The sequence below is a fragment of the Mytilus trossulus genome, chromosome 1 (assembly GCF_036588685.1).
Source record: "Mytilus trossulus isolate FHL-02 chromosome 1, PNRI_Mtr1.1.1.hap1, whole genome shotgun sequence".
Lineage (NCBI taxonomy): Eukaryota > Metazoa > Mollusca > Bivalvia > Mytilida > Mytilidae > Mytilus > Mytilus trossulus.
Genome location: NC_086373.1, coordinates 85,232,927 through 85,455,943, shown reverse-complemented (window position 1 = coordinate 85,455,943; position 223,017 = coordinate 85,232,927). Strand labels below are relative to the sequence as shown.

Below are 223,017 nucleotides of genomic sequence, written 5' to 3'. Positions count from 1 at the left end.
CAGCAAAAATTTTAAAAGTTATGCCTCATACTGAAAATAGCATTGTTTCATCTATTTTTGACAGTTTTTCATGTCACAAAAGGTGTATTAAAGTTAAAAAAGACAACTTCATTAAAAATAAAATTGTGTACTGAGATAACCTGCATTCCATGACAGTGTTTGTTTACATCAGCCCTGACATTACATTACACACACTGTACTTAAAGGTGATGCTGGTGCTGGATGAAAATTTAGGCTAATAATAGATTTGGTGCCTATATCTCTGAGTCAGCCTCCCAGTGATGACAATATTTATATTTAGATATTTTTTGGTGTTTCACAATAAAATCACTATTTCAATTTATTTAGAAAGTCAAGTTAAATTATTCTGCACGTGTATATTTTTTTGCTATGCCTGTGACAAAATTCAAAAAAGGAAATAAATATTCCTTCAATATAGGACACAATCCATATAATAAAGACCAGAAAAGTTCTGAGGAAACATTGACTGGAAAAGTTTTAAGAAATGGAACCAATACTCACTATAAAAATGCAACTCTAAGAAATCTGGAGCTGGCCGCCTGAAAACTGTTGGCAAAGATGATAGGTCTTCCTCGGACTATTCTCTCCGCAAAAGGGAACCAAAACAAAATCAGGAAAAATCTGTCCAGACTCCTATCAAAACAACAAAGTAAGAATAAATTATTATTTAAAATGTCTCTTGAAATTATAAATTAACAAGTTATGAATAAATGTCAATTAAATATCCTTTCTTTATGCAAGTTAAGAGGCAAAAACTTCTGAATGTCTATTGAAACATTCAATTCTGTTGAATACAAGATATCAATTGAAATAAAATATATATCAGGTAAAAAATACATTAAAAATATAAAATCATCATTAGATTTACACAAAAGTAGGCAAAATTCATTTTTCAAGATAGTAAAAGTAGTACAAGAGCACAATTAAAAATATGATATAAGGGAGGTAATTCACATTTATATGGAAAATATTCTCACAATACATTTTGGCAATGCTGTTAAGTACATCAGCGACCTATTCTCACTTTCAGGGACACAAGAGAAAAAAGAACAAGTGCCACCTGGGAAAGAGAAAGCAGATCAAACCGGTATGTCCATATTAACCAAAATGCAGTAATGTGGAATACAGCTTTCAAAGAACACGCCAGTATGTCCCCAGTGTGTAATGGATTTCTCCACTGGGATATGAAAAAAGAAAAAATAAGAGGATTAGGCTGTAGAGAACAAATGAAATGCACACATTGCACATATCATTCAAAATATTTTTCCTTGTACGAAGAAATTACTACCAACAAACCAGGCAGGAGATCAGCCAAAGTTAACGTTGGACTTGCTGTTGGACTGAGTAAAACACCAATGGCTGCAGCAGGTTACATCCGACTCTGCTTAAGTACAAATCTGCCACCACCATCAGCTCGAGGTATCCAGGATGCGTGTAACAAAATACTCCCTGAAATAGAAGAAATAAACAAAAATGATATGAAAATGAGGCGTGAAAAAATTAAAGATATGCAACGACAGAATGGGAAGTCAAATCCAAACGTCATAAATGCGCAATCCGATGGGATGTACAACAACAATTTGTATTCTGGCGTGGGAAAAACACCTTTTCAACCTGCCACTCAAGTTATATACAGCTTGGCAGAAAATGTCACACAGCAGCATGACATTATTGGATTAGTTGTGCACAATAAACTTTGCTCAAAGGTAAACATCTCAAACCATCAGATGAGCACCAATGTTTGGGTAAGGACTGTTCTGCCACAATCCCATTTGAAAAAAGTATTGGCGATGAAAAAACATGGGCCAAAGAGTTACTTCAAGAGCTGAAAGAGTCAAATGACATGGAAGTCGAATATCTCACAACCGATCCAGACAGTGGTGCATATCAGGCAGCAACTGATTTACATGATGAAGGCGTAACAAAAACCAAACCAACGCACCAGCTGGATACACGGCACATTTCAAAAAATCATCGTCTTTTCATAAAGAAAAACAGGCAGGTTATGTGAGATCTTGAAAGGGAATACTGTTAAATTAAGGACTCAGATTCAAAACAAACTGGCGATCGATCTATCTGAAAGGTGTCACGGGGAAATATGTAAAGCCTTTGACAAATATGGAACGATATAGACCTGATAAGAAATAAATTAACATTTGCGGCCGATGCAATTGTTGACTGCTATCAAGACTGGCACCTGAAATGTGCTAAGCACTCTTTACTTTGCAAAGGTTTAAGAAATAACAACTGGTTAGGAAAGAGAGCTTTACTGGGGAAAAAATTTGGAATCAAGCATACAAAAAAATCATCAGAGATTCTGCGTGAATGTGTGAACTACAGAATGTGCCCAGCAATGATGGAAAAAACTAAACTAAATTCCAACACGCAGAAAGTTGAAGCCTTCAATCGCGCTTTACGAACATCTATACCTAAAAATGTCACCTTTACAAGGAACACCTCTGGACGGGCACATTCTGCAGCACACTCTGTCAATGTAGGGATGGCTAACTCAATATTTACCCTGTGTGACAAACTTGGCTGTTCCATAACTGCAAACAGTAAAGTTCACCAAGCTGGTAAAACAAGTTCAGAAAACAACAAATATGTTAAAAAAACTATAAGAAAACAATCGATGCTGTGTTACACGTTCAGAAAGGCGTGCAATATTATTCGACCTATATGAAAGACACCAGGAGGAAATAGCGTACCAAAAAAATATGCTTTTGCCGCCCCCAAAAGAGAAGGCCAAATATGAGGACCACCCCTACAGCAAGTCAGCAAAAAAGAAGAAATCCAAATAAAAACTATAATAACCTTTATACAGTGCAAAAGGGTTGATGTGATTTACAACAAATTCCCTGATTCTGACAGTGTATGCGCTCTTGATTTACATCATGTTTTTCAAATACGAGATGATGTGCATTAATACAACATTTATTGCCGCATAAATGACTGCATTCCAACTCCTCAGGACCTTTAAATTTTGGAATTTCATCTCTTGTTTTCTGAAATTCAACCATGTAAGCAAATCTATGGATTCTCTCTCTACTTTCCTCACCAGATGGCCATTTAACATTAGTATAACCATAGCCAGATGCATACGTTGCACCAGTCCATACTATACAACCCTTTTCATTGTGTGATTTATCAGATTTATAAAACAATTTCAATTTCTGCTTGTGCCAAAATTCGTCATTATGTTTCTCTTACAGATTCATCAACAAAAAGGTTAATATAAAAAAGGATTTTCAGAAAAAGGAACTTAACTTAAAATTTTGGAAATCCACCTTTAGGTTAAAATGAAGTAATTATTTGCATTGCCGACAATGTTAACATTTCTCCCTCTCACTCACTTACCCTAGCATTAAGGAGGATTTTGTCTTTTGAATCACAGAGTATCATACCTTTGGGTGTTGTTCAGTACCAAAAAACCATATGGTGCCGCAGCTTTTTTTACTTTAAATTTTGGTTCTTAACAACTACCGTCTGGCTTGAACCTAATTTTTGTGTCAAAAATTGGGACGTTCACCTCTACAACAGATAGATTAAGAAAATTATTGCTGATTCAATAAAATTATTTAAATGCATACATCATGTTGCATAAATACATACCTTTCTTCCACCAAAGTCATTTCTTTAAATATCATACATATTCATAAAAAAAAAATTATATTTACTTCTTGGCTTTATGTTGGATGTAAAAACCAGGTGGCGCACAGAGCTGTATTTACTTCCTTGTAACCTATACCGATTCCAATTCTGGTCGAATAATATAAGTCGGGTTTTTTTTTAGTACGGATACATGAATGTAATAAAATAAAGCCAATCTGAATTTAGTGTTTGTCATATTTCCTGAGAAATTACATGAAAAGGGGAGTAACCCCAATTTGACGGAATATGCAAAATTTACTGAGATTTTTCCACTCATCAACTTTAAGAAACATTCTGACAACTTCACTCTGACTTTCAATCAATATTTCAATATATCATAAGATACATACATGTCATTGCTTATTAAAAATACATATAAAGAAATAATTGCATAAAGCACACAGCAAAAATTTTAAAAGTTATGCCTCATACTGAAAATAGCATTGTTTCATCTATTTTTGACAGTTTTCATGTCACAAAAGGTGTATTAAAGTTAAAAAAGACAACTTCATTAAAAATAAAATGTGTACTGAGATAACCTGCATTCCATGACAGTGTTTGTTTACATCAGCCCTGACATTACATTACACACACTGTACTTAAAGGTGATGCTGGTGCTGGATGAAAATTTAGGCTAATAATAGATTTGGTGCCTATATCTCTGAGTCAGCCTCCCAGTGATGACAATATTTATATTTAGATATTTTTTGGTGTTTCACAATAAAATCACTATTTCAATTTATTTAGAAAGTCAAGTTAAATTATTCTGCACGTGTATATTTTTTTGCTATGCCTGTGACAAAATTCAAAAAAGGAAATAAATATTCCTTCAATATAGGACACAATCCATATAATAAAGACCAGAAAAGTTCTGAGGAAACATTGACTGGAAAAGTTTTAAGAAATGGAACCAATACTCACTATAAAAATGCAAACTCTAAGAAATCTGGAGCTGGCCGCCTGAAAACTGTTGGCAAAGATGATAGGTCTTCTCGGACTATTCTCTCCGCAAAAGGGAACCAAACAAAATCAGGAAAAATCTGTCCAGACTCCTATCAAAACAACAAAGTAAGAATAAATTATTATTTAAAATGTCTCTTGAAATTATAAATTAACAAGTTATGAATAAATGTCAATTAAATATCCTTTCTTTATGCAAGTTAAGAGGCAAAAACTTCTGAATGTCTATTGAAACATTCAATTCTGTTTGAATACAAGATATCAATGAAATAAAATATATATCAGGTAAAAAATACATTAAAAATATAAAATCATCATTAGATTTACACAAAAGTAGGCAAAATTCATTTTTCAAGATAGTAAAAGTAGTACAAGAGCACAATTAAAAATATGATATAAGGGAGGTAATTCACATTTATATGGAAAATATTCTCACAATACATTTTGGCAATGCTGTTAAGTACATCAGCGACCTATTCTCACTTTCAGGGACACAAGAGAAAAAAGAACAAGTGCCACCTGGGAAAGAGAAAGCAGATCAAACGGTATGTCCATATTAACCAAATGCAGTAATGTGGAATACAGCTTTCAAAGAACACGCCAGTATGTCCCCAGTGTGTAATGGATTTCTCCACTGGGATATGAAAAAAGAAAAAATAAGAGGATTAGGCTGTAGAGAACAAATGAAATGCACACATTGCACATATCATTCAAAATATTTTTCCTTGTACGAAGAAATTACTACCAACAAACCAGGCAGGAGATCAGCCAAAGTTAACGTTGGACTTGCTGTTGGACTGAGTAAAACACCAATGGCTGCAGCAGGTTACATCCGACTCTGCTTAAGTACAAATCTGCCACCACCATCAGCTCGAGGTATCCAGGATGCGTGTAACAAAATACTCCCTGAAATAGAAGAAATAAACAAAAATGATATGAAAATGAGGCGTGAAAAAAATTAAGATATGCAACGACAGAATGGGAAGTCAAAATCCAAACGTCATAAATGCGCAATCCGATGGGATGTACAACAACAATTTTGTATTCTGGCGTGGGAAAAACACCTTTCAACCTGCCACTCAAGTTATATACAGCTTGGCAGAAAATGTCACACAGCAGCATGACATTATTGGATTAGTTGTGCACAATAAACTTTGCTCAAAAGGTAAACATCTCAACCATCAGATGAGCACCAATGTTTGGGTAAGGACTGTTCTGCCACAATCCCATTTGAAAAAAGTATTGGCGATGAAAAAACATGGGCCAAAGAGTTACTTCAAGAGCTGAAAGAGTCAAATGACATGGAAGTCGAATATCTCACAACCGATCCAGACAGTGGTGCATATCAGGCAGCAACTGATTTACATGATGAAGGCGTAACAAAAACCAAACCAACGCACCAGCTGGATACACGGCACATTTCAAAAAATCATCGTCTTTTCATAAAGAAAAACAGCAGGTTATGTGAGATCTTGAAAGGGAATACTGTTAAATTAAGGACTCAGATTCAAAACAAACTGGCGATCGATCTATCTGAAAGGTGTCACGGGGAAATATGTAAAGCCTTTGACAAATATGGAACGATATAGACCTGATAAGAAATAAATTAACATTTGCGGCCGATGCAATTGTTGACTGCTATCAAGACTGGCACCTGAAATGTGCTAAGCACTCTTTACTTTGCAAAGGTTTAAGAAATAACAACTGGTTAGGAAAGAGAGCTTTACTGGGGAAAAAATTTGGAATCAAGCATACAAAAAAATCATCAGAGATTCTGCGTGAATGTGTGAACTACAGAATGTGCCCAGCAATGATGGAAAAAACTAAACTAAATTCCAACACGCAGAAAGTTGAAGCCTTCAATCGCGCTTTACGAACATCTATACCTAAAAATGTCACCTTTACAAGGAACACCTCTGGACGGGCACATTCTGCAGCACACTCTGTCAATGTAGGGATGGCTAACTCAATATTTACCCTGTGTGTGACAAACTTGCTGTTCCATAACTGCAAACAGTAAAGTTCACCAAGCTGTAAAACAAGTTCAGAAAACAACAAATATGTTAAAAAACTATAAGAAAACAATCGATGCCTGTGTTACACGTTCAGAAAGGCGTGCAATATTATTCGACCTATATGAAAGACACCAGGAGGAAATAGCGTACCAAAAAAATATGCTTTTGCCGCCCCCAAAAGAGAAGGCCAAATATGAGGACCACCCCTACAGCAAGTCAGCAAAAAAGAAGAAATCCAAATAAAACTATAATAACCTTTATACAGTGCAAAAGGGTTGATGTGATTTACAACAAATTCCCTGATTCTGACAGTGTATGCGCTCTTGATTTACATCATGTTTTTCAAATACGAGATGATGTGCATTAATACAACATTTATTGCCGCATAAATGACTGCATTCCAACTCCTCAGGACCTTTAAATTTTGGAATTTCATCTCTTGTTTCTGAAATTCAACCATGTAAGCAAATCTATGGATTCTCTCTCTACTTTCCTCACCAGATGGCCATTTAACATTAGTATAACCATAGCCAGATGCATACGTTGCACCAGTCCATACTATACAACCCCTTTTCATTGTGTGATTTATCAGATTTATAAAACAATTTCAATTTCTGCTTGTGCCAAAATTCGTCCATTATGTTTCTCTTACAGATTCATCAACAAAAAGGTTAATATAAAAAAGGATTTTCAGAAAAAAGGAACTTAACTTAAAATTTTGGAAATCCACCTTTAGGTTAAAATGAAGTAATTATTTGCATTGCCGACAATGTTAACATTTCTCCCTCTCACTCACTTACCCTAGCATTAAGGAGGATTTTGTCTTTTGAATCACAGAGTATCATACCTTTGGGTGTTGTTCAGTACCAAAAAACCATATGGTGCCGCAGCTTTTTTACTTTAAATTTTGGTTCTTAACAACTACCGTCTGGCTTGAACCTAATTTTGTGTCAAAAATTGGGACGTTCACCTCTACAACAGATAGATTAAGAAAATTATTGCTGATTCAATAAAATTATTTAAATGCATACATCAGTTGCATAAATACATACCTTTCTTCCACCAAAGTCATTTCTTTAAATATCATACATATTCATAAAAAAAAAATTATATTTACTTCTTGGCTTTATGTTGGATGTAAAAACCAGGTGGCGCACAGAGCTGTATTTACTTCCTTGTAACCTATACCGATTCCAATTCTGGTCGAATAATATAAGTCGGGTTTTTTTTTTAGTACGGATACATGAATGTAATAAATAAAGCCAATCTGAATTAGTGTTTGTCATATTTCCTGAGAAATTACATGAAAAGGGGAGTAACCCCAATTTGACGGAATATGCAAAATTTACTGAGATTTTTCCACTCATCAACTTTAAGAAACATTCTGACAACTTCACTCTGACTTTCAATCAATATTTCAATATATCATAAGATACATACATGTCATTGCTTATTAAAAATACATATAAAGAAATAATTGCATAAAGCACACAGCAAAAATTTTAAAAGTTATGCCTCATACTGAAAATAGCATTGTTTCATCTATTTTTGACAGTTTTCATGTCACAAAAGGTGTATTAAAGTTAAAAAAGACAACTTCATTAAAAATAAAATGTGTACTGAGGATAACCTGCATTCCATGACAGTGTTTGTTTACATCAGCCCTGACATTACATTACACACACTGTACTTAAAGGTGATGCTGGTGCTGGATGAAAATTTAGGCTAATAATAGATTTGGTGCCTATATCTCTGAGTCAGCCTCCAGTGATGACAATATTTATATTTAGATATTTTTTGGTGTTTCACAATAAAATCACTATTTCAATTTATTTAGAAAGTCAAGTTAAATTATTCTGCACGTGTATATTTTTTTGCTATGCCTGTGACAAAATTCAAAAAGGAAATAAATATTCCTTCAATATAGGACACAATCCATATAATAAAGACCAGAAAAGTTCTGAGGAAACATTGACTGGAAAAGTTTTAAGAAATGGAACCAATACTCACTATAAAAATGCAAACTCTAAGAAATCTGGAGCTGGCCGCCTGAAAACTGTTGGCAAAGATGATAGGTCTTCCTCGGACTATTCTCTCCGCAAAAGGGAACCAAAACAAAATCAGGAAAAATCTGTCCAGACTCCTATCAAAACAACAAAGTAAGAATAAATTATTATTTAAAATGTCTCTTGAAATTATAACATTAACAAGTTATGAATAAATGTCAATAAATATCCTTTCTTTATGCAAGTTAAGAGGCAAAAACTTCTAATGTCTATTGAAACATTCAATTCTGTTTGAATACAAGATATCAATTGAAATAAAATATATATCAGGTAAAAAATACATTAAAAATATAAAATCATCATTAGATTTACACAAAAGTAGGCAAAATTCATTTTTCAAGATAGTAAAAGTAGTACAAGAGCACAATTAAAAATATGATATAAGGGAGGTAATTCACATTTATATGGAAAATATTCTCACAATACATTTTGGCAATGCTGTTAAGTACATCAGCGACCTATTCTCACTTTCAGGGACACAAGAGAAAAAAGAACAAGTGCCACCTGGGAAAGAGAAAGCAGATCAAACCGGTATGTCCATATTAACCAAAATGCAGTAATGTGGAATACAGCTTTCAAAGAACACGCCAGTATGTCCCCAGTGTGTAATGGATTTCTCCACTGGGATATGAAAAAAAGAAAAAATAAGAGGATTAGGCTGTAGAGAACAAATGAAATGCACACATTGCACATATCATTCAAAATATTTTTCCTTGTACGAAGAAATTACTACCAACAAACCAGGCAGGAGATCAGCCAAAGTTAACGTTGGACTTGCTGTTGGACTGAGTAAAACACCAATGGCTGCAGCAGGTTACATCCGACTCTGCTTAAGTACAAATCTGCCACCACCATCAGCTCGAGGTATCCAGGATGCGTGTAACAAAATACTCCCTGAAATAGAAGAAATAAACAAAAATGATATGAAAATGAGGCGTGAAAAAATTAAAGATATGCAACGACAGAATGGGAAGTCAAATCCAAACGTCATAAATGCGCAATCCGATGGGATGTACAACAACAATTTGTATTCTGGCGTGGGAAAAACACCTTTTCAACCTGCCACTCAAGTTATATACAGCTTGGCAGAAAATGTCACACAGCAGCATGACATTATTGGATTAGTTGTGCACAATAAACTTTGCTCAAAAGGTAAACATCTCAAACCATCAGATGAGCACCAATGTTTGGGTAAGGACTGTTCTGCCACAATCCCATTTGAAAAAAGTATTGGCGATGAAAAAACATGGGCCAAAGAGTTACTTCAAGAGCTGAAAGAGTCAAATGACATGGAAGTCGAATATCTCACAACCGATCCAGACAGTGGTGCATATCAGGCAGCAACTGATTTACATGATGAAGGCGTAACAAAAACCAAACCAACGCACCAGCTGGATACACGGCACATTTCAAAAAATCATCGTCTTTTCATAAAGAAAAACAGCAGGTTATGTGAGATCTTGAAAGGGAATACTGTTAAATTAAGGACTCAGATTCAAAACAAACTGGCGATCGATCTATCTGAAAGGTGTCACGGGGAAATATGTAAAGCCTTTGACAAATATGGGAACGATATAGACCTGATAAGAAATAAATTAACATTTGCGGCCGATGCAATTGTTGACTGCTATCAAGACTGGCACCTGAAATGTGCTAAGCACTCTTTACTTTGCAAAGGTTTAAGAAATAACAACTGGTTAGGAAAGAGAGCTTTACTGGGGAAAAAATTTGGAATCAAGCATACAAAAAAATCATCAGAGATTCTGCGTGAATGTGTGAACTACAGAATGTGCCCAGCAATGATGGAAAAAACTAAACTAAATTCCAACACGCAGAAAGTTGAAGCCTTCAATCGCGCTTTACGAACATCTATACCTAAAAATGTCACCTTTACAAGGAACACCTCTGGACGGGCACATTCTGCAGCACACTCTGTCAATGTAGGGATGGCTAACTCAATATTTACCCTGTGTGACAAACTTGGCTGTTCCATAACTGCAAACAGTAAAGTTCACCAAGCTGTAAAACAAGTTCAGAAAACAACAAATATGTTAAAAAACTATAAGAAAACAATCGATGCCTGTGTTACACGTTCAGAAAGGCGTGCAATATTATTCGACCTATATGAAAGACACCAGGAGGAAATAGCGTACCAAAAAAATATGCTTTTGCCGCCCCCAAAAGAGAAGGCCAAATATGAGGACCACCCCTACAGCAAGTCAGCAAAAAAGAAGAAATCCAAATAAAACTATAATAACCTTTATACAGTGCAAAAGGGTTGATGTGATTTACAACAAATTCCCTGATTCTGACAGTGTATGCGCTCTTGATTTACATCATGTTTTTCAAATACGAGATGATGTGCATTAATACAACATTTATTGCCGCATAAATGACTGCATTCCAACTCCTCAGGACCTTTAAATTTTGGAATTTCATCTCTTGTTTTCTGAAATTCAACCATGTAAGCAAATCTATGGATTCTCTCTCTACTTTCCTCACCAGATGGCCATTTAACATTAGTATAACCATAGCCAGATGCATACGTTGCACCAGTCCATACTATACAACCCTTTTCATTGTGTGATTTATCAGATTTATAAAACAATTTCAATTTCTGCTTGTGCCAAAATTCGTCCATTATGTTTCTCTTACAGATTCATCAACAAAAAGGTTAATATAAAAAAGGATTTTCAGAAAAAAGGAACTTAACTTAAAATTTTGGAAATCCACCTTTAGGTTAAAATGAAGTAATTATTTGCATTGCCGACAATGTTAACATTTCTCCCTCTCACTCACTTACCCTAGCATTAAGGAGGATTTTGTCTTTTGAATCACAGAGTATCATACCTTTGGGTGTTGTTCAGTACCAAAAAACCATATGGTGCCGCAGCTTTTTTTACTTTAAATTTTGGTTCTTAACAACTACCGTCTGGCTTGAACCTAATTTTTGTGTCAAAAATTGGGACGTTCACCTCTACAACAGATAGATTAAGAAAATTATTGCTGATTCAATAAAATTATTTAAATGCATACATCATGTTGCATAAATACATACCTTTCTTCCACCAAAGTCATTTCTTTAAATATCATACATATTCATAAAAAAAAAATTATATTTACTTCTTGGCTTTATGTTGGATGTAAAAACCAGGTGGCGCACAGAGCTGTATTTACTTCCTTGTAACCTATACCGATTCCAATTCTGGTCGAATAATATAAGTCGGGTTTTTTTTTAGTACGGATACATGAATGTAATAAAATAAAGCCAATCTGAATTTAGTGTTTGTCATATTTCCTGAGAAATTACATGAAAAGGGGAGTAACCCCAATTTGACGGAATATGCAAAATTTACTGAGATTTTTCCACTCATCAACTTTAAGAAACATTCTGACAACTTCACTCTGACTTTCAATCAATATTTCAATATATCATAAGATACATACATGTCATTGCTTATTAAAAATACATATAAAGAAATAATTGCATAAAGCACACAGCAAAAATTTTAAAAGTTATGCCTCATACTGAAAATAGCATTGTTTCATCTATTTTTGACAGTTTTCATGTCACAAAAGGTGTATTAAAGTTAAAAAAGACAACTTCATTAAAAATAAAATGTGTACTGAGATAACCTGCATTCCATGACAGTGTTTGTTTACATCAGCCCTGACATTACATTACACACACTGTACTTAAAGGTGATGCTGGTGCTGGATGAAAATTTAGGCTAATAATAGATTTGGTGCCTATATCTCTGAGTCAGCCTCCCAGTGATGACAATATTTATATTTAGATATTTTTTGGTGTTTCACAATAAAATCACTATTTCAATTTATTTAGAAAGTCAAGTTAAATTATTCTGCACGTGTATATTTTTTTGCTATGCCTGTGACAAAATTCAAAAAAGGAAATAAATATTCCTTCAATATAGGACACAATCCATATAATAAAGACCAGAAAAGTTCTGAGGAAACATTGACTGGAAAAGTTTTAAGAAATGGAACCAATACTCACTATAAAAATGCAAACTCTAAGAAATCTGGAGCTGGCCGCCTGAAAACTGTTGGCAAAGATGATAGGTCTTCCTCGGACTATTCTCTCCGCAAAAGGGAACCAAAACAAAATCAGGAAAAATCTGTCCAGACTCCTATCAAAACAACAAAGTAAGAATAAATTATTATTTAAAATGTCTCTTGAAATTATAAATTAACAAGTTATGAATAAATGTCAATTAAATATCCTTTCTTTATGCAAGTTAAGAGGCAAAAACTTCTGAATGTCTATTGAAACATTCAATTCTGTTTGAATACAAGATATCAATTGAAATAAAATATATATCAGGTAAAAAATACATTAAAAATATAAAATCATCATTAGATTTACACAAAAGTAGGCAAAATTCATTTTTCAAGATAGTAAAAGTAGTACAAGAGCACAATTAAAAATATGATATAAGGGAGGTAATTCACATTTATATGGAAAATATTCTCACAATACATTTTGGCAATGCTGTTAAGTACATCAGCGACCTATTCTCACTTTCAGGGACACAAGAGAAAAAAGAACAAGTGCCACCTGGGAAAGAGAAAGCAGATCAAACCGGTATGTCCATATTAACCAAAATGCAGTAATGTGGAATACAGCTTTCAAAGAACACGCCAGTATGTCCCCAGTGTGTAATGGATTTCTCCACTGGGATATGAAAAAAGAAAAAATAAGAGGATTAGGCTGTAGAGAACAAATGAAATGCACACATTGCACATATCATTCAAAATATTTTTCCTTGTACGAAGAAATTACTACCAACAAACCAGGCAGGAGATCAGCCAAAGTTAACGTTGGACTTGCTGTTGGACTGAGTAAAACACCAATGGCTGCAGCAGGTTACATCCGACTCTGCTTAAGTACAAATCTGCCACCACCATCAGCTCGAGGTATCCAGGATGCGTGTAACAAAATACTCCCTGAAATAGAAGAAATAAACAAAAATGATATGAAAATGAGGCGTGAAAAAATTAAAGATATGCAACGACAGAATGGGAAGTCAAATCCAAACGTCATAAATGCGCAATCCGATGGGATGTACAACAACAATTTGTATTCTGGCGTGGGAAAAACACCTTTTCAACCTGCCACTCAAGTTATATACAGCTTGGCAGAAAATGTCACACAGCAGCATGACATTATTGGATTAGTTGTGCACAATAAACTTTGCTCAAAAGGTAAACATCTCAAACCATCAGATGAGCACCAATGTTTGGGTAAGGACTGTTCTGCCACAATCCCATTTGAAAAAAGTATTGGCGATGAAAAAACATGGGCCAAAGAGTTACTTCAAGAGCTGAAAGAGTCAAATGACATGGAAGTCGAATATCTCACAACCGATCCAGACAGTGGTGCATATCAGGCAGCAACTGATTTACATGATGAAGGCGTAACAAAAACCAAACCAACGCACCAGCTGGATACACGGCACATTTCAAAAAATCATCGTCTTTTCATAAAGAAAAACAGCAGGTTATGTGAGATCTTGAAAGGGAATACTGTTAAATTAAGGACTCAGATTCAAAACAAACTGGCGATCGATCTATCTGAAAGGTGTCACGGGGAAATATGTAAAGCCTTTGACAAATATGGGAACGATATAGACCTGATAAGAAATAAATTAACATTTGCGGCCGATGCAATTGTTGACTGCTATCAAGACTGGCACCTGAAATGTGCTAAGCACTCTTTACTTTGCAAAGGTTTAAGAAATAACAACTGGTTAGGAAAGAGAGCTTTACTGGGGAAAAAATTTGGAATCAAGCATACAAAAAAATCATCAGAGATTCTGCGTGAATGTGTGAACTACAGAATGTGCCCAGCAATGATGGAAAAAACTAAACTAAATTCCAACACGCAGAAAGTTGAAGCCTTCAATCGCGCTTTACGAACATCTATACCTAAAAATGTCACCTTTACAAGGAACACCTCTGGACGGGCACATTCTGCAGCACACTCTGTCAATGTAGGGATGGCTAACTCAATATTTACCCTGTGTGACAAACTTGGCTGTTCCATAACTGCAAACAGTAAAGTTCACCAAGCTGTAAAACAAGTTCAGAAAACAACAAATATGTTAAAAAACTATAAGAAAACAATCGATGCCTGTGTTACACGTTCAGAAAGGCGTGCAATATTATTCGACCTATATGAAAGACACCAGGAGGAAATAGCGTACCAAAAAAATATGCTTTTGCCGCCCCCAAAAGAGAAGGCCAAATATGAGGACCACCCCTACAGCAAGTCAGCAAAAAAGAAGAAATCCAAATAAAACTATAATAACCTTTATACAGTGCAAAAGGGTTGATGTGATTTACAACAAATTCCCTGATTCTGACAGTGTATGCGCTCTTGATTTACATCATGTTTTTCAAATACGAGATGATGTGCATTAATACAACATTTATTGCCGCATAAATGACTGCATTCCAACTCCTCAGGACCTTTAAATTTTGGAATTTCATCTCTTGTTTTCTGAAATTCAACCATGTAAGCAAATCTATGGATTCTCTCTCTACTTTCCTCACCAGATGGCCATTTAACATTAGTATAACCATAGCCAGATGCATACGTTGCACCAGTCCATACTATACAACCCTTTTCATTGTGTGATTTATCAGATTTATAAAACAATTTCAATTTCTGCTTGTGCCAAAATTCGTCCATTATGTTTCTCTTACAGATTCATCAACAAAAAGGTTAATATAAAAAAGGATTTTCAGAAAAAAGGAACTTAACTTAAAATTTTGGAAATCCACCTTTAGGTTAAAATGAAGTAATTATTTGCATTGCCGACAATGTTAACATTTCTCCCTCTCACTCACTTACCCTAGCATTAAGGAGGATTTTGTCTTTTGAATCACAGAGTATCATACCTTTGGGTGTTGTTCAGTACCAAAAAACCATATGGTGCCGCAGCTTTTTTTACTTTAAATTTTGGTTCTTAACAACTACCGTCTGGCTTGAACCTAATTTTTGTGTCAAAAATTGGGACGTTCACCTCTACAACAGATAGATTAAGAAAATTATTGCTGATTCAATAAAATTATTTAAATGCATACATCATGTTGCATAAATACATACCTTTCTTCCACCAAAGTCATTTCTTTAAATATCATACATATTCATAAAAAAAAAATTATATTTACTTCTTGGCTTTATGTTGGATGTAAAAACCAGGTGGCGCACAGAGCTGTATTTACTTCCTTGTAACCTATACCGATTCCAATTCTGGTCGAATAATATAAGTCGGGTTTTTTTTTAGTACGGATACATGAATGTAATAAAATAAAGCCAATCTGAATTTAGTGTTTGTCATATTTCCTGAGAAATTACATGAAAAGGGGAGTAACCCCAATTTGACGGAATATGCAAAATTTACTGAGATTTTTCCACTCATCAACTTTAAGAAACATTCTGACAACTTCACTCTGACTTTCAATCAATATTTCAATATATCATAAGATACATACATGTCATTGCTTATTAAAAATACATATAAAGAAATAATTGCATAAAGCACACAGCAAAAATTTTAAAAGTTATGCCTCATACTGAAAATAGCATTGTTTCATCTATTTTTGACAGTTTTCATGTCACAAAAGGTGTATTAAAGTTAAAAAAGACAACTTCATTAAAAATAAAATGTGTACTGAGATAACCTGCATTCCATGACAGTGTTTGTTTACATCAGCCCTGACATTACATTACACACACTGTACTTAAAGGTGATGCTGGTGCTGGATGAAAATTTAGGCTAATAATAGATTTGGTGCCTATATCTCTGAGTCAGCCTCCCAGTGATGACAATATTTATATTTAGATATTTTTTGGTGTTTCACAATAAAATCACTATTTCAATTTATTTAGAAAGTCAAGTTAAATTATTCTGCACGTGTATATTTTTTTGCTATGCCTGTGACAAAATTCAAAAAAGGAAATAAATATTCCTTCAATATAGGACACAATCCATATAATAAAGACCAGAAAAGTTCTGAGGAAACATTGACTGGAAAAGTTTTAAGAAATGGAACCAATACTCACTATAAAAATGCAAACTCTAAGAAATCTGGAGCTGGCCGCCTGAAAACTGTTGGCAAAGATGATAGGTCTTCCTCGGACTATTCTCTCCGCAAAAGGGAACCAAAACAAAATCAGGAAAAATCTGTCCAGACTCCTATCAAAACAACAAAGTAAGAATAAATTATTATTTAAAATGTCTCTTGAAATTATAAATTAACAAGTTATGAATAAATGTCAATTAAATATCCTTTCTTTATGCAAGTTAAGAGGCAAAAACTTCTGAATGTCTATTGAAACATTCAATTCTGTTTGAATACAAGATATCAATTGAAATAAAATATATATCAGGTAAAAAATACATTAAAAATATAAAATCATCATTAGATTTACACAAAAGTAGGCAAAATTCATTTTTCAAGATAGTAAAAGTAGTACAAGAGCACAATTAAAAATATGATATAAGGGAGGTAATTCACATTTATATGGAAAATATTCTCACAATACATTTTGGCAATGCTGTTAAGTACATCAGCGACCTATTCTCACTTTCAGGGACACAAGAGAAAAAAGAACAAGTGCCACCTGGGAAAGAGAAAGCAGATCAAACCGGTATGTCCATATTAACCAAAATGCAGTAATGTGGAATACAGCTTTCAAAGAACACGCCAGTATGTCCCCAGTGTGTAATGGATTTCTCCACTGGGATATGAAAAAAGAAAAAATAAGAGGATTAGGCTGTAGAGAACAAATGAAATGCACACATTGCACATATCATTCAAAATATTTTTCCTTGTACGAAGAAATTACTACCAACAAACCAGGCAGGAGATCAGCCAAAGTTAACGTTGGACTTGCTGTTGGACTGAGTAAAACACCAATGGCTGCAGCAGGTTACATCCGACTCTGCTTAAGTACAAATCTGCCACCACCATCAGCTCGAGGTATCCAGGATGCGTGTAACAAAATACTCCCTGAAATAGAAGAAATAAACAAAAATGATATGAAAATGAGGCGTGAAAAAATTAAAGATATGCAACGACAGAATGGGAAGTCAAATCCAAACGTCATAAATGCGCAATCCGATGGGATGTACAACAACAATTTGTATTCTGGCGTGGGAAAAACACCTTTTCAACCTGCCACTCAAGTTATATACAGCTTGGCAGAAAATGTCACACAGCAGCATGACATTATTGGATTAGTTGTGCACAATAAACTTTGCTCAAAAGGTAAACATCTCAAACCATCAGATGAGCACCAATGTTTGGGTAAGGACTGTTCTGCCACAATCCCATTTGAAAAAAGTATTGGCGATGAAAAAACATGGGCCAAAGAGTTACTTCAAGAGCTGAAAGAGTCAAATGACATGGAAGTCGAATATCTCACAACCGATCCAGACAGTGGTGCATATCAGGCAGCAACTGATTTACATGATGAAGGCGTAACAAAAACCAAACCAACGCACCAGCTGGATACACGGCACATTTCAAAAAATCATCGTCTTTTCATAAAGAAAAACAGCAGGTTATGTGAGATCTTGAAAGGGAATACTGTTAAATTAAGGACTCAGATTCAAAACAAACTGGCGATCGATCTATCTGAAAGGTGTCACGGGGAAATATGTAAAGCCTTTGACAAATATGGGAACGATATAGACCTGATAAGAAATAAATTAACATTTGCGGCCGATGCAATTGTTGACTGCTATCAAGACTGGCACCTGAAATGTGCTAAGCACTCTTTACTTTGCAAAGGTTTAAGAAATAACAACTGGTTAGGAAAGAGAGCTTTACTGGGGAAAAAATTTGGAATCAAGCATACAAAAAAATCATCAGAGATTCTGCGTGAATGTGTGAACTACAGAATGTGCCCAGCAATGATGGAAAAAACTAAACTAAATTCCAACACGCAGAAAGTTGAAGCCTTCAATCGCGCTTTACGAACATCTATACCTAAAAATGTCACCTTTACAAGGAACACCTCTGGACGGGCACATTCTGCAGCACACTCTGTCAATGTAGGGATGGCTAACTCAATATTTACCCTGTGTGACAAACTTGGCTGTTCCATAACTGCAAACAGTAAAGTTCACCAAGCTGTAAAACAAGTTCAGAAAACAACAAATATGTTAAAAAACTATAAGAAAACAATCGATGCCTGTGTTACACGTTCAGAAAGGCGTGCAATATTATTCGACCTATATGAAAGACACCAGGAGGAAATAGCGTACCAAAAAAATATGCTTTTGCCGCCCCCAAAAGAGAAGGCCAAATATGAGGACCACCCCTACAGCAAGTCAGCAAAAAAGAAGAAATCCAAATAAAACTATAATAACCTTTATACAGTGCAAAAGGGTTGATGTGATTTACAACAAATTCCCTGATTCTGACAGTGTATGCGCTCTTGATTTACATCATGTTTTTCAAATACGAGATGATGTGCATTAATACAACATTTATTGCCGCATAAATGACTGCATTCCAACTCCTCAGGACCTTTAAATTTTGGAATTTCATCTCTTGTTTTCTGAAATTCAACCATGTAAGCAAATCTATGGATTCTCTCTCTACTTTCCTCACCAGATGGCCATTTAACATTAGTATAACCATAGCCAGATGCATACGTTGCACCAGTCCATACTATACAACCCTTTTCATTGTGTGATTTATCAGATTTATAAAACAATTTCAATTTCTGCTTGTGCCAAAATTCGTCCATTATGTTTCTCTTACAGATTCATCAACAAAAAGGTTAATATAAAAAAGGATTTTCAGAAAAAAGGAACTTAACTTAAAATTTTGGAAATCCACCTTTAGGTTAAAATGAAGTAATTATTTGCATTGCCGACAATGTTAACATTTCTCCCTCTCACTCACTTACCCTAGCATTAAGGAGGATTTTGTCTTTTGAATCACAGAGTATCATACCTTTGGGTGTTGTTCAGTACCAAAAAACCATATGGTGCCGCAGCTTTTTTTACTTTAAATTTTGGTTCTTAACAACTACCGTCTGGCTTGAACCTAATTTTTGTGTCAAAAATTGGGACGTTCACCTCTACAACAGATAGATTAAGAAAATTATTGCTGATTCAATAAAATTATTTAAATGCATACATCATGTTGCATAAATACATACCTTTCTTCCACCAAAGTCATTTCTTTAAATATCATACATATTCATAAAAAAAAAATTATATTTACTTCTTGGCTTTATGTTGGATGTAAAAACCAGGTGGCGCACAGAGCTGTATTTACTTCCTTGTAACCAGCAGTGACCGTAATGTAATGAATATAAGTGGCAGCATGCCTAATGTACAAATAAAATGTTTACAAATTTATTCATATACTAGTAATTGATAAAAATGAATTTACTTCAACTCAAGTCTTTTTAAAAATTGATAAGAATTGAAGGAATAACAAGGACTATTTGTCGGCTTTTTTTTGTAACAACATGAGCAACACGGCGGTGCCATTTATGTTGAGCAGGATCTGCTTACCCTTCCTGCTCGCACCTGAGATCACTCCCAGTTTTTGGTGGGTTTTGTGTTGCTTAGTCTTTAGTTTTCTATGTTATGTCTGTGGTGCTACTATTTGTCAGTTTGTCTTTATGGTGTTTATAAATCTCAACTTGTACGATTCGCTCGTGTATGTAACAACGTATTAAATTTTAGCAAGACAAATGTATGTATTATTAAAAAATTGTTACACCAGGGTTTTCAATATTACAAACTTGTCAAAACATTTACTAAATTTTATCATCGGTATAAGGAAGTAATTCGTAAATAGAACTCAACATGCAGGCATCTTATACGTTCAGGTATTTTAAATCCAATCTTTTATGGTCAGTAAAATGTCAGTATTCACCTCAGAAGCTAACAAAACCTTTGAACAGACTTATTAAGAAGGGATATAGTTATGATACTGTTGTCCGGTCATTAAAGATTGCATATTTTGGCTTTAATATTGATGCTCTTATAGGGTCTTTGCATCGGAACTAAACACATTTATTTAACAACAAATAAAACAGTTGTTGGCATGACACGGGTTATGTTCTTCTCATATATTTTATGATAGTATGATACTAAACCCCTAACGGGAGAGATTGTGCCTGATATTCATATGATGAAGACATAATAATTCAATCAGTCTAATTGAGGTCTGGAGCTGGCATGTCCACATTTGTAGCTGAACTTAATATATTGTTTTAGTACCAATTTTCTTGCACCAGATGCGCATTTCGACAATACATGTCTCTTCAGTGATGCTCATGGCCAAATATTTGAAATCCAAAGCTTATATAAAAGATGAAGAGCTATAGTCCACAAGGTCCAAACAGTATAGCCAAATCCGTGAAAGGAATCAGAGCTTTGCAAGAGGGAGATACATTCCTTAATTTATAATAATAATAATTTCTAATATTTTGTAACAGCAAATTTTAATAACACAAAAAATCCGTATTTTCATGCCAGTACCGAAGTACTGGCTACTGGGCTGGTGATACCCTCGGGGACTAATAGTCCACCAGCAGAGGCATCGACCCAGTGGTAGTAATAAAATAACGGTACCAATTTTCTTGCACCAGATGCGCATTTCGACAATACAGGTCTCTTCAAATCGCTTCAAATCAGTGTCAATGGCAGGGACATATAATTCGTTTTATTCAAAATCAGTACGATAATAATTCATACATAGATATCTTAAAATTCAACAAAACGGCTTTAATCATGTTAATGAAATATTTTGCGCAATATTTAAAAAGGTATGCAAACTAAAAACAACACACTACAAGCGGAAACGAAACAATTAGTAAACAGACACAATATATTTCTCATTTGTTACTATATTGGTCAAATTACACAACATGCATGTCATTTCATTATTCAAATCAGTTTACACTAACATATTTTTGTAAAATTCGAGTGAAAATAACATAAAATGTTTTACGTGTGATTCATTTGAATTACTGAGTTTTTAACTCCATCTTTTATGACAATGGTGTTGTCATTGCTTCATCCATGTAGAAAAATAGTACTTTAAAAATTCGATTCAGTTGACAGTGATATAATTGCTCTGTTTTGGATGGTTGTTAAACGTTCAGTGGCAAATAGTTCATGCATGATAAATAAAATAACAAAACTCAAAGAAAAATTCAAAACTTTTATTCTTGACTTGCTACGTACATTTGTATAGTGTACTTTGGGTTGTGTAAATGTGCGAGTTGCTTGCTAAGCAAGTCGGACAAACATTGCAAACTGTATGCAAAATTTCACTATTAGTTCAACAGTCTGGCATTTGTGGAAAATTATTTTATAAAACAAATCTTGAGATCATTATATGCATTCTTTATAAGTAAAACAAACTGCGAAACATAAAAGCTCAAGCTTGAAATTCCACATGCAGGAGATGTTATCCGGAGTCTGTAATGGGCGGGCCTTTATAATCTATCAAAATGCCTAATCAGGCAACCTGTCATGAACAAAAAAAAATTAAGAAAATCCAGACGGTATGCGTACCTTTAAAAAACAGGTGCACAATTTAAACCTGAAGCAAAAAGACTATCAAGTGTGGGATTGACGGTCGAATTTACACGGGTGAAACATTATGATGTTGCGTGCTCTATTAGTATCAAGTGGCGATTTTGAATTGTAGGATTGATTGCTGGTAACTTTACGTCCAGTGGCAAATATTTTATGCATGTTCAAGACGCAGTTTACAATAAATAATACATCCCGCACAGCCAAATGGACGCCTCACTTTGGAAGCATTTTACTGCCGGTCGGAAGAAGACCATATTTTTATCCCTATTCACCCTAGGCCTTGGGGTGTAAATTGTAGGATATAAACAAAATATAAAATTGTGTGCAATATACATTGTCAGAATTATAAAAGGTTTTTACACTCGCTACGAAACAAGTGGAAAGCTCGGCGAGTCTCGCTTTCCATCGTGTTTCTAAAACTCATGCTAATAAATTTTATACTAGTATTACAATATACATACATGTATATGATTTTTTTTTTATATAAAATTGAGAATGGAAATGGGGAATGTGTCAAAGAGACAACAACCCGACCAAATAAAAAAACCAACAGCAGAAGGTCACCAACAGGTCTTCAATGTAGCGAGAAATTCCCGCACCCGGAGGCGTCCTTCAGCTGGTCCCTAAACAAATATATACTAGTTCAGTGATAATGAACGCCATACTAATTTCCAAATTGTACACAAGTTACTAAAATTAAAATAATGCAAGACTAACAAAGGCCAGAGGCTCCTGACTTGGGACAGGCGCAAAAATGCGTCGGGGTTAAACATGTTTGTGAGATCTCAACCCTAATAAATATACATATATTTGTGCATGCTTGCTTGTTCTAAAAACTTGTTCTTCTTTTGCATGCTTGTTCTAAAAACTCCTTTCAATACTATGAAACTCCTCTGGCTTTTCCAGAAGATAAGACAGCAACCATTTGATTTGGGGGGGGGGGGGGGGGGGGGGGTTGACCCTGAGAAAAAAAATTTGTTTGTTTCACCCTCAGCTGCAACTATATGTAATGCTAAAATTGAAAGAAAAAAATTGTTTTCGACTTGTCGCCAAAAAAATAGATTGTCTTTCGCCCAAGCCGATAAAAGAAGTTTGTTTAGAAAAAAATCCATAGCAACCCCCCCCTCCCCCCCCTCAAATGGTTGCTACCTAAGTATGTGAGCAATATGTCCCTCAGGGCCTAAAAAGGCAACTATGTTAATTCTCTTTCAGTCGCGTTGTCTACAAACTTGTACATGTACATTATTTCCATCTCAAATCACACACAAAAAAAACACACAACCACCAAATACCCATGCAAGCGTAATTAACACGAAAATGAAATCTAAAGGATTTCAAGATCTAGCTATTTCAGTCTCTTTTTTCCGTTTGAATAATAATTAGTCAGTCGTTTAATTGTAAATTTGGAGAGAAAAAAATTGTAACGAAACCAGTCTGACTATAGCCAGTCCCGACTATCAACTTGCGTTTATTGGCGCAAGTAGCAACTTGGGGATGGCTTTAATCATACTGTAACGGGACCTGCTTTTTTCATTTTATTTTTTCCGAATCAAGTTCCCATGTATTTCTCAGCCTACGTTAACTTTTTCAGGCTTCATTCCGATGTTGCTGTATATCCCGTGTAGACTTGGTCTATAGCAATTACAAATCTAGCACTTTATTTTCAAAATAATTCCGAAACGATATTGGATCTACTCTGTACAGAATAATGAATTTCAGAGACCTTTTATACTGGGACATAGAGAAAGATATATATTCGGCAAAATAACCAAGTAAACCCCTTTCTTAACAATCCATACAAACAAACTATTTTTGTATGAGTTGCAAAGTCTGCTTGTATTGTGCATTATCGCCTAATTCTATCCGTATTGTCATTCAGATAAAATTTCCTTTTTCCATTTTTCCAGAGCGGTGTTTTAGACGACCATTTTAACAAGAATTAACAGATGTACCAACAATTCCCCGTGTTTTTTTTACACATCATCCTAAGTTTCTATAGATTAGATTTCTACTTTCAAAACAAAATTTCATGGTTCATCATGATCAAGAAAAAGTATTTACTAGTATTGCAAACATATACCAAGAATAAAGACTTGTGATAAAACTCAGTCTATTATATGTAGATAATCGTTCAGATGCTTAAATTTTAAAGAAACAGAATATTTAAAAGTAAAGTAATACATTTTTTAAGATTTTAAAACAATGAGCAATAATAAAAAAAGTTATTAACATTTTCTTCATCGGTCAGGCCATAAGTCTTTGCTCCATCAAGTATCCAGAACAAGTTACCATTAAAAATGTCACATAAATACCCAATATTTTTTTTTTAAATTTTATCACTTTGTGATTGCAAATACTGATGCATTGGCTTGAATGTGTGAACGTTATTCGATAACGTCAGGAACGATAACTCGTGGCGTAACGTCATTCGGTATTGTGTTACCTTAAGGCCAAATGGTATACTGTTTATAGTTTAAAGATTTTATACTATATGTATTATCTATGCTGTATAATTTCAAGATAGTTTCATTTGGATTTAAAACCTAATTTCCAGAATGAAGGGTACAGTAATTTGAAATTCAATTATAAAGATTTAAAACAATATAAGGGAATTAACTCTTACATGCATATGATGTGCATCATATCCATGAGAATGTCAGATCACATATGGGTCAAAAATGCCCATATAACAATGACATATAATATATTAAAATTATCATTTATCATTACTTTTCAATTGAATCATCAAACTTGATTTAATAACAATTTTTTTTTTTTATTTTCAGTACACTGTCAGCATGGTCAGAAGAAAATTTTTACTAGAGGATGAAAATTTTGATACCTGGATTCAGCAATGTATATGAAAATGAAAATAAGATATATTCATGTCTGCATGTACAGAATGGTAAACATGTGGTTCAATTGTTTATTAGCAGACATTTTTGTTGGACTTATGCAGGATTGAACAAATGAAACTTAAGCTGACTATGGGCTCAATGTCTAGTAAAAAGAGAATTTAGAAATATGCAAGATTCATCAACGTTAAAATGTGCACAAGTGAAATGTCACCATATTTAGTAAAAAAAAAAATCAGATTATTGACTCAGTTTTTTTCATGAAAAATAAAGTTTCAAAGCAATATCACTGTTGTATAAATAATTATTATATAATTAATAAGATTCCTCATTTTTGTCGAGCCTGCAACTTTTATTGCAGAAAGCTCTACAAAGGGATAGTGATCCAGCCGCTATGGAAGTGGGGTTAGGTAACTACTGAAAAGGATTATAATTTTGAAGACCTAGACGCTTCATCCTTGGTATATAGATGCCTCATGTTAAGAAGTTTCTGTCAGTCACATGTCCAATGTCCTTGACCTCATTTTCATGGAACAGTGACTTCTTGAAAAGATAAGATTTTTTGTAATGTTAAATTCTCTCTCATTATAAGTAATAGGATACATTGTAACTATATTTGGTATGTCATACCTTGCAAGGTCCTCATGCCCGTCAGACAGTTTTCACTTGTCCTCATTTCATGGATCAGTGAACAAGGTTAAGTTTTGGTGGTCAAGTACATATATCAGATACTACATTTATAAGCAATAGGTCTAGGATATTTGGTGTATGGAAGGACTGTAAGGTGTACATGTCCAACTTGCAGGTGTCATCTGACCTTGATCTTATTTTCTTTGTTCAGTGGTTATACATGTACATGTACATGTAGTTTAGTTTTTCTGTTTTGGTCTGTTTTTCTTATACTGTATACAATAGGTCTACTGTATTTGGTGTACGGAATGATTGTAAGGTGTTCATGTCTAGCTGGCAGGTGCCATCTAACCTTGACCTCATTTTCATGGTTCAGTGGTAAAAGTTTGATTTTTGGTCTTTTTTCTAATACTATATGCAATTGGTCAACTATATTTGGTGTATGGAAATATTTTATGATCTATATGTCAGTCACACAGGTTTTATTTGAACTTGACGTCATCTTCACAGTTCATTGCCCAATGTTGAGTTTTTGTTTTGTTTTGGTCTGTTTTCTTAAACTAAGAGACTGAGTATGAGCAATAGGTCAACTATATTTGTTGTATATGGAAGATGTGTTTCTGTACATGACTGCCTGTAACAGTTCGTTTGACCTCGACCTCATTTGCATGGTTCATTGGTCAATGTTTAGTTTACTTGGTTAATGTTAAGTTTGTGTGACAGTTGTAATAAAGCTTTATATTTAGGTCTATCAACATAATATCATTGATAGGTAAAGAAAAAGCGAGACATTTCAGTGTGTGCACTCTTGTATTGTATACTTCTGAAAAACGAATATATCATCCCCCTGGACTCAAGTGTTTCACTTTTATTTTGCATGCATGTAATTTAAAGAAATCTCACTTTTACTTTTTGGCTAATTCAAGTTTTACCATTCCAGAATTATTTGACTTTTTTCATGGTAAATAAGACTTTTACCTTTTACCCATGTGTTGTAAATCTCTATTTTTAAGAACTGAATCACAAGGATGAATTTGAACAAATAAGCTCACTTTTGGATATTTATCACATATCGCATACTTAAATTATCTATTACATTGAAAATGGAAATGGGCAAGGTGTTAAAGAGACAACCCAATCAAAGAGCAGAAAACATGTCTGACAGAGCAGAACCAATTAGTGTGCTTAGATTGATTTCCTTCACTTTGCCCTATTATTGAGATTTAGTGAAAGAATTTTAATTATTTTATCTCTATCAATTTAGGGAGAGGGGAATCAGTTTTCAACACTGCATTACTACATGTATTAATCCTACCACCAGTTACAAATGTATGATATAAACAACCATGCAACATAGCCCCTGTGACAAAGGAGAAAAGAGATGCACAACATACAAAACATATTCGATATAGGTAGCTACATTGTATCATTTGAAATACTTCATTGTTTTTTTTAAAGTGGAACAATTTTTTGTAATAAGCTATTTACTATAGGTACTACAGTTCCCTTTCAGTTTGCCTACTTAAGGCTTGATTACAGTTCTTATATGAAAATCAGAAGTTTGGGTATAATTGCCAATGAGACAACTACTCACCAGATACTAAAAGACTAGATATAGATCTCGGACAGCCTTCAACATTTATTTTAGCAGAACCAATAAGGTAGAGTAAGCTGCATGTATATAAAAGACCCCTAAATAACATGACACAAAACGACCTGAAAAGGAATAGTCTGTGTGCAAAAGTGAAATATGTTTAAAAATAAAAGCATATGATGCAATGGATGCAGATAAATAAATAGTCAATCCAGAAAAAAATCCTACTATAGGTCTCCAATGTTATGGTTTATGCGGTTTATCAAAAAAAGTTGGCAACAAACTTTTACATACTTCATTCAAATAATTTACATTAAACAAAATAACAAAAAAAAGGATGAACAGCTGAATGGATATAAAGGTAAAGTACCTAGGACAGACAAGTACTAGTACAAACAGTTACACACGAGGACTCTCTTCGAATTCCCACCACCTGGAAAAGCAAATGGTCACCCCCTTATGGCTTTTCCCCCATTGCATAGATACATGTATATTACTATATATATACAACTCGTCTAAACATCAACCCAACAATGTTAGATCGAAAGCAAATTTTTGGTTCTTCCCTCGCCGGGATTCGAACCCATGCTACTGTGATATCGTGACACCAAATCGCCTGTACTGCAGCCGTCCCGCTAGACCTGGGCTCTCATAAAAAGAGCTTTCGCTGGCCATGTGTTACCTTTCCACTTCAGTTTTAATCTAGCGGCGTACTACAGTACATGATTATATATACATATGTAATGCTGATATAGTAATTATAAATAATCATTTTCCTAAGAAACTGCAGATTTGAAATATGTAAAGTCATGAAGTTTGTTTCCAGTTTTTGGAGAAAAAAAATAATTTGTTTTTGACCCTGAGAAAAAAAAATGTTTGTTTCACCCTTAGCTGCCACTATATGTTATGCTAAAATTGGGAGAAAAAATTGTTTTCATCTTGTCGCCAAAAAAATAGATTGTTTTTCCCCGAAGGCGAAAAAAAACCCATAGCCCCCCCCCCCCCCCCCCCCCGAAAATCAAATGGTTGCTGCCTAAGCCCTAAAAATTAAGCATGCCTTTGATAAAATTAAAAGACTTAAAAGAGCCCCCCCCTTGACCAAAAAAAGAAACAAAACAAAACACATAACGATAACTGTATGAATGAACGAACAAACGATCGAAAGGAAAATTATGAAAGAAATCGATACGACCAAACAGATAAGTTGTTCATTTTAAAAATTCAGCGGCTGGTAACAATATGCACGAAATGGATCTTTTCTCAACTTTATTAAGGTTTATGTACCCTTCTGTAGCATATTATGTACGAAATTTTCAAATTTCAATTGTATCAAAACTACAGATATAATGAATAATAGAGATAGGCCATTTTGTGCATATTCTAAGGGGAAACCTGATGCAAAACATTATTTTTTATTGTTCCATTGCATTTAATAGAAAAAGAGGACTTTGTGGCAAATAAATCAAGATTTTTATAGAAAATCCACAGCTTTTATCCTTGTACTCTCATATTTGGCAATTTGATAACTGATAGATATAGGATTATTGCATGCAGTGCTAGCATTGATTTCCTTAAAACAAGTTTATAAATGTAGTTATTGGTTAAAACAAATATAAAAATGGCAAAAATCAAGTACACCTTTAAGGGTGCGCTCGACTTTAGTGACTCAGCACGAGGTGTTTTGGGATTTACAGGTTGCTTAGAACTTTTTGTAAAAAATAAACACTAGCACATTATACAAAATCAAGTGAGTAATTTATGTTTCAAATTTTATAACAAAAATCTCTGTATTAAAGGCTGTGGATTTTCTATAAAAATCTTGATTTATTTGCCACAAAGTCCTCGTTTTCTATCAAATGCAATGAAACAGTAAAAAACAATGCTTTGCATCAAGTTTCCCCTTGGAATATGTACTAAATGGCCTATCTCTTTTATTCATTATATCTGTAGTTTTGATACAATTGTGGTTTGAAAAATTCGTACAAAAATGGCTACAGAAGGGTACATAAACCTTAAAGTACGATGTCAACAAGTCAATCTCATGATGGCGATGTAGGCCTTAAACTGTTAGTTTACCAAGTAAAGCCTGTTTTGGTATAACGTTGATATGGATTCAACATACTGCCTGACTTTCTTGACATTAAGATAAACAAAATTGATACAAAGAAGAAAATATTGCAACTTTTACTGACATTTTACGTTCACATTTTCGGCGCCGGAAATTGACAACGTTGATCTTTGTATTAACACAACATCGGTTGGGGTCGATTCCGGCATATTTTGTTAAAAGAATCAGTAGCACTTAAAATTTATTGATGTTTTAAGATATATTCATTTTGTTTCAATTATATTTAGTTGATAATTAATTTCGAGAGATGGATAGCTATCGTGTACTTCAGAAACAAGGGAAAAGGAGGATCACGCCCCCATAGTGGGGACATACAAAATAAAGATGACCGTTCTCCATTTCTACTCGATAGAAGTGCCTAATTTTTTCATAACATCTGCATTATGTACCAAAGATTATAAAATGTAAGTATAAAAAAAATCGAGGCGGAGATTTTTTAGAATCAGCTAATAATTATAGCAGACCAATAAACGTAATAGACAAATAGGCGAAAATGGCGCTTTCTTCAATTTCGAAAAAAATCAATATTTTTACAATTTATTGACATATACTGATATTTTTATAGAGGTTACATATATAGGGATTCAGCTATTATTGATAGTTTAATGAATATTTACTTTAAAAACAGAATATTTTCCAATTTCTAATTCTACCGGCCATGCAAGGAAAAACCTATAAAAAATTGAGACCCCTACTTTAAAATGGGTACAATTTTTTGCCCTAATTTGGACACCCCTTTTCTTTACGGATTTCGATGTGAAAAACTAGCGAAATTACGATGTAAAAATTTTAGGGTAATTGGAGGATAGGCTTTTTTTTGTACCCCTTTTTAATATCGCTATTTAATTCTACAGTGCAGAAAATCGAAATCCGAAATTCTATGTTCAGATGTGAAAAAATAAGATTTTCTTTTATTTTTTTGTTCAAACATGAAAATAATAAGTAAACTCATATATTTTTCTCTTATAAATGGGCTTACAATCAACAGCATTGACCGCCGGTACTTTGCTATAAACGAATAATTTTTTTTTACAAAAGCGCGCCATTTTTCAGCTGACGTCGGCCGACGCAAAATAGTCCAATTTTCGGCGTAGGACTACTGAGCGCCGCCGAATCACATTTTGGCCAAAAAGGCACATCCGGTTGTCCTACTGTAAATATTTATTCTGACTTCTTGATTAGTTTATAGGTTTACGTAGTTATTATGGTATGTTACTGCTGTCTTTTGACAATCAAGTATCAACAAGCTCACATTTCATTCTAATATTATGGAATCGTCTAAATATGATTGTCCAGTCGTAATGGCAAGGAGCGAGAAGGTAAGGGAAGTATATCGACAGTTTCACTCAAATAAAAAGCTGTCCTAGTAAATTTCATTCTATGGTTGGTTCAAAAATGGTAAGAAGATTTCGATTTTTAAGGTTAAAGGCATTGTAGCAAGTATGCCTGATCTGTTCAAAAAGGGAAATTACCTTTTATATCTATTATGTCTGTTTGCTTTGACCACACATTGTTGTTAATATAAATATAATGGAATTATATGCGCCTGTCATACAAGTAAGAGGTTTAACTGGTTATAAAATAGAGGCAATGCATGCATTAAATTAGGAATACGACACTTGTTTTCAAATCGTTTGTCGTGTTTGTGCAATGAGTTTGACATTTGAAAAGGGGCTTTCTGTTTTGAATTTGTCTTAGATTTCGGTATTTCTGTGTTTTTACTTGTTTTTACCATTAAAGTATGAAAAGAGTCGAAAGACTTTACAGTTGTAAAGGAAAAGAAATAAGAGAATTGAAGAAACTGCCAAACAAAATTGCGAATATGACAAACATTAATTTCAAAAATCGAAAAAAAAGGAAATAAAAACTGATGATTTTTTTGCGAACCTCACAAACACATTTTCTACAAATTCTGCTCTAGATTATCTACTATCCAAAGGTGATGTGTCACAAGATAACAGCATTGTCGAATTGTGTGCTGCACGAGTAATAAACAGGAATCCATTTAAAATTTATCTTAAAAATCCTTTTGAAGCTGGGATCATCATAATTGTGTATTGATAGATAAGATGAATTCTGAAAACTAATCAATAGTAATCAGGAAGTCTTTTGGTGGTCATAATTTTCGCCGAACTAAACAAAGAGTGAAAAGGCGGCAACGGAATATACACATTCTTATTCTGTCAAGAAATTTAGGTGAGTCGTTTGAATGGAGAAGACGAAAATGTGAAACGTTGATTGACAACAATGAAGGCCATTTTGGCCACATTAACTGAAAATATTTTTGTAAGTAGATAATTCAATCAAGGACAATGACAATGTTAATCTAGACTTCAGAATGAAATTAATGCAACTTATTTTCTTAATTCAAAGAAGTACATGAATATTGCAGAAAAAGGGAATTGTTTATTGATCATTATCATAAACAAATATTACTTATTGATTTAAATAATTTTTTTAGGTTACCGGCGTTTAACAATTATACATTATACTTAATCAGTAGTGTGTCTTAATACTAACACATGACCACAATACATGTATTAAAAAAAAAAAGAGAAACAAAACAAAGTCCTGTCAATTTTTTGTGTCAGTAGTTCTTACAAGAAACCACACAAATAGTACGTTGAGTGTGGCACTTGATTAATTAATGTCATAGAATAAATAGGCGAATCGAACTATGCTCATAAGTTATGTCAGTATGCTTAACAGAGGGGAAAAAATAATAAAAGATATTAAAAAACGACACTAAAACAACAAAAGATTTTTTCCTCTTCATTAAACAAATGGAGTAATCAAGTACGAAGATCAAAGATTAACCGAGAACTATATTTTGACTCATAACAAAACTAGTGCCAATTTTTGAAAATAACTTTGAGGAGATAGCTCGTATGGTAAGTTCTTCCTTTCCTGTTTGCGTTTTTAATGAAACTTGATTTAATAACATCCTGATTTAAAAGTTATTTTGATTTTCCAAAAACAAAAAAGATAAATACTTTCGACAATATGAGATGACGATTTTTTTTCAGGTTTCCACGTTAAGTCTTCACTAGTCTGTTGCAATTATCAGTAAGAAAGTATTGGATGGCTAAAAAGCTCCCTCTAACGGCAATCATTGAAGTTTTTCGTAAGTCTTTAATCATAATGTTAAGCAAATATTACCGATTGATATTTCATAAAATAACATCGATATAAATTTAAGAAGACGTCTTATGATTGCCAATGGAGTAACTTTACAAAAATTCATAAAAGAACAATCAAATTATGTAATTCAACTTCTATGCAACATGTGACCTTCCACAATGAAGAAAAAAGCCCACTGAAATCATAGCTTTAAAATCCTCTGAAAAAAGTTAATAAAACAAACAAAGAAAAATAATGGAATGATTAAAGCGAATGATAATAAACCAAAAACCGCCAACAAACACCAATCATTGGAGTATGGGCACCTGGTTTGAATATGCAAAATAATGTGGCGCGGTTTCATATGTTTGTGAGCGCCTAATATATTCCTTAACCTTGGACAGTTGTGTAATAGTATAACATCAGAACGAACTATACATATTGTCTTATGGCATTATCACACAATGACATTCAAGGGAAGATTTTGACCCTTATTACAAAAGACTAACAAAAAGTAAAATCACAAAAATACTGAACTCAGATGAAGCTCAAAGCACAACAACTGTCATATTCCTGACTTGATACAGGCATTTTTTATGTTGAAAAGGTGAATTAACCCTTGTGTTATGGCTAGCTAAATCTCTCACTTGTATGACAGTCGCTTAAAATCCGTAAGAAATAGTGGAATTGGAACGCTTGCACTTATGATGTGACGATTCTCATAATTGTTATACATGTAGTACTATCCTATCATCAAACGAAAAATAATATGAAAACAATATTTCATTTGATGGTATTCTACAGATCAACAATGAAAACCAGCAATATAGGTTTCGTTCCTTAGGGAACCATCTTATAATAAATATCTAATGTGATTGAAAAAGAGATAACGGTAACTTGTAGAGTGCTTGTATAGTGCATGTCATTTGAATACAAAATTACAATTCAATTTGTTTTATCAAGCACTTAAGATATTGATAAGCCTTTTCACCTTGTAATATGCTTTGGTCTCCATCAAAAGTTATAAGGAAACATTTGCAGGTAATGCTGATATTATACTTTACAAATAATAAATAGTGGATGACTTGAGAAAATATACATATAGAAGCTGAAAGATGTGATATGTTTACAGCTAATCCAGACACAGAAACCATGAAGAAAATAAATCATCGACCAAAGGAACAGGACATTCTTACAAAACACTGGGGACTTGTAAAGCAATCTGTAGTTCTCAATCATATCGTAGATCCATTGATTGAAAATCATGTGATCTCGGTAGACCAATGGATGGACCTGAAAAACAGACGAATGACAGAACCAGAACGCATGGAAGAACTTCTGTATATAATACTCAAGTCTAAACAAGATTCTGTATTCATATTTCTGAAAGCTCTAAGAAAACGAGGATACAAACACGTTGCAGATGAGCTGGAAGGGAAAATTTCAGTACAAGCTCCACCAACAACATACGTTGGTAAGTTCCCGTTAGGAAAACCATTATAAGGAAAACTTTAAATGTTCTCTTTGAAGAAATGAGATATGTTCCATATCTTAATTCAACAGCAACCAGGAGACTTATAAAATAAAACCCAAATACGTATCTGTTCACTTTCAATTATTGTAATCCAGTTTATTAAGACCAAAACAAAAAGGGCTTGAAATGATTGTACTTAAGAACAAGTACTTACTTACTTTGCAATCATATCACATTTCCTTATTTTCATAAGAAAGGGTGGAGCAGACTTGTCAGCGTAGCTCAGATATAACATAAGAACTACAATGCTTTACTATACTTTTCAAAACATAAACATCATCAAATGTGAAATAAACACATACTTTGTAAATCTCAGAAACTGCCTATCCAATCGTTGTTTATTAAAATTTGGCAACAATAATTAACTTGCCGATGTTCAAATCTAATAAATCGATTAAGAAGTTACGAATCAAGGTAACACACAAAAATTGAGATAAATTTCAAAAAGGAAGGAGACCGGATAACGAAACAATAAGCGTCTGCTGCTATGTATGTATCACCCGCCAAAAATCCAAAACGGAGTGAAGTAGAACAGCTGAAAAATATATTCATAACAAAATGAGTCTGTTTATAGTCTGCCTCAAGCTTTGCTGTCCATACAAAAATCGCGATCATTGTTTTTATTTGTGCAAACATTTTTTTTTTAAACAGCGAATTTCTTAAAGAATAGAAAATTACAGAGTATATGTCAAAGGGAACAAGAAATGTCCTACATTCAGGAAAGACAAAACTTGCACACAGTCCTTGATATCTTGCAACCTTGAATAACATAATTTCAACGGCATACTAGTATTTCTTTTCAAAACAAAAATAGAATTAAAACACTATGACATGCACAAATGTTTTGTCAACGTTCCAAAGTAATAGCTGGCTGGATTGTAAAGAGTAGAATGAAAATCAGTATAAAATTACTAGTTAAAAAGGGTAATTTTTTAACGTATATCGAATGTTTTGATCTTACATTCTGACACAATAAGATATCAAACACCTTCCTGACATATTCAATAGGCTCTTTTAAACTAACAAAACCGTTGAAATCATAGCCAAAGCCAATGCGGTTGTTTTGAATGTTCTTGTCTATCTTTTCTCTTTTGTTGCAAATTTTAACGTTTTATCTCTTTAATTAAGGTATAGCCGATAAACGAGGAACAATTACAAGATTTAAGCAAGTTCCAGTGGTCGTAAGTATCAAGTTACATCATATGTTTTGAAGAAGAAATAAACATGTTTTGAAATACAAGTATTATCAACCGATGTTATAGTATAGGCCTTTTTTAATATTACTTCTCAGATATGTTCATGAAAAAGATTCCATTAAAAACAGTTATCTACTTGAAAAACTCTTTGAACTGACATCAAACCAACCCCTGGTAAATCTTTGTCTTTAGGTTAACTTAAACTGAAATGTAAGTCATTGAACCAAAAACAATATTCATTTATTTCTGATCTCTTTTAGAACTCTACTAACTACTATTAACTGTTAATAAAACTTTGAAATTTTGAAGAAAAAAATAAGGTTTTCTACATCAGGAATACATTACCTTAGCTGTATTTGGCAAAACTTTTAGGAATTGTTGGTCCTCAATGCTTTTCAACTTTGTACTTTATTTGTCCCTATACATTTTTTGATTCGAGCGTCACTGATGAGTCTTTTGGAGACGAAATGCGCGTCTGGCGTAAACATAAAATTTTAATCCTGGTATCTATGATGAGTTTATTTTCTAAGTATTCAGTACTTTTGTGTTGACGTAAATTATCATTAATATGGTCATAATTATAAACTATCTGTTATAACATTGTTTGAATAATAAGGCTTTTCTCCCTCAGTAAAAGATTGCCTCAGCTGTATTTCGCAAAACTTTTAGGTATTTTTTGTCTTCAATGCTCTTCAACTTCTATTCTTTTTTGGGTTCGAACATCACTGATGAGTCTACGTGCGTCTGGCGCAAATACAAAATTCTAATCCTGGTATCTATGATGAGTTGATTTTGAACTTACGATATTTTAAAATAAAATATTTAGTCGGCACAATCAAAAATATTATTGACATAACAATTCAAACGTATAATCCAAGCAGACCATTCTATCATATTGTATAAAATTAAAATCAATTTTTAATAGTCTGTAGAAATTACAGGGTATCAGGTTTGATAAAATTTAAGTGAAATAAAACTTTTATTATTTTCATATTCATCACATAACTGGGTGATCTACTCAGCTAAAAAATAGTTAAATGTTCCTGTATGCCTTAACTAAGAACCAAAAATGCGAACTGAAAAGTAGAAAAGCACAAACCTGGTTCGACAAAACATTTATCCAATGACCTCAATTAAAAGAGTATGCAACTATGGTTACATACGGCTATAATTAGTTATCAAAGGTACCAGGATTATAATTTAGTACGCCAGACGCGCGTTTCGTCTACATAAGACTCATCAGTGACGCTCATATCAAAATATTTATAAAGCCAAACAAGTACGAAGTTGAAGAGCATTGAGAATCCAAAATTCCAAAAAAGTTGTGCCAAATACAGCTAAGGTTATCTATTCCTTGGATAAGAAAATCCTTAGTTTTACGAAAAATTTGAAGTTTTGTAACCAGTAAATTTATAAAAATGACCACATAATTGATATTCATGTCAACACCGAAGTGCTGACTACTGGGCTGGTGATACCCTCGGGGACGAAGCGTCCACCAGCAGGAAGCTATTAGGACAGCGAAGCTACATTGAATCCGATTCGTGTCGATGTTGAATTTGTGGTAGAATGAATTTAAATGAAAGAATTGTTTAGGCTACGAGCAAGATAGAAAAAAAACGTGATAAAGTTGTATAAATGTCTAAAAACTCCAATGGTACACTCAATAAAGTGATGGGTAAATAAAAAGAAATGAATAAAAACTTTTATTCCTCATAAAAGCAAAACTGAAATAAACGCACATTCAAGAGACAAGCAGTCAATCAATATTGTCAAGAATAATATGTATAATAAAAGACAGTCATAATCAACGTGAATATGTATAGGTCATCCCAATGCACCGACCACGGACAAAAAGTATGCCTTATAGATATATACATAGAAATGGTATCGGAATGACAAAATGTACAAAACCTGAAACTGTAAACCAACGCTCTGGTCGGATAGGTACTAAAGAAAACCACAAGTATGACAGACTGAAGCTAATGATAAATAAAGGCAACAGTATTATACCGCTGTTCGAAATTCATAAATCTATTGAGAAAAAAAGCCAAATCCGGGTAACAAACTAAAACTGTAGGGAAACACATCAAATATAAGAGAACAACGACACAACAGAAACACTAAAATACAACACACAACAGAAACACTAAAATACAACACACAGAGAAACGACCTAAAGATAACCACTGCCATTTTCCTGAATTTGATAATCACTGAATTACATGCTTCTGGTTTGTTACAGGCACCCAATGAGTGTTTTAGTGTACTGATATTTTATTTATCCATGTATTTTTTCTGTCCAGAGTGTTTTTATACTAGTAGGCAGGAGGTTTGGCTAGCCCCAAAACCAGGTTCAATCCATCACTTTTTTCTTAAAATATCCTATTCCAAGTCAGGCATATTGCGGGTGTTATCAAATAGTACGCATCTATGTATGTTGGCGTTTGTATTTGTTGCAAATCAGTGTTTCTGTTGTTCCGTTGTTTCCTCTTATAATTGATTTGTTTCCCTCGGTTTTAGTTTGTATCCCGGATTAGATTTCGCTAATATAAGTTATATTGTCCGCTACTGACCCCATATGGATCCATAGAGGGTTAGTAAAATCCATAGGGGGTGAGGCCGGAGGCCGAGTCCCGTATGAATTTTATTCACCCTCTATGGATCCGAAGGGGGCCAGTAGTTAACCGTATAACGAATTTATCGGACGGTGGACTTTTTCTGCGGCGTTTTGTTGAAAAATAAACAATGAAACACAACAACATTAATAGATGACGTCGCCATAAACGCGTCATGAACCCCATATGAAACTTACTAACCCCCATACGGTCTCATAGGGGGCACAACGTGGCGGCGTTTAAGCAATCACAACGTGATAATTCATCTGTGGTCCGATAAGTTAGTTTATGACTATTGAACAGCAGTATATACTGTTGCATTTCTATAGACATACAAAAAAGTAAAAAATGTTAGAAAAGGCTTACTCGTCAGATTGGTACTATGCAAAATCTGTTACAGAAAGATAAAAGACACAAAATACCGATTACGGAGTACTCGCAAGACAATAACAATCAAAACCAATGAGTAAACAAAGACTCTCAAAACCAAGGAGTAAACATAGACTCACAAAACCAAGGAGTAAACAAAGACTCACAAAACCAAGGGACATGTACATCAACAGTTATAAATAATAATTAAGAAACAACACGAACTTCACTAAAAACCGGGAGTGAAATCAGGTGCTCCGGAAGGGTAAGCATTTCCTGTACCATATACGGCACCCGTCGTGTCATTTATTTGTTCAGTCCGGTAATGATGAAGGTTATTATGACTGAGGAAGAATATCTGAAATGATTTCTGACACACTTTTGTCATAATGGCCAATCAGCTCATGATGGCGACTGTAAAATTTCTTAAGTGATGACCTTAATTTGATTGATTCATATCCCTGTCTTAGCAACTTTTGAGAAAGCAGTATTCCTCGTTCAACAAAATCAACGTACTTTGAGCTAGCTCTAGAGGGTAACGTATCAATTGAGACACATATACTCCATATACTGGTGCCGCTGGGATGTTGCTACACAGAAATGGAAAGTTGACTATAGGAAAATTAAAATCAACGCGTTTGTCATAAATTTTGGTATTTAAACTACCATCAGTAGTCATTTCGAGAAAACGGTCTAGATATGAGGCAGATTTATCTGTGTCGGTAATATCTTTAATTTCAAGTTCACTTGGATATTTTAAATGTAAGTGATCACTGAATCTATTATTATTAAGATACCGTACATTATCAATATACCGAAAGGTGAAATTAAAAGACTGAGCTACTTTCTATTCTCCTTTCTGTACAAGCCCTTGAATGAATTCTGCTTCATATGAATATAAAAACACATCAAGTAGAGGATCGCAATTGGTACCCATTATTGAAAGCCAATTAAAAGTTCAATTTCATCTAAACCTAAATCCTGTTTTTCAACCAGACTTAAATGTTAATTAGTTGCGTTTCACTCGTTCCGTTACTAATTAATTTTGTCGGGTTTGTTTGGACTTCACACCTTTTTTAATTTTTCTTTGGAGTTCGATAATTTACGTATACTTTGTATCACACCGTACGCATGTCTATATGTACAAAAACTCAATAATCGAACTTCAGTGTGCTTCTTTTTTCTTTTCATGTATTTTTCTTATTGCATTAATAAATATTATATTATTCACCTCAAAAACTTACAAAACCTTTAAACAGACTAATTAAGATGGGATATAGTTACGATACTATTGTCAGATCATTAAAAATTGCATATTTTGGCTTAAATATTGATTCACTTATAGGGTTTTTTGCATCGGAACTAAAACATTTATTTAAAAAAAAAAACAGTTGTTGGCATGACACGGGTTATGTTCTCCTCATATAGTTTATAATAGTATGATACTGAACCCCTAACGGGAGGGATTGTGTATGATATGCATATGATGAAGACATAATCTTTCAATCAGTTTAATTGAGGTCTGGAGCTGGCATGTCAGTTAACTGCCAGTAGTCTGTTGGTATTTATGTAGTATTGTCATTTTATTTATTAGCTCACCGGGCCCACAACTAATGTAAGTTTTTAACGACCTTGACTGGCTATACAGCCCTTGCACGGTCGGAAACTTTTATCGGAGTTTTTATCATCACTTGGTGTCCGTCGTCCGGCGTTAACTTTTACAAAAATCTTCTCCTCTGAAACCACTGGGCCAAATTAATCCAAACTTGGCCACAATCATCATTGATGTATCTAGTTTAAAGTTTGTGTTTTTTTACCCGGTCAACAATCCAAGATGGCCGCCATGGCTAAAAATAGAACATAGGGGTAAAATGCAGTTTTAGGCTTATAACTCAAAAACCAAAGCATTTAGAGCAAATCTGACATGGGTAAAATTGTTTATCAGGTCAAGATCTATCTGCCCTGAAATTTTCAGATGAATGGGACAACTCTTTGTTAGGGTGCTGCCCCTAAATTGGTAATTTTAAGGAAATTTTGCTGTTTTGGTTTATTATCTTGAATATTATTATAGATAGAGATAAACTGTAAACAGCAATAACGTACAGCAATTTTAAAAGACTCAAAAATAAGTCAAAATGACCAAAATGGTCAATTGACCCCCTAAGAAGTTATTGTCCTTTATAATCAATTTTTAACAATTTTCATAAAAATTTGTAAATTTTTACTAACATTTTCCACTGAAACTACACGGACAAGTTCAATATAGATAGAGATAATTGTAAGCAGCAAGAATGTTCAGTAAAGTTAGATGTAGAAACATATCACAATCACCTAAACACAATTTTGCCATGAACTGTCTGCTTCCTTTGTTTAATTCACATACACCAAGGTGAGCGACACAGGCTCTTTAGAGCCTCTAGTTTTCTTATGTTACATCTTCTGACATCGAACTCGGACTTCTCTTGAACTGAATTTTAATGTGCGGATTGTTATGCGTATACTTTTCTACATTGGCTAGAGGTATGGGGGAGAGTTGAGATATGTAAACATGTTTAAACCCGCCGCAGTTTTGCACCTGTCCCAAGTCAGGAGCCTCTGGCCTTTGTTAGTCTTGTATTATTTTAATTTTAGTGTCTTGTGTATAATTCGGAGTTTAGTATTACGTCCATTATCACTGAACTAGTATAAATCTTTTTTAAGGGGCCAGCTGAAGGACGCCTCCGGGTGCGGGAGTTTCTCGCTACATTGAAGACCCATTGGTTGCCTTCGGCTGTTGTCTGCTCTATGGTCGGTTTGTTGTCGCTTTGACACATTCACCATTTGCTTTCTCAATTTTATTAGACTTCTTATTCAATCTTTTCATATTGCAGAAAGACGATATCGTAGACTCATACAATAATCCATCACTGTCATCTTCGGCGTCATCAGATGCTAGAAATGATGATTCTGTTAAGCAAACTGACCTCGAAAAGATGAAAGATGAAATTAAAGGAGAATTAAGGCAGCTTCGTGCAAATCTAGAAACAGAACGGAAAGAAGACAGGCAAGAAATGAAAGATCTCAAAAGACAACATACTGACTTAAGGACAAACTTTGAAAAAATACAAGCTGAGCGCACAGAACTAAAACGGAAAATAAACGATCTATCAAATAACGTCGACCAGTTAAAGACTAATTTGGCATCTAAGGAAAAGGAATATGCAGATATCAAACGGAAGAACAATTTCTTGCTTGAAGAATTGAGTAAAAAATCGGATGCAATTAGCAAAGCTGTCCAAGAGAAAGAAAAAGAGAAAACTGACATTGAAAAGAAACTGGAAACCAAAAATGTCGAATATAAAGAACTGCAAGGGATATTGAACACCCTAAAAGAGGACCACGAAGAAAGGTTGGCAAGGTTGAAATCAATAAATAAAGAAAAGATCAGATTAGAGCAGCATGCGAAAACATCAGAGAAACAGAAGAAAGACCTCGAAATGCAGATAAAAGCACTAGAGGACCAAATTGCACGTTGCAAGATAGATCATGATAAAGAAACAAGCTTACTTCAGGAAGATTTAGACAATCAAACTGACGTTATATCTTCCCTTGAAAAAGATAAAGTGAAACTAGAACATAAATTGATAGAAATTGAAGAGAATAATGAAGATTTGCGTGATCGGAATGTTGTTTTACAAGAAAAACTTCAAAGCAGCGAGGAAGAAAACGCTATAATGAGAGCAAGACTGCAAGCTTTTGATATGAAGAAATATGCGGTGCCTCCGTACAATGCTGTTGTACGAGGGAAAAATTACAGGTCCTCAACACAGAGATCATCCTGGTCGTATGTTTATATTTATTTTTACATTTTTTTATTACTATAGGGTTAATGTATAGGTATTGAGAAGCTTTGCATAATGTTTTTGTCTATATATAGCGGAAATCTAGGCCCATATAGGAGGGGGGAAAACGAAGTAATTTAAACTGACAGCAGCGATGCATTATAATTTTTGAACGCGCACTAACATACAACAGTTTTTTCAGGTTGCACAAGAGCGTTCTTTCGTTTCATTTTTTTTATCCAATTGTTTTAACTATGCACTTGAATTCAAACAATAAATTGTCCCAAGTCGTCGTCCTATGAAATAGATGTCCACTTAGTAAACGAGGGGAGGGAACTGCGTGAAACGAAAGTAAGATCTGAAAATCTCAAAACCATTCTCTGAAATTGGTTTGTTCTATTGTTCATCATTTTGAGGACAAATGATAGTAGCGCTTCATTAAAAATTGTACTTTTAAATATTTTATGTTGCTTTTTTGTTTACATTTCTTTATTCGTTTGTTTTTACAGGTTATTTGAAAAGAAATGATGTTTACAGGATGTAGTTCGTGAGTTGTCACCTCCAGCTGGAGTAGAATGTGTCAAATAAAGAATTTTGTTATTACAAACATGCATTTGTTTCGACATCAGACATAAATCAACTTCTATATATATTTGTGTCTAAGTAGTAATAATTAAGTTTTCAAACATCATTGGATGCTTAAAATATTGGTCTTATTTTGAAATCCTCATATTTAATTAATGTTTTTCTAGGAAAAACCATGAGTAACTGTTCATCATATAGGTGAAATGTTGATGCGTATAGATGTATAACCTGTTTAAATTTGTAAAAGTATATTTATATCTATATTTTGCAAAAAATTCCCAACCTTTCATACAGTTTTCAAATGTATTATATCAATATATTTTTTTAAAACTTTTATGCATATACACTATATGAATCTTGAATTGTTGATTGAATTTTGTAATAATGTATATAAATATGTATGTGTTAATATGTCTTTTGACTTGAGTTACTTTGAATGGTTTTACACTAGTAATTTTTGGAGCCCGTTATAGGTTGCTGTGCGCTGTGAGCCAAGGATCTGTGCTGAAGACCGTACTTTGCCCTATAATGATTTACTTTTATAATTTGTGACTTGGATGGAGAGTTGTCACATTGACACTCATGCCACATCTTCTTATATCTATTAAACATCTGCGCGGATTTCAGAGAAAACACGAAACAAATTTAGCCCGTACATTTTGGAACAACCCAGGATCATCTTACTACGTAATGGAATGCACATGATGTAACGACAATACACTATGATCCGCACATCGGCTGTTCTGACAAAAGAATTGTTAACTTAATTAGATATAGGAAGATGTGGTGTGAGTGCCAATGAGACAACTCTCCATCCAAATAACAATTTATAAAAGCAAACCATAATAGGTCAATGTACGGCCTTCAACACGGAGCCTTGGTTCACATCGAACAACAAGCTATATAGGGCAAAAAAATTACTAGTGCAAAACCATTCAAACGGGAAAACCAACGGTCTAATCTAAAAACGAGAAACACGTATAAATTACATAAACAAACGACAACTTCCAGACTTAGGACAGGTGCAAACATATGTCGGTTAAGAGCTCATAAGAGCTTATGTTTGTCTATGTTTTATATACCTTGCCGACTCTAAATATATTTATTTATTTGCAGCAGGATTAAACGGTTTTAATATATTTAAGTGACACTTGTAAGTGCAAACATTTGCTGCGGGATTAAACGTTTTAATGGATTTAAGTAACACTTGTAAGTGTTTTGACTTTTTCAAACAAATACATGTTGAAGCATTAGTTATCTTTTTTGTTTTAAATCTACATAATAGAAAAGTTCCTAGAAATACATTGCTTCAAATGCAATCATTCGGCAGAACTTATAGTAATTTTGGGTCGTCAATGCTCTCCAACTTCTTATTTCATTCGGCCTTCGTTTTTTGTTTAGCTTACGTGACCTTTCTTTTCTCATCACTTGGCATCCGTCGTCGTCGTCTATCAACTTTTATTTACATGTATTTTTCATTATAATACATGATTCTGATTAGCTACTCTGCAATCTCGCGTTATTACAATGAAGTTGCTTTTGAATGAAAGTATTTAATGAGGGAACTGTTCAACTGTAATGTTTCTCTGTTCTGTCATGATAATTATCTTGTGTCCACAATTCTCTATTCCTTATATTGTAAAGTCTTACCAAATTATTATCTATTCCGTTTATTGTTCTACATCTCTGTACTGTAGACCTTAAGAATGTCTTGGATTCGAGACTGAAAACTTTTAGAAGTTTCAAGACGCGTTTTTTTTGCGGCGATTTTTTTTTTTTACAAGAAACTGGTTTTGTTACAAAAAAAACCTGGCGGCATGATAATATTTAAACTTGATAACACACAAATTAAAGACACTTCAACATTCAATTGTTTCAGTGGTATTGATAAGCCAATTTCAGTTCTGTCTTCTTTGTGATTGTTAGATGTAGCATATTAATCTATTGCAATAAAAATTCATAATTTCTAATAAAATTTGTAGATTTAGCTAACAATGTCCTTATATTTGTATATAGTAACATTCATTTATAGTGGAAAATTTTTCAAACAATGAATTAGCTACAATTAAAATTTGCTTGTCAGTCCCTCTCTGTGATCACAAATTACAAATAGATAACTCTGGCTCATTTCCCAATCAATCTATCATGAAGGGAAGTATATTGAAGCAATATATATGGAAGTGTTTAACGACCTTGACTGGCTTTTCAGCCCTCGCACGGTCGGCTCGGTGCCCGAAGGCGTTTGGTGAGCTTTAAATGATTTGATGCCATGGGTCAGGAACAAGTAGTGGAGGTCGCAATATGGAGGCCGCCATCTTGGTTTTGGTGAGTAGATTTTGGTTTTTTACTATTTTGGTCTTTATTCTTCACAACGGCTGCTTTCAGGGCCAGTTTGGTCAGCTTGGCAGCCCGCTAACCTCGATGATGGAGTACTGGTAGATGATCTCGGACGTAGTTCAAAAGATGACAGGAAGCGTTATCAGGACCAAAGCCGTAAGGCAGTGAAATGAAGGTCGTATCACCCAACAGCCTAGGATACAGCCCTCGTACGTTAATCGGCATCTGTATCTGTATCTGTATTTCCCACTTCTGTTATTAGGATGGGTACGTCACAGATTCCTTTCGGCTATTATGTGACGGGTTGGTCTGCGCACAATTAGTCGCGCTTGCTGAGGAGTGCTGATTTAAACTCCTCGGTAGTAGTGGCGCACACTACTGAGTCCTCCAGATGGTTCCAGTTTATTGCAGTGCGCACAAAAAGAGAGTTCTTGTACTGTTCTGTCTTACTAGTTGGAACTATGACCGCACGTTTGTTGTTACGGACTTGGTGGTCTATAATGTTTTTTGTTACAAAGTTATTATATGTTGTTGCTTTGATTTGTCTCTTTGGTCTATGAAATTGGATCAAATCGTCGGGAGGAAGCGCTGGTATCTTCCCCTCAACCACTTTGAAAAAGAAGATCAGTCGTTGTTGTTGGCGTCTTGATTGTAATGACGGGAGCTGAAGTTCTATTAGCATTTTTGTCATACATCCTTCCTCTCTTGATTTGTAGTCTTTGGTAATGAATCTAGCACCTCTCTTTTGTATGGATTCTAGTTTGTCAATGTCTTTTTGGGTATATGGGTCCCAAATAATTGATCCATTGATTGATGACACTCCCCATAATAGACAATGGTTTTGGAGGCATGTTAACGCGGGTACGCCAACTACTACGTCTCTCTGTACGGCATGGATTGGTTTCTGTCATCTTAAGTAGTAAGTCGTTGAACATCTAACTGTAAACAGGTTGGGAACAAACCCTCTCTATGGTGATTATACCTGTATAGAGGGATAAACCTTCTATAGAGGGATAAAATTATCCCTCTATAGAGGGGTATTTTTGTTTAGACTGGATTTAAATCAAAACACGGCAGAATGGCATTCTCTACTTATTATGGCAGTACCCTGCAACAGTTGATGCACCAATTGATGTACTTAGTTTAATATGCACATGCCCAGTTTGCTGCTTATCTGACTAAATATAAAATCTATTGTTCACCATGATTGAAAGATGTGATGATCAGGTAAATTCTACTCACTTATGCCTCACTGAACAGAATTTCTATTGTTAGATTTAACATGAAATTTAAAGGTCAACTATTCTTTTTGATGTTGATCAGGTGTTCAGATAGGTATACAATAGATTTCAAGTTTTGTCACTTTAGCAGAAAACGGGTTATCCCAATTTTTAGTAAAGTGCATCTGTTGATGCACCTACTGCTAGAGATTATAGCCAATATAATTAGAAAATGCCATTCTGCCCTGATTTGCTTTAAATCCAGTGCAAACACAAATACCCCTCTATAGAGGGATAATTTTATCCCTCTTAAGAAGGTTTATCCCTCTATACAGGTATAATCACCATCCAGGGGGTTTGTTCCCAACCTGGTAAACCCTCATCGAAGATAGCGGGTAAAGGAGAGCTGGCCCAGCACGTCCGTTCAGCTGTAATGACTGAGACGTGACTGAATGGTGATGTAATGTATTGAAGCAATTTACATTCATAGTCTATTTCAAAAATGATCAACAGTTCTTTATATTGGTATGTAAAAATTTTAAACGTTTCAAATTTATGAAATTATATTCGTACATCAATTGTTTTGATACATCAATAACAAAATCTGAAATATATTGCATTGATTCATTTGTAATTATTCAAAATTATATCAGAAACCTAAACATAATTATAAAAAAAATGAACCTGTTAAGGGGAGACAATTATCGTATAACTTTTTCAAATTGGCACATACTACCACGGAATGTCACTAATCATACAAATGGCACATCCATATAATTAATTAACTGCGCAATCGTGCTCCACCTTCAATGATGATTCTGAATTATAAATATAACCAAAAGTTGTTAATCTATAGATAGTGAAGACTAATGAAAGCTAACCGACTGTAAAAATATTTCTTTGCACTTTTTTAAAACTTCCTCAGAAAAATTCTCGAGCCACTTGACTTTCATAGCTCAAAATTAACGTTTTTACAGAATATTTGAATAAAGTAGTTACAGATTATTCGCTTCTCAAAGTGTAAGACGCAATAAAAATCGTATGCTTGCACAATCTTACCGAAAAACGGATTTAATTAAGTCCTAAACATTTTGACATTTCTTCGTATATTTTTTTTTTTTTATCGAAAACCGGTTTAAACAAATCACAAGTACGTGTTAAGATCCGACTAAATACCTATTTCCCGATATGGTCAGGTAAAATTGCTATTAGATGAGACAGAGTTCAAACTGGGAATTCGAAAACAATAACGGTCAGTATATTCCTCTTGTTGCATTTTTAAAAGACCGTTGTGGTGTTTGTAAATTACAATATTTGGAGTGGTAAGATGTGATACTTCAATGGATTCTTAGAGGATACAATCTTCCGAGAGCTACTTTTTATCTTGTAATCATCTAAGCGTTTGAAAAACAACCATAATTGTATCTAACGTAAAACTGAAGATTGACATTGAAGGAAAATTGTCTTCTTTTCTAAAATGGAAAAGCCGACACACACCGCAGTCTCACTTGGTTTATTGGCGAACGTGTGTTCATCTATTGCAATTATATTGATAAACAAATGGATATACACACAATACGGATTCCCAAATGTCACATTGACATGCATTCACTTATTTGTTACTTCACTCGGTTTATTTGCTTGTGAACGAGCTGATGTTTTTCAGTCAAAACACTTACCTCTTAAGAAGATGTTGCCTCTCGCGTTGACGTTTTGTGGATTTGTAGCATTTACTAATCTCTCTTTAGAAACAAATACAGTTGGAACATATCAAATAATGAAGACAATGACTACACCATGTATAATAATAATTCAGGAGCGGTTTTATGCCAGATCCTTTTCTACGCAAGTGAAATTAACAATGGTAATATAGTTTTTCATGTGTAATATATTTTACATTTGTTAGTTACAAGTATTTATCTTATGCAGATGAGTTTAAAAGTAAGGAAATGTGGTGCAAATTTATGAGTGTCATTGAGACAGCTGTGTACCAGAGCGACAGGAATCTGGCATGCCAACCTGATCCATTGTCAAATCCCCTCACTTATGAACTTTACTTTACATCTGCATAATTTGGGCCTAACAAATCACCCGTACCTATGGTTATTTTATGTCTACCTAACTGCACTCGCCTCTCTTTAAAAATCCCGATGAATCTTCAATCTTAAGGCCTCTTGGCACGAATTGTCCCAATGTGCTGTTTTCCTCGACATATTTTCTTCTCTGTGCTTTAAATTGGTATGGGCTGGTTAAGATTGGGATTACGGAACAGCAGTATTAAATCTGCCTGTTCTGTCAATGTAATGTGCCACTGTTTGTAGTTTGGCTTTTGTCTCTTCTGTTTTCTCGCCATCCAGTCTGGTTAATGAATTTGATCTAACAATATTACTGCCCCCACAACTAATTTTCCAATAAAAAACAGTAAAATCCCAATGAATATATACCAATAGTCTTGCTAACTCTCCAACAGCAATGAGCAGGCATACTCTGCAATATACAATTTTTTTTTACATTTTATTTTTAACTAACATGCTCAAAAAGGAATAAAGAAAGACATGAAAGATTCCCATAAAAATATAATGAAAATCATCAACTGACTTCAAAGTTGAAATATTTTCAGAGATTTTTAGTTTACCAATATAATTTTCATATGTACGTACTGTATGCTAATTGATAATTACAATCTTTAAATCTACATGTACATGATGTATAATGCATAATAATGATAGTCATAGACACAAGCAAAACTTATGTACAGAAAATAAACAGTATTTCATACATGCTTTTATATTAATAATAATAATAATAATGAAAATTTATATATATATAAATTTATATAATATTCCTTAAAAAAAGAGTTGAGGCCCTTTAAAAGACTTACAACAATGTATATGTAGATACATGTATAAACAGAAACTGTGAAAATGGTGAACAGTTCAATACCTAAAATTATAATCAGTAATTTGGTAATTTGGTAACCATTATATAAACATGATAGATTTGCAGGTTTTTAAGAGTGTATGGAATTCTATACTTTAACATGTTAATACAAAGATTTGATGTACCAATGTATATTGTACATGATATACAACATGTACATGTACAATGTAAATATGTAAATGATTGATTTTATGTACATTTTATACATTCATAAAGTAATTGAACAAATGTCACCTAAGCACATGAAGAAAAAAACATATTGTTGGCCTTCATTTCACTTTATCATGTCTATTTGAAAAGTGGTTAACCTGTACATGTACTGTATTTGAAAATACATAAGAGAGGAAATATTTTATTTATATGAAAAAATGAAGAGATATATATAATCTAAATTGATAGTATTTTCCAGGTAATTTTATGCCTGCTCTTGTGATTTGGAGTCTCTAGTTAAAGTAATTTAATTAAATGACACTCTTGTCACCTTTTGTATTAAAAAAAAAATAAAAAAAATTAGATTAAAAATATATATTTAGGACTCAAATCTATGACGGGTTCCAAATCTATGGCAGGTTCCTAATCTATGGTAAATATGACATTACAAACGCCAAACAAATCAAATCTATGGCAGAATTTTGTTTTCTCCAAATCTACATTGTATATGGCAGCTTTAGGAACTGCGTAATATTCCGTGAAAAAAAAGTATAATATAACGTCACAATAAAAATAACGCCATATAAGTCGTTGCTGACTTCAGCAAAGTTGTTGGCTCTAAAGTTATTCATGATGTCCTGTGTTTAAAATACTCAGGAAAACATTATCCCTCTCAATATTTTGGGAATGGAGTTATAGTAAATATTTTAGCTTTTACTGCTGGCAAAGTATTTACAGTGAGAAAATGAAATTAAAGGGACTCAAATCGTCACCAGTTAAAAAAAGATTGATTAACGGTAAAATAAATATCATATGAAAATTGTACAATTTCTTGTTTGTTAGGACTGTTAATGGACTTCTGTTTTTTTCTAGTTGTTTTATGTTTTTTAATGGATTAAACAGGTACATGCACAGATTAAGAAGTGGCTATTTTTTTCAGAGATGATCGTTTTAATCCTGATTTCTGTATTATAGTATATCACTCCTACACTTTTGTATGGTTGACATTACCATTTGGTTGACCATTATGGAATTTAAATTTCACAAATGTTTATAGACATGCTCCCGTTGTCTTACATTTCAACTCATTTAAGACAAGTCAGCGATTGACATTTTGTTTATACATGTATGAACTGCCTTGTTATACATTTGCAAAAAATCTGCCATAGATTTGAAAACAAAAAAAATCCTCCAAAGATTAGGAAATTACCAAACTTGCATAGATTAGGGTTTAAATAGATCTACCATAGATTTTGAATTGCATGACGTCATATTTACTATACATTTTTGTACATTGTAGATTAGGTATCTGCCATAGATTTGGAACCCACCATACATTTGAGTCCTACATATATATTATGTTTTTGTGATCTTCTACAGTTCTAACCAGTGATACATATTTACCATGTAACTTGGGTTTTCTTAATCATACCGAGTAGTTTGTTTTGATAATTTGTTTGTCGTTGGGCATTTAACAAACCTAACGTAAATATAGAAATGCAAAAGATCTGATTGTAAACAAGATACCATATAACTTATAGTATTAATATAGATATGTACATGTGCATGGATTTAAATTTAAAAAAAAATCATAGATTCTGTATAAAAAAAAATCTAAATTGTCTGTTACATACAGATGCACATGCTTATAAAACAGTACATTAAAAACATTCTAAAATCTAGGATACATTTACTAAATTGGTTTCTGTTTTTGTAGCTTTTTTCTAATTTAAATAAATTTGTGAGTGTTAGTACAACACAAGTTAAAAAAGAAAATATGGCCACCTGTTTGGTTGTATGTTTATTCCAGCAATTGATTTTATGAAATTGAAAATTAAAATCTTCTAAGTTGAAATAAAGAAAAGAGAGTTTTACCATGTTTTGTTGTTTAAACTGCTATTTAAATATTTAAAATTGCCTTAATAATTAAGGTAGCAATACACAGTTAGAAGTTTAGTTTCGCATTATGGCCCCTGTGAATTTTTTAAATATGAAAGTTTTTGTACAATAAAATTGATTTTTAGGTAATTGAAGAATAATATAGCCTTCTTAGTGGGTTTATATGAACATTTAGATTGATTTTAACATGTTTTATAGGCCATTTCAATGATTGACAGTCCGTATTTTCCTATCCGTACCGTTCATAGGTCCATAAATTATTGTAGTGTTTATCAACAAAGATTTTGCGCTCGATCTTTTCAATTCAATTTTATGGAAAAACGAGCAGGAAGACATATGATTTTTTTTGGACCACTTGATAGATATAAACCTATGGATTCAGGAAAGGTATCACTGTAATGCATTGAAATTTTCCTTTAGACCAAATTTTGGAGACTTTTGTGACATGTTCACCCCCCTTTTTTGCTATATTTTGTATCTAAGAAATGCAGATTGTTGCCATGGTTACACCCAAAAGGGATTATATTTCACCCTTATGACCATTAGAAATCAAATCTATGGAAGATTTTCTTTCTACAAGTATATACATGCATAACACACATATAAAGCCTTCTTTGTTAGACAGGAGGGGAAAGGGGGTGTTTAAAAATTATGAGTGTCAATTTTAAGTTTTTTTCCTAACTGTGTATTGCTACCTTATGGCATTTGACAAAGCAAATAATTGCCTTTTTTTCAGACAAACATACCACAAAACTATTGATATTTAGGTTATAGATACAATTCTAAGGAAGAAACAACCTTTAGTATGACAATGTATGTTAGTTTTGTTGTTTATTGTCCTTAGCAACCAATATAGACATTTTGACACATAGACTTGGTTCCGTTATTAATTGATACTTTATTGGCTACCCCTTGGAAAAGAAGATTGCGCGTTATGTAGAAACCTTAGAAGGGAACGCTTTATATTTTTTCATGCGACTAAATCAAATTTATTATTTTAGCAAGTATAAAGTCACAATTTAGCATGAATTAAGCCCAATTTTTTCCCCGCTGTTATAAATAAATTCAGTATTGACTAAATTTTAACCAAGGCCTTGGTATGGTAATACACAACAAAATTGACATTCTAGAGCTTTAAAATAGCTTTAACTTGTAAAAGTTGTCTACTGTTAAGGTTAATTTAGGTTTTTAAACAAGGAAAGACAGGCTTAAAAGGTATAGTTTTAGAAAATTGACTAAAAAAGGAGAAAATGCACTTTGACATGGCATGTTTCATAAAATCACTTTTTTGTTGCATTTCAGTGTCAACTGCTAACCTTCATAAAATATTTATTTCTGAACCGATTTTCAAAACTAGCAGGCGAAAATGCTCGTTTTCACTAGTAGAAAACAGAAATCCATTTAAAGTGGAATTGGGAAAAAAAATGTTAATCCTTAAGGTAGCAATACACAGTTAGAAGTTTAGTTTCGCATTATGGCCCCTGTGAATTTTTTAAATATGAAAGTTTTTGTACAATAAAATTGATTTTTAGGTAATTGAAGAATAATATAGCCTTCTTAGTGGGTTTATATGAACATTTAGATTGATTTTAACATGTTTTATAGGCCATTTCAATGATTGACAGTCCGTATTTTCCTATCCGTACCGTTCATAGGTCCATAAATTATTGTAGTGTTTATCAACAAAGATTTTGCGCTCGATCTTTTCAATTCAATTTTATGGAAAAACGAGCAGGAAGACATATGATTTTTTTTGGACCACTTGATAGATATAAACCTATGGATTCAGGAAAGGTATCACTGTAATGCATTGAAATTTTCCTTTAGACCAAATTTTGGAGACTTTTGTGACATGTTCACCCCCCTTTTTTGCTATATTTTGTATCTAAGAAATGCAGATTGTTGCCATGGTTACACCCAAAAGGGATTATATTTCACCCTTATGACCATTAGAAATCAAATCTATGGAAGATTTTCTTTCTACAAGTATATACATGCATAACACACATATAAAGCCTTCTTTGTTAGACAGGAGGGGAAAGGGGGTGTTTAAAAATTATGAGTGTCAATTTTAAGTTTTTTTCCTAACTGTGTATTGCTACCTAATTCTAACTCTTGGTTTGAAAATGTTCTTTCTGTAAATACTACAAACAAACAAAACCACACAAATACATTTTTTTTTATTATAACAGGAAACTTTACTATGCACTATGTGATATTTTGTCATCACTTTGTATCTGTCATTGACTTATTTCCTTGAAGAATAAACTTCAGCCAGATGCAGACAAGTTGAGACAACATAAACAACTCTTTGTTTATTTGTGTATAGTTTCAAAACTTTAATTTATCCTTTACAAACAGTTTGTTATTTCCACCTGAACATTTATTTTTTTCAAGTTGATTTTTATATATTTTAAATCTCCAAAAAAGACCATACACCATTTTTTAAGCTCACCTGGCCTGAAAGGCCAAGTGAGCTTTTCTCATCACTTGTCGTCCTTGGTTGTCAGGGTAAACTTTTTACATTTTGAACTTCTTCTAGAGAACCACTAAATGTAATGAAACCAAACATGGCATGAATGTTCCGTATGAGGTGCTGACCAAGTGTTGTTACTTTGTAGATGATCCATCATCCTTAGATGGCTGCCAGCGGGGGACTTAGTTTTACTTAGGACCCTACAGGAAATTATACATACAAATATCTTCTTTTAGAGAACCACAAAATGGAATGAAACCAAACATGGCATGAATGATCCTTATGAGGTGCTGACCATGTGTTGTTACTTTGTAGCTGATCCATCATCCAAGATGGCCACCAGGCAGTGGGGGACTTAGTTTTACATAGGACCTTATAGAAAATACATACAAATGTCTTCTTTTAGAGAACCACTAAAAAGATGAAACCAAAAATGGCATGAATGTTCCTTATGAGGTGCTGACCAAGTGTTGTTACTTTGTAGCCGATCCATCATCTAAGATGGCCGCCAGCGGGGGACTTAGTTTTACATAGGACCCTATGGGAAATACATACAAATTTCATCTTTAAGAGAACCACTAAATGGAGTGAAACCAAAAATAGCATGAATGTTCTCTCTGAAATTATACCACAAATGGATAGTTAGGATTGGCTTTTGGTGGTTATGGCTCAAACCATTTAGGAGTTAGGGGGCAAAAAAGGGTGAAAAACAAGGGTTTCCTGGTTAATGGGCAATTACTTTAAATGTACAACATTGTGTTTGAATTACCTTCCTTACACTGCTTTTAAATTATGCATAAAGAATTTATTTTTAGAACTTATTGTTTAAAATATATACTTATATGTTAATTATAGCCATGCTTATGTCATTTTCTAGTTTAAGACTTTTATGATGTATTTAAATAGGTTATATGATTGCCAACTCCATTCAGATTATGACTAAATTTTGAGGGAAAGATTTTTTTTTAGGGGGATATAAAAGAAATTGTGTGTGGCAATTTTTTCTCAAGATTTCAGAAATTAGAAAGAAAATTTCTCTACATATTATTATTTTTTGCAAGTAAAAAAAGGGGGGGAGATTAATTTGCAACAGCTTAGGGTTTTGCACAAAAGCTAAATTTAGGGGGTTTTCAATTCACAACAGCTGATCCAAAATATTGTTAATATAACCAATTCTAAGTTCTTAGACTACATTTATTCTGTATCAGAAACCTATTATATGTCAAATATTTATATACAATCCAAATTCAGACCTGTATAAAGTGCAATAATTGTGTTAATTTTTGCCCAAACTGTTCAGGGTTGGACCTCTGCGGTCATATCCAGCTGCGCTCTTCAAAGCATTTTATTATGTCTTTAATTTAATATACATTTGAAATTTCATTTTGTTATTCATAAAAAGATTGCCTTTTTACAAAGAAGAATGTTAGATCTTATCTTATAATATAATGTAAGCTTTCATGGAGACAAGATTTATCTATATACATACAACTAGCATGACAACTAGCATGACTACCGGTATATAGCTAGTGTAAATTACATTATTATGCAGTAATTACTAAAAAAGGAGAATTTACCATAGCAACCATGCATGGCCACCAAATATTTTTTGGCAAAAATTACACAAAATGTACTTGTGACATTCATTTGAAATTTGAATCTTATTTTAAAGCTATTGATAATAATCCCCTGGCAATGAAGTATGTTTGTACTTATAAATAAATGTGTATGTAATTCAAAATTTTGCAATCAACCTTGAAAATGCTGAAATAATAATCAAGATTTTTTTTTGATAATCTTAATGACAGTACTTTTTTGTTTTAATTTATTTTTAGCTCACCTGGCCTTAAAGGCCATGTGAGCTTTTCTCATCACTTGGCGTCCGTCGTCGTTGTCTGTCGTCGTTAACAACTTTTCAAACATCTTCTCTGAAACTACTGAATGGATTTGGATGAAACTTATCATGATTGTTCCTTAGATTATCCTGCACAAAGTGTATGCTTTGATTTTTGATCCGTCAAAAAACATGGCCGCCGTTACTTAAAATAGAACATAGGGGTCAAATGCAGTTTTTGGCTTATATCTCAAAAACGAAAGCATTTAGAGCAAATCTGACATGGGTAAAATTGTTCATTAGGGTAATATCTAATAGCCCTGAAATTTTCAGATGAATTAAACAACCCATTCTTTGTTTGCTGCCACTTAATTGGTAATTTTAAGGAAATTTTGCAGTTTTTGGTCATTATCTTGAATATTATTATAGATAAAGATAAACTGTAAACAGCAAACATGATCAACAAAGTAAGATCTACAAATAAGTCAATATGACCAAAATTGTCAATTGACCCCTTAAGGGGTTATTGTCCTTTAATGACAATTTTTCACAATTTGTTCATCATATTTGCTTACTTTAAAAAATCTTCTCCTCTAAAACTACTCAACCAAATTCAACCAAACTTCAACTGAATCATTAGTAGGGTGTATAAAATAAAGTTTGTGCTTTATTTTTTATTTCGTAAAAAAACATGGCCGTCATGGCTAAAAATAGAACACAGGGTAAAATGCAGTTTTTGGCTTACATCTCAAAAACTCCAGCATTTAGAGCAAATAAGACAAGAAGTTAAAGTATTTATTAGGTCAAGGTCTACCTGAACTGAAATTTTCAGCCGAATTGGGTAACTGGTTTTTCAGGTATAATGCCCCTGAATTGATGATTTTAAAGAAATTTTGCAGTTTTTGGTTATTATCTTGAATATTATTATAGATACAGATAAACTGTTAATAGCAAAAATGTTAAGCAAAGTAAGATCTACAAATAAGTCAATTTGACCAAAATTGTCAATTGACCCCTTAAGGAGTTATTGCCCTTTAAAGACTTTTTTCAGAATTTGTTCATCATGTTGACTTACTTTTAAAAATCTTCTCCTTTGAAACTGCTGTATCAATTTCAGCCAAACTTTTGCTAAATGAGTTTCAGAGTATCTAGTATAAATTTTATATTTCATTTTCTTGTATGTCAAGAAACATAGCTCCTATGGCTATAAAATAGAACATAGGAGAAAATTATTTTTTTTTGCTTTTGAAGAAAATAGGACGATTCAAAGAACATTTAAATAAATTGAAAAGCCAAAATAATCATTGATGAGAGATTTAACCAAAAAAATTAAGGTGAGCGATTCAGGCTCTTGAAAGCCTCTTGTTTTATATTCTGAACACTATTATGTCCTTGTTTATATGTGCAGGATTTTTTTTCTTTGTCATGAACATTATACAGATTGTTTAATTTAATGTTCAAAGGAGGAAGATGTTATACTTTAGCCTTTGGCTAAAAATTGCAGACAATTTTTATATCTGGACATACTGATATATATGTAAGCTTATAAGGAATACCTTTAGGCAATTTTGGACATAAATCCAAAGGAGCTAGAGGATCAACTAGAGAATAGAAATATAAACATTGATGCCCTTCATTTTTACATTTAAAATTAGTCTATACCAATTTTTTAAAAATTTGTGTATACCGACATGTTCAAAATTTAACAAGACTCAAAATTTTTAAGATTTTTTTAAGACAGATTATAGTTGATTATTTTATTTTTAAAGACATAATCTAACCAATTGGAATATTGAGTAATCTCCCCTGTTGACAAAATCTATTTTTAAACAACAATTTTTACCTGTTCTTATATTTAGTACACATGGGCATGTTAGATAGGTGAAGGTTGTCTTATTCAATGGTCATTACTTGAAAGTTTATTTGTTATATTGGTGCAGGTTTTGTGTAAAAGACTACAGCTTTGATGAGAGCATACATTTATTCAGAGGAATACATTGTATATACATGTTAGCTATATAAGGATCAACATAAAAAGACATTGGTTAAGCTCTTTGTGGAATTTTATCATACTGATAAGAAGTTGGAGCAAGAAATTATTATTTACTTATTTAGTGAGGGAATAGGTACCTCATAAATTTAGCAGAAATAGAATAAAGTCAATACTAGCTATATTGAAGAGGAAAAACCTGAATGAGATCTGAATATTATCTACCGGTACATTAAAGAGGAAATACCTGATTGAGGTCTAATTACTCTAGCTATATTTAAGAAGAAATACCTAACTGAAGTCTTAATATTAGCTTTATTTAAGATATTACCTGAATGAGGACTGAACCATAGCTATATTTAAGAGAAAATATCTGAATGAAGTCTGAATATTAGCTACATTTATGAGGAAATACCTGAATAAGGTCTGAATATATGCTGGAAATATCTGAGCATCTACCAAGACATATCTTCATTTTCATAGAAGATAAAAAATCTCTTATACTGAATTTCGAATGTAGAAGTATTTATTGATTATTTGTAAAATGATCACAGATAAATTGCAGTCACAGATTTTTAATAGAGGCAGCTGTTAATAAATTGCAGTGACAGGTCTTGTTGTGTAAAGACATTAAATATTAATATCTTTAAAGATATTTTCAATTCTGAGGAACATTTTGCTGATCGAGTGTGCACAATATCATAGCAGCAATGGAAAACTTGGCGCCAGCCCCTCCATCCAATATGATGATTGGTTTTGGTCTATCTATGAATGTGTGTTTTTCTATAACAATTATCATGATCAACAAATGGGTTTATGTATACGGAAAGTTTCCAAACCTTACGCTGACATTTATTCATTTTGTGATAACATTCCTTGGACTTTTTGTATGCCGACTTTTCAAAGTGTTCAAACCAGCTAGTCTTTCAATATTACAAGTACTTCCATTAGCAATGACTTTTTGTGGATTTGTGGTATTTACCAACCTGTCTTTAGGAACCAACAGCGTGGGGACATACCAAATTATAAAGACCATGACAATGCCTTGTATTATGATCATCCAGACTCAGTTTTATAAAAAATCATTTTCTTTAGCCATAAAACTGACCATGGTAATGAACATTATAATTCTGTTTCTATTATAAGCTGGGTTTTTAACATTTATTTTTATTTATTTCAAGTTGTTCTTTTACAAACTTGTATGTGTTTTATCCTTTAAATCATTACTGTGTTATATTATTGATACATTTTCTGGATAAGAACTTATAAGATAGAGAGTTTTAATTTTAAGGGGACACAATACACAATCATATGTTAGAAAACAAGTAGAAATATTATTTCCAAATTCAAACCATTAAGATAAATTGTGGTTTTCAATTCTTAATTACATGATAATCATTTATATTTCAAAATAATAAAAGTAAACATGGTATATTTGCCATTTTTGGGATATTTTTAATGACAATATTATATCAATATTGTCATGATTGTCTACTTAAAAATATATATTCCAGATTTTGCATATTTACATGTAACATGTTCAATTTCGATTTATAGTCCTAAGGTATTAAGTTAAAAGCATAATATACATGATATAGGAAAAATCACAAAAATAATCAAATTATAAAATGGAGTGTAATAAATTAAAAAGAAACAAAAACAAATGGCGAACTTAAACTTAATTTTACAAGTGCAATACTTGTATTGGCAATGCCTATTGTTGTGTACCAGTAATAGTTAAAGTGTTATGTAGTTCACCATTAGTTTTGTGATAAGGACTGATACCATTATATTTATGACATGATATAGATAAGATCAGATAAGATATCTATTGAGAAAGCTTATTTAGAACAAATTAAATCCTCTTATCATGCTTATTGTTAAGTTATGTTTAATAGATGTACATGAGTAAATTACAACCTTCAATATTAGCTCGTTTAATCCATGCGTTGTTCGGTCACGCGTTGTCTTATTTTTTATATTCAAATACGGCGATTAGTTATACTATAAATAATAATTCCAAATCAATGTACAAGATTTGTATTTGTTAAAATATATTGAGCAAGGTAGAAAAAGACTTGAAATAAAAATTAATCAATAATACAACATGTATTGAACTTTTAATGATACTGATATACAATGTATTACAAAAAAATGTCTAACTTCTGAAGTTTTTTGTTCTTTGCTACATTATTTGAAGTAAGAAGCATACCTGCCAACTGTCACTATTTGCGGGGGATTTCCCCCATGGAGGCTCCTAAATTGAAATATTGATAGAGCAATTTTGTCCACAATTAACCTTTCAATGAATTAAGGCTTATAAAAGTATGAAGTTCTAAGGAAAAAAACAACATTAAAATGTATTTGCAGTTCCCCTTGAAGGTATTTTAGGACTGTGACAAACATTTTAAACCCCAAACCCTCATGGCCATTTTGAAAAGTTGGCAGGTATGAAGAAGTGATTATTTAAAAAAAAATGGTTGATGTTTGACAAAATCTTTGTAACACGTGTTAAATTGTTTTCTAGAAAGTCTACATAGTCATGATGTACATGGCATTGAATTTTGACATCTGACCTGTTAAAAAATTTTTCAAACTCTCTCTTTCTTTTACCATGTTTACAGTGGATATATATTTTTTTTTGACATTGAATGCCAACCTATGGACCTAAGACTGCATGTCGTGTAATTGGATGAAAATGTTTTGGTGTATCCTCCATAACTATCAAAGAATAAGTGAATTTAATATAAATAAGGTCCTAAATGATCTTATTTTAATGACTGCAGTTTAAGAGAATGTCAAATAACAGTAAAATAGTGTTGCAAACATACATATATATATACATATGTCTTCTTAAAATGCAGAACATCAAATATGACAATACTTCATTGTAAAAGGCCAAAAAATTTAATCTTACTTATGTTGTTAATTTCAGTGTTTTTAAACTTCGCTGTCTTTTTCAGATTCCTATAGCTATAGGTGTATTCCTGAATTCCTTCTATGATGTCAAGTTCAACTTACTTGGAATTATATATGCATCTCTTGGTGTGTTTGTTACTTCACTGTATCAGGTGGTAAGTAATAAAGGAAAGAATGCAGAACAAATGTACTGTAAATCATAAAGTCAAAAACAAGTAGACTACAAATGTACTTTAAATTCAGAGCTTAAAAGTGGGTCATAGTGGCAGAATAAATGATTTTTTTTTTTAACAAATAGAGAAAAAAAATCAAATATGATGAACAATTATAAAGGAGCCCAGTAAAAGAAATATTTTCTTCAGATGGTAGTTTAAAATGTATTTATAGGAATACTTTTTGCATTCTGCCATTCAGTTGTAAGACAATATTAGTGAAATGAAAAAAATATATTGAATAACTTTTTCCTGTAAATATTGTTTGAATATTTTCTTGAAATAAAAGATTTTTCAATTATCCAGTATTGAACAAAATGAAATATTTTTATTTCAGTGGGTTGGAGAAAAGCAGCATGAATTCCAGGTGAACTCAATGCAGTTGTTATATTACCAAGCGCCCCTATCATCAGCCATGTTGTTTGTTGTCATTCCTTTTGTGGAACCTGATGTGTGGAGTTTCCATGGAGCACTGGGAGAATGGCCAATTCATGTTATTGTATGACTTTATTTTATGAGATTGGTATCATTAGTGTTTAAGAAAGAATTATAGTGTTTTCCAAATGCACAAAACAACTGAAGAAAGAGAAATTTTGAGATTGTATAGTTTTATGTTTATTCTATTATGGACCAAGAATAAGATCTATCAAACAATTAAAAAAATATGATGTCTATTGTTTGAAAATAAGTAATTTAGGATCTGCAGAATACATGCATGCTTGATTTATAAAAATAACATAACTTTAAAAAAAGAAGGGAAACAACTCCTGTTTGAATGGTTATCATTCTCACATCAGTAAAGTATAGTAAACAGAAAAATAATATGATATCTAGATTAAAATAATATATTCTATATCATAATATTCGCCTTCAAAATATAATAACATTACATTAATTTCACAAGATTGTGTATGTATGTTTGCTTGAATTTATTATTTTAAATCATTTGTTTCATTTTTTTAGGGAATGGTGCTTCTGTCAGGAGTGGTAGCATTTATGGTCAATCTGTCCATATTTTGGGTTATAGGAAATACTTCAGCTGTTACGTATCCTTTGTTTAAAAGATCAGAACAAAAGTTGTAAAATAAAAGACAAGAAATCAATACTTATTACCACAATTTGGTCAAAACTCAGATCAATATTATATTATACATTATACCTATATATTGGCTTTACTTTACACAATGTACTCATCTTGTATTGTTGTGAAAAGGCACTTGGTCTTAAAATTTTCATTATTTCTATATGGCACTTGTCTATCCCAGTAAAATAATTAGGCAGAAAACTATAATAGTGTTTCTATAAATAAACAATTGGGTATAACACTCAAACCTTTGTTGTCTAAAATAGTTTGTGACAGGGCTTCCAAGTAGGCCAACTGTAAGTCCAGTCCTCTTTTCACATAGAATTGAATATATATTTAATACAACCAAAAATTACAAATATAAATAATGTTGAGTTTTGTTTTGGTCGCATTTTTAACCAGATTTTTGTGACAAAAATGTCGGTTATTGATTTGGGGATGCTCGGCGGTCGGGCAGGCGGCAATCAAATGTTGTCCGTGCATTTACGCATGAACCGTTCAACCAAAGCTTTTAAAATTTTAATATGTTGTATTTGACAACTAAATGAAGGTCAAGTTTTAATAATGGCGATTTTGACTTTTACTGTTCAGGAGTTGAGTTGAACTGACCTACCAAAGCTTCCCAAATTTTAATATGTTGTTACTGGTGACAAAATGGAGGTCAAGTTCAATAATGACGATTTTGTCTTTTACCGTTCAGGAGTTATGTTTCTTGAAAGATCTTAAAATGGGGTTTCCAGTTGTGTCCGTACATTTACGCATGAACTGTTCTACCAAAGCTTCCCAAATTTTAATATGTTGTTACTGGTGACAAAATGGAGGTCAAGTTCAATAATGACGATTTTGACTTTTACCGTTCAGGAGTTATAGTTCTAGAAAGATTGAAAAATGGTGTTTCCAGTTGTGTCTGTGCATTTTCTCATGAACCATTCAACCAAAGCTTTTCAAATTCTAATATGTTGTTACTGATGACAAAATAGAGGTCAAGTTCAATAATGATGATTTTGACTTTTACCGTTCAGTAGTTGTGGTTCTTGAAAGATCTTAAAATGGCGTTTCCAGTTGTGTCCGTACATTTACGCATGAACTGTTCTACCAAAGCTTCCCAAATTTTAATATGTTGTTTCTGATGACTAAATGGAGGTTAAGTTCAATAATGACGATTCTTACTTTTACCGTTCAGGAGTTATGGTTCTTGAAAGATTGAAAAATGGTGTTTCCAGTCGTGTCCGTGCATTTTCTCATGAACCATTCAACCAAAGCTTTTCAAATTTTAATATGTTGTTACTGATGACAAAATAGAGGTCAAGTTCAATAATGAAAATGGTGTTTCCATTCACGTTGTTGCATTTACTCACAAACCATTCAATCTTAGCTTTTAAAATTTTAATATGTTGATACTGATGACAAAATAGAAGTCAAATTTGATATTGACGATTTTCACTTTTACCAATCATCAGTAATGGTTCTTGTGATATTGCCAGGACACAAATAAATGTTAATAAATTGGGTTTGCTGTCACAACGACAGCCTCTTGTTGGACTTTTTATGACATCTCAGAAAAGTCACAAATAGCATTTCTGAACAATAATAATCAATTCAATTATCAAAAGTTTTGACATTTCTGTAAAAGGATTTAAGAGTTTTACTTTTCTTTGATTCCAGTAGCCAAACAGTGGCTCCTTAAAGTTTTGATATATATATTTTGATTGCTCTCTATGTACTGTTGCTTTAATGTCTTTTTAATGATATTTATTAAATTTGTTTTTTCAAATGAACATTTATATATTCCTTAACCTTTACATAGATATAATATGGTTGGTCATCTAAAATTCTGTTTAACAGTAGTTCTTGGATTCCTTTTATTCCATGATCCAATTAGTATGTTACAATTGCTTGGAATTTTACTTACATTATCAGGTGAGATATTAATATATATATAAATCACTTTTATTTCACAATATTTCAGAATTAATTATTTTCAAAAAGAGAAAAATGCAATTAGTGCTTTGATATGAACTGCATCTGTGGTTTGTTATGTTTATGAAATTGAGAAATACATTCTTTGAGAAGCGTCTTCAAAAATACATTTGATATAAAACTACTGTAAATTCAGAAATTATTGTGTGCATATATTATTGTGATTTTGTCATTTTAGACGAAAATGCGAGATTTATTATTGCGATTTCAGAAAATTGTGCTTACAGTTTTATGTATCAGATATATGATTGTGAGTTCTTATTAATGCAATACTCTTTCAGTCGCATTATTCCCATTAATAAAAACCTTGCATTAATTTCTGAATTTACAGTATTCATCTTTGCTAGCTATGGATTACTATCCACTTTGCCCCTCCACCTTCTAATGTGGGAAGGAGGGAAGTGGATCTAACCCTTTGCTAGTGAAGATGCATACTATTGTACACTTCAAAATTTTGTTCAACAATTTGGTCTTGGATAAAGCAGGGCATTTTTGTATTTCCTTTAAAATGCAGTTGTCCTGATGTATAAAATGAGGAGATATGGTATGTATGCTTTTATGAGAACCACCCACAAAGTCAAATGACCATGATATAAATGGGTATAGATCATTATACAGCCTTCTAAAATAAGAAATACCCTTACCATATATTCAAGCTACATAAAAAACGTAAAACAAATCAAAAGGAGAAAACATACGGCCTAATTTAGTAAAAATTTACAAAAAACAAATATGACCAACATAAATCAACGACAACCCCTGAATTACAGTTGAACAAATAAAACTATCCTAGGTATAAACATACCCATCTAATTGTGCAAAGATGGTAAAACATTGAACATTTCTTTTTGTGTTGATATTTAAAAGATAATCACTACAGCAGTCATTTTTTTTTTAAAAGCTGTGTTTTTATGTTCTAGAATTTACATGATTATAACATCAAAATATCAATGTATTTTTTTTTTATTATGTGTGTTTGAATTTTTATGATATAAATATATAACATTACCAGTTAAACATTATATTTTAATTGATATAATTCAAATGAAACTATAAATGATAAATGAAAAAAACATGTGAAAAAAAAATATGTTATGTCCAACTTCTTTGTACATAAGTACATGTAGTAGTAAACCTAATCAAATTGTTATCCTTTTGCAGTTACAAAGGATTTCATTTCTCTTCAGAGAAAAACACATATTTTTCCTTCTCCATTAAATTCTTATATAGTCCAGCTGTTCATGTATTTAAATTTCACATATTTCATTACACATACACAGATGGTTTTATATAACACATGCACATATTATTTTAAGCTGTTGCACATTTGAGAAAGTAACATTTTGTTTTATATTTTTCAGGTGTTATATTATACACACATATAAAGCTCAAAGAACAGAAAACAATGGCAGTCAAATTACCAATGTCAACAAAGGAGTGACATCTTATCAGATGGATTCATATTATTTCAAACAATATTTATGATTTTTCAAGAGTAATTGTTTCAGATTAGTTAAGACTTGCCGGTTATTTTAGTGATAAGCTATTTAAAATGTTGTTTTTACTTTAGACAGATATATAAGCTCACCTGGTGGAAAGGACCTCTAGTGTGAGCCAATGCCATTGCTTGGCATCTGTGTTTTGTTGCTAGTCTTTATTCTGCTTGTGTAATAGTAGGAGGTTTGACGAGGCTGATTTTTTGGTCCCTTGAGTTTAGAAATATATTATAAGTTGATGAAGTAACATATGTCAGATGACCAAAGGAGTGTCAGATATCTCTTAAATTGTATTTTTGTATGTTTTTTACAAATTTATTTTAAGACTTCCAACTTTTTACATTTAAGGCAAAGTATCAACACTACCAAAAAGCCTCTTTTTCATCAATTTTAGATATTTTTCAATTACATTTATATATTTTATTTCAAGGAGTCTTATTTAAAGATTTTTAATGGTATGTGGGTCCAGCACCTTTGTATGTAAGGCATTGAATTGTATCTAATATTGCCATACACTATCTGAAAAATGGCAATTCTTTATTTAAAATGGAAGTCCTATCCCTTGAAAATGAAAATTGATTTGAAAACCATCTCAAGCATACATGTCTTGGTAGGTTTTTTAAATATTTAGTCTTAATCAAATGCCTATGAAAATCAGTGCAATTAATTAACAAATTAGGTCCTTTTGAAATGTACAATATATGGGTAATAGACCACTTTCGAGTTCATCCGTCACCGGCAAAAACTCGTCAATTATACACGCCTTTATGACGTCATTTACCAGATAGAGGGGCTCGCCTGTATCCCTGCACTATTTACGTTCATCAAGCATCTTAATGATCGTCTTTGTGCAGGATAAACTAGAAATAATGGTTGCTCTGTAGGTACTTACTGACATTTCCCTAATGACAGCAGTGTTGATTGTCAATTTTGAGAATTCAATTTGCCGAATAATTCGTACAATATAGAATTATAGTTTTTCAACCACTTGCTCAACATTGGAAGGAAGTGACGACGCCCCTAAACGCACAAATGACGATGATAAAGGCGCGTATAATTGACGAGTTTTTTCCGGTGACGGATGAACTCGAAAGTGGTCTATTGCATTCTAAGCAATGCTAAGGAAGCACATATTGCCAGATTAAAAAAATTAATTCCAACGTTTACAAAAGATTTATTTACAAGGTCTTGGACAAGTTCCCTTATCAGCTCTAGTTAACACGTTTCACTGGAGTTATGCCCCTTGGAAATAGTTATTATATGGAGAACTGTTAAGGAGTATTTTCCGAAAAAATTTGAAAACTACGCAAAAATCTTTATTTTAGTTATTGCAATTAAACAGATGTATATTTACATGTGAGGGAACATTAAATTGCAGTTCTTTTTATTATATTTTAAATTGAGTGATAAGGGCAATATGTATAATTATTTCCCATTTAATTCAGTGATGGTTGTAGAAGAAAACCCTTTTCATTTGATCTTTGTAACATTCATGTTCAAGTTAGTATTGTAATATTCAGTGTCTGTCCGAAAGTTATTGCAATTAGAAACAAACACTTTTTATCATACTGTCTGCTTATTGACTTTCTTTTTTCACCACCTTCAATTATGTTAGTTAACAATTAGTTTAGTTTGAGTCATAAGTTCTGTTTGTAAATTACTAATATGTCAAGTTGGGGCCAGATTTGTGTAAGTCAAGTTATGAAAGGTTAACTACAAGTCATGTTTTGGGTCTGTCTATTATAAATTAGAATAAGGAGTATATCATTCTTTTATGTTCACATTTGAATCATTCAGAAAGACAATATTCATTGTTAGAGTCCTATCATGATGTAGACTTTACTATTCAGCCATCATAATTTTGAAATACAAAAATAATTAATTGATCAGTTACGATTTATAATTTCTTTAAATGACTTTCAAGTGATAAAGTATCCCTAGTTCCAGTCTAACTAGTCCCCAGTAGAGCCAAGTGGAATATAAGGATATCTATTCATGATTGGGTGCAATAATGATGTATGTTGGGTGCTATCTGGTAAGGTCTATAAAAGCTTTATTCATTGTTATTATAGAAAGTTATAAGGATATCTATTCATGATTTGGTGCAATAATGATGTATGTTGGGTGCTATCTGGTAAGGTCTATAAAAGCTTTATTCATTGTTATTATAGAAAGTTATTGTAATTTGAAGTGGATTTTGCATGTTTGTTTTACTTGTCAATTACGATGTCATGTGACTAGTTATGTGCTCATTCCCTGCTACAATCCAATTGATATGGTCCCATAAATGTACCAATCAAGCTATGTGTGATTTCAGAACAGTATATCTCAAAATAATGATCTTAGTATTTGATTTCTTATTTTTTATTGTATTACAATAAAAAATAAGAAATCAAATAGATCATTATTTTAAAAGGTTTTATTTTTTTATATTTTTTTTTTTTTTTTGCATTCTCATTCAAGATTGTATAAGAGGATGCATTATTGCCTCTGTCTTTTTGATGGTTTTTCAGGGCCATTGTTAAATCCCCAAATGGACCCTTCCACGGTCCACCACTTATATTACATAGTTGGAAATATAAAAATAAATACAAATTGAAAACTCTATTAAATTATAAAAGTTGTAGACTATTAAAACTTCATTTAGAATAACTGTATAATCCTATTTTTATGCCCCACCTACGATAGAAAAGGGGCATTATGTTTTCTGGTCTGTACCTCCGTTTGTCTGTTCCTTCGTCCGTTTGTCCAACTTCAGGTTAAAGTCTTTGGTCAAGGTAGTTTTTGATGAAGTTGAAGTCCAATCAACTTGAAACTTAGTACAGATGTGCCCTATGATATGATCTTTCTAATTCTAATGCCAAATTATAGTTTTGACCTCAATTTCACGGTCCACTAAACATAGAAAATGATAGTGCAAGTTGGGCATCTGTGTATTATGGACACATTCTTGTTTTAAAAAGAATTGTAATTATCAATATGTCATCTATAATTCATAAGAAAAACAGACTTCACCACCAAATTTTGTGCAATACAATATTTATCCACTTGCGACAGTTAAATTTTCAATGTTAAAAACACTGCAAGCCGCACATTTTAAATTTGAATATTTAACTGTCATAAGTGGATAAAAATTGTATCACACTTGAGGCAGTAGTAGAATCTATATATATACATAGGAAAATATAGATCTAGTGATCTTATAAATGCTAGTTTGTCTTAATACTGAGGATTCATTTTTTGGGGGATGAGGAAAATTATGTTTCATGTCAAGGAGGTAGGGTAAAAGAATGCAGATAAATATATATTGCATCCTTTTAATGATGCTACATGTTAGAATCCTCTGTGCAATATGATTTTGTGTTGAACAAAAATGTATTTTCATTGTATATTGTTGATTTTCTTTTTCTTTAGAGGCATGTTTATTAGTCTGTTATACATGTAGTATATTATATTGTTTGTATATAATATATGTATTAAACTTTTAAATGGTTTTATATTTTTTTGTTTTTTAAGGGACAATTTAAATTCTTTTAATTAACATTAGGATGGAGTACTTTAGTTTTCACTTTGTTCATCCTTCAGTTTGACAACAATTTTAATAAACAATTAAAAACCAATTGTTCAGAGAACAATTGAAGGTATTTCCACTAGTAAAGATCTATTTTGATATTGATATAGGAAAAATCAGTTTATAATTTTAGTTCCTATGGCTTTATGATGTATTTATATGAATTTAAAGCAAAGGTCAACATCTAGAACATTCTATTAACCTATGACCTTGACCTCAATTTCAAGGTCAAAAACCAAGGACCTCAAATCAAGAGACTATAGGTCTTATTTATATTTGGTTAATGAGTTATGTCACCATACACGTATTTTTAAATACAAGAGGGGAGAAAACTCCCTTTAAAGTTCAACGTACCCTTGCAATCAACATTTACGTGTAATGACATGTCACAACAAACAATTTAGTGAAAATAATTTGTCGTTATCTTATACAGTCTCTGGAAATAAGAGAAAATAAACCAAATTCAAAAATTAGAATATGACCTTGACCTTTGACCTTGACCTAATTTTCATTTTTTTGGGCCATGGACCTCAAATCAAAAGATCCTTGGTCTCTAGCACTTATGGTTTACAAGATAGAAATGCATATCACTTATATCAAATACATAAGGGGAAATAACTCTCATATGGAGCGTTCATATCACTTCTGTCAAAATAGGACAAATCATGCGAAGGATATAATGAGCAATTTTGTAAAATAAATTTGTTGTAATATTTGAGATAACTCCTACAAAGAAAAGTATTCCGTTACGCAGGGTAAATTTTAAAAGGGCATTTAGTGTTCGATATCATATACCAAATATCTAAGCGACATATTGCGAAACAAATATTTATCGCAAGAACAAAATTAGGCGGAAGAAAAAAAAAAAAATAATAATCAGAAGAAAAGTGGAAAGACCTAATAAACACAAACAATCCCAAGGAAGGGGATAGACACTCTTGAAATTTTGTATTGGTGTTGTGTGTATGTTTAAAGTATAAAAAGAAGGACAACTACAATATTTTGTACAGTTGTTGAACATACTATGGAAATGTGAAAAAGAAAGGAACCAGTAGTATACCACTGTTCCAAAGTCATAGATCTATTGAGAGAAAACAAATTTGGTAACAAACTAAAACTGACGAAAACACATCATTTATAAGAGCACAACAAAACAACAGAAACACTGAAGTGAACAAAAAAACAGACAACAATCCCCCCACAGAGAAATGAACTATAGGATCTGATTTGGTATAGGACATTCAAAAATAAATGGTGGGTTGAACCTGGTTTTATGGCTAGCCTAACCTTGCACTTTAATGGCAATGTTAAATATAACACTAAAATGACATGATTACATGACAGGAATACAGTACAGATAAATGCAAGAACATTTCAGGAAAGAGACATACACAAATAAACAATACAATACCAATCATAAAACTCCAAAAGTTATTGTCAAAAGTAGAATTTAAAAAAAAACAACAACATATAAACAAGAATGCACACACTGAAATGCCTTTCCTGTTTAAATGATAGTTTTTTGGTCATAAATCAGACTATTTGCTTTTGGTTTCAATGGTAATTGTCATGTCTAGGCCTATTAGAGCTGATTTATATACTTAACGTTTTTTTCTCAATGTTGAGGGTTATGCAGTAAGCTATATCTGCTTAAAACGTTCATTTGTACTCTTTTAGATAGGTGTCTCATTGGCATTCAATTCCACATCTCCTTATTTCATATTACTGAATACATAGAAAATATTATGGATAAAAATTGAAAATATTTTGGATTTGTACTTTCTATTAGAAAACTCCCAAGTTTAATCAATAAACAACAAGTGTGGTCAATATCAGGTTACTTCTTTTAGCCAGACATGTACAACTGAATTCTGTAAATCAAATACAGTTGACCTAAGGTAGCAATAAACAGTTAGGAAAAAATAATAAAATTAGCCCTTATGAATTTTACCATTCCCTTTTCATTGCTTTCTTGCAATATCAGGCTTACTGTTTGTGTCATATATGGGCATATGTATGTAATCAGAATCTTTCATAGATTTTATTTCCAGTATATAAAATGGTAAAATATAATTTCTTTTTGGTGTATCCATGGCAACAATCTGCATTTATTTGTTATAAAATATTGCAAAAAAGGGGGGGAAAGATGTCACAGATTTCCCCAAAATTTGACTAAAAGTAGAATTTCAATTGCTTGAAGTAATACCTTTTCTGAAACTGTGTACATATATCATTCAGCAAATCCAATGAAAATCATATGTCTTTCATCTAATTTTTTTGTAAAATTGCGTCAAAAACTTCGTGTAGAAAAAGAGTGTTTGTAAACAGTACATTAATTTCTGGACCGATGGCCGGTCTAGCTATGAAAATACGGACTGTCAAACAGAAAACAGCCCATAAAACATGTAAAAAATAATCTTGATGCTCTTATAAACTACCTTTGAAGGCTAAATTAACACCCATCTGTCTAAAAATGAATTTTATTTCACAATAAGTTTCCTATTTGAAAAATCCACAGGGGCCATAATGCGAAACTAAACTCCTAACTGTGTATTGCTACCTAATACTCATTGTTACTGAGAAACAAGAAAACTGAACAATGAAAATGATGTAAAGGTCAGATAACCTTTACAAAAACTCATTTAAACCTAACAGCATATAATTGTGTTTCCATAAATATAGGAAGATGTGGTGTGAGTGCCAATGAGACAAATAATGAACCATCCAAATAACAATTTATTAAAGTAAACCAGTATAGGTCAATGTATGGCCTTCAACATGGAGCCTTGGCAAACACCAAACAACAAGCTATATATAAATATGATGATCTTATACTCAGAATGAATGAGAAGCACACTTAAAACACGCTTAAAAATGTTATATTTAATTGTAAACAAATGTCAAGGTCAAATGACTCCTGTCCCTTTTATGATTGATTGATTGGTGTTTAACATCACTTCCAACACTATTACGCTATTTAGTGGCAGTCAGTCTATATTGGTTGGATGAAGCCTGCTGATATTCTGTAGGAAAACTGACAGTTCTAGTCCATTAAGAATGGAGTCAAGTGCACCCATCCACAGAGGCCTCTCGGTCTCCTTACCAACATTCTATTTAGACCTAATATAACTAGCTATGTAGTTGGTAGCTTCTACACCATTAAGTCTCATTGGCAATGATGCCACATCTTATTTTTGTATTAACCTCTTTATAACATGTCATTAACATGTCATTAAACTAGGATTAGGGATCAAAGTCTACTGTCATATGTCAAATAGATAAGAAAAATTTATACAGAATATTGCAAGTCTTAGTATACTACCTTATGAAGTATAAAGCTTATTCAATTAGATATTATTATTACAGATACAGGCAAGCAATAAACATACATTTCTAAATCTATTACTTTATGGCAACAAGAAAAAGAAAAATACTTTAGATTTCAATATTTCATATTTTTTATTTTTTTATAACCTTCAACATTGATATCACAATCACTAACAAATACATGCATATGAATAATGTGAGAAATAAGTCATTAGTACTGATAAGGTAATAAGCTTTAAAGCCTAGTAGGGGTCAATGTCCGAATGACTTAATTTTGGTATTTGACAAATCTGGATTTCACAATTTCTGCATACAAAGTTTTATCGATCGTAAGTGCTATGTAACAAAAGTTGTGCACCTACACAGTGACAACATTTTACTATCATTGATGGTCAATAATATCTACATACATAGTTTAGTTGATTTTAAAGCTAGTGTATTACCAAACACATATCAGGAAATGTTAAAATATCATAAGGATTAAATGTAAAAGTAATAGAATGCTGGAACCATCAAAATAGTTGACAGTCATACTGAGGCAACATTGCTTCAAAATATGTGACACAGTATGCTTTTGGTTGTTATCTGCTCTTTGATGGGTTGTTGTCTCATTCTAAATTTTATCAAATTTTCCATAATATAGCAATAAGTATGAACAACATTTCTTTGATACAGTTACACTTCTAGTAATAAAAAAAATTGAAACAGATATTGTGGTGTATATAACAAATATCATACATGTATTTTTTTTCATAAACAAGAAAACAATTAAATGAAATTTGGTCAGTACTTTTGCAAGTGGCTATCACATCTTTTTCAGTCTGGGGACTAGACTTAAGCTCATCACAAGAAGAGCTGGTGTTATGGAAACAGTTAGTAATTCATGTATCATCCTCTATTTCCTCTTCATCACTAAAGTAGGCATCCTTTTTGTATTTCTTCTTCTTTGGTTCCTCCTCAACATCAGCAAAATACATACTACTCTCCCCATACCTCATTGACGTCTTTTCCATCTGTTCTCTCTACAAAATAGGTTTTATAAAGGAAAAGATGTAGTCTACAATTGTAAAAAAATATATACTAATACTTTCAGTAAATTACATTCAAATTCTACTTACACATCACAGCAGCAAATGACATTTTTTTTATTATTACTCAAACTCTTTCAGATCAGGGATAAAGATGTCATACAGGGAGTAAAATTATTTAAAAATTAAATTTCATCTCAATAAATGGGGAATCTGTTTAGGCTGGGACATAGAAGCATATCGGCATATCATGCAAAGTGTTATAAAGGGACATAACTGTAGAAAGGCAAAAGTGACGCTTCCAAAATTTGTACTTGATCTGAGTTTTGTGGTATACAGTTTTGTGTATAAGTTACATAAAATTGGTTGAGGCAAACTTAAGTAAGAGAACAGAAACGAAAAATTCATCAATTTGTCCATTTGTAAAGGGGTTTAACTCTAGATTGGTTAAAGTAAAGCCACCAAAATTCAAACTTGATCTGTGTTTTGTGGTAATAGGGTAATAAGCATTGTGTATAAGTTTCATAACATTTCATTGAGACAAACTTAAGTTATAGAAAAGAGACACCACCAGATCTGCTCTGAATAATCAGGAGACATTTCTCTAGATTGAGAAAAGGGAAATTTTCCACTGCCCTTGAAATCAAGTCACAGTGTCAAATTGCTCCTAGTCTTTAAAAAAAATGCCCCTCTGTCCTTAAATCTGGCTAGAATTCTTTTGTATTTTTAAAATAAGGCTGGTATTAAAATGAGAAGCACTGAGTAGCCTGTACCTGATATTTGATGGCAGCAGCCAGACTGTCTAACGCTGGGTTTTCTGTGTTATCATCACTGTCTTCTTCCTCTTCCTCTGTATCATCCCTGGAAAATAATTATAAGTCATAAACAAATAAATTGGTATTAACTGCATGATCAAATCAAGCTCTGAATAAAGATCATTAAAATAAAAATGTTTATTGAATAAAAGCAAGAGAGTATTTTCTATTCTGTATTCCACACATATTTTGATTGGACAAAAGCAATTTGAAAATTCGAAAAAAACCTTCATGCCTTATTCAGCAAGTCAATTTTTTAATTGTGAAAGTACTTTTATTCATAGGGTACCAATTTTCATGGTATTTGTGGAAATCTGGCTATATCCACAAACTTTAGTGGCCAACAAACTGCTGTTCAAATGTAGATATTGAAAGATCCCCAAGTAGGTTTGACTACATGGATACAGGTAAGCAATCTAGAGAATACATTGAATAGACATATCAGCAAAAGCATTATGAACTGTATATCAAACTTTGAATAGAATTTTACTCACTTAATCTAAACTGGAAAACTTTTAACATTTTAATTCTCATGAATTTTTTTTTTAATTGATGAAAGTCAGACATGCGGTTCTGATATGCAATGATAATGTGTTCATTTGATCTCCTTATAATCATCCTATGACAAACCTAGTAGCTTCATATTTTTTTTTTTGTATTTCATAAACTAAATACTGCCATTCAAGTACTTTTGTAGCATTTTTTAAGTACCAGTAAATGTTTTCTTTAAGCAACATGTGTATAGCCCACTTAACACCTTTGATGATCATTAGATGATGTGTAAGGAGAAGTTATAAGCAATGTCAGAATATGGTCGGATAAACTATTTAGCTTACATTCATTTAGACAACCAAGTGATTAACTGCTTCAGGGAGGGTAGAAACCAGTAATGGTAAGATAAAAGGATTTGAGTTCTGGTGTATAGATATTGTAGTATAACAACTACTTAAAAACTGTGAACCTCAACTGATATTGTATGATATCAAATATGCAGAAAATGATAATCTTTACACTTGGATACAATATGTTTAATGTGTTAGTTTTCCAAAATATCCATTTTACTTACTCTCCTTCAAACTTTTTCCTTTTTCTTTCTTTCTTTGGAGGAGGTTCTCTTTCCCCTAGTAGATTTTTGGGGCATTTATAACTCAGATGTCCTTCTTCCTTAAATTAATAAATAGAATTTGAAGGAATTAATATATCAGCAAAATACTGCATATAATTAAAAGTTATATACATCACCAAAAATACTAGGCCTAAAATATCAGTTTATTTCCTCATTTTACTTTCAAGTTTTAGGAGTAACATCACCTTTATTTTTCACTATAAGTCTTTGTTATATTTTCATTTCTTAAATAAATTCTTTAATTGTGCAGAATTTAACATTGTTTCAAATAAAGAATTACTTGGCATGAATAAAGAATTATCCTGTCCAGTACAAGATTGATAAGTTCACATAACATTTCATTGCATATAAGATAATAACCATCATCAGAAGTAAACCAATCAAATTTTCACCCATTTTTTCCTGCTAACATACTGAAGTAACCATGTCATCTCAAGTTTCCAAAACATTTTCACACCAATTTAATTTCTTGTTCTACATATTTTTGGACTCCAAAATATGGGGCCAGTGAGCGATTTGAAAATTTTAATAAAAAAATATTTAATTTCCAATTTTTGAGGCGAAGCTTGAAAGGTAAAGGCGAGCGATTATAATATTTTTTTGTAAACATTAAAAAGTAAATTTTGACAATATTAAAACTTGATTTATCACTTGTACGTTGACATTTCTTTAATTTCTGATGTATTTTTTCCCTGTTCACCAAGAAATAGGTAAATCTGGTCTATGTTTGTGTGACTGACTCTTTTTGAGTACAAAATTCTAAGTTTTCAAAGGTTTTGTATAGAAGAACTATACAAATCCTTGGTATTTCTATTTTCTTTTCTACATCAATAAAATGACCCCTTATCTGAAGGAGGGTTGTTCTCAATCTGATTATAACAAACACAGGTCAAAGTACGGCCTTTTACATAGGGCTTTGATAAAGACCAAACAGCAAGCTATAAAGGACCCCAAAAATATTAGCGTACACAATTCGAACAGGAAAACCAACGGTCTAATTTATAATAATTTATAAGGACGTATAACTAACATAATATACGTCCTTGATACATGTATATCCAAACAGGAAAATACCAAATTATGAACAATATCAACAAACGATAACTGCTGAACGACAGGCCCCTGAATCAATCACAGGGTTGGCAAAGTATTACCTGCCCGGGAATTCCCAGGTGGGAAAATCTGGGTTTTCCCAAGCTGGGCAATACTCCCAGAAATGGGTAATACTGGGCATTCCTGGCCAATATGATTTTTTAAGCTTATTTGAACACAAAATAGTTAAGACTTGCTGTAGTGTCATAGTATTACAGCTAAATAAATACTTTTTAGACAGATAACCATTGGCAGTCATTCTAGAACAAAGAAAAATCCAATTTCATTCACTTCTGTGTAGACAGAATACAAGATTTGCATATTTAAGGATACCTTGTTAATTACCAAGCATTGTTTTAATAATTAATTATAATCCAAACTTGCAAAATGCATTTTTATTGCAGTGTTTAAGTGAATTGTTAACTTTAAATGTTATACACATTTATATTGCTATATACATGTAAACACCCTAAGGGGTCATTTCATTAACACTTATAGATTGAATGGACTGATTATTGTTACATTTAAAACAAATTTGCATACTAGTCTGAATAATTACTTATTAATTAGTGATAGTACATACACATAATTTAAAAGTATTTTTTTCTTCCATGCAATTGTTAATTCTTAATCATGTTAAAAGGAGTTACATTTATTTAAGAAAAAAAAATGATTTTTTTGGGTTTATATTTACAGTTTACCAATCCAGACTTTAGAACAGGTTATAAATATCCTGAATGTATTACATTTGTATGAAATCACTGAATCCTCTATAAAATATAGACCAGTATTTTATATTACCCAGTATTACCCACTAAAACCCAGTAAAACCTGGGTTTTCCCAGTATTTCCCACTGGGCTGGGCAATACTCATAAAACCTGGTTTTTTGCCAACCCTGATCAATCATGACAGGTGCATAAACATGCAGTGGCTATAGATGGTTTTGTTTCGCCAGCATACAATATAATTGCAGTTGAAGGCAAATCAGGTATTTCCGCGCTGTTATAAATTTATATTGGAGTACTCCCTCTTTGGATAAATAGGTTTCATGCCGAAACAAATATTCTCACAGATATTTACACCTTGTGGTGGGGTAATTTTATGTTTAAAGTCCTTATATACAGGTTAGACTGTGATTTAAAAACAAATGTTGATATCTTTTTATAACATTTACAAAAACAACGGTGCGGGAAATGGACATGATTACATTTCCGGATGCGGGAAGCGGGAATATAAAAAAAATCAAAAAATTCTGTTTTGAAAAAAATAGGTGCGGGCAGGTCTGTCGAACAAGGAATCAAATTGGTGTGGCCTAAACACCAAATAAAAAAAGAATGGTGATTTAAAAAAGCTTATGAATGTTTATGACTCTGACTTTTTTTTCCAAACTGAAATTAAATTCCTACAACTTTCAAGTTTAAGGGACTATTTTAGATCACCCCTTTTTCATATAAAACTGAATGTGATATACAATGATTGGTGTTACTACGCCTTTTGCAAGTGACTTACACCACATTCATAACATCTAGATTTATCTGGGTAATCTTTCCTCTTGATGAATTCTTTAGCTCTTCCATTGTCTTTAGCTACTGTACATGTAATGGTTCTATCAAACATCTAAAAATACATGAACATATAATCTAACATGATAAATTGAAGTGATCATTTATATTATACATGATATAGCATATTTAACAATTGGTGTTATATATACGTCTCTATATATGCAGAGGTTTATTTTGTAAAACTCATCTTTTAATTTCTCAACCTTAATTAGTATAACTTTATTCTGCAATTTTTAGAATTTAAACATTAATTTTTTCATCTTTTCATAGAAAGAAAAATATGATGTACATGTAGTATAATTGCCAATGAGACAACTCGCAATCTTTCTATAATTTCTATAGTATCTTCACATTTCTTGATCTGTGTAAGAAAAATATTTCTCATCTCTAGAGAAAACTGTGTTCTCAGCAAATAATTGATCAATATTCATTTATGATTTCAAATTTTCTTGATTTTTTCTGAAAGTTCAAATTGTGATGCCATACCTGATAGCATCATAAACCTGTACATTTACAAAGAACTAAGTGAAGAAATATTGTAACACGCTTGATGCAGTGCATGCAGTAAGGGAATCTAAATATGTATATATAATGAGTGAATGTATTACATTTGTATAGCTCCAACAAATGAAAATCTTATATTGTGAGATTAATACAATTTATTATTATCCATGCTGCAGTACATCATGTGTACATGTACATGATAAATTAAAATTTTTAAAATGTGAGTGATAATTATTGTGATTGTATTCAGCATGTTCAAATGCAATTTGAAACAACATCAAATTAATTTCTCATTGACACATGTAGTCTCTTTGGTACAATTATCATCATCCTCTTTTTAACAACACTTTTTTTATTGTCATTGATTGTTGCTTCATTGAAAAATATTACATTCCACCAACATTTTCAGTAACAAAATCAAGCATTTACCAATACCACTTGATGACTACAGATAAAAATTAAATAATGATCTGGCATAATGTCATGAATGTGCAATACCTTTGTTCTGTTCAAAGCTCGGACAGCTTTGAAGGCTGAATCTTTTTCAACAAACATCACAAAAGCCACACCTTTACTTTTCCTTGTTGCATGATCCTTCAAGATAGTTACCCTGCAACATACAAGTAATAAACATTGTACAATGTACGTCATGTATGTGTTTTATTGTAAAATTGTAAAAAATATTGGCCCTTGATACCAGTAAGAAACTGATTCATGGCAGCCTAATCTGTGTTAAATAAATTGGGAATGTGTCCATGGGAAACAGGTAAAGCCACTGTTTGCATAACATTTTGTATAATGCTGCAAAGGGACCTCAAGAATCTTAAAAGTGACTACCTAAATTTGTACTGGATCTGAGTTTTGTGGTAATAAGCATTGTGTATAAGTTTCACAAAATTTGATTAAGGCAAAGTTAAGTAAGAAAACAGAAATAAAAAAAAGCAGCAATTTTTCCATTTGTAAATGGGCATTAACTCCAGAACAGGAAAAAAGATCCCACCCAAATTGAAGCTTGATCTGTATTTTGTGGTGATAAGCACTGTGTGCAAGCTTAATCACATTTGGCAAAATAAAGTTTGAGAACAAACATTGCCATTTGTACATCGTTACCACTGTAGTTGAAGGAATTTAATGTGTTTTTAAATGCAAGTGAAGAATGGAAAAAATTTGGTAATAAAAGAACTACATGTCACTAGGTTACTTCACTTGTAATCATTCAAATTGGTATTTATGTAGATTTTATTGGCACAGTTCAAAATATACAGACAAGCGGTATGGAAACTTTTCCCCAATCTGCATGAACTGTGCAAATAAAAAAATATTTTTATAATACCAATGAGAATGATACCAAGTGAAGTAACCCCATGCCTTGCTCATGAACATATATGTGAGACTTTAATAAAATATTGAATCTGAATCTGATTGAATCTATATATTGACGGGACTTTACACTACCTATTAATTGAAGCAAATTTTGTCGTGAGGTCATATATTATAAAGACAGGTTACGGAAACGTACATCATGGACATGTGTTAAAAACATAATTGATATTTACACATTTTAATTATACTAATAATTTCTGATAATATCAATAAAATGTCATTCAAACTAAGTTTTAAAGTGATGCCAGTGTATTGAAATTGTAATCTGTCGCATCACATTTATTATAATTGCATTCATTTTGTCACAGAAAATGCAAAAGGCAAAATGAAAGGGTAGAGAATATTGCAAACATGGTAATAGAAAAAATGCATTGATTACATTCACAAATTCACAAACCATTATAAAACACTTTACATCTAATAAATCACAATTATTTTGGTCATTTCATATGACAAAATATATCTTTTTATGATAAAACCTACATATTTATTTACATTTAGAATTATGCATTAATTTTTTGCACAGCTCGGATAGTTTTTCAGTCAGATGCTACCAAAATCCATAAATCTTGTGAAGTTTTGCAAAGTCAGAGATTTTATCTTCTACTACTACCAATACGTGGCCACCATCAATAAGTTGATTATTCTTCCACTTTTGATGTGCATTAAAAATTTATACAAAAATAAGTAATTAATTAATTTGAAATTATCAATTTAGTACTGAAAAGCCTATCAGATTAGCATAATTAACTTGTCTTCCCATTAAATATACTGTTCCCAAATAAGGTCAAGATATAGACATTGTAACAATTTCAGCTAGGCATACTGGGGTTGATAACACCAGAAAACTGGGGTGTTCACTAAACACTTTTCCTAACTGGCGCCCTGTTTGCTGTTCCTGAGATACTTTTTTTACAGTTAAAACCTGCACTTTTGTAAATGTCATGCCATAAATTGAAATAGAAAAGGAAGTCCATGTCAACCTTTGTTTTTAAACCAGAAAACTGGGGCGGTACCACGATTTCCTGAGAAATACGAGAAAAACGTAATATTCCGAAAACAAGATTACATATCCCGAGAACAAGATTTTTAATCATGTTATAGGTGTTTTTATTGTGTTTTTACTACTTTTTACAATACAATGTAATAAAGAATACTAATAAGAGATATTACTCGTTTTTATTCAATAAAAATGCAATTTTAGGTCAAAAATTCGATTTGTATGTCTTGTATGCAAAATCATTGTTGAACACAATATGGCGGACATTCTAAAGGTAGACAACTTAAGAAAATCAAGGATTTGTATAGTAAGACAATCTAACTATACAAATCCTTGAGAAAATCAAAGTATTAAAAGAACTGACAGAAAAGAAACGTATCAAATGTACTGAAAGAATAGCTTCTATTAAAAAAAAATAATTAAACATTCATATAAAAACTGATTGTTGTTAATACATATTGTTATTGTTAATAAAATGAAATGAATTATGATTCATCAAAGTTTTTAACTAAAATAACATGATTCCAAAATCTTAGTAATTATATTGTTTTCTTATGATATAATCATGATAATTAAATGCTGTAATTACTGTACAATTTTCTCCAAATATCTCCTTTTAAACTAAAGCTTGGTGTTGTTTAAATACAAAATACCAAAATTTCAATTTTCTCAAATTTTGTTAATCAAAGAAATATGAAGACAACGGCTTGGTATTATTTTAGTAACATTTGCATATAAAAAGTAATTTAAGATTTTGGTGCTTATTCTTCCAAAATGTCAGAGGAAATGAAATATCTATGTATTAAATGTACTAAATGTACTGATGATTGTGTCATTGATGCAATTCAGTGCACTGGCTGTGAGAAATGGGTCCATACCAAATGTGTACCCATAATGAGTGATGAATTGTTACAGAAATGGTCTGATGCTAATCTGTCTTTTCTATGTGAGAATTGTTGTTTCACTGATGGAGAGTTCGACCGGGTGAAATCATTGAAAAGGTAGGCATTTTTTTTTACATATATTTCGATAATGGCATTTAATGTGTCCTTTTTGTTATTGGTGCTGATTTGTATCCATTTAGGTGCAATATTTTATTAGAGGTAACATTATGCAATATCTGATTTAAACATTATATAATATGTACAAAAATGTATAAGTAGTCTGTGATATATTTATTATGACCTATGATCTTTCCAATTAACAATGATAACAGGCACGTGTCCACCAACTTTTACAATAACTTATAAATTATGTTACTTTGATTGAAAAGACAATATTGTAATTATATGTTGTACCACTTTTTTTTAAAATATAAAATTTCTTGTATTTTATACCATTGCATACATTGGATTTGTACTTGAAATAAATAATCTGATCTCTGTATTTCTTATTTTATGTATCCAAAGAGAAACATACGTTATTGTGGTACGTACTATGTCAATGAGTCAATCATAAATTCATTCATTAGAATTAATGAAATAGCATCAACACAGTTCAAATGCAGAATGATCACAATTAGATAATGCAAATGCACCAGATCACAAATAACGAAATTCTACAACACAAAATCCTCAGTGAGCAAACAGTACTACAGTACTTTGCTTTCAAGTCAAGTTATCTACCTTACAAAATATAACGTCCGCCATATTGTTTTCAACAAGGAATTTGCATATACATGTAGGTAACAAGACATAAAAATCGATTTTCTGAAGATTGCATGTACTTTTATTAATTATGAACGCCATAAACCTATAATCATTGTATGCTGTTACACTAATTTAAACAAAAAAACACATATACCACCATTAAAAATCTTGTTTTCGGGATATTACGTTTTTCTCGTATTTCTCGGGAAATCCTGGTACCCAATTTGGGGTGTTCCCTTACATTAGAAAACAGAAAATACACATCTGTACCCAAATTTGACAAAACGTTTTTTTTAACTGTTTACCATGTTTACCCACAGGCACTTGTTTCTATCCATAGGAAGGTCGACTATCCATATAAATAGAAGATGTATAGTCGACCTTCCTCTGGATAGAAACAAGTGTAGTGTTTACCAGGTTGGTCACAAGCAAGCTAAACAGTTAAAAAAAAGTCTTGACAATGAAGGGATACCTAGTTTTGATCTAGTTAGGCGTCGTAGCAAATCGTCAATTATTTAGACTAGTGCACACCTTGAACCAGATTTTTAGTTCTGACATACCAAAACTAAAGTTTCTAAACTCACTTTGCAACCTTTCCATATTTTTCAAATATTTTGTGAATATCGTTGTTTGTCAGTGAAAAGGGAAGATTGCCAACATATATCGTGCTTTTACTGGGCACCAAACCCCCGCTCATTGTTGCTACCACCTTCCAAACTTCGCTAAATACAGTAGGGAAATATAAAAATAAAAAAACAAAAACTTGCTAGAATACCGGAAGTAATGAAACTAGCATAAAACCAACACCGGGTGGTACTTGTTATTTTTCCGAGTTTATTCCAATGGTTCCAATGGTTGGCGAAAATAAGAGGATGGTACAGAGTGGTTAGGCAGCAACCATTTGATTTTCGGGGGGGGGGGGGGGGGGGGGGGGGGGAGGCTATGGTTTTTTTTGGAAAAAAACAGTTTGTTTCCAGTTTTTGTTTTGGAACCTGAGAAAAAAAAATTGTTTGTTTCACCCTCAGCTGCCACTATAATTTATATGCAATGCTAAAATTAAAAGAAAAAATTCGGTTTGTCGTTAAAAAAAATAAATTGTTCTTTGCCGAAGGCGAAAAAAAAAATTTGTGCAGAAAAAAACCCATAGCCCCCCTCCCCCCCCCCCCCTCTTCCCCCGAAAATCATTAGGTTGCGGCCTTAAAGAAGCAGCTTGCAGGTCACTATTTCAAGCTTCATGATAGATGATTAATGTTATATTTGATATATATGAAACTGTTGTTGATCTTAGCATAACTTCAGACATTGATATGTATAGTAATTTTCTTCTTCCTTTTTTAAGCGGTTCAGAAAACCATCAACATTTTGAGGATTTCTTTCCGTTCAGTTCAGACCGGACAGAGCCACATCATCAGTACTTTTATGCGTATATATGTCTCTGCTTCAGACAATTTATAAACCAATGTATTTGCGGTTTTGTAGACTCTCTTTCGAACTTTTGAATCAATGGCTCGATTTTAACGCATCACAGTCATATTTATTGTAATAGTTTTAAATTTAAGTAATTTTGAAATACTTTTTTAAAAGGGTATCTAGCTTTTTCCCTCTTGTATTTTTTGTAATTGTCACATGAATTAGTTTTTCTTTATTCTTATTCTTCATGGCATACTGTACAAAATCTTTCCGATAGTTCTACTGAACATTTTTATTGTAAGTCCATTGTATAAGACACGACTGAAGCAGTTTCAACAACTTAAAGTTTCTTTCCAACCATGGCATTTCATAACAATCTCACTTGAGCGATCAAGTCTTGAATTTGAATGAGGGATATGCAAAAAGATAATTAGTGAATTTACCAATAACTTGTGATATTTTAAAATGAATTTTCTCACTTTAGCAAGTGCAGAGGGGCCAGTGTAATCCTTATTAATTAATTCGTATGGCATCTATAAAAACTTTTAAATGCATTTAGACGAGAGCTAGTAGATTTTCGCTTGGTGTAGATAAATAAACACTTAGCTTAGCTGTCATGTGAGACATGAAGTGGGTTCAAAATTACCATACAGTGGAAGGATTTTGCAGGGCACTAACATAGACTGATAACATTTGAGCCAGATCATATTACAAGCAAATATTTGTTAATAATTTAAATTTTATTGTTAAAAAACAGTTCACCGAACTTCAGTTGGTTGACTTTGCAATACACGTGACAATCACTACTATATACTACTGATAATAAACTTAATTTTGTTGATACAGTCATGTCAAGAAATTGATCATAATGGGAAAGGTTTTTTATAATTCATCCTCTTTCAGCGGTGATAATAGGCGGAGGAACTTGAGAACTTGTTTAATATGTTTAAACACGATAATGTTGCTTAAACTTCTGTTAACTGCTGATGCCTTTTCATGATACAAGTGCCGTTCCATAATAACTTGGAGATTTTATAGACAGTATTTAAACTGGCTATCTTCTTTTTTGACCTCATGTTGTTCCAAAATTCCGTATTAACGAATTATGTATATCATGAAACGTGTGAAGCTATCTTCATAATTAGTTGGTCTAACTAATTGTTTAATTATTTCCAATAATTGCACTATAAATGATAGACTTCAAATTTTACTTTTATGGAAATGTTACTATTCACTATATATATAATTACTTCCAAAGGTAACTAATATGTTTATACTGTTTTAAAATATCAACGACGTCAGGAATAAAACCGTATCGTTTCCCATAGAAACCTTTAAAACATTATAACAAAAATAACACATTCAAAGGAAAGTTCAAAAAGAGGAGATCCATAAAAACTAAAAAAAACTAGAGATTAACTAGTAGGTATATAATCTAGTGGAAAAAGTAAAATCATTATGTACTGAACTCTTAGGAAAATTCAAAACGAAAAGTCCCTGATAAAATGACAAAATCAAAAGCTCAAACACATCGAACGAATGGATAACAACTGTTATATTCCTGACTTGGTACATGCATTTTCTTATGTTAAAATGGTGAATTAAACCTGGTTTTATAGCTCGCTTAACCTCTCACTTGTATGACAGTTGCATCAAATTCCATTATATTCACAACGATGCGTGAACAAAACAAAAAGACATAATAGGTGAAAAAGTCAAAAAAAGAGGTACATCAATCAACATTGTGTCATAAACTTAATTACCAAAAAAACAAACAAATATGTCAATTGAACAAAGAAGCACAAAATGGCAAACAAACCAAGCATCTTGCTTGTTTATGTGTAGATCAAATAGAATCGGTGCCTTTTCGGATGAAAAGTTTTCTCACCGGACATCCCTGAATGCATTTCGCTCTGCTCGTTAAAAGAAACTACGATACCAAATTGTCGTGCTTTTAAGAATCATTGGTCGAATCAATAAGGTTTGGAATAGAGTAATCTCACGAGATATGCTGGTCAAATAAGGTTTTACGTTCTTGATTTGGTACTTAAGTGACTAACTTGGAGTTCTTATTTTCTAGGTATTTACCAATATCGTCATTGTTGTTAACACTCTTTGAGTGTTTATCTTGATCAGTATGTAGACAATTAGGTTGTTCTTTGGTAAATACTCATTGAAAGTACCAATACGTACTTCTGGTTTACCGTCTGTTTCAATTCAAAGCTACTGTTAAGTTACATCACCATTCGAAACAAAACGACCTAAAAATGGCAATAGTTCTCAAAGGTACCAGGATTATAATTTAGTACGCCAGACGCGCGTTCCGTCTACTTAAAACTCATCAGTGACGCTCAAATCAAAATATTTATCTAAGCTAAACAAGAACAAAGTTGAAGAGCATTGAGGATCCAAAATTCCCAAAAATTGTGTCAAATACAGCTAAGGTAATCTATGCCTGGGATGACAAAATCCTTAGTTTTTCGAAAAAAATCAAAGTTTTGTAAACCGGAAATTTATAAAAAAAAAATGACCACATTATTGATATTCATGTCAACACCGAAGTGTTGACTACTGGGGTGGTGATACCCTCGGGGACGTCTACCAGCAGTGGCATCAACCCAGTGGTGTAAATAGTTATCAAAAGTACCAGGATTATAATTTAGTACGCCAGACGCGCGTTTCGTCTACATAAGACTCATCAGTGACGCTAACATCAAAATATTTATAATGCCAAACAAGTACAAAGTTGAAAAGCATTGAGCATTGAGGATCCAAAATTCCAAAAAGTTGTGCCAAATACGGCTTAGGTAATCTATGCCTGGGATAAGAAAATCCTTAGATTTTCGAAAAATTCAAAGTTTTGTAAACAGGAAATTTATATAAAAAAAATGACCACATTATCGATATTCATGTCAACCCCGAAGTGTTGACTACTGGGCTGATGATACCCTCGGAGACGAAACGTCCCCCAGCAGTGGCATCGACCCAGTGCTGTAAATAGTTGATTTTTTTTAAAATTAGCAATGGTATGCATAAATGAAGATACCTTATCCTATTCAGTAGCAGTCCAAATTGGTAACGTTTTAATTTTGGGCAGCTTTTTGTGGACTTATCCTTTTTATCAAGTTTACTTTGTACTTCGGTATTATTTATACGTCTTTTTTACTCCTTGACCTCCGTGTAGATGGGCTAATGCCAGAACCGATCATTTCCTCCGTGTATACAGCGAAACAAGTTTGTTTATAATTTTTGTCTCAAAGGCACATGATACATGTTCATGGGGCATACTATTGTCTAATTAAGTTACAAAACCACTTTTATGGCATTATGCCTACTTTTTATTTAAAAAATTTGTTATCCACCGGCTACATGTATCTGTGAATAAAAATGATGAATAATATAGTTTATGTAAATATATCCCTGTGTTAAGTCAACGCCTTAGTGTTTTATATAATCATAATATAACAATATTATCTTCTTTTTTAATGTATACTTTGCAATCATTTATTATTTTATGTATCTTTAATCAATTTGAACACTTGTGTATACAATCCTTATTATTTATTCTTTTCACGATCAGAGATAAGATGCAAGTGGTATTTTTTCCATGTACTATATGATCCGTCACATTATGAACTGTAGCAACCTGTGAATACTGCTATACAGTGTTTAACGACATTGACTACTCAGTAGGGTCCTGAATGGTCAGATATACTAGGGTATTAACCTTTTGAATTCATCTCAGGTGACACTTCTTTTTATGACACCACAATAACAAAACAAAATGAATAATCATTATCCTTGAACTTACTTATATTTCATTATGATATCCCGCTATATTAGACTTTTACAAGGGACTCTCCATAATAACAAATTCTCTTCGGATCCCTATTATCATGTATTTAGTATAAAGCTTTTGAACTTCATACACATCGTTGGTTTTCTAAACATCATCCTAACACTGATACATGTTGAAATTTAATTTAGTTCAGTTACACATATTTTAGCACTCAGTACATGAACACTATTTACCTACAATGTTTTATCATTTGTTTGTCTTTTTGAATATTATACTTTTACTGTTTAGTCTAATTTTGGTGATATCCATTTGACGTGGCTCGGTACTTATACATTTCGTTATTGTGCTATGGTAATTTTTTGTATTCTTGTCTTTCATTTTTGCTTATGTACTTTGTCTATAGGTGTTTCCTTGTTACATATTTATTGATTTTTTTAGTGATTAAGATTATAACACAATGTTATTTCCTTATTTTTACATGTTTACCTATTATGTTCTCACATCGTTGTCAATATAATGGAATTTTGCTACTGCCGTACAAGTGAAATGTTAAGCTAGCTATAAAACCAGGTTCAATCCACCATTTACTACGTGAGATAATACCTGTACCAAAAGTTGTTATTCATTCGTTTGATGTGTTTAAGCTTTTGATTTTGCCGTTTGATTAGGGTCTTTTCATTTTGAATTATCCTAGGAGTTCGGTATTTCTATGAGTTTACTTTTTATCAGTGATTTTGTGCGGCATTTTACTGATTTATTTGGGACATTACCATCTAATAATTCAGAATAAAAAGACGATACCAAGGGATAGCAACTACAATAAGTTGAAAGAATACATACCGATCAACAGAAAAAAAGACAGATTGCAAAACGAATCCACAAAAAATTACACGGAAACTTCAAGCCTCATGAACAATCTCCACAAAAAACACAAGGGTTTAAGTCATGTGACCTGAAATGATTAATTTCAGTTCAATCTGTTGCAAATTGGCATGTTATGGCAGTGATGGGTTTAGTGATTGTGTAAGAGAGAGAGAGAGGCGAAATTATACCAAAGGCCAAACGACATACACATATATACAAAACACAACATAAAAATAATAAAGACAGAGCAACACAAACGCCACCACAAACCATGGTCAATCACAAGTGATCCTTATGGAACAAGTGTTATTATTCGTTATTCTTTAAGTAACAAAAAGTAGAGTTAAGATTTCATTATAGTTTTTACCCATTTAGAAATAATGGTATAAATGATTTATTCCATGACAAAAAACTTGAGGATAAATCTTATTCTCTTACGTCGCTTTCGAGGAAGAAGGTCGGGATTGTGGTTTAACAGTAGACATGTTCACCATAAGCCGATATCGAAACCGAAACCAAAATAATAGTTAGGTAAATGGTAAAATTTTATAATATTTACCTAACTCAACCATTTTACTCCATTATATATTTTGATATTTGAATACACCAGATGGAATATCACTCCAATTCAACAATTTACACGAATGTATTAAAATCGCAAAGTTAAATACAACTCATGCATGTTACAAATTTATTTATGATGTGCATATTAATCATGAAGCAAGTTTTGTCTAAGGGAAAGAACTGTACATAGTTCTAAAATATATGTAATATCGTTCCGATCATATACATAAAATTATAAAGATAACCTTTAATTATCAAATCAAAACAAAACGAGTAATTATAAAGGCAATCATGATTTCAGTTTGATTGTGTAACTACTGTGCATACAATCTGTATCATTAGAGGAGGTCCAAAAAGCTTGTATGCTTTTGGCAAAACTTCTCTCTATTTCTTGTTCTTCTTTTCCTTTTTGGAAGCACGTTTAAAGGTCCGTCTTGGTGTGCAGGGTTGATTTCTTTCATCTTCATCTTCATACTCCATCTCCTTTTCTTTTCTTTTAATTTATGTCACCTCCCATTAAATAAATCGCCCAACCAAATGAATGGATGCAGGAAAGAAAATAAGATACATCAAATCTTGTTTCCTATGTCATAACAATAACACGATAAATTACAGATTTATGGATACATCGGCGATACCATATATCAATTTGAACACCATGTTGCAACACCATATACTGTAAGGCAACTACGGTATCGAAATGCAATAATCTGCGATCAACACAGATTTGTCAATGAAGAGGCATATGCAAGAAAATTTTATTTAGAACATTCGTTAAGACGAACGAAAACCTATAACATAATAGGTTTTCTTTAAGACATTGTCGAAACGATACTGTTCCTATTGTATACTATGGGCAGCTTTTTTCTGTACGACGACACTTGCTTCATGATTAATGTATATCAAAGATAAAGACTATCATCATCTTTTAAATTGTATATTACTCACGTGATATTACTTGCATTAGTGTATTCAATAATGGTTGAATATAATTATATAAAAATAAAGATGTGGTAGTATTGCCAATGAGACAACTATCCACAAACGACCAAAATGACACAAACAGTAACAACTATAGGTCACTGTACGGCCTTCAACAATGAGCAAAGCCCAAAATCGCATAATCAGCTATAAAAGGCCCCGATAAGAAGCTTTTTCTGGTAGATTTAAGTTAATTGATTAATTGAAGTAATACTCCGTCTAGTGTATTTTAAATTTCAAACAATGTTATTGAGTAAAGAGCTGAGTAAATTAACATTTACCTCACTACTACTTTTGGTTTCGGTTTCGGTTTCGGTATCGGCTTATGGTGAACATGTTTAGTAGGAAACATATCCGTCGTAATCTGTGAAAGAAATATTCTAGAACGGTCACACCAATAAGATATTGTGTCTATTAAGTATTTGAAGGGACTATTCCAATTTCACTATTTGGAACCTTCAAGGTTAAATAGCTTATTTATAAGCAGCTACCCCCTAACAAGGAACTTATGATAGAAAATGCAAGCTCTGGAATATCGTATCACCTGTGGGTGTTGTTGGGTTTTTGCTTCACAGAAATATAAAGTTCAAAATTTGGAAACTAAAATTATATCTTTTGTTCGTAAATTTTGTTCTCACCCGACCTTTATTGTCATATTATATATACAGGTGAAGATATGTAGCTGACTTAAAAGAGGAACCAAAGATACCAGAGGGAGAGTCAAACTCATAGATAGAAAAATAAACTGACAACGCCATGGCTTAAAATTAAAAGACAAACAGACAAATAATAGTTCAGAAGACACAACATAGAAAACTAAAGACTAAGCAACACGAACCCCACCAAACTGCGTTCGTTGAATGATCCTAAAAGTTGGTTGAAAAGCTTTCTTATCAATTTATGTGCTTTTATTGCCATTTCACAAGTTAGTTTTTCAAGTGGTGAATATGGCGTTGTTGTTCTAAATAAATAAATAAAAATACTCCGTCTTAAATGTAACACAATAATGTTATATCATCAAATTTGCGCTCCCTCCTAAGAATTCGAACCCATGATTCTATTACATCACCTACATTGCTTCCAGGGACCTAGAATACACAAACAACTTGGCTAAACAAAGAAATAGCTTTCGTTAGTCGATTAATGCCTTCCTTTGTCGGTTTTATCTAGAATTAAAATACAGTATTCCATGTATATTGGCACGTAGATGATGTACCTTCAAATTTTCTGTCTGTCGTAAAGGATGCTAATTGTACATACCATACCGTCACATCAAATTTTCATTTTATTATGATCTATTATATACATCTAAGTATGTGACTACGAACGGATCAAGCGGATCATCTAAAGTTTAACAGGGCTTAAACTACAAAAAATTGAGAATGGAAATGGGGAATGTATCAAAGAGACAACAACCCGACCATAGAAAAAACAACAGCATAAGGTCACCACCAACAGGTCTTCAATGTAACGAGATATTCCCGCACCCGGAGGCGTTCTTCAGCTGGCCCCTAAACAAATATATACTAGTTCAGTGATAATGAACGCCATACTAATTTTCAAATTGTACACAAGAAACTAAAATTAAAATAATGCAAGACTAACAAAGACCAGAGGCTCCTGACTTGGGACAGGCGCAAAAATGGTGCGGGGTTAAACATGTTTATGAAAAGTGTATGATTTTATGTTATTTCACATCAGCATCTTCATGTTTATACGAAAGACTGTATGTATGAAATCTATGTTTCGTTACATTTTCATGAAAACATACCTTTTATCTTTTGTTGAAACATATAAAGACCACAAAATAAAAATTATTCATATTGTTATCATTTTTATGATAGAATGAATGTCGCGTCTTTCTTGACCAACACAAGTTGGAAAGTAAAATTGTTCTTGTGATCAAAGCTAAAAATAAAAGTTTATCATCGACGATTGTCTCAAGAAGGGATAAATTCCTGAAAATATCATCAATAGTTTTGCATTTATTTAGAGGAGTTATATATGAGAGATACATTTTGTCAAATTATATTTTAATAATTTTTGAAATAGCCATATGCAATTTGCATGAACTATTTAAAAGATTACTATGTAAATAACATTGATAAAAATACTAAAGGTTATCAGAAATGCCTTTTTCTAAATTGGTCCAAGGTGACATATGATTACTCCACAATGATAAAACGTCCCATTTTTTCCCTTTATATTTTATTGGTTTTCAGATAAAATTGTATGTACGTATATATTTCACTAAATATGGATTGAAATTCTGGTATGTCTTTTTAAAATCACTTTAATAAGTACTATCAAAAGCTCATTCTTAATGTAAGAAACATCAAAGATAAACATGTAAATACATTCGACACAATTGAGAAAAAAGAGATTTATAAATGTCCCTAACACAAGGTATTATATTAATAGATGCATATTTACAGTGCATATTTTGAAAAAAAACCAGGTTAAACATCTAATCCAAACATAAAGATAAGAAGTAGGTGTAAATTCATTTCAAACATGTTACAAAGAAAAAAATATAACATGAATTGAAAAACATGTTTTTACAAAACGTTCAGCTAGTTCATTTACGTTTATACAGGATGGAGACACGTGTCTGCTCTTATAATATTTATGTTCAGTATAAATTGAAATAGTGTCTTGTTGAATCCTCGTATCCTGCAACCAAGCTGTTAATATAGCATATCCGCCCAACCAAACGAGATTTTTTATTAAACATATCTATAATATAAAACTTAAGATAAAGATTTCGTTGAAAGAAAAAGATTTCACATTAAAAAGTGAAATTAACCCCAAAAACTAAATTTGAGAAATCGAATTATAAGTAATAACAACCCTGTTTGCATTGTATAATTAATCTTTGCTGGTTTAAACATATAGCAAATAGCAAATTTGTGTTATAACTAAAATCGGTATTAAATATGTACACCATTAAATTTGTAGTTAAATGTGGTATAAATTGCTAACTACAGAACATTTAAGATTGATATGATAACTTGTACTATGGATTCATTTGTTTTTGTTGAAAACCATTTTTCATGGAATCCGTGGTTTCCACGGATAAACGAATGCCAATGTCCAACGAATGACAAATTTTCTGTAGGAGTGTAATCAGACTTTGGCAGAAACACGAAATCAAATATTAACGAAAATGAAAGTTTTCCTCGAAATAGATGAATTCACAGTATTATATTTTGGAATTAAAACCAGAATTAAAATGGCCATTAATGTCATATGATTTTTCAGGTTTGTCCTTTGATCGTTCACAACAACATTTACACAATATGATGATAAACTGCAATACAATCACTGCACATAAAACACCAAACATTAACCAAAAATTCCTTTCTGTATAGAGATCTGAAAAAAAAATATATTCCAAAGGTAACTTCCATAACTAATTATATATGTAGATTCATGTAAATTTAAGAACTTTTTATGATATAATAAAGGTAATATTCGTTTTATAAATGAAACAATCGATGTCTATTTTATGAACAGTTTGTATGTGGTTTTGTTTTAGGTATGCGGTAGATAAGGGAACGAATACTTAAATCGACTGTTTAATTGTCTTTATTTTGACAACCAACATCTTATTTCTATCAGCACGGAAACATAATTTCTTTTATATATGTATTGATATGAAACACACAAAGTTATCGATAAAAAAAACCAACGCTTTTATTGTCCCGATAAATGTCACGCGATCTCCTCGGCATTGAGAAAAAGCCATCATCTCACCGTAAGACTGCAAATGAAAAAACCCCGAACCCTGTTTAACCAGATTAATCTGAACAGCTTTGAAAAGATTAATCAATGAATTATTTGTAATTTCCAGTCTTGCAGTCAATTATCAGACTAATTCACTGCAGTAAATTCAATCCTATTCAGACAATTCACTTGCCGCCAATTAAGATATGTTCAATTCAGATTTTTCAATAGCTACATATCAACATCATACAGAAATGTCTTTAAAAAACTACTTAAATGTTAACAGTATTGAAATGACTCCAGACGAAATGTATGAACAGTCTTGCATTTAACACAATTGATAAGACTGAATATCAAATGAAAAACCGACAATGACTGCGATATTTAGTGTTCAGACTTTGCAGATCGAAATGACTGTTTCAGATTAAAACTGGTTAAACATTTTTATTTGTGTAAAATTGAATTGTTCATACGTAGAAGCAGATGGCAACTCTATCGATGCAAAATTGTTTCAGTTCGTTTTAACTCTTTATGATTTTAATTTTAAATCTAATGAGTGTTTCTTTGTACCGCACGTCAGTTTTTATTTCCTTATGAAACGTATTTCTGTTACAGTATTTTATTATTTCAAATATGTATTGTTACTCATAAAAAAAAGACTCACCATTTATTTCGAATAAATCATCATCCTCTGGTCTTTGTGTAATCGTTGAATCATATTCTTGAAAACTGTGACAGCGTGGGAAATTTTGTGGCGGAGATGGGTGATTAGCATGAGATTCATTAATAAGGATTGCCATTCCATCATTAGCATGAAGTTCAATATGACAATGCATAAACCAAACTCCTGGATTATCGGCAACTATACGTGTTACAACATATCCCCCACTCGGAACTATAATAGTATCCTTTCGTATTGGTTTTTTCAATTCTAACTCTGGAATATTTCCATCAACCCATGATGAATTGCTCCATGTTGCGTCGTTACAAAAACTTTCGTTCCTGGCAACACCACCTCTGCAATCTATATCTTCATTTTCTCCTATCATTTCTCCAGTTCTGTTGTCGTACTGTGCATATCCCATTTTCAGTACATAAAAAGTATGGCCATGCATGTGAATTGGATGTGCCCAGCCTTTCCCGCTGCCCATATTGAGAAATACCATTTGAACGGTATCTCCATGTTTCAGATTTAATGAATTTGTACAAGTGCAAATTTTTTGCTCGTCACAATCAGTGTTATCACATGGATAGTCAACATCCTTTGGATTTGCTAGTGCTATCTTCGTTGGCGAAATGAATCTTCTGCCATTTACAGAGCCTGGGGTAAACGATTTTCCAGGAAAGGCAAAATTTAGGAAATATTCTTTAAATTTTCCTTGAATGACTTTAGGTGCTTGATCGTTGTCTGATTTTTGTTTTAATTTATCAACAGGTAAACATAATGTAAAATCATTATGTGGATAATATGAGAAAAAGCAATTTACTACTAAACATTTATCGGTATTTGTACAGGTACGTGGAGTTGATAACGGTTCGGTATCTGAAGCCCCTTGGTAATGGAGTATAGCTTCAACAGATGTATTACGGTTTGATTCTAGAGTTTTTGCTCTTATCCAATAATTTCCTATTGGTTGATCAGCGTCAATGATGACGTCATACCTCTCACCAGCATTAATAATTACAGAATCTGCTATCTGTGGTTCTATATCAAAACCATCAGATGCAACAACAGTTATTTTGTGACCATCTACTGATATGGTCCAAGGATATAGAGCACCAACTCCAATGATTCGAAATCTGTATTTGTTTCCGTGTTTGACGGTAAATATTTCAAGAGGAGCTTCATTGTGAGTATTGTTAATTGGATCCCAGAATCGTCCTTTTCCATTAATTATTCCAGAATGAGCTTTTAGTAAACTGAAATATTGTCCATCTAAAGATCTTGAAACCTGAAATTTCTCACGGTTGTCATATCCACCAAACACCATTCTAGCGTCTTCCATGTCAGAGTCCCAATCATGATTCCACTCCTGGATTGTTAAGATGTGTTCTTCAATTTCAATAGGTTTTCTTTCTCTAATTATGAACGCACCAAATAGTCCTTTTGACCTTTGAGATCCGACATGAGAATGATACCAGTAGGTTCCTTTATGCGATGCTTTAAATTTATAAATAAATGTTTGACCTGTTGAAATTGGACACTGAGAAAGAAAAGGCACACCGTCCATATAGGGACTTCCTTCCTGTGGAAGTCCATGCCAGTGAATTGTAACATCTTCGGATTTCAAATGGTTTGTTACATGAACAATTACCGTTTGACCTTCATAGACAATTACTGGAGGACCTGGCATTGTTCCATTTGCTACAACAACCAAACGAGCAGTTTCCCATCCGTCTGCTGTAATTACGTCATTTATTGTTATCTGTGCTGCGTCATTAATATCAGTGACGTCATATTTATAGAGTTTACCATTTTTTGGATAGACTGCTTTTTCTGTTGGATGCATCATGGTCAGCTGGTGTTCTATGTTTAGAGATGTTTCACATAGCTCTTGCGATATATCACATTCAAAACTATATACCTTGTTGACGATTGTACATATTAAAAGTTGAGTTAAAATCTTCATTCTCTGCATGTTTTTCTGAAAATTTAGAGATCGACATTATAAATTGTTGCACATGTTGCATAGGAAAATGGCTCTTTCATGTTCATATAATGCAAAGTGTTATCTAGAAGAATCAGAATAAAAACAACACAAATATCGTTTTTTTTCTCTTACAAGCAATGTTTTTAAGACTTTGTTTTCCAGCCTGTGGTGTGTGTAATTAAAATTTCTCCTCGGCACTCGGGTTATTATTCCAAGTATAAATAATGACAATCTTAACAAGTTATGCCGTAATTTAGTTGTCAGTAATAACATAAATGTCAATAAAATGGTAACTTTAATACCAAATTTTTATTCAGTTTTCAAAGTTGTTTTAAGTCAGTTGTATTATTTTTACCTATTTATATATGTCTGTTTATTTTGTTCACCTATCGTTAACAATATAATTGAAATTGATGCGACTGTCATACAAGTGAGAGGTTTAGCTATCTATAAAATTAGGATCAATCCACCATTTTCTACATAAGAAATTGCATGTACCAAGTCAGGTATAGGAAATTTATTATCCGTTCGTTTGATGTGTTTGAGCTTTTGATTTTGTCATTTGATTAGGGACTTTCCGTTTTGAATTTTTCTTGGAGTTCAGTAGTTTTATGATTATACTTTTTTTGTATAGTCATAATGACACCATTTCTTGCTAAATTTTCATTTTTTTGTTAGAACTAACTTAAAGATATTGAGAGTTGCAATCACTTGTGTTTTGAAAATATTTGCGTTGGACAAGCTAAAGATTATATTAATGTGAGAATTTTCCATTCATTTAATTTTTTTGTTGAGAAAATTGCAACATTTGGTTGGTAAATTTGTTTCAATAATGCATACAAAAAGTATAACTGACTTTCAGTTTTACATTTGTGGATAGTAAATTAAATTGAATGCAACAATTCTATTAATTATAGTTCCTGTAGATTTGTTTTGAGGTAATTATGGCAGACTACAATAAACATTGAAGATACATTGGTGAAATGAATATGTACATCATTTCTTTTCAACAATTGTATTTACGATTGAAAGAGGTTGTGATTGTATAAAACGATTTTATAATTGTTAAAGAACGACATTAAAATATCGAATAACAGAAGATAGTTATTAAGATCTCAAACTGGTTGCATCTCCGTATTTTTACGAATCACACTATGCAACACTTGATCAAATGTTAAATGTTGATTGTTCAAAGTTCAATAGCAAAAATGTCATTTATCTCAAATACGAGAACATATAATAGTTAACAGTTGCAAAATGGATAATCTGAGATAGTGAGTTTTGCAACATTTTTTTTAAATTACTTTATAATAAGCATCCATAATCTTTTAAGTTTATTTACAAAATATCAAAGTGAATTTTGTAAGCATAAAGATCTTAAAGTTCTAATAAACCCAATATTTGGCCTCTAAAATTAAAAAAATAGTACAGATGTAGTCTTATCAAAAAATATATTAATCTTATTGAAAATTAAATACGATGATATAATTTTGACACTTTTACGAGCAGGTATATCAATTTTTATGTCAATACGCAAGGTACATGTATATTAATATGTGCATGTTAAAATTGACATACAGTGGACTTTTATTTGACTTAAATTGGCAATTAACACATATAGTTTGGACACATTAAAGCAGGGATTTATCTTAGAAAAGGATATATAGCCCACGTTTACAACTGTATATTAGACAACATCTAGTAAAATAGTTTCATATTATTAGGCCTAGACTTCTATATATCTAAATACATAGTACAAGATATCAAAATGAGGTTGTTTTGGAAGTGCTTTAATTCATTTTATGCATTTAAATTATACAGTGGAGAAGTTATTGGATGAATATAGTAGCAATAAATCAATTTACATCTTTATTTATGTGTAAAATATTCCAGTTCAATGGTAAAAAATTACTTTTTAACACTACTTTAACCTGAGAATAGTAAAGTAAATACTTTATATTCGACCTATGACGTTTTATATTTCTTGGGTCACAAACAATTTTGTCAAATATATCTGCCAGAGGAGGACATTGTAATGTACTGCTGTGACCTTTCTATTCAGAAATGTTTATCTCAGAAAAGGTATGAACTAATACCTTTTTATATACATCTCCGATACTTCTTATTCTAATATATGAGCTGCGTCGGGTAGAAGTTGTTCTCATGCAACTGTAAGTATACATAAAAGGCTATGATTGATTTTGACACTTTCAAATAAAAGATACAATTGAGAAATGAAATGGGGAATGTGTCAAAGCGACAACAACCCGATCATAGAGCAGACAACAGCCGACGACCTCCAATGGGTCTTCAATGTAGCGAGAAACTCCCGCACCCGCAGGCGTCCTTCAGCTGGCCCCTTAAAAAATATATACTAGTACAGTGATAATGGACATCATACTAAACTCCGAATTAAACACAGGAAACTAAAAATAAAGGATAATACAAGACTTATAAAGGCCAGAGGCTCCTGACTTGGGACAGGCGCGAAATTGCAGCGGGGTTAAACATGTTTATGAGATCTCAACCCTCCCCCATACCTCTAGTCAATGTAGAAAAGTAAACGCATAACAATACGCACATTAAAATGCAGTTTCCGAGAAGTCCGAGTCCGATGTCAGAAGATGTAACAAAAGAAAATAAATAAAATGACAATAATACATAAATACCAACAGACTACTAGAAGGTAACTGACATGCCAGCTCCAGACCTCAATTTAACTGATTGAAAGATAATGTCTTCTTCATATATATGAATATCAGGCACAATCCTGAATGTTTGTATTTTTTGTAGGGTACCTATTTCAACTTAATTCCAAACATTCAGACTCTCTATAATGATTTTTTTTAACTAAGAATAAGTAAGCAGTGTTCTTAATACTCATTTGCATATCGTCGATTTCTACAGTGGTTTATGATCTTGTGGATATACCATGCGACACTTACTTAACACTGATGTCATCAAAAACAAGATCATCACATTCCCAGAAGTTCCGGCAATATTCAACGAAGACTAATGGCTATAAATACAGTGTTTTTTTTTCAAAAACAGTGACCGTATTGGACCTATTACCTGCAACTATAGACGAGGCTCCCTCCTTTGTATCCTTCAAGAAGAAGCTTTCAACACTTAATACCTCCCCATTTTATTTTTTTATTTCTGTCATACTTTATACTTGCTTGTATATTTTAGGTTTATCTTCAAATATAACTCTAGTATTGGTCAATTTTGACCGTTCAACGTACAATATAGATGTAGATATACGACACATCCGTCACGTATTGCACTTTTATTTCCTGTTTGTTTACATAACCCTTGTACTTGTTTTATAAAATTGTAAATGCAAACAACTTAAACCTTTAGCCATTAAACATTAAGCCATCATAAATTACTTTTTTAGTGTGTGGGTATTATTCAACCAGGTAAGCTATCGCTATGATAGGCTATCGAAAATACAGGTGAACGGATTACTTTTGTTTATTTTTGGATCCGGGGATGTGCAGCTCTTTCTGCAGATGAAATTGGCATTTTAAAATGAGTGTTTTCAGTTAATTTGACGATCGCGCTCTGATGCTTCAAGAAAATATGTTTATTATGATATTGTTGCTTGATATTTGAGTCAGATGTTTTTCTTCTTTGTGTTGTATCATATGGACAGGGGCATTTACAAAAAAATGTATGCAACATAAAGCTCTTCATCCATGGTTCAAATTAAGAGCCCATTTGTTTCGGCGCCATGCTGGAAATTTAAGTCCTGTCTGTCTTAATTTTTTCTTTTTTTATTTATTATACAGTTCCGTTAATTATCTAGAGTTACACGATAAGCAAGTTTATTTTATCATTTCCTTGTGTTTTATATTTACTTCCATGGACAATTGTTTCATTATGTTCATGATAATTGAATGAAGATAGATTGTGTTGTTAAAATCAATGGTATGATAATGATATATTCAAATAGGTATATGGCATATAACATGACAATTTTTGAATGGGCTGTTATATTTTCATATAAACATAGTATTTATTGGGGCGTATGACATTTGCGCCGATTTTGAATTTTTTCATTCTTTCATTTGCGCCGATTTCAATTCTTCATTAGCGCCGAATTTATATTTGCTCCTAATTAGATTTACAGGTAAGTTAATACTTGTACATGTGCTGTACTATACCATACATAAAATCTGGTTTTTCGTTTATGTTTGAGTTAATTTTGATTCATATAGTTCTGGAACTTCGTTGTGCATGATGGACATATTACACACTGAAACGAGCCGACGAGTCAATTATTTAATCATCGAGGGGCATACATATCGGAAGGTTAGTGTCATGAAACATAACAATATATCTTTCAAATGTTCCATAAATTATGTAAAGCCAGAGTCACCACAGATTCTATTGTCAAAACACTGATCGAGCATAAACATGTGGCAGATGTCCGAAAGACAGAGGTTAAATAACTACATGTACGGGTACTGTCAAGGAAAAAGTCTGGAGGTGTATCTTGTAGACCTTCCTCCATCTCCCCATAGTGAGCAGGGGACAACAGTTATGTAAATGTTATGATTGACAATTCATTACATTTGTACAAATGGCTAATGGAAGAGGTCTAAAATGATAAATAAAAAATAACATGACTTGGATTGAGATTTCTCTTATTTGCACTCATACCACATCTTCTTATATCTATTCACCTGTAATTTACCTGTAAAAAAATCGGCGCAAATGTAAAAAAAAATAGGCGCAAATGAAAGAAATAATCGGCGGAAATGAAATGCAGATCGGCGCAAATGCAAAACGCCGATTTATTGAACTTATTAATTTTGATATGTGAAAGTGTATTGTTTTTATAAGAAAATCACAAATCGAACTTGGGTCTTTCTTAAAGGACATAATTAGGATCTGGTACATAAAATTGGGAAAGGAATCATGATTATATATTTAAATAAAATGCAATGGGGATATGGGCCTCTGTCACTTAGTACTTCGGTAAACTAGCATTTATGTATATAAAGAGTAAAAAATTTGAATAAATGCTCTATATAGGTGTAGGCTGCCATTTGGATAACCATTTTAAAGATGATAATACATAAAGCTATAAATTTATCATTAGACATGATTTTTCAAATTAAAGATATTAACATTAGAATTACTTAAAAGTCGCAAAACTTGAAAGGAAAACCACATGAGACATTGCATAAATGTTAAGATATGTACATGGTTATAGGCTCTCATTAAGAGGAATGGAATCATAGTAGGGGCTGTTTGTCCTTCTTTTATATAGGCGATAATTGAACTGTTTGTTTAGGTGGGATTTTTTTAGGACATGGACCTCTGGCTACCAGCGGGAGGAGTATTTGTTGATGAATAACAAGTAGTTTGCCATCTGTTGAGTGTGGAGATAGAATTGAACGAACTTCCATTGGCTGATCTGAGGCATGAGCATTTGGCAAAAAGAATAAAAGTTTTAGATACATATAGAAAAGAGATATTATTGATGATTTGTTTTCCTTTTTATTGGTGTTTTTTTGGGGGAAATTGGGCACAGGCTCGGATGATGGATATTTTTACAAAGACAGTTCCTGTGTTACATTATAATGGCGATATTTGATAGGATGGATAGGTCACTACTTTTTATGCCCCACCTACGATAGTAGAGGGGCATTATGTTTTGTGGTTTGTGCGTACGTCCGTCCGTCCGTCTGTTCGTTCGTCCGTCTGTTACACTTTAGGTTAAAGTTTTTGGTCACGGTAGTTTTTGATGAAGTTGAAGTCCAATCAACTTGAAACTTAGTATACATGTTCCCTTTGATACGATCATTCTAATTTTAATGTCAAATTAGAGAGTTTATTCCAATTTCACGGTCCAGTACACCTAGAAAATGATAGTGAGAGTGGGGCATCCGTGTACTGTGGACACATTCTTGTTTTTATTATTATAGACATAAATGTTAATTATTAATAATATTTTTTGATTTAATCAAGGATTTGTATAGTTAGTCTAACTATACAAATCCTTGATTTAATTCATTATAGTTGTTTCTTTCGTCATTTAAATATTAAATGGCAATTTAAAAATAGAATGAAGTCGATTTATCAATGAATCGTCTTGCTTGTTGAGAGAAATAGAGAAGGCACGGATTTTGACTAGCACTTGAATTATAAACAAGCCAGATGTTTTACCTAGTAACAAAACAGCCAAAAACCTGTTATGACTGTAGTAAAAACCTGTTGCAATGTGCAATTGTATCGTCTCCAACACGAGCGGACATGCAATGTCTATTAATTATTGGTAGTGTTATTTGAAAAGACAATACATGTACAACTACCTGCATACAGTTAATATACAAAAGAAGATGTAGTATGATTGCCAATGAGACAACTATCCACAAAAGACCAAAATGACACAAACATTAACAATTATAGGTCACCGTACGGCCTTCAACAATGAGCAAAGCCCATACCGCATAGTCAGCTACAAAAGGCCCCGATAAGACAATGTAAAACAATTCAAACGAGAAAACTAACGGCCTTATTTATGTAAAAAAAAATGAACGAAAAACAAATATGTAACACATAAACAAACGACAACCACTTAACTACAGGCTCCTGACTTGGGACAGGCACATACAGCAATAATGTGGCGGGGTTAAACATGTTAGCGGGATCCCAACCCTCCCCTAACCTGGGACAGTGATATAACAGTACAACATAAGAAACGAACTATAAAAATCAGTTGAAAAAGGCTTAACTCATCAGATAGACAAAAAATAAAAGTGGACGTGGCCGGGTACTTAAATTTATTGTTTTGGTGTTTTACACAGAAAATGTTAGAATATTATGTAAAGCACATGTGTCATTTTGGTCTCTTTTGGACAGCTGTCTCATTGGCAATCATACCACATCTTCTTTTTTATACTATCCTTTTTCTTGCTGAAAACAAGAAATTGTTCGATAAAGTAGAATTGTACTTACTTGTTCACCTTTCAATGCACAATCCCTCTTTAATGTATGAAACTATTCTTTTCAAAGAATATAAATACCATAAATTGTTAAAAACACGCACAACAGTTTATTCCATAAATATTCTTTGATAAATAAATGAATATTCTAATAAAATAAGACGGACACCGAATAAATGCACGTGTAATATTTAATTACTGCTGAGCAATAGATAGATATGTTGTTATAACATCTTACCTTAAGTTTGATTGATGTATGCCATATACATATATATATACAAATGACAGTCGTCACACAAAAGGTATTCACATTGCATATGTGAATGACCGGTTAGAAATTACGAAGCGTATAAGGGAATCTTTTAAGGGGCTTAAGCTACCAAATTTACGCCCACCGAATTGTTTATAATTCACAGGCAAGTTGATTTTTAAAATAAATCACGGGTAGTAACGTCGTCATATCAAGAAGTATTCAGACAGTGTTTGTTTAGTGTTATATTTACGCCGTATCAGCATAAAAAGGCTATATATCGCGGCGAGTAAACAGTGATTTTTATTTCAAGTTTTGTTCAGTTGGTCATGGTTTGGTTATGGTACTTCACAGAACGATTGCCTCAGTTCTTATCAATTGAGCAAATGATCTACGTTTAAATTGTTGTTTATAAGAAAATTAACGCAGGATATGCAACATATTGATAGTGTTTGGTTAAGCGATTGCCATGGTTCAGATAAGTGTCTAGAAATTAATAATTGTTTTGTAAAAATTCGTCATGGTTTTATATCAAAATCAATATCATACACGCAACGTACACAAGACATTTTTACTTTTGATGTGTTCCCTAAGATATAATTTGTGTGGCTACGCCTCTTTCAGTATCCAGTAAATGAATTACAAAAACAAAAAGCATTGTTTCTGTTTCACCTAGATTACTTTCTCCGAATGCCAATTTAGTGTTTCACATATTTTATTCACTAAATTTAAGCAAAATGGATTGGACAAAAGTAAATTATACTTATGAAGTATTCTCCAAAATAGAATATGAATAGATTCAATATTGATATAACAAGCATGCATGTAAAGCAAACAGATTATAGAGATACAATATAATAGGATCTACAGGTGAAAAAAGATGTTGATGATGATGTTGATCATGGCGATGGCCTTTGTCAGTGTCAATTATGTTATATAGAAGTTAAAGAAACTCTTTGACCTTTTGATAAAACTTTGAACATGTTTGAAAATTCGGATAATGTGTCCAACTTTCCGCAAATAAAAAGTCTTGTATCTATAAATAAAGGCAACAGTAGCATATCACTGTTCAATAGTCATAAATCGAGCAAACGAAAACAAACCGGGTTACAAACTAAAATTAAGGAAAACACATCATCTTTATCAGAAGAAAATTGGTTTCAATTCTTCCTTAGACATAGATATAGACGCTGCGAATTTTTAGATCACACTTATTCCGCGCACCAGCCCAGTAGTCAGCACTTCGGTGTTGACATGAATATCAATTATATGGTAATTTTTATAAATTTTCTGTTTACAAAACTTTGAATTTTTCGAAAAACTAAGGATTTTCTTACCCCAGGAGTAGATTACCTTAGCCGTATTTGGCACAACTTTTTGGAATTTTGGATCCTCAATGCTCTTCAACTTTGTATTTATTTGGCTTTTTAACTATTTTGATCTGAGCGTCACTGATGAGTCTTATGTAGACGAAACGCGCGTCTGGCGTATAAAATTATAATCCTAGTACTTTTGATAACTATTTACACCACTGGGTCGATGCCACTGCTGGTGGACGTTTCGTCCCCGAGGGTATCACCAGCCCAGTAGTCAGCACTTCGGTGTTGACATGAATATCAATTATATGGTAATTTTTATAAATTTTCTGTTTACAAAACTTTGAATTTTTCGAAAAACTAAGGATTTTCTTACCCCAGGAGTAGATTACCTTAGCCGTATTTGGCACAACTTTTTGGAATTTTGGATCCTCAATGCTCTTCAACTTTGTATTTATTTGGCTTTTTAACTATTTTGATCTGAGCGTCACTGATGAGTCTTATGTAGACGAAACGCGCGTCTGGTGTATAAAATTATAATCCTGGTACTTTTGATAACTATTTACACCACTGGGTCGATGCCACTGCTGGTGGACGTTTCGTCCCCGAGGGTATCACCAGCCCAGTAGTCAGCACTTCGGTGTTGACATGAATATCAATTATATGGTAATTTTTATAAATTTTCTGTTTACAAAACTTTGAATTTTTCGAAAAACTAAGGATTTTCTTACCCCAGGAGTAGATTACCTTAGCCGTATTTGGCACAACTTTTTGGAATTTTGGATCCTCAATGCTCTTCAACTCTGTATTTATTTTGCTTTTTAACTATTTTGATCTGAGCGTCACTGATGAGTCTTATGTAGACGAAACGCGCGTCTGGCGTATAAAATTATAATCCTGGTACTTTTGATAACTATTTACACCACTGGGTCGATGCCACTGCTGGTGGACGTTTCGTCCCCGAGGGTATCACCAGCCCAGTAGTCAGCACTTCGGTGTTGACATGAATATCAATTATATGGTAATTTTTATAAATTTTCTGTTTACAAAACTTTGAATTTTTCGAAAAACTAAGGATTTTCTTACCCCAGGAGTAGATTACCTTAGCCGTATTTGGCACAACTTTTTGGAATTTTGGATCCTCAATGCTCTTCAACTTTGTATTTATTTGGCTTTTTAACTATTTTGATCTGAGCGTCACTGATGAGTCTTATGTAGACGAAACGCGCGTCTGGCGTATAAAATTATAATCCTGGTACTTTTGATAACTATTTACACCACTGGGTCGATGCCACTGCTGGTGGACGTTTCGTCCCCGAGGGTATCACCAGCCCAGTAGTCAGCACTTCGGTGTTGACATGAATATCAATTATATGGTAATTTTTATAAATTTTCTGTTTACAAAACTTTGAATTTTTCGAAAAACTAAGGATTTTCTTACCCCAGGAGTAGATTACCTTAGCCGTATTTGGCACAACTTTTTGGAATTTTGGATCCTCAATGCTCTTCAACTTTGTATTTATTTGGCTTTTTAACTATTTTGATCTGAGCGTCACTGATGAGTCTTATGTAGACAAAACGCGCGTCTGGCGTATAAAATTATAATCCTGGTACTTTTGATAACTATTAGAAGTAAGGGAAAGTTATATACAAACATGATCATTTCGCAGAGGATAAAAGGCTGTACTTTGTACACATGGAAGGATAAGACTACTGTACATGGTGTTTTACTCCATATCATAAAACATTTGTATTTTTTCTTTTGCTAAGTTTTCAATTTTTTACAAAGCTCTGAATTTGAATATATGAAACTTTCTTTTAATTAGTTAGTTTACAATTACATACTAAGCTCTAAATTTGAATATATGACAGATCATAATTAAGAAGTAGAATTAGGTGGATATAATGTACATTTTTATCAAATATGTTTACAAATGCATAAAAAAAAATGTGCTTTTGTAAAATCGTATAAATATAGCGTTTACTTTTGCTTAATCCGTTAAACTTTTTTTTTTAATGCAATGATGTTTCGATAAAAAGAAAAAAGCTGAGTTGATCTAATATTTTGTATGAGAAGTTGTACATATTTAACATATTTATACTTTAAATTCAAAGATACACGTTATTTAAGAATTGAATGCACCTTTTTGTAAATTTATTGCGGTGTAAAAGCGTTGACCGAAGTACATTTTGTATGAAGCGCGGATAGTATTGTCTATGAAGTTACAAAAAGAAACATTCAATACTTATAATTTCATTATTTAGCTATGATCATGAAAACACGAATTTCATATTTTTTTATATTTAATTCACCTGTGCACTTTATTGTGGGACTACATGTTATCATGAATGAAAAGTTTTATTGAGTAATGCAATTGCTTACGGAATAACACGTGATGTGCAGTTATCCAATCAACATAAAGTATTATAATGAAACATACATCTAATGTAACTATATGATGATAATCTGTAATGCAGAGGCAGTCAGCTGTTACTGTATATCTTGTTTGTTTTTCGGTTGTTGTTTTATACCTAAATGTACAAGTATGTACATAAGTCAGAATGTTTACCCTGTGTCATCGTTTGTCATTAAAAAACACTTATATACACATTCATGTCGAACTGAATCAAAGTATGACAAAACACTGTAATACATGTAAACGTATCTCTATATGAAACGTTACTACACGGGGGTTATGAATGTTGAATGAGGTTCGTACTTAGGACGTGACAAGACATATCCTCGTTTTAATAGGAACGGATTAACTGTTACGTAATTTCTAACATGAAAAGAAGGAAAATGGATGACGTTTATTTTATAAATGATTTTTTTGGTAACAATTGTTCGTAGTCGGCTTTTTACAAGGAAGAATATCTGCCTCTATCCAATATACTATGATTTTCAAGTGGCAGTCCAAATTTTAGCCGATTTTCATCCCGGAAGACACTTATTACAGGACCTGCCTGTTGTTTTTATTGTTAATTTGTTTTTGTTCAGGGTATGTATGAAATAATTGCCACTGCACAAAACTTACAGCAATCAATCAAGTCTTGTTGTTTACATAGCGATATTATTTATTATAAATGGTATCATTGTTGTAGGTATTTCTGGTATTCAATAGGATGTTGGAGACTATTTGACTATACGTGCTGTGAGGAGTGTCAACGAAACAATTGGATTAGAATACTATAGATAAAAAGATGTGGTATGAGTGCCAATAACTGAGACAATGCATTAATTACGTTCGTTAAGATTTATGACATCACTACACACACATAACGAACGAGTTGTGATATATAAACACTGTAGGATGGACCAAAGGAACATTTGCGTTTGAAAAAGGAAAATTAACAATAGGGAATGAAAATCGTCTCTTTTATCGTAAATTTTAGTATTTAGTTTCCATTTAGAAATTGAAATGTCTAAATTTAGAAAAGGAAAACTACTTGTGTTCATGTTTGATTTAGTTAAATTAAGTTCTTTTGGGTAAAACTTTCGTAGGATATTTAGAGAAGCCTGGATTATTTAACGAAAAAATATCATTCAGATAACGGTAGGTATTGTCGAATATATCAACCTAATGTAACAGTCACGGGTATTCACAGCGTTTGATCATAAACTCAAAATCAAAAAGGACCATCAAAAGCTTGTATTTTGTCTAAAACTTCTGAAGAATTTTGACACTACAAACAAAATTAATATCATACTTTTCATAAGTTTTATTATCGCTATTTTGTGCATTTGTTCTTTGATCTTTTTTTTTGTGATATTTTTTCATATCATGCTACTCGCATGAGATGCAAAATTATCGCTAGTAACTAAGCAGACACGTCGCGTTGCTAACAAAATTGACATGAAACTGATAGGTAAAATAGCGATAAACAGATTATTATTGGTCATCTCAACTCGATTGCCTTTCTCGCTTTCGCCGTCCCGGCTCAAGCGAGAAAATCAATCTTGTCGAGAGGATCAACGATAATCTATAATTACAAAAGTTAATATGAATGATTATTGAATGAGTATTTTATTTGCGAAAGCATAAATAATATGCTATGGCAATACATAAACAAGTATATACAATGTGACAAAACAACAGATAGCAGAGAACAATACATAATATAATAAAGGTACAATTTTTTCACAATACAGGATCTAATTTTACAAGCATATTTCAGATAGTTACACAGTTTAATTGTGATTGATTTTGATTTTGCTTGACGTAAATGAAAAAGTTTAAAATTATCTGGCCAAGAACAATAATATTTTGGCAAATGTTCTTGTCTCACAGTTCTGTAGGCTGGACATACAAGTACGAAGTGGTATTCGTTTTCAATACAAGCCATATTGCAGCATTCACAAAGACGCATATATCTAGGAATATTTTTATATCGCCCTTATTCCAAATTCAGTTTCAATGTACCACTTCTCAATTTTGTAAGTAAGTTACTATTAATCAAACAAAATCTAAATAATTCTCTATTACAAAGTCTGTTTTTATGTGTTTATAAATATATAATAACAAGTTCTATGATAGCAAGTTTAAATTCCGATGGTGTCACTTTCCCTGTTCTCGAGTTATCCCTCGACTGTTTTTGAGTGTAAATTCACATTGCGATAAGACGTGTCACGGTACTTGTCTATCCCAAATTCATGTATTTGGTTTTGATGTTATATTTGTTATTCTCGTGGGAATTTGTCTGATGCTTGGTCTGTTTCTGTGTGAATTACATTTCAGTGTTGTGTCGTTGTTCTCCTCTTATATTTAATGCGTTTCCCTCGGTTTTAGTTTGTTACCCCGATTTTCGTTTTTTGTCCATGGATTTATGAGTTTTGAACAGCGGTATACTACTGTTGCCTTTATTTCTGACTGGTGAAAAATGAAAGCACTAGTCTATGTACATTTCCGATCAATCTCTAAAAGAAGCATACTGAAACAAATGTCATTTAAATTCAGAGAAAACTAAACGTCCATAGATATAAACTAGTACATTGACTCTTGCATATAACAAGAGCCATGCACACATTCTCCTTTTACAAATCTTAGCAACATAACCACAATTATATAAGTAAGTTTTATCAATGTGTGTATGGAAATAAAGCTCTAATGACGAGTAAATTGAGATGATGTGGTTATATGTATACAAAAACGAGACATGCAACTCAAAGGAAAAAATAAGAGACTGACTATAAAGTGTATTCTAATACTAAATAGACGGTGTCTACGTGTTACGCATTAGATCATACTGCGTCTTAAAAATATAAATTTAATATCAGAGACGATTTGTGTTTGCTTGAAATCGCCTCATCACAAAAAGCCTATATCGCGGTAGGATAATAGAGACGGTCAAAGGTTTGTTGTAAAATCAAATCCTTACACGAAAAAATTACATTAAGACCGAAGATGTTCCAAACAGACACATAAACATATGGCAGGTTTAAATAGGGTATTAGAACAGAACCCTCCCCATTTATTCCCGATCCATACGCTGATAAAAGAACTAATGTATATCAAATATCAGTATACGTAAATCAATTGTCTCTTTAATAATATTACTCTGTATGATAGAGTAAAACAAAAGAAAACAAGAGGAAGTAAACCGGAGAGTACCAACGACTTTCGTAATGATAACTGACACATTGGAGTTGAGTGTGCCTGTCACGTACACGGTTCGAACTTACAACTTCAGTGTTGTCATGCTAGATATATGTATTAGTTTGGCTACTCCGCCACCGAAGACCCGAAAAAATCACGAAGTCCTGCAAGTAAAGATTCAAAGAAGAGGAGATTATAAAAAGGAAACCATAACCAATTATAATCAGCAAGAAACCATATAAATGATGTCAAATCATACAGAGGAAGAAAATAAATGCTAGACGTCTCGCACTAGATATGTTGGATGTGTGCTGATATATATTTTAGTCTAGGCTCTTACATGTAATACAGTTGCCTTGTTTCAATGATGAACGATTTAAATTTAGATTTTTTAATCGAAACAAATAAGAAATTCTTAAACCTTAAAATAGCTATCTTTTGTTATCAGATTAATTGAACATTTATGTTTCTAAGTAGAATAATTTTGAGCAGTGCATTTTATTCAAATCTTTTATAAATTAAAGCTTTTCAAATAAATTTATATAAACAGTAGTTCATTGATATCAGACAAAATAGCTTTTGAGTATTTTGTTGCCGAAATTTTACTTTACTTTTTGTTTGTCCAGATTACACATTCCATAAGTCGACAGTTTATACAAAGACTAATAATGATTTAATGGTTGATATAGACAAGGACTTACTTTACGAACCCGGAACACGTAAAATATCTACAGATTTAAATATTTTTGCATACTTTCCGTACATAAGCACCAAACAGTCTATTTGTTCATGCAGTCTATGTCGTGTTTTGTAAAAGCCTTCACCTTTGTGATCTTAGAAATGTATTGTTACTAATTAACATTCGTAAACAGAGGGTACGGAGATTTACGTTTAGTTGAAAGGTTAATCTTAGCTCATGCCATTCTCTTTCCAAAACTATTTAGATCTGAATTGTTTTATACGTTGAATGCTGTATGTTACTCAGTTTCGGCCTGTCATATTTCCAGTGTCCTTGGTCCTGAGTTTCATGGTTCAGCGACTAATTTTAAAATGCTTTTAGAGTTGTGTTGGTAAAGTTTTCAAGTTCGTCAGAGTTAAACTGAACTCAGTGATCAAGGTTATGCTTTCGTGATCCAACTCCGTCTCTCATATGCACACAATAGGTAAACTAATAATTGTGTCGGAAATGATTTTAAGGTGTACGTGTCCAACTGGCAAATTTCATTTGACCTTGACCTAATTTTCATGGTTCATTGGTATTAAATGTTAAGTTTTTGTGCTTGTGTCTGTTAAGTTACACTACATCAAATAAGTAAACTATAATATTATTTTTATGAAATTATTGAATGGTGTTCATGTTGTCTGGCAGGGTTCATCTTACATAGACCTCATTTACCTGACTCATAGGTCAATGATTTATTTCTTACTTACGTCGGTTTATTATAAGCAATATAATATCTCTACTTGGTATATATTAATGAATTCAATAAAGTTAGTAAAGGAGGTGAGACTCTTTAGTTGGTGCACTCTTGCTTTTATTTAAAATTGTATAATTGTATACCGTGATTACATATGTCATCAGTCATTATAGTCTTTGGTTTCCTTCACCTGTAACGTCTTCTGTGTTTTACCCATTACAATGTAATGACTTTCAAATCGATAACTATTAAAGTAAAAAATAGAATCACAAAAATACTGAACTCTTAGGAAAATTCAAAACGGAAAGTCCCTAATCAAATGGCAAAATCAAATGTGAAACATATCAAACGAATGGACAACAACTCAAAGTCATATTTTCAGTAAACAATAGTTAGGTTTAAAGGGAAAAAAACAACTGCGATAAAAGGTGGACTGTGGCACCGTTAAAGTCCACAATTCCTCTAAAGTCCACAACACCGCTAAAGTCCACAACGCCGCTAAAGTCCACAAACTTTCCGCTTAAGTCCACAAAATTACCTCCGCTAAAGTCCACAAGAAAACGCCGTTAAAGTCCACAATAACAAGTTCCGCTAAAGTCCACAAAAAAACACCGTTAAAGTCCAAAGATTTTTTTTTATTATCAAAAGATCAATTCGCTAGTCTTTTACTCCCATTAGTATATATATCTGTAGGACCCAAATCTATGGCGGGTTCCAAATCTATGGCAGATTCCTAATCTATGGCAAATGTGACGTTACAAACGCCAAACATCTCAAATCTATGGCAGATTTTTGTTTACTCCAAATCTATGGCAGATCTTGGGGAGAGGGTACCGTATAACGTCACAGTTGAAAATAACGCCATATTACATCTTCGCCGCTGCTAACGATGGAACTCATAGATTTAAACACCATTCAAGATGAAAATATTTCCCAAAGAAAAATTTGCGGGTGGTTAAAAGGAAGATGTGACCTATTATCCCGAAGATGGACCAAATGTGTTGTACTGGCCGAATCTCGCGATGAATTATGGCGCCGCTATTTTCAGAACCACATATTTAAGAAAAAGGATTTTTTGGGGTCTTTATAGCTTGCTGTTCGGTCTGAGTCAAGGCTCCGTGTTGAAGGCGGTACCCTTACCTTCACTGGTTTACATTTATAAATTGTAACTTGGATGGATAGATCTCTCATTTGCACTCATTCCACATCTTCCTATATCTAGCTAGTGGTATTTTACTGTCTTCGACTGGCAATGTTTATAAAATGATATACTAGTATAAAATTACCGGATACAAAGATTTAAATCGTCATCAAATAAAAAAGATGTATTTACGATATCGCTGAAATAAATATTATTTGAAAAATTCAAATTGTTCATTTTCATTTGTTTCTTTTTAATTTATTTCTTTTAATAAAAAAACGGCCTTCTTGTTTGTTAGAGGTCTTTATTTGGTTTAATGAATTTGTTAAACAGGTGTCATGCACAGATGAGAAAATGTAATTTTTTTTACAGAGCACAACATTTGATCTTGAAGTCTGTATTAAGGCATATGAATTTATGATTTATGATTTTTTGTTGTTGTTGACCATTATGGAATGTTTATTTCACAAATGTTTTAGACATGCTCCCGTTGTCGTATTTTCCACTTGCTTAAGACAAGTCATTGGTCGAAAATTTAATGCATTGTTTTCCATTTGCACAAAACTTGCCATAGATTTTGGAAACAATATAAATCCGCCATAGATTGAGTAATTACAAACTTGCCATAGATTTGGAATGGCATGACGTCACATTTACCACAGATTAGGAATCTGCCATAGATTTGGAACCCACTATGGATTTGAGTCCTACATATCTAATAAAAAGCATGAACCCTTGTTTTTTCAAAGTATTTCTTACGAAATCGTCCCACTAGACCACGATCGCATGAACGCATCATAAGAAAAGTCCAAATTTGGAGTTTGAGAAAGTATTTTTTTTGTTTGAAGTAAAGTCGAAATTTTGAGTTTGAGAAAAGTTGGTATGAGCATGATTAATATTATACCCCAGTCCCACTAGGCCACGATCGCAATACGATCTGTGGAAAAAATGCAAATTTTGATGATCGTAGTACGATCGTGTAGATCGCAGTAAAGTCGTATCACGGTCATGGTGGGGTCTTCAAGATCGTGATGAGCGTTGCTAACTTTGAACATAGTATTTTTGGTAATTTACCTTTTGCTTATATTGAAATTATTTTTTAAAACTAAATAAAACGATATATGAAAAATCTTGCATGTGTGCTTTTTTTTTTTTTTTTTTATCAAAATCACTCACGTGTACGTTATAATTCTTTTTTTTTTAGTTTGAAATAAAAAAAAAAGCCGAAATTGTGAGTTTGAGAAAAGTCGAAATTTTGCGTTTGAGAAAAGTCGAAATTTCGAGTTTAAAAAAAAAATCAAAATTTTGAATTTTTACTTAGTCGGAATTCAAAAATTTGAGAAGGTCAAAAATTCGAGATTAAGTCGAAATTTTAAAATTTCGAATGTCAAAATTTCGACTTTGAAAAATATTTCATTACAAATTTTATGTTTATTATGTGCCTAATACGCTTTCGTAAAAAATACTTTGAAAAAACAAGGGTTCATGCTTTTTATTAGATAAATATACTATTGGGAGTAAAAAACAGCGAATTGATCTTTTGATAATAAAAAAAATGTTTGGATAATAAAATAGTATTCATAAAATAAAAGTTCAAAATTTTACTGTTCAATCTAACTTTATAAATGTAATACGTGTGTCGTTTACATAATTTCTTTGGAAATAAAACCAACAAAAATCATAGAGATAATATAAAAACTTAATTTACAAAATTAAATCTCTGTAAATGTACAGAGTATTTACATATTTAATCTATCACCTTTATGGAAAATAGAGATAAGAAAAAGTATTATCAGTTTTTTTGTAATTTTCCGTATAGGTTCAGGTAGAATTAGAGTAACCCTCCCGAGCCCCTTTTTTCGATTTTTTTTTTATTTTTTAGTTATATTGATAATACATGTTATTTTCAATTGTACTTTATCTACATTTACGTGCATTTAAGTACGTTTGAGGCTTTAATTTTGTCCTCAGTTTGAAAATATGAATTACAGATTTGTTTCAACACACCGTATAGTATCAGATAGAATTATTTAGTAATAATAATAGTATAATAATAGTAAAAAATTCTATAGCGCCCTATATAACAATAAAATCACTCTAAGGCGCTTTACATATATATATATATACATGATAAAAATGTAATAAGTTAACCACAAAACAAAATGGAATAAAAAATGTTATGTTTAAAAGAACTAAAAACGTTTATATGAAAGATATATGAACATAAATAATTATATTGATAGAAATATAATAGAATTAAAATCAATAAGTACAAAAAAAAATAAAAAAATAAAACATAGAAAGCGAAAATATATTAAAAATTTAGCAGAAAGATTATAATAAATAATTGAAATAGTCATGAAAACTTTTGCTAGAATAAAAATTGTACGAAGAAAACAAAAATCAAAAATCACAGCACATTTTCAAATAAAAAGAATAAGAATTCAGATAACAGCTTATTAAACGCAAGTCTGTAAAAATATGTCTTCAATTGTTTTTTAAAACACTGAACAGATTTAGAGTGACGAATTTGTACAGGTAGATTGTTCCATAGGGTAGCGGCAGCACGATTAAATTGTCTTTCACCGTACGTTTTTGTTCGGACATGTGGCAGTTCGAGTCTAAGACTGCCCTCCGATCGTAGTGCCCTAGTTGTTGTTTGGAGATGTAATAGTTCCTGTATATAGTCCGGGGCAGTTCCTTGCAGTGCCGTGTACGTAAAGACAAGGATTTTGAACTTTGGTCGGAATTCAACAGGGAGCCAGTGCAGTCCAGCGAGAATAGGTGTAATGTGTTCTCTTTTCCTAGTTTTCGTAACAAGACGGGCTCCAGTGTTCTGAACTCTCTGTAACCTTTCAATTTGACACTTGTTTACGCCGAAGAGTAGACTATTTGCGTAGTCAAGTCTGGAAGTTACAAGAGAATTAACCAGAGTTTTACAAGCATCCATAGAGATGAAATGTCGGATTCGTCCAATGTTGCACAGATGGTAATTACACGATGGTGATATTGTTTATTAATTAGTATGGTGATATTGTTTATTTTAAATTCTAGAGAAGGTTGGTTTTAAGTTTGTGCTTTAATTAATAAAGGTCACATACATACGGATTTAACGAGGTCGAATTTTTCACTTGCAAGTGAAAAATTCATCAGTCCTATTTCTTTGTTCATTTTGACAAAATTGAACCAAATTGACTTCTTAAAACGAAGTATTATTTCCTTTTATTAATTATTGAACCTAACGCAATCATTTTCTATTATTTTCATATCGTAGTTAGTGCTCCTTTAAAGCATAATTTTGAAAAAAAGTAAATGTGAGACGTACTATTCAGCATAGCTTAGCTAAAAAAATTCGAACCATTTATTCTAGACACTAGTCTTAACAAAAGGCTTACACAGTCTGAAATGTATAAAACATATTAAATGTTTCAATAAGCTAGCTTGACTTACAGCTTTAAAGTCAACTCTTTATAAGACCAGAAAGAGTGCAATATACATGTAATATATGAGGGTTTCAATAATTTTTTCTGTTACTTGCCTGGTAGAAGCAGTAATTGAATACTGCTCAAAAATAAAAAAGAGCATAAAAATATGTACTTACATTAGTTTAAGAAAAGCGTTCCAACTTAACACGCAAAACGGTTATCTAAATAATCCCTTCGCAACGCACAACTTCCGGCTTTATTGGTATCGTGGTATACAGAATGATAATAAAGGTACTTTTAGTAATCCTGACAAAAGATAAAAAATAAAATTCTTATATCATATTTTGTGATCTAAGGTGCATAACTCTATTGAGTTATATAATGCCGAATATTAAGTTTTTAAAAACGAAAATAATTTTCCTAATATCATATTTCAAATTTATAATTTCTGTAAACGCTATACGCAAGTGTTATGATTGTATGCAATATATTTCGGACTTTATCCCATTTGAAATGTTGAGTAGTTTGGCGTAGGATTGTAAATAATACCTGGCTATTCACATAGAAAATATCTATTCTTTTTTTTCAAAATAGAACAAATAAATCGCTAGAAATTTATAATATTTCAATGATAAATTTGTGTCCGCATGCATCCTTATATATAAAGCCACCCAGGAGAAAATGGTTAATAATATAAACAATCAAAGCAGACAGTTCTATGTTAATCCATCATATAATTTAATAAAAATTAACACCAAAATATGGCTTATGTTTGGCATAAATAAGAACACTTATGACGCATATATTAGTCACATGGCATTATTGACCAATACAACAGATGATTTAGATTAACGGTAAAACGTTGGGTTTTTTTTCAGTTAGCAATTTTCTTATATGAAATCTTTTGCTTATGGCATTATACGGCAGAAAAACCCCATCAAATAAGGCTTTCAACACTGAATTTTACTGTTTGCATGTTCACAGGTTTGGTTCATCGCCAGTATCTTAAACATGTTGAAATATAAATGGCAGTATTGTTGTTATAGCCTAGGCTGTTTCTTTGAGGAAAAAGATCGGTATTTTATGTGGACATCTTGCTTTCTTTTTGTGTAGACGTTATATGCAATTTTCAACCCCTTTGTCTGTTATTTGAATGTTGTTCATGGGTTTGTATGGATATGAACTCTTGTCTGGAATTATGTGGTTATTATCGTTGGTAAACACGGGTATAGATTTATTGTTTAATATATCCGCCTTTTCGTTTGGTGTTTTAGCTATTCTGTCTTCAGATTTCAATGTTTCACTGCTAATCTTATTCTTCCTCCATTAGCTGTTGTATCTTTTTCGGGATCTTTGTGGTAAGAAGTATGATATAAAAAATAAGATGTAGTTTGTGACGAAGAGTCTTTCTGAATTTCTGATAATGTCTGCTTCTTTGCTATTCCTCGTTCAAGCTTGGTTATATAGACTTTCGTTCTTTCGGATCATTCTGCTAATTTCAATTGTTTTCCAAGGTACAGTTGATCTTTTGATTTATAATCTTTTATTTCTTGTTGTCCATAGCTTCCAAAAGAGACGTTTTAAAGCATGTTCAATTCTGCTCCACAGGTAATGACGATCTTCAATCTGTCTTCCGAGAGAAAAGAAATTCAATGCAATTTTTCTCTGAAAGATGTGAGAGTGTTTATGCAGTTGCTTTTCATTCGATAGATGTGTTTAAGCTTTTGAATTTTCCATTTTATAAATTACGGACTGTCCATTGTGATTCCCCTTGCAGTAGGGTATTTTTTGTAATTTTACTTTTTTTTCAATCAAAAATCATTTTCTTCTTTTTTGCATATACATACAAATTCTCTTCAGTAACAATAGTTATCAAAGGTAACAAGCTTACAATTTGATACCCCAGACATGCGTTTTGTCTACATAAGAATCATCACTGACGCTCAGTTAAAAGAAAAGTTAAAAAACAAACAAGTTTAAAGTGTAATAGCAGTGAGGATCCATAATTCAAGTTACAAGTTACACTGTGTCACAGTAAGGTTAACAAGGTCGTTATTTGAATTTGATCCTTGAAAAAAGGTCTTTATCTGGTTGAAGACCAAATCCACATCAATATTTAAAATACAGTAAACCTAATAAAACCCAAAGTACGAAACATGTTTTAGTTGATTTGAGTCTCTGGTGCATGATATTTTTATTATTGCTGTTAATTGATTTTGGCTTTTAATTAGCTTTCTGTAATTGCGAATGTTCTTAAATCGTACTTTCGTGTTTTTTGTACCTGTTGATACAATTTGTAATATGTTTTGTTATTCAATATTTACTTACTTAGGGTTATATCTCGTTTCTCTATTTTTAATATATAACATCTTTGAGTCAAGTGTTTAGTATGACTAAATTTTCACTTCTGTATCTCGTACTATGAACAACAAAATTATCTATTTTGTAAAGAATATTTCCGTTCCTCATTTATACTTGTTTGTATACCTTACAACCAAATTATTTTCTTTTACCAGTGTACATTTTTCCATTTGGCTACAAGGTTATTTGTTTGAAGTTATATTTGACTTTCTTAAATTATTTAACATATCACATCGGAATCCTACTGTTGCCTTTATATATTCACCTTTCATTTTTATTGATTTTCTGTTTACATTGTGTCATAGAGCATATTTATTCGTTCAGTGTATGTTCACTTGTGTTAATATGCCTTTTCATTGAGTCAAGCGATCAAAATTATTATTTTATAGTGTGTCTTTTTGTGTTGTGATGTTACTATTGTTTCGGATAAGGGTGAATGTTGGTACGTATTAAAACGTTAAAACCCGTTGCATTTGTTTGCATCTGTCCTAAGTATGGAACCTGATGTTCAGTAGTTGTCGTTTGTTAATGTGGTTCATTTATAGCTAACTGTTTGGAGTGAGCCAAGGCTCCGTGTTGAAGACCGTTCGTTGACTTATATGGTTTTTCTTTTACAAACTGTTACTTGGATGGAGCGTTGTCTCATTGACAATCATACCACATCTTTTATATATATTTGTTGCTGTACAATAATCGTTCGTATGCGAACGTTTGCTGTGACCGATTTGTACGGAAGATTATTCAGTCAATGACAGTTGTATACAAAAAAGACAAAAATATATTATTTTCAATCTGTTGATTATTTTGTATGGATGTGTGAATGTTTCTTTGTCATGACTTCATATCTGATTACGACTTAAGTGATTTGCAGAATAGACGTTCACGTGTTATGGTGCCATCGTCGGCTATTATGTTATCTTTGAGTTATATAACCTATAATTATTCGACATGTTATTAATCATGTTAGTATATCCAATAGCTTTCCATATCCCATAGGCACTATCACCATAGGATAGGTTAGACATAAACAATCTACATCCAATTCAAAGGAAATGAAGTAACGTCGTCAATGTAACTCTATAGTGGAATGAAATAAAGAAAAGCACATTCATCGATAAATCAATCTTAAGCAACATAAAAATAAATCCAGCCATTCAATAATCTTTTATCTTACTAACTGTATCAGCTTTAATATATAATAACACTTCAAAAATAAACATAAATGGTAGCAGTGGTATTGTAGTGTAGTGTAAGCACGAAAAAAGGGTAAAGGAAAATACAAAAACTTATAATCAAAATCCATAAGCCGAAGAAAAATTGACAAGACCATGAAAAAAAACACCCAGAGTACTAACGTACAATTTTCTTGGATTGTTCCATGGTATAGTTTCGTAACGTTGAGTGACTAATGTTGAATGTGAATGCAGTCACAGGACTTTAAATATTTCAATCCTTTATGGGTTAATTTAAAATAATATATAAGTAAGGAATGGTTGTGATTTCTAATATCGATAGATGCTTTTGTGCTTCTTTGTTAAATATTTGTTTGTTTTGAGATTGTGACACAGTGATGACTGCTGTGCCCATATTTTAAGACAAAGTACATATTATGTCTATCTGGTTCGTTCACGAATCGTTGTCATAAAAGTGAGAGGTAGAGCGCAATAAAACCAGGTTCAATCCACCATTTTCTACATTTATAAATTCCTGTACTAGTAAGTCAGGAATATGACAGTTGTTATCTATACGTTTGATGTGTTTTATCATTTGAATTTGTCTTTTGTTTAGAGACTTTCAGTTTTGAAGTGTTTTTGTGATTTGATTTTTTTTCCAATAATATTCAAAAATGGGTCGACAGGGATGAGAGAAGGGTTATTCAAGAATTGAATGCTTCTTTTTGTAAATTCATCGGGGTGATAAAGCGTGATGCCCGCGTCACACTGTCCCGATTTTTATATACGATGGACACCCGAATGCGAAAATTGTAAGTTCGTACGAAGTTGGTTCCGATCTCGTTAAAATACTAAAAAGTGACCGAAGCAAGAACGATGACTAACGAAGTCTATACGATGGAGCCGCAATTATATACGATAGCAAAAGATGGACATACGAAGATTAACCGAAGACGGGTATTCAAGCTTCATATCTCAGCCGAAGCCTACAGGATGGATCACAAAGGCTACATGATGGATTACGATGATGACGCGATGGCCATACGATTTCTAAAAGACGTCGTGTACAGCTTACGATGCATTTAAATTATATGCCGAAGACATCACGCGTTTTAAATTGTTTGATCAAAATTGAATATATATTATATTGTACATTTCATTTCTGGTTTAATCATAAGACGGAAGACCGTGGGCTTGAAGGGTAAAATTTGACTGAGTCTCTTCATAATTTTATCATGCCACCAAAATCAGGGAGAGGGAGAGAAAGAGGAAAAGGGAGGGGTATGAGTCTAGCAGGAAAATACAAGACCAAAAGAAAAATAAATATAGAAGTGGAAAGTTCGAAATCGGATACCCATAGCACAGAGAAATATTTTATGTATCAAATATGCATTTCTAATTTACCATTTTCTGCATGTGTCCCATACAAATATAGTGTCCATATTTGTCCACAATATGTTACATACGAGGGGATGCCACGCTCGGCATTGCCTTGTTTGAACTGTAAAATGTGTGCACTAGTCTGAATAATCACCCATAATTATGTCCATGTTTACTGATCTATCTTTAAGGTAAGGTAATGGGTTCGTTTATCCCTTTTATTGAAAAAGAGCTCTTTCCATAAGAGAATATCATAATAATATAGACAAAAGGAAGGTGTGGTGAAGGCAACAAACGCGGCAAAATATGACATATAGAAAACAAATGGTTATGGAGTAAACATTCGTGTGACAATAACTCAGACGATACATAAAAAAAACAGAATAATGAAGAAAAAGTTGGTTTCCAAATATACGTGTACCTGCAGTGTTGGTGTACGAGGCGCGTTTATGATTTTCATTATGTTACTTAATATGAAAAATTGACAAAAAATAATATTCTACTTGTAAAATTAAATCCTGAGCCTGTAATAGCTGCTCTTCTCGTTCCATTTGAATTAATAGAAACAACACGGTCGCCTTTCTTGTTCTCATAAAATCATATGTTTTGTGAACGTCTTTCTTAACTGTCGTAGTAGACTGACCAGTGCATATCGCGTAAGGCACTTTAAATGTATTTTAGCACAAAAATTAACTTACATTTAGCTAGATTTATTGCCGTCGTAGTTCCATCTTCTCGCCTTCGTACTTTTTTTCGATGGCAACACGACGGGATTACGAGGTCTTCACGAGGTAGTGTGGTCATCGTAAGACCTTTGGGTAGCTTCGTGATTCATTCGTGTATACATCGTAACCTATAATTATCGGGTAATTCTAAGTAGCGGGTTATTTAACAGTGTGCACCACATTTTTTATGTTATTTCTAATAGACAGAAAAAATATTACAGTCATTTCTTATAATTTATTTCTAAATTCAGTTTTAAACCTAAGAAAACCATGAAAAAACGTTGATGACGTCACGGTCACATGACTAAATCATGTCTATGGGCTCATTACAAAATAACGTCAGCCAATCAGAAGACGCGTTACATCCAAAATTAAATTATTGTGGAATGAATGTTAATATCAGAAGGACGCGAGTTTGCTGTAAGCCAATCAAAATAACTTATCATAGTAAAACATATATGCAATGTAATAAAGAGAATTTTAATAAAAGAGAACATGTTGAATAATGGCCGATTTATTGCCTCCGACGGCCACTAAAAAGGTTGCTGAAAGGGATATTTTTTATGCAAATATTGTTAGAATGTTAAAACATACTAATGTGGTTAAACATAGCATCAGAAAAAGCTTTTCTTTGGGACTCAAGGAGTATATAATTATTGCCAAATATCTATACCAAGTTAGCTGCACTGTTAATTTTGTATGCTATTGTTGTCCATTATTATTTCCATTCTTCCTAAAACAGCTTACATACGCTGTTTTATTTTCGAAACTGTCTTGTGTATTTATGTTGTCACCTATTAGTGTATCTCCCGTCAAAGAAAAATCTCTTCCTTTTTAAATCTTACTTTGTACTTACCACTATCTCGACACAACAGCTTTTACATGTAGATTAGGATATGCTTACCCTTCCGGAGCTCATTATTCCATCCCGTATTTGGTCGATTTTGTGTTACTCTACTTGGTTTTGACTCTTAAACTTATGAATTTTGATTCTCTATGTTTTTTAGTATCTTTCATATTAAAGCCTACTCCAACTTCATTTCTTGCCAAAATGTATACTGGAAATCTAATAACAAGGACATGTGAGTAGTGTTTTGAGAAAACAATTTTCCAGTCGCAAATTTGGAATTTTGAACCCTGGACTTTTACATATTGGTCCTCGTTTCCAGGGAAGCATTATAATTTAACCTTGAAGGAAAATTCGAATCGAAAAGTCCTTTATCGAAAGGCAAAATCAAAATCTCAACCACATCAAACGAATAAAAACCACTGTTATATCCTGACTTGGTACAGACATTTACTTATGTACAAAATGGGGGATTAAACGTGGTTTTATATCTGTTATAATCATTGAATTGCGTTATCTCGAATTCCCTTACGTGCATCCTAGTTAAAAGTCAAACAGAAATATATCTGTGAACAAAATGTAAAAGATATCCAGATAAGGGGTAGGGACATTGAAAATTTCTGAAATGTAAATAAAATATGTAAACCTAATCAAAAGCAACAGGAACACATTTAAAAAAAATGCATCGGAGGCTAGGTAAATTCTGCACCAATATTATTTTGCTAATTGCATGTTAACCTGATGGTGGTAGTTAAGCTACTACAAGTAGAACATTACTGTGACAAGTTTTCTGCAACAGTAAACCACCGTATGAAGCGTTCGTTGTTCCTTTGAAAATAACAGTTCAACTTAATCACAGAAAATACTTGTAACTAAACAGCTGCTTTTCTAATTAATCAGTTTAACTTGACAAAAATGCGTTCCTTAAAAGGAACATGTTTAAACCAACAAATATCAATTTGTTGATGTCTTTTTTGATGAGTAAGATTGTTAAATTTGATATATGCCTTATCGTGGTTTTTTGTTAAGTATTTGATTGTATTTATTGTTATGAAGCTACTTGTGGTGTTTGTACATCCTATCATTATTGTCTATGATATTCTCATATTCTTGTCTTTCCGTTTTTGATAATATGCTTTGTCTATATGTCTTTGGTGTTACTTCGAAAACTTTTTTGTTGTTCGTCTTTCATTTTTGCTATGTGCTTTGTCTGTGTGCCTTTTTATGTTTCTTTTTTTTTTAATTATACATATATGACGTGGATATGTACTTCTACATCCCGTCATTGTGTTATGGTACTATTGTAAATTTGTGTATTCTTGTCTTTAATTTTTGCTAATATGCTTGGTCTAAATACCATTTTGTGCTTCTTTGTTACGTATATCTTTTAATGATTAATATCATAACACGATTTTGACTGCTCTACCTATTATGTCTCTTTGTTTTTTCATGCATCGTTGTCAATATAAAGGAACTTGATGCGAATTTCATACAAGTGAGAGGTCTAGCTAGCTATAAAACCAGGTTCAATCCACAATTTTATACATAAGGAAATACCTGTACCAAGTCAGAAATATGACAGTTGTTATTCTTTCGTTTGATGTGTTTTAGCTGTTGATTTTGCCATATGATAATGAACTTCCCGTCCTGAATTTTCCTCAGAGTCCGGTATTTTTGTGATATTACTTGTTTTCAAGGTTCATTCCAAATCTTTCAATTTAAATAAAGCAAAAAGAACATTCATCGAATACAATTTAACTTTTATCACACACAATTTAGTGGTTTAGCAGATAAATAAGAGTTTTAGGAGATGAATTAACGACGCTAACAGAACATTGGCAAACAATGACTTGTCCATAGAATCAACAATAGAACATATTGTTCCCCTTAAAAATGCCATTATATTTTAAAAAAACAACTATGATTTCTGTTTGAGCGTATCTTTTGACAACACGCATAGATACATATACGTATTATCAATATAAACTGTATATATCATATATGTTGATATATTATAGGAACGAGACTTCTGATCCTTAAAATAAAAGAAACACTTAGCATTATTATTAAATTATATTTCACATAAGAAAGGATTGTGTTTTACAAAGAAATGGCATAACCAAATAAAGTTATGTTGTTTGTCTGTGTGAATAGAGCTCATGTTTCAATGGACGTAATTTCGTTCTGTAATGACTTGACATAAGTATGACAGATTTAATTCCTTTCACTGAATTATTAGGTTGTTTTCCCTTTTTATGACGTCTAGATAGAGGTTTGTTACAAATACGGTTATTACTATAGTAAAAACTGCCAGACTAGGAATACACAATGGAATGAAGATAAAGGGAAGCAGTGTCTGTCATTTGAGAGATAAATCTATTATGGTGGTGTTGTAATTTATTTTATAAACATAATTCTTTCATGACGGGACCATTCAATACTTGTCTAATTACACTTGCATGATTTACTTATGAACAGATTCACCAACAACGTAACTTTAGTTTGGACGTTCGAAACAAAATACTTAGGAGTGGTAAGACAAGAATCATGTTTTTAATAAAGCCAAATATACAGTATATTTTATTCAGAGCTGTAAATCCCATGAAAAAGTAAAATAAAAAAAATACTGAACTTAGAGAAAAATCAATTCGGAAAGTCCATTATCACATGGCAAAATCAATTACAAAACGCATCAAAAACGAAAGGAATGTCAATAAAGTGCTGCGCTTTAGCGCTTGATACGCCCGTTGCTCTTTTAACTTGTCTTTTATGCTTTAAATGTATTGTCCCAAAATTGGAAAATCCCCCCTTTTTTTAAGCATAAAAATTCATAACACGGAAATGCAAAATATGAAATTTATAAAAATTGAAAGGGAGCATACATCAATAGATAAAAACAATTCACCAAAGTGTCATGGACATTGGTGAAAGCCTTTTTGAGTTATTGTCGTAAGTGTTAAAAATCCCCCTTTTTCTCAATAAAGCCCCATAAATCCAAAGCTTAAAATCTGAAATTTATAAAAATTAAAAGGGAGCTTACATCAATAGATATAAACAATTCACCAAAGTTTCATGGACATTGGTGAAAGTCTTTTTGAGTTATTGTCAGAAGTGTTGAAAAACCCCTTTTTTATGAATAAAGCCCCATAAATCCAAAACTTTAAATCTGAAATTAAAAAAAAAACATGAAAGGGAGCTTACGTCAATAGATATATACTATTCACTTAAGTTTCATGGAAATTTGGTGATGGTGTTTTTGAGTTATTGTCCGAAGTGTGGACGACGGACGGACAGACGGACGGACGGACAACGGTATACCATAATACGTCCCGTCTAAAAGTCGGGCGTATAAAAACTAATTAATTATATGAAAAAAGTCACGGAAAATTTAATTGTATCATTTCACGCTACACTATGTTATTCATTGACACATCAGACAAGAGATTATTAAATATCACATTTTGAAGACAAACTGACAATGTTATGACAAAAAAAAACGGAAAATTATCAAAAAGACAAACAAAAGTCTACAAACATAAGGTAGCACTCAACAGTTAGTAAATTAAACTAAAATTGAACCACAAACTGTTTTATCATCTTCTATTCCTGGCTTTCTAATATATTAACTTAACTGTTTGTGATATAAATATGCATATGTATGTAATCAGTATCTTCCATATATTTGAAATTAAAAATAATTAAAAATCCAATTAGCAAAATCAAGATTTCTAACACATCAAACGATTAAAAAAACTTCATATTTCTTAACCTGGTTTTATAGATAGCTAAACCTCTCCCTTGTTATGACAATCGTAGTTAACTCCTTTATATTCACAGCAATGTGTGAAAAAACACAAGCAGACGTAATAGGTTAAACTGTTAAAGTAAGGTTAAAGCAGTCAACCTTTCGTTATCACCTTAAGCGCAAAAAAAACCCAAAAAACGATTTCCTTAAAGAAAAAGAAAATGGCATATATACACTAAATTTTTCGATAATTGTAATAATTGGGAAACTTTTAGTCCGTACGAAAGCCATGCTTAAATGTTTATAACGTCACTATACCCAAATTGCACCTATTAAGCAAAAGAAGCAACGGAATTCTTGCATGTTTTCAAAGAGTCTAAACAATTTGTGTTTTTATTATTTGACATTATGCACGTTTTTCAACATCAGTAAATATATTTGATTATGCACAAAACGTTCACAGTATACACCAACAGATGGAATATCACTGTAAAAGGTATAATGTACAGAAATGTAACCATGCGACGTCCACAAAAAGGTGATCTTTAAATAATGAGGAAATAAAACAGACAGCAAGACTTCATTTCTTAAGAAATGAATAGTAAGCATAGATTAATTGACATATAGCTCTTCAACGATTTCGGTACTTAAACATCTTCGGATTTCAAATGTTTGGCTTTGAGAGCGCTCCTGATGAAGGTAAATCCAGAAACGCGCGTCGGACGCAAGAAATTATTTAACGTTTTGTTTGAATAGTTAATAAAAAAAAAAGTAAAATCACAAAAATAATGAACTCAGAGGAAAATCAACTCGGAAAGTCCATTATCACATTGAAAAATGAAATGAAAAAACACATCAAACAGGAATGGACTAGAACTGTCATATTCCTGACTTGATACAGGCATTTTCAAATGTAGAAAATGGTGGATTAAACTTGGTTTGTTGCGCTAAACCTCTCACTTTGTTGACAGTCTCATCAAATTCCGTTATATTTACAATGATGCGTGAAGTGAACAGACATGATAAATAAAATAGTCAAAATATGTACTAAATGTTTGAAATAATATAAGAAAGTTAACCGTAATTCGATTATCTAAGGATGGGAATTGAATGGGTATTCCTAATTACAGAATCATGGATAGTTTGGAGATCTGTTCAAACCCATTTTGTTAAGATTCAGTATAGATTCAAAATTTTGGTTGAACCATAATTATAGTGAATAATGATACATCTACAAAATAAATACAGAATAGGATCTTTTGTCTAGATGTTTAAAAAAAACATAGATGAAAAAAAATGTCGAAATAGGTGCAATTTGGTACCCCGACGTTGCATAGAAATGGATTTTTTTTAATTTTGAAGTTTTCCATTTACGAAATATATGTTTAAGACAGTTTAGCATTAAGTAAAATTGAGAATGGAAATGGGGAATGTTTCAAAGCGACAATAACTCCGATAATAGAGCAAACACAGCCAAAGGCCACAAATGGGTCTGAAATGTAGCGAGAAACTCCCGTACCCGGAGGCGTCCTTCAGCTGGCCCCTTAACAAATATATATACTAGTTCAGTAATATATTACATTTAAAGCCTTTGTATGAGGTCGATACAATGATATATTGACCTGAAAGAAGTCTATTGACTGAGGACGAAGTCCGATGTCGATAGACTTCTTTGGGTCGATATATCCTGTATTGACCTCATAAATAGGCTATAATTGTTATAGTTTTCATTTCCGACCATATTTGTATCAAAATCGTCATTTGATTTTGTTGGAATTTTATTGATATCATATTGTCTCATAGACACAATAACAACATATAAGTTGTTATTTCATTTCCTCTTTTATTTCCTTTTTTTACATCTTATATATTTGACGATTTTTTTCTTCAAATAATCTATCATATTTTTTTTTAAATGAAACTTTAAACAATATCATGAAATTCATTACATGACGTCACAAAGTATACCTGTTTTTATATATTCTAAAAATAACCGTGCTATATGTTCTTTGCTGTGCAATATGCTTTTTGCTATCCGCCGTTTTGTCTCTACCTTCGAAAACATAGTTTAACATGTGAGATCATGTGACTATCCCTGAACGAATTATATTAGTTAAAATATACGAATTAATAATAGTAAGGTATATTTTACTTTTTTGATATTACAACATTGTTTAAACAATTAGTAAAAAGGTGTAGAAAATCATTTAAGATTTAGTAATTACTGGTTATAACTTGGCAGTTCGGGAATTACTTGTATTAAGTAATTGCACAAGAAATAACATATAATTACTAAATTTTAGGTGCTCCGGAAGCGTAAGGATATCCTGTTCAATTAGTGGCACCCCTCGTGTTGCTCATGTTAGAACAACCTGGTAATAAGTCTAATTCGAAATGTCACATTTGGGAAAAGGGGACAGAATTGTAGTTACGCCAATATGAATATATCCGTCATCATCTCTATGTCAATCAACACGTGATGGCGTCCATAAAACTTACAAAGGGATGATTTCAAATTCACCACTTGGAACTCTTGGTTTTCCTGCTTCCTTGTGAGTAGCAAGTCATATAATATCGTTTCCACTGTGTCATATTAACACCGTATGCAGGAGTTGCTACATAGAAATAGAAAGTTCACAATGGGGAAGCTTAAAATCATCTCTTTTGTCGTGAAGTGTTGTTTTCAACCGACCCTTATTGCCAATTTCTAGATATGAGTCAATAAATAAAGTAAACTAAACTGTATCTGTTGCATCCTTTATGTCAACTTCGATGAGAGGAATGCGTTCAACATAGTCAACTTTTAATTATTTAGTGAGAGAACTTTTTTTTTTAAAGTGGAAAAAATAAAGGTTACTGTTATACTGTTAACTTCTTTGTTTTCTCCCTTAGAAGTTCCTGAATGAAGTCTGACTCATATGAATATAAAGGGAAAAGTCGGAAAGAAAACTTTGTTTCAGTAGGAATCCAGACTGATTGTTTATCAACTAAACTGAGATAAACAAAATGCTTGATTTCTTTTAAATTTACAACACTTTTGTTACGTTTTGAGACCATTATCATTGCCATGATAACCAACTGTGCTCCTCCTCTTAAGGATTTGATTCTTATTCTTTCTTCATGATCCGCTACATAGATAATGCTTTCTAGCTAAATACAAGTTTGTTGACTATGTTGAACGCATCGATCCCATCGAACTTGAAATAAAGGATACAACAAATAGATAAAAATCTCCCAATTGATATTCCTGAGCATCTGTATCCTATAAAGATTTCCTTGATAGAGAAATGCTACATACAAGGAAGCACGAATTCCTTGATAGAGAGTTGCTACAAACTAGGAATCTTTTTTTTTTTTATCTATTTAAACAATTATCCTATGTACACCGTCACGATTATGTTGACAATTATGTTGGCGATTATGAAATATCCACCTCAGATGAAGGCAGATATGTTCAATCTTTCTTAATCTGAATCAAATCATTGAATCTAACATAACCGAATTATCCTTATCGTCGAATTTGCACTCGCATGAGCAACACGATGGTGTCACATGCGAAGCAAAAGATGCTTGCTCTTCTTGAACACATGTGATCACCACCGGTTTTGGTATATCAATCAAGTGAAGGAGTAACTGATTACCTTTCCGTAATACTTAAGGTTATATGGCTTTTATTTCTAGTAGAACGAAGGAAGATACATTTGTTTTTATCTTTGTTGGAAAGTTCTTCTATTTATGTAAAACTTTTACGCGACTTTGTGATTTTTGATGAAATTCGCGTGTATTTAAGTACGCTGTATTTCCGAAAAATATCAGAAAATGAATGACAGTCTTTTATATATTTTGGATGGAAAGCAACATATTCGTCGTCGCAGTTAACTTTGTGCTAAAGTACATTTTTGGTCTTTGAATAGATGTTACGGTGCCAAAAGTATTAGTTCGTTGATTAAAAAGGGGTATTTTTGTTCAAATTATGATTTGTATCAACTATCAACTATCTGGCAGCCTGGACGTATCATATTGTTTTCTGTAAAATGATTACGTATAAAATAAAACTGACGACATAAGCTATTTAAATTATAAGTATCTATTTCTTTCTTTCTTTTAAATTTCAAAATTCTTGTCAATTAAAATTAAATCATCTCTGATTTCCTGTTCTCCATTTCGAAATGTGTAATAACAAAAAATGAGTGACTAGGCTATTAATTATACCAACATGAAGTGTTGTCTGCTGAGAAGTCTAATTCATCATAAATTACCTCAACAGGAAAGCACTGATTTAAATGAGACCACAGAGTAATAGTTCGGTAAATGTGGCATTTTCTGTCAAATTGTAATATATCTTATGTTAGGATTTACATATTTACATCTTATATACATGTATCGTAAATAAATAAACACATTTATTCTAAAAGTTATCAAAGGTACCTGGATTATAATTTAGTACGCCAGATGCGCGTTTCGTCTACATAAGACTCATCAGTGACGCTCATATCAAAATATTTATATAGCCAAAACAAGTAAAAAGTTGAAGAGCATTACTGATTCAAAATTCAAAAAAGTTGTGCAAAATACGGCTAAGGTAATCTATGCCTGGGATAAGAAAATTCTTAGTGTTTCGAAAAGTTCAAAGTTTTGAAAACAGGAAATTTAGAAAAATGACCACATTATTGATATTCATGTCAACACCGGAGTGTTGACTTCTAGCCTTGTGATACCCTCAGGGACGAAATGTCCACCAGCAGTGGAATCGACCCAGTGGTGTAAAAGTTATCAAAGGTACCAGGATTATAGTTTAGTACGCCAGACGCGCGTTTCGTCTACATAAGACTCATCAGTGACGCTCATATCAAAATATTTATAAAGCCAGAGCATTGAGGATCCAACACCAGTTGTTTGCATGGTACGGGTTATATTCTTTTCATATATGTTATGATAATATGCTACTAAACGCCTAACCGGAGCGATTGTGCGTGATTTTGATATGATGAAGACATAACATTTCCCTAAGCTTAATTAATGCTTGAGCCTGCATGACAGTCAGCACTAGTAGTCCTTTGTTAATCTATGTATCTGTCATTATGCTGAGTTACTTTTTGTTACTTATTCTGACTAATTTTCAACAGATTTTATTTGGTTGTATTAATGTGCATTATGTTTATTCTGTATTGGCTAGATGTATAGGTGATGATTGCGATCTCACAAAACAGTGTTCCTGTTGTTCCTTTATTTTCCTCGGTTTTATTTTGTCGCCCGGATTTGTTTTCTCTCAATCGATTTATGAATTTTGAACACCGATATACTACTGTTGCCTATATTTTCAATGCACCAAATCTAAAGAATATTTCTTAACTAGTCAATAATTGATGTTGTCTTTAAGTTTCAAACACTGGAAAAACGAATGAAATATTTTGCTATTACTTTTTCCTGCTATTGACGACCTCAAACCTTAATCAATGACAAACGTGAAGGTTTCAGGTTTCCATTTTTCAACTTCTTTAAAAGTACCAATTTTTCACCAATAACACATCCTCTTCTCCGTCGTATGACGTTTACATATCGCTGTAAACACGCTACATCATGCATGTTCCACACTATATGCAATGGCGTGTTTCAGACACAAAAAATGTTCAAACATAATTACGATAGGAAGAACGACTAAAATTGATTAATACGATTTGTCGGTGTTTCAACTCACTAGCGACATGTTTTCGATGTCTTAGATCTGCAGATACTAAAAAAAGGTCTGATCTGTATTTTTGTCCATTTTGTCCAATTACCGAGTTGATTATTTAATCTGATTTGTGAATTCAAATGGCGGTCGAGGTATGCTTACCCTGTTTCGCTGCATTTTGTGTGCACTCAATTATTGTTTCAGTAAACGGGCAAAGAGCGTGGAACCCTGCGTTCACGTGACATCAGCCTTAACGGTTCAATTCTGACTGGACGTGGATGTATACATGTACAGTCCGCACATCCAAACGGACGCCCAAAGTTAGTCAAGGTTTTACTGCCGGTCCGAATAATACCTGTAATTACTATATTTCTATTCACCAGTCACCCTTACGAGATTTCAACACATGTAAACTACTGACGCTTTCATTTTGCCGATTCAAGTAAATCTACAAATATAGCTTTATTGGGTGAAATGAGAAGATATCCCTCATTTCTTGAAGTAATTTTAAATATGTTTAGATATTATAAATATAAATTAAAGTCTAATAATATCCTTCTCTCTAAAGCCCTGAATGTCTCTAGATCACTTAATAGTTTAAACAAAAATAGTTGGTATAGTTGTATTGCTATTCTTATGAAATATCTTGATATAAATCTTAAACTTGTTAAAAATTCAAAGATGGATTTAAAATCACATATTTACCGGATATTAAAACAGAAAAATTCTTGTATTTGAAATCTGAACTTTACAATGATAGACAAAATAATCAGCATGGAAATAAACTAAGAACTTACAGATTATTTAAAGAAAATATTTATATGGAAAAATACTTATTACTTTTAAATGAGGATGAAAGGCGACTGATCAATAGGTTCAGAGTCAGTGCACATAAATTAGAAATTCAAAAAAGGAAGATATGTCGGGCTTCGAGTGGAGAATAAAATATGTAAATTATGTAACACTAAAGTTGAAGATAAAATTCATTTTCTTCTTCAGTGTCCTGTTTTATAAAATAAAAGATCTGAATATATAGATTACTTAAATAAGGTTAACAAAAACTTTAAAAGCCTCCCAAATAAATCAAAATTAATATGTCATCTGAGGATAATGTTATAATTTAAAAAGTAAGTTTATTATTGTGTACTTTATTCAAAGAGAGAAAATCAATTTTAGAGACAGTTAAGTCACCGGTAGTTTGTCCATCTATATTATATTGTAAAACCTTGTAAAACTATATATATACATATCTTTTCTGCAGAAATTATCTGGGTGAAAAAGACTTGACTTTGTTTAATTGTTAAATAATCAATGTAATCAACATGTAATCACTTGTGTGAAATTGAACTTAATTGTACTCAAATTATTGGGCGTCATAATTGACAATAAAAAACTTTGTATTTGTATTTGTATTTGTACATTTAATGAATATTTGTATAGTAAACGTTATTTTTATATCCAGTCATACACGGTTTTCAATTCCGTCGAATATTTATTTTCTAGTTTTATACATGTATATTAAAGATAGAATTGTAAAATCGAGGAGCTACAGTTTAGGTAGTATCAATGATTTTTATGTCCAAAAGAAACGTGGAAGTTTATGAGGGAACCTGTAGATCGTATGCCTTTAGTAGAGTAGCAGTAGTCTTTGATACAGAACTACTGAAAATGTTTAACTTGTAGTCGCGGTTTTAATTGGATGTTGTTGTGAGAATATCTTTAAAAAAGAAACATATGTCAACGATGTTAAATTTCTCACTCTGTTATCCTCTTGTTCAACCGACTTCACACAAACCATACGATTTCAATTGTACATGCACATATGTACAATCACTTTGATATTGTGACTTTAAGTAGCTGTGTAAGTTGGTAATTAACCTTACTGAACCTTACATTGCACATTAAATCTTCATTAATAACGCCCTCTGCTACACCTAATATGACATATGTACACATTTTAGTACTAAGTGACGTAAATTGAAATATTCATGCGCGCTTGGTTTTTTTCTGACAAAAGTTTCACAGTTAATTGCAAGTTTTGACAATTTGACGAATACAGAAACACTGCTTACCGGTGATTATCCGTAACCAGTCCCTCGCGTATTTTAATGTCAACAAATAAATGAACGAAATGATTTACTAATATTCGTTCCTAGAAATAAATTGAAACTTGCTATAAAATAGTCATATCTTTATTCCCAGTAGTAAATGAGTATTGTAGTGCCTGATCCAGAACTAATATAGTCGTCTGTAAATAGAGTGAAATTTTTGCAGTATTCTTTGAAGGTTTATTTATTTTAAGCGAAGTGATTGTATCCGACCACATATTAAATAGGCACAATATGGGGAAAAAAACAAATGCCGTTGGTATGGCTATTCATATACCATTCGACGTTTCAATGTCAGAACGAGGATTTCTCTTTCTGATGCGTACTCATACGCTACGATGCGCGTCAGCTTATTTTAAAAAAAAATATTTGACGTATTGTACTGAAATATAAAAAAAAATCATTCCAAAACGTACACTTATTTTATTGTAAAAAAATGTATGAAAGCACGTGGAAATTTGGATATGTGGAAAATTGTTTACAGTTTTGTACACTCTCCACGAAAACTTGACGACAACGATTTTTCAAATGAATGACTGATATCTGACACTCCTATTTTTGGAAGAGGTCGGCTTTCAGGTGTTTCATTACTTGAGTTTGTCTGAAGTGCTAACTTTCCTCTTGCACTTCTCAAAGCTTTTCTGGCCCATCGAATGCATAAAATGATATGTCTCTTTTTTAATAAGATATAAGCCCATGGGTCAAGTATTTGATTAAAAGACGCCAATCGAATTACCAACAAGTCCAGTTCATCACTATGTTTTATAGTCCCTGTAGTACAGAGTAACACCACAACCTAAAACAGAGAAAATGAAATATATTTATCACGGAACAAATGTTGGTTAAGTTGTACTTTGGAAAAACATTTACTAGTAAAAAATATTCATATGACAACGTGCTGCTAATTTCATCGTTTCATAAATTTGTGATTACAAGCTCGACATTTGTTTAATTTGCAAACTATATTGATCATTGTTACCAGAAATTAATCTTCGTTTTTATTATTATGTGTATGTTGAATTTAAGTAGTATTAAATTTTATTGCAGACTTGGCAAAATATTTTGTAATCAGGATTGCAGACAACACCACTGATCAGGTGTATGTAATTATCCCTTCTTAAATATTTGTTCGTACTCAAACAGATATCAATTGCTTGAAAATCAAATAATTGGCGTAGAAGGATAATCAAATGTCATATTTAACACTGTTTGGGGATTCATCTATCACTCAAATTAAATTTATATAGTAATAGGACGTCTCATATAATGCAAATGATTCGTAGCAGCTCTAGATCAACTTTGGAAGATGACTTCTATGCCGTTTGTTAATATGGTTCATATTTTGTTTAATTCAAAACTAACCAAAAATATTTAAATGTGTGTAATTATATCAGTTTAATAGGATTCTACAGCGCCATTATGCCAGTTCATTTTTACAATCGTAGAAATGGAAACCATTGTAGGAATGACGCGCTGCCAATTTAGCTCTTGAAGACCGACACATTTATCTACATAGGAACATAACGATCCTCATATATCATTTGTATTTTAAAAGACAAATGTATCTACTAGCTAATGAGCATCAGTTAATGCTCCTGTCTGCATAGGGTCAACTTTAAACTTTTATCTGATCGGTTGTGAGGTGAAATTTTCAAAAATTCATAAAAATTTGAAAAAGGTGCCCTAGATTTTCTCTTTTCGATTCAATTATTACCTTTTTTGGGGGGGATGTTTTTTCTTGAGTCACATTATCGAAGGACCAACACGGAAAGTACTGAATTAATAGATTGTTATGTACTTCGACCGTGGTAAAAAAACCATCGAAGGTTATGTATTTTCTACATCCTTCTTGATAGAAACCCATGTCGTCGACTTGATATCTTATTGTTCTGCTCAACTATGTTAAAGATAAAATTAAAACCTTATGCAAATGGTGTTTTAAAATAAAATACTTCGTTATTGAGCAGAAAATAGTCATTTTATTTTTCTCTATTAACTTAAATTTTTTTGTTACTATAGTAAACATTGCAGTAAGCATTTATAGCCTTCCCTAACAAAGACCCTCGATTCCTTTGTTCTATTTCAACCGGGTTTCCGCCTCATATGTTCACAGTCAAGCTGACTTCTGAAAACTTTCAAATTTTATAAATCAGAGACGACGGGTATGTGTTAATGGAACAGCATCCAATTAAATACACAAAATAGCCAAAATAGGCTTTTAGGGGTCATCATAAATTCTACAATAATGAGCAGTATGTCGTTCACTAAATCACTCCTAGTAAACTTAATATGATGCAAAACGAAATGTAACACACTTTGTTAGATAGCGACAACCACTGACAATTCATCTAATCAAATATCTTATAAATGTGTCTACGACATTTCTGGTCGCTTACTTCGCTGCTTCTCCACTTACTCAAGTAAAATTTAAAACATATCTATTGCTGAGTGCACACATGAGAATACATGAGCTCTTCTTGCATGAATTACAGATTATATTGAAAATAGACTTCTTTAAGTTATCGTTTTATCTATATTAATGACAAGAAGAGGTATATTTTATTGGCCAATGTCGCTTGAATTCGTTTAATTCAAAATGTTAAAACCCCGAAAGTTAATCAAACCAAGTGAACGTTTTAGAGCATATGTTTTACAAATGAAATATTTTTTTGTCAATTTAATTTTTTGTTAAATTCGAAATATTTTAATTGCAAACTCTTGGTAGATGTCTTTTTAGTTACCACTACCCATTGTGAATTGATATGAATCTACAAAAAGATAACATAATCTTACTTTTAAGAAACTTTTTTGAGTTTGGTTGGCAATAACCTTCTTTTCATATTTGTGAGAATTATTAAAATAAATTTTCAAAGTCAATCAAAATTGCATCTGAGCCATTGTATGGCATTTAAGGTGGTACCCAACACTTTCCCTAAAATCAATTTGGCTCGTTTAATTTTCATAAAATTTTGACCTAGTATTTGCTTTGCCCCTTGGAAAAAAATATAAATATTTCAAAAAAAAAATTGAACCAACCATTTGAACAGAAACATTACACTGGAAAGTCTGGTTACATAGCAGTTTGACAAAAACTTATTTTGAACATTGAGAAGCTTAATATTCCATTAACAACACAACGTCATTAAAACGTTAAGGTGACTTTACAGAGTTATCTCCCTGTAGTGTTAGGAAACACCTAAAGGGCATACGATACAGTTACAGGGAAGGTAATGACGTTGCTAACGTAATTTGTTATTTTCGCGACGTCAAACTGTGACATATCGGGCAAAGATGCATTTTTCGACTGATTTTCATCATTCAAACTGATTTAATTTGAAAACGAGTTCATGGATCCATATTTTTCAAAACGGCATTTTGTTTCATTTTGCAGGGAGATTATGTGACCCAAATTTTATAAACTGTAAATAGAGGATTTTTTATAATTTTGATAAACATGCAGTAAAAAATGACGTGTTTTCCTCAATTCATGAACATTTGATAAATATGAGTTATTCCTAAATAAAAAATTGCATATTTTTTTATGATATTTATAAAATACAGAAATTACCGATTATTTAACAAAAAACAATTTATCTTTTATAACAAAAAAGTTATGTCTTTCTTTCGAAAAAGAAATTACGGCCACAAATCTGAATTTTGAGCAAATATACAAAATTTCTACCTCATTTTACGCAAAATGTAGCACATGAAGGTATATTTTTTATTACATATTTGATTTAATCAGGTAAAACCTAGCCTATATGCAAATTTTCATGAATTTGTAAATACAGGATCAAAACTGTATCGTATGCCCTTAAGTTCTAAAATTTAAAATTGTTAAAGTTCAGAAAAAACGCCATTATATTGTTACAACCTTAGAGAATACACATGATGATGTGATTCTTCAAATTTGGTTAAGTTTGAAACTCGTTTTGAACATGGTCCTGATGTTCAATAAATCAGCCTCTCTTCATACCATTCAATAATTGTTTATCGACCTTTTTATACGGCTGAACCTGTGTTTCATTTGAAAAAAGAAAGAACCAATCAATTAAAAAAAACCGTAAAAGTTAAAACTACCTAGTTTTCGTGTTCATCTTAGAAAGTATGGTTTCGTTAGATTGTCCACAAACAATTATTGAAGAATGTACTGGTGCTGTTCTAAGAAACAGGGCATTGATGATGTTGTTGGTGTTGTAAAAAAAATGATTTAGAAAAAATATAAAGTAATCTTGCATGCTCATATCATATTTATGTATTGAGACATCAACAATTTGGTAATGAATCAAAAAGTAAAAACAAACCTTTGGAAAACCTTCGATATTGATGAGAATATGTAACTATGTATGATTCTGTCAAAATTCTTCATTCAATTTTTTTGTGTATCAAAAATGTACATAAAAAAAAACGTAAGAAAATTTTACTGGAATATACTGAACACTGGCATCGTTATAATATTCAGATTTTAACTCAACGTACGCACAACTTCTCTGCTTTATGTATTTTAAGTAAAGCAAATCTTTAATATGTTGGACCCTAAACGCAACGGCCATTAGTGTCCATATCCAGTAATTGGCTGGGTACCAATATTTTAATTGTTATATTTAATTCTTAATTGCATATTATGTAATTATGTATTCATTGTGTTTTATATTGTTATGTGGCACTATAATAAATTATTCTGATTCTGATTCTTAAAAGAAGACCAAATGTATCTACCATTATAACGTTTGATTATTGTCATTGTTTGAGTTACTGTATCTATCGTGATTTTATGGTAAAATATTGAGATTTAACGCTGTTTTGAATGCGTTATATGTTTGTATTACGTACCATTAATGGTGCCCAACATATGATAAATATAAGCACTACTGCTATCAAAAATATCATCATCTGCATTTCACGGTCTATTCTGCAAATTTCATCTTTATTGCAGGAAATTGTTTTAGAAGTGTCACGCATTTGTATTAAAGTTGCGATCACAGCCACATTAGAAGCGGTTATCAAAACAATGATTAATATTCCTGTCAATGAATAGATATATGTAAATGCTTTCCCCGTTGAATCTTCACTCCTAAAGTCAAAGAAACACCATGTCCCTGGATAATGTAGTACATTTTTTCCAACACCGATTAAAGGTAGGCTGGAAATAGCTACAGAAAATATGAAAAGAGATGATAAAATATAAACGGCTTTTCTTTTTGTTACAAATCCGGCATAAAAATAAGGATGCATAAGAGCTATATAACGATCTAAAGCCATAATAGCCACCACAAACATAGTTGATAATCCGGAAAATATTAACATGAAAGAGAAATAATTACATAAATGCTCTCCACCGTACCAATGTGGGAAATGTGAATACTGGAGGAATGTCACAGGTGATGTTGATATTGTTCCAAAGAGATCTACAATAGCCAAAAGTCCGACAAGTCGGTAAAATATTGTTCTTCTGTTTTCTTTCTTTGACTTGAATAACACTATTAAAGCTGTCATATTGCCTATTGCACCGGCTGCAAACATTAAAGCGGGAACTATTGGTGACAAAGAAGTGTGTGGTTCCATTTCCAAAACTGTAGTGTTGTTACCAATAAACGCTGACGGGGAAGAATTACTTTCATCCATTGGATATTTTGGTATTTTTCACTTTTTGCTGATTTCCATTTATTCAATAGTTGACATTAGTATATTTTTTAAATCTTAATCCAATTTAAAAACACACTTCCAATAGTATTTCATTTCTATGATATTTAAAAAATAAAGGTAATCACATGTGTAGAACTATTTTTATACTTGAAGTATCATTTTCCGAACTTCCCTGTCAGATAGTGTAGATCCATTGAATGACACCAATCGATTGTTCAACTAAATTATCCCATAACGAGTTGTCATCATTAATTGATAAAAATAGCAATCAATAGATTATTTCAGCTTGCTGGTTTTTTAGACGCCATACTCCTGAAACAAAGATGAAAAATTGTTTGAGTAATTATATTTTAGCTACTTAATCACATTCCACCATTATATAATAGTACATTTATAGGTAATATTTGAGTAAATTATTTAAATAACAATGTACTTCAGTCCTAGTAAAGTTTACACACCCACAAAAATAGCTATTAATTTTCATACACTATAACATCTTCAGATTTTAAATGGTAATTTTTTTTTTTAAGTCGTAGATATGATAATTCTCATTTATAGGTTATTATAGTGAGTGCTGATGCATCAAATTACTACAAAAATTTAAATGATCTATTAATATTCTTCATGAACTGTATATATATCCTGTTCCAGATAATTAATTTCTCATATAACTTAGACTTACTTAACACATGCAGTTGTGTGCAAATATAGATAAAATACAGCTTTCAATTTTGGATAAGAATTAAAAAATGTTCAAATTTAAACAAATAATGTTTTTTCCAAATTTTATTTTAAAAAGTATGGTGATGCAACTTTGTTGTGTGTGTTATCATCACACGACATACATTTATATATTTGTGAAAAGAAATAATGCACTAACAGAAAAAAATATTACATCGATTGTTATTGAAAAAACAAAAAATGTAATGACAAGAAATAGATTTACAATTCGATATAAAGGTAATAGTAATATACCGCTGTTTAAAAATAACAAAACAAATGCGGGTAAAACTTAAACCAAGGGAAACACATTAACTATAAAAGGAAAACAACGGAACAACAAAAACACTGGAGTGCACTGAGTGCAAACAAATCCATTATGATAAGTTACAAAGTGTGTTACTGACCTAATACGATATGTATGCGGTTAGAAAATTCCATATGGGGGGAAAGCGAAGCCCGAATCCTTATATGGAATTTACTGACCCCATATTTATCGTTTTAGGTAACTAGGACACTATGAAAGAAACTTATCTTACCGAATTTCTTAGATTGTGGTATTTAGATCGGTGACCTATAAAAGTGACCAAGTCTTTAATACCTTTTGTGATTAGTATCATACTCCTATTGGTCTATACAAAACAAATGCTAACAATAACAACTGGTTAACTTAAAATGTGTTTTATGAACTTATTTTAATCGTTCTGACTTCATTATCAATATCATCGTCTATTGAAACGTAAAGTTTTTCCTTTTTTTTTTGGTAAAAAGGGACATAACACCACTACTAACCGAGTATTGAAATATCCTAACCTAGCTACTAACCTAAAAATGAATATAAACCATCTTCAAGCGGTTGCTATTGACCAATCATATTCCTAGAAATGTATGGGATGTAATGTACACATAAACCTTTCCCTCTTTTACAATTATATGTTATGTGTCTTAAATATTACATGTTATACTTTGACTTTACAGGACCCATAACAGCACCTGTGCATGAAGTGTACATATATATATATACCAATTGAAAAATGTCTCCCAGATCAGGCTTATCATCATTTACTTAATTGAATGTTACTTCTTACAACCACAGGAAGCTATATAACCAGATTTTCCCAATTGCAAAGTTAAAACAATCTCGACCGTTATAGAATGTATCCAGGCATTACATAGATTTATTAGGGTATCCGAAACTTCCCTTATGTACGTCATCACTGATATTTTGGTTTGAGCGTCACTGATGAGTCTTATGTAAACGAAACGCGCTTCTAGCGTACTGAATTATAATCCTGGTACCTTTGATAACTAATGAGACTTGTCATCTGATTGTGATTGTATTGATCAACAAGACAAACTGACAGCTTACTCTTCTGAGCATCATATTTAATATCCGCTTTTTCTGCTAGGGTTTGTTTATGCCACCTTTATATTTCAATGTAATGGGGCTTTTTTATTTTTATTTGTTTGACCAAGCTGTTGTTACACTTTCCTTGGCTTATTGTCTTTGATTTTACTAGCTACTTTTTGTCAATCACATGATAAAAATAAAAAGTAAAATATACAAAAATGCATTAGTATTACTAAACAAATCCAAAGAGGTGAATGGGGTTTAGAAAAATGGCCAAGGGATTTCTACCATACCCATGATTGGGAAGGGAATCCTTTTTCTATTTAGCGTGTGTAATTAAACAGCCATTTCTAATGAATTTGACTATTGTTGAAAGAGTGATATACTCTCTGCAGTGTAAACGTACCTTACAATAACAATCATGTAAAATGTCTACCCTACCCTACTAAAGTAAAAATCAAAATGTCAAGCCCTTCGTCGCGCTCGTCCAAATAACTGCGTAGTTGATTTAAAGTTAAACGTGTTTTCCTCTTGAAAACAAACAACAGTTGCAACAGGCTATAAATAAAAATTTAAGATCAAAACGGATACACACCAAAATATGAGAGACAAGTTGTGTTCAAGGGGGTATGACTTCCTGTTTGAAGATACTTATGCAGTTGTAAGTGTACATTATACTAAATATCATTGTTGTTTCTGAAAACTTACAGAAATCAACTTGATTTCATAAGTTTTTAATGTATTTGACTTGGGATGAATCCCATACCCTTTCAAAAGTATTCGTCTTTTAACGAACCTTGGATTACGTTTATAAATCAAAGAACCTTAAAGAAAGAACTAGGTCATAGCTGAATTTTATTAGCTTTTAAGCTTAATTTCTTCAATATTAATTCAGATTATTAAATTGGTGTATATCTCATATTGGAAATATTACATTTAAAAAAATTCGTACAATTTAAGATTGATACATTATACCTTGCATATAGAAAGGAATACTTATGTCGAAATTCATGTGCAAAATGTTTCGATGAACAACATTGCTACACGCAAACCGCATGTTTATGTTTTATGTCAAAAATGTTCGAAGTGAACGAACTTTTACAAAAAGTCCAAAAGAAACTTCAAACCTTGTAGTTCAGTATAAGCATTGCTCTTTGCAATTAAAAATCAGCCCACAAACTGCGTCAATGTGAGCCTTGATTCAAATATATACAGTATGTCTTATTCCCGGTAGTGAAATTTGGAGCTGTCATTTAACATTTGATAGACGCTAACACTAATATATTTCGAATAAATCGAACCATTATAATATACTGAAGTCGGTTGCCTTTAGATTTTAGTATAACATATGGCCTTCTAATCAACACTGACGAAGTTAACAGTGATTAAATTATCACTATTTTCTTTCCTAGAAGATCTTTTTTTGTGATATTTGTATTTGTATTTGTATTTGCTGCCAATGATAAGAAAGGAAAAAATAAGATTTTATTTATTGCAACTATTCGGAGATTTTAACTGAGATTTAATTAAAAATCAATTTCTCTTATCATATTTTTGCCAGAGCCAGCCATCGAGTTTCGCATAACACTGTAATTTTTTTTATTGAAACAGGAAAAGGGTTAAACTTTTCGGATATATAAGATATGTTCCCTTCCTTTGAGATAGTTTTTTTTGCGCAACCATCGAATTTCACAAACGCATTACCTATGTGTATGTTTCAAAGGTATAATTATTTGATTGATTTATTTTATGCATTCTTCTTTTTGTAAGACAGCTGTATATTTTTTTCATTTTTACTTGACTTTCAAAACTCAAGTATACATATTTATAAAAATTTATATGCGAATTTTATCAAAAACATGCATAAACATCATTCCGAAGTAAATTCCTCAATCATCAATTCAACTGATGGTCATTTAAATGTAAATGAAATATTCGGGTAACCTCTGGTTTTTTTCTACACGATATAACAGCTACAATGGTCTGGTGTGTACAAATTTGATTAGATGGCGCGTTGCAAGTACAAGATGAACGATGTGTCCATCTAGGGTATAATATGTTTCATTTAATATGTACATTTCATCGCAATAAATGTGTTTAATATTTGCCGCTGGGCGTAAAGCACAATCAGTTAACCAACAAAGTAATATAATATTCTAATAAAATTACACAAAAACTAATTTCTCCTTTTTGATTTCTTAACAATACAATTATATATATTGATTTTGTTATTCTTTTTTTTTTACTTTATGGATTGATCCGTTCATATCGTTGTTATCCTACTTATTATTTATAAGCCACATTTATGTCTAATGGACGAAATATTAACTATAAAAAGTAAGCAATCAAAAGACTTCATTAAATACAACAGATGGACTTCACATTTTACAACTTTAGGAGATCTAACCCTTTTTGGGGTACTGTCTTTTACTTTTGTATTCCAATGTACAAAAGACTTATACGATCGAAATTACCTTAAATTTATTGATGAATTAGATCTATTCATTATATCATTGTAAAATAGTTTTGATTTATTATAATTTAGTTCCATTGCACCAGGATAAAAAGAAAATCCCGTCCTTATCTTCACCTGTGATCTATCCTTGGTACAACATAAAAAAGAATATAAAAAAAGCCAACCTTCACACAGCTTTGAATAAAAAGCATAAGAAAAGTATATTTCTACGATAAATTAAACATGGTGTCAAAGCGGTTTATTTAATCAAAGGTTAAATCTTACATAACATATTATAACCATTTCATGTGCAATTACGAACAGGAGTCAATAAAGAAACAAATGTTGGTATAATGTTGAAAAACTAAAACTATGTTGACCTCTTTCACGTCACATGATTGGCGATAAGTCAGAAATTTTGTACCTTAGTAAAATGAAAACAACATGTCATAAGGTATCAATTTGCTGACAAATTTACAACTTAAATTTACTGACAAAAAAGTAGAATAAAATTGGATACATGTTTTGATTTCTCGTTAGCGTGTCATGAGGAGAGTTCTAACTCACAGTCATCAATTTTTGTATTGTATTCTTGTACATCTATCATCTATGTCTTCAAGAAACTTTTTTTTATAAAGTGAAACATATTGATGATAATTATCTTCAATCAGGAGACAGACATTGATTATTGTAGGGGTCCAGGAGGATTTTTTTCGGATTGACTATTCTTTTTCTCTGTTACTACGAATGCTTATTTTATTTGCTAGGATTTTACATGAACTGTTTCCTACATGATGCTCACTACTCCTTTTTTCCTTCTATGAGAATTTGAGTCAAATCGGTGAACATGAATTTGACACTTGTTTAAGGAGGAAGTACTTTTTATCAGAATCAAGAACATGGCATATACTATTAACCAATATATTTACATTATAAAGTAACTCAAGTTATGTTAATTATAATTATTGAATTGGTCTGTTCATTTCATATGTTGCTTAATGCGCATCTAACATTGAACCAATTATAAATGAGTTATGACATATATTTATGAACACTTTTTTAAAAATACAATGAGTAAAATTGAGTATTCACTGTGATATCAACAAACTGCGTAATTTTTTATAAACCTTACTTGAATTCTGTAAATAAACTTGTTCTAGGTCATGAAAAATCTTACTTGTGAAGATTCCTACATTATACGTTGTAGACGTTTCGATTAAGATACACATAATATTATAGAAATCAGTTTTCCGATTGTAAGTTACCCAAAAGAAACATTAATAAGGTAGAGCAGAATACGAAGAATTGATTTTCTTATAGTTTTGCTGTATACAAATTTCTGGAAATATTTTGTTCATATCTGAACAAAGCTCTGTTCTAATCTATATTAAACATTGCAAGACCTTGTTTTTACTGCGATCTTTCATAAGAGGATATTTCTGTTATGTCTTTTTATTCATAACATATTACGTTACAACGATAAATGTCCGAGAGAATATCGTTTTTGCGCATAGAAAATATATTACATTATTATTACATAATATTCTTGATCAAATAAATTTGATAAAATATTTTATTTTTCAGAGTAGTTGGTACTTTGTAGAATTTTATGGATTGAAATACTTAATTTTTACAACATCATTTTTGTCTGGATAAGGTGATAGTCATTATTTGTTAATTCACGTTGTCTATTAATTGTGCCTTCTATATAAATTAATTGGTGATCTTGAAACTATAAAACATCCAATCAGACCGTTAAGAGTGTATACACGGTTTAACTGGTTGATGTTATTTAGTGGAGTTCAATCTTAAGACTACTGTTCATTGAAAATCAAACATACGAAGAAGTAGACTACTGTTTCTGCTAAAAAAAAAACAAATTTGCAATTTAATGGTATCTCCATAGTTATCTAAGGTACCAGAATTATAAATTAATACGCCAGATGCGCGTTTCGTCTTCATAAAACTCGTCAGTGACGCTCAGATCAAAATAGTTATTAAGCCCAATAAGTATAAAATTGAAGAGCATTGAGACAAAAATTTCAAAAAGTTCTGCCAAATACGGTTAGGGTAATGTAAGTCTGGGATAATGACATGTTATCACATATATATATATATATCGTTCCTCAGCGTTCCTTTTTATAAAGTACCAATATCCAAATCATATCACACGAGTAAGATCAAATTTGTAAAAAAACAAGAATGTGTCCACAGTACACGGATGCCCCACTCGCACTATCATTTTCTATGTTTACTGGACCGTGAAATTGGAATAAATTCTTTAATTTGGCATTAAAATTAGAATGATCTTATCTAAGGGAACATGTATACTACGTTTCAAGTTGATTGGACTTCAACTTCATCAAAAACTACCTTGACCAAAAACTTTAACCTGAAGTGTAACAGACGGACGGACGAACGGACGCAAAGACCAGAAAACATAATGCCCCTCTATTATCGTAGGTGGGGCATAAAAAGTAACGAAAGATTTAGTTATCTTTCTATTTGATAGAATTCCTCTGATTAATTTTTTTTTAATCGTTTTAATATAATCGAAATATTTTTATTGACAAATAATTTATTTGAAGTGTTATTCAACTGAAAATCCACATACCAACTATCTCTTCTTTCAAATATGTTGCTTAATTCGTATAAGATAAACTTCTAATGAGGGTTTCTCAAGAAGAATGGAAAGATCCAGTGCTATTCTTCAACTATAAATTACACTTGTTGGAGCTAAGGCTCTGTGTTGAAGACCTATAATGGTGGGGTTTTTTTAAATTGTGACTTGAATTGAGAGTTATCTCATTGGCACACATACCACATCTTCTTGTATCTATTTCGTGAAATATATCATACCTAATAAAAAGTAGGTCAACCTGATTTTAAAGCTCGCAATATCTCCTAGGTGAACGATATTAGAGTACATAGTATACTTTCTGTTTCATCAAACAACAAACAAAAACTATTTCATTTTATAAAAACAAGTTTAATACCATTGTTCTTAATTTCAGACCATCAATTTCAGGCCAAATCTAGAAGAATATTGCACTATATAGAACAGAGAGCATTAGTGTGCATGATTGACTAACACAATTTCACAATGAATAGGTTTAAAAAAAAACGATTGAAGTTAAAAGATTACGTACTAGACAATGCAAGACAGTCCATCAATTTAGACAAGTAATAATAAAAAAAGAATCCAACTCTTAGAACATAAAACAGTCTATTATTATTTTCATTTTAGTTTCTTGTGTACAATTTGGAAATTAGAATGGCGTTCATTATCACTGAACTAGATATAGGAAGATGTGGTGTGAGTTTAGGGGCCATCTGAAGGACGCCTCCGGGTGCGGGAATTTCTCGTTACAATAAAGACCTGTTGGTGACCTTCTGCTGTTGTTTTTTCTATGGTCGGGTTGTTGTCTCTTTGATACATTCCCCATTTCCATTCTCAATTTTATTGTTATATTTAGCATATTATTGCAATTTAGTTAAACAATAAAAACAACTGCAATCATTGACAACTAGTTATATAATTCATATGTTTAAGAGACTTTAAATGAACATTGATAGAACAATGAAATACTGATCGATTGTAAACTGCAAGCTTAATCAACAGAATCATTAATGAATGATGATGGAATAATTCGCAAAAAAGAGCTTAAATTAACGTTTGTCTGCATCAGATAAAATAATATCAGGTAAAAGTACAGCTTCATTTTATATTTGAAATTAATATATAATCGAAAATTCTTAACAAATTTTCGAGATTCGTGATGTATTAAATTCACTTTGGCTTAATTCTAGTTATAGCATTGGAACTGTACGGATATTAACTAAACTATATCTACACTTTAAACCGGAGAAATATGCAAGGAACAAAAATCTTGATTTTATACTTTTAATCCAGATTATAAATAAATCATATTTTACACTAAACAAGAACATTAGAACTGTTAATAAATCACAGGGTTACAGTCATATAGAACCAATGACATATTTATAGTAAGAGATATTATGTGTAATAGATTGACTAAATGCTTGTCGATTTACTAAGTATGGTTAAATTGAACGACTTTCTAGTGAATACATGTTGCATCGTCCGATCTTCTAGCTAGTCTTGAATGTATGCCTTTCAAATATCCTTTTATCAATTTGACAGATGTGATTCCATATAGAAAACTACAGCATCAACTAAATTCATACTTTTTGACTCATTCAAAAAGACCTTGTTTTCACATTTCTAATGATGTATAATGGTTTGTAGCTATGCTGCTAATATTATGTTTGAATCGGTTTTATACTAAAAAAAAATATTTGTTAGGGGGTGGGGTGCATAAAGTTCATTTATGTTTTTTTATTGCACTTGGTCTGTTGTTTCGTTGTTCTCCTCTTATAGTTGATGTGTTTCCCTTGGTTTTAGTTTGTAACCAGGATTTGTTTTCTCTCAATCGATGTATGACTTTGAACAATGGTAAACTCATGTTGCCTTCATATAGCTTGGTGTTTATCAATGACAGCATTGGTAGGCTTCAAATTGAAAAATAAAATTTGTAAGACATCATTCAACCATTGATGAATAGATAGAATAACATACATAAACATTTTGTTGAAAATCTAACACATGTTTTCTAAATCCTTAGAAAAAGGTTTACTGTAACTTTAATCTCAAAATCTTTGAATTTAAAAATAGTTATACTTAGTGTAGGGATAAAATCATCATAGATTTTAGTATTAAAATAAATTACGCCAGATGCGTGTTTGGTATATAAACGACCTTTAAGGAACGCTAAGTAAGGCCAAGTACGGTACGATATTTGAAAGCATTTAAGATCACACATTCCAAAGAGTTTTGTCAAGTAAGTAAAGGTAATATATTTCTGAGGTATCCTTAGTATTTCAAAATCCAAAAATTATGTAATTAGTTAATTTTGATTATGGCTATATATCAATGATAATTCATGTCAACACAGAAGTGCTGACTCTGAAGGTTGTAATACTCTCCCGGAGGAAACCTCAAACAGCAGTGGCATCGACTTAGTGGTATTAAATGAACTCATCATATAAATTAAGAGTAAGATCGTCTATATTCAATCTGAATAGATCAATATCAATTGCTTATATAACATGTCTTTTAGTATGTAATAACATACGTATTGGGTTTGTATCATTCAAGACAATCATCTGCGGTACATTGCTTCTGTTGCAAAAAATGGTTTAGATCATTACGGTTACTTGCTATGCGCATGTTTGTCCCCCAAAATACAAATATGTCGCTAGTTATAATCAGCTATCGACAAGGTTAATGGTGAATAGAAAATGGACACGTAAACCTTTTACGTTCCAGTCGTAAAATGTGTGAGTAAGAAAAGTTACCGTTTGGCTGTTAACCCCATTTCAACAATTCTATGATGGTCCCTAGATGTCCTGTTGCAATGACAACAATATTTACAGCCTATCATACATATCCTTCTAATTGGTGTTAAGAAGACACAAAACGATTAATAAATTTTGATAAGATATACAGTTAGTAGTGTCATCCGGGTTACGACGACCAAAACACTTACGCGTAAATGATAACAGTATATAACTCTAGAGTGTTTAAAATGAACTTAATAGACAAATCTAATTATATGATAAGTATCTTTAAATATATCAACGTAGAAGGTTTTCCAAGAACATATGCAAAAGTTCAGTTGATACTAATATGACTTTTTAAGTACTTTCCGTTTTTATTTTATTTTCCTAAAAGCTCTGTGTTCTTTCTATTTTACTTTTTGCATACAATTTTCGGAACTGAATCTTGTAACATCTTTTCAAGCATTTGCCTAATCTTTCAAACATGTCAAGGCGTGATATAACACCTACTTGAAACACTTTAAAATATGATGCAATAGCCTCAGTAAAACCTCGAAGCAGTATACATGTTTCTTGTAAATAATATTACCAAAAACCCTGAACAGAATTTATTTCACACACAAGAGACAGCAAGTCGTAATAACTTTCATTATCACATTTCCAATTATTCATGATTTGTAATTATAGAATTTCCAATTATTATTACGAATTGATACATCCAACAAAAACAAACCTATAAACACAATTATCCACCTACATATGGAAAGGTAATAGAGATTACCTATAATCCCTATGGAATTTGTCTATCTATTGAGTACACCAATATATCAGTGATATGTATAACAATCCGCTAAATACAATGCATAAAGGATTTACATATTATTGCTAGTAAAAGTTGATAGAACAAGTAACACCAAAGAATGATTATTCCTTTGATATCACGAAAAGCAAATTGTGAAGTACATTTTAATGTCATTTTACTTTACATTATAATTTAAAGGATATTTTGAAGAAATGGCAAATTATAATTCAAACCAACAACGCAATACATTTAATGTTGCGATCCTCTTACTGTGTACAATAATTGAAGAATCAGTCCATACCAACTATTAGAAAAACGAGGGAATAAAATCTGCAAACAAGGACATAAAAAATGAAGTTTGTCTGAAAGCTTATTACTGTAGAAAACGGAAGTGTAAACTCGACCGACGGACGCCAAAACCGAGTTTGCAAAATCAATAAAATGTCCGAAAAATAAACCTCTATAACTTACAATTCGAATAAATGCACTTCAACTTTACTCTTAATCAACAACATCATGCGAGCATTTCTATCATTTATCAAAGTCATCACTTTTAAAATAAAACGATTTTTTTTCAGACATTACCTTTGATTGTCATGACACATTTATATTTATTAACATATACTGAAACATTATAACACCAGTGTTTTCGATATCACAAACTAGTCAAAAAAATTTACTAAATTTTATCATCGGTATAAGGACATCATTTGTAAATATAGATCAACATGCAGACTGCATTTTTTTGCCTTAATAGTGATTCATTTAAAGGGTCTTTGCATCGGAACACATTTTTTCTAAACCAGTTGTTGGCATCATTATATGTTATGATGGTATGATACTAAACCCCTAACTGGATGGATTGTGCCTGGTATTCATATGATGAAATCATAATCTTTCAATAATTTTAATTGAAGTATGGAGCTGGCATGTCAGTTAGCTGCTAGTAGTCTGTTGTTATTTATGTATTATTGTCATTTTGTTTATTTTCTTTGGTTACATCTTCTGACACCAGACTCGGACTTCTCTTGAACTGAATTTTAAATGTGCGTATTATTTTGCTTTTATTTTTCTACATTGGTTAGATGTATAAGTGGAGGGTTGAGATCTCATAAACATGTTAAACATCGCCGCATTTTTGCGCCTGTCCAAAGTCATGAGTCTCTGGCCTTTGTTAGTATTGTATTATTTTAAATTTGGAAATTAGTATGACGTTCATTATCACTGAACTAGTATATATTTGTTTAGGGGCCAGTTGAAGGTTGCTACGGGTGCGGGAATTCTCGCTACATTGTTGGTGACCTTCTGCTGGTTTTTTTCAATGGTCGGGTTGTTGTCTCTTTGACACATTCCCCAATTCTCAATTTTATATAATATTGAAAGTATTTAGCAGTAAACTTGTAGCATACGAAACTTCTAAAAATCATTGAAGGTTAAAATAAAATGAACCATCATTTACAACACAATGAGACAAACAACACAGAATATATGAAATAAACACATCAATAGCAAAAAAAAACAAGAGAACGTCTGTCTAAATCAAATAGCGAAAAGCTTGTTTAAATGAGGACTGACCGACCGGATTTGTTATTTATGAGACAGAATTCATACAAAGAATTCTCTTAGACCAAAAAAAAATATCTCGCAAATTCCTTATCTTGACGATAAGAGATAAACTGATATGGTCTGGTCAATTCATAACTAACATTTTTGTGAGTGATGGAATCTAGCTTTACAATTGATACGTTACGCCCGTGCATGTTCATGTAAACAGAAGAATGCTTAAGATGCAAAAAATACAGCATGGTTTTACTGAAACCAATGCTTAACAGTTTAAGCAGTCACCCATCCTAAATTATTTAACGAACGATATGCCTCTATCTTAAATCACGATGTTTTAGCAGTATTAGGGTTTAAGATACTGGTCTCGCTTTTTATTATGAATTCAAGCAAATCCGTTATCCATCATTTTTTTTTAAATTCTTTTTTGTATTTTCAAAATAAATTTGCGAGGTTTAAACCTCGGTAAACTGTCATTGCCTTTTTTTAAATTAATCAAATAATGAGTACTTATCACGTTACATATCGTATACGAAACCCCTCTAAAACAAACATAATGCAACAGCAGAAATTTCATATATTGAGTGCGAAACATCAGCAAACCATAGAATTAAAATGATACAAAAGATAAAACAGAAAATTAAATATTTTTAAACATGCTTTTTATTAGAAATTGAGGTAAATTATGTTTGTGAAATGATTCTATGCGGCCGGTTTATTCATCTTTAGAACAAAACAAAAAATTGAAGTCTGGCAGATTTTTCAAAGGGTCGAAGAGAATAAGATATTATACACATTCAATTTCAACGTCCATGTATGATAATGTTTTGATAACAGAAATTTTCTGGAAATTATTTTCCTAAAATTGACACAATTGCACTTAGTTATATCGTAAAACAAGTTAATTTTAGTCACAATATGTTATTCACCTTAAGGAAAATTGTGCGTGACTTCAATACAATCTCGTGCAGCATTTGATCCAGAAGTGTCAAAACTTAAGTTCATTGACTGAAACTTATCCCATGGCTAAGAATAAAGTAGGAACACAAATATTGTTACATCACAGGATAATGAAATGATCGATCAAATACAAAAACAGCTAGACAAAATGAAATAAGAGTCAGCATATCTAAACAACTATGAATATACTAATAATGAAAAAGCAAGGGTTTACAATTATTCGTATGAGATAAAACAAATCAAAACGCAACTTTGCAACTGTCACCTTTCAACTTTTATTTGATCACTCAGACACAATGCATACATGTAAAAGGCATTGAAAGATGAAAAGATTGCGTACTGTTTGTCTATCATTGAAATTTTGTGTTTTTTTTTCCATTGTGATCCCATGTTGTTCCATCTGTTTCGCCCTTTCAACATTAGAGCTTTGATATACTGTTTCTTCCCTATAACTATCTTGTCTACTACCACCTTCTTATATGTCATTGCCAATGCAAAAATGATACTTTTAACAGTTTTTGTCACAACTGTTTAAACATTAACTTTATACACGTTAATATCAAATGGAATGTCAAACTTAGTTGATACCATTTGTGATGTACCAGATGTGCATTTCGACGAATAATGTCTTTTCAGTGAAGCACGAGGTCAAAATATATTACAAATGTTGAAGAGCTGAACGCCAAAAAGGGCCCAAAGTATAGCCAAATTCGGACAAAGAATCAGAGCTTTGCGTAAAAGGAAAATATTGCTAGATTTAAACATCAAAGTTCAACATTTGGTTAATTGCAAATCGGATTGTGTTGCAGTTTATGAACGCACACAAACGTTCGCATACAACACCGGTCAGCAGATTTCAAATGCATTAAGTTATAGTGACTATCATTACAAAGAACGTGGTTTACTTAGTAATGGGCGCCTGTGTCGGATTGACACACTGGATTTATAGTAAAGGATGAGTTGAGATATACAGACTCTGTGTTGGGGTTGAATTGTCAGGGAACCGTATAACTTACAGTATATGATTAGACAGTTTCAGAGTAGGATTTTGTTTCAAAGTTAATATCTGTTAGTGAAATCATCATCATGAAATTGCGCTCCATCATATATTATCATATGGTGATACATAATCGCACTAGGTTCGAAAAAAGATGTGTCACTTCTCAAGAATGAGCAGTTGTAAAAAGGAAAACGTAAAACATAATTTTATATATTTATAAATTTGTCGTTTTTTCGACTTGTTCCTTTATTCATATGAGTCTGACTCATACAAAAGCTTCTTAGAAAGAAAGAAAAGAGGTAAGCAGTAATCCTTAACTTTACTTTACGCAATAAAGATGATGTTTTCTCACTGAATAATTCGAAAAGATTACTATATTGAACGCATCTTCCCTATCAAATTTGATATAAAGGATGAAGAGATGCATTTTAGTCTTACATCTAGAAATTGACAAGGAATGTCGGTTGAAAACAAATCTTTACGACAAAAGATATCGATGAATTAAGCTCCCAATTGTGAACTTTCCATTTCTATTAAGCAACATTCCAGCAGCACCTGCTTACGGAGTATATATCTCCCAGTTGGTACGATACCAAAGGCTTCTATTTCTAAGCGATGAAGAAGTTTAAATCATTATTTTCATCTGAGCGTTACTGATTAGTCTTATATGTAAACAAAACGTGCGTCTGAGTATTAAATTATAAGCCTGGTACCTTTCATAACTATTATCATGTCGAAATGTACTACTGTATTGTTTATTTGTGTATTACTCTGATCTGAATGTTCTTAGATATAGGAAGATGTGGTGTGAGTGCCAATGAGACAACTCTCCATCCAAACAACAATTCAAAAATTAAACCATTATAGGTTAAAGTACGGCCTTCAACACGGAGCCTTGGCTCACACCGAACAACAAGCTATAAAGGGCCCCATTGTCTTTAATTTTACTGTAGTTCTGTTATGTTATTTTGTCATGTTAGTGTTATATTTAACATTGCCATGAAAGCGTGTGGTTTTGCTAGCCACAACACCAGGCTCTACCCACCATTTTTTCTTAACCAAGTTAGGAAAATGTCAGTTGTTTTCTTATAGTTCGTTTCTGTGTGTGTTACATTGTAATTTGTTTTTTGTAGCACTTCGGTGTTTCTGTTGTTTTGTTGATTTCCCTTTATAGTTGATATGTTTCCCTCGGTTTTATTTTGTAACCAGGATTTGTTTTATGTCAATCGATTTATTTTCTTTCGAACAGCGGTGTACTTCTATTGCCTTTATTTCAGTCATCCCTTCGAATGTTTTGCGGACGCCATCACGTGTTGGTTGCTCGTTATGGGAAATTTGTTAAACAGATAACAACGGTCGAAACTACAATCCCTACCCCTTTTTCCGAATGAGACCTACCGAATTATATTTGTAACCGGGTTGGTACTTAAAGTAGCAACACGACTGGTGCATCATGTGGAGCAGGATCTGTTTTCCAAATGAAAGTACCTGAGATCACCCCCGGGTTTGGTGGAATTCGTGTCGCTCTGTCTTAAGTTTTCTGTAATATTGTGTATCTGTTGTACTTTTTTCATTTTTAGCAATGGTGCGTTCAGTTTATTTTGGATTTATTAATTTCAATGTCCTTCATGTATCTTTCGTCTTTCATTCTATACACAATTTATATGAGTTCAAAAACAAGTTGGGCAGCAAGAGCGCACCGAGCGTGGGCATTCAAAATTTAATAACCATTCCCACTTTTACCGTTCTGTTTTCTAATCTGTGTAACATAAGAATGAGATTTAACAAAGCCTGTTTGACAAATTTGTCCTTTAATTTGTCAGCAGTAAACAATTCAAGCAATTATAAAAATCATTCAATTCGGAAGCCGATATTCTAAATTGTCTGGTCTAGGTAAAGCAATACACGTATTGTTGGTATTCTGAATAAAAAGCAAACAAATCTTTGAGAATGTGCGTCAGAATTATCTTTTATTTGATACGCAATTAATAAGTCAGCTTCAAAAGAATTTATCAATCAATTTCACACATTGATCCGTAAATTACTAATTAATAACGTTATCAGTTGAACAACCGAACGAAGGCCGGGCGTATTGCATTTCCGCTAATTTTTCAAAGTCCCAATACTACGTTTCCGCAAATTTAAAATATACGTTTCCGCAATTTGTATTTATTACTTTTCCGCAAATTTACCTGGTAAATTATAAAGATTTGAATGTACATATATGATAAATTATTTATTTTTTATTTTTTAATAAAGAAAATGTTCTGATCTCAGTATAGCTACAATTTACTAGATATAACTACTGATTCGGGTAAGGATGAGTTAAACTTTATTGAGAAATCTTTGGATTGGCTTACTTGCCAACTGACATGATTGAAGAATGCTTTGTTGAATTAATTGCCGATGCTCCAAATGCATGAGGTCTGCCGATTATATATTGGAATTTTATATAGACGGCAATTGAGATTTCCACCAACCATTTGGGCATCACCCCTGACCCCGAGGATAAGAGAACAACGAATGGTGTCGAGTCTTTTCGTGTCTACCTGAACGAGCAGTTTAATGCTAGCCATCCACCACATTTGTCTTTGAAATTGTCGATGTGTTATTGAAACTGAAGACAATATCTTACATAAAGATGAGAACTCTAACTGTAAAAGCACCCGTTCGGAAATATGAAAAGGAGAAGATGGACTTCCTTCCTGAGCAGAAAACAAAACTTGTAAACGGTGAATGTGCTACTAAGGACTTTGTACGACGTGTTGGCTACAAATATTCTGCCAGAACTGACTTATGAACTCATATCTAGATATTTTTGAACATACGTTTTCATACATTTTAATGACGTATTTTACTTACATGTTATGATAACCTTTAACTTAATACATATTTATTTTTTATTATAGCTTAAATTTTGATCAATAGGTATTCCTGAATTTTTTGCGGAATAGTTACTTTTTTTCCGGAAAAGTAAGATATTCATTTGCGGAAACGTAAACTTTTTTTTTCGGAAACGTCATCTTTTTTTCGCGGAAAAGTAATGCCAATTTGCGGAAACGTAAAACGCCGCGAAGGCCAGTCATTTTCAACGTATACGGATGATCAACAATCATTTTTTTTAACATTATATTTTATTACTACATTTCCGTCTTAATATCATATGGCATTAACATTCAAAATACAAATCAGGTACATAGAAATCGATACCTACTATCTCAAAGAAGGCACAGCTCGGAGATGATTACATAAACTATGACAACACGTCTTGTGAACTAAAGATTAAATTGATTTTCAAATTTCAGATTAATGAAAACGAAAATAATACTTTATATATCCGTTGCAAACGAAACGTGTATTCCGGATCTACGTTCATCACCCACAACATTGCAGGCATGATGTATAAATATATTAACACTTGACTTGGTACAGGTCTTTTAAAATAGAAATAAAATCCATCTAAAGTCCACCTTGCACAAAGGATCCAGCCGTCAAAACTGTGTAAATAATTTTTATCACAGATAAACCACAATACAAATCAATCTAACAAACAGGCAAACAGAAAAGAAACATTACTATCTAGAACTAGAAAAATTTTGGTAAGAGATTCCCTTATGAAACAAGAATATCCATATTAAGAAAAGGGACATTTACTGCTGCTCATTTTTAAGATGTATTATCCAGTGTATATAAAGTGCGAATCCAGCTAGTGCATTTTTACTTGTATATGCGGGTATGTCTATTGTAGAATAAAGGATCATGGGAAAACTGTATTTGTTTACGTTTTGAAAATATCAAGTTAAAGGATTTTAAGTTAAGTTTTAACATATTTTCTTTGTGATATGTCTTTATAATATACAAACATAGCATTAAAGTTCAAATAAGTGTTATAAAAGCATCATAATATAGCATATCGATTATTGAAAGCGATCCATTTTAACTATAGATGCGATGAATTATCTCTGTTAGTGCAGTCATAATTAATGTAGAATTTTCAAAGATGCGAGGAATTTTTATTGTAGAATTATGTGATAAATGCACTTGCAACAAATGAAAAAAAAACTTAGTTGATGACTTTAGGATTTATGATACATGTGTATTTTCAAATTGAAATACAAACTCCTCATTCATTCCTCATCAAACATATATCTTTTCAAACTTGTAACAAAAGCAATTCTCAAAATCTCATATTGTATTCTTCAGATTACGTTTCTCCTTGATTTTAACGTATATAGGGAATCACTGGAGCGTGACAGCAGCGGGCCCTCTTAGGCAGTCAGTGGGCCCCTACTTATGAAAAATTCTAGATCCGCGAATGGATACTACTGCAGAGGAAAAACCATGCACATTTGGGTTATTGTACACGAAATGCATGCTACAACTCATTTTTGTTGATTTTAGACCCTTTGGAACTCTATGTGGGCTATTTCAGCAACTAGACAAAACATCCCCAAACTAGATACACGGTAAGATTCAGCATGTCAACGAATTCCAAATATCTTTATTAAAGGACTTTTGTCTATAAATTTTGACCCCACAAAATTGAAAAAGGGACCAAAAATATAAAACAATGCATGCATCGGATACATTTGTTATTGAAGGCATGACTGTAACAATAGGATGAATATACAAAAATATCTTATTCTTGGGTCTCATTGGGGGGTTCTGATCCCGGATCCCGCTTTCTGTTTTGGCAGATTCCCGCATTCCGCTTACTGTTTTGTCAGATTCCCGTATCCCGCTTATACTATGCAGTTCTAATATTTTGTAATTATCCAAGTCCCGCTAGACTTCATTTCCCGTTTATCACTACACATTAATTTGACTTTCACCTGTCACGCTTGCAAAAAATCGGCAGTCCGGCGTGACGCTTATCCAAATGCGACCCACTATTTTACTCTATTTTGACTCATATTAAGCCCATAATAAATATATTAAAAAAGTAGCGTAGATTTTTTTATCCCTTTTTATCCCGTCTCGTTTCGTTTTTTAACCATATATAGATGTCGTATGTGACAATGAGACAACTCTCCATCCGAGTCACAATTTATAAAAGTAGACCATTATACGTCAAAATACGGTCTTCAACATGGAGTCTTGGCTCACACCGAACAGCAAGTTATAAAGGGCTCCAGTGTAAAACCATTTAAACGGGAAAACAAAGGTTCAATCTTTATCAAGATGTACGTAATTAGTGGTGAAGTGTCATGGAAATGGATAAAAAAAATAAGGATAAAGATCCCTATACGCTTTATAAGAAACTAAATGGAATACATTTGAAATAAATGTTATTTCTTTTGAATTTATAAGAGTGTTTTAAAACCAAACTTTCCTCCGTAAGTTAAATTTTATCAAATCTTTCTCTTACTTTATCTATTGTTTGAGCAAGTCGGCTAAATTAAGGCTTTACAGCTAATTTCCTAATGCATGTAAAGCAAAACTTTGGTTGGCTTGCTTGCTTTGTTTGTATAATTGTTTATATAAACTTTGTAAATAAGATTGACATTTTTAAACAATATGAATAGGCATAGTTTAACCTGTATTTTTAATATTTGAATTAAATTGGGTGTTATCATAATGATTATCCACTAAAAAAAAAACAAGCGAATCAACTAAAGTCTTGCTCTACATGCTTAAAGAAATGAGCTGTAATAGAAAAAAAATTATACAGTGAAAATGCACCGCATATACAATACTAATGATTCGCTCCACAGTGAAAATGAAAGAATAGTATCATTATTCGACAGTAAACATGACTAGCATTACGAAATCATCATAGTGGAATTTAGTTAGATATGAAGAAACTGAATGACAAATAATATTCTACGTTATACAACTTTAATAATTGTATTAAAATGAATATTTTTTACTGCAACAACATCTCACCTGTTAGTTATAAAGCACCTGCACGATCTGTTCGTGAAATGTCATAAATATTCACCTATTTTGGTATATATTTCACAGCTGGATGGCTTTAGGAGCGATAAAACCCCGCTCGCATCTCTAACTTTGTTTTATTAGTATTATGTATTTCTGAACATATACATTTTAACTAATTTTCTTCATTTTCTTCAAAAATTAAAAAAAGTTCGCCTGTTTATTTATCATTCTATATTAGACATTTATGGCATATACAGTAAAAATGATATTTTAGGATCCGCACTTTACATACACTGTTATCGGAGTTAAATAACCACAGTGTAATTAAAGAATTCGTGATTGTTTACAGGACTCTATCATCAAGTTTATATCATTATTGTCTATTTGCATATTTACTTGGTTGCTAGTTTTTTTAGCTTGATCATTTTACTATAATTCGTAACCATGCAAAACAAAAATTTCACAAAAGGTGACCAAAGTTTCACCTTCAACCAGTCGAAAAACATTATTGCCATGGAGTCCTTAGAGAGGGTCAAGTGGAAAATCCTTTCAGCAAAATGGAAAATCGAGGAAAGTCTTAAAGTGAATGTATACATTGTTACATGAATCCAATTTTATAATTGTTTCTTTTTATAATACCTACAGATATTTGGATAAAGTTTGCTAGGTCCTGATATTTAGCTGGATTAAACTTCCAATAATCTGACATTACTTGAATGTCAACAACACTATTGTGGATTGGTTTTATCTCATTTATATTTTCAAACAAATTCATTTTATTTTGTTTTCTCTTTTTAATTAGTGTAAAAGTGCATTTCATTAAAGATCAAGCACATGAAATCTAAATGGATTTAACTTTATGGAGATAGATTAGACCTTTTTTTCTTTCATCTATTATTATAAAACAAAACCTCTCTCCTTATACAACAATGTTTAACAACATTCTTAAATTTGCAGCAAATTAGAAGGTGAAGTGTGAAACTATAATAAAAGATATTATTATTTACATTTATTGAATAGAGAAGGTAAACGGGGGATGTTTTTAAGAAACAGCAACTCAACAAAAGGTCGGATAACAACACAAGGCCACCACGCAGTGAGGAAATCCAACACTTTCATCAACCCTAACCCTAACTCTAACCCTAACCCTAACCCTAACCCGAAGATCACAAGTGAATTTTCTAGCTTTAGACAGACAAGTGAACACGGTAACAAAGAAACACAAGTACAAACAAAAACAATGATTAACAATATCGCATCAAAAAATGCTGGCAGATGTTGAAAGCAGGCTCAAAATACCTAACCTGTTGACTTTTTTGTTATGCCTAAGTATTATATTGAAAATGTAACAAGACAGGCCTATAATTAAACTGAAACTTAAAATAATGCTGGGGTTTTTTTTGGGCTCAGATATATATATGTATAAGTACCGAATGTTATTTTTGTTTCTGATGAACTACTTTTTGAGCATGGTGCGTTTAATAATGTGGGAACATTTTTTTTCTCAAAAAAGTTCTATGAGTGAAAATTCAACCAAAAAAACGTTTACTGCCAAGAAAATTATCGGAACCCATTATTCTTTAGGTTTATTTTTTTCTAAATACCACATCATATCGTTCTCATTTAAGACCTTACAAATCTATTCCTTTTATTAACCATGATCAATATGTGTATCATATTTCGAATGATAAATTGTATATTAGTTTTTCGACAATTTATAATTGTTCATTCATTGACAGTAATTATCAACTAAACAAAACCATACAATGGCGCACAATTCAACAAATTATGTCTCCCACTCTAGTAACGTTGAAACAGTGAACAATAGTAACAAATCAGATATAGAGTTACGTTCATCACATGTCATAATGGATTTTATGTAGGTGAAAATGCATAGGCCATTATTTCTTTAGGTAGTTTTATTACATTACCTCACGTTAAGCATGTCAAACATATTCAAATGCTGTAAGCGAAGAAACAAAAATCGGTAAACATGTATATTATTTCCCATAAAGTCAATACGGCTGGTATGTCATCAGTAAAATAATTTGGTATATCTCAGTCAAAATTTGGGACGAATGGAAGTGAAAGGAAATGCATTCATAATTTATAATGTATTATAGTGTATCTAATTAATAATAACCCACGCATAAGTTACAACTGTAAAAGTCATATGATACTTCAAATTTTAAAAAAAGAATGTTAAACTCGTTTTATATACTTGAATGTACATCATACGTTCTTGTATAATGAAATCCAAAGCTACCTTATTGAAATCTTCAAAAATATAAGTCTCGTTCTCCGATTCGGAGATATTGTTCCACAAGAACGAGACCGGTCCCCACACAGGGCAAGTGCACGTGGAAACCCGTGATGTAGGAATGATTACAAACGTGGTCCATGCTTCTGGCATTAAGGCAACAAACTCGAAAGCTAATAAGCTTGCGATCAACTATCAGTAAATGAAATATTATTTGTTCTTAAAACGTTGAGTCGTAATAAATGAAAAAAATCGGTCATAAAGGAGTCAGTCTAATATATATGCATGCATTTGTTCAATAATTTCCACAACACTATCATTGTTAGAAACTATATCCGTATGATTTTAAATACGTTTGTTTGCCCGTTTTGAATTATATTTCAGTTGTGTCAAAGTCAATCCATGGTATATGTAGTTATGCTTACATTTGTTTTTCGTTTTAAGATTATTTTTTTTTTTTTTTTTTTTTTTTATTTTCAATTGCTTTTTATTCAAGTTGGCCAATATCGTCCCCTTATCAGTGATTGGGAAAATCTACTATAACAGTGCTGGATAAAATTGGAAAAAAAAAATTGTTTATTTACAGAAAAATATGCTATATTACCCCTGATCCTATTTCAGAAAAAAATAAGCTTTAAAAAGTCATGTTCGGTTGTACACAAAATAACAATTCTAATGAAGGGGAAGTAACCCCACTACCTGCCCACTAATACTTGAAGGGAGATTCTAAGACGATACTTTTTTTAAACCAAATATGACCCAATACATTTGAATCCATCAATATGGTTTCATAAAACATGATTGGTTAAGTTAAAACAGGAATGAAAAAGTCAAAGATACTTACAGTTTCAGCAAGGTTATAACCTTAAAATCCAACGATAAATCGACCAGTAAATAGTCAAAAGTTTAACAATGTCAAACTCCTGTAGACACAACAGCTGTTCAACCTAACAGATTAATTTCTGTCGAAAACAAATGTCTAAAATAAAATATCTTTCACAAAATAATCCGTCAGGTTTTTTCTTCAAAGGAAATTATTAAGTGCTGCATGTTTATCAGAAATAAAAAGGGTTTATACAGTACGACTTCAACGGAAAACAATCTTGTCAATCTGACAAGTTTTTTTCTATAATAAAACAAAATGTAATTATCTTTATAAATATAAAGTCCTTCGAAAATAAATTAGTATCCTTAAGCTAAAGTGCATACTCTTCTGACTTCCTATGTGAATATAAAATAAATTTGTAATTTGATGTTGTTGTTATTATATAAGATAATGTTGTCAAACTTCCCTTTACCCATCACATTATGACAGCTTTTGATGTCACCTGAAATAGGTTAATGTGTACAATATCAATTTTATGGTGTAAAATAAAGGTGGTTGACTGAAACAATGTGGTTAAAATATACATTGTAGTATATGCAATTATTTTTATTTTTTTAATTTTAATTTTGCTATTTGGAAATGCATAGAGAGGAGGAAAGTCATTAGTTATTAACTTGCACCTTCTTTTTATCTGTTAAAAATGGACATTAATTCATTAATTCGCTTATTTCTAGTTTACTTTTATAATAATTATTCATATTATATAGAATAGTTTGAAATGAAAGTAAGATGTTATTTCTAATCCTATTCAATTTTATTTAACACTTTGGGCATTGTACAATATAATTTCCTCAAGCATTGTGTATGAATTTGATGTACGACATTTGTACGTTAAAAGAACAGCTGACAATTTTACAGCGAGATAGGGTAAGCGTCGGTAGTTTTATCCCGGATGTTTTAATAATATCACCAGAAACGTACTGTACGGCGCATTTTAACATACTAGTACACAAAAATAAAATTATTTAGGATTTATAAAAAAAAAAGAAGATGTGGTACGATTGCCACTGAGAAAACCCACCACAAGAGAACACGAGACCACATGACAGAGAAATTACAAAAACATATCCCGCGTAGTCAGCTATAAAAGGCAACAAAAATGAAAAATGTAAAACAATTCACACTAAAAAACAAACGGCTTGATTTATGTACAATATGATTAATGAAATGCAGTCTCCTTACTTGGGACCGTCACATACACATAACTATCTTTACGTTACTGAGCCTTATTATTCAACAATAACTGTATGTCTGTTTATGGGGCAGTTTGTTCTGCTGCTATTTATAGTACTAATACATTATTATAATACATTATTTTAGCAAAAACTAATGCAATTTTTAAACTAATATAATGTGCCAAAGTAAATTAACACCCCCGTATTAGCCGATCAAAATATGGCATTTTAACGTGAAGCTACCTATTCACGATGGGTTCCTTTCCAAAACTAGTTTAAAACACCTTTAAAATATATATACATGTATGTTCTGTGAGAGACGTGGTGATTTATTTATTTAGTTACTTGTTATCTTCTAGGTGGTTTTTTTTTCGGGCAACTGGTTGAATATTTGCAGAATATTTTTCTTCGGTTGTTCTATAATTATAGATAATTTGTTGTTTACTCCGGCATTTGTATTAGAAATAGATTCGGTCATACACAATATTCTTCAATAATGAAAGACTACTAAGAGACTCCTCTAGTAAAACCCTTACAAACGGGTACGGTTAGTTTCCATCCCGGGCGTTTGGTATTTACAAAATATTATTTTCATTTTTAGACTAACTTTTGCATTAATGCTTACCTATTAATGCGACAATATTTCCGCTTTCATAATATAAATTTCAACAATGATTTGCTAGTAAAACCATTTGACATGGACAAAATTGAAACTTACCATTGAATTCAGGCACACGAATAGTTTTGATAAGGAAGTAATTTGGATGACAGCAAAGACTAAGGCGGAATTAAGCAATTTAACCAGTAATCCGGATTTTGTTTGATATAACTTAAAATAGCTTACTTGAAGTGGTTTTATGCGAAAGAGAAAATAATCAGGAAAGGCTGTCTAAATTTGTTTTTAATCTATAAATATAGAATAATGTTGTAGGAGTTTTTAATTGTAATTTTTCTCTTGTTATATAATATTAAAAGTTCAAGGTTCACAACTCAATAACAAAAAAAAATCTTAACTTATAGTAAATAAGAAAATGTTAAAAAGGTTAACTTATAATAACATCTATATATAAAATGTATATAAGAACTTTTTTATCTGTAGGTACTGAGTTCCTCTTATGTATAAGTTGTTTGTAAACGCCTATAACATGACCGTAAAATATGATTTAATTCTTTAACATGGTTTCTATTTTCTGTTTTAATGGCACGATATATGAGCAAATGAGCACAGCTAGGTTTTTGACTTGGATCTTAATTGATTCTTAGGTTCATACGATACAGTTATGATCTTATATTAAAATTTTGATGAAAATTTGCATGTAGGCTATTTTAATTAATTCAAATATGTAATAAAAATATACCTTCATGTGTTAATTTTTGTGAAAAATTAGGTCGAAATTGCAAATATTTGTTCAAAACAAAACTGTGTTTATTGACGTATTTTTCGAAACAATAACATAACTTCTTGTTTTCAAAGATAAACACAAGCTGGGTTTTTATCAATTATTTGTAATAACTTTTCTATTTAAGGAATGACTGTAATATGTTTTCTGTCTATGAAGAAATAACATTAAAAGGTGCACACTTAGTTACGCGCGTAGCGGGTTATTTAACAGTGTGCACCACATTTTTTTTGTTATTTCGAATAGACAGAAAAAAATATTACAGTCATTTTTTATAATTTGAATCTATTTTAAAGCGTAGAAAACCATGAAAAAACGTTGATGGCGTCAAGGTCAATGGGCTGATAACAAAATAACGTCCGCCAATAAAAAGACGCGTTACATCGAAAATTAAATTATATATCATATCAATCATATCATATGTATCATATCAATTTGTGCATTTTTTCGTACAAATAACCTTTGTTTATCAAATGTTTTTTTTATGAAAATTGGTACAAATAAGCTTCCAAAATATGCATCTTTTTCCGATGTTTCACAGTTTTACGTCGCGAAAACAACGTTTTACGTTAGCAACGTCATTACCTCCCCTGTAATTGTATTGTATGTCCTTTCTATCTTTAATGGGTCCGTTTCCTTAATTGCTTGTTCAGCGACAAATATTTCCAGTGTATTTATATTAATGGAAAAAGTGTTTGCCAAGAGTTAAAAAAGGGAGCATGGGACCCCAAACTATGCAATAAACCATTTATGTAGGTCCATAAGGGAACATGTAAAGTAGTAAGTAAGTAAAAAGTTTATAAGGGATTATGCATTCTGGGCCCCTTCATCCGACTGTCACGTTTCTCTACTAAACACATAGTGCGTAAAAAGGGTAAACCATTTGGCCTTCAAATAAGTCTCGTTCGATACACTCGGATACTGACTAGATTTTTACAAAACATTTTTTTTTAATTTTCTCTTAATGACTTTGATATATTGATCTGGTTCACTTTGATAAATTTCGCCTTATAATATTTTGATTTTACTGTTCTGTGATTATTTAGGTCGTGAATTTTTACTGAGCTTTCGAGGATTTCGTTTTGAGTGTTCATGCCGAAAGTTGGTAATTAACAAGAATGTGTCCATAGTACACGAATGTCCCACTAGCGCTATCGTTTTCTATGTTCAGTGGGCGGTGAAATAAGGGGTGAAAACTGTAATTTCGTATTACAGTAGAAAGATAATATCATAAGGAACATGGTTACAAAGTTTCATTCAAGTTGATTGGACATTTGATAACTTCATCAAAATCTACTTAACATAAAGCGGGACAAATAGACGGACGGACGAACGGAAGGATGGACAAACCAGAATACATTACTTTAACATATTGTACCTATTGTAGGGAGACATTTTCCGATTTACCAAGAACACTACCAATCTTTCGTATTTTTTTCTTCCATTTTTGTTAATGTGCTTTGTCTCTATTACATTTTTGTGTCTGTTTGTTATGTTCACACATCGTTGACAATATAATTGAATTTGATGCGACTGGTATAAAAGTGAGAGCTATAAAACCAGGTTTAATCCCCCATTTTCTACACAATAAAGAGTCTGTACCAAGTCAGGAATATGACAGTTGTTGTCCATTCGTTTTGAATTTACCTCAGAGTTCAGTATTTTTGTGATTTTACTTTTTCAAGTGCATTTATAAATATCTGGCATGCACCAGATTGCCTTAACAGTGCAGTCAAGTCTATTTCAGATACACGAAACTTTGTATAGGGAAGTAATTTCTGGATCAGGAAAGACAATACCGGATTTAAACAATTATTCACCCTGTAATCTGTATCTTTGATCTTCGTTGGAACTTAAAATATCTTACAGTAAGTGGTGAATGATGAAAGAGCAAATGATCAGGAAATGATAAAACTTTTCAACAAAATTAAAAAGTTCTTGATATAGAAAGTCGGATGAGTTCAATATTTATATTTTTTCTCTTGTTATGTAACAAAGAAAGGTTGAGTGTACCCGTACAATATAAAACCCCAAATAATAATCCGTTAGCTGGTCTCGTTAATGTATCTAATGGGTTTGAAATACCCTTTGGTATCTTTGGCCTATATTTTAAAAAGTGTGGTGGAAGAAATGGTTTCATTTTGAAGTACATGAATTTAGAGAACTGTTGACAGGTTTAAGGTTGTTTTTCCTCAAAATTCTATATAGATACTGACGTATTCTAAAAAGAGAATTATATATAGAAATATAGAATTATAGTAGACTAGTTTTTTAGTTATTTATCTTGTGCATATTTCCTATAGTCTATACCAATACGGCAATTAGCACAGCATAATATATTGCTAATTGATTATTTTTTGTGTAACGTTCAGCTAAGAGGGTTCGTCAGAGCGCGTAAGATATTTGACCTAAAATAAGTTATGTTTGGAACCCTCGAACAGTTATTGTAATAGCACTTCAATATGCAACCACCATACCACTATTCCTCCACGAAGCTTTAGATTTAAACTCTTTATTTCGACGTTGCATATCTACGAACTCGCACATCACGATGAAAGGATTTTACTCAGTACTGAAGGAATGGAGTAGCCATTTTGCTTGAGGTGTCCGTTGTCAGGGACGAAATTACATCGTCTCTAACTTTGGAAGTCTTCTGTGAACTAACGAATAGCCAATGGAAATGTCGTAATATAGTCTCATGATGCTTGATAAGCCAATTGAATTTATGCAGTTTACATATCACTTTTTTGTACCATTTTCATTGTAGTGGGAAACAAGAAATATTGAATGTGATTGATATATGATAAAGTTTAACTATAAAACAAATGTATGTGAACTTCCACGTAAAAAACAATCCTTTAAAATATCAAAATGTTCATTATGTACTACTATAACATCATCATCTTCCCCGTACTATAATTCCCGACATTTCCTGGATTCACTGAGTTTACAACGAGACCTGTCGTTGAAACGTTTGCCACCGCATGGCACAAGATGAAAACGGCGATGGACAAATGCAAACAAACATTCACTAGAAGGATTCTTAAAGAACAAATTTAGTACACTAATTATTATGATTATTTTAACTGTTGAAGAAAAGTAAAATTTACATATGGGAACGCTTGAAAATTTAAAAAAGAATATCATGGCTTTATCAGTTTACTTGTGTACACGTGCTCCAAGTGATATGTACTGATTGATTACAATCTGGTAAGCTTCGGTAACAAAGTCGAAATTAATAAGCTTGCGATCAACAATTACTGAATAAGTATTATTGGTTCAAAATATATAAAAGATTCGTATATAAATGTAAGAAAACGTTCTTATGTATAACTCATCATAGATACCAGGATTGAAATTTACACTTTGAGCCAGACGCGCGTTTCTTCTACATAAGACTCACCGGTGACGACCGAATCAACAAATGTTAAAAAGGCCAAATAGAGTACGGAGAATTGAAAACCAAAACTTCCTAAAATTTTGCTAAGTATAGCTAAGGTACTAGTAATCTATTTCTGGGGTAGAAAAGCGTTTTCATTCAAAAGTTCAAAGTTTTGTAAACAGTTAATTTATAATTATGAACATATCAATGATAACTCAGGTCAACACACTATTGCTGACTACTGGGCTGGTGATACTCTCGGGGAATTAAAACTCAACCAGCAGTTGCATTGCCACAATGATTGTAAATAAACTCATCATAGATACCAGGATTCGAAATTTATAATTGCGCTAGACGCGCGTTTCGTCTACAAATACTCATCAGTGACTCTCGAATAAAAAAAAGTTAAAAACGCATATAAAGTACGAAGTTGAAGAGCATTGAGATACAAAAATTCCTAAAAGTTTTGCTAACGTACTTTAGTATAAATGTACGCATTGGTTCTTATTCAATAATTCTGATAATATAATAGTAACAAGAAACTTAATTGTTTCATATGACTTTAAAATCACTTTTAACATCGTTTTCTGACATAAAGATTGCGTAATTCACTTTACCTAGTATCTGTAGTTTAACAATTATCAAGCTTTCGTAAATATATTCATTTTATTTTGAAAAGATATATTAACTTAATTTAAAATAAATTGTGCATCCACTATACACATATTTATCAATGCCATGTCGCACCTTAGTTTCGTTCTTAGATGTATTTAAAATAAACAAACTTACCTTAGACTAAACATGGTGTGTGGCTTTCAACATCGAAACAAAGACAATAAGTCTTTTCGTGACATATTAACAAGAATAGTTATGTTAACTTACTTTGAACAAGAACGTGTCACGTGTAAAATCATATTTTAACTAAAACAGGTGATAAAACATGGATTCATGTACATTAATTCACTGATTTTATCGCCAAAACATATCAGATTTAATAACAAAATTGCCCTTCATTTACTTTAAAAGCTTTATAAATTTTTTTTAATTTGATATTTCAGTGTCTTATACAGGGGCTACATGTTACTACGGATTTGTGTATTAACAGCTAGAGTTTTTACAATGAGAGATACAGAGAAAAATTGCAATGGGAAGGGATACTATATTTTATTCGGATTCTTCAAAGGGATCAGTGCACATATTTTCTGTCTGTGTTTTATATATCATGAGCCGCCAGTCGATTAGGATATCGGGCACTTACATGGAGTATGGGCCATATCCCATGAGGCACGAAAAACTTGGCAATTTTATTACACTGGAGCGTCCTGATTAAGAAGTTTTAATTCTGATCTATCATTCTGTTCATTAGATATATGGGCTCATATACCCTATTAAGATATCCAATCAAGTTATAGGATTACCCGGGATATTTCACTCCAGTGTACTATAGAACTATATTGCAATTTGAAGGGATGCTGCAATCGATAAAAAGGTGACATTTGGTTGAGTTCAATATCTTAGTATAGCTGCTATCAATATCTATATAGCAGCTAGTCTATATCTACATGTTTAATAGTCAAAATCTACGTAGCACTACGTAGCAGCTACGATGTTGAACGCGGCCCAGGGTTGAGTTCAATATCGTAGCAGCTACGTAGCGGCTGTGTAGCTGCTATCAATATATATGTAACAACTTGTATTTAGCTACACGTTCAATAGTCAAAATCTACGTAGCACTACGTAGCCGCTTCGATATTGAACGCAACCCTGGGACTATTGAAGAACGTGTAGCTAGCCTACATATATATTGATATCAGCTACGAAGCAGCTGATATTGAACACGACCCTGGTATCGGTACTGGAAAATGATTTGAAATCGCATTACTAGTATTGTTGTTAACTTAGTGTAAACCATCCTACAGTATGATATTACAAGATGTTTGTTCATCTTACTTGTCTTTGTTGTTGGTTTCATTTTAAAATTATAATACATGGAACCTGATTTTCTAACGTTCAAATGAATCATTTATAAAACTTCCCATTAATAAACTGCGTTACTTTCCATATCGGAATTAGGGGCTGAAGAACCCTCTTCTAGAATTCTATCTCTTCTACTATTTACGGACCGTCATAATTTTGTTGATCGTTGTGGAATGTCAACTTTTCGTTGGACGCCTTTTGTGAAGCAAGAACTACCTAACCTTTCTAATTTCACAATCGGTTTTGAAAGAATCCTTCTTCCAAAATCGTTTGTTTTCTTTGCAAAGTTTGGTGAATTACCATTTGCATATTTAGCTATTAGTTTGGCTGGGATAGTGTTTGGTTTTTATATCCCTTTTGTATGTCCTACTTCTCTTTTCTGTTGTTCAACCCCAACACAGTCTTTATAAAACCATGATCATTTAGAGGTTACCATATTGTTAAGGCGTTTGTCTGTGTTCCAGGACCGCCTTTATGTTTCAAGTGTATCAATTTGAACGTTTGGGCGTTTTTTGATTTTGATATAGTTTGAAGGTCAAGGATGTATAAATATCTTATTACACGAGGAACGCTCTCAAAGTATTCAAAATACTTCCCTGGCTTTTATGTGACCTGAATATTCCAGTTGTTAAATTTCACTCACTTCGATTGCTATATTCCCTGGAGAACAATGGCCGTTAAGGGCGCCGTATTCGAATTAGCTTTCATATTGTTTTCATATTGTTTTATTTACTTTTAACCATTCAATATCTTTGCCATACAACATTTACTTTGGCATTGCCCTCAGTTAGCCTCAGTTAGCCTGTACTGATGGCGGATATACAAGTATAAATATGACGAAAAACTTGCATTATAAAAAAAACTATACATTTTTTTTTATTTTAATCAATAATTTATCAAAAGAACGAACATATAAAGAACATTCATAGGGAGAGGACGTCTCTAATGTTGTTACAACTTGCGTCAAATCTTTTTTTTCTATTTCTTAAAATTAAAAAAAAAGTATTGGCATACACATTTTCTTTCTAAAGATCAGATTGTATACATATATGTATAGATGTTGAATAAAACCAAAAAAGGTTGTATCCGATATTGTCATGGGATTATAGGCTCGAATATTCAACTACATTAATATTCGTTCATTCAAGGTTAATTAGAGTTTTGTCTACGGTCAAGTACAACATTAAGAATATCTCCGAAATCAGAAAGATATGAAGAATTATACTGCAAAAGAAATTGAGACACTTGGTATGGGTTTAACCGTCTTCAAAATTCTAAATAAATATGTTTAATATTTATGTTTAGACGACTGCAATGAAGACGGAATCCCCTGTCCGGCGTGTAATAGTTGTTTCTGTCAGAGCTCATTAGACGGAACCAATAATGATCCTTGTGCTTAACCTTGTCATAGACAGATGTTCCTATATACAGTGTAATTAACATAAATTGATAGTTCTTTAAAGATGAAACATTAAATGAAACATGTGAAGCAGAAGACGGCGGATGACGTAGGGAGAATGAACGCTACCATTGAGATGTTGCATATCGTGACAGGTGGCTTTAAAGAATCGTTTATCTATGTTATTGATAAGTTCTATATAATGTGAGTAATTAAAACGTAGAAACGCACACTATTGATCGAGTAATATGTATCTTCTTAATAGCCTGTAATGACAAGAGATCTTTCTGGTGTCTGGTTGTCTTTTCTGTTCATTTGTGTAGTTGTATACGGTTATGGTAATTATGAAGTTTGAAATTTTCTGTGTTTTTAAAATTGCGTTAAATTTTTTTACTGAACCACAAGTCCGCACACATTATAAATTTGGTCTTCCACAAACTATATACAAGGCTTGTCCAGTTAGGAATTCAACCCAGGTTACGGTTCTACAAAAAAAAATATTTGGTATAAACATGTCAATTATAAAATGTAGTGTTAATGAAAGTTTGTGCAGTGCTTTAAATATTACAGTATAAGAAGGCATGATTAACAAATGAAACGGAAAAGGTATATTATTTTGACCATTGCTTTAATTCAGTTAATGCAACCATGTGTTTCGAGTTGCCGCGCTTTTGTCGCCTCTAAAGTTTTTACCGATTTGTTTTTATTCTGTGTTATGCTCTAAATTTTGTTCATCTGATCGATTTGGTGTATATTTAGATGTTGAGCAATCACAAAATTAGTTCAAACATTCACAATTAAATGTGCAAGTTACATATCGAGTAACTACTAGTATGTCAGTGGTGCAAGTATAAAGGTTTGAATTCTATTAAATCACGCAAAATGCGTGGAGCTAGGACAAGGGGCTAGCATTACTTTTCACACTATTGAAATCACGCTCACTTTTCAAATATAAATATTGCTATTTTGATTGATATGAGTACATTTTTTGTGTTTAATCAAATCGTTATACAATGTTTAAATTAAACATAATGGTACAGTATTAAAGTTGACACCTTTATTCTTCACCATATACATTTGTATGTTTCCTCCATTTTAAATGAAAATTTGTAGAAGGTTTGCAAATTTATTGTTTAAGTTTTGGTCAAAAGTGTTCATGTTGGGAAGGAAAAAATAAAAGTTGAAAACTATATTTTTTTTTAAACTGCAAAAGCAAGCAAAAGTACTAACTCCTTTGTAAATGAAAGTTTCCTTTTATGCCAATCAGTTATCTGATTTCAATAACCTACGTACATATAGTCATTTGTCTAGTTTTGTTTCAAAATAAACATGTGTGGTACAGTATAAGGCTGTCCTATGCTTATATTTACTTCATTCAAATACAGAAATGCACGCTAATCGTCCAATGATCTGTAAACAGTTGCTCAGCATAGTTATAACTGTTTTCAATGTTTTCATTTCAGATTACATTTTTTTTTAAGAGATAAATTTACCATGCAGATATTCAAATGCAATACGCGCCTCAATTATCCAATAGTTATCAAAGGTACCAGGCTTATAATTTATAGATTCAGATTCAATATTTTATTAATTTATATGCCAGGCACGCGTTTCGTCTAGTACATATATGACTAATCAGTAACGCTCAGATCAAAAATGTCTGAAAGCCAAAACAAGTACAAAGTTGAAGGGCATTGAAGAACCAAAATTCCAAAAAGGTTTTGCCGAATAAGGATAATGTAATATATGCCAGGGATCAACAAAAAAATCTTAGTATTTAGAATAATTCATAATTTTGCAACCAGTAAACTTATAAAAATGACCAAATAATGGTATTCCTGTCACACCGAAGTGATGACTACTGGGCTAGGGATACCCTCAGTGACATCGACCCAGTGGTGTAAATAGTTATCAAAGGTATCAGGCTGGTACCTGTACTAAGTCAGTAATATGACAGTTCATGTCCATTCGTTTTTGGTGGGTTTTATTATTTGATTTTGCCATGCGATTATGTACGAACTTTCCGATTAGATTTTCCTCTAAGTTCAGTATTTTTGTGATTTTACTTTTTGATATTAATTTTACTTGCCCTTTGTTTTTCTTGTCATGGTCCATTACCATTTGTGCAGCTACATCTGCATGAAGATTTAAAGTCGACGAGTCAGTTCTGTACGAAAAAAAGACTGCACATTTTATATTTATAGATGATAAGTGTTGATGAAACTTTAAATCATGCTAATTTTAAAGCCGGCATGGGAATATAAGTAATATAATGATGATTTTTTTTTCTGTGACTGTAGGTTTTCTCTGACGTAATTAAGTCCTTTTGCGTGTTTGGGCAGATATTCCTCATAGCTTGCAAATCATAAATTCTAGAATTTTTTTTTTAAAAGTTTTTGGGAATAAGAAAGTGCTTACTATAAATTCTTTGAAATGAATAACTAAACGTTCGAAAATTAGTTTGATTTACGAGTTTTTAAGCTGGGAATAAATATCGATCACAAGAACAAAGCAAGTTCGCGAAAAGATGAAAGAAAACACAGTTGTTCGATAGACATTGCTCAGAGTATAAACTTCAAAGAAAGACAACTCTTTTCTTTCTATTGATTATATAACAACTAAAGTCAGTTCACACCATGGCGTTGTTAGTTTATTTTTCGAATTATGAGTTTGAATGAGCCTCAGACTGGTATCTTTTACCGAAGTGTTTTGATTGATTGATCGATTAATAAAAAAAAACTTTCGAAGAAAGAAATTCATATTCATCAATCGTTTTAAAAAATGCACTACATTAAATGATCAATACTGACACATCTAATCTTTTGTACCAGTTTCTGTATGCTGTCAAGGCTTTAGTATGTGTTACTAAACCATCACCATCGTCATCCATGTGTGAGAATACAGCCTTCGCATGAACTATTTCCTTTTCTGTCAGCATGTCTAATAACTCATCCTACGAATTAACATCTAAATATATCAATAGAGTTGGAGTTGGCATATCAAACCAACTACATCTTAAAATCAGAGCATTCTATAATCATAGAAAAACTGGTGAAAATCAACATGGTAAAAATCAATAAGACTGTATATTTCATAGTCAGTGGAATGGCTATGGAAAAAAAATGATTTTCCCGGTATAATAGATATTCGTTGTAAATAAATAACACTGCATAAAGGAAATGTGTTGCGTAAATTTATAGAATTCCTGATATGAAAACTGAAATCTAAATTTTATATTTCAACATTACATCTGGTTTAGCAGTTACACTAAGGTTTGTATTTCCTATCATGATTTTCTGGATAGAGGGATGCTGCTCACAAAGAATCTATTAAACCAAGAGTTCCGAATGGTAAAATCATTACTTCGTAAATTTTACGTAAACCATCACGGGTCGGTTGATTGTTATGAAATAACGTTTCACAGATGATATCGGACATGTTCCTTACAGTCCCCTTCCTTTTTCGCGAATGTGACCTACCAAATTAGACTATTTACCGGACTTGTTATGTCATAAGCAACACGACGGTTGCCACATAGGGAGCAGGATCTGCTACCTTCCGGAGCACCTGAGACCACCCCCAGTTTTTGATAGGGTTTGTGTTGCCTAGTCTTTAGTTTTCTGTGTTGTGTCTTATGTACTATTATTTGTCTGTTTGTCTTTTTCTGTTATAGCCATGGCGTTGTGAGTTTATTTGCGATCTTTGAGTTTGACTATACCTTTGGTATTTTTTTACCTTCCTTATCTATGCTCTCTTAACTTACCGTTGGCCTTTTTGCTAGAAGCAACCTAGCTTCATGACTGAGGAATTCCCACCAATTTATACGTCCATCTTTGTCCGTATCTATTTTCTTAAACTGTAAAACGATTTGTTGTTTCCCGCTGTCTGTTGATGCCATGTGAACCGTTTGATTTTTGTAATTTACAAATTCTTCTTGCGAAATGTATGAATCTGAATTATAAAAATATCATGTGTATACTCATAATTTAAGAATAGATACTATTTTGAAAATGTAAGATTACAATTTTATAATATTTTAAAAATTCCGAAGTAAAATTGTCTAGAATGGGTATCACATGTATTTATCTTAGCGCTTTAAAATCATGTCAATTTTTTTCTATGCAAATATATATGAAAAAGAAGATGTGGTATGATTGCCAATGAGACAACTATCCACAAGAGATCAAAATGACACAGACATTAAGGACTATAGGTCACCGTACGGCCTACAACAATGAGCAAATCCCATACCACATAGTCAGCTATAAAAGGCCCCGATATGACAATGTAAACCAATTCAAACGAGAAAACTAACGACCTTAAAGCATAATTACCGCCATTGGAGTCTACTTCATCAAATATATCAAAAAGAGTTGAGGTTTCTTTGTCGGTTAGAAGATGAGATAAGTTTGCCTGAAAAGAAAGAGAAAATATACATATTAAAAGATAGCCATTGATGTGATCGGTGCTAAACTATGACGCTATCTGATACAATTAATCGTCAAGATAGAAGCTATTATTGTTTATCGTACTACAAGAAATTTAAGACGGCACTTAAACAATGAAAAATACACGTTTTCATTTTTTAAAATGAAAGTAAAAAAATAAAACACACAGACAAAATCAAATACACATGTACACACATGTTAATAGTTTGCAAGAAAAGGAATATTCTTTTCAAGAATAATAGCACTGACTGAGTTTATAGTCTGTACACCGTTTTCGATACAAATGTATTCATGGTATTATGTAGTCATACGCTATATGCTTGTACTTGAGACTCAATGCATATTCTGCTTTCCAAAAACTGGTCTCGAACGTCCATGAACATGGTTAATCCTGACACACGCGTCGTGCACACGAAAATTGATATCATACGGTTTGTTTTGTTTCGCATTTTAAAATTTATAGCTGGTTTTCATCCGTTCTTGGTGTGTTTTGATATCATCTATTTTCCATAAGTTGCTGCATTCTTAAGTTTCAGTCCCTTTTTTTAACAATAACACAGAGAAATGTATTGCGCCCACCCCAGAAGTACATTCTTTCAGATTGATGATCCTAGTTGCTCCTGTCGTAGCCGAATTAATTTGAAGTTCAAAAAGATTTCCTGTCTTCTAATGAAAGTAAGGTTTCAACTTTATCAACCGAAACTAATATTGAAATAATATTGTATTAGACTGGTATTTTTAAGACATTTTTATTGACCATGAAGTGTTTGTATATTTCACTTTCCATCCACATGTTTGTCTGTACGAAATTATTGAAAAAGCTGTATCGAGATAGCTGATTTTAATGTTATTCAAAAAAGCTCCGAACATGAATGCTTGTAAGTAAATTGATTTGTACTTACACATTTATAACAGCTCCTGAGTAAATTGATTTGTACTTACACATTTATAACAGCTCCTGAGTAAAATTGATTTGTACTTACACATTTATAACAGCTCCTGAGTAAATTGATTTGTACTTGCACATTTATAACAGCTCCTGAGTAAATTGATTTGTACTTACACATTTATAACAGCTCCTGAGTAAATTGATTTCTACTTACACATTTATAACAGCTCCTGAGTAAATTGATTTGTACTTACACATTTATAACAGCTCCTGAGTAAAATTGATTTGTATTTACACATTTATAACAGCTCCTGAGTAAATTGATTTGTACTTGCACATTTATAACAGCTCCTGAGTAAATTGATTTCTACTTACACATTTATAACAGCTCCTGAGTAAATTGATTTCTACTTACACATTTATAACAGCTCCAGCCACTATTTGTATGTCTTCTATCCATGGTTTCCTTGTCAAATTGGGAACATTCTGAATCACTCAACAATTGTACACATTTTTTATGGAAGGCACGGGTACACACGCGACAAGGATATACATCCACCTTACTAAAGTGAGGAAAAGGCTCTTCGCAAACAAAACAGTACTCATCGTGACCATTTTTATTGAGCTGTAAGTAATAATAAAAAAAAACATAACATTTTGGTATAATAAATTGTGATGTTTTTTTCTCCCAGTAGAAACCTTTACAATCTGTATATGAAGCTACTCGATGATTTCATCGTGGTTTTACAATGAGTTGTAGGGACTAATCCGTGAAGTAGCGACAACAACACAACACACATTTATTTTTTTTTAGGTCAAAATGGTTTCATCACCAACAAATAAGTGACTTTGTTTTTCGTTTGCCTTGCTCTTAATTTCCTCGAGGTGGAAAAAGTGTCGTGTAAATTTAAATGAGACTATCAACACAAAGATTTGCCATCTACACCAAATTTCTTCTTTTTTTTTTTTTTACAAAACACGTACATGAAAATGGTTATTCCGGTAACACGTGTCGTGTTCACGAGAATCAATATCAAACAGATTGTTTTTATTATTATTGTTGTCAAATGTCTTATTAAATGGTAGAAATAAAGATTTGTTATTAAAAATTTTCTGAACCTACCGTGTATTCTACGTCTCTAGTTTTTGGCGCCGTTACTATAGAAACTTTTCGTACTCTAAACTGATACCGCTCCGTTATGTCTATGTCTTCTTCGTCTTCTTTCAAATCTTCCACCATGTGTTCAACAAATTTAATCAGTTCAGCACGTTCCTTGTTGTGATCTTTACAATGTTTTGCAAAACTACCGATTACTTTTGCTTTTGGAATGAAGGAATCCCACAAACTTGTTTCGGCCATTATGGAACAAAATATGAAATGACAGTTTTTACAGCACGCAATTGCAATTAAGCAGCAAGCACAAGAATTTGAAAGATTGACTAAAAATCTGTATGTGAAGTGCCATAAAATATTTAAAGATGTTATGTAATAATAATTTTGAAGCTTAGGATTATCCATTGGTTAACGCGTCAATGGTAAAACGTGATCCCATAGTTATGAGACTTTAAATCAAGTGTAAATGATTGACTTTAACTTCTTTGTATTTATTTTAGTGATTTAGAATCCAAATAGTTTTGCAATATAATATAGTATTATTTTATATTTTCAGACAATAATATTTACAAAACATGTGTTCCTGGTAACATTGAACAAGAAAGACACACAATTTAAAAAAAAATGGAAGAGGTCGATTTTGCTAGAATACTATTTTTGGGCTTATAGTAACTAGAACAGCAAACTAAACATTTAAATAACATGAAGATACATAAACATCCATTGTCGAGTCTCATGATAAGCACTCAAGTATTCAGCGGCATTAAACTTGCTGTTAATTTCTGTGTCATTGGTCTCTTGTGGAGAGTTGTATTATTGGCTATGATACCACATCTTCTTTTTACAGCTCTGTGAATACTTTGTACGCTTCATCCCCTCCCTGTTAACGTACATACGAGTATATTGATTTTACACCTGGAATGTCAGATTTACGTATTATTTGGACTTGGAATTAAAATCAATTCAAATCAATTGCTTTATTGTCACCAAATTTTAGTTTTTGGCATTTAAGTAAAATAATATTTACAACTATAATAAAAATAAAACCATTTAAATTCAAAAATACACTTCACCGTTTAAAACAGTTATGATAGCAATCGTAAGTCATGATATTGAACTGTAATTTACTTCGCCTGAAATGCAGGGTGTTTTGGTTTTTATAAGTAATACAAACGTGTTAAGTTTTATATATAAAGGACGAGATTTCAACAAAAATGCTATTATCGTCATTTTAACGTCTATCATTCGTCGCTTCCATCTATTTACTTTTCATAAATTTTCTCTTTTGAAACTACTAGATCAAATTAAACCAAAATTGCAGCAATTCTCATCGGGGTATCAGGTTTTAAAAATATGTCCGACGATCCTGCCTACCAACCAACATTGCTGACGTGTCTAGTTTTAACACATAGGGGTAAAATGCTAGTTATGTGCTTTAAATTGAAAACTGCTATGGATAGAAAAATCCGACCGGAGCAAAAAAGTTGAGAATGTTTGTAATCTACCTACTTAGAAATAAGAAGATGTGGTATGATTGCAATGAGACAACTCTCCATCCAAGTCACAACGTGAAAAAAGTGAACAATTATTGGTTTAATAACAACACATAATTGTAAAATATACCTGTCTGTTTTCACCCAAACCATCAGACGTTTTTTTATAGGAGTAATTGTCAAGTTTCCAAATTTTGTACATTGAAATGATGATCTTAACCATTTCTATTTTACTTTGTATTTTGGTTCGATAGATAGAAACTTATACAAATGTAGGAATTACAGGGGAAACGTTTACTTAAATATTGGTCATTCACGCTATGAACTTGAAGGTGTCACTGCCATTGCATGATAGCACCGAAAACAATTGGAAGGCCGCAAATCGCTACTATGAAGCAATGTTCGGTTGATTCGTCGAAGATGTGGAGCTGCAGTTGTGCCAATTCTATTGATATACCGGATATGAGCTAAATCCCGCGAATGACATGGCATTTTGGTAATCTATCAGTGCATCTTCATATTTTACGCATTTTATTGTGAATGCCATATTGATGGTGGCCACTCTTGTAAAATTGTCTTTACAGATTTTATGGTCGAGCCTTTGAAATTTTATTGAAACGTGCTGCTATAGAACGCATATATATCTGGTAAATATTTACTTGCACCGTCACGTGTTCGATATGGCAAATGTGTTCCACTTTTACTCAAACTATTTTTGGGATATTTCGTAGATTTATGTTATTTCTCTACTATAAAATAGAGGTGGCTTCATATATTTGAAAAAAAAAATTTTAGAATATGGCACATACATCTCTTTTATTGTATACAAAAACTTAAATATTTTATAACACTTCCGATTTTCAGGTCAAATAGAGCCCTTTTCAAAGCTTGAAAGACCTGATATAATAAGTCTTTTGTTTCCTGGTATCGAATAGTTTTATGTTCAAAAACATTTATGAACTATATGATCTGTTTTATTTGTGGCTAATCTTCCTTTTATCTAAGTTGATAAAATTATCATAGTTATACAGGTTAACAATTTTGGAAATCCCTTAAATACACAATGTGACATAGGTGTGCACAGTAAGTACAAATCTTAATTCATTTTTGCGAAGTAGAACTTTTTACATTTTTTCTGAAATGGAAACACTCAAGATTATTTCTATGAATACATATTAAATACCATTTTAACAAAATACGATAAACTTTGAGTCAAAAGTATGTGCTCGTGTGACCTTGTACTTGTATAAAGTGTTGTGATTTTGTTTGTGCGTGTTATCATCGAAAATTCAACTTTGTTTACTAGGTTGGAATATTTAATTTCTCGCGCGTAATTCACAGTCGCATCGGGTGTCTTAGATGAAACAGGAACGTTTGTCAACTGTTCTGGATACTCTTACATGCTTATTTTTTTCCATGCAAGATTTTTTTTATGTATTAATATAAAAAAGAAGATGTGGTATGATTGCCAATGAGTCATTTGGGCAACCAATCAGAGCCAATTTGTGTTATATAATAATTCCAAGATGACGTGTGTATCGCATGAAACTAATAGTCCGCACCGTGATGCGAACGTATAAATGATTGTACATCCTATGAGCCTACTCCTTTTACATATCATACAAATGTATTTTTTTCAGAACCTTAAGATATGGCAAATGATGTCAATGAACGATAACGATGAACCACTGACACCCTTGTAAACATAGCATTGGTAATATGATATGTCCATTCTTAGTACTTGCGACGACGACGACTATTTTTAAATTTCCAGCATGTAGATTTTGTAGGTATAGTTTGAAATAAATGTAAAGTACATTGTAAAAAAACATTTAATGATAGTAAAACGTGTTATGCTATACATTGCTGTAAATTCAGAACTTATTGCGAGGTTTTTATTAATGCAATAGTAAGAACTATCATACTGATAACTGAAACATACCCCTATATGCAAATTTATAAGAAATCGCAAAAATCTAAATAATTTAACTCGGACTTGAAAAATCGCAAAAAAAAAATAAACTGTATGAATTAAAGTATACTCATATACTTACATTATAGTTTTTGGTGGGGTTCGTGTTGTTTATTCTTTAGTTTTCTATGTTGTGTCATGTGTACTATTGTTTTTCTGTTTGTCTTTTTCATTTTTAGTCATGGCGTTGTCAGTTTGTTTTAGATTTACGAGTTTGACTGTCCCTTTGGTGTCTTTCGTCCCTCTTTTATACTTAGCTTGATACGCTAAGAAAGTTTTTGGGGATATCCGATTGAAATTGTTAAAATGATGTAATCAACTACTAAGAATTCTTGAACAATAGATATATGATGTGGCATGAGTGCCAATTTGACAACTCTCAATCCAAGTCACAATTTGTAAAAGTAAAGCATAATAGGTCAAATCATGGCCTTCAACACGGAGCCTTGGCTCACATCGAACAGCAAGCTATGAAGGGCCCCACGTGTAAAACCATTCAAATAGGAAAACCAACGGTCTAATCTATATAAAAACGAGAAATAAACGAAAATATTTGAACATCATATTTCTGACTTCGGACAGTATCAAACAAATGCTGCGGGTTTAAAGGTTAAAATAGATGAAAACCTCCATCCAACCTGAAACAATTGTGTAACATCAGAACATAGAAATTCACACTATAAAATATCAATTCAAATGGCTTAAATCAATCAAAAGAATATAAAAAAAACACAAGGAAACATACACTGAACGAATACATTTGATCTATGACACAATGTAAATACAAAATTAATAGAACAATGGGGAATCGATGTAAAACAATATAAGATAGACGACCATAACCTTGGACAAAATGCCGAAAAAGAAATTAAATTACACAGAAAAATAAAAATAATGTATTTAAAAACTTTTAAAAACAAGTTTATAAATAAGTTTGCGTGAAAATATGTATAATATATTGTGGTTTATATTATCAAATTCTATCAATTGTTGTAATATTGTCGAGTACCCTTTCTGTGTTTAATAATCATTATATTATATACACATACGATCAATATACTATTTGATACCATATTTAAATACGTTCTATAGTGGTCGACTTTAGACCGCAGTTAACAAACCATAAAATATCAATTGAAATGGCTTTACCCCGGCTGATTACTTTTCTAATGTTGGAAGGCAAATTATACTTTCCTGTTTTTGGTATTGTCTCCCCTTATCTTCCGTGTCTAACATGTCGCACCATTACCCAAAACCCGATTACCGGACGTTTGATAGTATTATTTATAACGGACTTTACTATTTTTGCTTTAACAATACGGTTATAGGACTTTGACTGTTTCCACTCTGTTGCACCATGATAACACATTGTGACCAATACACCTTTTACATACCGTTTTTTCATCATTTTTCGTTGAAAAATAACTTGTCGATTATATAATTTGATTTTTTTACTAAGGCCAATTTTCGTCTCTAATTGACATATCGTAAAATATATATTCTGAGACCATCAATATTGGAAGGAATTCTATCGTTGAAGTTGCATATATACCTTGGTGATCGACATATTAGGGTCTTTAGGGCCTGTATTTCAATGTTCATATTAAAAAAAAATATTTTAAATTTGTTTTATTGAATGACATTAATGAGATCATATTGCTATATATTCCAGTTGGATTTCGATAATTTCTAATGGGGCATAGTAATGAAGTCGTAAACAGTTTTGGTCAGATACTTTGAAATCTTCTAATTCAATCTTTAAGTGAATAAAATGGGGTGCAGCTCTTAACAACATTTTTTTAACGGATTTCTTATGTATCTTCTAATTTACATTTTATTATCTTATTGTACCATTTAGCAAACAGCCCTAATCATGTAACAGCCAATGACCTGTTTATAAGCAATGAATCTTTATTCAAAGTAACCTGCAATACTACAGGATTTACCTCAGCCGTGAACTATGATTTGTTTCGCATTTCAAACAGAACAGCCTTCAATATTACCAGTAAACGATCGGAAAATTCGATATCCGCAGAAGTTACAAGTCTTGTTGGCAAAAATACAATAGAATGGTACTGTTGTTGCCCAGGAAACTGTGCAGATTTAAGCAAAAATATTGGAAGCATACCAGTTATTGTTGGTGGTAAGTTAGTGAATATTCTATAGTAATTATCTATTAAATGGACTGATAAAAAAAATCAGGTGCTATGAAATGAAATAGATTTTCCTTTAAAAAAAAGTATTTGACATAAAAATCGCTTTTTTACTGCTTGAAAAATACATTGGGGGTCGTTACTTAAATTGTGCTTACCTTTCAAGGTCAATTCATATTGAGGCAGATATAGTGGAACCAGAGACATATATTATATGTCTCTGGTGGAACCAATTAAAACCAAAAACCTTATTTTATTCATCCTAATATTCACGATGTTTGTAATTTGTCTTCCGCATAATATCCCCGTTATGTCTATTCTGTTCTCTCTTCTATGTAGTTCGTTCTCATATCATCTATATGTACCAGAACATGTTATGTAAACTTTTTGAGTTTAAAATATAGAAAAGTGGATATACAAGTTTTACAGCTTATAGATTTTTTTTAAAATATAACAGATGTGAATAAAATCATACATGTTCAAATACTTATATCAGACAGTTGACATTCATGTGGGAACTTTCTGTGCCACTTTTCCTGTATCTGAGAACTTAGTAGGCAGATCGAAAAAAAGCGTCACCAATAAAGAAGTTAGTCTGTAATTTGATGCAATTTTTTTAATAAATGTTCACGTATACGATTTTTTAATGATGATATTAGATCAATTCATTCTCGTAACTGTTTTATTTGTATGTCGATTTTATTGACTTACTTGTTTATTTAATTTGTGTTTAATTCAGAAAAACCAAGAGATATGATCACTTTAGAATGTATTATAAAAAGTGATAGCAGTTTACATTGCCATTGGAGTTCTGATGATGACTGTATACAATGGAGCGTAATGTATTATTTAACGTAAGGGCACTGTTCAATTATTGATGATAAAAGAATTGGATACACTGTTCTATAAAGTTAGAGGCAGCAGCAGTTTATCTATTTTCAAATCTCATAAATGCATTATGAAATACAAATCAAGTAAAAAAAAACGAGCGAGACCGTATGCTCGGATACAGTACGCGTTGCAAATCTAATTTGCCCGAGATAGTGTGCCGATAATCAAGCTGAGTAAAAATGACTCCGAAATCAAAAACGTTTTTTCTGCTCTCCAAGTTAAGAGTTTTTTTTATTTTTTATTGATCTTTTTGGTGTTCAAACTACAGTGCATACAGACATACATACATTTTTACAATATATAAGTGATTGACCTATGGCATAGTCATACTATTGATATTTTTCGAATAAGACATAGTGAATAATCGGTATAGGATACAAGTAAAGGATACTTTGGAATACATTAAATATACATGATCATATCGAGAATAAATTTTATTAAAAACTTCCATGTAATATTTTGCCTGTAGAATACAATAATTTAACACTAAGTTATCAGAATTCGATATACCAAAAATGACACTGTCTTTATTCAAAAATATTTTTACTCCAAAAACTAAATGCCACCAATTAAAAAATTCTCTCTAAAATAGTTTTATTTCTATACATTCAAAAAATTTATGCTCTATAGTTTATTTTTCTTTACAACTGGCACGTTCATTAGTTAAAGAAAGTTTATATTTTTCAAGGAGATAATTATGTGAAACTATTCTGTGTAACACTTTATATTGAAAAGCTTGTAGTTTGCTTTCAATAGTACATTTAAAAAATGGTGAATAAATATTGTTCCACTTTTCGTCACTAATTTCTATATTAAAACTTTCTTCCCACCTTTGTTGTGAAATAGGAGAAACAATACATCTTTAGCATATAATTTACTAATAGACATTTTTGTAATCTCATGCTCAAAAATGAATCCAAAGGAGTTGCTCTTATGTGACATGTGTTGTTGAATAACAAATCTTTCCAGTCACGTGGTATAGCAAGTTTAATAGATAGAATGTCTACAAAAGTAACATTCAGATTATATTTTTTGTTAATAGCGTCATGAGACAAAAAATCGCCTTTATCATCTACGATATCATTAATGCCGCGTCACACTGTCCCGATTTTGATATAAGATGGACACCCGAATGCGAAAAATGTAAGTTCGTACGAAGTTGGTCCCGATCTCGTTAAAATACCAAAAAGTGACCGAAGCAAGTACGATGTATAACGAAGTCTATACGATGGTGCCGAAATTATATACGATAGCAAAAGATGGACATACGAAGGTTAACAGAAGACGGGTATTTACGCTTCATATCTCAGCCGAAGCCTACACTATGGATCACGATGGCTACACGATGGATTAAGAAGGCTACACGATAGATTACGATGATGGCGCCATGGCCATATGATGTCTGAAATGCGTTTTACCTGTTTTGAACTTTTTTATGATACGAACAGAATTTCGACAACATATCGTTTCTGTACAGTCTGCCATGCATCACGGGAAATCGATCTTTTTGTCTAATTCTTATAAAAACTAGTTTATTATCTCCATCGCCTACTACATGTAAGTTGCGTGTAGATAAAACTGTTATGGATACTCTAGAACAAAAATGCTCAAAACTTGGTATGGTGTTACTCGTTAAGAATATCTTGAGCGCTATTGACTTTGGCAACACGGTTATGGAAATTTTCAAAATCGGGACTGGTCGTATCAATATCGGGCTATTCGTAGTGCCATCTTTAACCATCGTAGAACCATCGGCCACTTTTTCTAGACTTCGGGGACAATTTCGGGAAGGGTTCTAAATTTTTTAACATGTTAAAAAATCCCCGAATTTGCGTCCGATGTTGAGGTTTCGTATTGAGTTTGTATCACCATCCTCACCATCGTAATGTCACCGGGAATGCATCTTTGAACATCGTATTGCATTCGTGTTTCCATCGTTCCATCGGGCAGTTTTGACATTACGATGTCTACACGAATGAATCACGAAGCTACCCGAAGGTCTTACGATGGCAACACGACTACGTGAAGACCTCGTAATCCCGTCGTGTTGCCATCGAATAAAAGTACGAAGGCGACAAGATGGAACTACGATGGCAATAAATCCAGCTAAATGTAAGTTAAATTTTGCGCTAAAATACATTTAAAGCGTCTTGCGCTATATGCACTGGTCAGTCTAATACGACAGTTAAGAAAGACGTTCACAAAACATGAAACTCATATCATATGATTCTATGAGATCAAGAAAGGCGACAGCGTTGTTTCTATTAATTCAAATGGAACAAGAAGAGCAGCTATTACAGGCTCAGGATTTCCTTTTACAAGTCAAATATTATTTTTGGTCAATTTTTCATATCAAGTAACATAATGAAAATCATAAACGCGACTCGTACAACAACACTGCAGGTTCACGTATATAGGGAAACCAACTTTTTCTTCATTATTCTGATTTTTTTATGTATCGTCTGAGTTGTGGTCACACGAATGTCTACTCCATAACCATTTTGTTTTCTATATGTCATATTTTGCCGCATTTGTTGCTTTCTCCACATCCTTCCTTTTGTCTATATTATTATGATATTCTCCTGGAAAGAGCTCTTTTTGAATAAAAGGGATCAACGAACCCATTACCTTACCTATAAGATAGACCAGTAAACGTGGGCATACTTATTGGAGATTATTCAGACTAGTCCACATATTTTACAGTTCAAACAAGGCAATGACGAGCATGGCATCCCCTCGTATGGACTCGTATGTAACATATTGGGGGAAAATATGAACACTATATTTGTATATGAAACATGCAGAAAATGGTAAATTGAATATGCATATTTGATACATAAACTATTTTTTTTGGAAATCAACCAAAACAATCAGTAACTAGACATACCTTTAATATTGTCTTTTTAACAAGCAGGTAAAAAATTTAGCAACCAATTTCCTGTGTATTACGCTATTTCAAGGAGAAAAAACAAGTCCATCTGCATGACTTTGACCTTTGGCCTTCAATGTAAAAAATGTCAGATCATTAAAAGGAGGAATAATATACCAAATATGGTAAAATCTTTTTAATCATATTGGTTTTAGAGTGTACACAAGGGTGATATTGCCTTGTATTACAACTGCCACTGTGACCTTGACCTTTGAACTTTAAAGTCAATAGCGCTTAAGATATTCTTAATGAGTAACACCATACCAAATTTTGAGCATTTTGGTTCTAGAGTATCCATAACAATTTTATTTACACGCAACTTACATTGAGTAGGCGAGGGGATAATAAACTAAGTTTTATAAGAATTAGGTTAAAGATCGATTTCCCGCCATGCATGGCAGACTTGTACAGAAACGATATGTTGTCGAAATTCTGTTCGTATCATAAAAAAGTTCAAAACTGGTAGAACTCATTTTAGACATCGTATTGCCATCGCGCCATCATCGTTATCCATCGTGTAGCCTTCGTTATCCATCGTGTAGCCTTTGTGATCCATCGTTTAAGCTTCGGCTGAGATATGAAGCTTAAATACCCGTCTTCGGTTAACCTTCGTATGTCCATCTTTTGCTATCGTATATAATTTCGGCACCATCGTATAGACTTCGTTATTCATCGTACTTGCTTCAGTCACTTTTTGGTATTTTAACGAGATCGGGAACAACTTCGTACGAACTTACAATTTTTGCATTCGGGTGTCCATCGTATATAAAAATCGGGACAGTGTGACGCGGGCATATACCAAGATCTGAAAAAAAATACTTGTTCTGTTAACTTTGATAAACGGATTGAACCAAATAAATTCTTTTCTAACATGAAATGCATTTAACGGGATGAAAATACGCTTGAAATGTTTCCAAACAAATAACACTTCAATATAAAAAAGAGGTGCTTTTAAATTTAAAAATTCAAATTCACATCTGCTCATAAATAAATCCTCTAAATCAAAAAGGGAGAAGAATGCTTTGGAAACATGTTTCCATTTAGAGTCGTGTTCTGACAAGAATCTTTTTACCCACATAATACGAAATGATAACAGCTGTACTTCAAAATTTGGTGCTTTAAGTCCCCCTCGCTAGGAGACTTTTGAATAACTTCCGATTTCACCTTAGGAGTACTACCATTCCATAAAAAGTTATTAATGTCCTCTTATATTTTAATTACATAAGATCTTGGTACATGTGTAGATGAAATGACATAAATAAGCTTCGATATTGCAAGTGATTTAAGAATTACGATTTTACCGAACAAGGAAAGGTTTCTGATCCTCCACATTTTAATAATTGATTCCATTTTTTCTATGCATGTATCTAAGAGAGGGACGAAAGATACCAAAGGGACAGTCAAACTCATAAATCTAAAACAAACTGACAACGCCATGGCTAAAAATGAAAAAGACAAACAGAAAAACAATAGTACACATGAACTAAAGAATAAACAACACGAACCCCACCAAAAACTAGGGGTGATCAAACCATTTCTTCAAAAGCGTTAAATTTTAAACCTAAGGTTTTAAAACCATCTGTCCATTTAATAGGAAGGGAACCTTCTTTGTTAAATTTATTTCTTCCAATCCATGTTGCTTCGGTTTTCGAAAAATTGACTTTTAACCCTGAACGCTTCTCAATATCATTAAAGGAATCTAATAAAATTTGCGCAGAAAATACATTTTTCAAAAAAACAAGTGGTATCATCAGCCAACTGAGAAATTTTTATTTCAGTATCCACAATTTTTATACCAGATATATGATTGTTCTTACGAATACTTATTGCCAGCAGTTCTACAGCCAAAATAAATTAAAAAAAAGGAGACGAAGGACACCCTTGTCGAACACCTCTCTCAATTTTGAATGGACTAGAACTAAATCCATCATTAACGACAAGACTAGATATATATTTGAGTATAAAGTTAAGACCCATTTCCGGAACTTGCTACCAAAATTAAAACAAACCAATGCTTTTTGAATAAATTTCCATTCTAGCGTATCAAACGCCTTTTCGAAATCGACTAGTAATATACGCCCTGGATAATTTTTTAAAGTAGTAAACAATATAACATCAGCAATTAGTTGTAGATTTTCACCAATATCTACCAACCACATATCATGTCTGATCCGGATCTATAAGTTTCGGAAGAAATAATTTCATTCTTTCCGCAATAACTTTGGCTAATAATTTGTAATCAAAATTTAAGAGAGAAAGAGGACTCCAGTTCGACAAGAGTGTTCTATCTTTATCTTTTTTTGGAATAAGAGTTAGTATACCCCGGCTTTGGTCTATTGAGAGGGTTCCAATCTCAAAGGAATATTCATAGCTTTTCAAAACATATTTTTTCACATCAGTGCAGAAAAATTTGTAAAACTCAGCGGTAAGCCCATCTGTACCGGGCTTTTGTTATTTTTAAATGTTTTTAAAACTTTAACGCACTCAGATTCTAAAATATCTGCATCGCATATATCCTTTTCCAGATCTGTTAGCTTAGGAATAAAATTTAAATCAAAAAAGTTAGAATCACCTGAATATTTATCAGGGTCTTCTTTTGATGAGTACAGATTTCGTAGAAATGTCTCTCTTCGTTTAGAATTTTTCCTTGTGACAATATTTCAATGTCGTTTACAACTAATTTGTTAATACATTTATTTTTATAATTACGTTTTTCTAATGATAAGAAATATTTTGAATTTCTTTCATTGCCTTCGCAGTGCTCCGGGCATGTGATCGTATTATAGCTCCTCTTGTTTGATTGTTTACTATTTGCTCTAAATCATCTTTCACAATATCTTAATCAAAAGTGTATTTATATCTTTATCTAAATTTGTACGAGAGAGATTTTTCTGAATTTTGTCTTGTCGTTTTTTAAACTGGACTCTTATTCCCGCAATTTCATGTTTTTATATTTGGAATATTTGACGGTTGCGCCCATTATTTCACTTTTAATTGTATCCCATTTTAAATTTTTATTTCTAAATTTTGATATTTATTATCACATTCTGATAAAGTATTTTTGACTACATGTTTATCCACATAATCTTTATCTGTCAATAAACCCGAGTTGAATTTCCAGAAACCGGAACCTCTCTCACCAAAGTTTTCGCCGGACAGTGTCAACTTGATAAGACTATGATCAGATTTTATAGACGGGACAAAAGATGTTTTTGTAACACTGCTTGACAAAAAATTCGATATCAACCAAAAATCTAAGCGACATTGTATAAGAGGGGTTCTTTGACGCAAAGTATATAATCTAGAATCAACATTTTGTGTCCTCTAAATATCACATAAGTCAAATTCTTCTATAAAATCTTGTAAAAAAGTGTTGAGTTATCAATTCAAAGAGTAGTGAAGTTTTTTGTCATGTACATACAATCCTAAGAATACATTTATAAATTCTTGTTTCTCGAAAAAATATAAGTTTCAACAACAACAAACATTTTTTTGGTGAATTGTTCTCCCCTAAGAAAAAAGACAATATTTATATGGAAACAGTACTTTTTATGAGGATGGTGAGTGTATAACCTATAATGGTTTACTTTTTAAATTGTTATTTGGATGGAGAGTTGTCTCATTGGCACTCACACCACATCTTCCTATATCTATATACTGTTGTCTATGTGCAATGCATGTTTTCTTTTTCGTTTCAGTTCTGAACATGGGACTTGTGTTTCTGATTCAGATACTTGTGAGCATCAAGACTGTCGAAGTTCAAAGTGTTATCTTAGATCGGATAACAAAAACATGTCATTGTGTCGTCAATGTGTCATACAGCCGACAGAAATATCACCAAATGAACAACTGGTTTTGTCATTTCATGCCTTGAACCTTTGGGGTGAAATTAAGTTCAATAGATCAATACATATTGAAGAAAATATCAGTAAGTTATATATTAACAATACAATTTTCGAAAATTATTTTGATGAAGTAAAAATACATAGGTTTAAAGGTGTTTTTGTGGCGTTGAATGAAAAAAAAACTAAACAGTATAACAATTCAAAGACCATATTTTGCAATCACCATACTAATGGAACCATGCAGTTATTTTTCATAGATACATGTATTGTATCAAAGTGTTACACAAATAATAAATAATTTGTTCTGGATATGTTTGAATTATACTGGGCATTGCCCGTTTAATAAACTTTGATAAACACGTGTTGATTAAAGGGGAATCAGCTGTCAGCTGTCAAATGCATACTCATCAATTTGACTCAGATTCCAATATTTAAATTAGAACATATTAAAACGTATATCTAAATTGCAAAAAGTCTAGTATAGTGTGTAATAGCATTTTATGTGTATTTTTCCGGAAGACTTCCGACGGTCTGTTAACCCGATATAAACATAAATATAAGTAGAGAGCTAGCACCTGCAATTGGATTTTTCTTGGTATTTTTTTTTATTTCATATTGTAGTTTAAAAAGTATGTCTATATCTTTCTTACCTTTAAAATTATTTTTTCTTGATCGAATCCGTCAACCAAATGGTTTATTCTTTTTTACTATCAAGGAACACATTCTTTTCTTTTTCGGAACTGAAAAAATGCCCAACACAACCAACTCAAGCTAAGGGGTTAACTTAATGGTCATATGAATACGGATTCAATGAAGTCGAATTATTCACTTGAAAATGAATAATTTTCAACGATATTTTTAAGTTATCTTTGACAAAGGGAAAATAGCCTCATCGTAAAATGAAAACTAACTGTTTTTTTTATATTATTTAAGCATGTCTAGATCCAGTCAGGCAGCTGAGTGTTACTACCACTGTCGATACATTGCAAGCTTTATGGACAATGCCGATTCTACCAAAGCCTATCTATCTCAATAATGTCACATGTTTGGTAGAAGCTTTTTCTAATACAAGTTCAGAAAAGGTTAGTATAGTTGTTCAGGTTTTTTTTTAAAGGAAACGGTTGTTGACTTTTTATTTAATAAAGCGTATTTATAACGGTATTGCGTTTTGCCGATAGTTTTTATTTTTATAGAAATTAAAAATTAAACTTAATTTAAATTAACTGAACAAAATAAATAAAAATGACTCATCCATTTTAGCAGAAGTTTGATATTCAACTCAGAAGTGTGTTTTTTTCAAACGTTTGATCATATTAAATCATCATTTGAGATGGTGCCCCAAGCGCATACTGATAAAATTTAAAGTAAAAATCACAAAAATTCTGAACTTCGAGGAAAATTCAAAAAGAAAGTCCATAATCAAATGGTAGAATCAAAAGCTCAAAACACATCAAACGAATAGATATAACAACAATTAAATGTTTACCTCAGACGTATTTTTATATAAATTTTGTGTATGCAATTTTACAAACTGTAGTTAGTTTTTCCTTTTTAGAAATCCGTTATGGTAAATATTCGTAAAAAGAACATGACCTTTAACATCAGCAATATGATTCCAGCAACACTGTATATAGTACAAGTACAGTGTAAACTTTCAAAGTCCGCTTATTGGAGTCCTGGAGCTCATTCAGCAGTTGTTTCAACAAAATCTGACAGTAAGAGTTTTACTTTCACTATAAAATTTGGACAAATGTATATATGTTAATTGCAAGGGTTAGAAAACATTATTTTATAATTGTAAACCCGCAGAAATATGCTACTTCTTAATAATGATATCGCTATAAAAATAAAAGAGGAGCGAAAAATACCAAAGGGAGAATAAAACTAATAGATCGAAAATAAACAGACAGCGTCATGGTAAAAAAAAATAAAAAAAAGACCGACAAATTATAATACACAAGACACAAAATAGAAAACTAAAGACTAATCAACACCATATCAGATGCTCCGGGAGAGTTGACAAACCCTGCTCCACATTTGGTACCTGTCGATTTGCTCATGTTATTAAAAATCCGGTTAATAGTCTAATTCGGTAGCATAGGTCCCATTTAATTATTGAAAAGGGAACGGGATAATAGTTACGACATAAAGAACATATCTGATATCATCTGTGAAACGTAAATTCCATAACGGTCAACCAACTCGTGATAACGTCCGTAAAATTTACAAAGGGTTGACTTCAACTTCACCATTTGAAACTTGTTTAATAACCTCCCTGTGAGCAGCAAACCTCTATCAAGGAAATCATGATAGGAAACACAAGCTCGGGAATTTTGTATCAATTGGGAGATATTTACTCCGTTTGCAGGCGCTGCTGGAATGTTGCTACATCGAAATGGAAAGTTCACAACTGGGAAGCTGAAATTATCTCTTGTGTCGAAAAGTTTTCTTTTCAACCGACCCTCATTGTCAACTTCTAGATGTAAGTCAAGATATGAGACATAATTAGCTATATCCGTTGTATCCTTTTTCTCTATATGATTGGATTGATAAGTTGAACATAGTCACCAATTTTTTTTATTATTTAGTGAGAAAACACTATCTATATAGCGGAAAGTAAAGTAAAGTTAAAGAATATTTCTAACTTCTTATTTTTCTTTTTAAAAAGCTCTTGTATGAAGTCAGACTCGTAATAATATAAATGAACACGCTGGCAAGAAGAGGGGCACAATTGGTTCCCATTGGAATGCCAATAAATTGTTTAAAAGCGCGTCCTCCAAACGTTGCAAAAATATTGTCAATCAAGATATCAATCATCTTGATGTTGTCAGTTTCAGAGAATGTTTTTCTTTGAATCAGAGTGATTCTTTACAAAGTAGGATGAATCCCCCCACCTTATGACAAGTTACAAGTTTCTACGTTGGCCGTTCTTTTTAATGAAACAAAGCAATACCAACTCTTTCAATTTGTCTTTTAGTTTGGAATGGGGAATACTTGTGTAAAGTGTAGAAAAGTCTAATGTTTTAATATAGGTAAACAAAAGGTGGATAAGCGATGAATGTGAATACGTAAAACATAATACAGGCGAGTATGCACACATGAAGCTTGATAATTAAAATGAAAGAATAGACTACATTATCTGGAAATTCCAATAATACAGAAATAAAACTTCCTGCATTAAATCATCATAAACGTCGGTGTATTGCATCATTCTTTAAAACAGTAGCAAAACATTGTGTGGTGGGAAGTGGTACATACGTAGCAGTCTTATCTAAGTAAGAAAAACAATATATAAAAAAACTATTTTTTTACACTTTCAAGTACATAAAAAAAAAAAAAATTGGCCAATTCAATCGAGTGTTACACCAGACCAAAACGTATGTTTCAACAGTTAAGTGCATTTAAACTTTGAGCAATAATTTCCTAATTTACTAATAATTAAAGAAAAACATAAGACTTTAGTGTTAATAAAACCTATCTAGCGCGTATATAGTTTTCCGATCTTCTTACAAATTGCATAAATTGGTTTTCAAAATATTAATTTGAAATAAAAATATAATATTGACTGTTTATTATATAGATATTGGAACATGTGGTATGAGTACCAATGAGACAACTCTCCATCCAATAACAATTTATAAAAGTAACCCATTATATGCAATGTATTATATCTGTTTTTATAGGACCACTTGTTGGACCAGAGCTGGAAAACAATTCCTTTATGTGTATAAACAATTCAATATTTGTCTATTTCAAGGTAACTTATTTTCGTTTAGTCTTGTTTTATTCACGTGGCCATACATGTCTTGAAAACTACTACTGCGCACTAGGTGTCTCTTGTTACTCATAGCTTTCTGAATCTTCTTTAAAGTCACATATACAATTTTAAATTATATTGAAAAGAACTGTGTACGGAAACAAACCTTATTTTGTATGCACCCTTTAAAAATAATAAAATCAGAAACACACTGAACTCTAAGGAAAATTCAAAACGGAAAGTTCCTAATCAAATGGCAAAATCAAATGATAAAACACTTAAGGTGGTACCTAACACTTTCACTTAAATTAATTTGGCTCGTTTAATTTCGATAAAATTTTGATGAAGTATTTACTTTGACCCTTTAACAAAAATATAAAAATTTCAAAAAATTTACACCAACCGTTTTGTCGGAAAAATTACACTGGTTATATAGCAGTTTGACAAACACCAATTTTGATCCTTGAGAAGCTTATTATTCCCTTTACAACACAACGTAATTAAAACGTTAAGCTGACTTTACAGAGTTATCTCCCTGTAGTGTTAGGTACCACCTTAAACGAATAGACAACAAATTCTCACTTTGTACAGGCATTTTCAAATATAGAAGACACACGAACACAATATACTTCAAGAAAGCTTTAGATATATAACATTACAATTATTTAATATTTGACGTACATGTAATGTAAATTGATGATTTTCCATGTTAAATAACATCGGATGTCAATTTTGACAAAATCAAGATCCAAGGTACTTCTTAGAACAGAGCTGTAAATGCTCTTTTGTTCTTGCTATGTAAATATAGAAAGACGTCCAATGAGTTTGGACAAAATCATGAGTACACGTATAATTTACTGATCTCAGTTTAAACATTCAGAACATTTCTTCAAAGGAATGGCTATTATCAAATGAAAAAAACGATTCATTGAATTAGTATTAAAAGAAAATTTTTCTCAATACAATACAAGTGCATATTTTTTGTTATAACATATCGACACTAAAATAAAAAAGGTCAATCAAAATAATATAGTTGTTTCACTGTCTTTTGGTGCAGCACTTTCTGTTTTCCATCTTAATAATGATTAATAATAATAATGTTAAACAGAATATGAGCGTACCATGTGACATCTTCGTTAAAAAAAAATACACGCTTTCATTCTTGTATATTCGTTTGTTAGAAGATGGATTTGAGAAAGTCAAGAGGGTTGATTATTGGATATCAAGTCGTTGCCCCCAGCAATGTTACAGTCAACTACACATCAGACTATCTTACTCTTGAAATACCATATGAAAATATGAAAGGCGATCAAACCGTTAAAATATATGCAAGAAATATCAATGGTACATCATTAGAACCAACCTCCCTGCAAATAAATACCATCAAAGAAAGAAGTGAGTTTCGAAAACAGTATTGTTTAGATAATATGAGAAAAATTTCAATGACATTTCTCTAGATATTATCTTTTATTTGTTAAATAGGTCTGGTTAAAGGCTTTGTTAGCTATCGAGGTGAATGCCGACATTCTTGTGCTTTGTTAAGAATATTACCATATAAAAAAATTGAATGTGAAATAACTGAGCGTATAAGGTGTCTGCATGTTGAATTATTTTTACGAATGATGTCCTCATGCCGATGATAAATTTTAGTAATGTTTTGACAAGTTTGTGATATCGAAAACACATCTTCAATTTTTCATTTATGCAAATTATAAAAACAGTAAGATTCCATCCACTAAAACTAAATTAATCAACGTCATGCCCAAGTTATAACTATGATCAACTATGCGTTATATTTGAAAGATGACATGTATTTATTGGGCTTCTGTTCTAAAAAATCATATACCAAAATTCTCCGACAGAGTTATGAGGCCGAACCCCTTTTGTAGAAAATGAAATTGTTCGAGGTCTTATATTTTTAGATATCAGAATATTCGTCAAATTTGTAACTATGCCGTTTGCTTTCTATTCCTGATTTGAATTTTGAATGAGTGTGGCCATGATTATGCATGCATGGCACGACGAACTCGGTCTTTATCCTTTTGAACTTCGCGCTATACCCTGACATTTGTTAATGTAAATAAAGTCAGTAGTAGTATACCACTGTTCAATAGTCTTAGAATGATTTCACTAAAACAAATACGGGTCACAAACCAAAACTGAGGGAAACACATCAACTATAAGAGGAAAACAACGAAACAACAGAAACACTGACCTGATACAAAAAAAAACATCCAACTCACATAGAAACTGCCATATTTATGTCTTGGTATACAACTGTATCCATCATTATTAAGATAAAGTATCAATATTGATTTTATAATTGTTTTATTAAGACTAATCAACTGAAATTGTATTGTGTGATGTGACACATATATTCGATTAGTAAAAGGACAAAATGCGGTAAATTAGTTGTTAACGTTTACTAATATTCTGTTTATCTTGTATAGTTGAAAACGACAGAGTGACAATTGTTGTGGAAAAGGAAAAGAACAGTAGCTTTGTGTGGCTCTCAGATTATACTGACCCTATTTCATCAAACAATGTGACTACTTTATACTGGTGTAGGGGAATAGTTAGCATTTCTGGAATTGTGATTTGTCAGGTAAATGAATAGTTAGTTCATATAAGAATAATATAAAAATTTTGACTTAATTCTTTATATTCATTAATTTGGTGGTTTTGAGTGGAAAGATGTGTGTGAGCTCTCAATACTTGTCTGGTGTAATAGAACAACAACATAACAACAAACTGTAAAGATAAGTAGAAAATGATAAAATAAAAAATATCAGTACAAAGAACAGAACAAACAAACAAAAAACACTACCATTTGAACAATAGACACATACAGATATAAGAGAACTCATGGATACCAAAATAAGAGTGGTCAAAAATATAAATTTAAGGAATATTCAAACGCATATGTCGAAAACAGACTGACAATGCTTTGGCATAAAGAAACAAAAACGATCTTAAGACAAATCACAGTATACAATCATAACAACAGACAGCAATTAACAGCAAATATGTTAAAAAGAACAGAAAAGATGTCAATTCAATAGTATATGTTATACATTTATATCTGGAATTCATCCAACCAATATTTTTAACTGCATTTTTGAAACTTGTATAGTTCCTTAAGCGGGATTCGAACTCAAACTGATTAGGACATCAACGGCAACGGAACCTCTATTGAGTCTAAAGCTTATGTTCTTTTTTCTTCTTTTCCATGACGCATACAGTCCGATTATAACTACACTGAACCGGATCAAAATGTGCGATTAGAACTGTTTAATACATCAGACAACAACTGGCAATTTGGTATGGCCTTAGAAAATAGACCTGGAATAATTTGGGCACGACAGAGTTGTATTTTTAATTGTAGATTTTGTGGCAAGTATAACTGATTGTATTCAAATTGTACCTGTTTTTATTATCTGAAATGTGATTAAACGTTTCACATTGGTCCAAGTTATCAACTGAACTTATCAAATTGATTTATTATATTGTTTGAATACTCTCATATGAGTAGGAGGTTTTTTGTGGACGGTTGCTTGGTAATTTTTAAGGAAGTATTTACAATGTATCACATTTATATCTCCTATACTATTATTCTTTCTGTTACCTTTTGTTTATTCTAACTTGTGGGTGCCTTATTGTGTCAATTGTAAATAATATAATGAAGACTGCATTCAAATACGAACAGCCATTTTTGGGGTTGTTTTTTTTTAAAGATGAAATGATTGTTAGTTCGACTGCTGTTTCTATTATCATAGAAAATTTAGTTTACAAAGCAGTTAATGTGCACGTTCTATGAATAATAACATAACTGTTATAATTAAAAATTTAAATAAAAGGCTAACTTCATAAAAGGAAAAGCTATTGAATTCCAAAAACTGAGTTGAGATATCGTTTTAATTCCGCATGTTTAAACAGGTAAAATGCACCCTCCAAAAGAAAAAAAAAGAAATATAGCATCACTATCAGGACAAAACGTTTAACAAAAATGTGTAGTTAGATCGTAATATATTCATTGCATATATATATAACGTCGCCCATTCTGTTTTAAATGCTGTTTGGAAAATTGATGCGCGTAATTTCAATATAAAGGTTAAACACGTGCAAAGATCTCTTTCAACATTCAGTTAACCTTTAGTTAACATTTTGCTTCAACATTCATCATAAGTAAAGCATAGGTTTATTTTTCACGAAATATGAATCATTAATTATAATAGAAATGTTATTATTACCAACCAAAACAATAATGGCTTAAATAAAAAAAAAAAAATGACCAAATAAGTTTTCGCTTGTTTTCAATAAGTATTTTTCTATTTATTTTAGTGCCGACTAAAGGACCACCAGTCCCAATCGCACGTAAAGACAAGAAACTACAGAATACATTGAACTTGTTTCTGAAGGATGATTTCTGTAGCCAGAACCAATGGCTTCCAGTATCGTATCATATAACATACTACCCACAGGATGATGTATCACTAGGTAAAGTTTTAGAAAAATGTTACTATTGATTTCTGGAAATTTAAAGCTTTAACTAAAAGCTACTGTGACTGATTGATGTTGCATTTAGCGTTTGGTAAAACTAATGAATATCTTTAAATTTTATAAATTGAAACGTTTTAAAGATAAATCAGAAATAAGAAATTTTTACTAAAAAATATATAAAATTTGTTTTGCCTATTTGGTTATCATTTCCACGTGTTGGGGTAATATTATTCTATTAAATCAAGAATTCAACTTCTTCATAAACAGTTTGTGTTAGACAATTTTTGCTATCTTTTATCCTGTACCAAGTCAGGAATATGACAGTTCTTGTCCATTCGTTTTTGATGCGTTATGTTTTTTGATTTTGCCATGTGATTATGGACTTTCCAAATTGATTTTCCTCTGAGTTCAGTATTTTTGTGATTTTACATTTTATGAACTTTTTGTTCTTAAGTTCCCGTGAATATTTTACATTTCATTTTCCAAAAGAACTAAGCCTATAAGATTTTTTTTTTGACAGATCTCCTTTTAATATGATTCTTTACTTTATTCAATGTTTAAGATCCCATCGTTCGGGATTTTTATTTTTACAATCACACTGCTTTTTCTAAATTACCTTATGTTATTTGTTGTATTGAAGCGAAGAACATAACAGTTGCTGCTTCTCCGTATCTGAGGAATATTGTACTTAATGATGTGGAGGACAATACAATGTATAACTTTTCTTGGAGAATAAGATCTAGGTCATTTCAATATGGGTCAGCAACTAATTTCACAGTCTACTCAGGGCCCAGTGGTAAGATTCTAAATAACAATAATTCCGTTAAACAGAAGAATATTCCTTCAGCCATTTTCTTTAGAAATACCACTAACAGCCTTGGCAGTGTTTCATATACAGAGACAGCGATATCATCAGTATACATTTGTATCTCCATCATTTTCATTTTCTTGCAATTTCTGCTATAAAAAAAAGTAAAGTAACACAAATCATGAACTCCAAGGAATATTTACAGCGATAAGATCTTTATATAACGGCAAAATCACAAACTAAAAAACATCAAACGAATGGAAAAACAACTGAAGTCTTCCTGACTTGGTACATACCGAATTGATTACATATATACATAAAACAAATCTACGATAGACTTGATGATCTCCAGTGTATTATTTTAATTTAATTTCTTCAGTCGAAACTTTTATTTACCCAAGCATAATGCGCAAAGTGTAAATGTGAGAACAATAGTACATAATATGTTATAGTTCTAAAGAAGTACTCTCATACAACTCGAAAACGTGCATAAACAGGTGCTTGTTTTGATATAATGTGTAAACACCATTTTATCAATTTTAGAAATAAACGTTTTTCATAAAAAAAATGTGTTTCCTGAAAAAGTTCCTGTTATAGCTGCAGTTTCCGTTGTGCTGGTGATGATTTTTATAACAATTGCATGGTAAGGACTGTAATTACGCTGGAAACGATGTTAACGTAAACAAATAGTTATCAAAAGTACCAGGATTATAATTTTATTCGCCAGACGCGCGTTTCGTCTACATGAGACTCATCATTGACGCACATATCAACATATGTTTTTATATGTTGTGATGTTATGCTATTGTTTCAGAAAAAGGGAGAAGGTTTGGGCCCATTAAAACGTTTAATCCCGCTGCAAATGTTTGCACCTGTCCTAAGTCAGGAATCTGATGTACAGTAGTTGTCGTTTGTTTATGTAATATATACGTGTTTCTCGTTTCTCGTTTTGTTTATATAGATTAGACCGTTGGTTTTCCCGTTTGAATGGTTTTACACTAGTAATTTTGGGGCCCTTTATAGCTTGTTGTTCGGTGTAAGCCAAGGCTCCGTGTTGAAGGCCGTACTTTAACCTATAATGGTTTAATTTTTAAATTGTTATTTGGATGGAGAGTTGTCTCATTGGCACTCACACCACATCTTCCTATATCTATAGTTAAAAAGCCAAACAAATACAAAGTTGAAGACCATTGAGGACCCAAAATTCAAAAAAGTTGTGCCAAATACGGCTTAGGTAATCTACTCCTGGGGTAAGAAAATCCTTAGTTTTTCGAAAAATTAAAAGTTTTGTAAACAGAAAATTTATAAAAATGACCATATAATTGATATTCATGTCAAAACCGAAGTGCTGACTACTGGGCTGGTGATACCCTCGGGGACGAAACGTCCACCAGCAGTGACATCGAACCAGTGGTGTAAATAGTTATCAAAAGTACCAGGATTATAATTTTATACGCCAGACGCGCGTTTCGTCTACATAAGACTCATCAGTGACGCTCAGATCAAAATAGTTAAAAAGCCAAACAAATACAAATTGAAATGCATTGAGGACCCAAAATTCCAAAAACTTGTGCCAAATACGGCTAAGGTAATCTACTCCTGGGGTAAGAAAATCCTTAGTTTTTCGAAAAATTCAAAGTTTTGTAACAGAAAATTTATAAAAATGACCATATAATTGACAAAAATAGAAGAAAACAATACAAATCAAGTTATGGCCATCAATGAGACAACAATTAAACATCAGAAAAGTTAAAAGTTAAAAAATAAAAATAAAGGATAAGTATCTAATGCAACTATCATCACAAGTCAATATACATTTCCTATTTGAAATCTCATAAATCGTTTCATAAAAGAAATCAAGGTAAAACAAATCAAAAACTGAGATAATCGCATTAGCCCTAATCGTCTCCTGCATGCATGCAGCACCCTTCATGTGAATCAGCACTCAGTCGAAATTGTAACAATCGGTACAATTACAGCTTAAATAACTAAAGACTACGGAGACACATCGTAGTGGTCAACCGATTTGTGATTGAGAACGTAAAACATAGATAATTCACACAAAAAATTGAGATGACAGTGAGTATTTCTGTTTGATATTTATCGAATACCGCTACATCTAGTTTATGTAAAACAAAATATTGTGAACTATCGAGTAATCGATAAATACACTGTAAGGTTTTCATGAACATTTTTTTTTATTCTTCTTAAAGTTTTTTCAGAAGTTGGATTTAACCACAAGTCTGTAGTGTTTTATGTATGTAAATATGTATGTTTTATGTTTCGAATGTTCTGATATTTCAAGAAGCACAACAAGTAAATTTGTTTATTGACAGGATTAAACCTGAATGTCAAATTGGAATAGTTTTATAATTGGTCTCTTCTGATAAACTACAACTATGTTATGTCAAAAGATTACAGATTTTTTAGGGATTTTTAAGTAATGTAAAATTAATGTGATAAATTCCACATTATTAATCATATAAACCATCGATTTTTCAAATAAACAAAAAAAATGAACTTTTGTTAAAATTGTTCTGTAAGACATTATCAGTATTTCTGTATGATAGATTGATTTGATAATACTTGGTTATACTTTCTATTGTCATTTCAGGTGCATAAGAACACGTTATGAGGATTACAATCCTGATATTGATTTACCGTCAATTCAGAGGGAACGCTGATTACAGTGTGATGGAGCTTCAAAATAAGAAAAACAATATGAAAAGAAAACAAATTTTTACTAGTGTACCGTTTCCCTGAGAGTTAAAATAAAATCTTTGCCTGACATGAAAACAAGCAAATACACCGGTTGCCCTAGTTTAGAAAAGATAAATTAAATGCAAATGTGTAGTCTTAAAGCTCATATCAGACAAGAATACAATGTGGCAGTCGTTATATATGTAACATTATTTGTACCTCGACTTCACAAAAAATGTACCGAGTTGACTTGATATTCTAATAAACATCTTTATAGAGTTCTTACCTACAACATTTTTTTCTGTAATAAATGATTGTCTTCAGAAAATTTCTGATGAGGAGTTTTTATCGTCACTCAGATGGGTCATCTTTCAATTCAAAAACAGATACAGTTATGGCTGCCTCATATCTTGACTTACATCTAAAAATTGACAATGAGGTTCAGTTGAAAACAAAACTTTACAACAAGAGATAATTTCAGCCTCCCAATTGTGAACTTTCCATTTCTATGTATCAACATTCCTGGACTGCCTACATACGGAGAATATATCTTCAAATTAATACGATATTGTAGGGCTTGTATTTTCTATCATGATTTCCTAAATAGACGGTTGCTGCTCACAAGAAATGAATTAAACTAAGAAATCCAAGTAGTGAAGTTAAAAACATTCCTTCGTAACTTTTACGGACGACATCACGAGTTGAGTGACCGTTATGAAATATTTATTTCACAGATAATAGCGGATATGATAATAATAAATGTTGTTATTCATCGCAATATTTTTACTTATTCAGAGTAAAAATGTTTCTCATACAAAAATAAATAGTATATACATATACATTTTCCAACAAGATAATAACGAATACATATATCAAATCCAGTCCATTTTCCCTGAACTTGACCTACCGAAATTATACTTTATACCGGGTTAGTGCTAACATGAGCAACACAATGGTTGTCATACGAGGAACAAAATCAAGCTAAAGATTTTGGAGGGATTCTTTCAAAACAAACCATTCAGATTGAAACTCTCAATATCACTTTATACAGCGCAACTGAGGTGTCCCAATCAGCTTCCAATGCTGCACAAATAATAAGAACGAAAATCATAAATGCCAAAACATAATACGATTATATCTCATGTGTATACATGGGAATGATTCATTTAGACATCATTTATATGTCAATCGATTTTTATTGTTTTTTAAATCATTATAGTCATGTATGTTTTTCATAAATAAATGCGACATTTCAGTCTTTAATGACGATGATTTGTTTTATATCTAGGAAGGGGAATTACCCAAAATAAAATATGAATAGGTTTAACAGAATATATAAAAAATTAGCCAAATAAGCGGATGTTTGTCGACATTTAATCTCTCTCCTGGACAGTTGTGCTATTAAACGGACATTTAATATTGCCTCTGTTGGTTCTGTCATTTAAATGGTGATTAACATGTAATGAAGTCTTTTCGATTGATTGGGGAAGGAGTTTTGACATTTAATGCCTGAAAAGCACACCTGTGTTTCGAAATAATCAGACCTTTCAAAACGTCATCGGTGTCTAAGCAAACAATTTACAATTTAACGCAGAAGGTTTCATTCGGTATATATTTTATTTAATGTTAATTTTATCGGGGAAGTGTATTTGCCATTACGTTTTACTATACTGTATGCCCTATCGACTTCAAATTGGTTTTTTTCTGGACTGCTTATGCAGATTTATACGATTGTATTTATGTCACTTGTTTTGTGTGTCTGTTATGTATGTTTACACAGTTTGGCATAGATATAAAAGTTTGTTAAAAAATAAGGAGAAGTTGTTTGATTGAAATGAGATCACCCTCCACCACTGACCAAATGACAAAGAAGGTAAGCAACTAAAGGTCTTAGTAAGGCATACACAAATTACCAAAACCAAAATTGTTGCATAGCTATACCTTTCTAATCAGAGAACAAAACAAAACCTTATGATTTATTCAAAGACAATTACCACTAAAAAAAGAAACGAAAACAGCTGAATGGCAGGCTACCGACTTTATTGTTATTTAAATGTATACGTCAGTTGTTTCTTTCTGTTTGTGGTATTTGTTTACACCGTTTTGTCTGCTATAATGTCCAATGTTGTCAATATAACGGCAACAAGTCAGGAATATGGCAGTTATTTTTCATTTGTTCCGTTGGTTGACAAAGTAAGGCGTTTGATATTATCACGTTTAAAGTACTTCCCAGGTTTTTTTTTAAATTTTACATAAGAGCTCTGTATACTTTTTTTTCATTCACCTCACTGTTGTCACCATATGTAAATATCTACATTAGGTGCACAAATTGCACAAATTTCGAGCCGAGTTTTATTTGTCTATGGGTCGAACTATTTTATTCCATTATACGTTTACAATTCGTTTCAACATATGACATATTTGATCTGATACTTCCAAATCTCAAATATGATCTTCGCAGAAAATATGGATTTTACAAACACGTGATATATCGTTTTACATATTTCCCGTGGTAAAAGTTTACAGGTCCTTTCTATTGGATAAGATACAAGCTTATTCAGCTGTCCAATTCCAAAAGTCGGGATGATCAGACAGTGATATCTCTAAGGTGTGTTTGTCGCGATAACACTGGTACTCCCCGGTTTTGGTTTGTTTTGTTTTTTTCATAATATAATCCTTCAATGCGATTATAACTTTTTAAGATTGAGCTAGATACAGACATTTTTTAAAGAACTAGTAACCGGGTTCTTTGGACTACTACCGACGTGTTCCAAGAACGAAAATAGCTGTTTATGGTAAAAACCCTGGATGTACAATTAAAACATTCAACATCGGACACATGTCAATTTTCAGAGGTGTTTCTCAGCACAAAACTAGACATCCTTATTTATGAAACATGCAAATACAACAAAATCCACATTCAAAAGGGTAATAGAAAAAGGAAATGTGTGCTAGCTTCTAATACTTTTTAAAATACAGTGACCACTGAGGGAGCAACTGGATCCGTAAATGACCAGTTAAATAGTGATATAAAATAGTCTTTATCTGCCTGATCAAATCAGCGGTTCATTTACTGAATTATATTATTGTTATCTTATTATAATACAATGATTTGCAGCTATTATATCAACTGAAAAGAAATTTAAATATTAATAAATCGATAATGATTTTTTGTTTGTCTTCTTTCCAATGGCGTGTTGTCGATTTCAACGCTTTTGTTACTTAATTTGCAACATGAGTTATATACGTTTTGTTTGGGGTCAAATATTGCTTTCGTGGCCGACGGCCTGATTACGATGAGACAACTATTTCTTTTGTCTACTAAATGTAGTAGGTGAATCAAAGGTAAATATATATACAGGAATGTATTATACAGAATCATAATGTATGAACTTGCATGGTAATAAATAAATAACGAAGTTAAACAGTTACAATTTATGACACGAATCAGCAGAGACCCATCGAAACAACATCTGATAGACAAATTTAATAATACTTTTAGATATTTGGATGATATTTTGGCTCTCAAAATGACGACTTCAGTATGCATACTAAAGAAATTTATCCTGTTGAACTTAATTTAAATAAAGCTAATACTATAAACAATTACCACTGCCCTTTCCTCGATCTTTATATCTATATCACTAACGGAAAGCTTATTATATAGTTACGATACAGTTGTCAGGTCATCAAAGATTGCATATTTTGACTTTAATATTGATTCACTTGTAGGGTCTTTGCCTCGGAACTAAACACATTTATTCAAAAACCAGTTGTTGTCATGACACAGGATATGTTCTTCTCATATATGTTATGCTGGTATGATACTTAACCCCTAACGGGGAGAATTGAGCCTGAGTTTCATATGATGAAATCATTATCTTTCAATCAGTTTAATTGAAGTCTGGAGCTGGCATGTCAGTTAACTGCTAGTAGCCTGTTGTTATTTATGTATTATTGTCATTTTGTTTATTTTCTTTGGTTACATCTCCTGACATCAGACTCGGACTTCTCTTGAACTGAATTTTGAATGTGCGTATTGTTATGCGTTTACTTTTCTACATTGGCTAGAGGTAGAAGGGGAGGGTTGAGATCTCATAAACATGTTTAACCCCACCGCATTTTTGTGCCTGTCCAAGTCAGGAGCCTCTGGCCTTTTTAGTTTTGTGTTATTTCAATTTTAGCTTCTTGTGTACAATTCGGAAATTAGTATGGCGTTCATTATCACTGAACTAGTATATGTTTGTTTAGGAGCCAGTTGAAGGACCCCTCCGGGTGCTGGAATTTCTCGCTACATAGAAGACCTGTTGGTGACTTTCTGCTGTTGTTTTTTCTATGGTCGGGTTGTTGTCTCTTTGACACATTCCCTATTTACATTTTCAATTTTATTTTGCCCTGATAATAACGTGTCTGCAGTTTTCTATATGGACTGTGCTCTGAACGATTCACAGCTTTGGCTGACTTTGACAAGTCCCTTATAAAGGACGTTGGACGTCAAGGTGAAATCTTCGATTTTAGCTATTAAGCTGTTTTTATTTCTAAGTAAATTTGCACAACGTAACACTTAATTTTTGTTTATATAAAAAAATTATTCATAATGAACAAAATATAATATTTAATAAAAGCACATAGCACGCTTAAAAAGCTGTGCTAGTTCAAGAATACAACAATCACATAACGAAATGTATTGCATGTTTTTGAATTATCCAGGAATCATTTTTTCTTTGCTTTCTTCATTGATCGTCGTGAAAATTCTTATGAATGAGAGAGCTCTGGATTGGACCCAGCTACTGAAGGATTATCAAATGAAAATTCTTGCAATTTTCCAAGACAGTAGTTGAGTCTGTTTGTTCTTACTGAAAAACGGCGGATATAAGATGATGCTAAATGTATACTAATTGGAGGTGTATACTCCATTGATCCGACACTTTCCACTGGAGTAGGCAAATCATGATGACCATTTTCAGAGCTAGTGGAACTTATTTGCATCGAGTGTCGCCTTGATAAAGGTCGACTTTTCTGTTTATGTTCTGACACCCAAACCTGTGGAAGTATTTTATGTACCATGTTGTAGCTCAATATTGGCCTGGTATGACGCTTTGGCAGATCCTGATCCGGAGTAGATACTGCTGATTCAAAATACTGTCTATTCATATCATTCAGATTTTCTATAGATAAATAGGTTTTAAAAATATGCGAGCTATTCGACTTGAGACTACTTTGAGATGAACGTTGAAATGGCAATCTCCTTTCAATCGAAGTGTTTATACGAACAAACACGGAATCTGTACTTGTTATCGAACTTCTTATTGACAACCGTTCATCAACTGGTCTTGGTATTCCGGGTTGTTCAGATTCCTGATTTTGAGATCTAGGTTTTATGTTCAAATCGTGTGAAAAATTAGAACCAATGGTGTGTCTCCTTGTATCATCTTTTGTTGCATTTTCGTTAATTGTATCTGAAGCTACCTGCACTTCAATATTTAAGCCATTACTATAATTGAGAAATGTTGGCAAGATATTTGAATAACTGGTATCAACTCTTGGCATCGGGACCGAGGACGTTAGAGAAAATGGCTCAAGAGTACTGTTAACCGTCCTTTGACAACTGCATAATAACTCATCGACTCTTTTTCGTATTGGCCTACATATTATCAACACAATGCTCGGCTGAAGTAAACATGTGAGACTTGTTAGAAACAATCGAGTATTGAACAGTTTCTCATGTGTTAAAATCATTAAATGATCTAATATAAATGAAATAAAAATTATCGTAGCTAGAAGAACTTGCAAGTAGGATATCACCATTACTGAACGTTTGAGATGCGAAATTCTAGGCATGTTATCATTTCTTTGTCTGTAAATGTCATTCACCATACGTGATGGTTGAACAAAATTTAAGTTTCCCGACGCTAAACTACTGTCTCTTGAGAAGTCTGCTTCTACCAAATTTCCTTCATTGCAATGAACTTTGTATAAGACCAACACCGATATCAAAATACAGAGAAGACAAGGAATAGCTAGCGTGAGTATAGATATTGCTATTGATAATTTCGTCTTCGTTATGCCACAGCTGAAATAACCAGGAATATATGAAATGGGATCTTCTTCCATGAACACAAATCCAACTGCAATGCCTGAAAAGAGATTAGTGACCAATATTGGTTAATAACGTTTGACACTGAATATGTTTTCCTCATGTTTAAATCCAAGCTTATGATAACTCAAAGGATTAAGATTTTACTTCAAAACATACTGAAAACACCCTGGTAAAAATCGAAAAATGACAAAAAGACAAAAACAGTATACAAATACAAATACAACATATTAAACTGACCAAGCAACAAAAAAACAAGCAAATAAACCGATTTGATCTCAAATGCTCCAGATGGATAAGCAAATCAGAGATCATAATCTGCATAGCTGAAAGTAACACTAAAGAGTAAAGATAGTGCCTTTTATTTTTCTACTTGGTCGAAGTCAGTCTCATATAAACAAATGATCTTTTTTATTCGAGATCAATGATAAGTATTTTGTAGAAAAAAACTCTTTGATGATTTGTTTTAGTTAACGAGCGTATCGCGGAAGTTGTAACTGAACAAATGTTTAATTGCAAGAAGATTGTAATTGTTTATTTACTGATTGCTATGGTGTGAACACTTTTATTTGCATTTATTAGTATTACTAGATTTATTTCACTTGACTGGGCGGGGTTTAAGAAGTACGCTTATATAAGACCAGTCCATCTATAGACAGGAGTTTCGGGATAAACTCATCAATAAGGTGTCCAGTTAATTAGTTGTTCGTCCCGTATCATACACTCAGTTCTTTTGTATTTATGCCAATGGTGACACTGATAGGTGATTAGAATTCAACAATGATTATAACGGCAATCATCCTTATCACACACATCTTCAAATAGACTGTCATTATGCATATTAAAACATAAGCTCCATCCTATCAGTTGAAATAATATTGGAAATAGGTCTTATAATAATTATAGTAGAACACTTATATTTGTTCTTTTTAAATCAAATTATGTACAAAGTGATATAGGCCGAGTTGACTTGAAACTCTTCAATCGACTTCAGAGTTAAAAGATTACCACGTGAACGCACTAGAGTTGATATACGGAACAATTCTAAGTAACTCTAGGATAAGGCCCTGACCAAGCATAAAAAAATAAAATATTCTCATTGGTTTGACGTCATTCTAGAGTTTCTCGAGTTTAACCCTGACTCGGTGGGGGTTGGAACCAGTGTACGAGGGGTTAACTCGAGTAGTTCCAGTAAAATCGTTTTGTTGAAACCAGAGTTAGTAAAGTTAACTCGAAAGTTTCAAGTGAACTCGGCCATAGACGTATTATCAAGAGAAATAAGAAATAAAACAGTATGATAGAGCATATCTTAAAACAAATTATATTGCAGTTCAAAAATACAGAAAACCGAACACGGCCTTTTTTCTAATGAATATGGATGTATGAATATAAATTTTACTAAAAAGAACAGAAGAAATAAACAAAGACACACATTGAAAAGTGTTTTTAATAAGGAACATACAATTTACCCATAAATACTTCGTCTTGAAAAACAAATTTCCTTAGCGATAAGCAGTCTAAAATTAAAAAAATTAAATGCCAAAAAAGGGTTTACAGTCAGTGAACCCTACAATATCTACAAAAACACAACGGTAAGGAAAAGATATTATCAAAGGAAACATACCTGAAATTGGGAACATTGCAACCAACAGTCTTCCATAGTATCTTTCCAGTCTTTCACCTCGACAACCTCTCACTACAGCATATCTGAAAAAAAGGAATTATTCAATACCTTTATGACCATATTATATCATAATATGTGTAACGAAAATCAACTCAGTGCATTGAGAAAATTGAATCCCTAGCAAACATACAAAAGTTACAAAAAACACTAAAGGGGAATAAATGTATGGGTTGCTTGATTGCTCTTATATAAACGCCTTGTTGCAAATACACATGTTTATCATGATTATTCGGGCCAAGAATTAAGAATGCAATTAAATTTATTCAGCAAAGGGTATCGACCACGGTGAAGGATCGAAATATTGCCCTTAATGAACAAAACATCATTTCGGGTTAAACGTCGGACGGACTGGTTAAAATTTTGACGGAAGAAGTCGAAATGTCTGTATTTTAATGACCAAGGTTTTTATGTTTAAAACACTTCAATGTATAAAAACTCTACAGAGTCAGGAATATAACAGTTGTTATCCATTCGTTTGATGTGTTTGACATTTAGATTTTATTATTTGATTAGTGACTTTTCGTTTTCAGTAATTTTATTATCTAACTTTTTCAGTGAGTATTTTGATGTACCTATAGACATTGAAGCCGTTCTTACAATTACGTTAGTATAGATCATGGCAAATATTTCATAAAAATGATAAAACATCAAAATGCGTCAAGAAATAAATATTCGTTGACTACTGTGGAGTCGTTTATTATAGTGACGTTTAAATTGTCCTAGATTTTATATGTTTAAGTAAACACCGAAATTTAAGTAATACGATAGAATACAACTTGCCTACAGTATTTTTTAGTAGTAGTTTCTACCAAATTAGCTTCAGACAACTGTATTAAAAACCAACTTTATTTGCTTATTTCATTAGTCACTTTTATTTTCTAGTGTCTGTTTTTGTTAATTGATCAAAATGGACATATCAGAACAGTTTGCATTAGAGTATTTAAAATCCATTTCATATAGACAACCTACTAAAATAATAATAATGTGGAATAATACTTATTATTCCGTATTTCGTAGCTTCATATGAAAATTTATATTGCGTATACCTTTCTAAAGCCTGGCATAGCAATAGTAGGGAGGTTGTTGTTAAAAATACATTTCCTAGAAATCCTTGAAGTTGACAAATCAGTTTCTGTTTTAACCAAGTTTCGTCTATCATAGTAATGCATGGTGGTAAAACCAAGAAGATACCAGTCAATGAATTGGCAATTGTAATAACTTTCAACCAGTTTCCTAAAATGAACAGAAAAATGATAACAATTCTTATAAGTTCATAAATGCTATTCATACAATAATCAACAATCAACTATAAAAACGTTACTCCTAGGATCCTCATTTGTATACAATTAATTTATTCATTTTACTTACATTATTCAATTTCTCTGAACGATACACTATGAATGACAGCATTGATTAAATTTAATAGTCTTTAGTTCGATCGAAATTTTAAATAGTTTCACTTAAATTCAAATGATAATTTACAGATTGGTTTTTTTCAAAGTATTACAGATGTATCATTGTCGAATAAGCAAACTTGCGATGTCAATGAAATCGCATATTTTATATGTAAAGGAACAAAATTTTTTAATGATTTTTGGATGTGTCTTAATTTTCATGCTAGTCATGGTAGACTTAAACAGTTAAGAAAAAACTCAATATGTTATAATCCCTAGCATTTATAGTTACAGAAATATGTGGCTCTGCAAAAAGCAGTTGACCAATTTATATAAATTAAGCGATCAGAGGATAAAAAAGCCATTTGTGTGATAATAGTGAAGATCTGACACGTGTTTCAAAATGTACTTTTCAGGAAAAGAAATTTTGCCCCAAATTCAGTCTATAAATAGCTACTGAAACATTGACACATTGATTCTAACACAAAAAAGTCTTTAACTGTCAATCGTGGATTATCTAATCAAGATTGGTAACTTATGGTTTGGAGTATGCATTTGGCAACCGAAAGGTAACAAAATTCTATGACTGGTTTGTATTTAGCACAACTTTTTGGAATTTTGGGTCCTCAATGCTCTTCAACTTTGTATTTATTTGGCTTTTTAACTATTTTGATCTGAGCGTCACTGATGAGTCTTATGTCGACGAAACGCGCGTCTGGCGTATAATATTATAATCCTGGTACTTTTGATAACTATTTACACCACTGGGTCGATGCCACTGCTGGTGGACGTTTCGTCCCCGAGGGTCTCGTCAGCCCAGTAGTCAGCACTTCGGTGTTGACATGAATATCAATTATATGGTCATTTTTATAAATTTTCTGTTTACAAAACTTTGAGTTTTTCGAAAAACTAAGGATTTTCTTACCCCAGGAGTAGATTACCTTACCCGTATTTGGCACAACTTTTTGGAATTTTGGGTCCTCAATGCTCTTCAACGTTGTATTTATTTGGCTTTTTAACTATTTTGATCTGAGCGTCACTGATGAGTCTTATGTAGACGAAACGCGCGTCTGGCGTATAAAATTATAATCCTGGTACTTTTGATAACTATTGTCTTTGATATTCTACTTATCTGATCACCAAAATGGCATTTCTTTACACATTGTGTATAATCACACCAAATGTAAGGATTCAAAATGTTAACACGCCCAACCCAAACCTTTTTCCGAAATTTCAGTCTATTCAAAACTTTGACCTTTGACCTTGCAACCCTTAGTCTAGTTGTATTTGATAGCGACGACAGATTGTTAAGCTATGTAGACATGGTTCAGAATATACATGGACATAATTTAGTCATGTGACCGTGATCGTCAACGTTTTCTCCTTGTTTTCTACGATTTAAAATGGAATTTAGAATTAAATTATAAGAAATGACTGTAATATTTTTTCTGTCTATTCGAAATAACATAGAGAATGTGGTACACACTGTTAAATAACCCGCTACGCGCGTTATTCAGTGTGCACAATTTTTTTTTATGTTATTTTATTTCTTCATAGACAGAAAAAATAATACAGTCATTCCTTAAATATACAATATATTAACATGGTACAAACCTATGGATCCATTGAATTTCTTTTTAATGAGGATGTACAGTAGACATGCGTTTTCAGATTTTGATAATACGAAAGAGAAAAACAATAAAATCCCAAATAAGACCTCTCCAACCTGCAACTAAAAAAAGAGAACTCAGATTAGTGATATAAGAGTTAATACAATTAATATAAAATCAATGTTAAATGATCTTAAATACGTAGCTCAGCTAAAGGCAATTCTTATTATTTTTTTTTATTAATTCTTACTATTCATCATTGCAATTGTAATGCCATCAACATACATCAATCCGTATCCATCATAAGGGAATAAAATTCATTATCTTAAAGGCTTATTACAAATTCACTATAAGCTGCAGTTTTCTATTTTGAAGACGTTATAGCGTTTTTAGCGTCTTCCTTTTAAATGATTATCTTATTGTGTTATCGCATGAACTACTATTTGTTTGCCTACTTGAAAGTCGTACAGATTATTGTTTAAAAGAATATGTGTTTTGCATGACCGCTCAAAGACAATGTTTTTCAGGTTATACACTACATTGACAGGGAGGCATACGATCCCAAAATATTGAAATTATTTGCACAAATAAATACAAAAAAAATGCATTTTGAGTCTTATTAGTAAATATTAATATAAAAAAAAACTAATTTCTAAAGAATGGATTTGATTTATAACAGATAACACTTACATCATCCCTGTTCATCTTATCAGCCTAACTCGCCTTTTCTGACGATACAAAAGAGATTGTCATGTGGGTTTCTGTGCTTTTATTCTATACGCCGACTCGAAGTGTTAATAATTTTAAGGTGTCAAATGTCAGTGTTACGGTAGTGAAAATTTGTTGTTTTATTGGCTGGAAAATATTCTCCTTTAAATTTTTACATTGTAATTTGAAAAATGAAATACAGCGGATCTTTCATCCAGTCATAAAACAAAGGGACGAAAGATACCAGAGGGACAGTCAAACTCATTAATCGAAAATAAACTGACAACGCCATGGCTAAAAATGAACAGACAAACAATAGTACACATGACACAACAAAGAAAACTAAAGAATCAGCGACACAAACCCCACAACAACTAGGGGTGATCTCAGGTGCTCCAGAAGGGTAAGCAGATCCTGCTCCACGTGTAGCACCCGTCATGTTGTTCACGTTATACCAAATCCGGTAAATAGTCTTATTCGGTTAGTCATATTCATGAAAGGGAAAGGGATTGTAGTTACGACGTAAGGAACAAATCCGATATCATTTGTGAAATGGTTATTCCATAAAGGTCAACCAACTCGTGATGGCGTCCGTAAAATTTACGTAGGGATGATTTCAACTCCACCATTTGGAACTCTTGGTTTAACAGCTTCCTTGTGAGCAGCATCCCACTATCACAAAAATTATGATAGGAAATGAAAGCACGGGTATACCGTATCAATTGGGAGATATATATCCCGTATGCAGGCGATGCTGGAATGTTGCTACTTAGAAATGGAAAGTCACAATTGGAAAGCTAAAAACATCTGTTTCTAGATGTAGGTCAATATATGAAGCCGACTTAACTGTTTCTATTGTATCATTTATCTCTAGTTCGATAGGATAGATGCGTTTAACGTAGTCACCAAATTATTTAGTGAAAGAATATCATCTATAAAGCGGAAAGTAGAGTTAAAGGATGTTGCTAACTTCTTATCTTTCTTCCTAAGAAGTTCCTGTATAAAGTCAGCTTCATGAAAATACAGAAACAACGGCAAGAAAAGGAGCACAATTGGTTCCCATCTGAATGCCGATAGTCTGTTGAAAAACACGTCCTCCGAACGTAACAAATATGTTGTCAATCAAGAAATCAAGCATCTTGATAATGTCAGTTTCAGTTTGAATCAAAGTGATCCTTTACAAAGAAGGATTAAATACGGTTTTATATTTCCTTTATTGTTCCTTGTGTGCTGTCGTAACTCCATGTGATGTATGAGTTGTCATTCTGTAGTTTACGTACTGTAATGTTGTAATATATTTTTTATTTATGAAATGTTCGTCTGTTTGTGTTCTCATTTTACCGGTATTTATTACATTATTATATAAGCGGGAGGTTTGGCAAGTCAAAAAACCAGGTTCGACATAACATTTTCTTTTGTGATGTCCTGTACCAAGAGGGACAAAAGGTACCAGAGGGACAAAAGGTATTAGAGGGACAGTCAAACTCATAAATCGAAAAAAAAAACTGACAAAACCATGGCTAAAAAAGAAAAAGTCAAACAGACAAATAATAGAACAAAAGACACAACATAGAAAACTAAGGACTAAGCAACACGAGCCCTACCAAAATCTAGTTGATCATGTTATTACAAACCCGGAAAATAGTCTTATTCGGTAGTCACAGTGGATTGTAGTTACATATCCGAAATCATCTGTGAAACGGTTATTCCATCACGGTCAACCACTTCCGTAAAATTTACGAAGAGATAATTTCAACTTCCCTATTTGGAACTCTTGGTTTAATAGCTACCTTATAACCAGCAACGCTCTATAAAGGCAATGAATACGACGGTTGTTATCTATAGTCCGTATATATCTATGTTGTCGTTTGTTTTTGTTGAAGTTCATTCTTTTTGTTGTTCCGTTGCTTCCCTCTCATGTTGAAGTGCTTTCCTCGGTTTAATTTTGTTACCCGGATTTGTTTTTTGTTTAATCGAATTGATACTATATTGAACAGTGGTATACTTCTGTTGTCTTTATTAGTTGACGGAATATATACATTCTCTAACGGTTTTATTTTATATTAGGGTTAGTAATGACTTTAGTTTTGGCTATTTATCTGATGAAATTTAAACATTCATTTTTTTTTTACTTTTTATGCATATAAGTATTTAAAATGAAAATGGGTGACGACATTTAGGACGCAATCAAATATCATATAAGCATGTTCATATTGCTATTTAAAACAAAACTATATATACAGTTATTAAATTCCTAATCTTTTTGATAAATTTTTTTGTTAAACGTGACAATAAATATCATATGTTTAAATGGAATGACCTCTTATATCATTCATTTCTCCTATATTTTAATATAAAAAAAATGACATTAATGTTGATATATATTTTATATTCATGAACTTTATTCTTTATTACAAAAGAAGATTATTAGCAATTTGCCATTTATGATAATTAGGTCTTTTTTCTAAAATAGATACACGGGAATCAAAATTTCATATCTGCGTCATCTTGCTTGACATGTCAAAATTACTTCTTTAATTTTGACATGTTCATTTGTGTTATTATCATATTCTAATTATTCATCTGTGCAGGATTTACTGTAACTCAAATAAAATTTATTGTATCTAAATTTTAAGGCTTTAAAAACAAAATCACTGTAAAAATTAGAATGCGATATTCCGTTTTTTTTTAAAAAAAAAAAAACTCTAAATGTGTAGCTAAACTTCTTTATCAAGTCTGTGTATCTATAAACAAATTTGGTAAATATTTTGATATTTTTTAGGTAACGAAATTCATGACTTCAGAATTCACCGATTACACATAAATCGTTTTCTTTGAAATCTAAATCACAACTTTTACATTTCTCTAATCTTGACAAAAAAATTATAAAAAAGAAGGTCTATGTGGTACGATTGCTAATGAGACAACTCTTCACACGAGATTAAATAACAAAGAAATTAACAACTTAAGGTCACCGTACGGCCTTAAAAAATAAGGATAGGCCGTACCGCATAGTCAGCAACGTAAAGCCCCTAGATCACAAATGTAGAACAATTGTGTAACCGCAACAAACTACAACCACTGAATTTAATTTTGATTTTTCAAAGAATAACATTTATTTTTAAATTTTGAAATGCATATCTCTCATGCATACGTCTTACTCATTGTTCATGCTTAGCTGTGCTGGTCCTATTTTGTAATATTAGTTCTTCAGCGATTGTATAAGGTTTCTGATTTCAAAATGTTTTTACATCAATTATCACTGAAGAGATATAAAGTGTCAAATTATACCATTAATGTTATAACAACGATTTAGCATTTCCATACTGCTTCGTAGGCTTAACAAAAATTAACACTTCATAAAGGCCAAATGATTTGCATTCAGACCAAAGAATAAATAACATTGTGTAGGATGAAAAAAAAAGATTACGAAAATGTCAAGGTAGAGTCATATGAAATTGATTACATAGAAAACTAAAAATTCAAATATCACAAACAACGTTATCGTGTCCATTTTCCTTATCATTCAGCATAGCATTTAGTCGCGTTATTAAATTATAAGTAAATTCGTTATACGGAGAAATACAATACAGTATGGGCTAGATGTATAATATTAGTAATTTCAAAAGTTGATATTTCCAAGTTTAAAGTTGATAGTTCCAATACTAAAAATTGAAATTCCATGATTCAATGTAGAAATAACAAGATTAATATTGATAATTCTAAGAATAAATATTGAATTCCAAGTTTAACGTTGATTATTCAAATATTAAAGTTGATGATTCAAAGTTTAAAGTTGAAAAAAATGATAAAAAAAGATGTATATTTTACCTGGCTCTGATTCTAAACTTTGGACTGCCACTGATGAATTTTATATATGTAGACGGAACCCACGTCTGACAAACTTAATTATAAGCCTGGTTGGTTTCTTTAAAGAGTTTGTTTAAACCAGCGCTACTGCCATGCTGATGCAATATTCCTGACACACCAGGAATTATTCCTTTTTGAGTTCATTCGATTTGTCTCGGTTTATGTTTGATTACATGCAAACTATTGGATTGCCGAGATTTAAACATTGGCAGACAACTGTTGCTTATAAATGTTTGTATTTTTGGTATGTTTTTGTTTTGCCATGGCGTTGTTAGTTATTATTGAAGTATGTGTTTGAGTATGCCTTTGGTATCGTTCGCCTGTCTCTTTATCCTATATCATCTGGCTTTTGTAGATAAAACGTGCGTCTGTCAAATACAAACTTTCAATCCTGGTAGCTATGATCTGTTTATTTGATAACATATTTTTTCCTTGCAGTTCATCGATGCTAAATCATTCGGAAGTTTTTTTCTATCTCAGACTTACATGCGAAAGCCTTTTTGGCATAACCCTTTACATTTTTGGTCATCAAATAAAAAAAAAATGCTTCTTTGATGTGTATGTTTGTAATAATAATGCTTAACATCACTTAAATATGTGACGAGTTGAAGAAAAAAGACACTGTTTTGGACCAGATCTCGAGTTTGAAATTTTACATTTTTTGAACCAGATGTTCAGTCCGAAATTAAGGTTTTGATAGGGTTTCGACTAAGACAAAGAACTTTTTAACAGCCACATCCCTCGCTGACAGATGAAGCAAAACAAAAGATTATCATATTAACTTAATCTTAATATAACTGATATATGCCACTAGATTTAACAATCAGTCTGACAGATGGTCAGATTCAGCCTTCCTGGACCTGGTTGTTATTCTCTCGGTTAAATATAACCATTGCTTAAATAAAATACAGGGTTAAATCTTTTACCTGATGATTACGTTACCAAAATTTCCAATTCTTTTGTTCAACGTCCGCTTAATCTTAGGTGACGTGAAAAAGAGGCGAAAGGTACCAAAAGGACTTTCAAACTCATAAATTGAAAATAAACTTACAAAAAATAAACAAAAGATAAAGACAATAAACAGTCAAGGGACAGTAAACACACACAAGATGGAAAACTCAATACTGAGAAACAAAAATCCGACCACAATTGGGGCGGGGACGGTTGTGATCTCATGTGCTTCGGAAGGGTAAGCAGATGCTGTGCCATGGTTCAATTTAAAGTTATTGTTTGCTTTTTTGCATTAGTTAAATATGCTTCAGCTTGTGATTTTGATATTTATTGAGGAACATTCCGTTTTGAATTTTTATTTAATGATACTTATAAAAAAGCTTGTTAAAGTATTCAAACAGAATAATATTCAACGAGAGACCTAACAAAACATTAATTCACGAACGCGTGTAGTGCATGAGTTAATAATAAGTATTGTTCGGTCACGAGTCGAATATTTTACAATATTTGAATTCTTTTTATTACACAGGCAAAAGTAAAAACACAAAAATACTAAACTCCGAGGAAAATTCAAAAAGGAAAATCAAAAATCAAAAGGCAAAACGACTCTTTTAACGAAATTAAAGTAGCAAATGTATTGAACTATATCTTTATCTACGCATTTACAATTTCTTATGATCCAAAGCCAGCTTTAACGTCTTCACAATGCATATTGTTGTATGACGTCAGAAAAGTGAAATAACCACGTTTGAAATTAACGGGTTTTTTTCACTGGGCTAACAATCGATAAAGTTTCTAAATAGTTAGATCTAAGCAAAATGTGGTACGATTTATCAATTCAAATGAGAAAAGTTGTCAAAACAAAGGTACAAGACACAATGGTAAAGTGTAAGGACCCCTCCATACGCTTATCGAATGTATCTCGTACATATCTATATTGATATACTGAAACTATAATCGATGAGACGAAGAGAACTTTTTGGTTACAAAAAAAATCAGTATAGGTGTCAGACCACCAATTACTCCCTCCAATTTAGAACGTTTGTAAAAGAGGGACGAAAGATACCAAAGGGACAGTCAAACTCGTAAATCTAAAACAAACTGACAACGCCATGGCTAAAAATGAAAAGACAAACAGAAAAACAATAGTACACATGACACAACATAGAAAACTAAAGAATAAACAACACGAATTCCACCAAAAAACTAGGGGTAATCTCAGGTGCTCCGGAAGGGTAAGCAGATCCTGCTCCACATGCGGCACCCGTCGTGTTGCTTATGTGATTACAAATCCGGTAAATAGTCTAATTCGGTAGGTCAAATTCATAAAAGGGAAGGGGATTGTAGTTACGACATAAGGAACATATCCGATATCATTTGTGAAACGGTAATTCCATAACGGTCAACCAACTCGTGATGGCGTCCGTAAAATTTACGAAGGGATGATTTCAACTTCACCATTTGGAACTCTTGGTTTAATAGCTTCCTTGTAAGCAGTAACCCTCTATCAAGAAAATCATGATAGGAAATGCAAGCACGGAAATATCGTATCAATTGGAAGATATATACCCCGTATGCAGGTGCTGCTGGAATGTTGCTACTGAAATGGAAAGTTCACAATTAGAAAGCCGAAATCATCTCGCTTGTCGTAAAGTATTGTTTTCAACCGACCCTCGTTGTCAATTTGTAGATGTAAGTCAAGATATGAGGCCGACTTTACTGTATCTGTAGTATCCTTTATCTCCAATTCGATGGGATAGATGCGATCCACATAGTCACCAAATTTTGAATTGTTTAGTGAAAGAACGTCATCTATATAGCGGAAAGTAGAGTTAAAGGATATTGCTAACTTCTTATCTTTCTTCCTAAGAAGTTCCTGCATGAAGTCAGCCTCATAATAATAAAGAAACAAGTCAGCAAGTAGAGGGGCACAGTTTGTTCCCATTTAGATGCCGACAGTCTGTTGACACAAAATAGTACTTTTGATGTCATTGTTTACTTAAACTAACCAACAAATTTGCAGAAATTAAACTTTTGGTGAAAGGGAAATATATTTAGACCATTTTGAGTCAAAATTCACTTGCCTATGAGTTTGCATTAAAAATTCAGGATTAATGCGCTACATAGTACACTAATTTAAGATTTCTAAAAAAACGAGAGTTATTTTGGTAGTACCTGTCTTTTCGAGTTCAGAAATTTCTTACAAGACTTTAAACATTAGTTGAAAATTGGCATGTAGAAAGGTGATACATGTACAATTCAGGATATACCTGTTTTCCTTGAAGTTAAACTTAAGGTAAAATATTTAGAAAGCTGTGAAAATTGCAAAATTTGGTTGAACAGATAGGGATTTTTAAATGGTGGTCTGACACCTATACTTTGTTTAACTGTAAACAATATGAGTGTTAATTCTATTTATTACACGATCACCAGAATTTAAAAAAGCATTAAAATCCAAATTAACACTGTTAAAATACCAAATGATTTTCGCCTCCACAGAATACATCATTAC

The 223,017-nt window shown here is 32.1% G+C and overlaps 7 protein-coding genes across 11 annotated transcripts; 3 read left to right on the top strand and 4 right to left on the bottom strand.

Moving 5' to 3' along the window:
• Positions 1-32,552: 32,552 nt before the first annotated feature.
• Positions 32,553-42,818, top strand: LOC134710698 (myosin-13-like). The gene is made up of 5 exons (XM_063571092.1): positions 32,553-32,651; positions 33,780-34,121; positions 35,310-35,362; positions 41,235-42,187; positions 42,695-42,818. The coding sequence occupies exons 1-5, from the start codon at positions 32,609-32,611 to the stop codon at positions 42,711-42,713; spliced, it is 1,410 nt and encodes a 469-aa protein (XP_063427162.1). The 5' UTR covers positions 32,553-32,608; the 3' UTR covers positions 42,714-42,818.
• A 4,945-nt stretch (positions 42,819-47,763) lies between these two features.
• On the top strand, positions 47,764-68,800 carry LOC134687833 (solute carrier family 35 member E3-like). Of its 3 annotated transcripts, XR_010101786.1 has the most exons (7): positions 57,395-58,728; positions 60,580-60,690; positions 61,085-61,246; positions 61,711-61,793; positions 63,639-63,751; positions 65,173-67,347; positions 67,447-68,800. XR_010101786.1 is itself a non-coding variant. In XM_063548302.1 (6 exons), the coding sequence occupies exons 1-6, from the start codon at positions 47,805-47,807 to the stop codon at positions 65,250-65,252; spliced, it is 936 nt and encodes a 311-aa protein (XP_063404372.1). In that variant the 5' UTR covers positions 47,764-47,804; the 3' UTR covers positions 65,253-68,800. The 3 variants fall into 3 exon arrangements, 2 of the variants coding, with proteins under 2 accessions (XP_063404372.1, XP_063404363.1); XM_063548302.1 differs by lacking the exon at positions 57,395-58,728 and adding an exon at positions 47,764-48,191 and having other exon boundaries at positions 65,173-68,800; XM_063548293.1 differs by having other exon boundaries at positions 65,173-68,800.
• A 3,567-nt stretch (positions 68,801-72,367) lies between these two features.
• LOC134687823 (zinc finger CCHC-type and RNA-binding motif-containing protein 1-like) lies at positions 72,368-83,148 on the bottom strand. Its single transcript, XM_063548285.1, has 6 exons — positions 82,953-83,148; positions 78,835-78,946; positions 77,777-77,884; positions 75,115-75,212; positions 74,007-74,094; positions 72,368-73,227 (listed from the first exon to the last, which is right to left on the bottom strand). Exons 1-6 carry the CDS (start codon positions 83,063-83,065, stop codon positions 73,087-73,089), a joined length of 660 nt encoding a protein of 219 aa, XP_063404355.1. The 5' UTR covers positions 83,066-83,148; the 3' UTR covers positions 72,368-73,086.
• An 8,959-nt stretch (positions 83,149-92,107) lies between these two features.
• Positions 92,108-116,747, bottom strand: LOC134687800 (uncharacterized). 3 transcript variants are annotated; one of them, XM_063548266.1, is made up of 3 exons: positions 116,643-116,747; positions 94,377-96,357; positions 92,108-93,361 (listed from the first exon to the last, which is right to left on the bottom strand). In XM_063548266.1, the coding sequence occupies exons 2-3, from the start codon at positions 96,349-96,351 to the stop codon at positions 93,189-93,191; spliced, it is 2,148 nt and encodes a 715-aa protein (XP_063404336.1). In that variant the 5' UTR covers positions 96,352-96,357; positions 116,643-116,747; the 3' UTR covers positions 92,108-93,188. The 3 variants fall into 3 exon arrangements, with proteins under 3 accessions (XP_063404336.1, XP_063404344.1, XP_063404329.1); XM_063548274.1 differs by lacking the exon at positions 116,643-116,747 and adding an exon at positions 103,561-103,785; XM_063548259.1 differs by lacking the exon at positions 116,643-116,747 and adding an exon at positions 103,336-103,512.
• Positions 116,748-134,885: 18,138 nt separating this feature from the next.
• On the bottom strand, positions 134,886-163,705 carry LOC134687791 (prostaglandin E2 receptor EP4 subtype-like). Its single transcript, XM_063548249.1, has 3 exons — positions 163,318-163,705; positions 139,312-140,436; positions 134,886-135,274 (listed from the first exon to the last, which is right to left on the bottom strand). Exons 2-3 carry the CDS (start codon positions 140,101-140,103, stop codon positions 134,957-134,959), a joined length of 1,110 nt encoding a protein of 369 aa, XP_063404319.1. The 5' UTR covers positions 140,104-140,436; positions 163,318-163,705; the 3' UTR covers positions 134,886-134,956.
• Positions 163,706-172,143: 8,438 nt separating this feature from the next.
• Positions 172,144-179,504, bottom strand: LOC134687780 (PHD finger protein 24-like). The gene is made up of 7 exons (XM_063548240.1): positions 179,153-179,504; positions 178,445-178,654; positions 177,027-177,105; positions 176,456-176,643; positions 175,503-175,645; positions 174,782-174,859; positions 172,144-173,177 (listed from the first exon to the last, which is right to left on the bottom strand). The coding sequence occupies exons 1-7, from the start codon at positions 179,387-179,389 to the stop codon at positions 173,108-173,110; spliced, it is 1,005 nt and encodes a 334-aa protein (XP_063404310.1). The 5' UTR covers positions 179,390-179,504; the 3' UTR covers positions 172,144-173,107.
• A 2,143-nt stretch (positions 179,505-181,647) lies between these two features.
• Positions 181,648-204,400, top strand: LOC134699930 (uncharacterized). The gene is made up of 15 exons (XM_063561363.1): positions 181,648-181,719; positions 182,277-182,422; positions 184,467-184,751; positions 185,501-185,615; positions 192,280-192,509; positions 193,360-193,508; positions 193,982-194,141; positions 196,110-196,183; positions 197,365-197,578; positions 198,634-198,788; positions 199,426-199,576; positions 200,525-200,680; positions 201,324-201,479; positions 202,035-202,134; positions 204,106-204,400. Exons 2-15 carry the CDS (start codon positions 182,356-182,358, stop codon positions 204,173-204,175), a joined length of 2,082 nt encoding a protein of 693 aa, XP_063417433.1. The 5' UTR covers positions 181,648-181,719; positions 182,277-182,355; the 3' UTR covers positions 204,176-204,400.
• Positions 204,401-223,017: the final 18,617 nt, after the last annotated feature.

Bases quoted from the DNA above. Each gene is read 5' to 3' on its own strand.
- LOC134687791 (XM_063548249.1), bottom strand. From the start codon at position 140,103: ATGGATGAAAGTAATTCTTCCCCGTCAGCGTTTATTGGTAACAACACT. The intron at 135,275-139,311 runs GTACGTAATACA...TCTCTGTTTTAG, and splicing joins TATGTTGGGCACCATTAATG to GTTGTGGTGTTACTCTGTAC.
- LOC134687833 (XM_063548293.1), top strand. From the start codon at position 58,327: ATGGAAAACTTGGCGCCAGCCCCTCCATCCAATATGATGATTGGTTTT. The intron at 58,729-60,579 runs GTAATGAACATT...TGTCTTTTTCAG, and splicing joins TAGCCATAAAACTGACCATG to ATTCCTATAGCTATAGGTGT. The intron at 61,247-61,710 runs GTATGACTTTAT...TCATTTTTTTAG, and splicing joins AATGGCCAATTCATGTTATT to GGAATGGTGCTTCTGTCAGG.
- LOC134699930 (XM_063561363.1), top strand. From the start codon at position 182,356: ATGATATGTCCATTCTTAGTACTTGCGACGACGACGACTATTTTTAAA. The intron at 185,616-192,279 runs GTAAGGGCACTG...TTTTCGTTTCAG, and splicing joins AGCGTAATGTATTATTTAAC to TTCTGAACATGGGACTTGTG. The intron at 196,184-197,364 runs GTAACTTATTTT...TTCGTTTGTTAG, and splicing joins CAATATTTGTCTATTTCAAG to AAGATGGATTTGAGAAAGTC.
- LOC134710698 (XM_063571092.1), top strand. From the start codon at position 32,609: ATGGCTAAAAAGCTCCCTCTAACGGCAATCATTGAAGTTTTTC. The intron at 32,652-33,779 runs GTAAGTCTTTAA...ATATGTTTACAG, and splicing joins GGCAATCATTGAAGTTTTTC to CTAATCCAGACACAGAAACC. The intron at 35,363-41,234 runs GTAAGTATCAAG...TTCATATTGCAG, and splicing joins TTAAGCAAGTTCCAGTGGTC to AAAGACGATATCGTAGACTC.
- LOC134687780 (XM_063548240.1), bottom strand. From the start codon at position 179,389: ATGGCCGAAACAAGTTTGTGGGATTCCTTCATTCCAAAAGCAAAAGTA. The intron at 177,106-178,444 runs GTAAGTAGAAAT...CTTTCTTTTCAG, and splicing joins GCTGGAGCTGTTATAAATGT to GCAAACTTATCTCATCTTCT. The intron at 174,860-175,502 runs GTCAGTATTGAT...TTTTTCGTACAG, and splicing joins TGGTACAAAAGATTAGATGT to AACTGACTCGTCGACTTTAA.
- LOC134687800 (XM_063548266.1), bottom strand. From the start codon at position 96,351: ATGCAGAGAATGAAGATTTTAACTCAACTTTTAATATGTACAATCGTC. The intron at 93,362-94,376 runs GTGAGTCTTTTT...TTTTTTTTTCAG, and splicing joins TGATTTATTCGAAATAAATG to ATCTCTATACAGAAAGGAAT.
- LOC134687823 (XM_063548285.1), bottom strand. From the start codon at position 83,065: ATGAGCGGGGGTTTGGTGCCCAGTAAAAGCACGATATATGTTGGCAAT. The intron at 75,213-77,776 runs GTAAGTCACTTG...TATTAATTTAAG, and splicing joins CTAGATGTTATGAATGTGGT to GAAGAAGGACATCTGAGTTA. The intron at 73,228-74,006 runs GTACAGGCTACT...CCTATTTTGTAG, and splicing joins CTGCTGCCATCAAATATCAG to AGAGAACAGATGGAAAAGAC.